Source organism: Desmodus rotundus, chromosome 3, assembly GCF_022682495.2.
Source record: "Desmodus rotundus isolate HL8 chromosome 3, HLdesRot8A.1, whole genome shotgun sequence".
In the NCBI taxonomy this organism is placed as follows: domain Eukaryota; kingdom Metazoa; phylum Chordata; class Mammalia; order Chiroptera; family Phyllostomidae; genus Desmodus; species Desmodus rotundus.
In genome coordinates, this window is record NC_071389.1 from 74913901 (window position 1) to 75143809 (window position 229909).

Consider the following 229909-nt stretch of genomic DNA (forward strand, 5'->3'; position numbering starts at 1 on the left):
ACTGTGATTCCAAAGGAGAATGACTGGTAGATGAAGGAGCTGTGGAGCAAACCATGTGAGCAAAGGTTGAAGAAGGACAAGAAGAAGCTACTGAGTAAAGAGAAATGATAACTGTCTTTAAACACTTGAAGGGTCTTCTTGCTGAAGAGAGTTTGGATCTAGTTTATGTGACTCTGGTCCATAGACCGAGTATAAAAAAGTGAATGCCACTAAGGGGTTTCTCACATCGTAGAACTAAAAATGTCATTGGCTGCCCTGTGGGACAGTGAGTTTCTTCCTGTATTGTTACATTCACAGAGATGTAACAATATTGTAAAAATTCTGCATACTGTTTTCTTCTTGGGGGGTTACAATGTACATCATGCATGTCAACGTGTTGAAGTCTCTAAGAAAACTTTGGTAAAGAAACCCCGCATGAAACCTAATACATTTCTAAAAGACAACTTATTTAACTTTTAAAATAAAATCTGTAAAAAATGCTATGGATTGAACCCTTGATCTCAAGGGTCAGCAAGGTTATTCTACAAAGGGCCCATAGTAAATAATGTCAGCTTTGTACATCATATGGTCTTTGACATAACTACGCACCTCTCCATTGTAGCAGAAAGCAGCATATTCAATATATACACAAATGAGTACGGCTGAGTTCTAGTAAAACCTCAGTTCTGGAAGGAAACAGGGCCAGGCTGATTGGCCCTGCACTGCAGTTTGCCAATCCCCAGACTAGATAGCTGTCCCTAACGGCTCCTAGAACTCTAAGAGTTCTTTGGCTGTGAGGTCTGAATTTGAAGATCTATTTCCCACAATTATATACAATATCCATGCTGCCCACATTTTTAGAAAGGCTACAAAAGCAAACAAACAAGAAAAAGGAGCAGCAGTGTAGTGAGCAGAAATAAGCCCATTTACAAATTTTTGCTCAAAGACCTAGAATTTGCACTCATCTCAACACAATATGGCCTTCCAGATAGATTGAGAGAATCCTGCACAGAACAGGCCTTTTTAAAACCACAGGTAGGAGAGCAAGTAGGTAATTAGTGAGGTCTGTATCCTCAGCCCTAGCTTGTTCCACTGTGGTCAATTACACAGCTGGTTACAAATGTGTATATGCACCTGCTCAAGGCTTCAAGATGCTGATCTCACATTAATTAAACAACTCTTTAAAAGTAGGTTAAAAACAAATTAGACTCTGCCAGCCTGTGCCTATCCCAGACTTCCCTCTGTGGCCCTTCACCTACAAGGGATCATCTACAGAGGGTAAGGAGCAGTGTGTCTTTGTAATTATGGAGGGGCTCATTATCCCCCATCAATTAATGCAGCTACCACTTAGTGAAAACAGTTGTTGGTACACAGTACAAATTAGTGACTAATTAATAAGGGTTGATTTAGCTAAGCTGTTACAATGTACAACAGACAACAGCCACCATCCACAAGAGATCATTGACTGATTGATTGATTGATTAGAAAGAGGACATCAACCATCTAAAGTAAAAGACGGGCATGATAATGACCCTCATCTTTCTAAATGGGTTAAGAGACAGCACCAGTAAGTACATCTTCCAAATGTAACATTTTCAAATGGCTTGAGTTGTCAGACTTCCAGCCAAGATGGAGGTTTAGATAGATACACTTTGCCTCCTCACACAACCAAAAGGAGGACAACAAATTAAAACAAACAAACAAAAACCCAGAACTTCCAGAAAATCGAACCATATAGAAATCTGATAACCAAGGATTTAAAGAAGAAACATTCACCCAGACTGGTAGGAGGGGCAGAGATGGGCAACCGAAGCAGAGAGGACTCGTGGCAAAGGTGGCGGGTAGTAGAGTCACACAGTTGTGAGGACAAACTGGGAGGAACAACAGGGGAGCGAGACAGACTATGCAACCCAGAGTACCAGCACAGGAAATAAAGCCTCAAAACCTCTGACTGAAAAACACCTGTGGAGGTTGCAGTGACAGGAGAAACTCCCAGCCTCACAGGAGAGTTTGTTGGAGACACCTATAGGGTCCTAGAATGTACACAAACTCACCCACACTGGAATCAGCAGGAGAAGGGCCCAATTTGCTTGTGGGTAGTGGAGGAAGTGACTAAAAGCCGGCCAAGAGCTAAGCAAGTGGCATCGTTCCCTCTCTGACCCCTCCCCCTCTTACAGTGTAACAATGCAGCGACTTGGGTCACCCCATCCTGGCAAACACCAAAGGCTCTGCCACTTATAACAGGTGCGCTGAGACAAAAAAATGAGGCCCAAATGAAAGAACAGGTCAAAGCTCCAAAAATAGAACTAAGTGATAAAGAGATAGCCAACCTCTCAGATGCAGAGTTCAAAACACTGGTAATCAGGATGCTCACAGAAATGGTTGAGTATGGTAGCCAAAAATAGAGGAAGAAGTGAAAGCTATGCAAAATGAAATAAAGGAACATGTACAGGGAACCAACAGTGATGGGAAGGAAACTGAGACTCAAATCAATGATTTGGAGCAGAAAGAAGAAACAAACATTCAACTAGAACAGAATGAAGAAACAAGAAGTCAAAAAAACGAGGAGAGGCTTAGGGACAACTTCAAAGGATCCAATATCCAAATCATAGGGGTGCCAGAAGGAGAAGAGGAAAAGCACGAAATTAAAAATTTATTGGAAAAAATAATGAGGGAGAACTTCCCTAATCTTGCAGAGGAAATAGACATGCAAGTCCAGGAAGCTCAGAGAGTCCCATAGAAGTTGGACCCAAGGAAGCACATACCAAGGCACATCATAATTACACAAGATTAAAGACAAGGAGAGAATCTTCAAAGCAGCAAGAGAAAAGGAGACAGTTACCTACAAAGGAGTTCCCATAAGACTTTCAGCTGATTTCTCAAAAGAAACCTTACAGGTAAGAAGGGGCTGGAAAGCAGTATGCAAAGTCGTGAAAGGCAAGGACCTACATCCAAGATTACTGTATCCAGCAAAGCTGTCATTTAGAATGGAAGGGCAGATAAAGTGCTTCTCAGATAAGGTCAAGTTAAAGGAGTCCGTCATCACCAAGCCCTTATTACATGAAATCTTAAAGGGACTTATCTAAGAAAAAGAAGATGATCAAAACTATGAAGAGTAAAATAACAACAAACTCACAACTATCAGCAACTGAACCTAAAAACAAAAACAAAAACAAACTAAGGAAACTAGAACAGGAACAGAATCACAGAAATAGACATCACATGGAGGGTTATCAGCAAGGAGAGGGAGTGGGAAGAATGAGGGAAAAGGTGCAGGGAATAAGAAGCATAAATGGTATGTACAAAATAGACAGGGGGAGGTTAAGAATAGTATGGGAAATGGAAAAGCCAAAGAACTTATATGTACGACCCATGGACATGAACTAAGGTGGGTCAATGCTGGTTGGAGGAGAGGTGAAGGCTGGAGGGGAATAAAGGGGAGCAAAAAATGGGACAACTGTATTCCATTTGACTGCCACGTTTTCTCCTCAGCATGGATTTCAGTGGCTATGTTTATGGGACAGACTAAAGCAGCCATGATCTGAGGAGGGAGGATTTACCTGTGTCCTCCCCCTCTGTATGAAATGGCTGAACGGGGGAAGAAAAATGGAAAGGAAAAAAATGGTACAACTGTAATAGCATAATCAATAAAATATATTTTTAAATGGCTTGAGTTGTCAATGATCTCTGGCATAGAAGCAATAAGAGGGAAGACACTAGAACCAGGGCAGATGATGGCAGGAGCTTGTCTCAGGAAGGTGGGAAAGGTGAGCCTGTGTATGTAAGATACACAATATGCTACAGAGCACAGGACATGAATACTTATCTATATTGATATTCCAAAAATAACAAAAATATAAATGTTATTTTTATTAGGAGCATGGAATAGTGGGTAAAAACAGGAGACTGGGATTGAGTATTTGATCTGTTAAGATCAAGAAAATTTTTCATGTTTCTATTGTAGCAGTTATTGCGGTATGTCATAATTACCTGTTATATACACATCACTTATACACACAAGCACAGCTTTTCAGCTGGTAGTCAATAAATAAATGTGATTAAAAACACTCAGCAAAGTGGGAGTAGAGGAAGCAAACCCCAACACAGTAAAGGCCATATAGGAGAAACCTACAGCCAACATCATACTCAACAGGCAAAAACTAAAAGCTTTCCCACTAAGATCAGGATCAAGAGAAGGATGTCTGCTTTCATCACTCCTATTCAATATGGCATTGGAAGTCCTAGGCACAGCAATCAGACAAGAAAAAGAAATAAAAGGCATCCAAATTGGAAATGAGGGAGTAAAACTATCACTGTTTGCAGAGGATATGACAGTGTACATAGAAAACCCTATAGTCTCCACCAAAACATCACTCAACCTAATTAGTGAATTTGATAAAACAACAGGATTCAAAGTCAATATTCAGAAATAGAAGGCATTTTTATACACTAACAATGAAATATCAGAATCAGAAATCAGGAAAAAAATCCCATTTGGTATAGCAACAAGAAAAATAAAGTACCTAGGAATAAACCTAACCAAGGAGGTAAAAGACCTGTATTCAGAAAACTACACAACAACATGGAAGAAAGAAATTAAGAAAGACACAAATAAATGGAAGCATATACCATGTTCATGGATTGAAAGAATTAACATCATCAAAATGTCCATATTACCCAAAGGAATTTATAGATTCAATGCAACCCCTATTAAAATACCAATGACATATTTTACAGATATAGAATAAACATTTCAAAAATGTATATGGAACTATAAATGATCTCAAATGGTCTCAGCAATTTTAAGAAAAAAGAACAAAGTAGAAAGGATCACAATAGCTAATATAAAACTATATTACAAAGCCACTATAATCAAAACAGTATGGTACTGGCATAAGAACAGATACATAGACCAATGGAATAGAATAGAGAGCCCAGAAATAAACCCAAGTTTCTATGCTCAATTAATAGTTGAGAAAGGGGGCAGAAGCATAAAATGGAGTAAAAATAGCCTCTTCAACAAATGGTGTTGGGATATCTGGACAGGTACATGCAAAAAAAATGAAACTCAATCACCAACTTACACCATATGCAAAAATAAATTCAAGGTGGATAAAAGATTTAAATATAAGTCACAACACCATAAAAGTCCTAGAGGAAAACATAGGCAAGAAAATCTCAGCTATTCCATGCAGCAATATTTTCACCAATATGTCCCCTAGAGTAAGGGACATAAAGGAAAGAATAAACCAATGGGATCTCATCAAAATAAAAAGTTTCTGCACAGCTAAAGAAAACAGCAGTAAAATGTAAAGGGAACCAACTGTACGGGAAAATATATTTGCCAATGATACCTCAGACAAGGGGTCAATCTCCAAATTATATAGAGAACTCACACGACTCCACTCCAGGAAGACAAACAACCCAATTAAAAAATGGGCAAAGGACCTGAATAGACACTTCTCCAAGGAGGACATTCAGAGGGCCCAGAGACATTTGAAAAGATGTTCAGCATCACTAGCCATTAGAAAGATGCACATTAAAACCACAATGAGATACCACTTCACACCAGCCTCAATGGCCATAATAAACAAATGAGCAAACAAGTGCTAGTGAAGCTGTGGAGAAAAGGGAACCCTAGTGCACTGTTGGTGGGAATGCGGAGTGGTGCAGCCACTGTGGAAAACAGCATGGAATTTCCTCAGAAAACTAAAAATGGGACTGCCTTTTGACCCGGTAATTCCACTGCTCAGATTAAACCCTAAGAATCCTGAAACACCAATCCAAAAGAACCTATGCACCCCAATGTTCATAGCAGCACAATTTACAATAGCCAAGTGCTAGAAGCAACCTAAATGTCCATCAGTAAATGAGTGGATACAAAAACTAAGGTACATTTACCCAATGGAATACTGTACAGCAGAAAGAAAGAAGGAGCTCCTACCCATCATGACATCATGGATGGAACTGGAGAGCATTATGCTAAGTGAAATAAGCCAGGTGGTGAAGGACAAATACCATATGATCTCACCTATAAGTGGAACCTAATCAACAAAACAAACAAGCAAACAAAATATAACCAAAGACATTGAAATAAAGAACAAACTAACAGTAACCAGAGGGGAGGGGTGAAAAAGATAATGGAGGAAAAGAGGGGAAGGGCTCTTTTGTATCAAGGAATATAAAACCAAAGGTGGTAGGCTGGAGGCTGGGAGGCAGGGATTGGGAGGTGTGAGGGCATGGTGAGGTAAAAATGGAGACAACTGTACTTGGACAACAACAAAAATACAGAAAAAAATTAATGTGATAACTTGAACATGAGACACTTTTCTATTTTTTTATTAAAGATTTTTTATTTATTTATAGGCATAGAGGAAGGGAGGGAGAGAGGAAGAGAAACATCAATGTGCGGTTGCCTCTAGCACGCCCCCTACTGGGGACCTGGTCTGCATCCCAGGCATGTGCCATGACTGGGAATCAAACCAATGACCCTTTGTTTTTCAGACAGGTGCTCAATCCACTGAGACATGCCAGCCAGGGCGCCATTTTTCTATTTTAATAATTGCATAAAATACCATGATTAATTTTTTAATGTTTAAAACTCTATAATCCAAGAAAGCAGATGGATTCTAGCAGTTGTTATTCATTCTCTCTTTACCAGGGTCACCCCCAGAAAATATAAAGAAAAATATATAGTCATCGAGCACGTACTATGTGCCAGCATTGCGCTAAACATAACAGCTGACTTTCTCTTGGATAGAGCTTATATAATAAAGTTAGTGTAAAAAAAATATTCCAGACTTACATGTATATAGTTGCAAAGAGCAACCAAACATCAAGTACAGTACTCTAAATGCTGAGATTTAAGTCTCTTTTCCTCTAGACTTTGACCCAGGCTTCCATGTGGATTTTTTGTCTCCATTAGCTATCATTTGTACCTCTTAATTCTTCTTCTTTCTTCATCATCACTACCTTAGTACAATGATTTTCAACCTTTTTCACTTCATTGCACACATAAACTAATTACTAAAATTCTGCAGCACACCACAAAATATATTTGTTTGCCAATCTGACGCACTGGGTGGCTATTGTTGTATTGGCTGTTACCCTTTTTTTTTTACAACCTAAGGAAAAAATGCCCCTCACTAAATAGTCAGGTATTGCATATTTTAAAATTTTTTACAGCATAACAGTCAAAAATCACTCTTAGTAACATATATATTTTTTATTATTGTTTGCCTATCAATTTGGTAATTTTTTTAATTTATAATGTCCAGTATCAACAAGGGTATGAGGACACAGGTACACTGATACACGGCCAGAGAAGATATATATTGGAGAACAATCTGAAAATACATTGAACCAGCCCCTCTAGTCCTAGGAATTTAGCCTTCAAAAGTACTCTCATACTATGCAAAGTTTATGAGTGAAAAGATGTAAAGAGCACAAATTTGCTTCAATACAAAGGTGGTTAATAAACCATAGTTTATTCACATAGTGGAAAACTGCAACTCTTGAACACAATGATGTACAATTAGATGTGCTCATATAAAAAGATATCCAAGATATATATATAGGGTGGAGCGAAAGTAGGTTTATAGTTGTGAGTATGCAAAACATATATTTAATAAAGCTACTTTAATAATCACAACCTGCGTGTCTTTTTCCATACAACTATAAATCTACTTTTGCTCCATCCTTATATAGCCAAATGAAAACAGCAAATTGCAAGAGTGTTAGTCCACTGTAATACAAATAAGGATACTAATTATAGCAACAACATGAAACAGGAATACATGCTCATTAAAAAAAAAAAAGAAGCTGTAGAAAAATACCTGAAATGATTGAGCATGACCATCTTCGGAGAGTGGTAGTATGAAGGACTTCCACTTTTTATGTTATTTATTAAATAGGTTAATATTTGTAAAGTCCTAAAACAGAGATTAAACATACTAAGTGCTATATAAGGTTTGTTGAATAAAACAAAAAACATAATGATATGAAAACATATAATATTTTATTATGCTTGTACTAGAAACAAAAGTGATCCCAATATGTAAAGGTTGCAGGTTCAATCCCCAATCAGAGCACATACAAAAATCAACCAATAAATGCATAAATAAGTAGAACAACAAATGGATGTCTCTCTCTCTCTCATTAATAAATACAAGATTTTAAAAACAAAAATGAAAAAATAAAAGTGTTGTTAGCTCTTATTTTGTTGTGGATGGAAGACTGGCTCTTTTGAATGACTATTTTGAATCTTGCTAGAAATCCTAATTATTGTTTTCAGCTTATCTCTTCACTGGGAACACCACCAAAGTATTAAGAAGGCTTTTCACTCCAAGGAATGTTGTGAAAGGCAATTAACTACATTGTCCTAGGATGTTTGCCACTCTTCTGCTTAGTAGTCATTTTGGAAATAGGACAAAAACACTCAGCTTATTCTCACTCAAATGTTCTTTCATGGAAGGTGTTCATGAACTTCTCTAGGCCAAAGACAAGGGTGGCTTGAGCCAGGTAGATGACTGTGGACCTGAGGAAAGGGGGTGGATTGGAGACCTCTTTAGGAGTTTAAAAAAGCAGGACTTGTGTAACTTTGCTGCTGAGAAGTAATGCTGGAGCCCTTGGGAAGCACAGGGAACCTGCCAAAATAGCAAGGACTGAACCTGGACAGCCACTTTGAAAAAATAATAGGAAAGGGCGGGGAGAGGGGAGGGGGGAGGGGGGAGGGGAAGAAAAGGGAAATGGAGACCAGGGGAGGAAGAAGAGGATCTAAAAACTCGTGACACTTTTCAGGAAAAACCTGCACTGCTAGACATGCCTTCTCCCTGTATATATATACCAAACAAGTGTTTTAAGATTTTAAAATATTATTTTAAAAAAACAGAAAAATCGATGGTATTCACTAACTCTATATACTTTCCAATGCTGGAAGATTCTGACTGAGCTACCTGGGTAACCCAGGAGTATCACAGCAGGATTCCTTGGGTCTGTTGCTGAGGGCAAGACAAGTTTGGGACTTCTGTTTGCACTCCTGCAGCCAAGAAATTCTTTCTCTTTTTCTTTTTTTTCCTCCAGAAAAACAGATAAAGTGAAGCCAAAGAGTCAAGGGCAGAGAGCAAAAAAATCTTAAATGGCAGTTTTATAGGACAAACTCCAGAAAGTTTTCCTATCATCTTCAAATTTAAGTTGCTCTTGTTAACAAAGTAAAAAAATTAGCCTAAGAGTCCACACAGACAAACATTCACTGAACTCAGGACAGCTGGGATGAAAAGGTGGCCCTCAGCTCGAGGTCGCCAAGGTCTATGAAGGCAGCTGATTCGATTGAGAAGTTTCAGTACCTGCAGTAGAATCATGAAAGTGCTTGACACGTGAGGAGAGTTAATAAGTTTTCATAATAGTCAAAGTGAACATTTGTAATATCTCTCTACTGTTTTGCAGGCTAAAATTATAGCAGCATGGTCTTTGGCAATGGCTCCCAAAATTTTTAAGTGTGAAAACCTTATGAACATCAAAACACAGTTTTGCAAATCCCCCTGAGTAGTCGTTATGCTCTGAGTGTCCATCTATTAAAAAAAAAATTTGGCACATGTTAAGAGAATGTATGCCAAATGCATAGATAGTGCTCAATAAATATTATGAATGAATGAAAACAGCATTCATATATGATATATTGAATTTACAGACAGAGCTTACAAGGATCAGCTCTCATTCTATACAGATTGGTCTATTCTCCTGAGAATGGGAACGCCTTTGCCCATTTGTCTGAGAACAAAACTGAAGCTATTAATCAAGAGTCAGCCTTGCCCAGACTCCGTTGGGGAGCTTTCTATATGGCATGTGTCCTATCAGGCTTCTCTACTTTCAAAAACTGTTGAACCTACTCTCTGCTAAGCTGTAAAGCATGTGAGTCTGCACTTAGCCTTCAGATATTACTGAAGGGATAGTTTGAAGTCATCCATACTTAATTTTATAAACCTAGTTAAGCGATCTTATATTTATAAAGGACTGTTGGGCAGTCTCCTTTTCCTCCAGAAATAAGATTTATGCTCAGATCACTGATCTCACTTCCATGTATAATGTTAAATAGTCAGACTCAGAGAAGCAGAGAGTAGAATGGTGTTTGCCAGGAGCTGGGGGGCAGGGGGAGATGGGGAGGTCTTGGTCAAGGGTACAAAGCTTTAGTCATAGCAAGATGATTAAGCTCCGGAGCATGGTGACTGTACTTGACAATACTGTATTGTACACTTGAAATTTGCTAAAAAGGTAGATTTTCAGTACCAGTACTCTTACCACACACACACACACACACACACACACACAGATGAATAAAAAGAAACTGATAACCATGGGAGGTGATGGATATGTTCATTGGCTTGGTTGTGGTGATCATATATCAAAATATCAAGCTGTACACCTTAAATATATACAATTCCTATTTGTTAATTATATCTCAATAAAGCTTTTTTTAATAAAAGACATGCATTGATCATGTTGTCAAATCACTACTTACCTAGTCTGAAGGCAATCATTTGGTTTCCTCCCCACAGAACTGTTTTCACCAAATTGCATTTACGTTTAAACCACTAGCTCACGTTACGGAACGTAAAAAGTGACACATTGACTTTGAGGACGTTGTTCTCTCTACAGGGGCCAACGGAACAGGTTAAATCGGTACCAGGACAAGTTTTGTTTTTAAGCAATTGCTTTTTTCTTTAAAGATATAGTAAAATTTCTGTGAGTAATGGTATTTTCCTACTGTGTTAGGAAAACTCAAAGCTGATTTTGTGAATCTGAGTTACCTCCAGTAATTTCAAAAAACAGATGGCATACATTTTGTGTATGCGCCTCTCTCTAGTTTTTACTGTAGTTTTTCTAATCTTTTTGTTTTTTTTAAATGACAGTATTCATTTAAAGCAGTTTGTATTGGTTTCAGGTGTACAGCATAGTGGTTAAACAATCATGTGCTTTACAAAGTGTTTCCCTGATATTTCCAGTACCCACCTGGCACCGTACATAGTTATTATAATACTATATTCCCTGTGCTGTACTTTACATCCCGTGACTATTCTGTAACTACCAACCCATACTACTCAATCCCTTCATAATTTTCACCCAATCCCCCAAAACCCCTCCCCTCTGGCAACCATCAGTCTGTTCTCTAATGTTTTTCATTAGCTCCAATTTCCAATGATGTTAGGTGCTAGAAGTGACAGAACTGGTGACTAAACCTGCAACTGAGAACAAGTCTCTAAGTAGAGCACGAGGTTCAGTGCTAATTTCAAGTTCAGAGTTTCGTTGGATATTGCAGCTAGTCACTTCCATGCCAGCTTCCTAAAAGGAACCAATTTGGCAGAAGCAGCCTTAACATCTTCATCTCAACATTCAACGACCCTCCCACTTCTGCACCATATATTAGGAAGACTGGAGATCACCTTTTGCGAGAGTACAATACTTGGTTTAAAAAAATAAAACAACTATCCCCTCCATAAGAAGGAAAAACTGTGGTCACCTATTCCAGGGCCAAGGGAAGGGCCTGTGATACCCAGAAAAAGCCCTGGAGAAGATGATTCTCAGCAGAGCGGGAGTGCCAGGAGGAAGAAGTGGAAGGTATCGGAGAACTGACACACACTTCTCTCCCAGGAGCCTCCCCAAGAACCAGAGTCCAGACAGCAGGGAGAAGGCTGAGGACTCTGGGGTCCACAGTGCATGGTAAAGGAGAGGGGCTTCAATAGAACGTAAAGTTTAAAAATGAACAGGAATGAGTCACGTAAATGTGATTGTTTTAAGAATCAAAGAGTTTCCTGATCCAGGTACTGAGTATAAGAATGGATCACTCTGTGAACTTTCATTTGGCTCTGAATATATGACCTGTGCACATACCTTTAAATTTTTAAAATATGTATCACCAATCTGATATATGAGGTACGGTGAATAGATAACTGTTATAATGTCTTATTATATTGTAAAGGTGAGGATGAAGAGAAATAAAACAGGAGTATGTCTACTTTTTAAATGTATGCTAAAATATTTTGGTGACCGGTGTGGCTCGGTTGGTTGGGTGTTGTCCCACAAGGCGAAGGTCACTGGTACGATTCCCAGTCAGGGCACATAAAAGAAGTAACCGATAATGCATAAATGAGTGGAACAACAAATCAGTGTTTCTCTCTCTCTCTCTCTTTCTCTCTCTCCCCCTTCTTCTCTCCTTATAAAATAAATAAATAAATTTTTAAATAAAAAAATAGGAAAAAATCAAAGAGCTGAAAATTTATGAAACTGGACTGAGGTGCTGTGTGGGACCTGCTAACCAGCAGGTAAAGGAAGTTGCATGTAGCAAATTTCAGAGCATTAAAACATTTCATTTTTAATCCCAACAAGTTGAGACTTGTCTCTAAACTAGATATATTTACTCTTATTTCTTAAGTTGTATGGAATCCATTATATTTTTAAGATAACTTTTAAAAACAAGGACTATTAATGGTAATTATTTTTCTTAATTAATCTTCTTAATATTACTGTGTACTAAATTGAGGGTGGAGCATGAAACACATGGTACAGATGTGAGGATCATGGACTGAGAACTTCATAGCAACATACTTCTGTGCCACCTTCTTTGTGGAATTTTTAATTTGTCAACCCCCAATTCCAAACATAGCTGAGATTGTGGCATGCTTCAGCTCCCCCGCCCCTGCAAAAAATCTTATAGAATTAATAGATGAGTTTAACAAGGTTGAAATGTCAATATACTAGCAACAAATAATTAGAAGAGGAAAAAATTTAAAGCATCATTTACAACAGCATCTAAAATATTAAATATTTAAAAGTAAATCTAACAAAGGATGTGCAAGACCTGTACACAGAAAACTACCAAACATTGCTAAGAGACATTAAAGACCTAAATAAAGGGAGACAGATATCATGTTCATAATTCACAGACATCAATATAGTTATGATGCCAATTCTCCCCAATTTGATTTATAGATTCGATGTGATCCCAATCACAATTCCAGGAAGCTTTTTTTAAGAAACTGACATACTGATTCTGAAATGAATATGAAAATCCAAACGACCTTGAAAAAGGAGACAAAGGGCTTATTTGCCAGACTTCAAAACATTTTATGGAGCTACCTTAATCAAAACAGTATGGAATTGATCTAAAAATAGACAAAACAATGAATGTATTAGAATAGTGCAAAAACCCAAATACCTATGATTTTTGACAAAGGTTCAAGGCAATTCAAAAGAGAAAGATAATCTTTTCAATAAATGATACTGGAACAACTGGATAGCTATATGTATAAAAATGAACCTCAATTCTTACTTCATACTATATACAAAAAGTATATCAAAATGCTAAGTCTAAATATAAGATCTAAAACTATAAAATGTATAAGGACACAGAAAAAAATCTTCATGATGTTAGTTTGGCAGATTTTTTTAATAAAACTTCACATACACACACACACAAAGAATCAATAAATTGAATTTCAAAGACACTATTTTAAAAAGCAGAAGTTAAGCAACAGATTGGGAGAAAATCTTTGCAAAGCATACGAGATCTGTCTGGAAAAAGTCCAGCCATTGTTAATATCATGAGAATAGTTTGTGTGACATTGATGTAACCTGGCAGCCAAGGAGAGTAGACTGGAATGCGCATGTGGAGTAGACTGGAATGCGCATGTGTGAACAATGACGACTTCACTGTACTAGACAGTGGGAGCAGTAGACCCCACTGAATGAGCATGTGTACTGTGTGGTCATGGCATTCAAAATGACTGAGCAAGAAGAGCAATAAATCTGCATCAAATGTTGTGTTAAGCTTGAACATTCCTCCGAGGAAACTATTTGGGTGATTCAGAAGGTCACAGCTACCAGCAACTGGTGATTGGCAGCTTCATCATGACAACACACTCGCTCATGCATCACACCTTGTGCAGAGTTTTTGAGTGAAACATAAAATCACCCAGGTGAGTCAGCCTGCCTACAGCCCAGATTTGGCACCCTGTGACTTCTGGCTCTTCCCTTTCAAAACTAAATTGCTTTTGAAAGGGAAGAGGTGTCAGAGCATTGATGAAATTCAGGAAAATACTATGGGACAGCTGATGGCAATTGGGAGAAGTGTGTGAGGTCCCAAGGTGCCTCCCTTGAAGGGGACTGAGGCATCATTCTCCTGTGTACAATGTTTCTTGTATCTCATATCTTCTTAAATAACTGTCTCTTTTTTCAGAGTACATGGCTGGATACCTTCTGGACAGACCTCATATATCCCCTAAAGAACTGGTACTTGGAATGTATAAAGAACACTTACAACGACATAAAACAGGTGTAATGAACACAGACTTTACCAGTGAAGATGTACAGAGAGCAAGTAAGCACATAAAGAGATGTCCAACAATGTTAGTCACTAGGACAATTAGTCCAAAAGAACACTACATAAGATACCAGTGCACACCATTGGAATGGCTAAAATTTAAAATACTGACAATACTAAGTGTTTTCAAGATGTGGAAGAACTGGAAATCTCATGCTACTGGTGGAAATGTAAAATGTTTCAACCTCTTTGGAAAACAGTTTCTAAAACAGTAAACATAGGCCTACTATATGACTCAGCCATTCCACTCCTAGATATTTATCCAAGAGAAATGAAATCACATATCCACACAAAGACATACATGAATGCTCATAGCAGCTCTACTTATAATAGCCGAAACCTGGAAACGAGTTAAATGTCCATCAATAGGTAAGTAGGTAAAAATTGTGGTATATTCTTACAGTGGAATACGACTCAGCAATATGAAGGAATGAACTACAGATACACATAACAACATGGAGGAATCTAGAAATAATTATTCTGAGTGAAAGAAGCCAGAAAAAAACAAGATTGCAATTATACAAAATGCTCAAAAATGCGAATTAATCTATACTGACAGAAGCAATGGTTGCCTGAGGGTAGCGGAGGAACATAAGGAAATTTTTGCAAGTGATAATTATACTCATGAACTTGATTTTGCTGATGGTTTTACAGATACATAGAAATATATATTATTTATATATCTTAATATATATATTTATGTCTTAATTTTTCAGTCCTGACTGTTATCTCTGGATGTTAGAATTCTGGATACTTTTATTTTCTTTTTTACATTTTTCTTATGCTCCATGTTTTCCATAATGATCATATAATCCTTTTATAACAAAAATATTATCTTTAAAATAAATGTTTAATGAAAAGACTAGTTTAAAAGATCTTATAAGCACTATAAACATTATAAGTATCAAATGCCTAACATATAGTTGGATACCAGGAGGAAATTTGTGCCTAAGTAATGATTTGGCTACATAGAACAATTTGAGAAGAAGTCATGCCAATCCAGAGAAAAGGGTATGAAGGAGAGTTCAGCAAATAATTAATTTTCTTTCATAATGCTCTCAGTTCAGCTTTGATATCATCTACCACAAACCTTTGCTTCTCCTCACACGGCATAATTACGAGGGAATAGAGGTTATTCTGCTGCACCAGAGTAAGTCAAAGCAGCCTCTTGTAATTTACCCGAAAAAACCCAGGGTGCAGCCCGGATTAGTCAAACAACTGCAGTCTTTGTTATTTGTGCACTGTTCTGATGGGCACTGGGGGGTGGCAAGGACAGTCTGACCTTGACAGCAGCAACAGGCAGGTTTTAAAAGCAAGTGGCAGTGCCCTGCTCCTCCCCTGCTCTGGAATGCATGAAAAATCTTCACGAACCTCTTGAAACAATATCACCCTTTGGAGACACTGCTGCTTTTCTAAAACTACGTTCACTCCCCAAGTATTGCCTGCAGACACAGCACAAACTTAATGACTCTAAATCAATTCACGTTTGAAGAAAGTTCTGGTTCCGTGAGATCTCACAAATTTCCCCAGAAACAGAGGGACACCTTATAGAGAGTTGCAGATCCTGAATCGTTGAAGGTGGGCGGGATCCACTAACAGCCCCTTGGATCCAGGGATTCCTCTTCTCATTTACATCTGCATATTCCTGGCTACCATCACTAACCAGATATATGTGGAAGAGGTGGGAGCAATACCCCTGACCTCAAGGTAACTAAAAGGCCAACTGGAATTGCGAAGACCTGGAATGTTTCTCTCTTTTGAAGAAACACCCATGTTAAAAGTTAGCCTTACCTCTCAACAAATCATTTCACCAAGCTGAGTTTGTCTGATCACTTCTAAAACGGAAAAAAAAAAAAATTGTATACCTCAAAGTGCTAGAAATTAGGAAATCAATATCCTTTCCTCCCTCACTTTCACTCCTCACAAATCTAGCCTAGCTCACAAAGTTTACTAGCCAAATGGTAAGCTTCTTTAATGGCTAATATTTAATCTCCTTTCAAAATGTAAAAAAATAAAAATAAAAATAAAAACAGAGCTCTAAAGTCAAGAATGTACTTCCTTCTTGTAGCTTCTCTTTGAAATGCAGACAGGCAGACCAGCAGTCAAGGTCACCTTCATAAATGATGTCAGGTACTGGTAAAGAAGCTGGGCCTGATGGCGAATCTGCTGAAGAGGAGGTTCTATTCAGTCCACATTCCTTATAGGGAAAGACCCCTTTTCCCTTCTTTTGGATTTGTAAGACAAGCAGAGAGTAGAGGCAGATTCTTGCTTTGGAGACATAATAACTCGACCCATTGTGCTGTACTTGGCTCAGTAGATTTATACTCACCAATCAGGAGGCTGAGCAAAATGTGGTCAGAGAGACAAGAACTACCAAGGTCTGAGGTGGAACTACAAATGACTGGGTTGGACACAAATCTTAAAGACCTCGGCTTACTACAAAGCTCAAAAAACTTTTTCAGCAAATGTTAGTAGAGAACATCAAGCTGGGGAGATGCTAAGGGAGGGAGAATTCTCAACTGTCCTCGGTTTCCGACAGGAAATGGGCTCAGGCTGGGGAAGACGGAGAGATCCTGCCAGGTCGCCAGAAGGCCTGTCACTGTGAAACCTAAATAACGGCTCTATGTAGTTGTAAAAACTAACATGGGTTAGCCATGTCAGCTGGCTCTACCGTAGTTATAAAAACTAACATGGGTTAGCCACATCCGCTGGCTCTACCGTCCAGTTCTAAGTGCTCTGATCTATAACCCCATGGGTGCCATCTTGCTTTATTGCCTAGAGATGCCATAACAATAGATGGGCAGTAACCTGTCGGCTATGACATGACCAGTCCATGTGATGGCCCAGGTATCTCTGAAGCCTAAGAAAAAGCTGAGCATAGTGGACTTAGCCCCTTTTATATTATCCCCATTTCACAGAAGATGAAATCAAGGCAGCAAGTGGTTATAAAATCACCCAACATCTCAGCTAGTATGTTGTAGAGGCAAAAATGGAATCCAGCTGATAGAATTCAAAAGTTTCTATTGACCATTGCACTATGCTGTATTGTAAAACTACCTGTAGATGTTTCTGAGGAAAAATACCCTATGTAGATCAAAACAAAGAGTGACCTTGGGTCTGGTTAAAAGAAAAAAGAAAATTCCCCTCCACTCATATTGTTACCTAAAGCTACAGACTTAGAATTAACAAGAGGCTGAGCCATCATCTTGTCCAGTCTCCAGTCCAGAGCATACACCCTTTCTATAACCATCCCCCAACAGACCATACATCTCCTAGTACTGCCACAAATACTACAACCAGTAAGAGACTGTATTTATGGAGCATATACCGTATGTGTGACTCTCCTTCATTTAAGGTGTCACATTTAGTACCTATCAGGTAAGAACTATGGAATTCCCTTTTTCAGACTTAAAAAAATTTAAGGCTGAAAGGGTCACACACCTTGGACTAGGAGAGTTAAGACTCTCACCTATTAGAAAGAGGTCTAAGGGGAGAAATTGGAATGGAAGCCTTTGCCAGGGAGGGGACAGGCATGCACTGTGCAGGGTACAGCTGTCACCTGAGCCCTGCGTTGTGGCACTTGTGCTCAGCAGGGTTGCTGCTGATGTTCTCTGGACCTTCAGTTCATTCTTTTCATGAGCTGCCTTTTTGCCTCCTTTCTTTATTTAATCTGATTGTTTTATCTTTTATTTATTTAACAGATATTTAATGAATGTCCACTGTGGGCCAGTAACTAATATAGGCACTAAGGGTAAAGCAGTAAGCAAAATAGAATTCTTTCACTCATGAAGCCTACATTCTGTTTGGGGCAAGAGGAAAAATACATGAGAAAGATAGAGGGGCAGGGATGTGAAGAGAAATGGAGAGAAAAAGGTCTCCATCTAAGTATTTCTATCCATCCATCCATTGATCAATTGACCGATCGATCCATGGATAGGTAAATAGGCACACAGGTAGAGAGAACCAGAAAAGGAGAGGGGGAGGGAAAAGTTTGGGGGATGAGTGTTATGATGAGAAAACAAAGCAGACTAAGAGGAGTTGAGAGTGATAGAGTATAAGGAGGGGTGTGGGATTCAATGTCACATGATAAGAAATGTCTTTGCTAACAGAGTCACCAGCAAGCAGAGACTTTAAGCGGATGTTTCGTGTACTTTTGGGTCCCTATATCAGGGAGAAGATGGGGTCAATATGTCTCATCTGAGCATCCTCAGAGAAGTCCCTACATATCCCCATTCATTCATTTTGGAGAATCTTGGTGGTTTCATTACCCTAGAATTGGCAGAAGACACAAAGATGAAGAACAAAAATTAGCTGTCTTGAGTCAGGTTTTCTGGGAACCTGACTCTGAGACTGAGATGCGTGTGCAGGAAGAAGTTCTATTGGGGAGTGCTCTGGGCAGCAACGTTGTCAGAGAGTGAGGGAAGCGGCACTGGGCAGAGGAACATGTCAACTGGTCCAACAGGGAGTTCTGGAGCTGGGCTGGCTCTACAGAGGCCAGGACAGGCTTTGAATTCCTTCCTGTATCACTCAGTTATTGCATGCAGCCTATCCCCAAGGACAGAGAGAGCCTGGCTAGGCTGCTCCTTTCAGCAAAGGGCAATTGAAGGCAAGGGACTCCAATAACAATAGTAGCCAACACTCCCAGCACCTGTGGAAATGAATGAATGAGTCCCTTGGCACCAGAAGGAGGTATGGGCAGTACACCACAGCATCTACCGCACTGACTTTGCCCAGTGCTTTCCCAGTAGGCATGTTACATGAGGGTTAAGAACATCTTGAGTTGGAGAGCCTGGGTAAAACTTGTCTCCACCATTTAACAGTCGTATAGCTGTGGGCAAGTTATCTAATTTGTCTGTGCTGGCATTCCCTTGTCTGTAAAATTAAGGTAATAATGGCATGTATTTTCTGGAGTTATTCTTAAGATTAGATGACTGGGTGAATGTAAAATGCTTACAAAAGCACCTTGGAGGGCATCAAACAAAAATACGGCACGTTTTCTCTTACTCTCAGAACACCCCCTGTACCCTATTACTACTTCCATTTTAACAAACAAGTTTAGATAACTCACTAAAGGGGCCTATGTATACTTGCCTACTCAGCACTTCTTTCCCTTCTCTGCTTTGCAATGCATGTGGTTTGCAATGGGGCTGGCCCCACCCCTCAAGTTCCACACTGGGACATGACTTGGGCCTGGCCAAGCAGAACAGTGCATCCCTGATCACAGGTCCTGGAATCAGCATCCAACCTAAACTATGAAATAAAGAAACTCTCACCTGGGTTTCTAAACTTTTATGAAGGCTTGCCCTTTTTCCCTGAAAATCTTATCTATAAGGATCATGTAAATATCCTAGGAATTCTCTTTTCTAAATTTCAGAGAGAGCTGGCCTAAGAAATGAAGCCAATCCAAAAGAAACAATGCCTACTGTCTGTGATTGAGTTCCTGGATCCTGCCACACCTGAAGCCAATATTCTGGGTTTTGTAAGAACAGGAATTACAAAATTCCTTTTTTGAGTTGGATTTGAGTTGGGATTTTTCAATGGCAACACTTAGCTAGGTCAGCACAGCTGAGAGCAAAAACCCAAGAGAAAAATCGGGAGTCCTCTCCCCATCCCTTTCCACTCTCCCTCAGGCTGTGTTTGGTTTATTTCCTAACCCTGAGGAAGAGCGTCCTTAGTGTCCCTTTCAAACTTCCTTCAGCCATATGATAATGTCTGTTTTGAAAGGAGTTAGCCTGAACAGATTTCTCTCCCTAGCCTACTTCTTTAAGTTCCCCAAACTCATCCACACATTACTTTGTAGTTCTTAAACTTGCATGCATCGCATCACAATCACCTGAAGGACTAATTAAAACACAGATCACTGATTCCTACATCCAGTGTTTCCAATTCAGATGGTCTGGGCAGGGCACGAGAACTTAATTTCTAACACGTTCCCAGGGCATTACTTGTGAGGCAGGATAGTAAGAAGCTAGGAAAATTCCTAGGCACGTGGAATGAGGAAACTGAGACAAGATAATTAAACAAGGCCATACAATTTGAACAACTTACAGACAGCTAGTGAATTGCAAGACTTTATCATCCCTAACCAAGGACACTTGAGAACAAATGGTTTATACCTCTCCTCCCTAACTGAAGAATAGCTTAAATCACCCTGGTCACAGACACAGAGAATAGAGACCCAATTAATGCCATTCATGCTAGCAAACCTAATGACCGATGAAGTCAGAGGAATAAATAACAAAAACCCAACTACAGCCGGACAAACCCAAAATAAGAGTAAAGCAGTGAAGCAGACTGGAGAATGATCCCAAACTCCCCTAGATGCTCATTTTGATGAATCGATATATTGAAGGACACACCTGGAAAACTAATGAATATTCTGTTAAGACACCCGCCCACACACACCCACCTCCCTTAGGATTCCCGCATGCAGAAGAGGGATAAAAATCCTCAAGACAAAGGACGCCAGCGCAGGCGTGCTCTAGAGCACACCCATGCCTGTTCTCAGGCATGAACTTTTCACTTACCTTCTCTTAAACTCTAAGGGTCCCCAGGAGACTTGCAGCCAGGAGAGCAGCAGGGAGCAGAAGGGAGCTGCAGCTCGTCTGGCCTCCCCCAATGCTGTCTCCAAGGCCCCCTTTTCTTCTGACTTCCCTCCCTAACAGCAGACCCCTGCCTTGGCTCACTTCTGTCCTATAAACTTCTAGGAAGCCAAAGCAGAGCACTGCGTAGACCACAGGTGGCAAACACAAGGCCTGAGGGCCAAATCCATCCCTCCACCTTGTTTTATCTGGCCCAGCAGCTTGTTTCTACCCAGTGGCAGTGCTGAACTCCTTTCCCCTAGTTTAGAAGTAGTTACATTTATACAGTCCTAAAATGACATTCGGCCCTTTGAAGGCAACCGCGAGGCTGATGTGCCCCCCCCCCCTGTGAAAATGAGTCTGACACCCCTGGCTAGGCTTTCCCCTGTTGCTTCTTCTACCCTAAGTCCTTCCTTTGTTGCACTGTCCCCAGCCTTAATAAATGCTCCCTCATGGTCACTTGGACTCGTGTTGTCAAATCTTTCCTGCATGAAGTCAAGAACCCACAAACTACAGGCTGGCCTGAGGCAAACCCATTCCAGGCCTGGTCAGCAACATTTGGATGCGGCTGGTCCTTGACCTAATATAAGAAACCACAGCATTACTTGACGGAGCTTCTTTATCCCACACTGAAGTAAAGAAATCAATGAACTCAAACCCATTTTTCATCTTTATAAAGATTATCTCCCACATGACCCCAATGTGTATTTGATGACTCACAGCTGCCTGCCTGTTTGACACACATTGAGACAGAAAGCCAGCTGGATGCTTGTTGTGAAAAGCTTGGTTGCCATGGGATCGTATGATGATGCAGACTCTGGCCAGCAGTGTCGGCGGTGTTATGGATGAGACAAGACAAATTCACAGAGACCACCGAAGTCCTGTGGAGGAAAAGGGACCGCACGGCCACTCTCTCAAGGGGAGAGCGCCACGACCCTTGCCTTGACAGGCTTTTATTGGCTTTCTAACAGCATACATCAAAGAAGGTTCTCACTCATTATGCTCAGGTTTGCTTTAGGTGATTACTTTTTACAGATAACAAAGAAAAGGGTATTACCGATTACTTCCTACAGATTAACAAGGAAAAAATGTTGCAAATGTAAGGGAACGATAAGAGTAATTGGTCTGGTACACTTCATTCCTTGGAAGAATTAGCACAGACTTCAGGAAATTACTTTAAAGATATGCAGTAAGCATTTGCTGCCTTAACTCAGGGTGAGGGAGTTTCAGCAAGAGCAAGTCTCAAAGCAGCCTAGGTACAAAGCAGGCCTGGTTTCCCACGGGAGAGCCAATCTGTGGGTTTGGCGTCCTGTGTGCCACCACACGCCTATGGGCTTTCCCATGGGGCTGAACTACATTTGCCATTCCACACGGATAGGTTCCCTATAGTAAGAGCTGTCACCCTGAGAAGCCCAGGCTAGGCTCTTCACTACTTTAGGGATCAAGCCAGCAATTCTATAGGGGTGTGGGGAGAGAGGTGAGATTTTGATTTTAAAGAAAATTATTGAATTGAAATTCCTTTCCCAAACATTTTCATGTTACTAAGTGAAAAACAACAACTTTGCAAGTGCTTTTCAAAAATCATTAAGCATACAAAATACTATGCTACTTTTAACATACATGATTGTCTGCCAACTTGAAAGCCAGCGGCTACAGATTCCCTTCCTTTGGGAACTGGGGACGTCGTGCAAACTCTTGTGAGTTGATTTTCTCAATTTCTCTCTTTACAGGCCAGTTGTTAACTTCAAGATAGCTCTCATAACCAATATTTGTTAGTACTCTATTCCTCCATCTTTGTCTTCTAGATCGTCCCCACTAAATCCAGAAAACCATTCCTCCTCTTCCTTCCTCTGTTTCAATTCTGCTCAGTAAAAACTAGTACAGGTCTATTCAATCAGAAGAAAGCTACACATTTTGATTGACTTGCATACAAGAATTAGTGCCACCAACATCTCAAATTCTTGGAGTCCTACAAGCTTGACAAAAGTCTTTTTCTTCTTCATGTTTGTCTAACACTGCCTCTACTCAAACATCTTAATGATAAGTAAAAATATATTTCTGTTGAATTTTTAATCATCTTTATAATTTTGAATACTTTAGCAGTATTCTTTTTACTCATTTAAATTACAAATTATATTATTTAATTACATCATGGGTTTAAGAGATTTTGGAAGGTTTATCTGAAAACCTATTTATGATTTATAATTTTATAAATAAAGGACATGCATTTTTGCCTTAATAAAGATCTACAAGCCAATCCATTTCTTGCTCAAGGACCAAATACATTTCTATGCTCCCTTAAACCTCTAACATGTATTTAACAACAGAGGCCCTTCATCTTAGTCAACTCAGATTACCAAGTTGAACTGTGTGGTTATTTACTTTGCAAAATGATTTTTTGCTTTTCAAAAGAATCAACCATAGTTTCATTTAACTAGTTACTTGTGAAAGCATATTTTGACTTACACACATTTTCATGCACACAGCTGTAGCTAAAAGTAAATGTAAAAATGAAATAGAAATGAAGCATCATCACTCTTATTTTAGGCCTGTAGATATTGCCTCATTAGATTGACTCCCATTTCCTAACAGAAAGTCTCAAAACATGAGCCTTGCCGTGCGGATGTTATATTGAGCATTAACAGACACTGCTACAATAAGTAGCCCGGGGAAACCGAGGGCTACAGATGTTTGGTGATGCCTTACACACAGGGTTACCAAGAGTAACAATTAAAATGTCTAAACAGCAAGCTATTTGTTTCCAACTATCTCCTCTGTGGCTCATCCTCAGAGGCAATAGTTCTGTCTCAGGACACTCTACACCAGTAGAAAACTATTTGAAAATCAGGATCCATACCTGCCCCATTTCTCAGCTTGGCTTCCTGATTCTTATCCTAATTCTGGATATTAAGATTGGGGCCTATAAATGGATTTTTAACATTTTCTCTGTTGTATGCCTTAAACGCTCTTATCTTTTCATATGTCCTAACTATCCTTTATAAACATAATCCAGCCTTACTTCTAGAAAATGACCAGGTTGGTATTTGTCTCTTAAAGGTGTGTGTCCCCCATGCTCAGGCAGCTTGTCTCTATGGAAATAAGCAAAGAATTTCACAACTCGCTCACCATCTGGGAAGACTGCTGGCCATGTACGTCATCCTCATCTGGATGCCACCGTGTCTGAAAATGTGCCTGAAATTGCACCCTCGGTGCTGGACTGAACTTGTGTTTGTCTGTGCAGGTGTTTGCTAGGTTAGTGGGGTGAAGATGACCAATGTGGTCGCTACCTTCAAGGGACTCAGTGTCTGTTCTTTATCTGTAGCCCTGGAGGGTTTTTTCAGATTTTATTTATTTATTTTTAGAGAGAGAGAGATAGAAAGGGAGAAAAGCATCCAAATCACACTGGCCACCTATCCGTTTACGGGACAACACCCCCCCACACACACCCACTGGGCCACACCAGTCAGGGCCTCAGTAGCCCTGTTACTGTGCAACTGTTCATGGTGCGGTGTATAGCGCAGCATGCTACGACTTCGTCCGTCAGCTCTTTCCTCCTAAACTGTCTTTGGGAGAAGGCACGTTTTAAAGAACCCAATTTTCACAAAGTTCTGGTGATAAATATAATGACCCACAGCCACCAGGTTGAGAGAAACACCACCCTGATCACATTAAAGACAATTTGCTAACCAAGAGCCTTCCCCCACCATTATTCCAAAGAAACGCTAGATGGCACCAGGAAACTGCCGCATGAGAGTTACTAACTGAAGAGGCACCCTCACTGTAGGCTCCTTTCTCATCAAGTCAGCATTTCACCTTTGGAGACTCAGATTTGCCCTCACAGTTATCATATTCTCAGAGAAAAGCAAAATAAACAAAGATAAACTGACATTCTAACAAAAGAAGCACCTACCATTATCATTCTCAACTGATTTAACGCAGAGAACCAGCAACGTGGCTTTGAGGCGACTTCTTGATTTTCTAAGCAACTCTAAGCTCTCATTTCCTCATATCACACCGGAGTCAGAATTTCACCAAGCTTCCCTGCCAGGAGTGTGTGAGAACCAAACGCTGTAATGGATTGCAAAACCATTTGTAAATTGTGATGGGTTATTAGTTAATTACCATTAGCACACATTTTCCCCTGAGATCGGAGCTTGTCCTCGGGCAACACAGACCGAGGAGGGAAAAGCAGTGCCTCTGAGGAAAGCAGGAGGTGCTCTGCCCAGGAATGCAGTGTTTCCACTGAGCTCAGCCAACACACTCTCAGTGGCACACAGTGAGGGAACAGAAGTGTTATTCAGTTTCTGGACACCAGGGATTTGCTCTCCCTGCTCTCTGGTTCAATTATCACCCCTGACTTAAATCCAGTCTCAGGCAGAAGTCCTGGCACACTCACTCCCAGTCCTCTCAGCAAATTCCAAGTGAAACTGAAGGCTAAGCAAAATGGTGAAATGAAGAGTCTCGAAAGACCCCCCTCTTTTTCCATATCCCAATTTTAACTTTTCCTCCCTAGATAATCCTATGCCCTCATTTTTATCCAGGCTGCCCCAGTCACATAGGAAAATGAATAGGAAAAATAATACATGGCTTAATGTGTTACTTGTTCCAAAAACACCTATATTTTAAATGAGAATGGTAACAAAAGGATAGCTATTAATCCAAACAAATAAATCTCTAATCGTTACAAATGTGAGGCACTGTGGGGGGAGAAACTTTTTTTTACCAACTCTTTGTACCAGAAAAGTCATCTCTCTTAGCTTTTAATAGAAGGCCCAGCCACTATTTTCCTCCTTTTTTCTTCTTGTCAATGCAATTGACCATGTTCTGAAATGTACCTACTATTCTCTTTCCTTTGCTCTATGCCCCTCAACAATCACACCTGTAAATTTAAAGGATCTTTCTATCTGACCCTAAACTCAATGTTGAGGTTATCTTCCCTCCACCCCCCCAACAAAACCCTTACACAGATACTCAACAGAAATCAAGCTAGCCACCATATAAGCACCAGAACTTAGCAATAATACTTTAAGTCTTTGTACTACTTTACAACAAACAAGTGTTTCCACCTACCTAACAGGTAAAAGGAGGAAAACGAGATACGGTAACTTGCCTGTGGTCACAAGGCTAACCGGCAGCAGAACTCAGACCTAAATGTAGAACCCTGACTCCTGGCAGCCTAGAAAGCTATGGAAGAGGAGCCTGAGGAACAGAATGAGACTGTGCCACACTTACACCTCCAGGCCCACAGGCTTCCTGTGCAACCAAAGGCAGATCTTATCTACAGCCAGCACTGGTAACATCGCTATTATTAGGGATAGAGAGCAAAGACAGAAGCATGGTCTCAGCACCTTGCCACAGTTATAACTCTCTGAGTCCCTTAAGCGTTTAAGACAAATTCTACCCTGAGCTGAACAAGACCCAGAGTACCATTCCCATATCCAGATTCCACCTGGGAGCTTGGGTACCTTGGGGAACTGTGAGCTAGGGCAGAAAAGAAGAGATGTATAAAGAAATTGGGGCAGTAAAACCATGTTCTCGATTCCAGATTTCTGAATCCTCCCTGAGGACGGCCAGTGTGGAAAGTGTTCTCTAGGCTATTGTAAAAGAGGGGAACCAACACAAACTTTCTGCATTTTTCCTAAAAGCCCCTAGTATGACCTCACAGTACACTCACCAACACCCTTTCCTCCCTGACTGTTCCTACCGGGGCTCCCTCTTTGGCTAACAGCAGAGCTGCACCGCCCCTCCTTTGTGAGAGCTGGCATCCTCCCCCACTGGGGAGAGCCCAAGTCCTGGGAACACACTCCCCCCCCGAAAATTAGGTGTGAAGCGTCCAAAACACCTTTCAGTCCTGAGTGTTTCCACAAGGAGAACAAGGCAGATGGGGATTGAGAAGAATCCAAGAGAACTCTTGAGAAGAGCCACCCATCTTCTGAGGGTGCATTCCTGTCAGGGGCCCCTCTTCATATCCACAGGAAATGCTTCCATCTGAGAGCTGGGAAAGTGGCCGTGACTCTACAGGCACACACTGCCCACGCTACCATCTGTGATCTATCTCCTACCGGGAGGTGAGGGCCACAGAAGGCATCCAAGGGCAGAAACAAGGAAGGCCGGAAGCTCAGTCAATTATCTTCAAAACACATCAGGAAACCTTGTCAGTGCAAGGGTGAGGCTGTGGGTGCTCCCACCCTGGGATTTATCAACAACTGTAGTTGAGCAGTTTCTCGGCAGGACCTAGCGGGCCTCGCTCACCTTTGCTTCCGAAGTCCCAATAGACATCGGATATACATATATGTGTATATGTGTGTACATATATTTATACAGCTGAACCTCGGACAAGAGGGGTTTGAACGGCCCGGGTCAACTTATACGGTGGTGTTTGTTCAATAAACACCGTCCACCCTTCCTGTCCCCAGGTTTTGCATCCTCAGATTCAATCAACATGGAATCAAAAACAGTATTTTCGCATTCCCACCTGCAGATTCCCAACTGTGGATTAAAAGTACTGTTTTCCATCCCAAGTTGTTTGTATCCATTGATACAAAGGGCCAACTGTAAAGGTGTCAAAAGTTGTATGTGGATTTTTGACCTTGAAGGGTCAGCACCCCTAACTCCTGAAGTTATTCAAGGCCCATGGTATATGTTTCTGTGCATATTATGTGCATATATACATGTATATGTGTATACATATATACGTGGATGTGTGTATACATATATACATGTATACACATACAGACCTTCATGAGTGTGGCTAAATGGGGCTACAAAGGAAAAATTTATATCCAACACCTATGTAAAACTTTCTACCTTTATCAAAAACCTTTGCATCTATTACTATATTGTTTCGTTCCTAAGATATGAGGTAGATTGGGCAGATACTATTATTAGCCCTGACAGATGAGAAATTAAACTTCCAGTACATTGTGCTGGTTTGAATCGAAACTACACTCCAGGTTTGATGACATATCCGTTATCACCCTGCACCTAACAGATATTTCTAATAACTGCGAATTGTATATAGTGTGCGGTTTGGGATATAAACTTTCAATGTTTTATAAATTTAAGAATTATTTTTGCTGACCATTCCCCCTCCCACATTGTCTTTTATCTCTATAATTTAAATCAAAGTAGAAATGAGCAAAAATTATTTTGATTCTACTTATCTTGAGATAGCTATTTGGTCTATTATTCTCAATCCCACCTGCATATTAGGAATCAACTAAGGATCTTTTTAAAATTATCAATGCCTGGGCTTCACCCTGACCAACAGAAGTGACTGTCTTGGAGTGGACAGGGCAAAGTAATTTTTTAAAGCTCTATGTAGAACTTTAATATGCAACCATGGGCTTGGTATGGAAATACACAACGTTATCCAACATACCGCCTGATGCCAAATAACTTTGCACACTTCGTGTGTGCACATACTCATTTCTTCAAGCCAAATGTCCCTAAGCTTACCAGCTATTCAGGCATCACCTTTTTTACTAATGTTCAAATAAAATGACTCAAGCCACCATCTAAAGTATGGTGAGAAATCCAACTACCTCCCAACATTTTTGAGGAGTCCAGAAAGCATGCTCTCCTGGTTCGTCTCACTCCAAATTCCAATTGGTGCTGGCTTCTCAGTCCTACCTACCATATTGCTTCTTGCAGATGCTCGCCTGTTTCTTCACTTCAACTTCTCACCTTTGGCCATTCCCCTCCCACCTCCTCTCAATACCCAAAACAATCCTATCACCACTACGTCAGGGAACAAACTTTTGCTAAAAGCTTAGGTTCAATGTAGGAAGACTGCAGCTCTGAAGAAAAACTTATCATTGGGTATTAAGCAACTTTGTTCTGGCAGTTTCTCAGTCCTCCATAGGAGATTCCTGTTGGCTGTTTTCATTTTTTTCCTTAGTTCTCAACAATTTTCTATGTTGCTGTATCCTACCAGATTTTTCTACCATCCTCTCTTCTCTCATTGGGCCGAGAGTCCTCACTACCTTTCTACCAACATACAACCCAAGAAAACTCACATTCCCTCAATTTTACTACACAAAGCAATTTAGCAGTTTACACTCCATCTTCTCCTCCAGATCATTCCAAGAGATATAACTTTTATTTATTTATTTTTTTACCAACATTGCTTATTCGTGATTTTCCTAAATAAAATATCATTCTTAGGATCTACTGGAAGCTTTGAAGATACTGGTGTTCTTTGACTTGGCACAGAATGAGTTCACAGACCATGATCCTTTTCTTTAGCACCTTACTTATATATATTTATTTATGTATTAATATATGTGGATATATACATTTGTATATGTGCATGTGTGTGTATATATATATTAATATATGTATATACACACACTCCTGGGGAAGCTGTGCAGTGCCAGACACTTAACTGGGTACTTTTATCACAACAAGCATTTGAGACAGAAGATGAAAGAATTCTTTGGGCAATACGCCTTCTGGACATCGCATTCATCCTCAAAGTGCAGAATCTTTCTAGTCGGTTTTTGGTAGAAGAAGGAAGGCAGCCTCCTACTCATGACCTACAGGGTGTTAATGGACAAACCTGTCAACTTTGGACTGTATGTATTAGTATTCGTCACGCTGTTTGGAAGAGTACACAACCAAATCAAAATGGTTTCCGGAATAGGGTATTTGCCATGAGGGATGATCTAAAATTTGGGAGCTACAAGAGAACTCAGGAAGTCATCTAATTCACCTTTCATTAATTTTCATTGATTTTTTCATCAATTAAATTTCATTGATTTGCATATATCTTTTTTAAATTAAATATTGGGGATGACATTGATTAGTAATGCTATATAGGTTTCAAGTGTAGATTTCTATAATACTTGGTCTGCATATTTCATTGTGTGCCCACTACCCAAAGTCAGATCATCGTCTGTCATCATATTCTGGCTCCCTTTACCCTTTATTACCCATCCCGCCAACCCTCTTCCCTCTGGTTACCACCCGGCTGTTGTCTGTGTCTATGAATTTCAGTTTTATATCCCACACCTGAGTGAAATCATATGGTTCTTAGCTTTTTCTGACTGACTTATTTCACTTAGCAAAGCAATTTACCTCTTCAAGAAACTGATAAAGGAACCCAGGTCCAACGGGTCAATATCACCTGTTGGATGATCTTGGCTTCCTAGTGGCCCAGCTAAGGCTACTTGGTCTCCTGGCTTCTTATCGAAAGACCTTTCGTAAACACACAACCTGTCATAAGATGTACCCTTAATTAACCTTTATTTTCCTTATTAGAAGAAACCGTAAGATGTGAAGTGGACTATATTTCAATAACAAGACCATGATGGAGAAGGAATATTTCCTGACAAAAGTACCATTTCCTCTCTGGCTACATTGCCCACTTCTCTCTTTCTTCCCAATACCACACCCATCCACCCAGCCCCACCATCACCCAGCAATGTCACTATGCCCAAAGACAGAGCATCTCTTCATTCTTCCTGGCCCATGAAAAATGCCTAGACAAAGGCAATGTCCCAATCTACCTCATAATGAATTAACAACAACATTCAGAGCTCTGAACAAAACATAGCCTTAATTTTGTTGACTTAAAAGATTTTATCCCAGTGTATTTTTAAAACTTTATTTATCACTTCTATATCTGCTACTTGCTCTGCTAAAGAGGTGAAATTCACGCCAACTTTGCCTTTTAACTATGAACTTTAAAAAGCCCCAGCATTTTGCTAAAATCAGGCACTCCTCAAAGGAAGTCTATCTCAACCACACACAAAAAAATACATAAGACTTTCCAAGATGGGTAGTAGTGAACAGAAAAGTGAATTGAGTGGAAGTCAGGAGGTCTACACATAAGGCCAGCTCTTCCACTGACTGATACAAGACACACCCCATTGGGCATGGCTTTCCTTACCTGAAATTGAGAACTTTGGACTTTGGACTAATAATCCCTAAAGTTCTTCCATCCACAAGTTTCTGTGATTCCATGTAATCACCTTCTGTGATATCCTGTGACTTATACTGGGTCATCTACAGGATAGACTTGCTCTAATGGGCAAACTTGGCAAAGCATCTTATGAAAGCAAAAGTTGCTAGGAAAGATTAATGTTGAAAAAAATAAGGTCACCCTACGTGGAATTTGCCCAAGAACATGCTTGACTTGGAAGAAAAACCTCAGAAGCCTAGTGGCCATGGCTCTTTATTGAGGTTGTAGAGTTTTTTTTTCCCACAGCCCAAATGTTTCCTTGCCCAGCACAATAGGGGCCTCTCCTGATACTTGCTCAGAGGGCACTCACCGCATCCAACACCCCACAATCTGTTCTCTTCGGAACTTTCTTTATAAATGCTTAACTACAGGTGACCCCTGCTTACCTTAAATTGAATGTACCACACATGGCTCTTCCTGGAACACAGTCAGAAAAATAAAGGAACAAACAACTCATGACTACTGATGTCTTTCTGAGCCAGGAAGAAGAGGCAGAGGAGAAGGCTCAAAAGGAAGATATCATTGAAAATACTGGGTGAAAACACCAAAGGAGGGGGAAAGTGCCAATAACTTTTGGCTGTCATTAAGCCAGGAATGGGTGGTCATTTGGGAAGGAACTGAGCAGTGGCCTCTCTACTACCCATATGTTAGATTAGTTATGGAAACCGATAGGCAATTTTATGATTTGTCCAACAGAGTGCACATTTCTCAAGGCCTGAATACTCAACACATAATTTGGTGCATGGCACCATGGCAGCTTCCAATTTAACATTCAGCGCTGTGATTTCAACTATGACAAAAATGTTAAAATCACTGTGGCCTTGAAAAAAGTTGAACACATCAAGTGATAAGAACAGAGTATTTAGGATAGATTGTCTCCATAGCAAAGCTCACTGGTGGCAAAGCAGATGAGAGCTCTCTTATGCTTTTCTCTTTCTCCCTTTCATCACAAAACTTAAGCATACCAAGTACTATGGACTGAATGTTTGTGTCTCCCCAAAATTTATATGTTGAGGTCCTGATCCTCAGTGTGATATTATTTGGAGAGGTAATTTGGTTTAGGTGAGTTGCTTAGGGTAAGGCTCCCACGATGGAGTTAATGTCTTTATAAGAGAGACAAGAGATCTCTCAAAGAAGAGGTCATATGAGATGACAGTAACCTACAAAGAGAAGAAGCCTCAGAACAAAGCTTTGCCAGCACCTTGATTGAACTTCCCAGCCTCTACAATGGTGAGGAATATAAATTTTTATTGTTTGAGCCACCCAGCCTACAGTATTTTGTTATGGCAGCCCAAGTTAACTAACACACCAAGACTCAGAACTCACAGTCCATCAGTTAAGTTTTTACTAAGGCCTTAGGTGATGATATAGTGCATGGGATGTCTTGTAACCTGAGTTTAATCAACATCGCAAAGCAAATCAACAATCCCAAGGGCCTTTGGTTACTGAGCAGAGTTTTCCAAATAAACAGACCTCTGAAGCCTCCTCATTTCTCTCTCCAATTTCGAACACGGAGATTTCTTCACAGACGGCAGGCCAGGCCTGAGCTCCTCTAACTGATCTGACCATTTCACTTTGTTCCCAATATCTGCAGCACAGTTTACCACTGAAATACATGTCCTAAAGGACTTTTCACGTTTTTGTTTTGTTTTGTTTTTTAATTTTGCTTCTCTTTGAAGATCAATTTTAAGCACCTTATGTGCAGAGACTCTATCTCATTTGTTTTCAGCCTCCACAAAGCCTGGCACAATACTTAGCATATAATAGGGAATTAATATGTATTTGATTTATTGGTCAAATATAAAGCAACCATTTTGTGGTTAGGCGAGCAACAACGTCCCAGTTGTGGTAAGGAAAGGTGGGCCATCTTTTATGAACAGGGTAAGGAGCTATAATCTCACTCAGTATCACACCCAATAACAATAATTGCTCCTATTTGTCTAGCACTGTATACCATGCCTTCAAAAAGATCATTCCTGTAGGTTTCTTCCCACAAATCTGGCCAGCATGATCCTCAGATGGAAGCCTCTCAGCGTGGGTAGAATCAAAAAGCCGACCTCGCTGAACACCACCCACCTCTCTTCAATCCTCTCAAACATATATGTTTGAGACCACAAATCTAGCAAAATTTCAATGGTTAAAGTGAAAAGGTGCTGTTTTAAGCATTAAAATAAAAAGAGAATCAACAGTATGGGAAAACATATTTGCCAATGATACCTCAGACAAGGGCCTGATCTCCAAAATATATAAAGAACTCACACGACTCCACTCCAGGAAGACAAACAACCCAATTAAAAAATGGGCAAAGGACTTGAACAAACACTTCTCCAAGGAAGACATACAGAGGGCCCAGAGACATATGAAAAGATGCTCAGCATCACTAGCCATCAGAGAGATGCAAATTAAAACCATAATGAGGTACCATCTCACACTGGTCAGAGTGGCCAACATAAACAAATCAACAAACAAATGTTGGAGAAGATGCGGAGAAAAGGGAACCCTAGTACACTGTTGGTGGGAATGCAGACTGGGGAGGACACTGTGGAAAACAGTATGGAATTTCCTCAGAAAACTAAAAATGGAACTGCCCTTTGAACCAGCAATTCCACTGCTGGGATTATACCCTAAGAACCCTGAAACACCAATCCAAAAGAACCTGTGCACCCCAATGTTCATAGTAGCAAAATTTACAATAGCCAAGTAGCAACCTAAGTGCCCATCAGCAAATGAGTGGACCAAAAAACTATAGTACATTTACACAAGGGAATTCTATGCAGCAGAGAGAAAGAAGGAGCTTATACCCTTTGCAACAGCATGGATGGAACTGGAGAGCATTATGCTAAGTGAAATAAGCCAGGTGGTGAGGGACAAATACCATATAATCTCACCTTTAACTGGAACATAGTCAACAGAAGAAAAAAGCAAACAAAATATAACCAGAGACATTGAAGTTAAGAACAATCTAACAATAGCCAGAAGGGAGTGGGGAGGGGGCAGTGGGGAGAGGGGTTTACAGGAACTACTATAAAGGACACATGGACAAAATCAAGGGGGAGGATAGAGGTGGGGGAGGGAGGTGGGTTTGGCTGGGGTGGGGTGGAGGGATGGGGAGAAAATGTAGACAACTGTAATTGAATAACAATAAAAAATTTTTTTTAAAGAGGTGCTGTTTTAAAAGTTCTACTTACAGGTGGAGTCATAAGGAAGAATCTCTAAACATGACCTAGACAAAGAAAATAATTTTTAAGTTTATTTATTTATTTTTTAGAGAGAGGGGAAGGGAAGGGAGAAAGAAAGGGAGAGAAGCATCGATGCTAGAGAGAAACACCAATTGGTTGTCCTCTGTACACTCCCTGACAGAGACTGAACCCGCAACCCAGGCATGTGGCCCAACTGGGAATTGAATCGGCGACCGTTTAGTTTGCAGGACAACACCCAATCAACTGAGCCACACCAGCCAGGGCAAAGAAAATAATTTTAAAAAGCAGACATAATCAAGTTTCTCCTATTTAAAACTCCCCTTGAGTGAGGACTGCCTTCTGGGGTTTGACCCTACACACAAGTTAGAGTGAAAGGCTCTTGGAGATAGGTAAATAGGTCTACCTATTTCTTTTATGAACACTAGAAACAGACAGCCTTTCTGAGAAAAGTAAGTCACAAAAGGGTAACATCTCATCCTTAGCCAGAGGGTTGTATGCAAAAAAAGAAAAGAGGTTCTCAAATTTCCATCCAGGGCTACAAACAAATCTTTCTGGTATTGTTACACCGATGAGTGTTTCCACCATGCAGGCCACCCCCAACGGGAGGCTCAAGAACAGCACTTTTTTTAATTGAACGAATGATACCTGTTACTTCAATAGAACAACAGAGCAATTCACTTAGTAAATATAAGAACTGCTTTATGAAACTTTTGAAATTTATATAGAAAACTGTACTAGTTCTCCTTGTCGTGTATGTTTCTTACTACAGCAGCAGACAGAGAAGTTGGAAAGTTCTGCCCTGGCCATAGCACCGGTGCTGGTGGAGCAGCACTTCCTCCTTTCCTCATATCAGCACAATGAAAGAAGAGCACTGTTCGTTTCCTGATAGAGCAGCAACCAGGCAGGGTGGTATAAGCCCTGGATTCTGGCTTTTGAGTCATGGCTGCATCATTTCTGAGTAGATGGGCCTGGGGCAAGTTACCTAACCTCTCAGAGTCTTGGTTTCTTCATCACTCTATACGGTTACTACCTACTTCGTCCAGAAATCCTGAGGACTAAGAACACAGTCATCACCAGAAGCAGTCACTGAATCAAAATGAGGTGAGTGTAAAATTTACTCACGTTTTCAGAAACACGTATCTCAAAGAATATCTGAAACACAAAGACTGTTATTTCTCTTGGCTGGCAGAGTACAGGCCTAAGAAAAATGCTTTGTTAGGTGAGCACATTCAGGGTCTCTGAAAAACATTGGCTTCATATTTTAAGCCATAAAAAGCAACTTCTGTATCTCCTTTACCTGACTCTGCATTCCTTGTCATCAGGGAGTTTCCACAGCATTTGGGATGGACTCTCAATAAATATTAATTAAGAAAAGAGAAGACCATGAAAAACCCTACCCTTCTTCTTTACCCATTTAATTCTGAAATGCCAGAGGCCTTTGTGTTTCATCTGTTCCTGTGGAAACCCACCCAGTGAGGACCAGCCCCTATTCCTGAGTCTCTGTCAGGGTTAAACTTTTCTACCTATGAAAGAGCAACTGTCCCAAATTCCAGTACCCTGAGGGAAGCGAGTTAATGATGGGTGGCACTCTGATGTGTCACCTTCCCTGGCAGAGTTTGTGCAGGGACATTTCCACTCTGAATATCCTAGTTCCTCGTCAGCTACAACACAAGTCTTGCTTTGTCTTTCTCTTTCTCCTTCTCCATGTCAGTTCTTTCCTGAAACCTTCCCCGTGTTTCAGGTAAGAATATTTCTGTTTGCTTTTGCACTACCCACCAGCTTGTTTATACCTTTCCTGATGCATGTACCAATTACTTGAAAAGATGCTCGTCCTCCCCATAGACCATAGACGGTGAGCACCTGAGAGCACGCACACATCAGCCCTTCGCTGACCTTCCTCTGCTACGAGATACCTGGCCCTTCACGAACATCCAACGTAGGTTGTTGAATTGTCTTGATCAGAACACTCCTTAACTCATTAGTTGTTCATTTGCGTCTAAAACCAAGTCCCAAGGACTTCTTTATTTGCTATAATATCAAGCAAGAACATTTTAGTAGACAAGAAAGACACAGAGGAGAAAGGAAGCTAGAGAGAAGACTGAAAAGCTTTCTCTGATCCAGTCGGAGCAGTACATCTGTCCACATGCACACCCACTTGCTTGCCTGGAGTTGCACCGCCTGTTCACGGATGACTGGGGGACTGGTTTTACCTGAAAAGCAGCTCACTTACCCTGGAGCTTTAAAAAGCTTCCTGGGTCTCTAATGAGAATGACACTGCATTGCCATTTAAAATCCTTTTTACCATAATCTCAAAACATTTTCTACCTAAAGAATTTATCTTTATTCAATCATAGGTTCAGTTGCCTTCTACCCATAATTCCTGCTTCCCAGGTCTTTGGAGGCAGGCTGAGCTGAGACCCTGGAGAAGGAGAGGCTGTTCTGCACAGATGCGATGGCTCACACAGCCGCCTCTGCATGGCCACCCTTCCTCTGGTCCCTGACAGGCTGCACCAGTGGCTGCTACTGTCACCAGCTTGACGCATGATTCCCCCGGAAGCACTGCTGAGAGCCCCTCTGCAACGGCTGGAACAATGTTTCCGATGGCTCCCACAGCCATCACAGTGACAAGGCTCCTGTCGATTCTTTTTCTCCAACGAAGTTTGGAGAATGCTCTCTCTGAGCCCTGACTGAGTCACAGATGGACACAGGGCTTCGGGCTGCCTGCCCCCTCAAGTCCTCACCACGAGGATGCCTCAGGCATTTGCATACAGTGAATCCTTCTGCCAGGCTCTTTACAAAAGCAAGAGAGAGGCATTGGTCCCTTTGGAGCTGACAGTGGCTTTAACCATTAGAACAGGTTCCATTAGCACGAGCAACCAGAGGAGATCAGACAGGAAGACCAGTTTCCCTGAGAGTGATTCCAGCTAGTGGTTTTTTGAACAGGATGTATAGCCAAGGGGTTCGTTGGATGCTTCTGAATTCTACCCAGTGCTCTGTACTTCTCAGCAACCAGAGGGACTAAGCTTATAAACTGGTTATAGACACTTACAGAGACTCCACCCTGACTGGAGCAACTAAAAACTGTGTGGGATTGTCACCCCTATTTGGGTTCTCCTCATTCAATATAACTGGAAAATTATACAGAACATCTCAGACTTCCACATGTCCTCAACATGTCCTCAAAAACAAGGCGTGGGGATACGCTTATTCGCCCATCCTAGTGTGTGGCCTGCTGTGCACCCGGCTGCTGAAATAGAATCCCAGAAGTCATTCTGGTTGCTTCACTTCCCCTATAACCCATAGTGGGTTGGTTCTACCTAAATGTCTCTCTACCTCTCCCCTTGCCTCCATCCTGCCACAGCTGATTGTATTAGGTTCAGATATCTCCTTGCTTCTCCCTGAGCCCCTTTCCACAAAGCTGTCACAGTGATCTTTCTAACATTCAGGTCTGATCTTATTGCTCCCTTCCTCAAAATTCTTCAGCAGTGCCTCACTCATCTCAGAGAGAAAAACTGACTCCAGGTGGCTTTCATATTTAGTCCTTCACTCCCTGTCCACCCGCCTGTATATGCTATCTTCTCCCTGGACTGCAGTGATCCTATACGGCTCTGGCTCAGCAAACCATCCAAGCTCCTCCTGCATGCCTCCAAAAGTGTTCCTTTCTCTAGAATGCATCTATGCCCTGGTTTGCTCCCAGTTTTCAAGACCACCAAATATTCAATTGACTCGGCTAATTTCATTCTGATTCATGTTACTCTATCCTTGCCTATGTTCTCTTTCTTGAATCAGGCAAGATCAGTAGAAGTCTGAGGAGTTTATTTTCCCCACTTCACCATCTCCAAGCAAGAAAACCTTAAGGGATGTCCCACAGGGTGGGATCTGATCGTGAAGATGACCGAGTAGCAGTAAAAACAAGAAGGCAGAGAGGAACTGGGTTTTCAGTAACTTGAGTGGTTGAGTCTAGCCTGTCTGGAGCCCACTCTGTATCTAGACTTTTCAATTTGATCAGCCAAAAAATGCCCTGTATTGTTTACATCTGTTTGAATCAGGTTTTCCATCTCTTGTTACAGAGAACCTTATCTGACACATCTGAAATTAATAGTATTCTCTCTGAAAGTAGCAGCTTTGATTAGAATAAATGATAAAATAGTTTTAAAAATCAAAAGTGTTCCATAAATGCAACAGTGAAAAGAATCAAGAAGCTTGAATTCTAAATGAAAATTTGCCTGCAACTTGTTGGGACACTAGTTTCTCATGCTTTATTTTTCTGTCTATGCATTAAGTCTATTTCTACCAACTCCTTTGTTAATTTATAACACAGTTGATAATAATAAAGATGTGCTCTATTTGGGCTGCTATAGCAAAATACCATAGACTGGGTGGCTTATAAACACATTTAGTTATGGAGACTAGACTTCTAAGGTCAGGGTGCCAGAACAGTCACGTCCTGGTGAGAGCCCTCTCCCAGGTTTCAAAGTGCCAACTTCTCTCTGTATCCTTACCTGGGAGGAGTGGAAATCAAGCTCTCCGGGGTCACTTTTATAAGGGCACTAATTTCAGTCATGAAGGCAGAGTTCTCAAAGACCCCGCTCCAATACCAACACCTTGGGCATTAGGTTTCCAACGTATGAAATTCAACACGTAAATTCAGACCACAACAAAAGAAGACTTCTGCTCTTCCTTCATAATGCATTCAACTAAAAAATGTATTGAGCACTCACCATGTGCTTGGCAGTGAGTGTCATCTACATAGAAAAACCCTGAGATATCTTCTAGGCTAGGGTTTGGCAACGATAGCTCACAGACCAAATCTGGCCCCTTTCCCATTTTTGTAAATAAAGTTTTATTGAAACACAGCTGCACATATTTGTTTACATACTGTCTATGGCTGTTCTCACAGTACCACAGCAGTGCTGAGTTGTTGCCACAGAGACCACATGGCCTGCAAAGCCTAAAATATTTACTATCTGGCACTTTACAGTAAAAGTGTGCCAACCTCTGCTCTAGGCTATTCACCACATCTGAAAGTTCTGGTTGCAATAAACCTCCCTTCCCAAAAAAGCTGTGGTAAAGTATACTTCACCAACTTTTGCGTAATGCAGTCCCAAATATCAAATTACATTCCTTGAAAATAAGAAAGAAAAAAATGTTTTTAAACATATACCAAATGTAATACATTTTGTGTTTCTAGGATTAACTGGCACCAAAAATGAGATGCAGGCCCTGTGAACCATCCTTAGCATCCTCCTCGGGAGATGGGTAAAATCCACATCAACTGACTCAATGAAAACCCAAGTGCGGGTAACATGACCCATTAGCAAAGAAAAAAGGTTTATTTTTTATCTCCTCCATTCTTTCCCCAGGTGTCATTTGCTTCTCAGAACAATGATCTGATTTTAAGAAACTATATACCACAACTCAAAGAGAAAAATAAACATAGGCTCATTTCTAAATATTAATGCAAAGCCGAAAACTAGAAATTGGGTCCCTGGTCTAATTTTCTTCTATGTTGATTTCTGATGACTCACATTTCCGTTATGCAACTCGAGGCTTTCTCCAAGCTCTTTTTAGGCACTAGAGGAACTAACACCATACTCGCTCACGTTATTGTACAGTGGAAGAGAAGTAGCACAGACTGTTAAATCTGACAGATACCTGTGTGAATTTGTTTTACCTTTTAAAAAGTACACAATATAGAACATATTCGTCATCTCTAAACCGTGATTTCTTCAACAGGATGCTGAATGCTAACTCCTATTTTCTGATCGTCAGAGACTATCGAATAAGGTCACATGTGAAAGCATCTCACACCATTGCAGGCACAGAGCATTCTTCCCTTCTCCCTTCACCCTTCACCCTTCCATACCTGAAAAGATGACAAGTACACCCTCGTCTGAACAAGAGAGTCACTACCTCCTACAATTTTTAGTCTTTCCTGCATTAAAGGGAAAACAAAAGTTGAGAGATACAAAGAGATTTAATTGTGTTCTGGAACTTTCTCCTCCCCATTACCTCAACTTCCCAACCCCAAGATTAAAGAGGGGACTAGGTTTCTATTTGTACATGAACAGAACCCTGCAGGCATCAATCAGTAGTAACCACTAATGGAAACTTGGCCACTAGCATCCTCTCCCAGGCTGTCTGACACATTTGGATCTAATTGGCAGTCTGCTTCAGAGCAGCCAAAAACTGCAGTGTCACACACATTACAGATCAAAGCGCAGGCGAACTTGCCTGTGGCCCTGGGACTTTGATTGTCAAAATCAAATGGGCCGATCTGTGGGTTTTGTTTAGAAACAGGTAAATGCTTCCCCGCTTATTTAGAAAAAACCTGTAGAAGACCCTGATTTAGCTAGTTTGGACCCAAAACATGAAGGACCAAGAAAGAGCATTCAGAGGAACTAGCAGCTTGGGTGGTCGGAAGAAGAGGCAAACTTATTTTTATCCTGCCTCCAAATGTGATGCAGATTAATTAATATTCTCTTCTGGGCTTTGATATAATGAGTAACATAGGCTTTTCAGTAGGAAACAGGCCCCAGCCCTAAGCTCAGAAATGTCAACTATACCTAAAAACATTCTTAAAACCCATTATTTGTGAGAGAAAACAAAATTTTTCCTTTTAATAAAAATCTACTGAAGGAATGCTTGTTTCTAATTCCAACACTACACACCAGACTTTAAATGACAAATGTTCCACTGAACACTGTTCATCTTTGTAGTGTCACAGGCCCCTGAAAATTATGGAGACCTCTTTCCAGAGAAACACACACAACAAAATTTGGCGTAAAATTTCAGTGTTGACAACTTTCCGGAGGACCTCCTAGGGAATCACTTGGGTTTTATATTTCCTAGGTTAAAGATTCCTGCATTAAATCTATTAAGTGGAAGGGCAAATCCTTTACTAAGTAATGGTTTACTTCTATAGGCCTGTCGTCGTTTATATCTAATGTATACCAATCACAGCTAGTTGCCCATCCTGCAAGGATCTCCAGCTCACCAGTCAAAGGTTACTTACATCTTCCACTCAAAGTCATCTAATATCTTCCAACTCCCTGAACCCTTTGGAATATCTGCTATAGAGAACTAAAGCCCCTAATTCATCTTTATATGAAATAGTAAGATAATGGAAAGCATTCAGATATGAGGCGTATTCATTCCCGTATTACGTGAAAGACTATTTCAAGGCACTAGGGGTACCAAATGAACAAGACAGCTATGGTACCTGCCTTTACAGAGCTTATACCCAGGTTCAACACTTGGTCTGTATTTACCATATTCAGTTATCTGAACTTTGTAAAACTTGGTTCTTTCATTTAAAATGATTATTATTTATACCTTCTAAGTAGTGGCAAATACTGTTTTAAATGGTAATACCGAACCACCTACTACATAGTGGACATTCAATATTATCAATTTTAATTTTTATCATCACTGCTATGGGAAAAAAAGATTATGTGGCAAGTATTAATTCTTTAGATTACGTATCACTGCTGAAAGTTCTTTCAATCCACTCCCTACTGTCAGTGGATTCATACATATTACCAGAGAATTCCATAAGCATTGGAGAGAATGCTAATGAGAAAGTTTAAACCAATTCTACAGTTCTGGACCCTCTCCTGCCAGCCTTGGTTGGGTTACTGTTTCTAGAATGTGCTTTCATTATTAGCATTGATCTTTCTTGAATCGCTCCTTGGTTATAATGGTTCTTTCAGCATAAATGCCACTGTGTCTTCTCTAAGACTGCCATGTTTCCTCTTCTAAGGCATCAATGCTTAGCACCTACAATTGTTAAAGAAAATCCCGTTAATCATAGGTCATTTCAAAGAGAGCTTATGTGACCAAAACCAGGAGCTCTTAACGCTGTGACCTAAGATTGAAGTTCTCCATAGGATGTAATAGACACTGAATAGTGCTATGTTTTCTTGTGGAGATATATAAAAAAGAAAAAAGAAAATAGAAAAAGAAAATCCCTTTAATCGAGTTGTCAACTGCAGATTCTCCACTTCCACCTCTTCACCATTGATATAAATAGAAGTATGGACATCGAAGATCAGAGCAGAAATAAATGAAATACAGACTAACAAGACAAGAGAAAAGATGATAAAAATTAAGTGCTATTTTTTTAGAAAACATAAACAAGTAGACTTACCAAGAAACAGAGAAAGAGAACACTAGTAAAATTAGAAATGAAAGAGGAAACATTATAACTGATAGCACACAAAGAATCATGAAAGACAATTACAATTACACACCAAAAAACTGGACAACCTAGAAGAAATGCATATAATTCTAGAAACATACATCTACTAGGACTGAGTCATGAAGAAGTACCAAATCTGAATAGATCGATAATAAGAAAGGAGATTGGGTCAGTAATCAAAAACCTTCCAATAAACAGGAGTCCAGATCAAATGGTTTCACTGGTGAATGCTACCAAACATTTAAGGAAGAATTAATATCAATCCTTCTCAAACTCTTCCAAAAAAATCAGAGAAGAGAGAAAACTTCCAAATTCATTTTATGTGGCCAGTATTCCCTAGATACCAACACCAAACAAGGACACTATAAGAAAAAAAAATTTACAGACCAATATGATTAATGCACATAGATGTAAAAATCCTTGACAATATATTAGCAAATTGAATACAACAATACATTAAAAAGATCATATACTATGATCGAATGAGATTTATTCCAAGGATGCAAGTGTAGTTCAACATCCATAAATTAATCAATGTGCTACACCACGTTAACAAAATGAAGGACAAAAATTGTATAATCGATCATCTTGGTAGACACAGAGAAAGCATTTGACAAAATCCAACATGCGTTCATGATAAAAAATCTCTCAACAAAGTGGGTTAGGAGAGAACGTACCTCAATATAATAAAGACCATATATGACATACCCATAGCTAGCATTATATTCAATGGTTAAAAACTGAAAGCTCTTCCTCTAAGATCAGAAATAAGACAACATAGTACTGGGAATACTATGGCAAGAAAAAGAGATTAAAAGCATCCAAATTGGAAAGAAAAGAGTAAAACTGCCTCTATTTGCAAATGACATATTATTTATTTTTTTAAAAACCCTACCAATTCCACCAAAACCCTGTGAGAACGAGTCAACATATTCTGTCAAGTTGCATGATGCTAAATCAACATACAGAAATTGGTTGTATTTCTATAGACCAACAATAAAATATCTAAAAAAGTAAATAAAACAATCCCATTAACAATATCATAAGAAACAGAATAAATACCTAAGAGTCAATTTAACCAAGGAGGTGAAAGATCTGTACACTGAAATCTATAAGACAAATTGAAAAAGAAAGATAAATGGAAAGATATTCCACGTCCACAGATTATAAAAATTAATGTTGTTAAAATGTCCATACCCAAAGCAACCTACAAATTCATGCAATCCCTATTAAAATTCTAATGGCATTTAAATAGAAATAAAGAAAAAAAATCTAAAATTTGTATGGGACCACAAAAGTCTCCAGATAGGAAAAGCAATCTTGAGAAAGAAAAGCAAAGCTGGAGGAACTACACTTTGTGATCATATTATATACAGCTATAATAATGAAAACGGTATATTGGCATAAAAACAGGCACATAGATCAATGGAACAGAGTAGCAAGCCCAGGAATAAACCCATGCACAATATATACTTTACAATTTTATGATTTTATTTGTCAATTATACCTCTATAAAGCTGAAATATAAATAAATACATACATATATAAAATTTGTACCCTTCAGAGAAAATAGTTGTTTTTGGAATATCTTCTAATTTTCTTTCCACAAAAAAATTCTCAGAAAATTCCAGAAAGTAAAAATTGACCCCCAATGCAAAAACAAACCTAGAAATTTGTCATATTTTTAAAAAACAAAACACACCTGAAAACTGAAACCTATCTAAACATGTTCACTGAGTTGAAGGTAAAAAAATCAACGGCGATTATTCTGTAGAAAAACTAACATTGACAACAATATTTATTAAAGTTCTTTGGATGCTATCGAAGTCGTATTGAAAGGAAAAGTCCATTTTAAATGCTCTTGCAATTAAACAAGAGAGAATAAAAATCAGTGAAGCATTCAACCCAAGTAAAAAAGGACAATTTTAAAGATAATAAGCAAATCAGAAGGAAACATTAATAAATATTTTTAAATTAATGAATTAGAAAACAAAATAAGATTAATAAATCCAAGAGATTCTTGTTTTAAAAGACTAAGGAAACAGACAAATATCTGGCCATTAAGAATCACCTGAAGACCATGGCCGGTGGATTGGTTGGTCGGACTATTGTTCTATACACCAAAATGTTGCAGGTCTCACCTCCAGTCGGGGTGACTGTTGGAGGCAACTGATCAATATTTCTCTTTTTCTCCCTCTCTCTTTCCCCCCTCTCTCTAAAATCAATAAACATAACCTCAGGTAAGATTTTTAAAAAAGAAACAACTGAGGAAAAAACAGATAAAAGCATCATTCTGAAAATCAGAGATTGTTTTTAATCATAAAAGACTTCTCTATATGACTCAATTATTCACCCTCTCAGTACAAAGGCGTTAATAGAAACAATAGAGAAATATTTGCATATGCCAATGTCTATGGAAGAACTTAGGAAAACTCTCCAATCTTTTCTCCAAGTTTCACTTTTCCTTCCTGAGTATCAACTGATTAGCATGCAAAAACTGTGGGGGTGCTGAGCTCTCCCACTATTTGTTAGAGGAACAGGCCTTCTTGGTTTCTCATCATTACATGTAGCTATTCCTTTTTTTCCTTCTGAAGTAATGGCTATTGGTTAACAGAAGGCCAAATTGCCCAGATTCAGTGTTCCTCCTCTCTCGTCCCTGCAGTCTGCGTTCAGCTGTACTAAGCAGGCCTCCTACAGCTACTGTGTCAGACTTAGAGAGAGCAAATGGTTTCCATGGGCACAGGGCAAAAGAAAATTCTAATGAGAATGGGCTAATCATCAATTATAACATAGAATCACTGAGTTAAGTAGTATCGCTACAAGCTTTACTTCTTCATATACAAAACTGAAGTATAATTTACTTACTCATATGCAAAACAAGTATGTAACATAGGATTACATCAGTTTATCCTATTAGCAAACAGTGGCAGCTAAGTAAGGGGAAAGACACACCTTGTTTCACTTTCAAAGGGAATTCCTTTCCAAAGTAAATGAAAACAACATGGTCAATTAACTTCCTCAAAGCACTTTCAGAACTCAGCTCCATTTCCGGTCTTTGTTAAGTTGGTTATGTACTTCAGTGCTCCGGGCTCTCCCCCCAGAAACAAGGTAGTTGGATTGAAAGCATTTTGTAAACACTGATGAATTCATTAATATAAGACACTCTCCTGTGCCCTCTACTTTAGTAAGAATTAACTAACATTATAAAACCAGGTAGAATTACATCTCCCACACAGTTTTTCTGCATTCTATCAGGCTCTTTCAACATGGCCTATGAGTAATTTTGTTTATTCTCTGCTTTGTTCCAGAAATGATTTAAAGGTAAGTACTATGACTAAGCCTCACAGTAACAAAACACTCTCTAACCTGTTCTGGGTAAACACTAATAGCAACTGTAGAGTAATATGTTTAAATAAGAAAATAATTGTATAATGGAATACTTGTTAGGAAGCACTTATTCTGTAGGTGACACAACTACCAAAAGGCTTGTGATTTACATACATGTAAATTAATATGTAAGTATTTAAGTATGTATTCTTTTTCATTTGTTCCCTGTCCTCCACCCCCAATACTGCCACCACCTTCCTCTGTAGATGATGCTCTGGACCAGGCCTTCATTAAAAATGCACTAGTCCCCTAACTGGTCATGCTACTTCCAGCTTTCTCCCTTCCAATGCAACCAACACACTGCTGTCAGATTAACCTCCCAAAATGTACCTTTGTACATATCTCCCCTCAAGCTCAGAACCCTTAAATGGCTCCCTACCAGCTCCTGAGCCTGGCAGACATGGGTCTCTCCTTCCTTGACCTTTTCTGATTCTTCTATGCCCTGCAAGTCCTTTGTATCAGCTTAACTAGGCTATTCATCAATCCCCAAGCCACCTTGATCTCATCATGCCCCCTCTGTAATGCCTTTGTTCCCTTCTTTGTAATTACAGTCATAACTGTGTTTCAATGTCCTGATTTGGTACCATCTCTGCAAATCCCTAACCAAAAAGTTCCAGCCTTGTCTCTCCCCCTCTACATTCCACTGCTGAGGCATTTATCAAACATGATGTGGTATCGTTATGGTGGAATGAGAACCCAGAGGGGAAATAAAGGCAGGGCCCTCACCATTACATCTAATGAAGAACTTAATACAGGAGGCTAAAAGCAAAGGAAGACGTGTCTCACCCATTGACCCAGTGGTTCTGAGCCTGGTTCTATAAAGCTGCCAGGCATTCTGAACAACAAGATAGTGCAGGAGAGGGGGAGCCCTTGAAAGTCTGTGTGTATCATCACCTCTAGTTAGGAAAAGGAAAACCTCGGGACTGTGTATTCATCCCAAGGCCTGAAAGGGGGGTGGGGAAGGGACTACAGTGCCCAGAGAAAAAGCCCAAAAAGCAGCTTTGGTTAATTGCCTGCGCCCGTCACATTTGCAAAATGAACAAATAGAGTCTGGCACAAGATAAGGATTCAAGCTAACAGACCCCCACCCATACCTACATTTGCACAGTTGTGTTTCCCTGGGGAAGCTGGCACCATCTTTACCCGTCAATCAATATGTAACTCCCTCACCCCCATCCCACCAATTATATAAGTCCTTAGAACAAAGGACTCTCCCTCTTGGCTCGTGGGCCTTTCTTGCCACACCGGGGTGGGGAGCCCTGGCCACTCAGCCTCTGGCCACCCCGGCTCTAGCTACCCTTGCTTTAACTCTCCCATTAGAACTTAGCACGAAGGACTTCTGGCCAAGATGGAGGCATAGGTAGAAACATTGTACCTCCTTGCACAGTCAAAAGAAGGACAACAAATTTAAAAACAAAAAACAACCAGAACTGACAGAACATCGAACTGTACGGAAGTCCAACAACCAAGGAGTTAAAGAAGAAAAACATTCAGCCATACCAGTAGAAGGGGCAGAGACAGGCAGCTGGGGCAGAGAGGACTCATGGCAAGGCAGCTGGCTGGAGGACCCTGCAAGGCAGTGGATTGTGGACCGGGCAGTCCCACATTTCGAGTGCAGATAAACCGGGAGGAACAACTAGGGAGCAAGACAAACCACGCTACCTAGAGTTCCAGTGAGGGAAATAAATACTCAAACCTCTGACTGAAAACACCTGTGGGGGTTGAGGCAGCAGTGGGAGAAACTCCCAGCCTCACAGGAAAGTCTGTTGGAGAGACCAACAGGGTTCTAGAATGTACACAAGCCCACCCACCCAGGAATCAGCACCAAAAGGGCCCAATTTGATTATGGGTAGAGGGGGAAGTGACTGAAAACTGGCAGAGAGCTGAGCAAGCAGCATTGTTCCCTCTTGGACCCCTCCCCCACATACAGTGCCCCAACGCAGCAACGGGGGTTGCCCCACCCTGGTGAACACCTAAGGCTCCACACTTTATTACATAACAGGTGCACCAAAACAAAAAAAAATATGGCCCAAATGAAAGAACAGATCAAAGCTCTAGAAAAAATACAACTAAGCAATGAAGAGATAGCCAACCTATCAGATGCAGAGTTCAAAACACTGGTAATCAGGATGCTCACAGAAATGGTTGAGTATGGTCGCAAATTAGATGAAAAAATGAAGGCTATGCTAAGTGAAATAAAGGAAAATGTACGGAGAACCAACAGTGAAGAGAAGGAAACCAGGACTCAACTCAACAGTGTGGGCCAGAAGGAAAAAAGAAACATTCGACCAGAACAGAATGAAGAAACAAGAATTCAAAAAAATGAGGAGAGGCTTAGGAATCTCCAGGACATCTTTAAACATTCCAACATCCAAATCATAGGGATGCCAGAAGGAGAAGAGGAAGAACAAAAAATTGAAAGCTTATTTGAACAAATAATCAAGGAGAACTTCTCCAATTTGGCAAAGGAAATAGGCTTCCAGGAAGTTCAGGAAGCTCAGAGAGTCCCAAAGAAGCTGGACCCAAGGAGGAACACACCAAGGCACATCATAATTATATTACCCAAATTTAAAGACAAGGAGAGAATCTTCAAAGCAGCAAGAGAAAAGGACACAGTTACCTACAAAGGGGTTCCCATTAGATTATCAGTTGATTTCTCAAAAGAGACCTTACAGGCAAGAAGGGGCTGGAAAGAAGTATTCCAAGTCATGAAAGGCAAGGGCCTACATCCAAGATTACTGTATCCAGCAAAGCTATCATTTAGAATGGAAGGGCAGATAAAGTGCTTCTCAGATAAGGTCAAGTGAAAGGAGTTCATCATCACCAAGTCCTTATTATTATATGAATTGTTAAAGGGATTTATCTAAGAAAAGATCAAAAATATGAACAGTAAAATGATAACAAACTCACAACTATCAACAACTGAACCTAAAACAAAAACAAACTAAGCAAACAACTAGAACAGGAAGAGAATCACAGAAATGGAGATCATATGGAGGCTTATCAGCGGGGGAGTGGGAGGGAAAGAAAAGGGGAAAAGGTACAGAGAATAAGTAGCATAAATGGTAGGTAGAAGATAGACAGGGGGAGGTTAAAAATAGTACAGGAAATGTACAAGCCAAAGAACTTATATATATGACCCATGGACATGAACTAAAGGGGGGAATGTGGGTGGGAGGGGGTGTGCAGGGCAGAGGGGAATAAAGGGGGAAAGTGGGAGAACTGTAATAGCATAATCAATAAAATATACTTTTATATTTTTTTAAAAAAAGAACTTAGCACTAATAAACATTGTTTGCATGCTATTAGGCTCGCTGGTCTGTAATTCTTTACTATGTCAGCAAGAAGAACCAGGGTTTCTCTGATAACATTATGGCTAGTCATCTTTCCAGACCTCAGTGTGTTTTCTTCTAAACCCCCTTAAGCCACTTTAGGCAGCTCATTGCCACACGTTTGTTTATATGAAGAGGGCACTGAACACGAGCTTCATATTGAGAATGGTAACCTAGTAGACTCGCTTTCTTCAGCATGTTCAGCTACAAGTGCATGCCTCTCAAAGAGGTGTAGGAGCACCCGGGGATGTACCATGGGTACTAGAGGAAACAAGATAAAGATGAAGCTTCTTTAAGATGTTAATTTTCCTGAGGGGAACCAAGATGGCGGTGTAGGTAGACACACTGCACCTCCTCGCACAACCAGAACTGGCAGTGAGTCGAACAGCAAGGGGGACTGACACCAAGGAAACAGAAAATAATCATTCATCCAGACTGGTAGGAGGGGCAGAGACGGGCACCGGGGTGGAGAGGACTCGCGTGGCTGTGGCGGGACTGAGACTGGTGGAGTGTGGGACAAATGGCGCAGGCAGTCCGAGCACTAGCAGACCCTGCGGTCCCACATTTGCACAGATAAACCCAGAGGGCCGGACTCAGAGTGGCGGAGAGTGGGGCAGGCAGAGTGGCGGGTAGCACCTTGCGGCACCACATTCGCCAACAGATAAACCGGACGAACGGCGGGCAGCGAAGCAGACCGCTGCGCAACCCAGGGCTCCAGCTCGGGGAAATAAAGCCTCAAACCTCTGATTGAAAACGCCCGTGGGGGTTGGGGCGGCAGCAGGAGAGACTCCCAGCCTCACAGGAGAGGTTGTTGGAGAGACCCACAGGGGCCTAGAGTGTGCACAGGCCCACTTACTCAGGAACCAGCACCAGAGTGGCCCAGTTTGATTGTGGGTATCGGAGTGGAAGATTGAAATCCGGAGGAGAGTGAGGCGGGCGCCATTGCTCCCACTCGGCCCCTCCCCCACGTACAGCGTCACAGCGCAGCGACCAGCATTACCCCGCCCCGGTGAACACCTAAGGCTCCGCCCCTTAAAGTAACAGACGCTCCAAGACAAACAAAAAAAAAAAAATGGCCCAAATGACAGAACACTTCAAAGCTCCTGAAAAAATACAACTAAGCGACGAAGAGATAGCCAACCTATCGGATGCACAGTTCAAAGCACTGGTTATCAATGTGCTCACAGACTTGGTTGAATCTATTCGAAAAACAGATGAAAAAATGAAGCCTATGCTAAGAGAAACAAAGGAAAATGTACAGGGAACCAATAGTGATGAGAAGGAAACTGGGACTCAAATCAATGGTATGGACCAGAAGGAAGAAACAAACATCCAACCAGAAAAGAATGAAGAAACAAGAACTTGGAAAAATGAGGAGAGGCTTAGGAACCTCCAGGACACCTTGAAACGTTCCAACATCCGAATTATAGGGGTGCCAGAAGGAGAAGAGGAAGAACAAAAAATTGAAAACTTATTTGAACAAATAATGGAGAACTTCCCCGATCTGGCAAAGGAAATAGACTTCCGGGAAGTCCAGGAAGCTCAGAGAGTCCCAAAGAAGCTGGACCCAAGGAGGAACACAACAAGGCACATCATAATTACATTACCCAAGATTAAACGCAAGGACCTACATCCAAGATTACTGTATCCAGCAAAGCTATCATTTAGAATGGAAGGGAAGATAAAGTGCTTCTCAGATAAGGTCAAGTTAAAGAAGCTCATCATCACCAAGCCCTTATTATATGAAATGTTAAAGGGAGTTACCTAAGAAAAAGAAGATCAAAAATAGGAACAGTAAAAATGACAGCAAACTCACAGTTATTAACGACCACACATAAAACAAAAACAAGAGAAAACTAGGCAAACAACTAGAACATGAGGGTTGTCAATAAGGGAGTGGGAGGGGGAGAGGGGGATAAAGGTACAGAGAATAAGTAGCATAGATGATAGGTGGAAAATAGACAGGGGGAGGGTAAAAATAGTGTAGGAAATGTAGAAGCCAAAGAACTTATAAGTATGACCCATGGACATGAACTATGGGGGGGGGAATGTGTGAGGGAGGGGGGTGGGCAGGATGGAGTGGAGTGGGGGGGAAATGGGACAACTGTAATAGCATAATCAATAAATATATTTAAAAAAAGATGTTAATTTTCCTTATGTAATTTGTTATTTTTTAAATGAAATCAATATAATATGGAGTAGCTTATAAGTTTTAGATAAATTTTAAAGACGAAATTAGAAAATAAAACAGGAGATATCAAATAAGTTTCTAGTCCTCAGCAGTTCACTACCAGCAATGCCCCCAAAGCCATCTTCTCTTCCTTCCAGCGGTGAATTTATGTTCCTACGCCAGTTGAGGGCGTTTATGTGGAAACATTTGTAGAAATACTGTGAATGGGTAATAGGGAAAGAGTACAATCATTTCCTTTTTTTTTCATCATTTCCATTTTAAGATGCAATCCATATACACCTTTGTTTTTATTAAAATGGGTCATAGAAATTAAGCCCGAAGATATTTTTCAAGTCTTTGTTTTACTTCCTTGGTTATGTTTTGTGATGTCAGACAGAAATATTAGAAATGAGTTTTAGTGTGACCACTCTAAATCAAATGCTTCTTTCCTCAAATGTTAAAAGCCCTAAGTAGAAACATTTTGTCACAAGTGGGAGCATTATCTGTGAGAACAGCTTATTGTGGGTTTCAAATAATACATGGTAACCCTATGTACCATTAACACATATACATAGTCGAATTACCTTAACTATTAACTTTATTTCAGAAAGAAAAAATCATCAACAACAAGTAACTGGATGTTAAAAACTCTCCTTAGACTGACATACTCAGAGTAACCCACAGTGTGACTGAAATATGGATACGGAGATTCTGATGTTTTTAATATAAGTACTGGAGAAAACATATCCCTGGAAATTCCCTAAGCAACTTTTGTTGTTAATCTTTTTCAGCCATCAAGAACTGTAAACAAACCATGGAGTTCAACTATTGTTCATTGTATTTGTTTATTTCAAATATATTTCACATGCTTCTGGAATTATCCATAATTGAGCAAATGGAAGCTTCTTCTGGCAGTTACCAATTGCTTGCCTAATAAGAATTTCCTTTGTGCTGACTATTCTTGTATATTGGAGTGCATTGTGGGAGCCGGTGATCTTTCCCAACTCACACAAAAGGTTAGATTTGAATTGGAACAAGAACACATTCACTTCCAATTTTCTAGATGAGAAAACTGAGACAAAGATAAATTGTCCAAAGCCACAAGGGACTATCACACAACCTTGACTTTTGGTGCAGGCCCCTCATAACAGGAAGAAACTGGTTCACTCCAATCCATTGCTTTATTAGTCTGCCTTGGGTAGAAACACCGTCCTGTACTTTAAACCAGCTCTTAAAAGAGCTGTCCTTCCGGAATCCAATATGAGATTCAATCCAAGCCTGAATCTTTTGAAAGCTCATTAAAAAAATGAGATCAGCACTTCATAAGGTATAGAATTGTCTAATCGCTATGTTGTACACTGGAAAGTAATATAATGTTATATGTCAACTATAATTGAAAATAAAAAATTTTAAATACTAGAAAAAGTTAAATGAAAAAATGAGATCAGGTTTTCTTCTAAGTCCACTTAGGGGAATTGGTCTCATGTAAAGACCAAGTGGCCCTCCCAAGGATGCCAGCCAGAGCAGGGTTGCTTCTAACACCTTGGCCATGCCAGGCTCAATTGAAACTTTAGATCAGAGCTTCCCTTGTAGGAAGCTCAATATTGCTCTTCCTTCTTCTCTAAGTTTGTGATGTCTTCTACATGATACTATCACATCTGCAAACTGTTTGGCTTCACAGGGCAAGGAAACAGAACAACAAAAAGTTAAATTTCCTGTTGAAAATGACAATCATAAACATGTTCCCATTAGCCATTTTAAAATAATAGAAGTTTAAAATAATAGAAGTCAGAGAGATGTGGCAGAAGAGGAAGTCAGAGATCTGAAGCATGAGAAGGACCCTATGTGGCTTGCAGATGAAGGGGGCCACATGGAAAGTGGGAGAAGGAACCGAATTCTTCCCACAACCAGTGAACTTGGACGAGAGCCCTGAGCCCCAAATGAGAATACACCTGGCCAGCAACTTGATCTTTAGTCCAGTGAGACCCTGAGAGAAAGACCAGCCAAGAAGAGAGCCGTGGGAGCAGGTAGTAAGAAGCTACCCTCCCTGGAAAGTCAGGAGGGGCTTCCGGAGGGGTTTGCTGGAAGAAACGGGAAAGGCTCGCAGGCCAAGGGAGATATAAGAACAGAGATAGAAGTGGGCCAAACTTCTGGTGTACAGAAGCTGAGGCTAATAAATGTGTTAAGCCACTTCAAAAGAAAATTAAAATAATGCTCATGCAACATGTAGGTTCGAATTCTAGCGTTGCCACTAACCCATTGTCTGACCTTGTGCCACTCACCTAGCCCTGGAATCTCATCTCCCATCTGCAAATTGGGGGAGGGGCACATGAACAGCTACTTTCTAGAGCAATTTTAAAAGCAAAATGAAGTAGGAACGTACTTTGCACACACCATATGGCATTATGTAAATGCAAGTTTTTGTAATAAACCTCTGCCTTCCCAAATATCATTGTGTTGATATGAATTCTGCATTTTTCTCTCCATATACCCTCCATTTTAACTGAGCATAAAATTAGCTAAATATTTATTTGTGAAATACTGCTGTGTGAAAAAGCAACATAAAGATATTTTTAAATCTAAAAAAGACTATATTTACTGAGGTCATTCCTCTCTCAACACACTTTTACAAGTTTGAAATCTGTGAGCCCCTCTTCTCCTTTGGGATCAGTGTCTGGCTGAAAACTTGTCACCCACACTTACGGCCATGGCACGCCCAGCACAATGCCCTACAGTGCTGCACGCTCCTCCTCCTCCACCTCCTAACAAACAACACTTAGCAGCACTTTGACATCCGTGATCTCATACGTTCCTTCTAAGCCAGAGCTAAGAGAGATGAAATGATGCTGTATGATAGATGGCTGGCCCTGGACCACAGCACAAGAGCAAAGTCAGGCCCGGAACTGAAGTCATCTTATTGCAAGCTGATGTCTGCCTACACCCTCCACCTCCCTGCCCCCTCACACACGCCTGGATTAGCAGAGAGCAGGGAGAACAGAGGACACTGCCTGCTTGTTCTGTGCCCAGGGTGACACCGGATTTGCCAACCCTCTCCCAACACGCTGTTCATGTACCCTTGTGGTACCTAAGTCCCAGGGCCAGGCTTGAATTTGGAGCACATCATGCAAGGTGGCATGTGTATTTCTGAACATAAGGCCAGGTTGATCAATAATCAGAAGTCCTATAACTCACCTCAAGAAAACCTCCATGTTTATCTTACGCGAATATGCTCAATAGCATTATGTTAACCAACCATCCACTCCTCCAAAAAGAAAATACACTCTTTGAATCATGCCTGATCATAAAGAAACTACAAAATAAAATAGCTAACATTAGACTTAATTTCCTTCTCATCAAAAGCCTACATTCTAGTTTTAACATACAAAACGGGGAATTGATAAAATTGAAAAATATAAAAGCAGAAAATGGAACTCAAAGTACAACATATATATATATATAAAATGAACATTCAGAATGAATTTCATATATACATATACATGAAATTATGTATTTCTTATACATATAAGAAATTCATTCTGTAAGTTCATTATTTAGAGCCTCATTCTTGCTGTTGAATATTGTCACTTGCTTGGTTTATTTAGTGATAGGACAGAAATAAACACCAGGGTCCAAGCCAGTAACATTAATAGGAAAGGACTTGGATCTGCATTAACCATTGCTTTGAGTTTGGACAATAAACATTAAAAGGAACCTGTGAGAATGTACTTTGTACTTGTGTGGAAGAAGCAAACATGTTGGCATTTGAAGTAAGTATGAGTCTAGTTCCAGTATTAGCAAGTCAGAGATGGTTAGTTAATGAATCACCTTCCATCTCCTGCCCTTCTCCTCTGGCTGAGCCCCAGAGAGTGACTGGGTTGGATCTCAGGAGTGGCCAGCTGCCCTGGGCACACGGTCAGACACACCAAAACAGAGTCCAAGTGATTATTCAAAATAATAAAGTATTCTCTTACACATACTTCCACTGGTGCAAATAACTGAGAGGGAAGTACATTCTCAGATATGGGAGTGAAGGCAGGCTCAGAATCACGGACGAATGAAAGAGCGTTCAAGTACTTTCAAGCAGTCTGGCATTTCTTTTCTGGCTGCCACTCCCAGTGTGACCCTTGGCAAGACATCAACACAAAAGCACTGCTTTCTCTGTGAAAAGGATCTGTTCAATTTATCTCACAGAACTGTTCTCAAAGTTCTTTAAAAAGCATATGTAAAAATGTATTTAAAACATTATAATTGCTATTAAAGTATTTGAAGACAATTTTTTTTCTCATAATGTAGAGTTGTATACTATCTTTAGGGCTTAAAAAATGTAGATTTATTATCTAACAAATGGAAATAATTCAATTACAGAAAACACTATTATAATTCCCAAAATTCACTAGATCCATAATTTACATTGTAATAAGTCTTGCTGGTCAGGCACTGACTAAAATCACTGCTGTATAACATAATTCATTCAATAATTCTTTGGGAATGCAAATTTAAGTTTAGCAAACAATAAGCACACTTTAAAAATGAAATGATGTTGACATTCTAGGAGATGATTAAGCAGATTATGAAACCATAATCTAAAATGTTTTAAAATGATGTTATTGATTTCCTCAAAACAGAAGGATTAGAAAATAAAATTTCAATTTGTAAGTCAGTTATAAACCTTTGTACTCAGTCAGGTATAGTAGCATATAATATTCAATCAAAAGGCATCAACACCAGTATACCAATGTGAGCTTTCAGTTTTGCAGAAACACAAGTTCTAGTTGTTAACCAACTTCTGGCACTCAACTTTAGAGGAGTCCAGCCTTGAATACTAATTAAATGGAAATGAGCTTAAGGTAACACTTCCTTTAAAAAAAAAAAAAACATAACAAGGAAACACATTCCTCTAATAAACTTTTGGAAGGTTAGAACTGACCTGAGAGCGCATGCAGTCCAACCCTTGTTTGACAGAACTAATGACTTTGATGCCTGGCACCATTTTTATTGGAATGATCAAAGGCCTAAGTTATTGGTTGTTTCTCCAGCCAATGGTCAGTGCTTGTGCACTGGCAGTGTGGGGTAGCACACACGCAACAAGAAAGCCTGCCACAAGTGCAGGCTTGACATTCGCTCCCATTTCTTCGAAGACACAAGGTCGCAAAAGTAATTTCCATAAGCGGTACTGCAGATTTGGGTACTTTGTGTTCATTTTGAGCCTAGCATTTAATAGTGAGTTTGTTGGCTCCTAGACGATAAAATTGAACGTGTCTAACAACATGCAGCACAACAACAGTTAAGACACTTAATTTCCTGCTCCACATTTATTGGGGCTAAGAGATGAAAACAGCTATTTTTTCTCTCAAATAATTGAAAAAATATAATATGACACCAATTGCTTAAATACATAACAAAACTTTCTGGGTCGTGAATCAACATACAATGCAATAGCCTATAGATACCGGTTGTGGCAGCTTTATAAAACATCACTCATCTAAGGCTCCTGAAACCGTCTCTGAAGCTACACATATGTAAATGACCTATACACATAAAGGCATCCATTCATGAACAGAAAGTCTTTCAGAAGCACTTTTAGGGAAGGCTAAAGTAATACATACAATTTAGATTCTGAATAAGTTTTAAAAGACACATTTGGGGTTCCAAGAAACAGTGCTTTACATTCAAATAAGCATTTAGATTTTTCAGACTTGGAAAGGTAAAATTCTTGTGATGCAGGCTACAAGAAAATTCACCCTGTGAATTGTTCATTTTTCAAAGACCTCCTTCAAAAGAGAGATTTCAAGTCCAGAGCAAACATCTATGGCATGAAGAAACGGGATGCCTAAGATTCTAAAATTTGTTTCCATGTGACTTTCCTCTCCTCACCTCCCAGCCAAGAACAAGAGAAAAATTCCTAGAAGGGGCAAGGGCTAGGTGTTACGCCATTACATCCAGCAGTGTTTCTGCATGGTAAGTTACTACATCCAGATCGCTATTTTGGTGAAGGACTTTTAAATTCCTATTTCAAATGGACTATACCATACCACTCCAAACACAAAAGGATTTTGCCAAAATATCCAAACACTACCATGTAGACCCAGGTTTCTTCCTAGTACAGAGTGAGAATCACTAGGAAAGAATAAACCTGGCAGAGGGAAGAGACAAGGTTAAACCCTTTCACTGGCCCGTTATCCAAAATGATAGTTTCAGTCCATTATCAAAGTTGTCAGCTTTCTCCTGTATAAACGAATTTTCTTGATGGGCTTACATCTCGATCCTTGATGCATCAGAGATACACTTGGGTTTCACCTCTCAATCTGTCCTGTTCATTCTGACAATCTTATACCCGCCCATTCATTTAGCTATTTAAGGAAGAAGTCACCATTTTCTGGGTACTTTCCAAAATTTAAAAATAAATCTTGTTATCTTAAGTCTGTTTGACAAAGAACCCCTACTAGTTATCCCCCACAAAGGAAAAGGAGCCAATTCTACTACAACAGCATCTCTGTGAGAAGGCAAGTCCCTTCCATTTATTTTTCCAGGGAAATAACATAGATGTTTTCTTCCACTTTTAGTCCAAATTCAGGAGCTCCACCTTTAATAACACAGCCTTTAGGTAACTTGAAACCAGTCGCTCTGAAGATTCTTTGTGGAACCACCGTTGAAGAGTTTGCTAATTGAGTAGCAGATTGCAACTACTGACATTCGTGATACAAAAATTCAGTTCCGTTGAGTTCCTGGGATCCCCTGAGCAGTTACAAATGCCTTTAACTCTGATGAGGCAGTGTGAGACAAGGCAAATATTCAAATATATATACCCTTATATTTATACTAACATGAAATACATTGATAAAGATTATTGATTTTTTTGTTTTGCGTTTCAAAGGAAAAAAAGACACAATATTGAGAAATTTCTAATAAATGATTAAAAATGTTTTTAGTTGGCTGCCATCAAAAGTTTTCCCAGAGTTCTCATCAATGGTCTATACAAACTGTAAATAAAAATATACATGACCAAAAGAATATATATAGTAATATATATGTATATATATATGTATATATGTGTGAATTAAAGTTCCTTAAATATACACATCCCCACTTAGGATACATTCCATTACATAGGCAAAGCATTATTCTTTAATAATAGGTCCAGGATAGCAGCAATTTAGTAATCTAGTTATCCAGTTACCTCAGAACATATCATAGCTCCTGACAGTTCCTTACGGGGCATCCCTGGCTTCAAGGAGAGCTCCCCGTTAACGCTTAGTCCAGCGCTCAGGAGGCACCAGGCTACACTGCTAATGGCAATTGTGTCATCCTGTCATTGGAGGAAAAGTCATTGTCTTTTCAAAACCCGTTTATTCAAAATCTGACCAATGGTATAGTGGGAAAACTAAGTCACAATGGGGTTATACAAATCCAAACTAGTGAATATATATAAAGCTTTTACATTTTATTTCTGATAGATTTTTGTTGTTTTTTCAGTGCCTTGTACATACAGAATTCAGACTGCCCTACCAGATACCAAACTCTGCTGAGAAGACAGCTGCTCTGCATTGTTTGAAAACACATAAATAATGTGATTATCAATCAGTGTTTTTACCAACTGAGATGACAGTACTACATATTGTTTTAAAAGAGTCATGGTGATGAGTCTTTACTTGGGTAAGTTAAGAACTTGTAACCAAAATTTACATATATAATATGCAAAAAAAATCTGTAGGTTCATTTATAATAAACAATATTAGTCACAGAAGGAAACAGACTGGCTTGTACATAAACATTTATTTTGTGTGTTGTACTATTGTGTGCAATAATACACACTCTGATTTTGCATTCGTATCTAGGCATGCCCAATGGGTAGAAATTCTAGGTGGGCAGAAAGCTATATGGGTTCTAGATGCACCTAAGGGCTTGGTGTGTATCTTTAGTCTGGTTCTACATCTGTTGGGTGTATGAACACAGAGCTAAGAAAGGTCCCTGTTATCTATGATGAAGGTTTTGAACCTCTGCCACTGCACCCAAGTCCTGCATGTAAAACAAGCATGTAGACAGCAGCTACTGGCTATAAGAGAAGGGTTTATCACCTTTAAAAAGTTACACTTGCTGACAGACAGACTAAACTAGACCATACTGTTTTATATGTTGAAACCCTTTCAGTGGGAAGGGACAACTTCCTCTGCACAGAAGTTTCTCCCGCTTGAAGCTGAGATCACACAAGGAGAAACCCATTGTGCTTCTGCCAAGTCGCTGTGGGAATGCTGGGAAAGCACACCCAGGAGCAGGCAGGGGCAGAGCCACCATATCGAGTCCTCAGATAAGCAGCCTGCTTTATCACTCTTATGAAAATTTTCCCCGCAACAGTCTTATCCATGGGTTTCCCCCCACGTTTCCCATGGTAGTCAAACAACACAGAACACACCCGAGCTTCTCAATGATCATGTATACTGCCAACCATGACAACACCTTTATTGTATTGAACGTTCACTCAGGCTCCTTGAATCTGGCTGGAAGTTGAGCAGTCCAGTGGGATCCTTCAGATGATAGAATGACGATGTGTTAGTTCCTTCCCAGGAACCCGAAGCTTCTGACATGCTCCACAGACACAATCTGGACTGCGCAACCCGATTGTCTTTACACAGGAACACACACACCAGTGCTTGGCCTTTGCTGACGCCACAGGCGGGCAGGCCAGTTCGAAGTCTGGACACAGAGGCACTTCCAAAATTTGGCAAGAAAAAGGAGGTGAGTTCACTAAGTGGGGCTTTATCACTGTGTTGTCTTGTATGTATAAGACATGTGTGGCACACGGACACAGAGAGAGACAGAGATCTCTAGGTTGTGGATGGGTCATGCTTTTTCTTCTTGCCCCGGCAGGACTTGCAGACACAACAGATTATACACGGGGAAGCCAGAAGCAGCAAGGGTGAAGTCACCAAGGCAATGATGCCCAACCCCACAAGAATCCCAACCACCTGGAAATTTAGAAAAAAAGAACTATTTTAGCAATTAAATCTCCCTATATGTATACTACACCAACTGCTATGGACTGAATGCTTGTGTGCCCTACCCAAACAAAAAATTTCATCTTGAAACCCCAATTCCCAATATGATGATGTGGAACCCTTAAGGGATGGCTGCCCTCCTAAGTTGAGACACCAGCAAGCCTGCTGCCTCTCTTTACCCTCTGCCAAGTGAGACACAATGAGAAGATGGCCATCTGTAAACCAGCAAGTCCAGTCCCAACCCCAGTCCTGCTGGCAGCCTGATCTTGAACTTCTAGTCTCCAGAATCGTGAGAAAGAAATTTCTGCTGTTTAAGCCACCCAGTCTATGATAATTTGGTACAGCAGCCTGAACTGACTAAGACACCATCTCAGGCACATAAAATAGTCACAGTTATGGGACCTTTTATCCAGCAATGGTCTGAACTGAATAAACCAGGGCAATACCAAAGACTAAATCAAAGGTGAGAAGAACAAACCAAGCCCTAACTCAGGCTCTGGCATGAGCTCAGTGTAATCAGGAAATGTTGGTGTTGGCTCTCTCTCTACCTGAGTTTCCTCAACAGTCTCATAGGGACGTTAATAATAATTACTAGGCTATTAATACTGACTCCTTCAAAAGGAACATGGCCTTTAATAAATATGGAACACTATTAAAAATAAACCAGGCCTCCCTTTGAACCTGTCACATAAACACAGAGGCATGTGCAGAGGGATCTAAGCCCCAGCAGGGGGTTATCGGGTTTTAGAGCTCTGCCTTTCATAGCAAAGACTCCGTAAAGGGCTTTAGGGAAGTCATTCCGCCATTTTTTTTTTTCCAGAAGGAAAGAGCATCTGCCCTCATTCTGCAAGTCACTCTTAATTATTTGGCTGCTCTGGTCCCTGCCCCTCCACTTATCCTCAAGAGTAGTTGCTCATCAATTAACTCCAGGCAATTGCTCCATTACTTTTTCCCAGCCCTGCCCCAGAACTCCCAGAACCTCCCAGGCTAGAATGGGTAAGCAGGAGTGGAGTGGAGAGGATGAACAGGTGAGCTTTTTAAGCCATTGTATATCTGGTTTATCTCATTCTCCTTTTAAGGTCAGGGTACCTGTGTTCGGTTCCATATCACTGAGGCTCTTGAATGGCCAAGCTTATTCCTACATGGTCCTTTGTCATAATGTCTGAGGAAAATGTCACTCTGGAAAAATAAAAAGAGAGAGAGAAAGGTTTTCATAAACATTTTGAATTGAGAAATGGATATTAACCACATCAAATCACCTTCCTGGAAGCAAAGGCTCTGTCTGGTGATATGAATAACAGCCTCTAGGAATTCCAAGCCCATGATCTTTAGACTATATCTCAGTAGTTTTATTATCACCAAGTAAAAACAGATCCTAATCAATGGAACTCTTGACGGAGTCTAAAAGAGATTAATGGCCTGAACAATTATCTTCAAGGTATGGTATGGAAGGAGAGGAGCGTGAGGGAGGCAGCTAGAAGGTGGCTGTAGTAAACAAGGTGATAAAATGCCAGAGGCTGAGACACACTCATGAAATGTTAAGACGGTAACTAACCAGGTGGGTAAATAAGGAGAAATCACAGATTAGGGGAAATTCCCTGGGTAGAAGGTAATTGCTTTGTTGAGAGAAACAACAACAGAGAGATGGATTTTGCTGGGAGGTGATGACCACAGTTTGGGCAAGTGAACTTGAGAAATACTTAAGACATCCAAGCAGTACTGATCAAAAGGCAGCTGGTTAAATATATGTGCATTTGGGGAGGAAAGGGCTTGGCAATGAGCGTGCATGGGGTAGAAGAAACCACAGAAGTAAATGAGATCCTAGGGAGAATGCGGACTGACAGGCAAACAAGCTCCTGAACGCAGATGTAGGAATGGGTCAAGGAAGAGTCTGGAAAAGAAACTGAGAAGCGGCCAGGAATAGAGAAGGGAAACCTGAAGAGATGGAATCAGAGGTGGTCAAGATTTATCAAAGGCAGCAGAGAATCTAGGTAAGATGAGAACTTAAGTGTCCCCTGGATTTTACCCAAAAGAAATCACTTTGAAGCCTTGGAAGATTACAGTCAGGGTGTGACTGAGTGGCAATCTGGACACACGGCAGTGACTGAAGGTAAGCAAGTGTCAACAGCTACAGCTGATTTTGTTTTACTGAGGCTTGGCTGCTGGCAGGAGGAGAGAAATGCAAGGGGAAGACGTAGGCTTGAGGAAAGGGTCCCTCATTGTTAAATGTGACATGGTTGAACGCATGGGTCAGTTAGAGACTAGAGAGCGGAGAGCAGAAGCTGAAGTCAGAGGAGAGAGACAAGACAGCCGAAGGGTGCGAGTTGCCGACGTCCCCCAGGCAGAGATTAAGAATGCCTCCTCCTCCCACAGTGGTAGCTTGTAAGATCGGAACTACCACAGCCATTTTTTACACATGATTCACATGTATTTGAGTGGAGGAATTTTTTTTCACATTCTCTTGATGTTAAAATTTAACCAGCATTAATAACATGGTAAAATAGAAGAGCGAGTGTGTTCAAAGATCAACAGACTGTAACTCTGGAAAACTATCTCCAAGCCAGCATAATTAAGGGCTTTGTGAGCTGATCTTTTTTTAACAATTAGATATTTTTAATTAAGTAACCCACTAGGTATCTTCCTCTCACTGCAGTTTTCTTTGACTTCAGCCTCTTTTCTCTTTGGTAGCTGCCAGAATGTGCTTTCAGAAAGGCTCAGCAGTTGCAGAAGACAGAAAACTCATGTGGGGTTTTCCTGCTGTAACTGACACATTCTTCTGATTAATAACGCTTGTATGATGCTTTTTGTTAGGTAGTTTCCTTTATGCTTCACAGATCCCCCTGAGACCGGGCTGCTATTATTCCTCTTTTAAGATGTAGTCATTGTGCCTGCTCACCTGGTGAGGAGGGGAAGAGCCAGCAGTTAAGTCAAGTGCTCCTCCACCCCACCAAGGTTCCCCAGGACCTTCTAAGATGTCATTGGGCTGATCTGACCAGCAAATGTGGCAAATGCTGGATGCAACCTTTCCCGAGGCCATAGGAAGGCTTCCTGCAGCTGAGATTTGTGTGGGGCGCTGTCTAGACAAACACCACTCAAAGTGTGGTCCTCACTCCAGCGCTTCGCTAGGAGTAGCTTAGAATGCAGGTTCCCAGGTCCCACTGCAGACCTCTGATATGGGGTATTGTATCTGTGCTTTAACATGCCTCGCACATGTTTCTGATATTCACTATGATTTTAGAACCACTACTTCAGAAAATTTACTTTAGAATGGCATTTCTCAGTGTCCTGGGAACCAGTGGTGTTTTTGAGTGCCTCTGGCAAGGTCAAGTGAGTTTGGGAAAAGCTGCGTCTTGAAGGTATAAAATGTATGTTAGTGTGTCAGTAGAACCTGTTTATTTGACCTAGTGAGGCCCAAACACCTTAGATTATGGAGATTTTGTTGGCTAGGGAACTTGCCAAAGTTTCCTGGGGATACTGTTCTAGGCCGAAGTGACCTTAGGACAACTCAAGCATATCCTTCACCCCTGTAAGAACTTGAGATGAGCAACTATCTGTGGCAGTGTTAGTTCTGAACTTTTAAAGTTCAAGTGTGCCATGTAGCTCTAATAAAGCTTCAAGGCGACACCAACAGGTACCATCAAGTAGGTGTCAACCGAGCTGAAACGCACACTATATGGAATAAGTGCTTTTAATTCTAGAATTAGAATAGGCATTCCTGTATCTTCTTAAATGAGATTGGTTTTAGGACAGCATTACAATCACCTTACATAGCACTTGATAAAGTGTTAAGGGAACATGTGGATATCACTTACATATTCACGGATTTCCAGTCACTTTGTGACTTTTTTACTTTCTAGTTTGGGACTTTTTCCCCTTTATATCTGAAGTGACTATAAAATGGACGTTTGTGGGAATTTGAAAAACTCTATCGGAACATTCTGGGGACGTGATAAAGCCCCATCCGCAAAAGCACCGGCGAAAGCGCACTAAGTGCCACACATCTCACTGCTGTCCGTGCTGCTCTTGAGTGAATCGACTCGGCTTGTCTCAGATTATGACTAATCTTTTTCCAAGTTCCTACACAGGTAACAAAGCGTTGCTTTCTAAAATCCATAGAGGGCAGTAAGCTAATTGTAGGAATCTGTTAAGTTGGACAATCAGAGATGAAGAATTAGGGTTCTGTCTTGTGTGTGTTCTCGTCTGCATCCAGCTCCCTGCTCTGGGTTCTGTACTCGAGTGCGTTTTCTTTACAAATGCTCTCTTACCACTCTGGAGTCTGCTGACTGTACCTCTGGAACGTACTTATGATATTCTGCACATTATGCAGAAAGGCAAATTCTATACGTTTGTGCTCTGCTAACTGTAGACATTTATTGCCCTATGAGTTACCTATCTTTGTAAACACCTGTGGTCCCTCATCTCTTACTAATTTTGGCAACAGGGAGGGAGACATTTATTTGTACTATTTTAGCCAATCTGTGAATGTAAAACCCACACTGTTGCCTTGTTGTAACCCAATCTCCTATTAAGTGGAAAAATTACCTGTTTTGAATTTCATCCTAGCAGTTGGAGTTCAGCTAAACCTCTTCTGCGTTTTCATTGAATTCTAACTGTAATATGGCCCCATGGCATCGGCCCGAGGAGTGGTGAGGTGCCAGCGTATGAAGGGCTCCTTAGTTTTTCCATTATTTCTAATCTAAGAGCCTTTTACTTACATGTGTACTGTATTTGTTTACAGACTGTAGGTAGATATTATTTAAAGCTGGGTTTAATAAACACTTAACCCCCTCCCCCTGCAAAAAAAAACAAAAACCAAGAATACCTCATCCTCTGAAACAGCAGGTCAGAGGTTCAAGGCGGAAACACACTCAAAACTCAAAATCACTCTGTTTGGTGTCTACCTCAGGCCTGGCTTTTGGACAGTCAACTTCTCCCAGACCCATGCTCCAAAACTTTCCTATAAACAAGGATCAACGCCGCCATCCTACATAGAACACTTGTCTACAGAAAAACATTACCAAAAAGCCAACGCCCTCGGCTAAAACCAAAACAATGAGGTCTCAGAAAATAATAACCAGAAAAAGATGCTGTGTATCCAGCCACCTAACGTGTGTACCATTTCATCTCAAGTCCCAGAACAGTACAAGTGACAGAACAGCGTGTTCTTTGCAACTCCGCACCACATGCCAGCCAAGGGATGGAGGGGTCTGGCACACATATTTACCCCTTACACTCCTGCTTCCTAAAGAGAACCTCGTGGGCTCAGCCTGCTTGTGGATTAAGCCCAATTAATATTCTGGTTAAACCTGGAAGAAAACGGAAAACGATTTCTTCCAATTGTAAAGCATGAGGGGTATACAATCTGTCAAATCTTCATCTAGAATGTTACTCGTTTAGAATTATGAGAGGTCTCAACTATCAAACATAATTGTAGTTCAAGGATTGTAATAGAATTTTTTAAAAGAATGAAAATATTTCTTTCAACCTGAGCTGCTAAGCTTCTAGCGTCTAAAATGTCAATTTTCTTCTCCCCAATTTACACCTTTTCTTGGAACACTGACATAAAACTGATTAAGATTCTTACTTACAGGTGTCAGCCTAGACAACTTACCAAATTTCAGTTAAAAACCAGGCCCATGGTGGCCAGCATGCACGCCATGGTAAATACACACTCACTCCCCAACTGTGTGTGATACCAAAGCACTACAAGAGTCGATTATTGAATTGAAGCAAACTGAGCAATTAAAACGGGAAGCTGAGAAAAGAGTGACCACCCGTGTCTGAGGGCTTACACTGATATGGACATATTTCATAGGTCCAAACTGCCAAAATAGGGAATATCTATAAACAATTTAGGCCACCTCAAACTTTACAACACTATAATTGAAAACAGAATGAATACTCAATAATCCTTCACACCACCTTTTAACTCTGAGGTTAGCATTATTAGTCGTAGCACAGGACTGAATATAAATACACCTGAATTTGAGAAGACATGCTTCAGGAACGGTTAGGAAAAAGGACAGTGAGACCAGACCTCTTTATCTAGAAGAGAACCCTGACAAAGCAGGAGCAAACCTCTGTCATGCCAATGAATGAGACTGTTATTTGAGAGACATCACTGCATTGACTTGAATGGCTTTTTTCTTTAAATTCAAAAAGAGGAAACAACCTAATTGTGGTAGGCAGGATAATCGCTCCCCTAAGGATGTCCATGGCTTTTCCCCAGAACTTGTGACGATGTTACAAGTGTGATTAAATTAAGACTTTGAGGTAGGGGAGATTCTCCTGTATTGCCCTGATGAGCCCAATCTAATCTCAGAGAAGCCTTCCCAGCTGTGGTCAGAGGGAATGGCTCTGGAGGCTACGCCTGTGAAAGAAGGGGCAGAGAGCTGTGCGGCTGCTGCCTCTGAAGACTGAGAAAGAGGCCACCAGCCAAGGAATGCAGGCAGCCTCAAGAAGCTGGAAAAGGCCAAGAAATGGATTCTCCCCTACAGCCTCCAGAAAAGAAAGAAAAAAAAAAAATGCAGCCTGTGGACACCTTGATTTTAATCCCATGAGATCCACATTAGACTTCTCATGTACAGAACTAAAGATAATAAGATTGTGTCATTTTAAGCCAAAAGTTTGTGGTCATTTGTTACAACAGCAACAAAAAACTAATATACTAACAGTCCTTTACATAATAGAATGAGACAATGTCCCCAAAGCAAGAAATGTCCCTAGAACAAACACTTACCTTGAAAGCTAAGGCGACACACCTAAGGTAATCAAAGAGAGGTTTTACGGATATCTAAAGCAACAGGCTCAGGAAGTCTCACTAAGAAAAATAAATTCTTTGGCAGGACAAAACTGCTCAATACTTTGAAAGGAAAGCCTGTAGGAGCCCGGCTGGTGCACAGGTACAGAACGGAGAGAGGCGACTGGAGACAGTGTCTCCACGTGGAACTTACGTCCAGGTTCTGCAGGCAGTACCAGCAAAACGTGTGCTTGCAGTTCTTGCACATCATCTGAGCGCAGCCCTCATTGCGTTCGATATATACCCGGCAAACGGGGCACTGCTTAATGGGGGCGTCCGCGTCCGTCCCAAAGAGGGCCCTAGAAACACAGTGGGTGAGAAATGACATGGGGAGGATGGAGAATGCTGCCTGATTTTTGTTTTAAAAGCTAGAACCACAAGGGTGTACGCTAGCCAGAGCTGTGGAAAGAGTGGGCTGAATATAATTATTAGTTAAATAATGCTCTTCTAGACTCCATTTTCTGGTCATCAGTGGACTTCCCAGGGCTCCTGATGGGTACGTTACAAACTCTTTGTTATCTGTGCTTAATTCACCCCCAGGGAAAAAGGTGGGGAAACAGGAGAGACAGACTTTATTAGTTACTCAGATAACTCAAAACAAAAAAGACGACCTTAATTTATTTATCTTTGGCTTTGAGTGAATTATATAATCGTATTTTCCACAGCTGACTGAATTCATTGTTTTGCCAAAGTAGTATTTCATTCCCTGGGCACACACTGTCTGAATAAAAAGTGCGAGAAGTTTGTTACACAGAAGAAAAACCAGCTCAGGATCTACTGGGGCACAGATAACCCATGTAATGATACGTCCAAATAAACAAATGCAGGCAGTTGGGGGGAGTCAATGATCAATACTTTAAAGTAAATGCCCCAAGTCATTGAAAAGACTCCAAACAGATGGATAGGCCAATACAGGGTCACAGGCTAGAGGGACAGACAATAAGGGGGGAGGTGGGGTGGGAGGGAAGGCTAGGTGAGCCACAGTACTGGTTGCACTTTAGCTGTTCATCAAACCACACCCGGCACAGGGACATCAACTTCACAGTGCTGGACAGACGGATAGAGTTGGGGACTTCCCAATAACCTTATATAGCAGTGGGTCAGTTACTACTTTATTTAGCTCCCCTCCTTTTTTCAAATAAAGAAACATCCCCTAGGGCCTCAGTGACTTGATGAGGTCACAGGGATGCCAGGTGACAATGTCAGAACTCAGTCCTTCTCCCTCTGGGATCTTTATACATTGTCCCGTGATGCCCAGGGACCTCCCCGCAGTGGCAGTGAGAATGTAGGAGGTACTGGTTAAAGGGCACAGGCCTGCCACATGCACTGGATCTGTTTTCCCTCGTGATGTGTTTGGTCTTGGATTCAAGTACAGTATCACAGCCAGGTAGCGTTCCTATTGCTGAGAACGGTTCTGCACACTCTGAGGGCACTGGGTGACTAAGCCAACCAGACTACAACACTGGTATTTCTGTTCTTGCTGATGCAGAACAGCCAGAGCCTCAAGCAAAGCAAGAGATCAAACAGAAAGATCTCTCACTCTGGGCCCTGCTGCTACCATAAAAACTCTCCCTACTGAAAGGCACGGATTTAACTGCTTCTCATCATAACAAAATCTCAACTTGGCACCATCTTTTCAAAGCATAAAGTATTGAGAGAGAAGCTCTTTTCCTCTAGGACCTACGAGTTTAGCACTGTACCACACTGAAGGGCTGTTGTTTCTACTGCTGCATTCTCTGTGATATGACTGGCACACCTCATGAGCTGGCAGCTTAGGGAGGAAACTAATTGCTGCACACTTGGCAAGCATAAAGAACGGGTATGTCAATAGCCGGTGGGCATGGTACCCAAGCAAATCGCTGTGGACAAGCTATGACTTCCAACTGAGAACAAGTGGACCGTGTGACTCTCTGACTAAAGAGAAATCAAAACTCATACAAACTCTAATTTCAGCAGTATCTGAAAGACTCTCCAGGGAAAATAACTTAAAATCCCCCTTGAGGTGCTTTTTGGCTTATTCTTTGTTAGCAAAGTACTGCAGGGAAATAATGAATCGCTAAATTCCATCACAAGATAATTCCTTCTCCAAGCAACATTATTTCATTTTTCTAAGAAAAATATGAATAATCCCAAACCCCACATTTTCCTTCTTACCCGTGTTCTGTTGGCAAGATGATGGGCTGACTGTCTTTGCAGGAGCCCTCGGGATGCCAAGCATCCTTGCAACATGAGCAGAACTTCAGGTGGCAGGAAGGGCACTCCACCAGCACAGGCTGTCCCGGGTCACCTGCTGCAACGGGGCACACTGTCTGACAGTCTGCGACAGGACACCATGTTCGGTGGGGGTCCAGGTGAACTTCTGAAGTGTAAAGAAAGAAAATGCGATGGTCTGTCTGTCTTTCATTCGAACTTGAGGCTTTCTCCTCTTCATTTAGTCTCTTGTGCAAGCTAATATTTATGGAAATTTAGTACAACCAAGGACGGTGATTTCTTCACAGTGAATCCAAACCTACAAGGTCACTCAGCCTTGCCACAGTTCTCAGAGGAGGTACTAACAGAATAGGCCATATTGTCCCTTTAAACAGATAAGCAGTGTTCTCATTAGCCAAATTTGCAACTCTTTTGGAATATTTCTTTCTTTTAAGCCCTCAAAATATGTGAAAATCTCAAGTCCTTCCTATAATTATGTTGGGTACTCTCTTGGAGGAAACTGGACATGAAGTATCTAGCGAAGTGAAAGAAAAAAAATTCAGAAAAGATTTCATCCTCCAGGGACTGAGACTAGGTAGTAAGGTTTCCTCTGTTATTTAGAGAGAAATTATTTAAAAAACAAGGAAGAATCAAGTAACTTAAGGGGCCAAACAGTGTCTGGTATGGCTTAGCCAGAGAGAGTAGCTGTTAATTTGGATCTTGTGCTGCCCTGCCAACATGGCACTTAGAGACAATTTGTACAACAGCCGCACACTGGAAAACAAAAGGTAGGAACTTTCACAGGCTGTAAAATGTCAGTTTTGCCCGATATCTCACTGGCTAGATCCATGGGGCATGAAGGAAAGAAGATAGGGCTGGGGGCGGGGGAACGGCTATCTCTCTACGCAAACTTTCCAGATCTGGCTCAGTTTTCCATTTTCTATATAATAACAGACCCCATGTTCTTTTCATGTATATGACCTTCAAGGAAACATATCATGTGAAAAATGATGTTATTTGAGGGGTAAAATAGCTCTTTTTTTCTCTGAAGCCATGTACAGGGTGCGGCAAAAGTAGGTTTATACGTGAAACACAGAGTTTATTCTTGTATTATTATTTGTTAATTATTATATTAGTTGCTATACAAACAACTGTAAACCTACTTTTGCCCCACCCTGTATTTTGCAAATGTTGAACTGATAAGGTTCTAGCTTGAAATCTCCTAAGGTCTATGATTCTTCAAAATTTCCACCCAGGAGACAAAGAAACCCAAAGGGTGGAGCAGAAAAGGAAATGAAAGCATTAAGTGTGAGCTTAGCTTTAAAGGCAATAATTTCTCAAATTCGGTAGCAAGGAACAAAGTCTGAAATTGTCCAGTCAACGCCGTCTCCATTAAGGCTTCACCTAGAAAATGCAACATTTGGATCTACAATTATAGGTTTTTATTCAAAAAAAGCATCCTTAAACGTATTTTCTTCTTTAATTCTGGGGGACAGGAACTGGAAAATGATGGGCCAAATATAATCAAAAGAGGGAAACTGACGATTCATAGATCCTCAGACCCTAAGAGAGATGGCCCATCGAAGATCCCTCAAACTCTGGGATGGGCTGGTTAGACCGTCCAGGGGACAGTGACACACGCGAGTTCCAAGGTCTTACCTTGCATCTGCAAACCAGTTACGTTTCCATCCAGATTGTTATGACTGTTTCAACTACTAAGCCCAAAGAAATGGAGGCTGGTGTACAACTTATGGCTAAGGACTCCCAGGTCAAATATCTACTTATTATCCATTCTAAATAGCAGGTCTTTCAAAGTCTGATGATAAAGGTAAATCTGTAGGTTAGAACCATGAGCAAGCAGCCAACCGACACATGGTTGTGATGTGAAAACTTCTCACTTTTGTCCAAATAATGCAAAAAAGAGAGAGAGATTTACATATGTAATAAAGCAGTCCAATTTTACCAGGAGCTAAACAAGCAGAGGGAGAGTCATGGGAGTTTATTTGGGAATAGCAGTCAATAGCCCAATCACAGATCATGATGCTAAAGCCTAAGTGTGATTAAGAAGACATTGAAGGGGAGGATCATGGTATAATTCTCCTTTTTTGAACATTACTCCGGCTATTGTAGGGAGAATAGGCGGTAACAGCACAAAGTAGCAGCAGAGAGGCCTGCTGGGGGCTACCGTAGGACCCAGCCCGAGGTGCTACACTGCAGTGTATGTTAAAAGTGGAGGTACTGAAAATTTGGAGCACATTTGGAAGGCGAAATTGTCACGATTTTCCAGTAGAGATGCACTTGGATAGAGTCATCCCAGTTGACAAACACTGACTAGAAATATGCCTGGAACATAGTATATGTCATTGAATAAATGAAAGGAGCTACATAATAAGAGAGTGAAAACTTGTATCTGTAGAAAAATTCCTTTGGTAATAAAAGATAATGGGAACATTAACGGTAAGGTTCCATATTGTTCTGTTTTTTATTCAGATATTTCCTGAGAATAGAAGCAACTACCCAGAGAGATTTTTTTTTTTTTTTATAGCATCCTGCAGTCTCCTGGAGAAGAGCTTTCCCCAATGGAACAAGAATCCAGATATACAAGTTGGGCAGGTCACATAGAAAAGGTGCTTCTCCTTCAGATTACCCTTTAGCTCCGACCCTAGAGGAGTTACAAGTCAACAGAAGCTAAAAGAGTTGTTTTATTTTTTTAATTATTATAATTCCAATGTGCCACTAATAGCACAATTTTGCTTTACATACCCCAGGTAATAGTGTTCCACAAAGGAGGCCTACAGGCCAGGTTAGTAGAAAAGGAAAAAATGCTGAAAGGACATCAGACATTGGCAGCCCCGGCAGCTAACAAGACTTCGCAGAACACAAGCCAAAAGGGAACAGACTGCGGGACCAGGTGGCGGCCAGATCACCAAGCACAAGCAAGAGCTGTCTTCTCCCCACTCGCACCTCCAAGCTGACAATCTGAGAGGAGACTGAGGGGAAGGGGAATCCCACTGGATTAATGGGGGATTTTCAAAACACTTACTACTATCATGGTGAATTCAATTCTACCTCCTGGAGGCTTTTGGCCTAGCAAACAAAATGCACACTTATCCAAAACATTTAAGGTCTAGTATCTTTCCCCTTCAAATTTATTTACAAAAGTTAGGGGTGGGGATGAACCAATGCATATTCAACTCATTTCTTCTGCATTGGCAATGATGAAAGCTTCATGCTGCTTTGAGGTGGGGAAAGGTTCAGATATCTAGAAAAAGGGAAACCAGGAGTCTGTGTAAATCAGCCCCCAACTAACAGAGCCCAAAACACTTTAAGATGAACACGATTTAAAAGTGATTAGTTGTAACATACTTGCATCAGAGATAGACAAATTCAGAGACTTGCACTGGAATGCACTTATGAAAATGAGAATTGATTACTGAAGTAAAGCCCAGTGACTATTTGATCGTAAGACTCTGCTTGTTCATGTAATATTTGCAAGGCAAAAAATGCTATTTAAACTATTTTTTACTCCTGTAATCTGACAATTATTGGGAAGTAGAAACATACTAAGAAAATAAAACTTCCATGAGACCTAAAGACCGTATTTGACACCAATGAGCGTTTGCAGTTTTCAAAAACTGAACTCCAGGACCCTTGGCTTTCCCACCTTGAACTATCAGCATCACTTATGTATTCTTATTCTGTAGTATATTCTCTCACTTCACATGAGCGGTTTCCTGTCATCCTCTACCCTTGTGAGGCTGTGCCCAAAACGATATCACGTGAATTTTTATTATTGTATTTTTATTATTGCACCCAAGCTAATTTAATTATCACCTGAAATAAATCAAACTGTTTTAACTTTTATAACCCATTGCAAGTTTTTAATTATGCAAAAGTTGATTTGCTTTCTGATATCTCAGAGAACTATGGTCTTCTGAAGGTAGTTAAAATGCAACTGAATGAAGCTGATCAGAATTCGCATCTGCTACAGGAAAGACACTCAAACAGAGATGGCCATCGGCAGAGGGACTGCTCTGAAGATAGCTGAGGAGAACCACAGAATTTCAAACTTGGAAACAACCTTTTAGCTTAGCTAGTCTAACACTGTTGTATTAGTACGCACAGAAGTTAGAAGTTTGCACAGTGGAGTTACATTGGGATCAAGCCTTTATTACCCCTAGAAAACCATTCTCTATGTCAAAATATAATCATGCTAATAACTGGAGTTTAATTTCCACTATCACCATGGGCACATTTTCTCCTCAAAGCAGCAACTTTGAAAGCTTCCTTTCAGCAAGTCATGATCTCCTTGGGGGTGGTCAGAGAAAGTGGGTTCGTGCCTATAGTAAAAGTATACTATAGGAAGAAAACGGATGTGATAAGCTGCTATAAAGGAATCAGTATTGATAATCAAATTTCTATATAACTCTAGAATCTAGGACAACAAGGTTGGAAACATGCTGACAAAGATTTGGACTAAGGTGAAAAGAAAACAGAATATTGTGCTATACACTCAGTCCAAGATATGAGCTCGATTCTGGAAGATGCTTTCTTAGTTTAGTTCAGAAAACGGGCAAAAGTAAGATTTAGTGGTAGTAATGATTAATAACAGTAACAACAGCAATAACAGCAGCAATAATTTACTGAATGCACACTGTAGCCGACACACAAATATTTACCCATCCTCCACAACGGCCCTATGATAGTCATCCGATTTTAACCGCTTTTAGGGCTGAGGAAATAGAAGTACACACAGGAAGCGGTGAGCACTTGACATTGTGCCTCTTATTTGAGTCCTGTTTAGAAATTTCATCCTACATGCTAATAAATGTCCTTTCCCACAGACATTAGTTTTTCACAGGAAAAGTGAAACATCTAGAGGGCACTGTTTTGGACTTAAAACTGACCACCAAGAAAGAACTGGATGGTAGGGGAAGCATGAAGCTGAGGAGAAAGTGTTATCATCCAAAAGCCTACTCATAGGCTTAGGAAGGAGACCTTACACTTAATCAGTCACTTACCACGAAACACCAGAAAAGCAGGCTCAAAAAAGAAAACACACGTGTGCGCACACACAACAAGAACAGGCTTATGATCGGCAACTATGAGTAGGAAGATGGCTACTGAGAGATGAGAGATGTTTTAAAAAAAAAAGAACAAAAAAACCCTGCACTACCGATAAGGTCATTAAGAACCACAATCTTACAAAAAAAAAAAAAAATCACCAGAAGACACCAAATACCTAGACAGAGAGATCTGGTGAGAGAAAACCTTACTGATCAGACACAAAAGATGGGGTGGGAGCATCTCACCAAAGACAAATGAAAGACTGAGATGAAACTCGAAGAGCCATACCATACATGTTGAGACTTAAAATGAAAGGAGACTTGTGAAAAATATTGAGAACAAAAGGGCGTTCAAAGAATGATGAAACCAGCATGTGGACCTGCGCTTAGCCCTTCCTCAGTGCATGACAGACACTCGCTACATAAAGAGGAGATGCTGAATACGTAAGCGGACATGCGGGATTAGCAGATGACAGGAGAAGAAATTCCTATTTTACTTTACTTCTTTATGAAGAAGACTGCTGTGCCACTTAAAACATCGGTATGTGTTTCTAACCACTATAGGATGATACAGCTAGCCAGAAACAGACACATTACCCTACCAAGGACTGAAGCAAATTGCAGCTAAAGTAAGTAAAACAGGGTCTCCCAAAAAGAAAAAGCAATTAAGGACTGGAGACGGATAATCTTAACCCAATTTTTTAAAAAATTATTTTGAAAAAGTAGATTCTGGAAACAAGAGTAAAAAAAATTCTGGCATTAGTCATCAGGCACGTGCTTTGAGAACCAGCAGGAAGGACAGCAGCAATCACACGTGACAGACGTAATACCCCCTTTTCTCGGTGAACATTGGGAGACTGACTCAGAAAGGGTAAGCCACACACACAGCAGTAGCCAATGCAGGTCACAGACGAATGCAAAGTGCATTCAGAGAATAACCCATCAGTTCCAAATGATGTTTCTCTGTTTTGTACAAACAGGGATGATTTGGGCCCATTCCTGCTCAATAGATTTTTGTCCTCCCAAAGACTCAGATGAAAACAAGAACAAAAAGGGCAAGCCAATCACATATGTAACATAAAGCAGAGGAGAATTTAAAAAAACACTGGATAACAAACTAAAAACTGAGAGGAGAACTTGGTAGTCAATAAGAATCAGACAAAACTAATAGTAATTTTTATAACTAAGATACAAGGCAGCTACTGACTGATTCTGCATTTCATCAGAGCAACGACAGTCTCTACAGGTCTATCTCAGAGCCCAGCCAATGAGTTTTACTTTCTGCTACTTAGTCGTTTAACCCATTCAATACAATACTGGTATTTACTGCATCCCAAGATCCTCTCCAAAACATTTTCGCATAAAATGTTTTCATGGCACAGATCTCAAAGTCACCTAGCTAGTGAGTCTTGAGTTGGAGGTGAATATGAAGTCTACTATGTAACAATGAGGTATACAACGTAAAGTACCCCAATCAAGTAAATTCTATTATATGGCACTGTATTAACGTAAGTTTACCCTCACTTGAAATATCTATTTTCTAATGTAATTATTTATAATGGATGATAATAAGGAGTTACATGATTATAAATTCCCTTCCAAAATCACCCAAGATCAAAATGTCTCTGGGTCTCAGACTCCTTTTTTATAAGATGAGAGAGATGAACCAAATGGTCACAGGACTTAACATACACACTTACAAATTTAACATACTTCCGTACTTAAAATAATTTAAACTTACAATTAAATTACAGAGTTTTACAGTTTGACAGCTCCTCTAAAACTGAACACAGAATTACCACATGGCCCAGAAATTCCACTCATAGCTATATACTCAAAGGAATTGAAAGAGAGGATCCAAGCACATGTTTGTACCCCAGTGTTCATTGCAGCATTACTCACAATAGCAAAACGCGTAAACAACCTAAGTGTCCATCAGCAATGAGTGGGTAAACAAACTGTGTATGTCCGTACAATGGACTGTCGTTCAGCCACAAAACAAAATGAAGTTCTCACATATGGTACCACACGGACGAACCTTCGAAACATTGTACAGAGTGAAATAAGCCAACCTAAAATGAGTGAAATAGTACATTTTACACTGCACATATTTTACCCCAATAAAAATGTATATAATTTAAAAATTTTTGATAGATGAGGAAACTTAGACAATGTGATCCTAGGCAAGTTTCAACCCCTCCACTTTTAGTTACTGTATCTATAAAAAAGGAATAATAAAATCAATTGTCAATTCATGGGAATCTATTGTAGGGCATCTGCACAGAGCCTGTGGAAAAAAATAAATTCCATGTATGAGTCAGACTATGTGATCACCTTACGATGCATAAAAGCAGAGATATGCAAGAGCACCTGTGAAGGACAGTCTGGCTCCAAAGCCTGCTCAATTGGACTGTAACATGTAACAGATATGATAATGCTGAATACATTATCATATCTAGTGAAGAAATAAGCCAATCACAAGTAGGGAGGAACACTACAAGAACATTAAAAAGTCCCAGTCACAAAGCAAACTGTAAGAGTCTTGGCCAGTGATTTTTCATGCGTGCCTTACCTGTGGCAAGGCTACTCCTACTGTAAAGATAGACGTGGCAGATAGAATGCGTATTACTACGTGAACGAAGCCAATCAGAGAAGGCTACATAGTGTATCTATAATGGTGTACACATATCATTATAAATTTTCTCAAACCCACAGAATGTACATCAAAAAACGAAAACAAAAAATGGATAATGGATGTGGTCAATTAGCTTCCAGCATTCTACTCCCACTAACAGAAAGACAATCATAACATCTATTTCAATATGAGGGTATTTCCTGTTATGATTATCTCATCTCAGAAAAAAGGGAATAGAAGATCACTGACTATATTTTATTGTAAAAGATGCTACTCTGAAGTTGTTAGTATTTTTATTACCAACAAGTGTTAATTTTTTGAACACTAAACATAGGAAGCACCCACAGAAAGTGCTTTACAAGCATTAATTCACCTAATCCTCGCCCAACCCCATGATGCAGGGACTATCATTATCCCCATTTTACAGATGAGGAAAATGAGGTGCAGAAATTAAGGAACTTGCCCAACATCATATGGCTAGTAAGTTGTCAAGCCTGCATTCCCACCCAGGCTCTTAGCCACTGCTCTTTTAATTAAACTGAAACTTTAATATTTATCCATGAGAACCACCTTCAGAAAGCTTTAATTCCTGGTACTATTAGAATTTTGTAATTACAAAAACGCATTTTCGCTAATAAGTATGTCCCTAAAATGTAAACAATGAGGAATAAGGCCTAAGAGAAGGAGCAGCAGAGTGGGTGTGGAGGGGGTTGGTGGACATGGGGGAAGAGAGGCGTGTATGGGGCAAAGGAATGCTATAAACAGGCTGAGCTTTGTTTACTAAGGAGGACTGGTGAGTTTATAGGTCTCACCATTTAAGAAGCAGCCTGAAAGTCTAACTCCTTTGACACTCTCCTTTCAAAAGGTCCAAAATCATGGAACTTGCTACCAACCACATCCGTCCACAGGTGAATACTTAAAATGTCCCCATTCCAACAGTCATTTGTTTTTATAGTGGGGACCATTGTCATGAAGTGGGAGAATGTTGGGGCAGGTGTTTGACCCCAGTATCTATCGTCTCTGGCTGTCACATCCAATAAATCCTCATCTACTGTTACAATGCTCAATCTAATCAGCCCAGGTAGATGGATTAGGGTAGGCCGATATAAACTACCCATCATTAATTTCTCTAGTTAGCTCAGAATCCACAGGACAAAATTCATCAGGCTATATTTTTCTCATGAAACCTAAAATTCACCTGACTTCAGTGCTTCTGATTCTGTGTTCAACAACATTCTACTTCCTAGCCTCCTGTTTGAAACTTCAAGGAATCTACTACAAGAATTTTTAGTAAATTCCACCTTAATCTATCAATATTATAAATGTAGTTAAATGATCCACCTGGGAGAGATGAGTCTGCCTTTGGCTTGCTGGAAAAAATAAGCCTATGAGACTGAGCCCGACCATGGTCCTTGGTAGTGAAAGCCATCCCGTGACTCCCCGGCAGGTACGTACTCCAACTTTTAGCCCCTTATGCTCTGCATGGTTCTCTTTCTTTTTTCAAGTAAGAATTATATGTCAGGGTGTTGCAAAAATTAAATGAAAATAGGTAATTGTGTTTACCAAACTTAGTGACACATAATAGATAAAATGTCCATCCCCCCACCTGCCCCTGCTCATCTATAGCCTTTATTAATCCAGATTAAAAAGTCAGCAATCAGAAAACTGCATGTTTGCGCCACATTAGTTCATTTTATATACTCAACGAGACTACACCAGTCCTAAGAGGCCGAGGGGAAATAATTTTTTTTCTCTAGTTCTCAGATACAAAGAAACAGGCCATTTAGTTCGAGAACACATTAGGGTGTGACAGGAGGAAAGGGCCCCTAAAAAAGACCTATGAAAAGCCAAAAGAAGTTAAAATACAATTCCTACAGACCAAAAGGCAGGATAACTAGAAAAGCTATATAAATTACCCCAAATCCAAAGTCAGAAAGAAAATTAGTTCAAAACATTGTAAATATCGTTCAAATGATATACTCAGCCATCACTATAGTTATAAAGGCAGTACCAATAGAATAAATGGTAAATATTATTTAACAAGCAGTAAAAATGTTTGGGCTGATTCATGTTTTAAGAGTGATCTCCATGAGTACAAAAATTCAAGGTAAAACCCATTCTGAGGATCACTTTTCTTTGTAATAGTATTGTTATTGTGAAACCATCCAACTTTTGCAGAACCTCTCTCACATGAGCCAAGTTAAAAATACAAAACAACCAATATAAGGAAAGTTCTATTTCCTGCTAGTCTGTATTTTTTTTCTGGGTGAGGCTGAGAACATTGAAATTGTATGTTGCAATTACAGTTTTCCCCTTTCTGAGCACCCTCGTGGCTTTGTTGACAGCCCACAGCTGCCTTAATCTCGCCTGCAGGTGGGTGGAAAGATGACACATGTAAAACCACACGCAGCATTGGGATAAAAAGGAGAGTGCATACATACCTCGCTCAAATTTTAACCGCTGATAAAGCTGAAACTGATCCACAGGTACCAAACAGGCAATCTGAAACCAGACACATTATGAAGATGAGATTTCAGACAACTGTAATTGAACAACAATAAAAAAATGTTAAAAAAAAAAAAGAAAAAGATGAGATTTCAGCCACTACAAGGCCTGAGCCACCAGCCTTTTACGATCTCTCCTTGTTCGGCTCACTTCATCTTCTCTACACAAGTCGTTTGCAAACCTCTTTGTCTGCACTGTTCCTGCAGTAACACACGCACAATACCCAGTTCATCCCCAGTGACCTGCCACAGCTAGGAGTCGTTGAAGGCACAGTGACATGACGCACTGATCACCTTCCATTCTTTGATCAGCGGCTACTAAGACCAGGCCATGAAATTTTTGAATTTCACAAATTATTTGTGGGCATATATGAAAGATGCTTTTTTTCTCTCTTGATTCATTTGAGAAATTTTAAAGAGATTACAGTTCTAGCTTTAGAACCCTTACATACTAAGGTCCGGTAGGTAGATAGTGCCTCCGATTTACGAAAACTTCATTTGTTACTTAGGGAACGACACCTTCTAAGCAAAGTAAAAATCATTATCTTCTGACAAAAATCACTTCAAGGGGCCCTTGGTTATCATGCATGATGAGAGAAAAGAAATGCTTCAGATATTTCTGGTGGCTAGACTCCCATTTCCACTTCGGATGGCGATGTGAACCCAAGGTTCACAAACACTAATTCATACCTAACTAAATGACATTTCAGATTGATCGTTTTTAAGCTGCACTTCAAAGTCAGATGCAGGCAAATCTAACTGCTCTTAAGCTGGCATTCTAAAAAATAATAATAATTCCATTGATTAAATGGACATTGTTTAAAAGATTTACAACTAGGAAAAATTAAAGAATTGGATATTAGGCTTCCAGACATTCAGCAAGTTGATACAGGACACACCTTGGGAATTCTGACTCATAAAACATTGCATTTTTTTTTGGTATAAAACACATCTAGGTGGAAGTTCTTGCAACTAAGGGAAAGAAGTGTGCTTTGAGAACTAGAGTAAAAAAATAACTAAGGCAGCTAAAATTGTACTTAACAAATATAATACATTTCAAAAGGCATTCAAAATCTAATCCTCCCCCTCACAAAAAAAAAAACATTTTATTTTGCAGGTGAATTTAGTTAAATATATGAAGAACCACAAAACAAGCAAGTTCTGTCTATTTCAAGTGAAGTATAATAAAACATAAATTTAATTTAATTATAATCTTTCTCTCTAGCTGGGAGGAAAATGCTGCATTTTTATCTGGCATCTTATATAACAATCACTATAAAAATTATGGTTAATTTTACGTTATGTGTCTTTTATCATAATTTTTAAAAAGTTGGTTAGATGTTTATTCTACTGAAAGTCAGTTTTGTTTTGTCTGTTATACTACCTGGACATCTTTCTTAGAAGACAAAGGCACCTCAGATGAAATGCCCTTAGAGACAGAAGGTGCAAGCGAGTGAAAGTACGGGAAGCATTAAGGAATCAGAGTTCAGTTCCTGACTTAGTCATTGATTCGTTTCAGGGGGAGGATAAACAATCTAATACTGCTTCAACTTTTGGGTCAAGGTGACTTGGGAGAAAATATCATCTGGGCCCAAGAGACCTTAGTTATGTTCTACAAATCAATTTTAACACCTCCACCCCACCCCCAAAAAAATCTATTTGAAGTTTTTTACTTTATGGGACAGTTCTGTACTCTTCTTACATCATCTAAAAATGTTTCTGGACAGATGAAGACTTTCTTCTAAAACCCCTAAAACTTCTGATGTTTTTCAATGATAAGCAATTTATGTAACAGCAAATACAGTTTACAAAAGACAAAGCAAGCCTTGGCTGGTCTGGCTCAGTGGTCTGAGCGCTGGCCTGCAAACCAAAAGGTCACCAGTTCGATTCAGGGCACACGCCTGGGTTGTGGGCCGGGTCCTGGGTGGGGCACACGAGAGAGGCAACCAGTCAATGTCTCTCTCACACGTATCCATGTTTCTCTCCCTCTTTCTCCTTCCCTTACCCTCTCTCTAAAAAACAAATTAAATCTTCTTTAAAAAAGACATAGCAAACAGGAGATAAATAGACATGAAATGCTAACATGAGCAATGACAGAGATCAATGCAGTAGAAAGTCAATAGTACAGGTGGATGTTCAATGTTAGATTTTCATCAGAGGACATATTACTGCCAACAGGAAGGTCAGAAGTCTCTAATATTTTCTGCCTTTCACTCTACTTTGAATCTCCTATTTATTATTTTTTACGTGAAAGGTTTGTATAGAATTAAGCCTTAATGAGGTAAATCAATTTTTCTATTGAAATCTGTGATCACAAAACGTTAGGTCTACCATTTTGCACCCTGTTTGATACTTCTGGGATAAAGATAAGCCCCTCAACGCACCGTTCTCTTCCCCACCCCCACCACTTAGACCTGCATCCACTCCAGAGACTTGCTGGCAGCGTATTTATGGGTGAAGCACTGGCTGGATGCCTGGGGACACAAATGAGCAAGGGGACACAGAAGTTGCCCTCCAAGAACTAAAATTCCTGGGGAGGTAATAAATAGGCATAAGTTTTAAAAAAAGATCTACTTTCCATCTTATCATTTGTTGGATTTCACAGATTACAGATAATTTTCTGAAATGTGTCTATCGAAAGCTGAGTTAGATTTTTTAAAAAGGTAAACCAAAGTATGAAATTCCCATTCCACTGACACTTGGGACTAAGTCACTGTTGCTCCGGGTCTTTCACAATTATACAACTGCTGAAACTGGAATAAATACTTTATGGTGATTACTGAAGGCTCAATCAGGCCACAGGTTAAAGGGCTATTCCTTAAGAAAAAAAATTGCAAGGAATCAGAAGGGCCTCTAAAATTCATTGTGAAAATGACAATCCTGGGGAATAAGAGATTATATATGAGGTGTCTTATGGTATATAATTATCCTCTTCCTGCCAACAGAGAAATTCCAAATCATTCAAAATCATACCAGAATGTTCCTTTTTAACTTTTTATTTTGAAATTTGAGACTCACAAAAAGCTGCAACAATTATACAGAGTTCTTAAAGGCCTTTCCCCCAACTTCTCCTAATGTTAACACCTTATACAACCACAGTTAATTATTAAAATAATGAGATTTTCATTAATACAAAATAATTAAGCAAACTTCAGGCCTTATTCAAATTTCACAAGTTGACCCACAAGGACATTCACAAAATGTCCTTCTTTTCACTCCAGATCCAGTTCAGGACATCACCCAGCGTTCAGTTTATTTGTCGCCTTAGCCTTCTCTAATCTGGGACAGTTCCTCATTCTGCGTTTGCCTTTCATGACCTGATATGGTTAATGAGTCCAGTCCAGTTATTTTGTACAATGCTGTCCAATTTGGGTCTGTCTGATGTTTTCTCATGATTAGGTTGAGATTGCGCATTTTTGGCAAGAACATCACAGAAGTGAAATTGGGCCATCAGGAGGTAAATGATGACAACCATTACTGGTTAACTTCTAACCTGGTTAAGGTAGTATCTGCCAGGTTGTTCCACTCTTTGTATTCTTGTAGCAAGATATTTGGAGATTCTGCAAATATCCTGTTTCTAATCATACCTTTGCCCACTAATGTTTGTATCTATTGAAAATTCTTGCCCACGATAATTATTACTGTGCCATTTGCTTAATGATGATATTCCATATCCATCTCTATTTGTTCATTAGAATTCCACTGTAAGGAAGGGCTATCTTTTCTTCCCCATTTACTTGTTACTCGTTTCTTTATTTAGGTTGATAGGGACTGCTGACATTAATTGTACTTACTGGGTTCCAATCCATTACTAACCAAATCCATCTTCAAGCAGGAGGAACAAAGATACGTAAGTATCCTCTCTACTACCAAGAGACCACTTCCCTCAGATTAACTACTGAAAAATCCTGAACTTAAAGTTGTATTTTGCTATTTCTCCTTTGAAATTTGTGATAATCTACCTGTTAAACAAAAATTTCTAACTCCTCCCATCCAAGCATGAAAGACCACATTTCCTCATCATTCCAGAAATTCTTTCCAAAAAGAAAAAAAGAGAATTCAAAGAGAAAATAAATTCAGTTTCATTTTAATAAAATAACATCAATAGTATCAGAACAATAACAACAAAAATTTACTAACTCCCTACAATTACATTTCTTCTGGTAAAAATGAACCTGGGAAAGAGGGATGGGGGATGGGTGGAGGTGGCCAAGGAGGGGAAAAATTGGGGACATCTGTAATAGTGTCAACAATGAAAATGAAATTAAAAAATAAACTTGGGGCCCTGGCCAGTGTACCTCAGTTGGTTGCAGAATCACTCCATGGACCAAAAAAAGGTCACAGGTTCAATTCCCGGTCAGGGCACAAGCCTGGGTTGTGGGTTCAATCCCTGGTTGGGGCACATGTGAGAAGGCAACCAGTTCATGTTTATCCCTCACACTAATGTTTCTCTCTCTCTCCCTCTCTTTCTTTTTCTCTCCCCAATGACCCCTCTCTATAAAAAGAAAAAAAAAGGCAATCAAAAAAATGTCCTTGGGTAAGGATAAAAATAAATGAACCTGGGGATACTTATTAAGCACCCAGTTAATACTCTGCTGAACATCTCCACTTTCCATTCAACTCTTCTTATAGTGGAGCATAACCAGGGAAGTTAGAATACGAGATCTGTCCAGAAAGTATCCAGCTATGTAATATGGAAAAGAGACATTTATTGAAGAAGATACAAGATGCAAGAAACATTGTCTATAGGACAATGAGACCTTGGTCCCCTTCAAAGTAGGCACCTTGGGACCTCACACAGTTCTAATCACCATCAGCTACCCCATCGTATTTTCCTGAATCTCATCAACGGTTTGAAATCTCTTCCATTTCAAAGATGATTTTAGTTTTCTGGGAAAATCCAGAAGTTGCAGAGCGCCAAACCTGGGTTGTAGGGGGGCTGAGTCACCTGGGTGATTTGATGTTTTGCCAAAAACCTTTACACATGACATGATGCACAAGCAGCTATGTTGTCATGATGAAGCTGCCAATCACCAGTTGCCCAGAGCTGCGGCCTTCTGAATCATCCGAATAGTTTCCACGGAGGAATGTTCAAGCTTCACACAAAATCTGATGCAGATCAGTCGCTCTATGAGCTGTCATCTTTAATGCAATGGCCACACAGTACATATGCTCACTCAACAGCATCTACCACCCCCACTGACTAGTACAGTGAAGTTGTCATTGTTCAAGCATGAGCATTCCAGGCCACTCTCCTTGGCTGACAAGTTACATCAGTATCACACAAGCCATTCTCATTATATTAATAGTGGCTGGATTTTTTCTGGACAAACCTTGTATACCTGTGTGTGCCGGGTGCTTTAACTTTTATACATAACAGTAAATAGTGAGAAGAAATGAAAAGTGAGGCACACCCTGTTTACCACTATTAACTATGACCATAATATTTGAGTAAGCCACTCCACCTACAATGAGACTGACTATCCCAGCCCTGGCTGGTGTGGCTCAGTTGCTTGGAGCATCGTCCCATAACCAGAAAGTTCCAGGTTCGATTCCTAGTCAGGGCACATATCTAGGTTGTGGGTTGATCTCCAGTCCAGGTGTATATGGGAGGCGACAATTGATGCTTCTCTTTCACATCAGTGTTTCTTTCTCTCTCTCGCTTTCTCTCTCTCTAAAAGCAATGAAAAATGTCCTCAGGTGAGGAGAAAAAGAAAACCTAGCTCTGCAAAACCCAAAGAAATGAAAGAGACAGACAGTGGAGCCTGCCTGCTACAGAAGCATTTATGTTGAAAGTGGTATATGTTCCCATAAGAAATACTGATAAACACAACATATATTTCCTTTTTGTTAGGAAAATGAAGTGGTTAAAACAGAAGCTAGGGACTGACCTCATGTAAGCACTGCCCCTCAGGTCTGGAAGGCCAAGACAGAAGGGAAGAGGGGGAAGCCCAGACTTTACTTAGGTCTGGCCCTTTAAATCATACCTCTGTCACAGTTGCTTTTAAAAATTAATGAAAAACCAGGCCAGGCATCAAATACAACAGATCACTATATCTGGAGATGGAATGGCCTCCAGTAGATGGTTACAGCATGTCAAGGTTTGGCAGATCTTGAGAGGTGCTATGACTTGCAAAAATGCTGGCAGTAGAAACAGTACTAGTTTTATGGGTAAGTGCCTTATCACAATACTACAGAAACAAAGATGTTTCCTCTCTCAGCGCAGAAAATAAGAACTGTGTTTCCCAACTGAAAAAGGAAAATGGCACATTTTCCCATTCGCCTAAGTATAATAAACCAGGCTCATCTCCTTACCTACACACTAGCATCAAATCCTGGCTGAATAAACGAGAGAAGGTCATTGTCTGAGAGCCAGATGGCAGGGCCACTGGAAAAGTGAAGGATGGGGAGACGTGGAATTCTGGAGCCAGGAATCTTTTCACAGATCCCTGCAGAGGGCTGCATTTGCTGTTCTTTTTCCACCCCTTCTACAGGGGCGTCGGTGCCGCTTCCCACACCTTCGCCTGCCTTTCCTCCCTCGGCTCATCCATGGGAAGGGGGACATGCCTGTGTGCGCACCCATGTGACACGTCCAACCCACTGCTGCTTAGTCTTCTCACAACTGCCTTTAGTTAAAGAAGCATCTTGGAAACATTATTCTCCACTTACACAGATTTTTAAAAATATTCTAGAACAAAATTCAGCTAAGAACTCAGAAACTATCTATTAACTCTGGTATAGGAGAGTCCTTTATTCTTTCCACTTCAAAGTTTCACTCTTCCCCAGCCAGCATATGTTGCAGCCAAAGGTTATCATTACAGACAGACTCAACCCCTTCCCATTCAGATCCTGAAACCACAGTGACAGGAATATGACCACTTGCCTGGACATCCTCCTCTTTCCTCTGCCCCAGCTTTGCACTGTGATAATGGGAAGAAAGAGTGGGACGATATGGCAAGTGGAGGCAGTGCTAATGGTGCCTTAGGGGGACCACCTGGACTTCTGTAATCCCAGCAGCCTTTACCAAAGCCACCCTCAATGAACATGCAGTATGAGTAAAAACTGGGTCTATTTTGCAAATGCAGCTTCAAATGCCCTAGTCCTGCACCTTCACTCCCTAGTATCCTCTTCTCCTAGTCTTCCACAGTGCCCCATCCTAAACCCCTTCCTACAGAATTCTGGAGCCCCATTCTTAGCAAGACCAGCTGCACCCATCCTTCCTCTGGTGCATGCTATGGCACTAGCAGTAAAAGGCAGACTGGTCACTTCTATGCCCCAGGGCTTGAAAGGTCAATTAGTGGGTGAGAGGCCGTCCCTTACTTTCCACTGTTTGGTTTCTCAGGCCATATCATAGTAGGTACTACTCAAATTTTTTGAGTCATGTGCTCAGAGCTCAAAGTTTACCTGACGCAGACCAATGGTTCAGGCTCTCCCAGCAAGTGATGATACACTCCTTTCCTAACACTGTAAGGGAGCTGCTTAAAGCAGTCACCGCCTTTTTAACAAGGCTACTAACTCCAAGCAAAGGCCTTGACTGAAGTAATGCTATCCGACAAACCATCTGTGTCCTGCCTTTCATAATTACATGTTGGGCAAGATTGCTGGATCAAGTACTGTGTTTTCAGACTATAAGACACACTCCCCCCCCAAATTTGGGGGAGAAATGAGGGTGCATCTTATAGTCCGAATGTAGCTTACCTGGCTAGTGGGGGGGGGGGCGGGGGCAGGCGGTGGCCGTGGAGCAGGGTGTTTTTTCCTATTTTCCTCCTCTACAATCTAGTTACATCTTATGGTCTGGTGCGTCTTATAGTCTTACAGTCCGAAAAACACGGATATCAGGAAAACCCCACAGAGCCACAGCGGAAGGTACCAGATGACACAGGGGAGGACAGCGTCACGTTTCCCTGGCTCCAGTGGAGCACCTCCAGAGGCACAAGTCCTCCAGAGGCATGGCCTCCCCGCAGCTTCCATGACATTGAAGGGGAAGCTGCCTTTTCTACTGTTTCCTACATGAGCAAACAGTATTGCAACTGGGCGTCAAATGCTTTGCTGAGGAAGCTACTCCTGATCAACGAGGCAGAGCCACAGCTGAGCCAATCTGGAAACATTAAGAAGGCAGACAGGACCTGAAGCCTGCAGAAGACAGAGCACAGTCAATGGCGTAAACTAGACCCATGCAAGGAAGCATTAACAGGAAAGAGTTTAAATTCCTTGTGTCCTGTGAAGATGAAGAAATGTTATACTTACAAGCATTTTATAAGACAATAAATGATAAAGAACCATATATTATAAAGAAATAGCAGCAGGACAAAGGGAACTTAATCCTTAACCAAAAATATTTTTAATAAGCAAAGTACAGTTATGTATTACCTGTATAATTCAACATTTTTTTAAAGGCAGGAAAGTAGTCATGGAGATAGAATTCAGTCAAGCATGACTGGATAAGCCCACTCTGATATATTCGGTAATATTTAGATCAAGAGCTCCACATTATAATAACAACTGTATAGGAGGAAAGCTTGACATAAAGCAATTAAGAAAGGAAGGTGGTATAGCCCAAGTTCATGTGTGTGTGTGTGGTATTTGTTTTGAAAGGAACAGTCCCATATAAACTACCGAAAAGAAGCCACTGATATCTCCATCATGATCTTCTATCCATTTCTCAATTCGAAATGAGAGATAATCACCACCACCACCATCACATATTTTTTTACTCTGAAAAAGATATTGTGGCAAGTTGGTCAAGAACACGATTATTGTACATTCCTGCCCATCTTCAGTCAGGCGCTCAGCAAGACCAGTAACACAGAAATAACACCCTGGAGTACTTCTTACTCATCTAATGGGAAACAGACTTTGGAGAATTTGATAAATACCATGTTTTTGTTCTGTTTTTTTCAAATATCCTTTTGTAATTTTTAAGAGTCACCATGGGTCTCTTTGGTTGTAACACAGCCTACAAGTAGACTTGTTTTTAGAGTAAAACTGCATAAATGGAATCAGAACTAGGAAAGCATGAATGGGAATGCATACAGTGGGGGAAGGGGGAGGACCACAAAGCAGAGGACAACTGCAGGGAACGTGAAAAGAAAATGTCTATACTAAGGAAAACAGACAAGTTAATAAACTCTGTTCTAGAGAACAGTGAGACCAATGATCAGCCCTCACATTCGCTATCCAGAGTATCAATGGCTAATGGTTACTGCTCCTTCCTGTAAAACAGTCTAAGACAACACTATGCAGCCGAACTTTCTGCTATGATGGAAATGGTCTATTCTGTACTGTCCAATCTGGGAGTCACAAGCCACGTGCAGCTACTGAGCTTTTGAAACGTGACTAGGGCAACCAAAGGAATGGATTTTTTATTGTATTTAATTTTAATTAATTTTGAAAATAGCCACACGAACCTAGTGGCTACTGGATCAGGCAGCACAGATGTGGAACATAGAGCTGTGATTAATTTCAAAGGCTTGTTTTTAAAGTCTTTCACCAAACTATACATTTATATTTAATAGACTTTGCATACATGAATTAAGTAAGATTTCATAGGAGACACAGCTCTTGCCCCAGACTCCGTGTTACGCTTTTCACTTTCCTAATCAATTTACTGTCTCTGCCAGAGCAGAAGCCACCATCAGGATGGAGAGCACCAGGCCTGCCTCAGTCACCTCTGTGCCCCAGCATGCACCAGGGCCCCACACCGTGTGTGTGCTCTGGATCAGCACTTGTTCCCTAATCGAGCATCGGAAGTCAAAAAGGAAGCACCTTTCTTGGCAGGATTTTGCAGAGAGACACGCTCCTGAATACCTGAATCTCCTTTTAAAAACCATCTCTGGGTTGCATGGATCAATAGCATTAGTAGTGACTAACCTGATCTTTCCCCACTTTAATCTCCTCCTGCCCATTACTCACACAACAGCAAGCAATAGTTCTCACTTTACAGATTGAATATTATATTTTTATTTAAAAATCAATTATTTCATGTTTCTCCTGAAATGAATCACTTCTAAATCATTATGTATTCCTTTGATTCTTCCCTGAAAAACCTGGAAGCTCACTTGTACCACTCAGCTGATATTCCGTAAGCTAAACACAGAATATCCAGAAGCACATCGATTATAAGTGGTCTATTAACGTCTTTTTGCCTGCTTTGCTTAAAGCAAAAAATTATATGTAAGAGTATATATATTTGTAAATTTAGCATGTATATACCCACACACATACATATATACACATATCTATACACACATGTGCACTACTCAGCCTCCAGCGATCAAGTCCTTTATCACACATTCTATCTACCCGGTTTCACTCTTAGAGCCACGTAACTATGATAGTGAGAAAGAACTGCATTAGATTTCTAGCTCTTACTACTTTTTAAAATAGGCCCCTTGGGGAAAAGTACTTAAACCCTCTGGGCCTCAGTCTTACACGTTTGTTGAAAGGACTAGACAGTATACTGGCTATGAAAGCACCAGAAGCGTGCCTGATGGGCAGCAGGTGTGCTGCGTTTGCTGAATAAGTAAGTTATTCCAGCCGTTTCGTGGGACCTCTTTGAGACGCCAACTCCCTACGAATGGACAAGACGTGGTTATCTTCTGACTGACAGTGAGCAGGCTCTGAAGATTAAAAGCAGATGGAAGGGCCAGCTACTGCTCATGCATTGAAGAAACAAAGGAGAGAGATATATCAGTCTTAAGAAGATGGTGGAAGAACTTACTAAAAAAAAGACATTTCTGGTGCCTGATAAAGATCAAATGAAAGGCCTTTCTCTGCTCTTTGGAAATAATTCAACTTAGGCTACCTTCGTAGACCCAAATACTAGTTTGTGGTCTGTCTATAGCTGTGGCTAATCTGTTGCCTGTTAATCTTTAAAGTGTGAAAGATCACAAGACCACTTACTATTCAGGCTCCAAACCTCACTTTCAGTAAATTTGATTTCCACACCTTTGCCTATCTATTCTAGAGCTTCTTTAGCTCTCAGATAGCATTTATAAATAGAACTGAGGTCAACAGCAGCTTTAACACTCTGTGTAAAGAATCCAAAGGCATGTAGCAGTGGAGTACTCCTTTAAAAAGTTAACCTCTCTTTTGTTTCTAGACTCCCTGTTCGGGAAGTACACAGTGAAGATCCTAAGCAATGATGTCGAGAGGAAAGGGGAAGATCACAGCACTCATCCATACCTCAGCTTCCTGCAGGGTCCCGTGGCTTCGGCACACCATGTCAGGACAAGTGATGGGAGACCCACATCCGTCTCGGATTGCCAGCTGCATGTACTGTTTCAGGCACTAGAAGTTAAGAAGAAAAAAGACAATTACCCACTGCGTTACAGTAGCACGAAGGTTACAAAACCACCACTGCCTCTTCTTCCTTACTTGGCAGTCCTGGGGCTCTTGTACTCAGCAAGCCTAAGTTATTACAAGTGGAAATAGTAAGAGCCATCACTTTGGGAAGAATGCAGAGACAGGCAATTCTGTATGACTGTATCCTAAGTCAAATTCCTGTATGCTCACATTTTATCCACCATAGGTTGGGGGGGAAAAGGACCATTCTTTTGCACTGATGGCAAAAGCCTTCTTTCTACTTAAAAAAAAAAAAAAAAAAAGAAAACTTATGTGAATTCCCACTTTAATTTTTATGTAGTGGTCCTCTCCCTCAAAGTTTGCCCAGAAGTAGAACTGTGACCCTAGTGCTGAGCCAGCCAGACAGAAAGAACATGGAAGTGAGGCACAGACTGATCCAGGAACACCCTTAACCCCAAATACACCTGGAAGACACAATGTCAAAAACAATTAGGGGGAACAAGACTTTTCCGAAACCATGGGCCTTGGTGAATGCTATGATGAGGAGGTTTGAGTAGAACCTGAGTAAAGAAGAAACCCAGAGAAGAGGAAGAATAACAAGGACGGCCCTGACCGCTGTGGCTCAGCTGGTTGGGTATCATTCCGCAAAGCGAAAGGATGCCAGTTTGATTCCCAGCGAGGGCACATGCCTGGGTTGCAGGTTTGGTCCCTAGTCAGGGTGCACAGAAAAGGCAACTGATCGATTTTCTTCTCTCACATCAAAGTTTCTCTCCATCTTTTTCTCCCTCCCTTCCCCTCTCTATAAAAAAAATAAATATATTTTTAATACCAAGGACAAACTTGATCTACTCATTGCCTACTGCACCTGAATCTTGGGCAGTGAGTAGAGATGTGAGTCAGACTTAGAAGGTAAAAGAGGAATTGATACCATTACGGAAATCTCTAATTCCTACCTCTTCCCTCCCAACCCACTGCACATGCCCACAGGAAATTGAAGGCCATAGTTTCAGAAGATGGAGCTCTTAAGAAATCTGTAAGTTGGCTTCTCAATTTCTCCTAATTTGCTCATAATCGGTCAGTTCTTTTCTATATGCATGATAGAAAAAAATCAAGCTTAATGTTTGAGGAAGACACCCCAAAAATATATACGCTACTCAATGAATTAATGACTCTTACAAAGTGATCATTATTTATAACAGGGTTTGGATCTTTCAAATTTACACATTTAGGTATCACCCTGCTACATTACAAATATTGCTACTGCATCAACCTTTTATAAAAGCTGAATCACCAAATAAATTTTATGGTGAGAATATTGATGATATAACTGGGAAATCTATTCCTTTTATCGACCATCTTTATTTATTTTCCCTATCTGAAAATAAAGCTGATATCAAAATTGTATTTCAGAAAAAAATAATCCTGTATTTATCCAACTGAAATTACTGTCACAATGTACCAATGAATCAATGACTAAGGAAAACCATTTAAACCAGATTTGCGTATGTTCAAGTACTGAACAATTCTGTTCTCCAAGGAGTCAATCTTTTTCTATGATGCTCGCAGAAAAGGAAACTAGAAAATAACCTAAATATCCAAAATAAAAGAACACATGAATAAATTATGCTAAATTTATGCAACGGAAAGCTGAAGAATCATGAAAAATATTTTCGAATGATGTTTAAAGACATGGGAATGTGCTCATGACTGGTATGAATTGGGGAACAAAAGATTTAGTATGAACTGGAGAATAAAAGAAGCTGGAGCAGGGGTCTTCTTAAGTCACTCTTCCCTTACAATTGACTACAATTTAGATACCATATTTTAACTTTACTTTCTTTTTCCAGAGAAGGGTGAAGAGTCACTCTTGCTAGGAGTTCCTGTGCCAGACATGGTCTCCAGTACCAGGAAGAGTGGTGAGTAGCAGAAAAGCAGCAGCAAGGAAATACAAGGAAGATTTTCAATGGGCCGCAAACCTTGGGAGAAACAGCAGAGGTGGCTCACAAAGGGAGAGCCGTGGCAAGGAACAAGCAAACAAATCACGTGAAGGCCTGTCCACCCCATCTGCTCCTAAGGACGTCTCAGCCTTCCACCTGCCACACAGATGCCAGTGTCACTGCCTTGACCTCTCCAGTGGCCCCCTGAACGTTAAGTAGAAAGACTGAAAATGTATGGCCTCTAGGCTCACAGGGAAAGTGTCTGAGGAAATGAACGTCAAATCCCGATATCTGGGCTCCAGCCCCAGCAGCACCACTGTGTTAGGTGACAATGGGAAAATTACTTAACCTGTGACTCAGACTTGCTTCCCCTGATCTTTAAAGTGGGAACAATAATACCTGTTATGGTTACTTCTCAGGGTTTAAAACACACACAAGCACAAGCCTAAAATTTTGTATATGGAAGCCTTTTAAAATTTTGCAAATTATAGAATATTTGGTCATATTTCTACTCTACTTCACCTGTCTTAGACTTTCTATGAAAAATGTAGAGGGGCAATGTTACCCTTTGACCTTCTCAAATTATCCTTTCTCCACTCCCTGCAAGGGACGAGTGAAGCCACTCACGGTAGAGAAGCTCCATAGACAGAACAGATAACTAACAGAACAACATCCCCCACACCTCTCGCCAAGCCTCTCCTTAGAACTGTTTGGGTCTATACATAAAGCTTAGAGTTAAATAGGAACTAAAAAGACTGTGTGAGTCTTTATAGGCAAAAAACAAAAATTCATTTCCACTGATGTTGCAAATTTGTAAAGTTGAATCTAAGCTTTCCCAAGGGGTTATAATGTATGTTCTATTTGCTAATGGCATGTTCTTAAGTACACTGCAACCACAATACATAAACCCAATGAAATTTTAAGCTTCCCACAAGTACTCTCCTGGCCACAGTAACGCATGACCCATGACTTTAGGACAGAAGTTAGAGCTGCAAGCACCAACAACAGGGTGTAATTATATACATCTTATATACCCTTTTGTCTTAAATTCTAGGAAACACTGGTTCAGGAAAGAGATTTGTAGTGCAAGTTGCTAAGCAATGCTCTAGCACAGGCATCGACACTCCACCCCCAGGGGCCCGCATTTCCATTCAAAGGCAAAGAGGGAAACAACTGGCTCTAGTTATTGCTTCTTATTAAATTTTCAAGTACCTTAGGTTTATTATATGTCTTCTCTTAGCTTGCACTAAAAATTTAATCTCTAACTCTCCCTCTCTTCTTCAAAACCTCTGGCTAAAGCACACACACACAAAAAAACCCCTGAAAACATTCACAAGATCCCCTGTGCATGTTATATGAACCAAACATAAACAAATGGCTAACAATTCTGGAAGAAACTGGTGTCTAGCTTGTAAATAAAGACAGAGGAACACAGAAAAAGAAAAACAATGATCATTTAGTCACACTGAAAAAGTTACATTCCAATAAACAACAGCATTAAACAAATGTCTAAATATGCAATTTTCATAACAGCTAGCAAACTCTAAGGGGAAAGTTTCAAATACAACATTTCAAATATCCTGATGACCAAAGAAATAAACAACTTTTCTTTTGGATAGTCAACATCTCAATTAGTTTGGTAGAACATAACGTCTTTTAGGCCATGAAGCATCATGTATAATAAGGATTGTTCCTCAAAACCATTTCGCGAGCCCTCGAGGATTCAAATGGGATCTAGCCAAGGATTTAACCATCAAACACCTGCTGAACCAGATGACTTGTATGGTCTCTTCTAGTCCTGCGATTCTATGAATTATGAACTATGGAACCTTCCCTGAAAGAGGTTTCTCCTAGACCCCTTTGAGGCACGTTAATTTTCCAGTGTACCAAAGGCCATTCTTCATAGGTGTTTTCATCTATTGGCTGGACAGGGCAAAAAGGGCTGCATCATTTAGACTAAGCTCCTAATAGATACACCCAAGAATAACGTACATGTGTATACATATTTATAATAAAGTTGCTTTCTCTGTCACTAGATTATACCTCTCTTAAAACTTTTCTCTAAAAGCATTACAATGAATAGCCAAGGGAACTGGACTCTAACAATGAAGACTGAAGTACAGGCTCTGAAGTTTTCCTTGGCATCTTGGGCAAGTCATTAATATCTCCAGCTACAGCACTCTCAATAATAAAATGAAACAACACCGCCTGCCAAGCCTATTCTCAGGGAAACAGAGAGTCCCTCATGAGGGTGAATACATGAAAATACAATGAAAAGTGAAAACAACTATGCAAATGTAAAGTGTAATTGGAGAATAGAATAGGTTTCTGAAGTATAGGCAGGCATGCATAAATGAAAGTCCTCTGACAGATATGACCCCCCAGAAATCAGTCTCACGATGGTGGGGGAGGGGGAAGGAGGGAGAGGTAAGGAGACTATGTATTGTTGGGAGGAAGGAGGTACTGTGGGCCATTAGCTCAAAGTTTAAATGGATCCTCAGGCTCTTGGATGCTTCTGGATGCAGACGCTGGGGTTTTGAGGTCCAAGAAAGACTGGCAGACCACCCGGATTGAAGATGAGCTGGTGAACTATTGACCTTGGGTTTCTCATTGCTAACACAGTCATAGATGGCAAGGAAGGTGACAAGGGGGAAAGTACCTTGAGTTTAAATGTTTGCTTTTTATTTTCCTGGCACAATGCTATCTATACACTAAAATGGATATTTAATAAAATGTAGAGTAACATTTCCCTGTCTCAGTACACAATTACATCATAATGTCTCAAGAGTGTTCTAAATAACATCTTATATTTAGGCCAATATTCTATTTATTCCAGTTCAGACTATGATCTCTATACATGATCCAAGAATAAAGCCTTCCTTGTTGGATGCCGTTGAGTTAAATTATTAATAAACTCATGATGGAACATCTCTCACAATTCAAAAGCCTTTTAACACACCAAAAGCATCCTGGTTTGTAAATATATAATGGTTTTTAAAAATTCAAATAAATTAATAATCTATAGCTAGGCAGTAAATTGTTTCCTGGTATAGTATGGTCCTGAACTTTTTATTATAAAGCCCCTTTCAGAAACCTTGGCTTTTCACAAAGATGTCATTACTAGTGACGGGCATCACCTTAATTTCCCTTTGTCAACCATGCAGGACATCAGAGGACTGATAGGAAAACCTGGCACCAGATGATGAGAAAGAAGCCCCCAATCAAACAAGCCATAGGCCAGTTAAAAAGAGACCTTAGTTTCACAGTCCTCATCCTTAAGTGTCTCTTATTCAGAAAGCCTCCCACATCCTGTCCCAGCCCAGCAAAATGCCCAGCCCGTCTGTTCTCAGAGCACTCTGGTGCCCAGCTAGCACAGAATTTTTCAAACCAGGCACGAACACCTATTCTTGGGAACCCAGGAGTCCCCCATGGCAAGGTTTTTATCCATTTTATTTAATATTTGATAAGTATACTTTGAACCATCTCAAGGAAAACCCCATTTCTACTCGATGCCAATGCTCACACTTGCATTTGGTGCGGTCTGGCTCTGCCAGAAAAGAATTCAGTCACTGTCACAGGTGGATGAAAAAGCTACGCAAGTATCTGGACCCAGTGAAAGCTGTACAAGTCAAGATTTTCAGTGATTCCAACTCAGAAAAGCGGCCAGATCATTAAATTAGCACTTTTTCATTGGAACACACCAAACTCTGAATCTAACTGTGAAAAGTGACTTAGTGGAAACTAAACCTCATCCATCACATTAATGTTAACTTAAAGGTTGTTGGTCTATGTTAGTCAACATGCAGATTATACATTTATTCTGAGGTTCTCGTTTAAGAGATGGAAGTCTAAATGTGCTTGTACCTTGTATTACATTTAAGTGAGGCTACAATAAAAGTAATTTTAAAACACTTCAGTGTTGGGGTTCCAACTGTTTTCCTATTCAAAAGGAAACTCGATAAACCCACCAAAGGGAGGAGAACCCTGTGACTCTCAGTGGCAGCGCAGCTGGGTGTATGACATTTTCCCCTGGAGACTGATCAGAATATCAGACTATCCAAAAAGAGTTTTATAAACAATATAACCATATACCCCTCCCCCAAATCTCCAGAAGACTTGGCTCTTCCTCCCTACTTTCCAACATTTCCATCAACAACTTAGGTAACACCAGATGTTAACAATTATGTCATACCTGTCAACAGTGGAGTGCTCATCGCCCTGCACTGCAGGTGACTGTGAACTAGGCTGTCTCCCCAATAGCTCGGGAGTTCCTTTAGGGTCTGGATCTTACCTTACTGATCTTTCTACCACACGATCCAGGACATGGTGGATCCAGACTTCTGTGGGCGCTGGAAGCCCGAACCTACCAGCTTCATGGAAAAGTCCTTCAGCTCCAGTCGCTGAAACACGTAAACCCACTCCACCTGCAGCCTTCCGCCCTCCCCTCCTTTGACACGTAGGAGCCAACGTTGCCTTCCAGGGCCAACTCCACTATTACCCAGTTCCCATTTCCTCCTCCCTTCCAGGATATTTACCCAATTGATTATCTATTTTCTTTCTTATGTCTTGAAATTTTCCCTATCTATTGAGTCCTTCTTCAGCAGCTAAACATGTCCAAAACTATTCTAATTAAAGAAAAATAATAAAAACAGCCAAGAAAAACAGCCCTTCCTTACACTTCTTCCTGGCTAGATACTGACTTTTCATTCCTCTCCTCTTCATCGTCAAATATTTAAAAGAGTTGTCTGCCCTCACTGTGTCACCAATGCTGTCAGGGTTCCACCCCTACAACTTAGCTGCAGTGGCTCTCCAAAAGTGCCAGTGACCTCCACATTGTTGCTGAATCCAACACGTATTTTCTTCCTTCCTGACCCCTCACCCACACGTAACCATTCCCACTTTCTTCAAATTTTCCCTTCTCTTGCCTTCAGAATTCCACACTTCTCTGATTTTCATTCTATTGTCCCCTCTGGCCATTCCTTCTCAACCTCTTTCATCTTCCTCTACCCAGTAAATGCTGAAATTGCAGGATGGAATCTAAACTCTTCTGTTTTTGCACTTTTTGGTCACCTCATTAGCTAGATATAATCACTTCCCTGCTCTACTCCGTAATGCAGAGAATATACTTCCCAGATTCCAGTGGGAGGCATAAATAGAACCAATTACCCAGTTGCTTAGCAAATCAATCAATCAATCAATCAATCATCCTTGATGATTCTTTTCCTCAAACTCCACAACCAAAACATGCCCAAATCTAATCACTTCTCACCACTCCCAATGCAATTCAAATCATCACCACCTACTTTAAAGACCTCTGCAATGGCTTCCTCCCTGATCTTAGCTTCTGTTCCACACAGTAGCCAGGGTGCTGTTTATATGCATCTTTTATTTATTGATTTTAGAGAGAGGGAAGGAAATAAGAGAGAAGAAGGAAAAGAGGGAGGGAAGGGGAGAGAGAGAGACAGAGAGAGACAGAGGGAGAGAGAGGGAACAAAATATTGGTTTGTTGTTCCACTTATCTGTGCATTCATTGATTGAGTCTTTCATGTGCCCTGACCAGGGATCAAACCCACAAGCTTGGCGTATTGGAAAACACTCTAACCAACTGAGCTACCCAGCCAGGGCAATATATACATCTTTTAAAAATATAAAGCATATCTTATTCCCCTGCTCAAAACTTCCAATGAATGTGCATCTTTAGATTGCCTCTCAAACTCCTTACCATGGCTCACGATGCCCTAAATTTCCTGACTACTAGCTACTGCTGTGAGTTCATTTCCACTACATTCTCCCTTACTCTGGGAACGTGAACCTTCTTTTTCTTCAACAGGTCAAACTGAGAGAGGCCTTCCCTGGCTAAACATACCAACCTTCCTTGCCCTCAGCCTCCTTTCCTGGTTTTATTTTTCTTCATAGCACTTACGACTACCTAATATTACTTGTGTATTGCCTGTTGCCCCACTAGAACTTCAGCAGAAGGACAGGGCCCTTGCCTTGTTCTTGATTGATCCCAGAAAACCATGTAAGTTCTACAAAATGTGTTATTGCATGACTTAATAAACGTCTAAGTCCTATCAATCCATTTCCTAAACACGGATTAGAACTGTTCATCTCCATCTCTTCTGCCATGATCCTACGCCACCTACCTTTACCTCTAACCTGGGCGTTTGCCTCAGCCCATTCACTAGTCTTCCTGTATCTGTTTGTGCCTGTTTCTAATTAATTCTCCACACTGCAGGCAAAACAAAATTTTTAACAATCTAAGCTTGAAGACTTCTTTCACGGCTTAAAACCCTTCCATGATTGTAAGCACTTATTCCTCTTTTTTTCTCTTTTGTAGCACTTACTATAATTAGGCTTCAAAAATAAGGTATATGTAATTATGTGCTCTCCAAAATCTCACTGTCTGATCATTCCCCCAGTCAACGCCACCAGAAATTTCAGCCTTTAGATTGCTTCAACCAGCACCTTGTCTTTAGAATGATCCCGTTATCATTCACATGTAATTATGGCAGGAGGATTTAAAACACAGGTTACACAGGCCAGTTCCCTGGCAGAGGGCAGTGTACTGAAAAAAAGGACCAAAGGCAGATGTTTTTATGGACAAGAAACACTGGAAATTATGGCACCCTATTGGGAAAGGCAACTGTGATATTGTGATTTATAATTAAAAATACATTATTTAGTCTTTGTCCCAATTTTTAGCAGGAAGCTTCTAAAACCCTTGGAATTTCCTTAGTGGTCAAAGATATAGAAGTGGCTTTTGTTATATTAACAAAGTGACTTTTGAAATGCCCCAGGCCATCAAAATGGGGGCTGGTTGCCAGGGGAACCCACCCTGTCATTACAGGGTTGGGATGTTCATTCTCATCTGGGGAATGCCTAGGAGGGGAGAGGGGTCGGAGGTTGAACTGACCATCAGTGGCCAATGATTTAATCAGTCTTGTCTGTGTAATAAAACCTCCATAGAAACCCAACGGGACAGGGCTCAGAGAACTTCTGGTTGGTGAACACACGGAGATACGAGGAGAGAGGGGCGCGCGGAGAGGGAAGGGAAGCTCCACACCCTTCGCCATGCTTGGCCTTCAGCATCTCTTGCATCTGGCTGTTCCTGAGTTATGCACTAGATTAACCAGGTAATCTAGTAGGTATGCTTCTCTGAGTTCTGTGTGCTGCTCTAGGAAATTAATGGAACCCAGGGGGTAAAGGGTGTGGGATCCCTTGACTTACAGCCAGTTGATCAGAAGCACAGGTTTCAACTGACATAGAAAGCAGGGAGGGAGCAGATCTTGGAGGACTGAACCTTTAACATGTGGGATCTAATGCTATTTCCAGATAGATACTGTCAAGATTGAGTTGAATTGTTGGATACCTTACTGTTGTCCAAGAATCGTTTGGTGCTATTGAGACAAAATAGTGAGAAGCTAGGAAAATTCTTTGGCAAATGGAATAGAGAAACTGAGACAGACAGCTGGACAAACTGACCGAACAATTTACAACCAGGCGCAGATGGTCACCAGGGTGGAAGAGGGCAGAAGGCCCGGCAAGGGCCCGTGTGCCTGGCAGGGGGCAGAACAAGGACCTCACCCCCAGGGTAACCTGTCCTCCCTGGAGATAACATCTAGGCCTCCGTTGTATTGGGTTGGCCAAACATCCATTTAGTGCTTTTCCATTAAATAAAAGATACTTTTTTATTTTCAACAATAACTTTATTGATTTAGATATTTTGAGTATGCCGGCTATTTCCCACTGTTGGCTTCTAGTGGGTAGAGGCCAGGGGTGCTGCTAAACATCTTCCAGTGCATAAGACAACCGCATGGCAAAGATTTATTTAGCCAAAATGTCAATAGTACAAACTTCAAAAACCACTTTTGACACGTTCCGTCAGTCACAGCACCTTCTCCATATACTGCACAAACCTTTTGTGTTTCAGTTGTATTTCTAACTTTCTCAAAGTAATTAATCATAGTACACCAAAAATATTGCGTATTTTCTTCCATCTTCAATATTAAATGGCCACACAAAAATTCACCAATTTTGATGTTTTTTTAAATGCACACTGATATGACAGCTGTCACAACACAATATAACAAACTGTTTCAAATGAAGTTAAAGATAACTAAGCACTACTAAAGCCATTTTAAGGAAAAAAACAAATGTTTTGGCCAACCCAATACTTCAGCTCCAGGACCAGAAAAGCTGCAAAACCAGGTGGGTGATGCCAGAACCAACTGCAATGACTAAAAACACCCTGCCTGATACTGGTGTGGTGCCGGGAGCAGAGGGGATGGGCCCTGAGGCAGCTCAGCAGCACTGCATTGCCCAACTAACCAACCTGTACATGAGGACAGATTCCCTACCCCTGGGCAGAAATGCAGCAGGAGGAAGTCATTGAGTGGAGCATGTGTGAGGCTAGCAAAATGTGTGGATAAGGGAAAAGCCCTCCTACCCTCATCCAGCTCCTGATTTTAAGGGAAACCATAGGACACAGAGGCGTGTGTACCTAAAGGTTAACGTGGCAGCAGGGGGAGGTGCAGACCTGCCAGTCTAACCTGGGAAAAGGATGGGATTGGCTGTGGGGCTGGACCCTTCTGGAGTGCACAGAAGCCTGGGCCAGGAGATTTAAATGGAGGGAAGGGAAAAACATGCCTTCTTCTTCTTCCCCTTGCTCGCCTGTTAAGAAACAGAGTGCTTGCAGATTAGCAGGCCCTAGTGGCCCAGCTGCAGGCCCCAGGCCCTTGGCACAGGAAGTGGCAGCAATGGTGGCATTGCAGCATGGGCTGTGCGCACAGATTACAGCATAATACACCAAAAATGTTGCATAGTTTTGTAAAGAACCCTGAAGTAGGAACAAGCTAAGCTGCCTGGATGACTGTGTAGTGGCCAGCTGCAGTTTCCCAAAGGATGGTATTTTTAAATGGGAGAAGGAACTCTGGGATCAGCCTTGGATTTATCTGGGAGAGGGTGGTGGGGCTTTTCCTCTGGTTGTTCTGGAAGGGGTGGGCTCTGAGGAAAAAGCCGGACATTCTTCCAAAATCATGTAGCTTTTGAAAAAATGAACTTTCCTTTTTTACCAAACCTCTGCCTCCACAGTTTGCCTATGGACAGCAGGCAGCAGAACTCTATTTCTGTCCAGTAACATGTCCTGTCACTGACCAATCAGCAGAGATCATGACCCTAAAAGAGCCTCCCTGTAAAAACTGATGAATATTCTACTGAAACTCTCCCCTGAGACCTCCCCTAAGATTCCCACCTGCAAGTAAGAGGTAACAGCCTCAAGACAAAGGACCCAGCATGAGTCCTCCCTCTGGGGAGCAGCCCACCCCATTCCCTTCTCCTTCTTTCCCCACAGGCATGTGTCTTCTAAACTCTAAGCCAATGGGCAGATGAAGCTCTACCAGGCTAAACCCTTCAACCTGTCCCCAAAGCTCCCTCCTCTCTGACTTCCAATGAGCTAAGGCTGCCCAAGCTGGGTTCTCCTATTGCTTCTTCTATGCTAAGCCCTTCCTTGTTTCATTGTTCCCAGCACTTAACATTTTACTAGAGAATTCACAGTATTAAAACTATACCTTCAAAGGACAGAAGGATGGATGGATGGACAGATATGTGATAAGGCAAGTAGAGTAAAAAATTAATGTTAGAATATAAGAAGAGACAGGAATATAGAGTCATTGTTAAAATCCTTTCACTTTTGTTGCATGTTTGAAAAAACTGTTGTACAATTTCTTAAAACTAAAAAGAAAAAATATATACCACTAAATCTCAGATTTTAATGTTCCTTAAAGCAAAAAAAATTATCTGTATTATATTGTATATAAAACCCTACTATCTGTATTAGTATATAAAATAGAATTTAAATATACTATAGTGTAATAAAATCTTATTAATTAAAAGTAATGGTAGCAATATTGATTAATGATTATCTAAGCTTTTGAAATTTTAAAGAATAGTTACACTATACATGAGAGAATGAAGCTAACTCATTGTTAACTACACTTTTTTCTACAGGATATAACCTATAAAGCCAGCATGAAAATAGCTCATCACACCAATGACAATTAGACAATAGTGATGCTGTTTGTTTCCTCAAGAAGATACTGCTTTTCTACATGGAGTTATGGTTAGAAATCAAGATTTATCAGTTTAAAAGAGACATCCTTTTTCAATTTTTTATTGTTATTCTATTACAGTTGTCCCAGTTTTTTCTCTTTGCCCTCCTCTACCCAGCCCACAGTCGATCCCCACACTGTTATCCATGTCCGTGGATCAAGAATAGACGTTAAGTCTTAAGCAAACTTCTTCTTTGGCTACATTTACAAAAGAGAATTTATTACATTTAAGAAATGTGAACTCTGAAAAAGCAGAAAATGTTAAACAATGATGAACAGTAACTACACTGAATATGAGCAATCTTATTTTATTCAAAATTAATTTGAAATGATTTAACTCAATTACTCCACAGCAAAATCAGAATATCTTTCTATTTATAATTTAGATGGAACACAATTGCAACTATTGCAACCTTAAAATTTCCCCCCAACACTTCATACTGAAAAAATTTTAATGTTTTTGAAATTTTCTGTAAAGCAAGTTTCTAGAAATCAAGGGTGGGGATTATATGTGGCCCTTACTTTTATTTTTTAACTTTAATTGCCATAATTTGAACAAGTCTTCCTTTTCTTTCTCTTAGCAAATCCACAGGCTTACACATCTGAGACTGCTCTTGACTCTCCTGTTAAAATCTAACCTAGTTACTGTCCTGGAGCTGCCACTTTCCAAATGTCATGACTTAGCACCATGTTCTAGCAAATTAGACTCTCAAGGCAAAGATCTTAAGTCAAAGGCACATGACTGGCTGTTTCAGAAGTTTGTGTCAGTGGTCAAAGAAGAGACGGGGGGAGGAGGGGGGATATGTCTTTCAAAGCACATAATAGTGAGTCATTCATGTGTGCTTCACCAATACAGTGCTCTGCAAATACCCTAGACCAGTGCATCAAACCTTTTAAAAGATGAACCAAAACACAGATCACAGGGCCCCATTCCCAGAGTTTCTAATTCAGTAGGTCTAGGGTGGGGCTCAAAAATATTAACAAGTTCACAGCTGCTGCTGCTGCCACTGGTTTGGGGACCACACCTGGAAAGTCACTGGCCTACAACTAAAATATCCATTATATGAGAGGCAGGGGGAAGGAGGAGATGACAGGGAGAAGAATATTTGTCAGGTTCTTTGACAGCTAGGGTATGTGTCTTAAAATTGTTTCATATAATCCTCAGAGCAACTCTGAGGCAGGTTTTATCCCCATTTCACACAAAGCAGTTGAGCAACTTATCCAAACTTCCCAGAACTGGTAAATATAGGAGTAACTATGTGTCTCAGTTAAACCAAGGTCTCATTGAGACACAGCCTTTGCTTGCTTTCTCACTACTTCACTATTTCCATGTTATCAGAACTAAACATGACAAAATACTGGAATCTTTACAGCTTGAAAATGTTACATTTTTCCTTCTGAAGGTTGTCAACACCATAAACTGTAAAGTTTTTCAAAGATCAGACACCATTCCATATTAAAACAATCTGTATTTACCCCACTACCTAGGGAAATTAGATATGACGGCTATAGACTGTTCTTTTCCAGTCGCAGTAAAGATCTGGGTGGTTTAGAGACACCCATTCAGTAGCTGCCCTCTGCACACAAGAACCCAGACTGAGGGCCCCTCGTGAACACCAGTAACGTCTACTAACATGATGCATGTGGGGGTAGGAGAACACCAGCCCTTGAATATACGCCTGAATGTACAGTGCACTGGGAGCTTCCAGTGTGGAAAGCAGATCTCTTAATCTCTCAGCCCCTGGTTTTTCCCGTAACTTGCCGGGAAGTCACAGAGCTGAAAGTTCACAGCACGCTGCTCAATCCCTTCAGTCTGCGGCACGGCCACCAGTGTATTCGGATTACACACTCTCGGGTCTTTGGAAAACACTTTGGAATTTTTAACCAGTTCCTCTTTACATCTTCTTTGAATTGTCCAAACTTGTATGTAACTAAAAACCAGTTGTTAGTTTGCATTACACAGGCCATTGTCAAGCTGGAGAAACTACAGGGAGGATCATAAAAACCCAGTGGGAGGCGCAGCCATTGTTCATGCTAACAACTAAACTGTAGGGAGCACGTACTCTGTATTAGGCAGTCCCTTATGTATTTTCACAGAGATCGTTCTTATTTCACCTGAACAACCCTATAATGCAGGCATTAAGAGGGTCCTAGGCAAGTAACTTAATTTTGCATTGGTTTCTTTATCTGTAAACTAGAGGGTAAGAGTAAAAGGGAAAAAAAGTAGTATTCTTGCATAATATATATTACATGGTAGGTTTTCAAATGCTTTTACTTGTCCTTTCTTGATTTTTTAAAAAAAATGAACAAACTAAGGATCAAAGAAATTCAACAAAAACTCTACATTCACATGGCTAATAATTCACAAACACTTTTCAGAAGAGTACAACCAAAAGGGCCTCCATATTGGGGATGGGAAATGATTCAAACCCATTGAGGCTTTTAGTTAACACAGAGCTATTTATTTCCATGGAAACTAGGCACTGACTGCGTCTAACCTGATTCCAAGAGGTGCTGTGCACAGTGGAATCCACAACATAACCAATCCTTGAGGAACTTACTTATTCCAAAAATGCGGTTTTAGAATGTTCTAGTTAGCTCACGCTATTTTTGGCTTCCATTTACCTAAATCTTTTAGAAGTTCCTTTTCCTACTTGTCATCGAATATAAACTTTGTGACAACACATCTCACACAGCCTTAAGACCACCATGAGGAGCACTACTTTTTCATTCATTCACTCTCCTAGGTGTAAGACACTTTTCTGGGTGGGGCCCGCTTTTCTAACTTACAGTACTGTGAACACCAACGTGTAAAATCAGTTCAAACTGTAGTGACACTGGACATAGCATATACTGCGTTGAAGAAAGAGTCATAAGATCAGTTTGTTTTGCTGCAATTTGCTTCCTCCTTAAAAGAGGAAGCATGTATTAAATGAGATATGTTCTATTCATATATCAGATTGGAGAAGATGAAAAATTTGCAAATACCGAGAGTGTGGAAGAAGGGGGCTTTCCCACACCATCAGACGGAAGGCTGAACGGCACAGCAGTGTGGGAAGGCAGTCTGGCAACACGTACTGATTTAAAACGCACGTGCCTTCTGATTAGGCAATTCTACTTGCAGAAATTTATCCTACAGAGATGTATTCTCACATTTATATAAGCACAAACATTTTCATTTATAATAGCAAAACCTAGAAACAACCTTAAAGTCCACTTTTTAGGAGGGACCTAGTTAAGTAAATGTTAATACAGCCTTACCACCGAACACTACACAACCCTTAAAAAAGTCAGGCAGGGGAGGTAGGTCTGTATGTGCTCACACAGGAACGTGTCCACAATACACTAAGTCTATAGCACTAGAGTTAAAAAATAGTATCTATACATAAAGATCTCACTTCTCTATAACATGTTGTGTGTGAATACATGTCCACCCACACGTTTATATGTTTATACACCGAGAAAAAGTCTGGAAGGGGGTTCAGGTGAACGGTTTATATCATCAATACTTCGGAGATTTTTGGTTTTTTACCATCATGTATTACATTTATCATTAAAAGTTAGTAAAACCGTCATATATTACATTTATAATGAAAAATTAGCCTTTAAAAAGAAGAGAGCAAAGAAAAAAGGGATAGGAGGGAGGAAAACAGGTAAGTGAGGTTTCCCTATATTTCTCTTTAAATTCTCTTCCCCTATTAGCGTACATGAAACTGGTCACCAAGAACTCTGCATTGGGCTAAAGTGTCCACCTAGGACTGAAGCCATTCTGGGTTTGCAGTTAAAGGGAAGAGAGGGTTGAGCCACTGAGCCTTTCTTTCTGACTCTCCTACTGGGGACCTTCATTTACCTACTGGCTTCCTTTTTTCTGCAGAGAGATTTAGTTCCTCTGTTTAGAGGAACTAAAATCCTATGCATCCCACCCTTAAATTACTGCAAACTTTGTAGAAGTAGCTGAAGTTAACTAGAGTAGGTAGCTATATGGTTCTGGTATGGCTATCCCTAATTGTTCCAAGTACTCTTGGAAATTGGCAATTAGGTGAATGATTTTCTTGGGATGGCTGAGTGGGCCTCAAAACATGAACGCACAAATCCAAAAAATTGTTACATTAAGTAAATGAGTAACTACTGTGTATCTACTTAATGATCTTTAAAATAGGGATATTCTTTAAAGACTGATTTGGGTCATTATATGAATAAAATGAGCTTAGAACAATACTCCCACTGAGTAAGTCGAATAAGTGCTTGCTGCTATTATTATGACAACAATGATGATTAGTGATGCTTTCCTGGGTTTTGCCCTCTACATGGGAAAAAAAATAAAGTGAATTTAGGTCAACAGCTAGAATGTGTGGCAATACAGATATTTGTATAAAATATATTTAATTTGATTTTAAATGCTAAACGCTTTCAGAGAGAGATGATAATTTTACACAAAGTTAGCCAATGCCACTAGGGTAAGAACAACGTTTGAGTTGTTCACCAATAAATCCTCCCCCCATTAGTATTCTGCCTGTCCAAGTAAGTATTTGCTCAATGATTGCTGGTTTGCCTTGACCAGGAAATGAGGCATCAGTAGGAATTGAGCAGGAAGAATAAAAAGGAAAGAAAAGAGGAGCTTTACAGAAAGGAAAGAAATGGAGGTGTGAGAAACCTCGTATGTCAGGTAGCAGAAGATGATCTGGATAGACATTGTGTGACCGACAGTTTGTAGAGGAACTTGAATGTCAGCACTAAGGAATATGATTCAAACAGCAATGCATGAGTCCTTAATAATAGTAGTGGCATTTTGACAGAAATATTTTAAGAAATCTGACATCAGCATCTAAATGGAAAGGAGGAGAAACTGGAGACATGAAAATAATTTAAATATGCCAGACCTCAAAATTGCAGTCTACCATAACAAGTACAGCTCACGTTGACGAGGGTGCTGTTCTCGGCACTCTCACCACCCCTGTTCCTTCATCCTACGCCAGCTTTGCCCACTTTCAAACCACTCTCCACCCTATACCAAAGCCATCCTCCTACCCACTCCCAAATAAAGCCTTACAGTGGCTCCATTTAACGTGGCATACAGACCCTCCATCTAGTCTCTGCTTGCCTCTCCAGCCTCATGCCCACGCACCACCATACTTCCGACATGTTCCAGGGATGTCCTTCAGTTCGGTTCCTCGGTAGGCCACCCTTCCTTGGTTCTTCACGTGTGGCTGCCCTTCCTCCCCGTTGCACTCTTACTATCCACAGCCACACCAATGCCACCATCAAGCAATCTCCCATTCATCATTTGGTCTTAGTCCCTCAGGAAATCTTCCCTGACCTCAGCAAGTCTAGTCTAGGTGTATTCCCATACGCTCCCCTAGCACCCAGTGCTTCCTCCATCAGAGGGTCTGCTTCCCACACGAGAGCCGGGCTGGCTGTGCATTATACACACAGTCAGCACAGTGGCTGGTTCACTGGACTAACAAATGGAAGAGCTGAATCAGGACCAACACAGAAATAGACTTAGAGGAAATTGAAATGAAAGTGCAACTTCAAAAGAATAAAGAGCTAAACCCTGGTTATTCAGTGGATGTAAGGGAAGGTTCTCTCATTGCATGCCAACTTTTGCCTGCTTTCCAGTTATGGTTTGCAAGTTTGGCCAGCTTCTCACATTCTGATAAATGATTTGAAGAACTCAATTGAAAGCAAGGTATGCTTCAAAAAAAAGTTTTCACAATACACAAACACAGATTACCAACATACCATCTTCTTATAACCTTCTTTGAGAAAAATATTTAAATTAAATCTTGTTCTTTATTATAGTACCACACCCCTTAGCCTCATAGCAAATGCTTTTCTAAGAGAATATGGAAAAGCTTGAAGTACTTGTTCAACCTCTGATCAAAGTCAAGAATGTCGTACAAATAAAGCTTGTTTCAAAAGAGCTGTGTCAACAGAGGGACAAAGAGTGGAGGAATAAAGTTCTACTTATTAATATTCCCACACTGGATGGAGCATTGTTGAAGAATTTTTAATAGTCATCTTCTCCTTGCCCTCTAACAGAAAGATGATCTTATTTTAAACCATACAGAGCTAATAGGTAGAAAAAATTAGATTTCAACCCATTTTATTCTAGAGAACAGAACTAGCACTAATAGGCAGGACTGACACAGAAATGTTTCAAATGAATGTAGAAGAAAAGATAGTTTAGAATTACATGTTCCAGTAATTGAATAGCCAGTGTCATGGTATGTCCCAATTCTTGAAGCTTTCAGGCAAACGCTAGATGGTTACGACCAACAGAGTAACACGTGCTAGCTGTACTGCAGGCACTAAGTGCTTTATCTAGACTACCTACTGCCGTCTTCTCGATGTGGGCATTATTATTATCCTTATATTACATAAATGAAAATGAAGACTTGGACTGTCCAAAGACATTAACAGCTACCACGTGCTGGTTCAATCCACTATCATCTCTGGCCTGCATGCACCCTTTTCCTCTCGGTTCATTCTCTATGCAACAGCCAGGGTGACTGTGATGATTAATTTTAGATGTCAACTTGAGCAGGGCACAGGGTGCCCAGATATTTGGTTTCACATTATATATAGTTGTGTCTGTAAGGGTGTTTCCAGATGAGATTAGTGTTTGAATCAATGGACGGAGTAAGGGAGACTTTACCTACCCCATGTGGATAGGCCTCATCCAACCAGTTGAGGATGTGAATAGAATAAAAAGGCAAGGAAGGGAGATTTCACTCTCTGCCTGAGTGCAGGAGCTGGAACACCGGTCTTCTCCTGCCTTCAGATGGGAACTCACCCCAGTGGTTCTCCTCATCCTCAGGCCTTAGGATGCGGACTGGAACTACACCACTGGTTCTCCTGAGTCTCCCACTTGCTGACAGCAGATCGTGAGACTTCACCTCTTCACCCAATTCCTTTACGTATGTATTCATATATCTCATATTGGAAATACACATCCTATTAGATCTCTTTCTCTGGAGAACCCTTACTAATATGGTGATCTGCTTAAAACAATGTTAGATCATGTCACTCTGTTGTTCAAAGTGCTCCAAAGGCTTCTGTTCTCACATCAAACTAAAGCCCGAATCCTCACCGTAGCCTGCAAGGCTACATACCAACGCCACTGCCTCTCTGACTTCATCTCCTACTGCTCCCCCAGGTCACCCCCCCCCACATACACACTCATTCACACTAGCCTCCTTGCTCTGAACACACTAAGCACACCCCCAGCTTATGACCAAGACACTGCTCGCCTCTGCCTAAAACTCTCTTCTCCAGATACCTATACAGCTATTCCCCATGTCTCCCAGGTGGCCACTAAACAAATACCTTATCAGTGAGACTTCCCTAACCACCTAACATAAAGTGGCAACCCCCTCTCCTACAGCACTCCCTATCTGCCCCCGTCTGGTTTTGTTTTTCCTCAAAGCACATATCGTCTGACTTTTGTATTTACTTGTTAATCTCTGTGCCTTGCACTAACATTTTAGCTATTTGAAAACCAGGACTTGATCCAGTTATTCACCACTACATCTTAACCATCAGAGCGACACATGGCATGATAAATATATGTTGAATAAATGCAGCCCAGGCAAGCAGATTCGAGACCCATTCTCTTAAATGCCAAACCACACTGGCATCCCGGAAAAGGCCTTCTTTCATTGGAAGGGTGGGGGGAATAGAAGAGCTAAGGTTCCTTCCAATTCTAGGACTGTGATGCTATGACAAGTCATTTGGCCTGAAGAGTACGGTTTTCTTTTGCTGCTCTTTTCCTCTCTTACCACATTCTACCATTTTCCTTGAATAAGTGGTGAGCATTAGGCATGGATGAGATCATAGGTCCAGGAAGCCAGCTTCTCCTTGAGTCATCTCTAATCCATTTCTCATGCTGTTATAATTTGCTCCAATTTCTCAGATGCTATCTGACCTGCAGCAGCTCAATCACCAATGGAAAAATATAGTGTCAAAATCTGTATTTTAAACAAGTGACTTGACTAATAAATACAAAGCCATCATAGCATTGTATTAAAACTCTTAACAAGTATGATCCAGGAGTATAATGAAGTCATTTACAAATAAACCAAGAGAAAGACAAATTCACTGAGTCAATGTTGATCACACAAGGAAAGCAAAACCTGGCAAGCCAGTATATTTTAGTACCAGAAGCCAGCAGAATAAGAGAGGCAGGATTTAATTCTGTCCATTTAACAGGACTAGAAGACATGGGAATGAAGAGAAAATTTTAAAGCCTTGGGACAGATTGGCAGGTCACATGACCAGGAGACAAAAACTTGTTCTGTGACATTGCTGGAGTGAAATGCCTCATTATTTCTTGCCGTTACAGAGAGTTATCAACAACAACAAAAAAAAACCACAATGATACTACACCAAACATATCAAGCCAACAAGGAATTATATTATTATATTCTTACTGGGGCTAAAAAACTCTTAAATAAATGGTAGATTGAGACACTGTTCCATCCAAATCTTTTACATCCAATCAGAAACATGCTTACCTATTCCCTTTCAAAGTTGTACTTGTGTTTTCTGTAAGTCCTACTTCAAGATCTTCATTTGGAACACCCAATCATTAGTCTCTCTTTAGACAAATCTAACAGAGAAATTCTATCCTAATCGCTAGACTGTTTGAGTATTTCAGAAGAGTAGTGAGTTTGAAATCACCTATATAACTTCCTTTTTATTAAAGGTAAATGAGGAAGCCAGACAAGATTTTTACAGAATTTTCTTTCTCTAAAATGTTTTTGAAAAATGGAACAGTTCAGTATCCTGATAGAACTTAGGAAAGAGAAGAAGAGCACAGCCATTTACTAGGGCCTTGGCGCTGAGCTAGTTGCTTTACTGGAAGTCTTACTGGATGCCTCATACAACACTTTGAGACAGGTATCATCATCCCTTACCTCCCTTCATCCTACAGGTGACAAAACAAAGGTTCGGAAAAGCCAAAGATTTTACCTAAAGTTGTACACCATTAAATGACCAAGCCTGAACTTGAACCTGGGTCTTCCTAGCATTGTATCTGCACTCTTAATCATCATGCTACACTGGGAGAGAAGAATGGACGTGGCAGTAGAAAACTGGCATTTCTTCCTCCTAATACAGATATCAGAATCCAGAAATAAACCACTGCAGATTCTTTGTTTCATTTGAAAGTTACCAACCACGTGGGTGCACAAGTGTGTACATCGGACACACAAATATACACACGCATGCACACACGCACACACGCAGAGCTTATCTTCCCAAACTGAAATGTCTCCCAGGCCATATGTGGGCTTTTCTTAAAGGTCACCCAACAGGCCCCAAGGAAAAGAAGGGCTTGGTCTGAAATGTTTTATATTTCCTCCCACTTTTTTAAACATTGGAAAATCCATTTGGCTCAGAGAAATGAATAGTAAAAGGAGTTCTAACTACTTGGAGCCAACAAAACGTAATGGAAAAAGGCAAGAATATGACTGGCCTTTATTTTCTTTTTGCTCAACACATCCTGTCTTTAATCTGAAAGGTAAATAGGCCATGCCCAACATACCGACTCTTTTCAGGTGAAATTATCTAGGTTATGAAAACAAGCAACAACTGTGTTTTCTTTATTCTTTAATTCACAGCTGACAGAAACAGCTTCCAAAATAAATCAAAGAGGCAAATATTGCTCACAAGGGAGCAAACCCACAAATTGACCCTCCTCTGATAACTGGCTTTTGTGAATTTTTCTTCTCTCACTTAATGATAATTGTGTAGTATTATCTGAAAAAAAAAGTGGGCTGCAAAAGCCAGAAGAGGAAAATTTGAGTTTGCATATTTGGATTATTTAAATAGGAGAGAGAGAGAGACTGCATATCATTAGTTAGTAGACCAACATTTCTGAGAAATTACAAAAACTGTCAATTACAAAAACAAGTAATTTTGCAACACCTCTTCCCATGACTCCCAAATATTAACTTCTCTGGCTCCATAACACACCTAATGACTTGTAACTTCGGTCATGCTAGTGAGAGCCACGCCCACTTTTGCCACGTCAATTCAGCTCGCCTTGTTTTACACCACACCCTCTTCTGGATATTAAAGCCGAGCAGTTTAACAAAAGCCACATCTTCGCAATTAGAACGCGGTAAGTTCCCTTTAAAAATAAACTCAATAAATTGATGGATTATTTAAAGTGATGTTCATCACATTCTTTTCTCTAGATGTCACTTAAATCAAGAATTAACTACATGGAATAATTTAAAGCAGCATTCTTCAGAGCTCTAGTTGTAGGGAAGTTAACAGGTATCCCACTAAAAAAACAAAGGTGGTATGATCAAATGTAAATGCTTTGGAAGAAATTAAACAGGGTCCCCTTGCTTTCTCCTTAACCACAATATTTCACACAGCCTCTACAATGCAAATATGCATTGGGTCCCTCTAAGAGAGGAAGAGAGAACATACCATTTTCCAAGTTAATTTGCATGCGGAACACTCTATTCAAGGAGTATCTCTGTTGTTTCTCAGAGCCGCAGGTCCACAGACCACACAGGTCAGGGGATGTGTATTTAAAGGCCAGGACTCCCTAAAGATAGGGAATGAGCTGGCTGACATTCAGTGTTCAAGTCAGACACTCCGCATCTGTCTGTTCTGCACTCCCAGAGCACACTGATCTTGGAAGCAAAAAGGCTTTAACCTCCCAACAAATGTTCAGGGATACATCTTAGGGAAAACAGGACTAGGATGGAATTTATGCAAAGCTTGATTAAATCTATGAAAATATTAAGTATAGCACCATACCTAGTAGGAAGACCATTACATCTGGACATTTGCCTAATGAAGGGGAGAGAGGGGCTATCTTGGCAAAACCATTTTAAATATTTGGTCTTTCCCAGCCAATAATTGAGAGACGTCATCCAATTACATTTAATGTTGAAAATTAGTAGTATATAACACAATTTAAAAGGTCACAAATTTCTTTTCAGCATTGAAAGTACATTAGATCTCTTTAATATGAGTATAAATTAATATCTGTGAAGAGTAGATACACTTTTCAATCGATTTTTCAAAGAAGAAATAAAGCTCCAATAATAAAAAGAGTAGCATTTCAGGTGAGTTGGTATCAATTGCAAATTTACAGACACTAATGTAATCAGACACATGCAGTTTACTATTTTGGCCGATCATAGGAAATGGGGTATCACGAAGCCAAGCAAGATTAGTGTTTATGGGTACAAAAAGTTCCAATGTTTATAGGCACAAAAAGTTCAAAAGTTGGAGGGTTACCAAAAATACCATGTCACTTGACTTTCTGCTTTTGAGCACTCCCCAGCAATAAGGAAGTATGAACCTAGAAGACAGAATGATCTAACTGTACCAACTCCTACCTCTAAACTGATGAAGGAGATATGAGAAGCAGTTGTGCTGTCTTTAACTGGGAACTGAATCTTCTGAAACAATATGTCAGTGTCAGCTCCTTGTGAATATGAAATACAACCCGAGCTTCTGTGCTCTTTACCCAACACTGACATACCAACTTGAATTCTGCGCTATTACATCTCAAAATGAAAACTGAATTCCATACCTTGCTTTTTGTCCAGTAACACTTGGACAAAAATTTCCATCCTGCTTTTAACCAAATGTTGCTTCTGACTCATTTGTTTCAAGGACTAGCAAGGGTCTGAAACATGTGTGGAAAAGCCAGAGAAATAATCACTCTTGAAGCACGGCATTCAGACACAAAGCAAGACCAAAGGAAACTAAAGCTGCCCTGAGATGACAAGGCCATTGCCTCACTTCCTATAAAGCAACGCACACTGACAAGATGAGCAGAACCAGCAGGAACCTCACGTAGCGAGAGGCCTTCACCCTGCTTGAACATCCCCTCGCCCCCTACTCCTTACCCCTTACTAGACTTTTTTCCTAAGCCCTTATCACCCAATACTATTACTTCCTACTCATTTTGTCTATTGTTTATTGTATAACTTGCTTTGGTAACAGCAAGGATCTCTACTGGGTTTTGCTTCTTTAGCTGATAAATCCTGGGCCTAGAACAGTTCCTGGCATACAGATGCTGCTCACTAGATTGTTGCTGAATGAATGAACAGACAATGCTATTCTTTGCCATCTTTGGATCCTAGAGTTCAAAACACATGAAAAGGATTTCAGTCCCTTTCCTTTTTACCTAAAAGTCATGCCGAGGCTTCTCCCTACCCAAATTCTCCATCAGAAAAATATTTTTAAGGAATATTGGTATGAATTAGCTTGAAAAGGTGCTACATTGATTAAATCAACAAGGAAATAAGGAATGAATTTTATTTTACCTTAATTTGTGTAAACCTTGGTAATAAACATGCCTCTTTATAAATGATTGTACTTCCTAAATGATTCCTTTCTCATTAGTCCCCTTGATTTAACCACCAATCACTATAACTAAACTGTTCAATTTCCTTCATAAAGTCAGGGTATTAAACCCTCATTTGTCCGGTGATTACTGTACTGTCTGTATAATAAATATGAACAGTCTGCCCATACAAGGCCTACCAAAGCAAAGATAAATGGTAAAAACTGAATCTAGGCACCAGACCCTCCCCTACATCATTCTGAGATGCCAGCACTCTTCCTGTCTGACTCTTCACCAACCTACCCTTAGTTTTAAAGTGCTGTTGATTCAAATACACTCGTATACAGGAGAGAGACGGGGACATAAATGAAGGAAGGATCACCTGTTTCTGGGCCTTTGAATACAGGCCCAGAGTAGCTGTATTTTACTACTTTTTCATTGTTTCATGAAAAATTTATAAAATTTGTTATTTTAAATTTCTCAGTCAAAAAAAAAAAAGAAAGAAAGAAACATGTTGAGGCCAAATGTGGTCCATGGGCATCAGTTTGCAATCTCTTGTTAAAGCCTCAGCTCAGAGTTCACTGCCACTGGAGGCCCCTCCCACTTCCCAGCCCCAAGTGGGCGGATGCTCCTGGGGGATGCCACGGTAGCCATCCCTGATTTCACCACACTGTACTGGTGCTCCTTCAATGTGTCCATCTTCCCTGTGGAAAGTACTGTATCCATTTTTATATTCCCAACACTTAGCACTGTGTCTGGCACATAGTAGGAGCTCAAAAACTGTTTGAATAAATGAAATATTGAGTAAGATCACCAGGGCTCACAGTTCTGTAGTTACTTCGAACTTGTCAGTCTGTTTCCTAGCTTTATACCTTAACCAACCAACCTTCAGGGAAACGTGCAATGAAGGTCTCTAGCATCGACACCAAGTGTCAGACTGAAAGAGATGAGCCCACACCTGAAGAGTTATAGAATTTCTCTATTAAGAGGAATAAGCAGCCTTCAGCAAATTGTGAAAATTGAAAAAAAGGAGATACAACAAAGCAAAATAGTTGTATACCATGTGCCTTATAGGAGATGAGCAAGTATATAAAAAAAACTCAGTAAATTACTATCTGATTTCTCCATCATTCAAAATACCCATGAACTTCTTACTAATGAGGTTAACTAAGGCATGTTAAAAATGTCTCTATTAGTTTCTTAGCTAGAACTTTAACAACAGAAAAATTGTGCTTATCCAACAAATAATTAAATTTCACACACAAATTACACTCTTCCTAAAAACCAGTACATACAGAATTTACCATTCAAGATACTATTCAGAAACAGACCCAAACGTGGAATTACTCTCCAAAGCAGGATCATATTGTAGCAAACTCGGCTTCTCAGTAATGGACCAGAAATGGATCCTTTCCTTCACAGTTCTTCCCTTTGTATTTTCTCATGATGAAAGCATCAAGGAAAACTTACAGCTGTGCAAAAGATGCACCGGCATTCCTGGAGTGTGGTCATCCTGTCCAGAGACTGTTCACACAGGCAGAGTTTGCAAGTGACAAGCGGGGCCAGAGCCAGGTCTCCAGGCGTCGGATTTTCGGCAGTCATGGTGAGATGATGCAGCCTACCAACTGAGCCCATCAGCCTGCTCAGCCTCTTTAGTCTCCTTAATCCCTGCAGAAAGGTGCAAAGCAGAAAATATTACAGTCATTGATACAACTAATGTTCAACCAACACAGCTGGATACCAACAGAGAAAATCCTCACCCTCTATGATCTCTAAGCATACAGTGAATACATTTCTGAAAACCATGGGCAAGGTGTTCCTAAAATTTAAGGTGACCTCACGGTTCTGACTCAAGTCATGTAAACTATGGGACTAGAGTAATCACTGTGAACAAACACTCCATTTAGGAGTCATGCCATTATGATTAACTCAATAGATTCAAAAAATAATTAAAAATAGGATGTCACCCAAAATGCTAAACAAAGAACATATGATTTAGCAATTCTACTTCTATGTATACCCCCCCAAAAAATACTGAAAAAGGGACTCAAACACATATTTGCACACCAATGTTCACAGCAGCATTTTCACACTAGCTAGAAGGTGTTAACAATCCAAATATTCATCAATGGATGAATAGATAAACCAGATATGCTATCAATATAAAATGGAATATTATTCAGCCATAAAAAGGACTGAAATTCTGACATATGCTACGACATGGATGAACCTTGAAGACATTATGCTAAGTGAAATAAGCCAGAGACAAAAGGGCAAATGGTATATGATTCCATTTCCATGAAGTGTCTAGAGCAGTCAAATCCATGGAGACAGAAATCAGGAAGGTGGTTGCCGTTGCTGGAGGACAGGGAAACGGAGTTGTTATCCAATGAGCGCAGAGTTTCTGTTTAGGATGTTGAAAAAGTTCTGGAAACGGATATTGTGATGGTTGTAAAATGTTGTAAATATAATTAATGCCACTAAATGATACACTTCAAATGTTTGAAATAACTCATACATATATCCTACTCCAATAAAAAAATTTCAAGAGGGTATTAGTATTAATTGTGTTCCTTCATGTACAATATTTCATTTATTCTTTGGCAACCATAAGAATTATCTTCTTCATTTCATAGAGGAGTTGAGGTCCTATGAAGTTAAGTAACCTGCCAAAGTTCTCAGAGTTTGTACATGGCAGAGCAAAACTCAAACCTCCATCTTGTGGGGCCAAGCCCAGTATCTGGTCCATTACACCAGAGCTGGCTAACAAGTGAATATTATGTGGTGGGATGGAGCAGGGAGAGAGAGAAGTAGGAAGGCAGAGGGGGAGGGGGGGGGGGAGAGAGAGAGAGAGAGAGAGAGAACTGCGAAGTCCATCACCACGGCTATGTAAGTTCACTGAAATTGTGCAATAATAAAATGTATCTCCACACATAGCATAACTATAGGACAGGATATTTCTACACTGAAAAATAAAAATTATAACTAAAGTCCTTCCACTAGATCGTTTTTATTCAGAATATTTTTAAAAGAGGTAAAAGACCTATAAAAATAAGCTTCCTGCATATTCACAGTTGATTTGTATATTATATCAAGAAAATTACGTTCTGATTAAATAAAAGCAAAATCCTAAAGTTCTTATTATTTTAAAAAGAGTATGGCAAATTCTAATAAATTTTGCCATAGAAATAATTGTAAATACCCTTTCACCCTACAAGAACCAGACCTTTTCTTCCCAATTTGGGGGCAAAAGAAATGACGTGTTCAGCATTTGCTACATGGTCCCACAGTTGCTTGAGTCTCAATATATAGGTTAAAAAAAGTATTAAAGCAATGGCGGGAAAACCAAATTAAATCAGTTGGAAAGAAAAAAAATCTATGGTATGGAACTACACCGACTTCCTTAATGTCCTACCAGAAAGAGTCAACAGTTACGAACTCTAGTAATGTGAAGTTATTCAAGGTTTCTCACCTACTCCATGAGTGGTAGCAGATTTGATTAAAAATAGGATGCTAACCAATGATTGGATTCCAATATGATACCTCTTGGGAAGGAGCCAATAAGGTTCAAGACACAGTGTTCTCATTTGATTACCTATGAATGAGTTATCATTCAAGAGCAAATTAAATTCAAATCAAACTGTGTATCAAATTCAGGATTTTTTTTAAGTTAAAAAAAATCTCTCTAGGGTAAATTAGGGGTAAAAATGAATTATTTTACCTCTCCCCTCTTCCCAGTTTATGCTTAGAAAACTATCACCCATTTGTTTCTCCAAGACTCCCCAAGCACACAGAGGCTCATCAATCTTCCCCAAGCGCTGTCTTCTCATCTCTGCTTTCCTTACACTGCTCACACAACATATTCTGAATTATCTTCCCCCCTAAAAAAGATAAATCCCGAGTCAAAAAACAAGAAGAAATGTAGCCTGTAAATGCTTCCTGAGTGGTGAAGATGGGAAATGACACAGGCCAGAACCACCCCACCCCACAAACGCCAATTACACTTTGAGCCCATCTGAGGAAAGCTGCCGTGAATAGGTAAGTCCTGCTGTTTCAACCTTATAAGAGATCTAGGTGTTCTTCAAGAAAGTCAATTATTTCTCAGTCTCAACTTGCATTATTTTGTAGGAGACATTAAACAGGCTAAATTTTTAATGTTCTCAAAAACCGTAGACCTAATTGAATACCTTTTAGAAAGCATATCTTAGAAATAGTCTTCTTTGGAAGGCAGACGTAGAAATTGTGTTATTCGAGGCCATCTGAAACGTAATCTTGTCCCTTAGCATATACTTAAGTTTTTACTCCTTAGTTTGTGAGTTATATGCCTACAGTATGAAATCAAAGTTTAAAAATTTAAATATATTCATCATCTCCAAAAGTTTCCTTCTGTTCTCTTTATCATTCTTTTGTGTGTGTTATTACAACACTGAATGTAAGATCTACCGTCTTAGAAAATTTTTAAGTAGACAATATAGCATTCTTTTTTTTAAGATTTTATTTATTTATTTTTAGAGACAAAGGAAAGGAGGGAGAAAGAGAAGGAGAGAAACATCGATGTGCAAGAGGAACACAGATTGGTTGTCTCTTGAACACCCCCAACCAGGGGCCCAGTCCACAACCCAGGCAGGAGCCCCAGCTGGGAATCAAACCAGCAACCCCTGGGCTTATAGTCCGGTGCTCCACCCACCGAGCACACCAGCCAGGGCTACAATACAGTATTCTTAACTACAGGCATTATGTTGTTCCACAGGTGTATACTTACCTCTAAACTCATCAAGTTGCATACATTAAATACATACAGCTTTTTGTCTGTCAATCATACCTCAATAAAATGGTTTTAAATATAATTTTTGAAAATATATTTATATATAAATATTTCATGACAAAACTTTTTATAAAGCAGAGATATGTTTTGTTTAAAAAAAAATTCCAAGCATTCCAATCAGGGCAGTTACTTATGACTCAGTGAGAGAGAGGAAAGAAGTCACATATTTCATCTCTTTGAGATAGGAACAATCCAACATAACACTTCAAAAAGGAGTGATTTATTTTTCTGTGTACAATAACCCCAATTCCCTAAAGCAATGGCGCTCAAATGTTTTTAAAGCAATGGAATTTTATGAAAACAGAATCTTGGGTAAACCACTGCTGTGTAAAAGATAAAAGCAGAGGAGTGCTGGCTGAAGCAACGCTGGGAGGCCCCGGCCAGGTGCTGCCGACCCTCCCCTCAGCGGCCTCCCAGGCACCATCACAGAAGCTGAAGGCTTCACCAGGCACAGTTTGAAGACCAGCACTTTGGTTTTCACTGTGTAAAATCAACAGTGAGTATTTTAAAAATGAATGACACATGGTGGGCATTTCATGAAAAAAGAGTATCAAACAAGAAATCCTTTCACCATTGATGCATTAGAAATTGAGCTCTTCACGCAATACTCAGGAGAATCCTGACGTTCGCTAATGAATTCCCCACACTTGAGATGTTTTAGAATGGCTGGCTCCCTGGGGTCCTAGTTTTCTTCATTTATGCCTTATTAAAACTCACCCGTCTCCATAACTGGAAACTACCAAGAGTAGAAACTCACCCCCTACCCAAACTACTAGTAAATGGCATTCAGAGGGGGTGCACACAGGAAGACTGGCAACTCACTCACAGCTCCTCCTGACCCTCTCACAAAACCACATGTTCAGAGGTACAGTGACGACTCACCACTGCCCTCCAGTTTGCAAGGAAAGTCTTCCTCCCAGAAAGCCCAGAACTCATTCTCACTCAACTTGTTTTGCCTCATATTTCACATTTTACCTACAATAAGAAAGTCACTTCGATGTTCTACTCTACTGCTTGATTTAAACCAGTAACAATTATAAATACTTTACCATTATTACAAATATGATACCTCTTACAGGGTGTGAGGAACCCAATGAGAAAACAATTTTTGGCAAAGAATGACAGGAAGGAAGGGAGGGAAGGGAAGGGAAGGGAAGGGAAGAGAAGGGAAGAAGGGAAGGGAAGGGAAGGGAAGGGAAGGGAAGGGAAGGGAAGGGAAGGGAAGGGAAGGGAAGAAGGGAAGGGAAGAAGGGAAGGGAAGGGAAGGGAAGGGAAGGGAAGGGAAGGGGAGACAGCTGCCTTCAGATTTAAACTTTCTAAAGTAGGTGGTAGGATTGGGGTGGGTTGGTGAGGGACTGACTTCACCCAAATTGTAAAAGTATCGCCCGTTTAACTATAACTAATCACATAATAGGACAGAATGGCTGGGGCGTGCAAAGAAGAAAAAACACTCTAAACATCTGATTTTGTGTTCGATTACCAGGAAAGGGAAATCAGCAGGTCCATCTATTCTGAGTGTCCCTTGCTCTAAAAGTGTTCATTAAACAGGAAGCAAGTACTATCTGATGGGAAAGAACAGGAAAGCCACTTTTCCCCTCGTGTGTTTTCACCGGAACCGTCAAAGAAAGGCATACTTCAGAAGCGGGTGTCGGAAGCACAGGATGTGTAAGTAATTTGCCTGAAAAAGCAATCTGCTCCCAAACCACAGAGCGTGGAAGAGCCAACATTCAACGTACTTTTAACTAATCTATTTACGCCCGTTTCACTACCTGAAATCATAGTGGTTATTCCATTCCCCAAAAGGACGATGTGGTTGCAAAGGATAATGTTTTATTAGGACACTTAGGAATTCTTACACCCTTCTGCAAAAACTTTAAAACTTAGTAAATTGATAAAACACAATTAAAGAGACTAAAATAGAAAGCTACCAAAATGAACCAACTGGATATGACTGATGTGACGGAATATTAATGTGTGCACAAGTCCAGTTGATCTGTAGGGAGGTCTTGGTTCCAGGCTACACGATGCAATTCTGAGAGAGTTACTCAAGAACAAGGGACACGACAGAAGAGGAAGTGCACAAGTACTTTCAAAACGTTTACATGCCCATGCAAGACACTAAGTCATCCCTGTGAGGCAACTGAAATAAAAGATTTGAATACATGACTACGAGGGGGAATGACCTTTTCAGGAAGGGCAGGTGGTGGGAAGGTACAGCCTTGCATAATGAGAGATTCTCAGGAAGCCAATATTGTAATAGAACAGGAAGAAACAGTGATCCAGAGACCTTGTTAGGACAGTTCTCCCAATACCAACAAGAATGACATGCCAGGCAACCAGCTTCCACTCAACACAATCTGAACATTAGCTGGTATTGATACTGGCACTCTGCCTAATACAATGATTTATTTAGCTGCTGGTTTATGTTCTTAACAGAAGCTACTAGTGACTCTAATACCGACTGAGTCTGGTAGAGTATGGACACTCTTTAGCCATTTGCTGAAGTTCTACCGTAAATTTAGTCTTAAATGGAAGGTAAACCAGCTGGCTGGTGGAGTAGCGAGGGCTGTGGGTAGTTTGGGTGTTAAGTGTGGCAAGGACTTACGGCAGACCTCCATACTGGCCAGTGTGGTGGTTCTACGCCTGGCTTACACCTTTGACTCACTCTCTGGTCATTCAAGGACTAGATGATCCAGTGCACATCCAATAATATCAGAAAAACAGTTCTAATATCTGCCCTGAACAAATGCCCTGAGAGAGCAAGAACAAATGGGGACACAGCCTCACTAGTAACCAGAGAAATGCAATTACTTAATTATATTTTATATCTATTTCATTATTTTTTAAAAGAACAATGCTCAAGGCCAATGAGTGAATACAGGGCATCACACATAGGACACTTGGTCATTATTTGAAAAAAATAAAATACTTTGGAAACTATTCTTTAGAATAAACCACCCCAATAACTGTTTAATTCTTGGATGGGATAGAAATAAACCTTCACCTTTGTGAGGCAGCAACGCTGTTCGAAAACACTGTGGATCACTGAGCTTAGGGTGTAAAAGGGAAATTCCATTCTCTTCCCCACTATTTCAAATCGTCATTTAAAGGAAATGAAGAAAAGAAAAAAAAATCAGTCTTTAATTCCTTAGTTTTAACATCTTTGTCTCATCCGTTTCCAGAATGGCAATAATATTCTATCTTTGTAACTTGAAGACCATTATCTTTTAAAATGGACCGATATGCTAATACATCCCTGTTAACTTGTCTGTGGGTGAAAAGGATAGGCACTCCATCGGGACGGTCATCTTAAATATTAGCAAGCCCTGTGTCCCAGACAGTCTCTTTGCTATTTGAAATTAGGGTCTGAATAAAATCTGTTAGAACCATTTTAGTAAGATCTGATTTTTTTCTAGTTATACTGAGATATAACTGATACAGAACATTGTGTAAGTTGAAGGTGTGGAACTTACTATACATATTTGATTTTGTGAAATGGTCACCACAATAAAGTTAGTTAACAGTTCATCACCACATACAGTTACAAATTTTTATGGTGAGAATAAGAAGATCCAATTTTTACATTTTTCCTTCAAAATATACAGGTGAAATATATGGAAAGAGACAAGAGATCATGGTCAACAAAGATCATGACGTTGTGGCAAACCAGTTCTCAACCCTGTAAGGTACAGAGAGCACCTGGGATATCAAGTTTTAACATTGGCAAAATGCTGATCCTGTTTCTAAAAAGCACATTTTTTTTCTTGCCTTCTTTTCATATTCTCATTACCACCACAGGGTAAGGCCCAAGAGGAGGAAATCCATTCTGACCTTTCCTAACAGTAAAAACACCTCAAAGAAGGCAGGAGTGAGAACAACAGGTCAATGACGTTTTGGGCTTGTAATTTTACATTCATCATGGCAGCTCCCTCCCTGACACCACGGGCTGGCCACCCCTTTTCTAATCAGCGGTTCCCTTGCCCCCCCCCCCCACAATTATTCATACAGCCCTGCGGAATGATCTTCTTTCCCCTGCCTGGCATAACAACCGAGCCAGAAGCAGGAAGGAATGCCACCCAGAGGCAGGTCAGACAATGATGTAATTAACTAATCAAGAGAAGTGTTATTTCAGAAAAGCTCACAGGAAGAGAAGGGCTGATTTCTTGGGTCATGACTTACCAGCAAACTGCAGTCACTAAAGTACAAATAGCTAAATCAATTTTTTCCTCCAAATGAATAAAAGCACGTGTCAATACTGCCCTCTCCTATGGAAGTTAAAAGTTGCATATAGCAATTCTAATTAGAAACAAATTTAAAACCAGTTTGGGAGAGGAATCTCCTCCATCACACACGAAGCAAAGTGCAGTGTTCATTTTTGTATGTTTTTGCCCAATCACTTTCTTAAGGAACCAGTAATGCAGAAAACAAAGTCAACACACAAAGAACTGGATTCCACAGATGTTAGGTGCTGGGGACGTAGAGGTGATTAAATCCAGCGCCTACTTATAAGGAGTAAGCTAGCTGAGGAGACTGTCAACAAGCAGTTCCATGTACTCATACACAGGACAATTTGTGGGTTTATGGCTTCAGCCACAAGTCCAGTGTGTATGATTACAAGAGAGGAAATAAGAGGTCCTGCACTATCCTTCCAAACAGACAAAGAACCAGTTGACTAAAGGTCTGGGACTCAAATTTATGACTGCAGAGGAATTAGAACCAAAGAGACACGGCTTTCCAGGTATGTTCTTTCGTAGATACTACCTGCCATACGGGCAGAAGTGTCTTGAGCTGTGAACAGATGATGTGCATTTCACTTAGGCTGTTGTGTTTTCAATTCAAGGAAGGGATCTCATCATAGATGAGAATTTCCTCATTCCATGTTGCAAAAACATCGATCACTTTTATTCTCTTTAATGTATTGTTTTCCATTTTTAAATAACTACTACAGTATGATGCATTGGGGTTACAAGTACTCATTGGCCAAGTCAATAAAAATGCTCAAGTTAATAAAAATAAAATATTAGTACAAGACCTCCCACATACGCCTAAAGTGAAAAAAACAAATTAAAATTGAAATAAATAAATGGGACTTAGATGTTATGACTCTTCAGGTGATAAGACATCTGAGAAACCATGGTTGGGAGGACAAACATCATTTTTCACGCTCAGGTAAAACAACACGAACAGTGAACTATCACTCTAGTTCAAAGTCACGTCCAAGCTAATGTGAATTCCATGAGGACAGAGGGCACATCTTATACAACTCTATATCCTCAGCACCTAGCGTTCATATACCTGGCAAACAGTAGGCACTCAATATTCTAGTAGATAAGTTTTCTGAATGTACATGGGAAAAAGAAAATATTAAAGGCCTGGTTCTCATCTGTATTTACTTTCAGCAATTCAAACCCCGGTAATTTACTGTAGCTAAGGAACTTCTATAAAATAAGGCAGGCATCCCCGAAAAAGTCAAAGCACTCGGGAGCAGGGACTGCAGATACCTACTGCACACAGCCCCAGGTGGAAAGCGTGACTTGTGGGGCAGCTTGGTCCCTTTGCCATATCCAAAATAATTAGTTGCACAAAGTAAGTTTAGTCCCAAAAACTGTTTGGACTTTGTTCCTCTACCAACATCTAGGTTCAACATGATTCCTGACCTCTGCCTCAAACTGGCAATTTCAAACACTTTCCCAAACCTCACTTAACAAGAAAGTAATGTCATCAGTCAAGGCCAGGGGCAACATACGAGCCAGAGTTAGTTTAAAAACACCACAGAGAAATGATTCTGATGTCCTTATAAATGTTTCTAAACATCTAAAATATTGAAAGTACTTTTCAAAAAGAAAAACTAAAGTAAACGTTCTCATATAAAAGGTATTCATATTATTGAAGAGAAAGATAGTTTCTAGAAAGATAAATAGATAAAATAAACTTTTTTCTTTTCTAAATAGAGCATAACTTCTCTCTCTGTTGTACAGTTTGGCTGAGAAAACTTGGTCCATAATCTGGGAGAACCAAAAACTATTATTGAAAAAAAAAGACATGTCTTAAACTGACCTAGTTTGGAAGCCTGATGCCTTTAAATTGCCAGTGAACTGAAACCATTCATGAGAATGGGGCTTTTGAACACAGAGAATGTTCTTGGGGCTCAGCACAAAGGTATTTGGCATTGATGACTGTAAATATTTGTAAAATTCTGGGTTTAGACAGTGTGTGACCACATTCAAACCTCACTTCCAGCACAGCAGTGTAGACGCAAGTTACCTAGGGTGATTGGTTTGGGGGTGGGGAGAGATTGGTTGGTTTGAGTTTTTTGTTTGTTTTAAATAAAAAGCCAAGCAATCCAGTTCTGCAGCTAAACATCTTTTTAACATTCTCTACACATGTTTACAGTTTCAATTAGTCAGAGGCTACTTTTGAAACAGGTTTTTATTTCCTTTCCTATTTTTCCCAGTTTATGCCCACTACAAAGGATAAAAATACCAGTCACAGGCATGCCAAGAGTAAGGCAGGAACTGGGAGAAAATGAGGCCTTGGGTTGCCTAATACAATTCTCTCCAAGTGGCTTTGTGGATTTGCTGTGGCTATTGTTCTATTCCTCCCTGCCTCTTCTCCTCAAATAGTTCCAGAAGCACTTAAAGGACTGCTGCCCATGCAAATGACTAGGGTTGGGAAGGGAGGACAGAGTAAAAAAAAAAAAAGGAGGAACCAGCATAGGAATCCGATGAAAAGGACCAGGGCTCAAGAGGCTCATCTCAGTGAAAGCTGCAGCTGATACTTTAATTAGCCAACAACTCAGTGAAGACTGGCTGGGTTCCTTCTGCCTCTTACCCACACCCTGAAAACTGAGTCATCTCAAAGTTCATTTTTTGCTTCTGCCTAGACACCCCCAAACTGCTGCTTCAGAAATGTTAGATACATTTTTTTTTTAAATTCATACCTGGCTATGTTCAAATACACATCCAGAAATCTCAAGGTATTCAACAGAAGAATACAGATAGTCCCATTAGGAGTCTCAGCTAATGTTTTGATAAGATATGTGTGTAGCAGAAGGAAGAAAGAACATGAGGGACTATAGTGGAACCATGAAGACACAGAACATTTTCCCAGAAAGGGGGATTTATTTGTGAGAAATCTGAATAAGAGAAGTATATGCATCGGGAGTAGACTTACAGCAGAATCACCGAAACTAACAAGAAATGCAAAAGGTACCCGGAAAGGGGCAAGCGAAAATACCTTTTCTCTGCTGAAATAGCAGAAATCAGTTTCATTTTAACTTAAATTTGATTAGAGCAGTATAAGATCATAGTTTCACTTTGTTTTATCTGCAATTGTCTGACAAAATAATCAGCATAACATATGGCCAAGATCCCAGGGGTAATACAACATCTTATTCATATCTACCTGTGTCAACATACTGCTATGCATTTCCAAGAAACAGCAGGTAAACATCTGAGGTTATGCCAACTTTTGGTCTCCCCTTGAGACATTGGGAGGTTTGATCTAACCTTGAATTTTCCAACACATTCTGTAGAGACTGTTTTAGCAGAAATTAGTTTCTTTTACCTTTATGAAGACATCTATTTTTAAAGGTTGACAGCTGTTTGAGGCATTCGGAATGATTTAAATTCTGTATGGTTGAAGCACTAGACACAGAACATACAGCTAAAAACCATGGTATCATAGCTTCCTGTCCGTTTTCCTTTTCTTAGTCCAAAACCATTCCCGTCTTGCAATGCCTGAAGCTTTTATTTATTTTTTTAAACTTTATTTTAATTGCCTGCAGTTTTTTAAAAGCTTACTAAACATACCTGGCTGGAGAGCTACGTTCCTCCGGCCGCTTGGCTTCTCAGCAGTCTCCTGCACGCACACCGGGGAGGAGGAGCTGTTTCATTCTCTGCCCGTCCTCCCTGCTCTGCAGCTGACAGCGCTGCACTCTGCAGGTCTGTAACAGGACTCGGGCTCCCAGACCTATTGGCCCGGAGGAGGAGGACCTACAACCAACCACCTCTTGCCTCGGGAGCTGCCGCGGTGCCCGGGAACCTCGCAGAGCGTGGGGCGCAGCTCGCCAGCAGCAGCGCCCGCAGCCGCCCGTTTATTTATACAGGAAGCGCAGGCGCGGCACTTCCTACTTCTCAGCTGAATCGCACTTCGACCGCAGGTGCTGGTCTTTTAACCCTGCTCGAACCCGCCGCCAGAGCCCCGGGGCAATCCAGTCTTCCCGCGCTGGCTCCTCGTGGCAGGACCTCTCTCTGGTCCTTCTGGGACAGCTGCTGCAGAAATGCAGAGCAGGGTGTCTAGTGGCAGCCCCGTGCGCCCTCCGTCCTGCCCAGGCAGGGGCATGCCGCCTCTTGACTTTCAGAACTTGCTGCTTCTCTGCACTGTGTCCTCCCAGGGGACCTCTGTCTCCCTCCTTCCCGGCTCTTTAAATTTTTTTTTCTTCTACTTCCAACAACCCAGACCTGCCTTCCCACCTTGCCAGAAAACTGTTTTTAGAAACACGTCCCATGCACATCTCATCAAAATACCTTCTATCTAGTTATTAGAGTATTATTGACTGTATTCCCTGTGCTGTACTTTACATCCGCATGACTATTCTGTAACAACCAATTTGTACTTAATCCCTTCACCTTTTTAACCCATCTCCCCAAACCCCTTCCCATCTGGCAACAGTGGAAAAGTTCTCTGCATTTATAGATTCAATTGTTAATAGATACGTATTTATTGCCATTTCATTGTTCTTTTGATTTCTCCTTCTCCTCCTTCTTCAAGAAAACCCTCTAACACTTCATGTAATACTGGTTTGGTGGTGATGAACTATGTACAGTGTCAGATAGGTATGAGATTTATCAATATAATCACTTAGAAAGTTATATAATGTCTAATCACAGCGGTGTACACCTGGAACTACTGTAATATAATATTGTATGTCAACTGTAATTGAAAAATAAAAAATGATTTAAATTAAAAAAAAACACCTTGTACCTGATTTGTCCTTGTGTGTCCAATGATAATATGAAAACTCAGGCAAATGAAATCAAGACCATCTTAGTTTACCTCATAAAATACAGGCACGCCTTTATGAAACAATGATTTTGCTTTAAATGCTTTGTCACCAAAGTATGTGGGGAACACTTAGTAACCTAACAGGTTGTACTCTCAATTAAAGAAAATGTAACAAAGTAATCCAGAAACTGTGGGAGACTATGATGGGCCTTCCTCTCTCCAAAACCTTAGACAGTTTGTATAATGTTTAAAAAGAATAAATACCTACTTGCTCCCCCAGATGTCAAAAATCACAGTCCCTAATCTGTTGCAACTTACAAATGTCTTCACTCGGATACAAGAATCTTTCTGTGCTCACTGTGCAACCTTACTCTACTTATGCAACGGCACACAGGAATGTGCTTCCCAAAAGGGAGAGACTAGCAAACCCTTAGTGAAAGGGATCTGAGCATGCCAGTGAAGGAAGAGCACATAGCAAAGTGCTTCTCAGCTCTCTCCACGTTGAAGAAAACCTTCAGATCAAAGCCAGGTGCTGAAGAATACAGTGTATCTGTGTGTGGTGGTAGGACAAGCAGGAGGACCAGTCCACTGGTGGGGGAGGAAGGAAAAGTAAGTGGACAAGGGAAACAAGACAGAGAATTCACCGTGGAAATGCAAAGTAATAGAATCAGAGGATATTTGAGTTTGAAAAGTTCTCCTAGCTGGGTTAGTCTAAATGCTTAATTTTTAAAATGAGGAAACTGACATCCAGGGAGATTTACCGGAAGTGTTTGGCTTCAACCAGATAGGGGACAGAGCTGGAATCAAATCTTAATCTGTCTCAGATGCAAAAAGTACCTGTCAATGAAAACCACCCCATGGATGTCTAACTTCAAATTTAGCAGTAGCTTAAGTTCTAACATAATCAACCTCAAGGTACTTTCTGGTGTAGTAACTGTTGTTGCTGGATAGGAATCAAGATGCATGAAACACCTTCTGGGAGTTGAATCTATTCATTAATGTTGATGCAAAAGTTTGGCACCTTAAACCAAAGTTTGACTGAGTCCACTTTTTAAATTACCATGCAATTGAGTAATAATCTCTTATCAGCGGGGCAAGGGGGAAGATACGGCTGCCAATAGGAATGAAAACATGGCTTAGGCAATTATCAGGCTGCCTATTGTTGTAACTGGCAGAGGGGAAGAAAAATATATTGTATAACTTTAAATATCAGCATTACTTTCAACCATGCAAGTTTATAAAAATTGCATTCAGATTTTAGTTGAACTGAATAAACACGTAGAACACTTCAGGATCACGTGGACAATTCTTTCCGGTCTGCCTAATGAGTCCACCATGTGCATTCATTCACTCCCGCAGGCATTTACTGATCTCCTCTCAGAAAAGCACTGGTACTTGGAAGACAAAGATAAGCTGGATGTGGTCCCCGTTCTCTGAGAGCTCGCAGTCTAGGGAAGGAGTCAGACAAGCAAACCCACTATCAGGGTATTCTGAGGAGTGACATGATAGACTTACACATGATGTGCCATGGGAGTAAAGGGCAACTTAATTTAATTTTAAGGGAAGGCGCTGATAAAAAGAATCCAGGAAGGCATCCCTGGAAAAGTGACTTAAAGCTGAGTCCTCAAGTGGCCAATTGGGGAAGGTGGAAAGAGGCAGCAGCCAATGCAAAGGCCTAGAGATGTGAGACTTCAGGCAATACTTTTTATAATTCAGACAGAGTGGATGCATTCAGAATAAAAGAATGAGAGCCTGAACTAACAGTAGTGACAACTGACATGAAATAGAAGGAAACAAATGGAGAGAGATGTCAAAAACAGAAGTATTAAGACCTGAAAGATTTGATTGTATGTGGGGGGATAAGGGAGAGAGGAGAGCCCAGGCTGTTGGTGCCACTAACTGAGTTTGGGAATAAAGGAGGAGCAGTCATTAGGAAAATGATGATGAATCCATTTTAATTCTGCGGAATCTGAGGTGCCTCCGGGACATACTGGAAAGACTTGTCTCGTAGGCCAGTAACACAGAGAAATCTGAGGTAGAGAGTGTTCTAGGAATTACCATCATTTAGGTTGTGGCCGGGGATGACATGACCAAGAGCTGAAATCATCCACAAAAGCCAGCATGCTGTTGAGAGAATCAGAGGCTCTGGACCCACACAAACCCTATCACCCATTCATTATTATGTAAGTTCAAACAAGTTTTTAACATACCCAAAACTCAGTTTTTGCATCTATAAAATAAGAGTGATGATATGCCTCTCATAGGTTGCCGTGAGGTTAAATGAGATGACACTATCTAATTCGAAGGGTGGCTGGGGTTGTGTGGTATAAAACCCGCTCAGCTGCACAGCATGGGCCCGTCCTGCTACACAACAGGAGCTCAGTCAATGTGCTTCATCTAAGAAGGCAGGAAGAGGGGGCAGGAAAAGAAAGGGATCATCAAAGACGACCAAAGGAACACCAGTATTTAAAGAGCAAATGAAAGAGAAGCCCTCAAATAAGTCTAAGAAGGAACTGCTTCTTTTAGACTGGAAAAATGCATGTAAAATTTGATAGACTGAGAAGTAAAACCCAGCCACTATAATCTACAAAAGTGTTTTTTATCTTTCTAAGCAATAATAGACATAACATTACAAATTATAGAGATTATAGTCCATGTTGACCTTCATCATAATAAAGAATTACTTCCTAATCAGAATTACAGACTTTCCTAAAAAAAAAGCAAACAATATCTGGACATGAATGGTAAGTAGTCCAAACTGTAGTACTGTATTAATTTGTAAGATATCTAAAGTTATATTTAAAAAATAAATAAATCTAAAGCAGAGTTAACATTTTCCCTGCATATGAGGCAAAACTATATAGAAATAAATTTACTAGATTACTAGATATTTATGTGTAAGACACTTATATAGTAATATATGCCATAGTATATAACAGAGAACATCAACAGATAATAGATATATACTGAAAAATGCACTGTAGTCCTACAAAAGAAGAGAATTAACAAGTGGGATTTCTTCTTTGGAAAAGTGTTCTCTTTAATATGAAGAAGATTCAAGATTCATTCTTCTGCTATTGAAATTAACCTTCTAATTTACCTTAATATGTAAGTTATGTAACTTGGATGTGACATCTTAGTTATATTCTGTGTTAAAACATAAAATTGTTTTAATGATTTGCTTGGTTTGCAGAGATCAGATGACAGAACAAAGTATTGGGAAACGGGCTTCCGCAATAGGTGCAGTTCTTTCTCCAGGGGACAGAACTAAGGCAAAGGTCGTGGGGTGCTGCCACTGTCTGCGTGGTGACTCCTCATTTCCAAACAGCGGCAGTTCCCTTTGCGGGTTTCTGTTGCATCTAATGGTGCTCAACTTATATATTCAAGTCAACCTTTACCGAGAATGTTGAGTAAGAGTAAGACACTGTACAAAATGAGACGAAGAACATTATAAAACAATGTGATATAAACTGTGCCAGAGATATACTCAGGTGGAAAGTCAAACTACATGGAGAGTCAAAATTTGACTCAGAAATGGTCATCCGGTTACCTCAGACTTGATAACAAAAGTTTTCAAAATGCTGGGGACATGTCCCTTGGTTCTATTTCATACATACCAGAGCATATCAACCTCTCACAGAGCAAGTCAAAACCAGCTGGGCCCCAACAAGAAAAGCCTGACCAGCAAACAGTCATGGGCTGCATAAAACTTTTCAGTCAACATGGAGCACACAGGTAGGTGATAGTGGTGTCATAGATTGTAATGGAGCTGAACTGAAAGCAACAAATGAACGAACAAGACAAAAAAAGACCCCAAAATCATAGACATAGACAACAGTAGGTGGTTACCAAGGAATAGAGGGGTGGGGGAGGGAGTAAAGTACGGGTGTCAAACTCATTTTCACAGGGGGCCACATCAGCCTCGAGGTTGCCTTCAAAGAGCCGAATGTAATTTTAGGACTGTATAATTGTAACTACTCCTTAACAGTTAAGGAGTTGAAATTACATTCAGCCCTTTACTAAGTAAAGGGTAAAGGAGGTCAAATATATGGTGACAAGGAGGACTAACTTTCAGTGGTACAGACACAACACAATATACAGACGATGTATTATAGTACTGTACACTTGAAACATATAATTTTATTAATTAATGTCACCCCAACAAATGTAATTTTAAAAACACACATCTGTTAAATGGTACATTAGGAAAAACTGAAACGTATGTAATTCGTATTTTAAATGACCTTTATTTTAACTCGTGACAAATAAGTATAAAGGAAAATGAAAATCATCTATTGCCTTGTAACATCACAGCCGTCACAACGTCACAGCGCATGCAGTTCCCACGTGTTTGCGGTGATGCTGGTATGAACAAGCCTGCTGCGCTGCCAGACATATAAAAGCACAGTGCGTGCAATCACATACAGAACATACTTCTTGAAAACGATAACACACAACTACATTGCTGTATTCACTATACTGCACTTTATTATGTTACAATGCACTCTTTCCACTTACAAAAAAAATGTTTGCTGCACAACCATGCCATGTTACGCTGGCAGCAGCCACAGACATTTCGTGTTTGCCCCGTCTCTTGATTGCAACATTTTCTCTTGTACTTGATTTAATCTCATGCTGTTTTTTATAGCAACATGCAATACAGGCTTGTAGCCTAAAACAATAGGTGTGTAGTAGTCTATACCATCTATGTTTCTATGGTAGATGTTGGCACAATGACAAAATCACCTGAAGAGGCATTTCTCAGAATGATGCCACCATTAAGGAGCGCGTGACTGTAACCTCAAACTACCACTGCCTTTACACCACATGAGAACCCACCAAGACCCAAGATGGAGAACTGAATGAGAGAGCGAGATTCCAAAGGGTTCAACTGTTCAAGATCCTTACATCCCACATGTAATACCACGAGCAAGCTGGGGTCATGAGGCCAACGAGAAAATGTGTTTCAGCACTCTTGTTCATCAACTAACTCTAGAAAAAAAATGACTCCATTAGCCCTGAAAAAAGATTCTCCACTAGAAAGTCAGATGAAATAGTCTTGAAAATCTTATGTTTGCAAAGTGTGCATCAATCCTTCTACTAATATTATTACCATGTCCTCCAAATTCCTGTACATCAGATAATCAATGAGAAAAAAAAATTCCCAATGTTCCCATAAATTGTTATCCAAGACAATGCACTAACTGGTGTACAGCAGGGGTCCCAAACCACCACCCCCCTCCCCAGCCAGGGTCACCAAGGGTACTCAAGGGAAACTCACCTGAACTCCACCTCCTATCCCACCCCACTCTCCACCTCTGCTCTGGGCAAAAGTGGTCCCTGGTGCTAGAAACGGTGGGGACTGCTGGTGTACAGGACATGAAGAGCTCAGTTTGTGCATCCATATCCTACATGATAGAAAGGGCTTGGCTTAAAAGTCAAACTATTTCTTGGTTTAAATCATGAGGAACTTCATTCTTCAAATGAAGATTCCACTCTACAGGGACCAAATTACTCATAGATGGGAATTTCATAGATGTTAATTTTCCAGTAGGACTTTATTTTAAAGGCACCTTAAAAACTTTTCTCTGTAACATAGATGCCTGATTCCCTTCTTTTCCTGCTTTCTCCCTCCTTTCACCTTTCTTGTCCCTCTTTCTGCGAAATAGTGAATCATAAAGTCCCCAGTGAAATCAGAAGCTGGATAGAACCAGCAAATACTATCATCTGCAACAGACCAAGGAAACCAAAATTACAAGGCATAGAACCCAGGGCTAAATGAATGCTGGATGGAGAAATGCAAGTCCCTAGAAAGGCAGGGATCCTATTCCATATTCCACAATAAAAAAAAGAAAAGAAAAGAAACCTACACTGGGAAAGTCTGTTTCTCTTTCATATCTACCACTTTTCATCTGAAATCCTCCATATTCTCCTAAGAATGTCTTAAGAGGGTTGGTTCAGTATAGCTCCCCGGAGCCCATGCCACAGTGTGGCCCTCACAAGGGGCACCACAGGGACTCTGCCAGGTATTAACAGTTGTAGCAAAAACCATAGACTCTGCTCAACAATGCTTGCATTGCCAAGAAAATGGAATCTCAGAGAGATCTTTCTTACAAATCAGTGCTCCTTAAGTGGACCTTTCTCATTCCTCTTGGCCCCTGGAGAGGAATCTAACTATATGAAGATCAATTGAGATTAAATATATGAAGATCAGTTTTGATAAGCTGTAATGACAGTCATGTGACATGTCTTTGCAAAGTAAAATATCTTTTTCCAAGGGAGTCACAGTAACTTTTAAACTCATGCTATGCCTGGCCCACCTAACTATATTTATCTCACGGAAGTCATTGTGTCACTTAGTTGCAAGTAATAAATGATGTCATAAGGCCAGCACTGAGGAAAATGTTTCTACCCAGAGTCACTTCTTTTCAGATACGTGGGTGTTCCTTCCTCTTCTAGTTCAGCTCTTCCTTCCTCACCTTTGGCACTCTTTTTGTACGTCTATCTCCCTCAGTGGTCTATGAGAAGAGCGTCATAATATTTTTTTTCACCTTCTGCTCACATCAGCCCCTCATTCACCTATATACCAAAGTTAATAGCCCGTGGTGTCTTCTAAGCGTTTTTCTCTGTGTTCACTGAATCATACTGAGGTATGCTAACACACACACACCCCACTGATCTTAGCTCTCTGAACTGTCTTCTCACATTCTTTGTCCATTGTGCTTTAGTGTAGTGTACATTTTTCCTATTTATAATAGCTCTTTATAAATATGAACATTTGGCTGCAATATTTTACAAACACTTTTCCACACATAGCTGATGTCTACTGATTTATGTTATGTTACTATTTCCATAAAATAGTTTTTGATTACATATGTTATGATATCCCTTCCTCTTCATATGTAGCTTCTGGGGCTTCCAGTTTTAAGAAGATTTCCAAAGCTTCAGATTGTACATGTGTGCTTTCCTCGATATTCTTGTGAGATGTTAATTGTTATGGTTTTTAAAAATTCTTACTTAATCTACCAATGAACTATATTTAAATGGCATATGATGAGTCCTGTTATATTTTAACCAGATAGGGAACTATGTATAACAGAAGAATTTATTAAGTAATCCAGGATTTTTCTACTGAATTGAACTGTAACGTGTATCAAATATTAAGTTGTCTGTCTTTTCTATGAGCTATTCTAAATGACCTATCTCTGAATCTACTCTGTTCCAATGATCTATCTGTCAATTGCTAGATGAACACTATGTCAGTTATAGTGAGTTTATAGTATTCTTATTTTTCATACTTTTCTTGGGTATAATAGGATATATCTTTATCAATATTAAATTTTATGATCATTTTCTGCTCATTTTTTGATCATTTTGAAAACTCATGTTGCTATGCTTTTTTGGAACTGCAAGAAATGTATATATTATGTATATTTTTATGGTTTTATTATTTAAGGGAAAAATTTCATTTCTTAATATTCACTGCTTTTCTTAAATAGACAAAAGCTTTCAATTATACATTTATCAGGCATCCGGCCATCTCCCCAAATATTTTATTAATTCTACCAGAGTGGCTCTAGATTGACTTTTTTATAAATTTAGTCTCAGGTTTGGGACTAACTATAAAATTTCAAAATTAAACCCTATATACTGTGTTTGATTTCTTAACCATTCAGTTCCTCTTTTGCATTTATAAGGATCAATTCTAATGCCTTTCCACATGCAAGCTTTGTTCTCCATGCAAGCTTTGACTGCAAAACTTCAAAAGATGAATACCATTAACTGAACACTTTGATATGCCTTTCAAACAAGATACAATCCAAAATTATAGAACCGCTTTGCAAAAAATAGTCAACTATCAATAGGCACTGATTTACAAAGCAGTTATTCAGAAACTCAACACAGGTTTCCAGTCAAGATGGCAGCATAGGTGAATACGGCTTGCCTCCTCACACGACCATAGCAAAAATTACCACTAAACTACAAAACAACTATCACCCAGAATCATCAAAAAACCAAGCCATATGGAAGTACAACAACCAAAGAATTAAAGAAGTCACATCCGTCCAGACAGGTAGGACGTGCGGAGACACAGAGATGCAGAAATGCAGAATGGATGGTCCCACATCCATGTCTGGTGGATAAAAATTGGATGTGACACCTCGGAGGGAGGGATCTCAGCCCCATCAGACCACCCAGCCCAGGATTCCAGTGCCAGGAAGAGAAGCCCCCCATAACTTCTGGCTGTAAAAAACAGAGAGGGTTGGGGCAGTGGAAGAAACTGCAGAATTCTCAGGCTTCTCCTCTTAAAGGACCTGAAACAGACTTAGGATTTATACAGACACACGCCCTCTGAGCTCCAACACCAGGGCAGCAGCTGGAAGAGCACCAGTGGCAAACAGGGAGAACTGAAGTGTCTGGCAACAGGGTGAGTGCTAGGAGACAGCTTCCTCCTGGACAAAACTCCAGAGGACAGTCAGCAGCCATTGTCCCCTCTCTAAGCCCTCCCCTACACAAAGCCACAGAGCAGAGACACCATATTGGACACTCCATCAACCTGGTTCACACAGGTTACCTTACCCTGGTGATAACCTAAGGCTCCGCCAAATCCAACTTACCAGTGCGCTTTCCTACTACCAAGACAGGGAGTCAAAGCAGCTCTACCTAACACATAGAAACAAACACAGGGAGGCTGCCAAAACAAGGAGACAAAGAAACATGGGCCAAATGAAAGAACAGAACAAAACTCCAGAAAAAGAAATAAACAAAATGGAGATAAGCAATCTCTCAGATGCAGAGGTCAAAACCCTGGTTATTAGAACATGCAAGGAATTCACTGAATACTTCAACAGCATAAGAAAGACCCAGGAAGAAATAAGGGTTACACTAAGTGAAATAAAGAAAAATTCACAGGGAATCAACAGCCGAGTGTATGAAGCCAAGAACCAAATCAATGATTTGGAACATAAGGAAGAAAAAACATTCAATCAGAACAGCAAGAAGAAAAAAAATCAAAAACATAAAGCTAGGCTAAGGAGCCTCTGGGACAACCTCAAACATACCAACATCCAAATCATAGGGGTACCGGGAGGAGAAGAGAAAAAGCAAAAAATGGAAAACTTATTTGAAAAAATATTGAAAGAAAACTTCTCTAATTTGGTAAAGGAAATAGACACGTAAAATCAGGAAGTAGAGAGAGTCCCAAACAAGATGGACCCAAAGAGGACTGCACCTAGACACATCAGAATTAAAATGCCAAAGGTTAAAGATGAAGAGAGAATCTTAAAAGCAGCAAGAGAAAAGCAGAGAGCTACCTGCAAAGGAGTTCCCATAAGACTGTCAGCTGATTCTCAGAAGAAACTTTGCAGGCAAGAAGTATTCAAAGTGATAAAAAACAAGGACCTACAACTTAGATTACTCTACCCAGCAAAGCTATCATTTAGAATGAAAGGGCAGATAAAGGGCTTCCCAGGTAAGGTAAAGCTAAAGGAATTCATCATCAATAAAGCCATTACTACATGAAATGTTAAAGGGACTTAGCTAAGAAAAAGAAGATCAAAACTATGAACAGTAAAATGGTAATAAACTGACAACTATCAACAACTGAAATTAAAAAAAAAAAATTAAGCAAACCACCAGAACAGGAACAGGAGATCATTTGGAGGGTTACCAACTGGGACGGGAAAAGGAGAAAATGGGGGAAAAGGTGAGGGAGTAAGAAGTACAAATTGGTAGGTACAGAACAGACAGGGGCATGTCACAAATAGTATAGGAAATAAAGTAGCCAAAGAACTTATGTGCATGACCCATGGACATAAACTAAGGAGGAAGGATTGCCAGAGGTATAGGAGGGTACTGGGAGGAGAGGAACAAGGAGGAAAAATTGGACCAACTGTACTAGCTTGATCAATAAAATATATTTTAAAAAACTCAAAACATTTCCAAAATCTGACTGATAATGGAGTGCAAAAGGAGAAAACACATACTGTATGTGGAAAACCTTTTTTATTTAACATCAGCTTCATCACAAAAATGTTGTAGTTTAGGTTCTTAGTGTATGTAGAAGAATTTAAAATTTGGCAGTTATTTCTATTTCTATTACAGTTTGTTTGAAAGAAATCAGTCATTTTTAATGGTTGCCTGGCACCGGATGTGAAAGTGGGGATTGACTGCACAGTGGCAGCAGATAACTTGGACGTGACAGAAGTGTTCTAAAACTGGATGGTAGTGATGGCTGTACGCAGGATAAATTTACTAAAAGTTGTGTAACTTAATATTTAAAATGTGTGAAATATCTGGCATATAAAATTTACCTCAATAAAGCAGTTTAAATTTTTTTGATGATAAACTTTAAAATAAATTTAAAAGAGAATTCACAATTTAAAGTAATTACATTTCAGTAGAAGGACTGTTATAAAAATTGTACTTTGGTTCTATGAATTATAGAAAAAAGTTAAACCATTCAGGAAAAAATTCAGTTGAATTTCTATTTAAATCATCTGGTAATGTTTTTATAAAATTGGCATACTCTGAAAATTTCTCTTCTGCTAATGGTGCCAACAGATTAACAGCGACCACCTCACTTTCCTTATATGTGTAAGAAAACTTAAAATTGAAAATGGGTGAAATAGACTTAAGTTGATATTTGATCTAAATGAAAAGTCATGCTTCAGAGAATGAAATGTAATGACTTCTGCAGCTGCATGTGTTAAATTGTGGCCTTTGTGCAAAGTATTCTTAAAATAATTATAAACTTTTCAAGAAGATATGAGTTACACATTCATCACCGTCTTTCTTAAACAGAAATTCTGTGCTTGATTTTTCATTAAACTGTGTACTTCTCTAGCTCATTTTCTGCCAAAGGAGATTATTCCAAAATAAATGTTAAAGTTAGTAAACAATAAAATAAAGAGCTATAGATTACATTATACAAAAATGAGAAAACCACTACACCAAGAGCAATCAGACTTCCCACACTAGCAACTGACCTTGCCAACGGTCAGCCTGGCGGCTTCATGCTTGTCGCAGGCCACAGTGGGGGCCATGACACAGCTAACCAAACCCAAGCAGAAACAGAACTAGCAGCAGCGAGTACTTCCACCACTCTCAAGACTGGGATGAGTTAGTTAGCCTTAGCCACCAATGGAGGACCTATTTCATTTTACCAGCAAGTGCTTTGCATGCTGTTCTTTAGAGAGAGTTGTACGTAAACTTGCATTTGGAGAGAATTGGGGAAAAAATACAAGGTCATACTTGCCATCTCTCACCTTAAAGAATGTGTTAATGGTGCATGCTTTACAGAGCATGCTATTAGAGCAGACCATAGTAAAATCTGATATTACAAGACGGAGGACTATTATCCTATCTTATTTTACTGAGTTTAAAAATACTTCCTTAAAAATCCCCCCCAAAAAAAAAAATTCCAGAACCAATGTCAAACAGGCACAGTTGGAGACTCCCACAGTAACTGATCTGTTTGCATTTTTTATGTGCGTGAATATTGATCATTTACATTCTGCTTATTAAACTGTTCCCTTCTTCCATATTTCCAAATTTGTTTCTAAGAGTTTTGGCTCTCATCTCCATGTATAATTCTTGTAATTCTTTCCAACTCTTCTATTTTTGTGATTATGTCTGTTTTCTCATTCCTAGTCTTGTATATTTTAACTTTTTTCAGTTTAGTGTTATTTAGTCTTTCTACTTGTTTTTCTATTCCATTAATTCCAACTTTTAATTTTATCATTTGCTTTTTTTTTTTTTGAGGGGTCAGGTGTTTGATGGTCTTTTCTTCATAAATAAAAAAATGATCACTTATAAATTTTTCTCTGAGTAAAGGTTTGGGTATATGCTATACCCTAAAGATTTGGGTATAAAGTAAACTTTTTTATTGCTTTTTGAAGAACCTATCATTTCTCTTTGATTTGCTCTTTGATCAAAGGTTTTTCTGGGAGAGTATTTCTCTTAATTTCCAAGTAGTTGTTTTTTGTTCATATGTTTAATATTGATTTCTAATTTAATTGGATTATGATTAGGGAGTGTGATCTAAACAAGGTCTACTTTTTAATTTTTTAAATTTATTTTTATTGTATTTTTTCCATTATCATTTATCCCTCCTATACTCTCTTCCACCTCCACCCACCTTAATTTTTTTTAATTCTCACCCAAGGAGAATTATCTTTGTTATAGTTTTCTTTTGTTTTTGGCCAACGAGGATAACAATTCTATTATTTCTAGTAACTGGGGTTTGGAAAATTGCACTTCTCCGAAGAAATGTTCCCTGAAAGAAGTCTTGGTGATGTGACCAGGTAACCTGCTGTGCTCACCTAAAGGCTAAGTCAGTAATAATTGTTCACACGTCAGTGGTCCCGCTGCAAAATGCATTCTGACTTGTGAATCTGGAACCGTGATACCTCTAAGTACAAAACAAGGCAATTAATTATTTTTAACATCCAGATGATTGTATCACTGTGGAATCTAATTAAACAATCCAAAGGCATGCAATACTCCTAAATGCTCCCCAGCAAACACCCAGCTTAAGTTTTCACTTTCCAATCTGACATCTCAATTCCTCTCTGGCATTAGTAGGCATCAGGCAAACCTACTACCACCTACCAACCAGGAGAAAAGCACTTGCTTTGCATGTGAAGAGTACCTCAGCATGATAACTGAATCTGTGAGTTGAAAGGGGCTAGAACTATTTTAAATGCAAGTAACTGCTAAAATATTTGGTCCCACCAAGGCTTTGAAGACTCTGTACTCAAATCAGACCAGCCTTGTGCCCTAAGATTCAGACAATGAGAATATTTAAGAGAGGAAATCTTTTGAAAAATAACATAGGAAATTCCAAACTCTTATAAAATAATTAGCAGATATGTAATTAAGATACATGTGGAGCCCTAGCGGGTGTGGATCAGTTGGCTGGAGCATAGTCCCATACACCAAGAGGTTGGGGGACTGATTTCCGGTCAGGGCACATACATATGTTGTAGGTTCCCCCTGGTCGGGATGCGTATGGGAGGCAACCAATCAATGTTTCTCTCACATCAATGTTTCTCTCTCTTCCTCTCTCTCCTTTCCTCTCTAAAATCAATAAACATATTTTTTTAAAGATACATGTGGAGGCAGAGTGTTGTTATCTTAAGGTTTTCACTGAAAGTTCAGAGAGATAGTGCAGAAGCTTCCTTGGTTCTGGGGAGTTTGAGGAAGAAACAGATTATATTCTTGAGCACCTACTGTGTGCCAGGCATAGTACTTAGTACTAAGCATTTTGCATACATTCTTCTTTTAATCTTCACAAACAGACATTATAGAAAAGAATTCAAGTTTATCTAATTATAAACTTTTTATTAGTATCACATTTTTAAATGGTTAGCAACTAACATACCAGGAAAGGCTCATTAAAACATAGATTCAGCTATAAAGTTGTCTCAAAATAAATTAAGACTAAGATTTTTACCTCTAAGTCAGGAACAAACCATTAAAACTTCTAAGATTTTAGTTTGTGATTTCAGCAAACTTTATGTTTTAAACACAGACCAATATGCCCATCCATTTACTTTGACGGAACTGTTACATAAAAAATTAATGAAATAATAACTCACCTAATCAAATGACCTGACCTCGTAAGATCTAATTCTACCTGGCATTATACAATTGATCAGGGCATCACAGAGGTCATTCTGGCTAATAACCTAAGTGATTTTTTTAACTGGCACAAAATTCAAAGTAACATATAACTTCCCGACTTTTTTTAGATTCATCTTCTCCCCTTTTTACTTTACATCCAAGTTACCAGTCTACTAAACCATTTCAGGCACCCAAATTTCTCATTCACAAATTCGTCTGGTCCTCCATATGCCCAGGCCATTCTTCCCCAGCCTTTTCACCTAACAAATAGTTGCTCATTCTCCAAACTGTCACTCAAGTATATCTTTTCTGGGCATTTCAATGCCTGGAATACAAAGATAACTAAAACATAAGACTCCAAGCGGTACAGAAAAAGACAAGCATATAAATAGAGCAGTGCTGACCCCTATCCAGGATGGCAGCTTCGTGGGCCCAGCCCTGCAGGATGGGGAGAGTATGACCAGTAGAGGTGTGCGAAGCCATCAGGACAGAGGCTGAGCAGAAGCAAATTCATGAGCAAAGGATAACAGGTAAGTTTTATTGACGGCAGAAAAAAATTTTATACCCAAGGCATTCTATTATTTCAGAAACAAAGAATTTTAAAAGTACTCATTTACAAACTTGTTCAAGTTACAATAAAAGCAAAAGATAATCACAGGAAGTCAACCCTAACTTACTGCTAATTGTCAGTAATATCCAGGGCTTTCTTAAACCCACTGAGGCTCATTACTGATATATCAATACTTTCAGATTTTATCTTTAGATTTAGATATTTTATAAGTGCTCTGACAAGCCTTAGTGAATAAAGATAAATAGCTCAGTCATGTGAGACCTGATAAGTGGGGTAAGGAGGAAAGACTCCTTTATCTCCCCAGGTAATGGTGAGAACAAATCAAGACAAATGACAAAAACTTTGGTGCAAGGCCTCTAGGCCATTCTGTGGGGATTAGGGGGCCCTTTCAAGCACCTGCCTTCCTTTCCTATGACCTGATACACACACACACAGGCTAAAGCTCTCCTCCTCAGCAGTTACATGGAAAATCGCAAATCCAGATCGTATCCTCTTTGACCAGCAGAGACGAAACTGTTCAGAGTGACCAACGTTATTATTTACATGTCGTTACTTAAATTCTGAGAAAATAATTCCAATCATTTCAGCCAGTAATCTTTATACATAACCCCACAGGACACTGCACACCACAGATGTTGCAGTACCTACCTACAGCTACAAAAACTGGAGATGAGAAAGCAGATACCATCATCCTCAAAAAAATGCTGCCACCTAGGGTGGCTGGCTGCCCAGCTCTGCTGACTCTTTTAGTTCAACAGTCAAGACTGTTCAAGCTGCATCTTTGACAGCATACCAGGTTACACCTCTTACCAGAAGGCACAATGACTTCACAGTCAATGTCCCCAGGGAGCAAGATGGAGACATTGTGGGCCACAGTATGCCCTGAATTACTCCATGCTTCATTTTATCCCTCGTTCAAATATCAAACGGAAGATGAAATGAGAATGGTGTGAGTATTACCACCACTATTCTGTAAGAACCGAATAAAAGGTATTGAACCCAACACTGTAGGTTTACAATAAATAAATCTGTAAGTGAATTACTCTTTACTCATTATAAGTTGTTTTGCTACAGAGAAAGGATAATTCTAACCTCTAAAAACTAATCAAAACCTGTATTACTATAGCAATGCTACCTCTTCTGGGTGCTTTCACAAACATCATCTCATTGAATACTCATAGCAACTTTTCTTTTTTTAAATTTTTTTATTGTTGTTCAAGTATAGTTATCTCTATTTTCCCCACTCCCCCACCCCAGCCATCCCCACCTCCTACCCTCGATCCTACCCGCTTTGGCTTTGTCCATGTGTCCTTTATACATGTTCCTTGACAACCCATAACAACTTTTCAGTAGAAGTTTTATCATTCTGTTTTTACAGATGAAAAACCTGAGCACTAAAACATGAAACCTCTTTCTTGAGGTCAAACAGGCAGTTACTCCCACAGCTTGGACTAGAAACTAATAACCAAGTCAAGTGACTTCCTGCTAGAGCACCCATGCCTCCCAAAATAAAGTTATAGGTGAAATCAACCTCTCCTTGTTACCATATCAGAACTTTTTTTAGAAGGAGGGCAAAAATAGAAGGTTGATGCAAAACTTTGAATTCTATTTTTAAACATCTACTTGGAGCAAAAGGCCAGCTGTTATGGCAAAACATATTAGACACAATTCTTGTCTTAGCAAAAGCCCAATCTTGACCAAGAAGAAAAATATAAAATATACAATGGGAAGAGAGCCCAACCAGGCTGAGTACATTAGTTCTCAGCACTGGCCTTCTCCAAGAAGGAAGGAGCAAGTTTCCTGGAAGAGTAAACAGTCAAAAAGAATGACTCAAGGACTATTTTAGCACAAGATCCTCTTTCAACCTTTTTGTCCATCTGTTTGCTGAGAATGCAAAGAGTTCTGGGTCCAAGTCAGAGAAGGCGACAAAGTCATCCACTGAAGCCATGTATGCAGGGGCTGCGATTACATTACTCAGCCACACAATTAGAGGCCAGTAAACACCTTCCTATTTACCTGGCCCCTGGCCGGACTGCCGTGCAGTCACGGTACCTCACCCCTGGGAGGTGAGTTCAGGGATTCAGCTAAACACACGGGAATTGCTGTAAAATTCTTTATTCATTTACAGCAAGCTGGTCTAGAGGAAAGAAGAAGTCAAAGAATTGCACGCAAGAGAAAAGCAGTTAATATTTTAAACGAAGGCATTGACTAACTAATGACAATAGACATTTATCAAATGTTGCGGCCAGTCATTCCACCCTCCCAACTCCTCCTCCCCAGACTCCCCTATCTTTCCTATGGGATTCACTAAGGACATCCAAACTCTCTGCTCTCTACTCTCCCCGGCCCTTCTTTTGGTGGCGTCTAGTACCCCTGCATCTTTCAATCCCTGGAGCCCACACCCATCCTTCACCAGCACACCATTCTCCCTACCTCCTTCAGAGTGAAAGAAAATGGAGCTTCCAGAGAGGATCAAACTTTAGAGAAGTTCAGTGGGATTAGTATTCAGGAAGCTAACGAATTAGGGCTTTAGACACAAAGGAGTCCAGACCCCAATGACAAGGGCAAGAAAATTTCAAGATTATAATTGCCATTTCGGCTATGCTGCAGACCAAATGATCATTTGCAGTTTGTCTAGAAACCTAAACTAGCAAGTATAATATTGTTTCCAAAGTAAAACAAGTTCCGACTTCTAAACAACTTACCTGCAAACAAACTTTTGGATCACTTAATGTCATAAGTTTGGGCCACCTACAAAAAAATGCAACAACATTTGTCCTGAAGTTTCCTTTTCTTCACAGCCACAGAGGAAAACAGAAAGTGTACACATACGTCACTTGGTGCTGAGATATGACCTTCTTCCTTAGGAGCCATGAAATCACACTGGCCAAGCCTATCCTAGTCTTGTTTTCTCTTCAAAGAGCTGTAATCATGGATCAAACCTGGAAGGGAATCCTTAGACGTCTCCACGTAACAATTAGAATACCCAGAATGGGCAGTAGTCAAACCAGATGAGTAAGAAAAGACCAGAGTCAGACATCCTACCAGGAAAGGAGGGTGCTCCAAATCCCATGGCAGCCATGTTTAGACAATGTAATTCTGCCTCCTTAGCTAAAGCTGATTGGACTCAGAATGGATGTTCGTCTGAAACAGCCAGTCAGATTTTCTACCAGGAATCTGGAACTGGGATTTAGGGGCAGCTAATATCTGTGCTTGGCTGAAGCTGTGCAGCAGCCATATTCCATCATCCGTGTGAGCAGCAGGAAGAAGCCAGAGAGAGAACAACAGAGCCAATGTGCAAGAGAAAGAGCAAGGTAACAGTCGGAGAAAGAATGGTTTCATAGTTCTGAGTTATAGTTCCTTCCAGAAGCTACATACATTCCTATCTTTGAGCTCCTAAAGACACTTCTCCTTACAACAAATTTTTGTTAAATGTAGTGCAAATTGATGTCTGTTATTTGAAATCAGAAACACCTTGAATGAACCATATAAGTGCAAAGTAAATCAGCACCACACTACAAACAGAGCACAGACTTTTGAATCTGCCAATGCTGGGCTCCAATCTTGGCTCCACTGGATAAGAAGCTGTCTCGTGCAGAACTAAGTGTCCTAGTCTCTCTGAGCCTTGGTCCCCTAACTTCTAAAATGCAGATAACAACTGCCATGCATAATTGTTCTGAAAATCAGAAAACTAGAGAAAGCGCCTCTGGTACACAGTCGTCACACACGCAACGACAAGTTCTAGTAGAGCTGCCGGAGCCGTCATCATGGTGGCTGTAGTGGTATCACCATGGACATCGAGATAGGAGTGCTCCATACAAAAACCAGAACTTATGAATACGGATATTTGTCTTAAATTCTGTACTTTACAAAATAATTCAACCCCAGTTTCTTTACTGCAATACTCTAGTATATGCAAGGCATGGCTTGATTTTAAAATATTTTCTAATGTAGCATCCTCCACATCTTACGTTAAAGTCCTGGAGAAACCCCAGTAGCAACTCTAACCAGAGGATCACTTCCTTCTCCGCCAGTTTACACATTAGGACAATGGTTCTAATCCTTGTTGAAATCACGGACCCTTTTGGGAATATGATAAAAGTATGAGCTCTCACATCATAGGATTCACATATATACATAAACACAAAATTTTGTGCGTTTTCCTGGGTGCGTGATGCAGCTGAATCTCATTCATGAATCCCCAAGAATTGGATAGTCCAATAAACTTCTTTATTTGGCAGTTCTTCAAATAAGTCTACGTGTCAGAATGTACCCCTGGGTATGATCCACAGACAAGAGACAACCTGCATTAAGCTTCCAGCCCCAGGCTAATATCCTTACCGATGCAGTACAGTAGGGATGCGCTTGTCCAGGAGGGAGGCCTGCCTGTCTCCCATACTAAAATATAAATGAGGACAGAATGTGTGTCTTTTATTTCTAGGATTATGTTACATACAGTAAATATTCAATTTATGATCAATAAATAAGCATGTAATATTTTAGAATTCAAATTGTGATTTATGCTTGTCTTTCACTCAGGAAATAGACAATTCAAGAGAGTATACAGGCAATAAAAGGATTTCAAGCCATTTCAGAACACCCCCAAATACAATTTCCATAACCACCTTATCAGGGCTGAAGGAAGTCTCTGCTCAGTCAGTTCCAAAGAATTAAAATTTGGGGCAGTGGATCTCTATACAATGCACAACTTTGGTCGTCTTGGATTCTCTTCTACTGGAACACATCCCTAAAATATATTCCACCATACACTCAAACATGTGAGCACATATGTATACATTAAAAATAAGCATCAGGTTTTCATGAAATTGTCTTATACCATAATTACCCAAATTTTTTCATTTGTTGCTTCATTATATATGTCAAGGGTAGTGATAAGAAGGATTAGAGTACAGAAACACTTTGAGGCACATACAAGGAATGCCCTCAGTAAGATTTTGAAAGAATAGTTAACAAAGAAACGAAGTTGAAACAAGTTAAAGATAGATATAGGGCTAACTCGAGTCTTACCTCTATATGATTACTGCCATAATTCACTCCTAGGAAATCTGAATGTCACTTTCTTACTCAAACACAGCCTTTTGTTTATTCGTTGAAGAAATATTAGATAAATCTTTATTACGTGCCAGGCACAGTGCTAGACCCCAGGGATACAAAAGTAAACAAGAAAACCAGGGTGCCTGACATCACAAAGATTATCTTTCCTCTCCAGCAGGGAAGACAGTTTTTTTACGTGACAATAATTGTGTGCTAAGAGATGCACAGGTGCTATGAAAACACTTAGCTGGAGCCCAGACTTAGTCTAACCCAGAGCAATGATTTACAAGTGTGGTCCCCACACCAGCAGCATCAGTGTTACCCTGTGGGTTCAACGAGCCCTGCAGGCGATTCTGACTCACACCCCATCCCAGTGCTGTAAACTGGGTCACCGACGCTTTCAAATGTCCCTGGCCGACTCTACTGGGGAATCAAGGACAGGTAAGTACTGGTCCACAAGGTGAAGACAGACCCGGGGAAGAGACATTTAAGCTGAGATTTGAATGAATAGGAGTCAGGAAATAAATAGGAAAAAAGAGTTTCAAAGCAGAGCAAATTGGATGTTTAAAGGACAGAGGGAGAAACACATAGTGCATTTGAGGGATTTACAGAATTTCAAGGGCTGGATTACACAGTGTGAGGGCCAGTGCTTTGAGATTAGAGGGAAGAAATCTGACAAGAGGATAAGAAGGAATCTGTAAGCTTAGGAGCTAAACTAAAAGACCTTGAGAAGCCTTTTTAAACAACTTGACATTACCAGGCTTTTGTTTAAATATCACTCTCGCTGCAGTGTTGAAGTAGGGTGACCAGAAACAAAACTTAATCAGGTGCTTCTAGGTGAGAATCTGTCTCACTAGTCCAGGTGAGAAATGATGCTGGTGGGAGCAATGGGTGGGAGAAAAGTAAACAGATTGACAAAGTCAGAATTGATAAGACTAGGGGATTATTAGGATTTTGGAGATGTGAGAGGTCAAGAACTCAGTGCTCACTCCCACGTTGCTGACAAGTGCAATGAGGTGGACAACACAAGTTCAGATATAAGCATATTTAATTCAAGGTAGGCTATAGTAGTGAAAACATCTAGTAGGCTCTTTAACGACAATGAAAGGCTCCAATGTCAAGGAGCCTTTCCCCTAAATTTTTTTCCAGTTTTATGGTTTTAGGACTTTTGTTCAAGTATTTAATTCATTTTCACTTCATGATCCAAGATGCCTGCTGAACCTCGAGCCATCATATTCAAGATTATGAGAAAGGAGGAAATGAGAAAGGAGGAAAAGAATGTGTGCCTCCCCTTTTCAATAGCCATTCTGAATTTCCCAAACAATTTACTTACATTTTATTGGTTGAACCTTAATCATGGGGACACACTTGGATGCAGTGGAGGCTGGGAAGTATAGCTTTAACTGGGGTAAAGTTCTTGCTACAGGGAAAGCGGAAAATGGAATTAGGGTAGGCGACTAGTAGTCTCTGCCACAGATGAAGAAATCAGCAACAGAGCTCAGGCTCTCTCCATTCCATCGTGCTCTCTTCCTTAAGTCAACCTCATTGTTGCATGGTGTCCCAAATTGTTACTGGCCTTAGAGGACAAGTATGACAGGAAACGTGAAATTCTAAAGCTTGACACCATTTTCTTCTGCCATGCTTGAATAAGCTGAAGACACCAAGCCACATGTGAGAGCAAAATCTGTTGTCTATAAAGTCACAATGGACTCAGCTTCAAATACTGGGCTTAGAATCGAGGGATATTCATTCCACACACAATATCCTTACCCCTCCTGGGCAAGGTGTGCATAAAGCCAGGTCTTTTTTAACATAACCCTAAGCTAAGAACAGAGACAGAGATTCTTCTACATCACACTGAGTAGCAGGTATACACAGAGGAAGTGACCATTGCGATATAAATCATCCAACTCCCTTACATATTTGACCCTCAGGCCATTCTTAGAGACTGACCGAGATCAGGCAGCCGAAGAAAGATGCTTTTCAATAATGGAAAGAGCCCTCTTGCACAGAAAGTGGATGACTACAAACTTCTTGTTTTAGTGTTCCACTACCTCCCCTATGAACTTTGCCCTGAAACTTCTCCCACTCCTCCCATATTCATTCAGGTACCCAGTGATCTCATGCTGCACCCCCTCCAACTGCTGGTATCTCAGAACATCCTAGAGGAGGCACACTATTGCCTCACAGCAATGGCCATAGGGTTAGCAAGGCCAATTAAAGAACCTGACCGGTTATTGCCCCTTCCAGGTAACACCTGGTGAAATGTCTGTCTATGACTCCCTGAAGGAGTGTTATGGGCTGAACAGTGTCTTCCCAAAATTCACATGTTGAAGTCCTAAGCCCCAGAATGTGAATATCTTTAAAGACAGAGTCTTTAAAGAAGTGATTTAAGTTAAATGAGGTCATTAGGATGGGTCCTAATCCAATAACATCTCTAAGAAGAGATTAGAACACAAACAAATCCAGAAGGGAGAGCAAGTGAGAACACAGGGAGAAGACAGCCCTCAGCACACCAAGGAGAGAGACCCCAAAAGAACTCAACCCTGCTGACACCTTGATATCAGTCTCCAGCCCCCAGGCCTGTAAGAAAATAAACTTATGTTGTGTAAGCCCCCCAGTCTTGTGGTAGTTTGTCATAGCAACTCTAGCAGACTCATACCGGGAGTAACTAAGTCTTTCAAATGGCACCAATTTTAGAATTGGTAGGAAGCTCCACTGAAATCACACCAGTTAAGCAGTTACCACCTTTGCATCCAGGTAGTACTAGACCCCAATTAAGAGCAAAAGTTGTATATTTCTAATGGACATTTTTTAAAAATCTGTAATTTGAGTGACAAAAGCAAGTAATGTTGGATTATAAACAAAGCATAAAATAGGCATTCATGAGTTCATACTGATATAAATAAATGATGGAGAATGGACTGATCTCCCAGACAGAGTTCCAAATAGCTTATGTAGATACTCCAGCCTCAAGCATAACCCCCCGATTCTTAATTGTGTACAATACATAGCGACTTCCTTCTAAAGAGTACTTTAGGGCAAGGGGGAGAACAGGGTATCTTTACAGTGAAGAAACCTGACAAACACTCCTCAGCCACGTAATCAAGGCTAACATCAACAGTGTCAAATCATGCTCCCTTGACACGATATCGGCTTTACTTCCGTGGTTGTCCTCCTGCAAACCTACCATCCCAGCCTAATCATGAGAAAAACAGTAGACCAATTCCAGTTGAAGGTCAGTCTCAAAATACCTGACCTGTATTTCTCAAAACTGTCAGGTCATCAAAAACAAGAGAAGCCTGAGCAACTTAGCCAAGAGGAGCCTAAGGAGGGATAACAACTGAAAATAATGTGGTATTGTAGATGGGATCCTAGGAAAGAAAAAGGACATTAGGTAAAAACTAAGGAAGTCTGGACAAAGTATGGGCTTTTGTTAATTTAAAAATGATTATAATAATCTATATAATTTGCATTAAACAAATCTTACATCTATACAAATGTACCCTAAATAATTTCAATGAACAAGGTTCCTTCTCTTCACCATTGCAGAGACTCTCAAAAGCTGCTAAAGTCCTAGCTGGTGCCCAGCAGCTAGAGAGGAGAGGCGTTCACTGTAGTGCATGTGCTGGAATGGAAATGGGCCCCAGACAGTTATCTGAGGCAACTTGTAGCAGACATCAGTGCTGAAATTAAAAGACAGTACACAACAAAAAGGGAGACCGCCTGGAGAAGGCCAACTGGCCACCCATTCAGTGACATTCTCTTGGTGAGTTCACTCCTGGTTGGGGTCAGCTCTCAGCTTTACAGTTTCAGGAACATTTTAATCAGTATCTTGAAGTTAATCAAAATCATGGATGCTGACTCATACTAAGCATCACTAAGTATGATACAGAAAAACAGAATGTCACATTGTTAGGCAAACCCAATACACTGGGCTAGGTGGGATGAGGCCTGAGAATCTGCATTTCTAACAAGCTCTCAGGTGATGCCAATCCTGCTGGTCCATGGACCACACTTTACAGAGCAAGAGTCTAGACAAGCTACCTGAGCTGAATATGAGTGAAATCATAGGGGAGGTTGACCACCTGTTGAATTCCACCAGGCTGTGATTGTCTGAAGCATCCATCGCACACCGATAGCACTCAGTGGTGTCATTAGCCTTGGCAGTTCACCACTTCCCCTGGATGGGCTCCCATGGGTACTGCCAACGTGCAGCTCCAGAGGCCCTTTTTCTGACGCTTCCATGCTTATCTTCCATGCCTATCTTCTCCCACCCCCAGTGGGAGTACAGACTGTTTATATATGCCCAAAAAATGCCTTCAATTAGTTTATAAGCTGGTTTTGCAGCCCAAGAAGCCATTCCCTCCAAGAGGACCTGATAAATCTCTGCACTAACCTAGTACGTACAAACATCCTAGATTAGCTCTCTAAAAACATTGTTGTTTTCCCTTAGCCTTCACGGAAACGAGGAAACACTGCACTTATACTGTATCCACAGTAGAGAGGATTCTCATTCCTCAACTATTTGTGGAGCCCCAGCGGAGCCCCAAACACGTTAGGCTCTGGGGATACAATGGTGAGCAAAAGCAGACGAGACGCCAGCCCTGATGCAAACTGGCCATTTGAGAAAAGCAGCATGCTTTCTGTCTTTAGAATGGCTGCGTACACATTTTACTCTCATAAACTTTTACTTTCTCCATTTGGCCACTTGCACCTTTTTCAGACCCTTGGTTTAAAAGCCTTGAGAATACAGGCACCCTAGGCTGACCATCAGCCTGCTCAATCAGTCAACTTGGTTCCCATGTGGCTATGCAAAAACCCAAAATAACTCCCAGAAAATTCTTCCAGGTCAAATCAAACCATATTAAAAATTACACCACCATCTAGAAACCCTATACCTATCAAAGGACAGTAAGTAATGAATTTACATACAGTACATGAATAAGCATGTTTCTAACAAATTGGTTTAGCAGGAAAGGAAAAAATGATTTTGTTTCATTCATTCAGCCCCTTTCACACATGCCTACTAAGGGAAAACACTACTCAGTGAAGTTAGACTTTAGTTCTTAAAGTCTAGCATGCAGAAGAATCACCTGGAAAGTGTGTTTAGAATGCAGATTCCAGGGTCTCACTCCCCAACCCATACCCCACCCCCTACTACCAGAGTGGGATTCAGCAGGCTGGGGCTGGGGTTTATTAATCCGCATTTTAACACAGACCCCAACTGATTCTTAGAAATACTAACTTAATTCTGATTCTATTTTAGTGGATTACGTTTCTGTGAGAAGCATTAAGAAAGCAGAGCCCTGACTGGTGTGGCTCAGTGGGTTGCACAGCATCCCAGAAACTGAAAGGTCTCCAGTTCGATTCCTTGTCACAGCATGTGCCTGGGTTGCAGGCCAGGTCCCCGGTTGTGGGAATGCAAGAGACAACCAATCAATGTTTCTCCCTCACATCAATGTTTTCCTCCCTCTCTTTCTCCTTCCCTTCCCCTCTCTAAAAATAAATAAATAAAATCTATTTTAAAAAAAAGTAAAAAGAGTCCTCACGCCTGTACACAAAGACCTAAAAACAATCAAATCAGAGCATCCAATGCATGAGACCCAGGCATCAGTATTTTCTCAAGTTTCCCGGGTGATGGAGCGTTTAGTGTTGCCAGGTGGTACTATTTGTCTGGGTTGCTAGCCGTCAGATTCTAAGCCCCTCCCTGATTCTGATTCAGTAGGTCTGCCCAGGGCAAGGCCTTAGAGTTTGCATCTCTAACAATTGCCCAGGTGATTCTTACAATGGAGTTTGAGAAATGTGTCTGTCTTACTTAGCTGAGTCAGAAACTCCTATCCCCAGCAAAGCTGCTCCAATGGACATTTTGGAGCCCCCATTCCAGGCATTCAGCTCCAATCTGACCTGGGTTTCCTCAAAGACAGAGAGTGGGAACTCGCCTTACTTTTTAGGCTGTATGGCAAAGCAAGCCCACTGCTGTATTCCGCAACAACCTCTGTAGCCCCACTTCTATTACTAATATAAGAGTATGTTTCTCCCACTTTCTTAGCACTATGTACCAAGCACATGGTCCCACTGGTACATTATATACTAACCTAATCTTCACAACAATGTTATGAATAGAAACTCGTAATGCTAACTCTATTAATAAGGAAACTGAGGCACAGAGATTAAGCAAATTACCTGTTACCCAAATTCACCTAGGTGATGAATTTGAACCCTAACAGTGGGACCAATATCTACTCTCTTACCCATAACACTATAATGGTCCTCACCAAACAAGCAGTGAAGAACCTGCCTACACATTGCTTGCTGCCAGGAAAATACCAGAAAGGATCAAGGAAGCTAATGTTTATATGGTATTCCTACCATCTGTACCAAGTGCTAAGCTAAGGGCTTTATCTATATGATTTCATCTAATCCAAGAGTCAAATATAATCCAAATTGTGGTGGACACACAACACTGCCTTATTCAGTGATGGAAAGAGTTACCAGTTGTAGAGTGTTGTGGGAAAATAATAAAATAAAATAAATCAGCCAAAGAAATTTTCCAAGTGGATCTGGCAGGCTGGATACTGAAGAGCCTGTTGTGGGGTTGCGTGCTAGGGAGACAGGAGGCTGAGTGGAGACTGACCGGGCCTGACTGTGGAAGCATTCTTGAAGGAGGGGGTGCCATCGGAATCTTCGATTCAGAAAAAGGCCCAGGATTCCTGAGGTCTCAGGAAGGAACAGGAGTTTCACTCAGACATGCTGCTTCTCGGGGCAAATCTTAACACATCAGGTCAAATGGCAGAGGTCTACCCACTCTGTGGCATACATGATATGACACTACCTTTAAAGACAAGTCAACTCTTCCACTTCTGCAGAGAAACAGAGGAGCCATTCCGTTTGTCCTGCCTTAGGCTTCTCCCTGAGTAGAGGGAGTGGGGGGTTGGGCAGTAGGTTGCAAATCCAATGCTTTACACTCCAAGGACCTTAAGCATTTGGCAAGTGGCCAAGAGAGCCTGCCTGTGTATTTAGAGAAAACAATGGTGAGTGGCTGCTAAGTGCCACCTTTTCCCTACCTCTAACTGTTTTGACATACTGAGCACATTGCCACTCCCAAGCTCCTAAGAAGAGCCAGAAGGAAATGTGCCCTGCCTACGGGATTCCAGAAGCCCATTGCTATTTGCTAGGTCATGGGGCACATTAAGCCTTAACAACACGGAAACTCCACAGTGACCAGCTGAGTAAAGGGTCTAAAGGAAACCAGGAGCTTGGATACACAGACAAATTTCAGAGAGCTTGAAAGGGAAGTCTAGGTTTGCTGGCAAAGAACCTGCCTCAACAGCACAGGCATTCAGGATTAACAGCTCTGATCCTAGAATATGAGCTACTCAGTCTTTCCATGTGAGCTACGGGCTGCTCTATGCCCAAAGGCATCAACTGGAATGGAAAGGCAGGCAAAATTATGCAAGTGAGTCACAATCTTAATGAAGCAGGGGAGGGAAAGCGAGGATTGCTGTGGGAGATCCCAAACAAGACCAAGAACAAGTGAGTTAGGTATGTGAAAGGGGCAGGGTTACAGGAGTGAGGAGAGTAGATTAGGAGGCAAAGTGTAATAAAGTCTAAAGGAAGGGCCAAGGAGCAAAAGGAAATGCATGCAATGACTTTCATGGAAGGCAATAAATAATAAGAATAACAGGTAAATATTTAAAATCATTCTATACTTCCCTTTTTTAATTGAGCCCCTACAATGATTTATCAACAAATTTGACAAAACAAGAATTGGGGGGAAAAAAAAAGCCTAACTAAAGTTGAATGAAGAGTTTATTATTTCCAAAACCTTCAACTATGTGTTTTATTCCCCCAGGGCCTGTGGGGCTGAGTAGACCATATATATCAGCAAACCAGAATTAATGGTTCAAGGTTTTTTACTTCCTCCATCGAAGAAATAATAGCTGAGAGCATTTATAATTTAACATTGTTTCAAGGCAGACTGCGCTCACATTTCCCACTTCTAATGCATTCCATTTAAAATCCATACCTATTATTTTCCCTTTGTACATTAAAAAGCCATAATCTCCTTTATGTGCTAGACCGATAATGACTTTCCTGATGGCAAACAACGCAATACCTGCTTGCAACCCACTGAACCTCGAAAGCAAGCAGTACCACTAAATGTTTAGCACGTCCTCAGGCATACCAAATAAAAAACAAGTCTATTGTTTCTAAGAATTATTTGATGTACGTCCACGATCAACAAACCTCGAAAAAATACTTTGAAAACATCTATTATTGGATTAAGGAAATCAACCTTTCCCCAAATTGGACAAATCCCTATGAGAGCAAATAGCACTTGGTACTTTACAGATTTCTTTGTCTGAGTCTCTCACTTAGCTGTAACCCTCCCAGGGTGGGGACTCTGTCTAGTTTTTCACCCACTGTGCCTAATAGGCTGCCTAGAACATAACAAAAGCTTAATAAACATTGGTTAGAAGAATGAAGGTTGCCTAAGGTTAAAAACAAACCTGTGTGTTGATGAAATATTCTTGGCTAAAACCATTAAACATAAAAGAATTGTATTTGATTAGGCTCTCAAGCAAACACCACAAGCATTTCTATATGACATTCACCTGGCACTTGTACAGCTTATTTGATTGAAAGGAATACACATAAGAGAGCTTCTTAATGACATTCATGTAGAAAACCACAGAGCATGGCATTACAATTCTGACTGAGCATCACTGTGCTTTCATGTACTAACTGTGGTTCCCTCGGAAATCTCTTGGCCTTTCAAGGTTCATTTTCCTCATCTGTATAATGGGATCACCATAAAAGCTTCCTATGAGAACTAAATATGATGATAATATCTAATATTTATTAAGTAATTATTATTTGCTAGAAATTATATTATTTATATGTACATAATATTTTATACTTATGTATTACATAAAAATATAATTTCATTCAATCCTCACAACCCTATGATTATTCTCTCCATTCTTCAGATGAAGAAATGAAGGTATGCAGACATTTAGCTACTTGGCTAAAGGTTGTACAGGTAGCAAGTACCAAAACCAAGACTGAAATGCAGGTAGTCTGCCTCCAAAGCTGGGGCCCCCAGTCTCTATGCTATATTTGCATCTGTGGGCCTAGACTGCCTCCAGGAATAGAAAAAACTGATAATATTCTTGCCTTCCAGGAAAACTAGGTGTCTGGGGTACAGAAGGGACAGTTTTAACTTAATATACCCTTATATATCTCTTGAACTTTATAAATGTATTCCCTACTCAGAAAAAAATATATACTTGAAAAAAAGTTTCTTGAAAACAAAATTGCTATGAGTTGACAAAATCAGCAACAATATTACCCTTTATATAAAGAGTTGGGAAGGGTATCATTTCCACTATTTAGCACTAAAAGCATCATGAAATTTTATCATCACACAAAGGCCCACACATCAGGTGCCTGTTTAATACATGCTGTAATTTCTAATGCAATCATTGCATTAATTCTTCCCTCCACTTATAAAGGTTTCATTGACTGTGCCAGGAGTGTGTCCACCTCAGGGCCTTGTTCTTGCTGTTTCCCCTGCCAGGGGCCTCCCTCCCTCTTTCATCTAGAGGCTCCCACCTCACCTGACTCCTTCAGGTCTCTGCTTAAATGTCATCTTCTCACACTCTTTAAAAACCTGCCATCCTTTCATTCTCCATAGCACATTTCCCCATCTGATGACACGCTAGGTTGTTACTTATTTACTTGCTGTGTGATCTGTCTACTCGTGTTAGCTACATGCGGGCCAGAATGTTCGTCTCTTCAGTTCCCTGATGTTTCCCCAGCCCCTAGAAGAGTGCACCTTCATTTAATTGTTGAGTGAATGATCTGACCGTGGAGTCAGATCTGACCGAGGATTTTAGGAGTGAAATCCTCCTAAACTGACATTTTGAAATTCTTAATTTAGTATGTTTCGTATTTATTTCACAGGGCCTTGTTTAGGAAATGACCTATATAGTATTGACCTATATAGTATTTTAAGGAAGAAAGAAAATCCATTTGTCAAAGTGTCACAGTACGTAAAAGTCAGCCTTTACAAATTCATTCTTTGGGGCTCCCCTACTGAAAAATGTTTTAAATGGCAAAAAGCAGGGTGTCATTTGACCTGAGCTGGTGAAGTAGAAAGACCATGGAAGTTGAATTCAGACGATAGGTTTTCATGTCAACACCCTCAGCAAGTTATTTAACCTTCCTACACCTCAGTTTCCTAATCTATAAAAAGTTGATAATTACAACAAGCTTAACTTTATAAACATGTTGTGAGACTTACATTGGTTTAAGTATGAGTGGTAAACTGTTAAAATGTAATTATATGCTAACTAAGCGTAAACCCTTGAAAGGAATAACATAAATGTTTCTGTCAAAATTACTACCAAAATAGCTAGTAAAAATCCAGGGAAATTTAAAGAACAGAAGAGAGTCAAATTTGGTAGAAAGTGTAAACTTAAAAGGTCACTTAAGAAATTAATGCCAATTTACTTGAGCTTTTCATGTTTAAGCTCTGTGAAGCAAATTTGTAGCAAACCTAGAGAAAATAATGTGGTTTGGCTGCCAGTGGGCACAGTTTAAGAACTTCCAGAGAGGGGGAAAGTTTTTAACACAGCACATTCTGCGCTTATCAGAGCGAAGCACAAGGCTGAGAAGCCACCCAGGAAAACTCAGCTGAAACGAGCATTTATTTAACTTCAGTAGTGGTTGGTAAGGGGGGGAAAAGTGAGTGCAAAATCAAAATTCTCTTGCTGCCTTTTCTTCCCATTTATAAAAGTTTAAGTGACAATCTTCTAAAGGCCAGTCAACCTTCATTTATAGGGTCTGGAGTGACCAACAGGTGCTCAACAGTTGTTCAAGCCTTAGGATTTGCATTACAAATCAGAGCATGTGAGGACAGAGCCGGTCTGAGGCTTGGTCCAACTCCCTCATTTTATAAAGAAACTGACACAGAGGCAAATTAAATGGTTTTCCCAGCTCTCGGATTCATTCATTAAAAATAGACACCAGAGCCTAAGTGTTTCATTTAATGTGGAAATTACTTTCTTAAGGAAAAAATAACTTTCCTCCTTAGCCCAAAGAAATTAAATATATTGGATTAATAAATAGCCCAGACCAGTGTCCCAGGGTCTTTTTATCAAAGGCCACTAAAGCTTCTTAATATTTCAATTGGGGTTTTTGAAATAAGGGAAAGTAATGGCTTTTTTCTTCCTCTCCAATTGAAAACCCTGCGACTTACCATTTTAACATATATCCAAGCTATAATTTTGTGCCTGTCTTAGGGTAGTCACTAGACCCATATATGTAACTGGAAGGGACTCATCCAAAATATTTTCTTACCATTATTATGATCATACATAAAATCACCCCCATATTCAAGAGGCAAACTTTGGCCTTCTTTCAGAGAGATGCTCTGGCCTACAAATGAGCTCATCATCTTTAACCTTCAAATTACTCAGTGATCAGCATCGCAACTGCTGTAGGAGACGCCAATAAATTCAAAGGGAGATGATTTAAGAATAATAAAACAACTACATGAAGCAAATAATAAAACTGCCATCCACATTAATAATTTCCAAATGTCTGGGTACCATTTTCAATTAAAAAAAGTCTTCTTACTAACTCTAAGGAAAACCAGTGCTTTGTATCAGATATCCAGGCAGAAACCGACACATAATGAGGCTTCAGAGAAGCCGAAAACGGCCCTAAACATCACAATTACACCTGTCAATTCATGGAGCCCACTGTGTGCTAATAAGCATTAGTGCTATCTGTTATTCCACCGAATCCAAATAACCCGCCGACTGGAATTATCATCCCCATTTTTGAGATGAGAAAACAAACCTTCATAGAAGTTAGTCATTTGCCCAAGATCGCCCAGCTAAGAGACTGAAGAGCCAGGATTTATATTTGAATGCTGAGAGTCTAATGCTGAAGCCAGAATTCCTTCTCCAAAAATACCACATGTGACTTTTCCCCTACTAACCTGAAATTCAAACCATTGTTTGCTCTCTTTAAATGTCTTCAGGAAGTGTCTTTGCTTTATCTGAGACTGTGACATACTCTTTGGCTATTGCATTCACTCTGATGAGCATATCTGATTAACAATTACTGTCATCTAACAAAAAGTAGAGTCTGTGAGAAGAGGCCAAAGGACAGGAAGGTTTCGCCTGTGCCAAACAAAGCAGAGAAAATTAAAGGATGGTGGGGGGGGGAGGGGGAGAGGAGGTGGGGGTGCTGGCTGGCCTCTGACAGTGTGATGGTGATAGCCACATGGCAAGCCACCCCATCATTGCTATCTTTTTCATTTTCTGAACTAGTAAAATGAATTACAAAGAACTTCAGCCCAAACCATTCTATTAAAAGAGCTCTCCTGAAAATACATTTGGGAAACCTCACAAATGAATATATCTAGGCCTGTGGATATGAAAAGATTAAAAGACCTTGCCACTACTACTAAAGAACAGTAGGACATTCAGAAATTCCTGGTTGATGTGTGCTAGGCAGTTAGACAGACATGAGCAGAGCAAGGACTACAAGCCAGGTGCAGACGCTGACCAGGGTGGAAAGCCCCAGGTACCTAGCAAAGGGAAAAACTGGGAAAGTAAGGACTTCACATCCAGGGTAACCTTTCCTCCCCTAGCATATCACTGGTCATGAAGTTTGGACCCCCTGACCTTTCATATCGCTGGTCATGAGGTTCGGACCCCTCCCTGACCATTCCTCCCCTGGCACGTCACTAGTCATATGGCAGGCCCCCTTGGAGAAGGAACAAGGGGCCTAAGAATGGCCTCATTCAAACCCCATGCAGGGCCAGCACAACCACTCTCTTAAGCATTAACCCCTAGGGATAACATCTAGGCCTCAGTTGTCTTTCAGCTCCAGGCCCAGAAAAGCAGGAAAGCCAGACCAGAAATGCCATGGCCAACATCAGGACCAGCTGCACTGACTAATGACCCACTGCCCTGGTGCTGATCAGTCAGTGGAGACCATGACCCTGAAAGGACACACCTGGAAAGCTGATGAATATTCTCTTGAAATCCTTCCCTGGAGCCTCCTGTAAAATCGCTGCCCTTAAAAGCCCTTAGGACAGAGGATCCAGAAAGCTCTCCCTCTACGGGGCATGCAGGCACCTTTCCTGTCCCCCCAACTTTCCCCCAAGCATGTTACCTTTACCTTTCTCCTAAGCTTCTAGGGCCTTTCTTTTGCCTCTGTAACGTGTTTCCTGACCCCATTTCTTGTATGACTCACTTCTACTTCTCTGACTTTGTAAATAAACTTCCTCTTATTGCCCTGGCTAATGTGGCTCAGTGGATTGAGCACCGGCCTGTGAACCAAAGAGTCACTGGTTCAATTCCCAGTCAGGGCACATGCCTGGGTTGCAGGCCAGGTCCCCAGTAGAGGGTGCACAAGAGGCAAACACATACTGATGTTTCTCTCCCTCTCTTTCTCCCTCCCTTCCCCTCTCTCTAAAAAATAAATTTAAAATAAACTTTCTCTTAGAGTTTGAGTCTTGGCTCTGAATTCTTTCTTAGCCAGAACTCAAGTACCAACATTTCTGTACTGAGATCCAGTCTGACTCCACCAGTCCAACAATTGGTGCCATTATCACCACCAACAGATTGTTAACATTAAGTCTGAGGAGATCAATTCATTTAATTAATATATTCAAGCACATATTATGTGTCTTTTCCCAAATATGATTTCCATGTACCATGTTCCCAGGCTACATTGAGAACTCAGAAATGTCTTCATCTTTAGCCTGAATGGTTTGTGGACTGTCTTTGGCAGCGAACTTTTTGCTTTTTTGGTTCTAGCTGGTTCTAGCCTGTGACTTCAGAGTTACAGGAAACAGTCTTTGAGACAAGGGAGGATCATGAGGCTGAAATAAGGTTGTTTCAGGGCTGAAATGAGCTCTCTTAATCAGAGCAAGAAGCAGCATGGGCGGGAAAAGCATCTACTATTTTTTTTTCAGAACACAGAATATCCCTTTAGGGGTGCTTCCTGCTTCTCTCTTAAGAAAAAAGGGAGAGCCCTGGCTGGTGTGGCTAAGTGGATTGAGTGCCAGCCTGCGACCCAAAGTGTCGCTGGTTTGATTCCCAGTCAGGGCACATGCCTAGGTTGTGAGCCAGGTTCCCAGTAGGGGGTGTGTGAAAGGCAACCACACACTGATGTTTCTCTCCCTCTGTTTCTCCTTTCCTTCCCTTCTCTGGAAACAAATAAATAAAATCTTTTTAAAAAGAGAGAGAAAAGGCAAGTCAGTTGTAAGCATGATGAAAAGAAAACAGATTACTTGTATGTCCTAACGAAAATATTTTAAGTATCCCTGTTTTCCAAAGACTCTAATTACATACAAGTTTTTCAGGAACAGGTTGTCACATGAAAGCTATATATGCTTATTTGACTAAGGGTGGAATATAAGGAAAGTTATTGGAGATGATAAAGTTTACATGGAAAATTATTACAGGAGCAATGACATACTTAGCAAATTTGACCTGGAGTAAATCATTCTCTCTATGACAAAACTATTTTTAGTTATAATTGTAAAAGGAAACAAATAATATAACAAGGGTCAGAAAAGAAGCATAAGCAGAGACACTTTTATTTTACTTAATGTATGTAATCATGCCAACAAAAAAAGATAAAGAATAAAAAAGAAAAGAAAGATTACCATTCAAAAAAGGGAGAAAATTAATGGACCAATACTCTAATTATGTTAATGTATTTTTGAAATAAAGAGAAAAAACATGTCTATATATTGGCCTATCTTTATTATGACTAATGAATATTAACTTATCTATAGATAATTAATAATATTACAGTAACTGAATAAGTTTTACCTAACCATAGAAACAAACACAGGGAGGCTGCCAAAATGAGAAGACAAAGAAACATGACCAAAATGAAAGAACAGACAAAACTCCAGAAAAAGAGCTAAACAAAATGGAGATAAGCAATCTATCAGATGCACACTTCGGAACACTGGTTATAAGGATATTCAAGGAACTTAGTGAGGACCTCAACAGCATAAAAAAGATCCAGTCAGAAACGAAGGATATACTAATTAAAATAAAGAACAATTTATAGGGAAACAACAGTAGAGTGGATGAAGCTGATAATCAAATCAATTATTTGAAACATAAGGAAGCAAAAAACAACCAATCAGAACAACAAGAAGAAAAAAGAATTTTAAAAAAAGGAGACAGTTACCTACAGGAGAGTTCCCATAAGACTGTCAGCTGATTTCTCAAAAGAAACCTTGCAGGCAAGAAGAGGCTGGAAAGAAGTATTCCAAGTCATGAAAGGCAAGAACCTACATCCAAGATTACTGTCCAGCAAAGCTATCATTTAAAATGGAAGGGCAGATAAAGTGCTTCCCAGATAAGGTCAAGTTAAAGGAGTTCATCATCACCAAGCCCTTATTATATGAAATGTTAACGGGACTTAGCTAAGAAAAAGAAGATCAAAGTATGAACAGTAAAAGGACAACAAACTCACAACTATCAACAACTGAACCTAAAAATCAAAAACAAAAACAAACTAAGCAAACAACTAGAACAGGAACAGAATCACAGAACTGGAGATCACAGATAACTCTCCACAGATATGGAGAGTTATCAGCAGGGATGGGGAAGAGGGACAATGGGTGAAAAGGTACAGGGATTAAGGAGCATAATTGGTAGATACAAAAAAGACAAGGGAGGTTAAGAATAGTATAGGGAATGGAGAAGCTGAAGAACTTATATGTATGACCCATGGACATGAGCCAAGCGGGGAGGGGATACTGGTGGGAGGGGGTGCAGGGTGGAGGGGGATAAAGGGGAGAAAAAAATGGTACAACTGTAATAGCATAATCAATAAAATATACTTAAAGAAAAAAATTTTAATAAATAAATAAATAAAAATAAAACTCAACACTGCCCTGTTTAAGCAGTTCTCCAAATTAACTTCCATATGGAAATAATGTTTACTAAAGAATAAGTAATACAAATATGTTAATTTATAGCTCACAAAGAAATTATTAAAACTCAATAGTGCCTGGCCACGTTGCTCAGTTGGTTGGAGCATACACCCAAAAGGTAGCAGGTTCGATTCCTGGTCAGGGCACATAACTAGGTTGTAAGTTTGATCCCCAGTGAGGGCACTTACGGGAGGCAACCAAGCAATGTCTCTCTCTCACATTGATCTCTCTCTCTCTCTCTCTCTCTTCTCTCTTCTCTCTCAAATCAATTTTCTACACAAAATATATCCTCTGGTAAGGATCAAAACAAGAACAAACTCAACAATAACCAAGCAGGATTTAGAACTTAGGCCAACAGAAGACTTTTTTCAGGGAAGAGTATTTTATCATTGACGATTGTTTAGACTTCTCATCACATGGTGATATTTAAAAGCAGGCCAACATTTATTGGTTTTGTTTTATAACTGTACACAGACAAGGTACCCCTCATTGGGTTCACCCATGGCAGGCCACTCTTACTGCCCCGCCCATGATGGGTCATGGCCAGGGAAAAACGAGTTTTAAGTCAACTCTTGAATAAAATAAGAAATATAGACTCACTAAATGGAGAGTAAAGAATTAAAACAGGTAAAAGAACATATATTTAAACTATACCACCTCCTCAAAAATACCAAAGTATCGGATTAAACTGCAATTTGTGTAACAGATGTGGCAATTACATAAAAATTCTGTACATAAAAATGGCTCAAACACAGATATTTTTATATTTAAAAATGTAACTGTCTGTGTTATTTTTGACTGCCACCATTTGTGGAATAACTTATTCCCGTTTTCTTAAAAAGGATACTGAAGGATACAAAAGTAAACTTGTGCCTCAGTAGAGGCTACAAATAGATAGATACCCCTATTGACAGGTTAAAATCTCAAACAGTATCACCAGGAAAACCTTGACATCTGAGCCAGTCCCGAAGCTTGTATCTCAGCCCTTATTCCCTATTGTCGCACTGGCAATCTTTCCTTAATTCCAGTAGGCTGCACCCCATGGCTGTTCACATCTCAAAGAACAGCCAATACACTTGCAAAGCCTCGAGAAACCTGACATCGGTTGGCAGCCGAATCACACCACATTGTCTGTCTGCAAGGAAAACTGCAGTCCTGAGTGGCATCGAATGTGATAGGCGTGCGGCCTGGTGCTGAGCCAAGAGCGGGGCCCAGAACCAGAAACGAGGATGTGCAATGAGGCAGCTCACGGACTTAGCTAGCAGTCTTATGAGCCCCAAATATTTTGCATGGCCCTGTTCTCTGTACAGGTACTTGATTTAATTAAATTCAATCTGTTTTTTTTTTAGGGACCAAAATACATTGTCAATTGTATGACTACTTTTCAAATAGCACAGGCTAGACAGGTTCCAAGCACCTTGCTTCAATGCTTTCGAAGCTTTTGCAACAGTTACCCAAATGACTGTAGTCACATATCTTACCCAAACATAGCATTTCCCAAGAAGTCTAAGGTGATTTGGGTCAAGTTCATAAGGTTTTTGATTCATAGCCTGCTAACATAGCTTTTGCGTTTTATGAACACATAAGGTCATGGTGCTACCATTTTACTGAAACAAAAACCACGTTAACAACCTACTTGCATTTATTTTCGAGTTTTCATATCATTGCAGCCAAAGAAATGAAAACGTCTCCCAACCTGCCTGCTTCCAATAATACATACAGTGAACTTTGATGTGTATGTCAGACATGCCTACTTTAGGCTTCTGGTTAAATCTGCAGGAGAATAAACTCTGAGCTTCCAAAAATTCTCTCTGTAAATTCAACAGATAGTTGAATTCAGAAGTACAACAGATTTCTCTTCTTGTACTAAGCTATTGTTCCCTATTGCTCTGAACTACTCAACACCTGTAATATTGCAACTCAGTGGATGCTGAAGGGTCTAAGAAGTACACAGAGATATGAACGTGTACCAACTCCAAGCTTGATGCCACCACAGTGTGTTACCCAACCCACATTCCCCAACCCCACAACACAGCCCTCTGCTTCCACTGGCTCACTTCTCCAGAGACCTAGTGACCTCGACTCAATTTTTCTTCCCTCTACACACACATTGGTTATATCCTCACTGTCTAATGTGACAGTCACTAGCCACATGTGGCCAGTGAGCACTTGAGATGTGGCTAGCCTAAACTGAGGTGTTCTGTAAGTATAAAATTACATACCATATTTTGAAGACTTAGTATGAGAAAATAACGCAAAAAACCTCTCAATCTATTTCAATCCAAGTAATATCTTTGCCAGGTCCTATGCCAGATAGTGGGGGTTCAGGGACTAGGAGGGGGAAGTAAGTATGACTAAAACAATTACTGATTCAAAATGCTCTCAGTCCAAAAGGGGAGCCTGCAAAACCCTGAGATAAAGGTAACAACAGAAGCGAGGCTCTGGTACAAAGGAAACACAGAGGAAAGAGCCCTCTGGAAGACTAGGAAAGATGAAAAGAGCTGGGTTTAAAGGACAAACAGGAGTTCACCAGGCAAGAGGCAGGAAAACTGCCTCCAGTTATATCCGCAGTTGTGAATGTCATGTCCACTTACCATATCTATGAGTACCTTTAATACTGAAGACAATACCCATCATTCTTATTTCAACGAGACAAGCCACAAAGAAATTTGTATGTCTATTTTTCTGGGTACACACATGACAAAATATTTGTGAATAAATGTGTTTATGAATAAATAACCCACTAACAGGACTTTTTGTGCTAGATATTACAATAGGTAGGTTAGTTCCACAATATCCCCTAAACATTATGTATATTGTTATCTTTACAGATGAAAACTCCTCAGTTAGATCAAGGTCACCTGGCTAGCCAATGGCGGAGTCAGACGTTGAACCAGGTGTATCTAATGCCAGTGGTTCTGGTCTTTTTTCCCAGTGGTTCTAGTCTTAATCACCACTTGAAACGTCCTCTTTTATAAATCACACACATATCTAAACCAATCCCTTGTTTCCCTGTTTAGCAAGAATCTCCAGGTTGACATAGTTATGGGCTCCTTTTGCTCTGCCTCACAACCGGAGCTAACACTTTCCCTCTCGCAACTGCTTCAGCCAGAGCCCTGCCTTTCAGTGCTGACCAAATCATAAGTGAGATGTTGGCCTCATATGGGGAAGTGAAAGAAAGCTGGTTTGCAGGATGCGAAGCTTTTTTTAGGTTGGGGAGTACCTGCTTCCAAAGCCTCCCATTTTCTGAGCAGCAGAAGAAAGAGAAATTCTGCAGCTGAAATGACTCAAGAAGAAACTTGAGACCATTTCATATCTCTGTGTGCTTCATTCCACTTAAAGTTTTTCTGATAAATACTCTATGAAAACACAACAGAACGAACTGGACCCAGTGGACTAAACCCAAAGCTTAGAGGGTGTCCAAATATTATCATTTTTTAAATGCTTGTATTTTAAAAATAAATGACAAGAAATGGGGGGAGGAGAAAAAGTACATATCAAAACAAAGACCCACTGAAATGCTAAGGTCAAAAATGGAGAATCCCCCCTTGCCAACTCTTCCTCTTACTATGGCTGTAAGACTGTGTCAGCTGAGTAAGACGCACCCTTGGTTTCCCAGCCCTAATTCTCTCCCACTACATCTGACCCTTGAACAATATGAGTTTGAACTACGTGGGTCCACTTATAAATGGATTTTTTTAATAAATGTTTTTCTTATGACTTTCTTAATAAAATTTTCTTTCTACTAGCTTTCTTTGTATATAATTATAGTATAATAATACACATAACATATAAAACATGGACTAATCAATTGTGTTATACTTAAAGCTTAACACTAGGCCATTAGGAGTTATGGTTTTAGGGGGGTCAGACGTTGGATGTGAATGTTTGACTCCGTGGGAGGTCAGTGTCCCTCACTCCCATGTTGCTCAAGGATCAGCTGTGCTTGTAAAAGAAAACAGTGCACGGTGGTCTGCTGAATTCCCCACATCATCCGAAACAGCTCCTAAACAACTCAATCTCGGATCTTTGAATGTGGCACAATTTTCTGGCTTTTTAAGGAAATTAAATCAAATTGTGGTTGGAAAAAGAACTAGCTAAGCATTCTTTTAAAAGTTCAGAACACTCTAAATGATGGGTTTGGACACACAAGAAAAAGAAAGTTTTGTTTTGTTTTAATCCAATTTTAAACTGAATTAGTTGAGGCTGCTGAAAAGATGAACCATATAATTACAGCAATCTATACAGACAATACATCATAGTAAGGAACACAGTCAGACTCAAGGACGGAGACCTAAAACCTTTTCACTTGCTTTCTCCCTGATTTCATCTTCCTCTTCAGCAACAGAAAAAGAAAACATAAATGTTATATTGCATAGTTAATGTGTAAAGCCTCTTGATGTTAAATAAATTTGAAGTGATATTTCTTACAAAATAGGAATTTTACTTCTTGTAAAATAAGTGTATCCTTTTATGGAGGAGGAGGAATTACTCCTTAAAAAGTTACTAAATGTATTTATTTACATTCAGCATAGGTTTCAAACATATAAACAGTCAGGCACCATTTAACAGGGATATATCCCTAGAAATGCATTGGTAGGTGATTTCACTGTTGTGTGAACATCACAGAGTATATTTACACAAACCTACACAGTGCAGCTTACTGCGCGCCCACGCTGTTGTCCTAGGCTACAAGACCCTACAGTATGTTACCTACAAAACAACATGATATTAAATCAAGCACAAGAGAAAATGATGCTCGCAAGAGACTCAGTAAACATTGCTGCTGACACAACACAATGTACTCTTTTACAGCAAACTTTTTTTACAAGTACAAAGAATGCACTATAAAATAATGATAAAAAGCACAGTATAGTAAACACATAAGCCAGTAACACAGTCATTTATTATCATTATCAAGTAGATGTAGATGACATCACTAGCCAATAAGAATTTATAGCTTCTTTATAATCTTATGAAACCACGGTAGTATATGCAGCCCATCACTGACTAGATCAGTAACACCTGTAACACAGGTAACAGTGAGGGATGAATACTGCCTTCGGACTCATACCTATTGGCATGTCCTGATTATTAAAATAACGTTTAAGCAATGATACCTGGTTATTATCCATTTTTAAAAGCATGCTGAATCAAATCCCCAATTAATTCCCATTTAATTCCCATTTAATTTTTAGAACTGAAGAGAATCTCAAAATGTACTGAATATCAGGGAAGAGATACAAAAATCAAATTTACACAAGTCAAGAGCCTTTTTATGATGCCACACCAGCCCATCACAGGGCCCAACAGAACGAGTTCTAGGAAAGAGAAAGGCATGCTGCCGTAGTGTGAACATTAACTTAGAATGTCTCTCCAGTGTCCAACCCAATACGGATAACAGGAGCATCAAAATACGGTGAGAACGTGTATTTTAAGAATTGATTTGTGTAAATGTTTTCATTGGAACCAAAACACAACTAAATAACTTGTTTAACAGATGTCAGAGAGAGGGAAAGTAAGCCAGATCTAGTGACACATATGAATCACTCAAGGAAGGTGATTAAAGCAAAAAGATTAGGGAATTAGGCATTGTCTTCCTCTGAATATGCAGGGGATGGTGCATTACTGATCTTTTACACCAGGGGTGGCAAACTCATTTTCACAGGGGGTGGGGGGGCCACATCAGCCTCACGGTTGCCTTCAAAGGGCCAAATGTAGTTTCAACTCCGTAACTGTTAAGGAGTAGTTACATTTATCCAGTCCTAAAATTATTTCGGCCCTTTGAAGGCAACCTCAGGCTGATGTGGCCCCCAGTGAAAATGAGTTTGACACCCCTGCTTTATACATAGTACTTATTACCCATTTTTGTTTGTGCATATATGATACACTGCTTGAAACCACTGAACCCCCTCAATGGAAAGGTGTAAGTTACACAAAGCTTTTAAAAACTGTCTTTTCTACATTAATTGACTTAAAGGTTGTTAATCCGGTCATCTCATGCTAATTAGAAGCTCTGATGGGCAGCTTTAGATTTCTTCATTAAAACCCTAAATAAACTGATTTAAGTTTTAGGCATCTTTCAATAATAAAGAGGTTCTTGGTGAAAAGTTCAGACACTGTTCTACTTGGTCCTCAGTGAAAATATTTGGAAATAACGGCCTGTAGCGGTTGTTGCCATTTTTATTAAATTCAAAAAATTTCTGGCAAATAAATTTTCAATCTTAAAAAAATATTAAATTGGTACAGGAAACATTGAAGTACAACATGAAGAAGCCCCTTTAAAGATGTGACAATAAATTTTAACTTACTCCTTCTACAAATTATGTGCAAAACCAGGGCCTTTATTATAGCAGCAGCAGTGCTGCTATTCAAATAATAAGCAAAATTGTTCCCACTGGCTTTAAAGGAGAAAGAGCTTAAACAAGGAATTTTCAAGTGCATATAAAATGTGGTAAGGAACGAGAAAATGGGACGTGGAAACACTGAAAGTAGTGAAGGTAATTCACTTACCAGGAAATGATATAAAAATAATCAACTCTTTCAATGAAAACATAATCCAGAATTAGGTCAGCAACACTGAAAACATAATACAGAATTAGGTCAACAGCACAGACCTAGAAACCTCCTTCCTGTCTGCGGACTCCGGCACACTTCAGTCGGTCAATCCTGGCTACCTTTTCTCCAGCCTATCCAATGTTAGGCTAAGAAAGAACAACACTGAGATGAAAGGAGGCCCCTCCTCCTGTGAGAGTGTCCAAGTATGTAAACCTGGGTGGAGGTCTTTAAGAGCCACGGCTATAAGATCCTAGAGCTGGAAGTGAACGCGTGAGTACAGCTGAAAAGAACATAAACTCTCCTCAAAGAACTTCTGTGTTGCACTACTTGACCCAGCGTCAGCATTGGAAACTTCTTCATGGCTCCATCTCCAGAAAATCTGCAAAGGAGGGGGGAAAGGAGGCTGCAAAAGACAGCTCTCCCCATTCCCTTTCAAGATTCCAGGTGGCCTGGGGTCCATAGACGTTTTAAATGACAGCTGCTGGGTGGGCCACAAAGGTCCCTGTTAAGACTGGCAAGAGCCAGAATGGCTCCTCTGCCCTTCTCTGGATTCCAGGTTCCTCTTGACTCCCTCCGTCTCCCCAGGTACTTGGAGCTTAGGAGATACCCGCATCAGATGCCGTACATATGCTCCAAAGCTTCGGCCTTACCCTACTCTGCACTCCAACTCTGTAATTCCTATTTGCTTAGTTCAGCTGGAGTGCTGAGAACGGAGAACGATCTGATGACAGGAAGTCACAGTCAATTGTGAATACTTCACAGGCCTTCTTCCCACCTCAACTCTGCACTCTCTCTCACTGTTAAGTCAAACTCCTAGTCCCTGTATTTTAGGTAATATAGACAAGGAACCTGGGGACAGGTTTGGGGTGAGAAATTTGTTTTGCTGTTGCCCCATCAATTGCAGCCCCCGCTAGCTTTGGCAATGGCAAGGAAGCCACCAGGCGACGACTCGGAATTGTTGATGGGCAGGAGGACTGCACCCCTGCTCTGCTCACTCCCACTGCCACCCACGGGGGGAGCCCAGACCACCTCACGCCGTTGCCTCTCCAGGCTTCTAATTTTAACAAAGAAATGGATTCTAACACGTGCTATGACATGGATGAACCTTGAGCACATTGTGTTCAACGAAAGAAGCCAGTTATGAAAGGACAAATACTGTATGATTCCACTTACATGAATTACCTAGAATAAGCAAATTCACTGAGACGGAAACTAGAATAGAGGTTACCAGGGGCAGGGGGGTGGGGGAAATGGGGAGTTTCTATTTGAAATGATAAAAAAGTTCTATAAAACAGGACACCTCGGAGATACTGCAGCTTGGGTTCCAGACCACCGCAATAATGCAATTCATAATCTTTTTGCTGATGGAGGGTCTTGCCTTCAATTTGTAAAAAATGCAACATCTGTGATGCAAAATAAACAGAAATGCAACAAAACGAGGTATACCCGTATAGGCCTTGTCAATGTATACCGATGTACAAATACACTGAAAACCCATCAGTTTTATGTTATGCATATTTAACCACAATTTAAAAACTTCCAACAACGACCACAAAAAAAGGCCCTGGCCGGGGTGGCTCAGTTGGTTGGGTATCATCCTGCAAAGCGTAAGGTTGCCAGTTCAATTCCCAGCCAGGGCACATGCCTGGGTTGCAAGTTTGGTCCCCAGTCAGGACACATGCAGGAAGCAACTGATCGATGTTTCTCTTCCTCTTTCTCCCTCCCTTCCCCTCTCTCTAAAAATAAATAAATAAAATCTTTTTAAAAAAAAAAGACAGAAAAGAATTAGCCAAGGGAGACACCTCATACATCCCTCACTGAAACCAGCTTTAGCCCCAGCACCTCAGTGTCTATCTTGCCTGGTTAGGGTTCCACCCAAGGAGCTCTGGCTCCCAGAGCAGACAGACAGAGGGGCTCCGCTGTTCCTGGTATTTAGTTTACAGAGCAGAGCTGTGGAGGGTGTTTAAGCATTATCTCCTTCTACCTTGCATTTTACCTATTCTCTCAGGAAGTGGACCCCATTCTTGTTCCCCTTGCTCTTCTATGCTATCCCAGAGGCAAAATCCCCAGGGTTGATTAGTGGTGGCCTTGAATCCATATTCACTATTTTCAAGTAAGCCTTGACCGTGACCCAGTTAAATCCATTCCCCACCTTGAGTAGACTCCACCAGTTTCTTGGGAGCTGGGTGGATGCATCAAATTATTGAGCTAACTTCTGGGGGTGGGGGAAGAAATACTGCATTTTCCCTCTTTCCTGCTTTATCATGTGCTTAGTATCTTTGTAACATAATAGTTACTCATTCATTAGATATTATTCACTAACTATTAAGCATGCAACTGTGTTGTACAGCATAATGGTTAAGAGCGCATGACTGAAGACAAATTTCTATGCACTGGTGCATGACCCTGGGTAGTCTCCTCAACTCCTCGTGCCTCAGTTTCCTCATCCATCAAGTGGAGATAATACTCATGGCTATCTCACAGAATTGGATGAACATTAATGTGCTACACATAAAAGGTTTAGGAAAAATACCTAACATACACGTTATCTGAGTCAGTCTACCACCCTCAATCTTCATTGCTCGCGGCTGATGGGTGACATTTTTTTATTCTCAATGTTTGACACTCTTGTCCCATAGAAGTCAAGCAATGGGGTGCCAAGAGGATGACTTTATTTTTTATTTTATAATTCTACAAGTGTTTTTTTCCCAGTTTTTTAGTTCATGCTCATCCAACTGAAGTTCTCTGCCTCATTAGAATTCTCAAGAAAGATACTCTTTTTAAAAACTGTATAATCCAAAACTGTAAGCAGAAGAGAAGAGAGATAAGGGGCAGCATTTGAAACCCTGGTCCAGCTATTCCTGTCTCCACCCCCTAGACTTCCCGATTATATGAACCCACAAATTCCCTTTTTTGCATAGGCTAGTTGGAGTGGAGTTTCAGTCACTTGCAACTAAGGGGGTCTTGACTGATAAATCTTGAAAACTATGTCATTAAAAACAATAGTGGAAATATTGATATCCATGTGCTCTCTCTCTTCCCTCCATGTTGTTTCTGACATACTTTTAATGAAAAATAATAAAGTTAATTTTTAGCTAAACGACTGAGGAAATCATTGTACTCCTTAAATAAGTGAAGGTTATCTAAGGAACAGCAACAAAACCAGAATTCACTATCCTGAATTCAAGCCAGCCTGTCCATCAAAGACCTCCTAAAGCCTTAAAAGAACCGAGAGGTCCATGTCTGACAGGCACTCCTGCCACTCCCCAGCATGACCCTCCTCTCGACCACGCTGCACAGGATGGGGGTCCACACTCCCTCCGTTCACACATAGGAATGCTGTCCACCAGGGGAACCCTTGTCTCCCCTTGAAAGATATTGGTCATTGCAGCCAAAGTGAGGTCTTCTGCCGGCCACTAGCCTGAACTCCTGAGGCTCCCATGGCTCTCCTCTTAGCATTTATGATTTTATCGTGGTCTTTGTCTATGTCTGTTTTGCCTGCTAGTCCTTCAAATGCTCAAGGGAAGAAACTTCCGCATTCATTTCACCAATTGTAGCACCTGGCACAAACTAGGCACTCAGTACCGGATTGATGAATAATAGATGGGTTGAATCTCCCTGACACTGGCCTCCTGACGCTTCCACTTGTGGTCCTCTTGCAGACTTGACTAGTTGTGCACCCGTCTGCCCAAGTTCCCTGGACTGAGACCCATCAGACCCCTGCCTTACTTTCCTTTTTCGTTGAGACTCTGTGTCCTTTTCTCCTCTGCTCTGCTTGCTGCTCCCAACTCAGTTTAGATATTATGAGTCATGAAGAAATTATCAAATATGCAAGTTCCCTTTGGGATCTGCTTAATTTTGATTTCACCATCACAGATGGGGAACTATGAAGTGTAGAGAAACTTTCAAGATGTAAAACAAGTTATCATCCAAGAGTTACTAACTGTAATGAATTTACACTTGAAGTATACACATAGAGATACACCTGCAGACGCAAGACATGAAAATACATGCACACAGGCACATACTCACACAGACATATGTTCACCTAAAGACGTGTAAATGGTTACTAAAAATCTGACAAATTTAGAAACACACCAAGAATCACTTTTTTGTGTATATATAGACAGGAGTTGTACAATTCCACCCACCAAATTATTTTCCTTCCAACAGAGGTGAATGTTGCTGACATTTTATTTTTCCATGTAAAGCATACATTATTCAACAATATATTTGTTTTATAAGGAAAACTCAGTTGAAAATGTCAGAGCATTCTTCAGGAGTTAAACAGCTGTGCAGCAACACTATTAAATCAAACAGCAGATCACTAACGAGTCTGGCCCCAATTATATGAGAACAAATGGGGCTCGTAGCTATCTGAGAAATGTTTACCTCATTTGTTTTCCTAACATCAAAAACAGACCAATTAGACTGGATTTAAAATCTCAAGTGATTTTTGGCCTCTCACTTTTATTCTAGTGTAAATACTCGCCAGAAAGTGAATGAAATATAAACATCTGACCATCATTTTTGCTTCAAAGCAAGTCTGCGGTTGGGCAGCAGTACCTATATGAGTAGTTTCTGGCAGTGGACAAAAGCTACTTATTTCTGATGCAGAACAAGCCACTATAAAGAACTTGACAGGAATCACCTACCTCCCCACTCTCTCCTGATCCAGGTGATATACAGTGTCCCAGACTTCACAGTGTGAGTTGGAGGTAATTTCTAGACATGACACCTATATGTAAATATAAATGGAAGACTAATCAAAGTTAAGTATAAGACTCAAGATTAGAGAATTTCAGACTTAAAAAAAGACTTAGCAGTCATTTAGTTCAACCCCATTATTTTATTAAAAAACATACCCAGAATGATTGTAAAACTTGCCCGAAGTCACAGAGGTGGGGACAAAACCACAGGCCCTAGATCAGATGCCAGGTCAAACATTTCCTTCCACTGTTCACGTTTCCCTAAAGACTGGAGCACTTGCCTAAATAACCCACTCTTACTTGTCAACACTTACGATAAGAACAGTGGGTGCCATGTGTATGTAAAATAATGTCATCAGGTTCCTCTCGAAAGAAGAACAATGCTGTAGTTTCAATTGGCTCTAGAGCACTTCCTCCCCGCCATTTCCCCCAAGAAGAAACAAAATCTCAGTTAGTGAGGGCAAACTGCAACCCAATTTTTAACCTTAAGGCACTCCTGAAGACTTTTTTAAAAATTTTGAAGTAAAACAAAAATAGAATCATCATAACCTTTAGCATGGGGTAAGGGTGGAAACACTCCAAAATATTTGTATTGAATTTTTTCACATTCTTAGAATATCAAAATCACCTAATATGTATTTACCTAAATAAATAAACCATTTACTATTTTATGATTACTTTAAACATTTATAAACTATTCACTTTTGAAACTTGTTAACATCAATTTTGTACTGAATGCGTTATCTTGTGTAAATTAAAGCAAAATTCTTACAGTCTAAAGCGCCCTCTAGTGTTCCTATGTAAAAACTTCTTTTCAGATAAAGTACCATTTTTCTAATAATGGCTAGGGTCCCTTTCTGCCCCACACAGTCCAGGTTTGGGCCTATTGTCCTGCCATCCTATTTGGTTTAATATTTGCCTTGATATTTTCACTTTAATTAATAATTACTATTAAGAGTCTCATTAAAAGATGCTGGGACTGGTTGAGTAGCCCTCCACTTTGTATTTCCAAGCTCCCCCAACAGTCTCATCCAACACTACAAGTAGCACATGAGCAGTGCTATGGGCTGAATGTTTGTGTCCCCGTCAAAACTTATGTGTTAAAGCCTTAATTCCCAGTGAGGTGGTATCTGGAGGTGGGACTTTGGGGAGGCAACTAGGCTTAGATGAGGTCATGAAGATGGAGTGCTCACAACAGGATTAGTGGCCTCGTAAGAGGAATGAACCGGAGCCGCTGATCCCAAAAACGCAGACACACACATGCACATCAAGGAAAGGCCATATGGGAATATAACAAGACAGCCATCTGCGAACCAGGAAGTATGCTCTCACGAGACACAGAATCTGCCAGCACCTTGATCTTGAACTTCCAGACTCCAGAACTGTGAGAAATGTCTGTTATTTAAGCCTCCCAGTCTATATTTGGTTACGACACTCTGAGCTAAGACAAGAAGCAAACAGAGATATCTCTCTAACAAACGATAACCAGCAATGACCCATTTCTACTTTCCCCAGTCCTCTCCAAAAACAATGGAACCACCACTTCCTTTTCAGGACAGCAGGGCATTTGCTGACAGAAGAAAATGCACCCCAATCGGACCTGCCAGGGACAGCGAACCCCTCCAGCCTCTGGTGGTGGTGAGACAACATGCTGTTGCCCTATGCCCTGGGACTTACCAGCTCAGCGTGCCATGCCCACACTCAGGCCTGCAGGATGAATGGGACCGCAAAGGCACAGCTGGTGGGAGAGGTGGGAAATTATGGGTTACGGTATTCAAAATATTTTCATGGAAAAGAGGCCAAGATTATTGCCTTAAAAGCATATACAGACCAATCTAGACACTCTTAACATAATAACTTGGTCACTTTTTGCATGATGTACTAGTGTACCTATAATGACTATGTTATTATTTGGTGATGCTTTATTTTTTGCAATAAGCTCAATAACAATGAGCTCAAAAATGGGAGTTTATATTTATTAAAATATTAAGTGCTGTCCTGGCTATAGTGGCTCAGTGGATTGACAGCCTGAGAACCAAGGGGTTGCTATCATGTGTATGGTAGTGAACACAGAAGGATTTTTATAAACAGTTCACTGTTGCTAATTTTATGACAGTGTTATCAAAGCTTCACCTAGAAACATCAATTCCAAAAATTGATTTTTTTAACTAATTCATGAAACCCAAGCAATGTTTCCAGAAATTTAGTCTGTTTAAGATGATATATCTGACATTATTGTGAATCTTCCTGGAAATTTAATTTAAAAGGATTTGTGATAGCACTGTATAATTTTGGTGGGACACTGTATCTACAGGGAAAAACACAATATTTTACTAATTTAAGACATCTAATTTAATGTATTTATTTATTTATTAATCCTCACCTGAGGATATGTTTTTATGATTTTAGAGAGACAGAGAGAGAGAATCATCGATGGGAGAGAAAGACATCAGTTGGTTGCCTCCTGCACATGCCCCAACCCGGGATCAAATTCACAACCTAGGTATGTGCCTTGACCCAGAATTGAACCTGAAACCCTCTGGTGTATGTGACAATGCTCCAACCAATTGAGCCACCCACCCAGGGCTAAGATGTCTACCATTAAAATTAAGATGAAGCAGAAATGTAATTGGAATTGGTTAAAGTGTAAATGTAAGTCATAATTTCACTCAAAGAAGTTATATTATATAACAATTGAAAGAGAAGCTGATTGGCACCCCAAATTTAAAAATTTTCAATATGCCAAATATTAAGCTACACAATTTTTGTACAGAAGCTGATGTTGAGTTTTAAAACAATAAAAATTAAAAATTAAACACACACACACACTTCAGTATGGCCACACTAGACTGCTCTCTTCGCTGCCCATCATTAATTGGAACTACTTAGTAAATCAATGTGTCCTATCAGTGGTACTGAACTTTTTGTAAATGAGTCCTCTAGATTTGGGATGCCTTTGTTCAATAGCAGTTAGAAAATTTGATCAAAAATTCAAGGAGCACCAGAAATCTTCAGCTTTTGAAGCTTTTGGAGAATTACAATTATTGAAAAACGAAACTTGCAAAAAGAGAGACCTGAAACACCCCAACTATAACAAAGACTGACAACTATAACATTATAAATTAAGTAATGAACACTCAAGTCTCGCCCAAGATTTAATACTGAAATTCCATAAGTGCTGTTTGGAATATATCCACTTGTGGAGAGAAACATTAGAGCACTTTTGATTTTGTAGCATCCCAGTTGGGGAAACATCAAAAGAATCACATCTGGAGATAATTTATCTGATGAATTTTGTCCTCTAGAAATGTTTGTCAAGGAAAGATACTCTGAATGGAGGCAAAAGAAAAAAAAAAAAAACCCCAGTATCAAGAAGAATATTTTAGCTGATTACTTACACATTTTAATACAAAAAGTATTATAATGGAAAATATTCCCTATTTAGCAGAATTCCCTCAGTTTTCACTCAGTTCTTGTAGAGAAATTACATTTCTCAAGTAAAAATATTATGGTTTACAGAAAAGAGTTAATTTAGGGTGTCAATTTTGACTTTATTAACAGAGTACAACTTCTAAAACAATTGTAGACATCATGAAAAATTAAAAATAATGTCCACATTAGAAAAAAGGCATTCTGCATAAAAATTCCAGTGATGTAGTAGTAGAGCTAGATATGACTAAAAAGCTGATTATGTAAATACTTAACAAAAATAATTATACTTATTTTTTAATATTCAAACAAGATAAAAGTTTCATTTTTTATTTTGCTTTAATGTACATGAATTTTTAAAAAACTATTATTTCAAAAATGTTTAAATACAAATATCCTATAGAACTATCCATATAATAAACCTAATTTTTCACCAAATACATAAAATTTTCAATTATATAATATGTATCATTTCAGTACCTTCTTTTGTTTTTGAAACTGTAAGTGGTTTGGACAAACAGCTACCATTTACCAAGAGTTCACTATCAGGCACTGTGCTCAAACTGCTCTATCAATTTAATCTTGACAAATACCCTGAAAGGTAGGAATTCTTATCTTCATTTTATCTGGTGACAGTACGGGCAGAGTGGGGATCTGCATCCAGTCACCAGGTTCTGCTGCCTGTCTCCCCGCATTACAGGACACACTGCTGACCCACCGCAGACAGAATGTGCTTCTAGCTAACGACCACAAATTTGGCTGCATCATGTCATCTGACCCTATCACCCACTTGGCCACGGATAGCTGGCACATGTAGGGGGCCAGACTACAGCTGCAAACCCAAGCAAATACCTGCCCTCAAAAGAACCTAGGAGTGGACCTCTTTGCGTTGATTTTCCTTGGGACTCTCTCTGTGCTTCCTGAACTTTTATGTCTATTTCCTTCACCAGGTATGGGAGAAGCCTACACCAAGGCACATCATAATTAAAATGCCAAAGGTTAAGGACAAAGAGAGAATCTTAAAAGCAGCAAGAAAAGCAGCTGGTTACCTATATGGGAGTCCCCACAACACTGTCAACTGACTTCTCAATAGAAAGTTTACAGGCCGGAAGGAATTGGCAAGAAATATTCAAAGTAAAGACAAGCAAGGACATACAACCAACATTACTCCACCCAGCAAAGCTATCATTTAGAATCAAAGGGCAGATAAAGTGCTTCCCAGAGAAGAAAAAGCTAAAGGAGTTCATCTCATCAAACCAGTATTACATAAAATGTTACAGGAAGGAGAAGAAGAAAATAAAAAATACGAACAATAAAATAGCAATAAATACATACCTATCAGCAACTGAATCTAAAAAACAAAATAAATAAACAAGAACAGAAACAGACTCATAGATCCAGAGAATATTGTGATGGTTGCCAGATGGGAGGGGGCTGGGGGGATGAGTGAAAGGTGAAAGGAGTAAGGAGTACAAATTGTAGTTACAGAACAGTCATGGGGATGTGAAGTACAGCACTGGGAAGATAGTCAATAATATTCTAATAACTATATATGGTGTCAGACGGGTATGAGATTTATCGGGATGACCACTTAGTAAGTTATACAATGTCTAACCACTGGAATGTACACCAGAAACTAATATAATATTGTATGTCAACTATCATTGAAAAATAAAAAATGATTTAAAAAATAAAGAACCTAGGAGAGTCACACTTAACCCATGTCTTTCGAGTCAGGGTTAACGTTGGCCTGTGCAATCTAGTTCTGCAAGATCTTTTATTTTTCATTCGGTGGATCCTATACACCAGGGTGATCCATAATAGAGAGTTCTCACATTAATGTGAATTAAATGGTACAGTAATGTGCCACAATGACTTGGAGTCAACAACAGATTGAATACACAATGGTGGTCCCATATGACTACATTGAGCTAAAAAAATTCCTGTCACCTAGTGACATTATAACTGTGTAACATCATAGCATTACCTGTTTACAAATAAATTTATAACAAAAAAAGGAAACAAACCAAGCAAACCACCATAGACACATGTCTGAAAGGAGTGACACCTTCTCAAGAAGAGCCACAGGCAGGTCTTTCAGGAGGCGTTCCAGAAGAAGGCATTGTCGTCACAGGAGGTGACAGCTCCCTGTGTGAAGACCTTCCAGTGGGACAGGACACGGAGGCAGAAGACAGTGACACTGGCCATCCTCACCCTGTTAGCCCCAGGCTAATACGTGTGTTTGTGCCTTGGCTATTTAACAATAAAAATTTTTTAATGTAATTTAAAAAACAAATGAAAGCTTATAGAATAAAGATATAAAGAAAATATTTTTGTGCCGCTGTAAAATGTGTTTGTGTTTTATGCTATTATCACAAGTCAAAATTTTTTTAAGGAAAAAACTTCAAAAGTAAAAAAGTTATAGTAAGCTAAAGTTCCTTTATTATTGAAGAAAAATATTCCTTACACAAATCTAGTGTAACCCACGTGTACAGTGTGCATAAAGTCTGCGGCAGGGCGCAGTAGTGTCCGAGGCCCTCACGCTCGCTCGCTGCTATCCCACTGACTCGCCCAGAGCAACTTCCAGGCCTGCTGACATCATGCGTGGGAGATGCCCTATGCAGGTGTGCCGTTTTGACTTTGCATACCATATTTTTAGTGTACTTTTCTATGTTAGATACACAAATACTTTTCACTGTTACAACTGCCTACAGAACGCAGTACAGTAGCATGCACAGATTTGTGGCCTGGGCACAGTAGGCTGTATCACACAGCCTGCGTGTGTAGTGGGCTATACCATCTAGGTTTGTGTAAGAGCATTCTATCACGTTCAAGTGATAATGAAATCGCCTAACAATGCACTTTTTTAGAATGTATCCCCGTTGTTAAGTGGCACGTGACTGTATTTGACCTCCGACCTCACCTTCACCAAAACTACAAGTTCTTTATAAGGCCCTGGCTATCGTACAATATAGATGACGGTATGAAAAGCAATAATAAAAGTGTAATTACAAGTTTAGCCACCAAACTTAGCACTTGGTCTTCTTTTGCTGTCTTTTTCTTTAATCCTCACCCAAGGACATACTCATTGATTTTAGAGACAGGGGAAGGGAGAAAGATAGAGAGGGAGAGAAACATCGATCAGCTGCCTCTCGCATGCACCCCAACTGGGGAATGAACTGACAACCTAGGCACGTGCCCTGATTAGGGATCAAACCTGCAACCCTTTGGTTTATGAGACAATGATCCAACCCACTGAGCCACACCAGTCAGGGCATATTCTACTGTCTTCAAATGTCACTATTGAGACTGAAAACTCTTAAAATATGATCATGTTTAACCTAGATACTTATTTTTCTGATGCTTTTATTATACTCTAATTGTTTCAATTATGTTTTCAATGTAGAAAACTTTCCCTTTAAAAAAATAACAAGGACATCATTTAGTAGACAATTAACAATATGTTCTACCACAGAATGAAAATCTACAGGCATGCCTCCAAGATATTGCAGATTCAGTTCCAGACCACCTCGATAAAGCAAGTATGACAACAAAGCAAGCTGCAATCTTTTTGCCGGTACCGGGTCTTACCTTCAACTTGTAAAAAACCCAACATCATAAGCACAACAAAATGAGGTATGTATGCCTGTATAAAGTACAGTAGTTCTCCTTTAGCTGAAGTTTTGCTTTCCTTGGTTTCAGTTATCCAAAGTCAACCGCAGTCCAAAAAATACTAAATTTCCCCAACCATGGACACTGTTCACTCCTGACAGTTAGTCATCAACACCACTGTGCTCAATGATCCAGGATTACTAAACGCAATGACCCTCCTGCTGAGGTATCATCAGGTCAGGAGCAGGCTGACACTACCTCACAATGCCTGTGTCAGTCACCTCACTCCATCTCATCACACAGGCATTTTATCATCTCTCATCACAAGAAGGATAAGCACAGTACTGTAAGATATTTTGAGAGACAGAGACTTCACTCACATAACTTATTACAATATAATTGTTTTATTTTTTAAAAGATTTTATTTATTTTTTGGGAGAGTGAAAGGGAAGGAGAAAGGGGGAGAGAAACATCAGTGTGTGAGAGATACGTTGATTGGTTGCCTCTCACAAACCCCCGCCCAACTGGGGACCTGGCCTGCAGCCCAGGTATATGCCCTGACCAGGAATCAAACCAACAACTTTTCACCTTACAGGACAATGCCCAACCCACTGAGCCACATCAGTCAGGGCTGTTTTATTTTATTATTAGTTGTTTTTAATCTCTTCCTGTGCCCAACTTATAAACTTTATCATAGGTATGTATGTATAAGAAAAACATAGCATATAGAGAGTTTGGTACTATTTGTGGTTTCAGGCATCTGTTGGGAGTCTTAGAACAAATCCCCTGTGAATAAGGAGAGGATTGCTGTTCCTATTAAGGGGATTAAACTAATAAAAACCAATGATGTTTTTTAACTACCAACAATAATAGATTAAAATGTTGCTTGAAGGCAAGAGGTTTGTTTTAAATTAGGTACTCCCCAAAGGGATATGGTTTGATGTTAGACAAAGATTTGATTGCAAACAGTTTACTAGGAAGGTTCAGGCATTGCTGGTATAGGAGCAGCAGGCAGGGGAAGACAGCTAATAAAGGCTGGGTTGGCATGGCATGACCAGAACTTAACGCCACAGGCCACACAATCACCCCACCCACAGAGGGATGGAGCTGGAGTAATTACACCCTAAGTTCCACCAGCCACTGACTGAGTACTGGGGGTTGCTATTCATTCCACAGAATTTCCATATAATCAAAGTTGGGAGTGTGAAGCCAATGGGCAGGGCACTGACAGTATAAATATATTAATATGTTCTTACATAAAGTAATTATTCAAATAACATGCTGCCTGCCCCCTTCCCATATCAAAACAAATAGTCCAAATCTAGCAGTGAAGGTTTAAGTAATAATAGCCAAGTAAAAACAGTTCTAAGTTTAGACATCCCTTCCCAAATAAAAAATTCCTAGAACATCAAATATTATTATTATATGAAAATAACAGAAATAAAGATGTAATTTAAACTTCTATTAGGCTTTGGGTTGCAGAATATTTTGAGAAAAATCTATGAAATTGACCCTACTAAAATATAACATGGATTTCTCAGCCTCATCAGATCCTAACACAGTGCCAACAAATGATTTATTGATTGAGCTGGAGCTGAATATAAACAACTAAAAACACAATTCAGCTGTACATGTCAATGCTTCAAAGAAGGGAAGAACTTGCCCATGGCCCCCTAATCGATCCAATTTTCTTAAGAGAAAAATTGTAGTTTTGATAGGGGAACGAGAGAGTTATAGATTTTAGCCTTAGTTGATAGCCTTAAGTTATTAATGTATATGGAAAGCTGTTATTCTAGGAACTGGAATGCATGACCATGTGACTCCAGGAGGTCAACAAGCAATTAATTCAACCTTTGTGCCCCAAGTGCCTGCAAGCCACGGAGATGGTATCTGAACCATACTGTTGATCAACAGATAAAGTACTAGGAAAATCCAATTAACCTTTATTCCAAACTTCTTACCTACTCTTCTATCCAATTAACCTTTTTCCAAAACCCTTACCCACCCTTTCTTGTCATTATAAAAAGGTCAGCTTGAAATGAAATGTTAAGATGGTTTTTGAGGGTACCTAAACCACCATCTTCTCAGATCACCAGCCATTTGAATAGAGCGCCCATAAAGATTCAATCCCTGTCTGTATTTATAGGTTCTGGTAGTGACTGGCAGCTTGAATACAGACTTTTCCAGTTTCAGTTTCTATTTGGTTCTCTGTCTGTTGCTTGATGATTTAAATATCGGTTGGAGAACAGCACTGTATGTATATATATATAGTGCAATAGCCCTGCTGCCATGTCTCACTTCTGAAATCTAACACCCTGCCCCTCTTTTCTCTTTGTCCAAAAATGTCTTAATATACTCAGGGCTGCCTCACTGTATTTGGAATTTTCATGCTTTTACAAATTCCCCATGTGCATATATTAAAACTTGATTTTCCCTTATTAATCTGTCTCTGTTAATTAGATTATTAGCTCAGCAAAAAGAATTTAGAAGGGGGGGCTAGTATTAATATATTTTTTAGCCACCATAGTGTGGTGAGCCAGCCAGGAGAATTCACTGGCTGGGACACTGCTGGCTCCCAGGACTGCTGCAGCTAGGAGGTCATGGACATGTGACCACAGCTGGCAGAGATGGTAAGGATTTTACACTGTCAGCCTTTCAGACCTCTTGTCTGCAGGGTTTGGTGGAAGTTGGAAGTGGTGAGTCCTTCTCTCTCTTCTAAATTTAGATTGGCAGGACATAATGTTTGTGAAATTAGCTTCTCATGTGACTGGTGAAAACTTGTTTGGAGTCCTCTTGTATTGTTCCCAGTCTGTCCAGAAATGGACTATTATCTCCACCAGTTGAACGATGCATATCGTTTGTTTTGAAAGCATACTGGCTTTGCTTGAGTCTCCAAAGCACTGGCCATCTGAGGGTACCCAAGTTCAGGCAGATGAGCATTCTGAGAGCCGCTTAAAGGAATGTAGCTTTCTCTAGACAGTGGATGGCAAGCCTATAATCTGTTGAAGAATGTTTCACCCAGTTTTCATCTTTGTATATTACTCACCAATTTTATATCTATCCCCCCCTCCAAAAAAAATGACAAGCATTCCATGGTCACATCCTGGGTGGATATTAAAGGGTATTGGAAATAGCATATGCAGCTGTTAGCTTCTACAAATACACAATCAAAGGCATCTAAATGCCCAGTCGGCAATGCTGGCAGTGAAAGACAAGAATAACAGTTACTTTTTTTTACCAACGATAAACACCAGATTATGCCTGAAAAAAGCAGGATCGGACTAACTCCTAGGTGGAGAAGAATAGCACCAATGTCAATGGGAGGAAGAGGTTTCTGGGGAAGATGAGCAGATTCAACTAATTGATGGTCTTTTAAAAGGAAAATACCCTGGCTTTGTTAAATTTGGGGGGGGGGGGCAGGGATATTGACCTCAGATGCTTTTTAAAATTAAGAACAAGATTTTGTGGATACAGAAGTGGTGCATATATACAATAGAATATGACTCAGCCATAAAAGATAATTAAATCATGCCGTCTGCAACAACATGGATGGACCTAGAGGGTACTGTCAGACAGGAAAAAATGACAGATTATTTTACTTATCTGTGAAATCTAAAAAACAAAATAAATGAACTCATAGATACAGAGATCATTTTGACAGTTGTCAGAGGGGAGGGCATTTGGGCAGCGGGGTACAAAAGCTAAAGGAATTAAGTACAAATTGGTAGTTACAGGATAGTTAAGTGGATATAAAGTACAGCATAGGGAACATAGTCAATAATATATTTTTAAAATATTTTATTATTTATTTTCAGAGAGAGGGAAAAAGAGGGAGAATGAGAGGGAGTGAAACATCAACGGGCAAGAGACACATCTAACGGTTGCCTCTTGTACATTCCCAATCAAGGACCTGGCCCACAACCCAGGCATGTGCCCTTACTGGGAATCGAACTAGTGACCTTTTGCTTTGTGGGACAATGCCCAACTCAAAAAGCCACGCTACTCAGGGCACAATAATATTTTTTAACCCAATAAAATCTTGAAAATAAAACATAAAATTAAGAAAAAGATTTTTAAGTACATACAACAAAATGTTAGCTCTGGTTTTCTCTGGATGATGGAATTTCAGTGATTTTTCATTTCCTTCCTACATACTTATGTATTACTTAATTTTTTGATATGGATAAGTACTTTAATAATCAAAGAAAACTATATAAACTATTTGAATTTGAAAAATTGAGGAAAAGAGAAAAATACAGAAAGAAAAGAGGGAAAAGAATAAAAAGAATATAAACTCATTCCTTCATTTAATCATTTGACAGGTCTTTAGTCAGACACCATGCTAAGGCACAATTATAGCTTGTGGTAGCTGTTATGGAAACAAATAAAGGGCCTAAACAAGGGACAGACAGTACTGTACATAGAGTGGTCAGAGAAAGCCTGTCTGAAGAAATACTTAAACAAAGCTCCCAAAGAATCGAAGCCAACCCTATGGAAAGGGTGAGGAAACACCATGTGCTAAGGCCCTGATGCAGGGTACCTTGGTGACTTCAAGCTGACTCCTGGGGCTGGAATTCAGAAAGAGGCAGGATGGGATGTAGGTGGGAAGAAGGGAGGGAAGGGGGTGATTAGAGAGATAAGCATGTGCCAATTCCAAAGCCCAAATAAGGAACTTGTATTTTAATCTCAATACAATGGAAGCCCTTGAAGAACTTTAAGCCGGGAAGAGGTCATATGATTTACATTTCAAGATGATCATTCTCACTGCCCAGTAGATTAAGTGATTAAGTAGATTAAGATGAGCTGGGTTTTGTTTTAGTAATAGTAGTACTTCTGCCACTTTCACCTCTGCATTTGCCAACCCCCCATCCCTGCAGCCTTAGACCCTAACCATCTGGCAACACTGCCCCACGAAAGTCATTAGAGGTTTTTAGCTGTTCACTCTGCTCCCAGACATCCCTGCAACCTTCACCCCAAACCCATTAACCCCTCCAAACCAATGTCCCACTCTCCAGAGGTCCTGCCACATGGACCCCACCTGCTCTTGTACAGCTCTATCTGCAGCCCTCTGAGGAATTAAGCCCAATCCCCATAACTACCATCTCCTTTATTCCTCCACTTATGTCCTACTTCACACTCATGACACATTGTGTGTTCCTGGTCCTAGGTGTCACCATGTTTCCTTGCAAATTATTTTATTTCATAGAATTGTCAAATGCCTGCAGTTCAAAAGGACTTTAGAGACAAAGGGTTCAACCTGCAGGTTTTCATGACAAACAAAACACATCTGGCATGATTAAAATGTCTAAAAGATTAGAATTCCTGACTTCCCATTTAGAGTTCTTTGCATGATTTTATTTTTTTAATTTATTTTATTGTTGTTCTATTACAGTTGTTCCAATTTTTCCCCAGTTGCTCTCCACTGCCCCGCCCACCCAACTTCCATTCCCACAGTAAATCCCTACCCTGTTGTCTATGTCCGTGGCTCATTTATTTTCTTTTTAATATTTTATTTAGTAATTTTTAGAGAGAGGAGAATGAGGGGAGAAAGGGAGAGAAGCATCGATCAGTTGCCTCTTGCACACCTCCAACTGGGGCCCTGGCCTGCAACCCAGGCATGTGCCCTGAAGGGGAATCAAACCAGCAATCTTTCAATTCACAGGTCAGCGCTCACTCCACTGAGTCACACAAGCCATATCTCCATGGGTCATTTATACATGTTCCTTTACTAAACTCTTCCCCTTCTTTCCCCCTTTCTCCCCCTTCCCCCTCCCCTCTGGTCACTGTCAGTCTGTTCCTTGCTTCCATGCCTCTGGTTCTATTTTGCTCATTTTTTGTTTTGTTTTGTTCAATAGCTTCCTCTTATAGGTGAGATCATATGGTATCTGTCTTTTGCCCCCTGGTTTATTTCACTTAGCATAATAGTCTCCAGTTCTATACATGTTGTCATAAAAGGTAGGAGTTCCTTCTTTCTTTCTGCTGCATAGTAGTATTCCATTGTGTAAATGTACCACAGGTTTTTGATCCGCTCTTTTACTGATGCCCACTTAGGCTATCTCTAGCACTTGGCTATTGTAAATTGTGCTGCTATGAACACTGGGGTGTGTAGGTTCTTTTGAATTGGTGTTTTAGGATTCTTAAGAGTATAATCCCAGCAGCAGAACTGCTTCATCAAAAGACAGTTCCATTTGTAGTTTTTTGATGAAATTCCATACTGTTTTCCACAGTGGCTGCACCAGTCTGCATTCCCACCAACAGTGCGCTAGGGTTCCCTTTTCTCTGCATCCTCTCCAACATTTGTTTGTGGATTTGTTTATGTTGGCCACTCTGACTGGTGTGAGAGGGTACCTCATTGTGGTTTTAATTTGCATCTCTCTGATGGCTAGTGATGCTGAGCATCTTTTCATATGCCTCTGGGCCCTCTGTAGGTCTTCCTTGGAGAAGTGTCTGTTCAAGTCTTTTGCCCATTTTTTAATTGAGTTGTTTGTCTTCCTGGAGTGCAGTCGTGTGAATTCTTTATATATTTTGGAGATCAAACCCTTGTCACTGTCAAATGTTTTCCCATAGAGTTGGTTTCCTTTTCATTTTGATGTTTCCTTTAGCTGTGCAAAAGCTTTTTAGTTTGATGTAGTCCTATTTGTTTATTCTTTCTTTTATTTCCCTTGCCCTAGGAGATATATTAGTGAAAATATTGCTACGTGGGATATCTGAAATTTTACTATGTTTTCCTCTAGGACTTTTATGATGTAATGGCTTGTATTTGTCTTTTATCCATCTTGAGTTTATTCTGGTGTAATGTATAAGTTTGTGGTCTAGTTTCATTTTTTTGCATGTACCTACCTGTCCAGATCTCCCAACACCATGTATTGAAGAGGATATTTTTACTCCATTTCATGCTCCTGCCCCCTTTGTCAAATATTAATTGACCACAGAGACATGGTTTTATTTCTGGGCTCTGTATTCTGTTCCATTGATCTATGTGTCTATTCTTATGCCAGTACCAGACTGTTTTGATGACAGTGGCCTTGTAATATAGTTTATTAACAGGTATTGTGATCCCTCCTACTTTGTTATCCTTTCTCAAGACTGCTGAGGCTATTCCTTGCATGATTTTAAAGCAAGTTTTTTAAAGACCACTTACAAAGTGCTTCATGTTTTACTGGCTGCTTCTATAACCATCTCATAGAATGAATCATTGCAGCCCTCAAGTAACAGATATAAATGGAGCTGAGAAAAACAGAGAGCTGAGACAGTGGCCAAGCCAGGCTTGGACACAGTCCTTCAGGTTCCAAGTACAGCAGGCATAAACTATAAAAATGTCCCTATAGTTAGATGTAGCTAGTCCAGGGGCATCAACATGAGAGGTTTCCTATTTCTGCTCATTATTATTGGTCAATTATGCCTTTGTATGATGCCTGTGTATTAGTTTTATGTTCCTGCTGAAGATCAGATTCTTTATTGAGGTTAAGGAGGGACTCATTCCAATACTGGGGTTTTATTGGAATGCAGGTGAGGGCTTCTGGGCAAAAGAGAAATTTCAAAGGCAAAGAAAAAAGAAGGAAGGAAGGGAGAGAGGAAGGAAGGACGAACAAAAGAAATGCAAACTTTTCCAAGTTTATGATTTGACCTAGGGTTGCATGTGGATGCACACCCAATGCCATGTGGCAAATGCCACTGTCAGAAGGTACAATCTAAAACTGGTTTTCTTATTTTAAGTAAAAGTTAACACAGCACAATGCCAATATAGTATAAGAATGGTTTCCTGGAGTTCATTTTTAAAATGTTTGTATTTGTTACATTTTTGGGGGGAAGGGGGAGGCAGCAAAAGTTATACTCAAAAACTGAGTGTGTCTTTGCCATCAATTTATGTAGCAGAGGTTCATGGTGGAAATTATAATAACTTCACAAGCCAATAGCATACAAGATAGTATCTCTTACTAAGCCAAATAAAGAAATAACACATTCCAGAGACTTCTGGCCAAGATGGAGGCATAGGTAGATACACTTTGCTTCCTCACACAACCAAAAGAAAGACAACAACAAATTTAAAAACAACAAATAACCAGAACTACCACAAAATCGAACTGTATGGAAGTCTGAAAACCAAGGAGTAAAAGAAGAAACATTCATCCAGACTGGTAGGAGGGACAGAGAGAATGTGTGGCAAGGCAGTGGCTGGAGGACTGGGTGGGTGACATGGCAGCTGGTGGACCAGGCGGTCCCACATTTGCATGCAGATAAACTGGGAGGAACAACTGGGGAGCGAAACAGACTGCACAACCCAGGGTTCCAGCACAGGGAAATAAAGCCTCAAAACCTCTGGCTGTAAAATCCTGTGGGAATTGAGGTGTAACATTTGCTGCCTCACCCCCTCCCCCGCCAGCCTCATAGGAGAGTTCATTGGAGAGGCCCACAGGGTCCTAGAACGTACATAAGCCCACACACCTGAGAATCAGAACCAGAAGGACCCAATTTGCTTGTGGGAAGCAGGAGAGTGACTGAAAGCCAGCCCAGAGCCAAGCAAGTCGCAATGCTCCCTTTTGGACCCCTCCCCCACACAGAGTGCCACGACACAGAGACCTGGGTTGTCCCTCCCTGGCAAATACCTAAGGCTCTGCCCCTTACTACGTAACAGATGCGCTGAGACAAAAAAATAAAGAAGGCAGCTATGGTTACCACTATACCACCAACACTGCATGAGACAAAAAAATATGGCCCAAATGAAAGAACAGATCAAAGCTCCAAAAACAGAACTAAGTGATGAAGAGGTAGCCAACCTATCAGATGCACAGTTCAAAACACTGGTAATCAGGATGCTCACAGAAATGGTTGAGTATGGTCATAAAATAGAGGAAGAAGTGAAGGCTGTGCAAAGTAAAATAAAGGAAAATATACAGGGAACCAACAGTGAAGGGAAGGAAACTGGGAATCATATCAATGATTTGAACCAGAAGGAATAAATAAACATTCAACCAGAACAGAATGAAGAAACAAGAATTCAAAAAAATAAGGAGAAGCTTAGGAAACTCCAAGATAACTTTGAATATTCCAACATCCAAATCATAGGGGTGCTAGAAGGAGAAGAGCAAGAAATAGAAAACTTATTTAAAAAAATAATGAAGGAGAACTTCCCCAAACTGGCCAAGGAAGTAGACTTCCAGGAAGTCCAGGAAACTCAGAGAGTCCCAAAGAAGTTGGACCCAAGAAAGCACACAGCAATGCACATCATAATTAAGTTACCCAAAATTAAAGATAAGGAGAGAATCTTAAAAGCGGCAAGAGAAAAGGACACAGTTACATCAAAGGAGTTCCCTTAAGACTGTCAGCTGATTTCTCAAAAGAAACCTTGCAGGTAAGAAGGGTCTGGAAAGAAGTATTCAAATTCATGAAGGCAAGGGCCTACAGCCAAGATCACTCTATCCAGCAAATCTACCATTTAGGATGAAAAGGCAGATAAAGTGCTTCCCAAATAAGGTCAAGTTAAAGGAATTCATCATCACCAACCCTGTATTATATGAAATGATAAAGGGGCTTATCTAAGAAAAAGAAGATCATAATGATGAACAGTAAAATGACAACAAATTCACAACTATCAACAACTGAACCTAAAACAAAAAACAAACTAAGCAAACAAGTAGGACAGGAACAGAATCACAGAAATGGAGATTACATGGAGGGGTATCACCAGGGAGGAGGAAGAAATGGGGAAAGGGAACAGCGAACAAGAAGCATAGATGGTAGGTACAAAATAGACAGGGGGAAGTTAGGAATATTATAGGCAATGGAGAAGCTGAAGAACTTATATGTGTGACCCATGAACATGAACTAGGGAGGGGGATGCTAGCGGGAGGAAGGGTGTAGGGCGATGGGAATAAAGGGGAGAAAACAATGGGACAACTGTAATAGCACAATCAATGAAAGTGATTTAAAAAAAGGAAAAAAGGAAATAATATACTCCAAATAAATGACATATTAATCACACTATTGTTTCAGGCAAGAGGAGATGAGAGAAATAAAGTCCAAATTTAATACCGTTTACACAAGCAGGTACTCAGGAGAAATCGATCATTAACCAAGAGCTGATTTCCAACTGCCATGGCAGAAGTAAAAGTCCCTTGTTGCTAGAGCATGTTGCTAGGGAACACAGACTCTAATGTTGGTAGGAGATCTGACCTCTTTCACAGGGCCACTGTGTGGTTTGTCACCACTGTCTACAAGGACTGTCTTGCCAGCAGAGGAGCAGATGCTCCAAGGGTATCCAGAGAGTTTTTAGATTAGCAGAGTCACCTCACCCAAACCAAAACTCTCAAATATTCCTCAAACTCTCAATATTTGTAATCTAAATACCCCCCTGGCATAGCTGTTTCGCCACATGTTCTCTATCAATAGGCTGCTGAGTGCTTATCAACAACAGCAGAGGTAGAATGATAACATCCTTACTTCATACTTACATCAAAACAATTTTTTTCTTTTTCCTAAATAAGTGAATTAAAACAATTTAAGTCATAAACAAGTGGGTTTGAAATAATATTAAACAAATACACAGAACTATATACCAATTGGATTATTTGTACTATTTTTTTCAGCACATATGAGGTTTAGAGTTTCAAATCCAATATGAGAGAAATTCTAAGTGACAAAAAGTATGTCCTTGGTTGCTTTACTGGATATGCAAGAGATTACTGCTTCAGAGTAAATATATTTTGGAATGCATTGCATCCTCATGCTACAATGAGTTCTATTCTTGTTCTGAAAGTGGAAAGGGGTGAGAGGCCCCACATAACTGACCCTTAGCAACAGCAGCTGATGCAAGCTGGGTACCCAATACTACCCAGGGAGAAATGGCATACTCTTGCCCTCAGAGCTCAAAAGAGACAGGTTAACAGAACATTTATGCAAGAATTAGTGCCTCCTTGCTCTTTAATTTGCTTTTAATTTGATGTGCTCAAGCTTTTTTTTTTGCCAAATGTCAAACCCATTCTTGTCAACATCCCCTTAGGGTATGTAAGTACAGTTACTTAAGTGTGTTGTGAAATCTCTCAAGTGTGAATGAAAAAAAACTGCACTTACCTCAAAGGTCAAGTATCTAAGAGTATAGCTCTTGCCTTTTGTGAACAGTTGATGAGCTAAGAGGAATCTTATGGGGCTTTTACATGAAAACACAGAGTAATGTAATTATTAGGATTTTCCTAATATACTATCCATTGGACTTGGAGAAATGGCTATGATAACAAATCAAGCAAACAACACTACTTGCTTTTATTTTGTTTCATTTTGTCAAAGACACAACTATATTTAAGCACAAAGACCTAGAAGCAGCCCTGGCTGGGTGGACTCAGTTGTTTGGAGCATCATCTTGTGCACCAAAAGGATGCGTGTTCAATCCCTGGCCAGGACACATACCTGCTTGAGGGTTCGATCCCTGGTTGGGCAGCGTGTGGGAGGTGACCAATTGATGGATCCATATTTCTCTCTTCCTTCCCCTCTCTCTAAAATCAATGGATATATCCTCAGGTGAGGTTTAAAAAAACTCAAAGACCTAGAAGCAGAAACAAGGACAGGAGCAACACACATAATTTAGAAGTCAGGAAATTCTTCACGGCGTGTAGAGGGAAAAGCAGTCTCATGGGTACAGTTTCTCAACCTCTGCTCGCCACAAAAATGAGCCTGGAACTTCCTTACCAAGAGATGAAGAGCCTGCACAGCCGGAGCAGGACTTAACACCTTGTGTGGGAAGATTCTTCCCTGTTTCGTCACTGTTTCAGGCTCCTGTGTACTCCTTTGTTCAGCTGAAGTGTGTCAATAGCCCTCAGGCACACCTCAGATTTCTGCATTTAGGACACCGTGAGGAAGGGATTGGGGTCCTTCTGCTGTGTAACAAGAGGAGTGCATGTAAAGGCCAAATGCATCCACTGGCCATAGGGACAGACATCCACTGTTGGAGCTGAACTTGCTCTGTCTCTTTCCTTTTTTTAAACTTTCTAATTGAATTTATTGGGGCAACATTGGTTAGTAAACTTGTATTAATGGTTAAGAAAGGATATCTAAAATAGAAACTGTTCCACTGAAAGGAATCATGTAAAATGCACATCTCTCTCAAACCATAAAATCTGAACACATTTCAGGACATCCTCTGTGTGACTGCATTCCATTCAGTTCACACTCCTCACCAATTAAGCCACCCAAGTTGTGACATGTGGAATCTGGCTTAGCTCATTTGAGTGCTGTGAGCCTGGTGGCATAGAGGACTCAATAAAATTCCTCATTCTGCATACCTCTCATACCTATCCAGAGACCCCAAGACTGTGGTTCACAAATATACAGAAAGCTTACAGTGCGTTACCTCAGCCGGGGGGGCTTACGCATTCTTCAGAGTTAACTGACATCCGGAGGCACCCTGTCACCTTTTCTAACACTGCACTCCACCATGAGTAGCCTGTTTAAGTTCAGATACGATGACTGGTTGAAGATGACAATATTGCGCTGCTAAGATCACCCTCCTCCAGCTTTTTAAAGCACTGAGTGGTGCTTTTGTACACAGGCCTTGAAGCTCTGAAAAATTCTTGGAACTGAGTAATGTTTGTATTTGTGTTACTTGCATTTCCTTGGGTCAATGCACAAAAATTGTATTTAAATTTAAGATTCAGATGAAAGCAGAAAATAAAAATAATGTTTTAAGAATGCAAAATAAGGAACAGTACTCAAAATGTCACATGTCTGCTTTCTTAAAAATCAAGTTTTATGTAAAAAGCATTTTACTTGCCACTGAATTAACACAAGGTGCTGCCAGCCCCAGTGCCATTAGCTTACATTTTCAGGCAGTTTCTGATTCTTGGATGTAGAGTTTACAACCAACAAGAATGGCAACCATTATGGGCAACATTCTCCATCATTAATATAGTTCTAAGATACAAGAATACATGCTACAATACTAACTATATTAAACTGCAATACAAAAATAGTAAGTGTGAAAGAACAATTCTGAACATTGTCTGCATAAAAGCAAACAGTTGAACTGGCTTTCTTAAATCACTTCCTTTACTGATCCATTAGGATAGCAATGATAGTAATATACCTTCAATGGGCACTTCCCAGGTAGGAACTATGGCTGTGTGGACAGCTTACTTTTGGCTATGAGAAAGCAGAAGTCAAAAGCCAGAGCAAGAAGCCAGTGACACCGCATCCACCATTAAATGGGCACACGGCAATTGATCCTACAGGCTTTGTAACTTGAGCCTCCCATCCCAATTGACTGCAGACAAACCTTTCTGAGGACCTGATAGCTGAAGCTTTAAGTGCAACCACCCTTGCTTGCACTTCCACCAAAGGGAGAGGGCAATGCTGAGCCTGCCAATACTTTCCCAAGGTCTTTTTTTCTTCCTTTTTATTGAATTTATTAGGATGACAATGTTTAACAAAATTATACAGATTTCAGGTGCACAATTCCACAGCCCATCATCAGTAGTACACTGTATTGTGTGCTCGCCACCCCAAGTCAAGTCTCCTTCCATCACTATTTATCCGCCCCACCCCACGCGGTGAGTTTTTTCTCTTTTTTGCTCAATCCCTCCATCCTTAGAACTCAGGAAGAATATGGCAAATGTAGATAAAGCGGATAAATCTCACGAAAAAGTGTTAAAATCATGGCATCCTCATCTCTATAAGAAATTGGAGAGATTAAAAAAGCAAGTTAAATAGAACAACACAGTTGCCCTACACCCTTGGGAAACTTTTTCAGAGTGGCACAGTAAAAAAAAAAAAAAAAAAAAACAACCCTTAAGTACAAGGAAAATACACTTAAATATCAGAAAACCTGGAAAATATTTTTAAATCATGGATAGCACTTACACATGAAATGGCACTCTGAAAATACAATATATCGTGTTTGGGGACAGTTCAAGTTTTAGATGACTTACGCATCATTTATTCCTTGACCTGTTATATCAAGATACACTTCAATCCGGTTCTTATATTTTAAAATTGTGTTTAAGATTCCCAGCCCAAAATAGCTAGCGGCATGTTGCTCTGATTTCCTGGAATTACAGATCGACAGGACTAGAAAGATATTCGAGATGATTTGTTTCAACACCTATTTATAGATGCGTGTCCTGAGACTCAGACAGCACGAAGGTCACGCAGAGGCAACATGCAAACGGCAACCCTGATTCTTTGATTCCCAGTTTAATTTACAGAATCTCGGTTGTGATTTAAAATGAGAATAGTTCCAAAAATATTGAGATTGGTTGCAGCAGTCATTCCATGCATAGTTTGCTACCGTGGGTGGTAAAAAATAACCAAAATAGAGGATCAAGATAATGATACAAAAACATTTCCCCTAAAGATACTCTCAGTCTCTCAATAAGCAAAAAATTTCATATCATTCTTTTTGCCCTAAATTGTCAAATGTGTTACCTAAATTCCTCTTTTGCCTTTAATGCTACAGCCTAAATTAGAAACCTTTTCTTGCTTAGAAGAAAATGCCTTGTTAGTAGGTTCTTAAACTGAGGTTATAGATAAGCCCCAAACCTCAGTGGCTTAAAACAAAAAGGGTTTTCTTTCTCATGCTATGGCTATTCCAGTTCAGCAGGGGGCGCTGCATATCATTATGGTTCAGGGACACAGGCCAATGGAGTGGCCTTCCACAGATCCCCAGAGGGTCTAGGATCATGGATTAAACACTCCCCCTCAGAAATGACACACAATTCTGCTCAAAAAATACTGGTTAAAAATGGTCATGTGGTGCCATCCAACTACATGAGGGTTGGGAAATACAATACAGAAGGCAGAAAGCCAGAAATATATGGAGAACAGCATTACTACTACACACCCTATACTTCTGAACCACGAAAACAAGATATTGACCTTCTTTAATTGAATGTACAAGTTTAACTACTTCATTTTTTATCATAAGCAGTAAAAAGCCAAAAAGAATATCACTAAAAATCAAAAATATTCACCAGTAGCTTTTCTTCAACCCCTAAGTAACCAATGACAAGCCACATCAGATTTCTCACTTGTGGATAACAGGTGAGAAAGGATGACTAGTTCCAAGGTCCCATCTAGCCTTATAAAACCAACAATCCTAACTTACTGAGTTTCTGAGTATGTACAGGAGGTCTTCTCACTGGTTGCATTAGCAATGATAAAATGCGGGCATATTCTCTTGAAAATGCAACATTCAAATATGGAAGTCGTACTCTCAAAAAACATAAAAATGGTGATTACTTGGTTGTTGTTGTTTTTTGTGCTTTTGGTTTGTTTTATTTTTTCCAAATAGTCACAGAAGTAGAAAAACTTATTTTGTTCAAGGAATTAATGGCAGGTAGCATATGGCCTGTTCCAAAGAATCCCAAGCCAATATCTAGTACACAGGTGGCAAACACAAGGCCCAAACGCCAAATCCCACCTTCCACCTTATTTTATCCAACCCAGCACCTTGTTTCCACCCAGCGGCAGTGCCGAGCTCCTTGCCCCTAGTTAAGGAGTAGTTACATTTATACAGTCCTAAAGTTACATTCGGCCCTTTGAAGGCAACCTTGAGGCTGATGTGGCCCCTGATGAAAATGAATTTGACACCCCTGGTATAGTACTTCTTCTAACCAAAGAAAAAGTCTTCTGTTCATTCTGGTCCTGACTATACTTTCCTATGCTTAGATGTACAACCTTTTTGTTTATTTCTCTCTGCTTATATTTGTCCCTTCTCTTATAGGGTTGAGAATTCTACAAGGTAATAATGTAGCATTATACTTTTCCTTAGAGGGATCAGCCCATGACATTTTACCTGAACTAAGGCCATTTGGTTTAACCAGTTGGGGAGATATGGACACTCTTATTTACTCCTGATCATTAAGAGGAATCTTAATTTAAAAATTTTGTTCAACATAATATGGAAAAAGAACAGTATAAGCTTCTCTCCGAGGAAGGAAAATGTGAAACTAAAAATACGACTCCCTTTGAAAAATGAATTGGTTTTTATAGGGAACCCATCTGCCTGGCAATGGCAATGTAGCTCAGCCCCATGGGAAAGCCCATAGGCATGTGGTGGCACGCAGGACGCCAAACCCACGGATTGGTTCACCCAGGGGAAACCGTTAGGCCTGCATTGTACCCAGGCTGCTTTGTGACTTGCTCTTGCTCAAACTCCCTCAACCTGAATTAAGGCAGCAAATGCTTACTGCATATCTTTAAAGTAACTTCCTGCAGTCTGTGCTAATTCTCCCAAGGATTGAAGTGTAACCAGGCCAATACTCTTATCGTTCCCTTGCATTTGCAACATTTTTTCCTTGTTAATCTGTAGGAAGTAATCAGTAATACCCTTTCCTTTGTTATCTGTAAAAAGTAATCACCTAAAGCAAACCTGAGCATAATGAGTGAGAACCTTCTTTGATGTATGCTGTTAGAAAGCCAATAAAAGCCTGTCAAGGCAAGGGTGGGGCGCTCTCCTCTTGAGAGGGTGGACATGCTGTCCCTTTTCCTGCACAGGACTTGGTAGTCCATTTGAATCTGTCTTGTCTCATCCACAACACCGTGGACACTGCAGGCCAGTGTCCACATAAGGTTTTAATAAAAAGTAGAGATCATAAAGCAAGTCAATTGAACAGCAAATACTTTATTTGGATTCTGTGTTATGAAATATCTTGATCTATGCTGTTAGGGAAGATAAATTTGGGGGCAGGGGGCTAATGAATGAAAAGAGAGTCCTGCTTAGCTACTGGTCTACTATGGTGGATGGTCTCAACTAAGGTTAAAATTAAGTGTGCTCTTTTCTCTTCCACAAATGATAGATTCCTTCTTGGGTTTCTTTTCCAATTGTCCAATGTAAGGAAAAGATACTCTTGCTTCCTGTTGTCTCCAGGAGTCTGATTTACCCATCTGAAAAAGTAAGCTTTTACATTTGTATAAACCTCAATTATGAAATCATGTTTCAAAGTTATTAAACATGACCAGAGTGGGAGATAATGCCAAGTTATAAATCACTTCAGAAATATATAAATGTAAAATAAACTTAGTGGGTTTCATTTTTTAATTTTATTTATTTACTTTTAGAGAGAGGGGAAGGAAGGGAGAAAGAGAGGGAGAGAAACATGAATGCACAAGAGACACATGGATCTGCTGCCTCTCGCTCCCACCCAACTGGGAGCCTGGCCCACAACCCAGCATGCGCCCCGACTGGGGCTCAGACCTGCAATCTCTCAGTTTGTAGGCCAGCAATCCAACCTAGAGCTAAGTCTCGGTCCCACAGACTCTGTACAAACTTCAGGATGGCTTCAGCACTGAACCAAGCAGCTCTGTCTGCTCTCCCTGCTGCAGCTGTTTGCAACTAACTTGAATTATTATCATTAAAGAGCTCCTCACAATTTCTGAACCCCAAACACAGTGCAGAGCATTGTTCATTCATCTACATTATATTTAAAAAAAATGGATTTGTATGGAAAATAAAGAGCTATCTAAAGCCCCAAGTCATTAAATCAGAAACTAAACTGCAAGTTGATGGTGGTGAAATATGAGCTCAGAAAGAACTGGAGAAACAGAATCATTAAGGTTTAAATTTTCTAACTACCCAAGTTAACCAAGGCAATCTTAAATTGGAGGCATTTTTCTTCCTTTCAAGAAAACGCTTTCATCTATACAATTTTAAGGAGTTAGGCTAGAGAAATGATCCTTAACCAGAAAACCACACCAGGTCACCTAGGAAACTCTTCCAAACACACATACCCACCCACACCCCGAACCTACTAAATCAGAAGGCATTATGTATATTTTTCAAATGTTCCACAAAAGGATTCTGTTACATACCTTTAATTTGTAAATTCTAATCTCCGAAGGCCCTTCTGGTTCTAAGTGCTACGTTAATAAATGGAGCCAATGAGAAAAGAGTCTACAAGCAATAATGATTTATTGATTACACAGTGGCGTCGTAGTGAAAGAAGAACTGCATGTGGTCTCCATCAGTAGTGCAGCTGTCGAGAGGGCTTTGTATTAGCTTTGCATTTTACAGATAGTCTTGTGCAGAGAAGGGAGATGAATATGCACTGGCTCGAGTTCAAATTCTTGCTTCTTCACTAGTAGCTGGGTAACTAAACCTGCTACTAGTTACTAAACTCCAATCTTTTGAGCCTCCATTCTGTTATGCATAAAATGAGACTAAAAGTCCCTGTGTCACCTGCTCACAGTGCCTTGTGCTAAACTTGACATAAAATAGGTGCTGGGTAAATGTTGCTTTCAACCTTACCCTACTGACCCCTCATTTCTCTAAAGATAAGCCTTTTCCTGTGTTTTAAAAGGCTGTTCTCATTTTAGAACCAATAAAACATTTTGATTTAAAAAGAGAACTGTGAAGTCTTAATTATTCATGCCAATGATGCAAGGGTATGCCACAGACAGATGGAACAGTATACTCAGTAACCAGTTTATTTAGTACTGCTTCCTAAACCTCATACCTCACTTCAGTCATTTCTTGTCTCCAGGATAAATCCCCCACTTTTCTAAATGCAGTAGGTCCTGGCATAACACCATTCAACACTATTTCATTGTAATGTCAATGAATTGCCATAGGAACTTAACTCTTGTTTATACCAATCACCTATGGTAAAATTGGTTTCTTTTTTTTTTTTAATTTTTTAAAAGATTTTATTTTATTTATTTTTAAAGAAAGGAGAAGGGAGAAAGGGAGAGAAACATCAATGTGTGGTTGCTTCTTGCACGCCCCCAAATGGGGACCTGGCCTGCAACCAAGCAGGCATGTACCCTCACTAGGAACCAGTGACCCTTTGGTTCATAGGCTGGCACTCAATCCACTGAGCCACACTAGCCAGGGTGAAATTGGTTTAAGTTGCAGAATTTATGGAGAATGTTAGGTGAGGACTGACCTGTATAAGGCCCTGGGCAAGTCACTGCATCTTGTGAGCCTTCGTTGTGTAAAGTAGGAGGGCTACTATCTTCACCACTTCACCACCTACTTCATGGGTGGTTGTGAGATCCAAATGAGAATGTCTATCAACTTTATCTAATGCATGTTTAATGTTATGCAAATATAAAGTGGGGTGATTATACAGAAACCCTTGGCCTTTCACCAGGCTTCTCGGGTGTGACAAATTTGACTTCCTTGAACTCTCCTTTTCTTTTTTCACTCCCATATTATGAGATGGTAAAAACAAAGGAAACCAACCAAATGTGAAGAACGTATATTTACCTGATGAATAAGTTGATTTGTAACCACAATATCATTTACGAGTCCAGCCTCAATAACAGATATCCCATTTGTCTGTCATCTGTGCATTTCACTTTAGTAAATCATATACTCAGGCTTTTTCCCCACAACCTCCAGTTACAATTAAATATGTGTATTTAGGACTTTATATTTTAAATGTTTTCCAATAATTGGAAAACAAGAAAAATAAATAGCAAAGGTGACATTTTCTAAAATGAGCACATTTTAACATAGGGGGCAAAGCATCCTAGAATAACTACAGATAACAGAGAACACTGTGGCCCCAAAACTCCTACTATATTTTAAGATTTGCCCATTTAGGCTTGTTGGTTTGGGCATACCTCCTTAGATGCTGAATCACCTGACATGTCATGTCATGCATGTATTTTTTAATTAAAAGAAACAATATATTTTCACAATAATCTTGCAAAATCCTTTAAAACTGAAGGTGCATGAAACTACATCAGACAGGTAACACGGGGCCAACAGAGGGGCGGTGCCACAGTCTCCAATGAAGCCTCTACAAAACCTCTTCAGGAACTTATCATTTCTGTTGTATTTGAGTTGACTTTCACCACATGCTAACAGTGAAGGTCATTCAGCTCATTTAATGTTTCTGCCTAAAGCTGAGCTCCCCAGTCTAGCAACAGAGCTAAGGTTCCACAATCCCTTCTTTCAACCAATGATTTTACAGATTCTGGTTCTGGCATGCACAAAGTAATAAAATCACACATTTAATTTAATTTACTGCTGTTAGCAATTTCTATTTTTACTTATGCTTCACAAAGTTTTACTTATGTGCATGTTGAGTAGTTTTGATAAATGCATATTTTATATTTTGGAAGTATAATATATTATGACTAAGCTCATATGAAAATGTTAAAACCTGAATTATGTTTTCCAGTAAGTTTGTCACTTTATAGTCACTAAGTAATTGAGTTAAATAATAGTAATTAAACAGATCAACCAAATTAAAATTATAATGCTTCATTTGCTCATGGTTATTCAACAAGCCAGGAATAATATCTAGGAATAAAGTATAAAACCTAGAACTAAATTTAACAATAAGTACCCAGTACCTATTTTTTCATTGTTCAATTTCAGTAGAACAGTGATTTTCAAGTTTTTCATCTCATGGCACACAAACTAATTACTAAAATTCTGTGGCACACCAAAATATATATATATATTTTTTGCCAATCTGACAAAAAAGTAAGAGTAATTTTGATTCATTCACACCAGACAGCTATTGTTGTGTTGATGACTGTCCCTTTTTTATTTGACAATCTAAGGAAAAAGAGGTCAGAGTCCCTGACTAAACAGTCAGGTGTTGCATGTTTTAAAAATTCTGCAGCACAACAGTTGAAAATCATTGTAGTAGGACAATAAAAAAGATCTCAAATAAATGATGAGTATGATTCATAGAAAGATTCTCTATCATGAGTACATAAATTCTCTCCAAATTAATCTATATATTCACTGTAATTCCAATTTAAAAAATAAAATTTGGGGGTGGAAAAGTTACGAAATGAATTTATGGACTTCTAGTTGGTCAATAAAGATGCTCAGTTGACTTGGGAAGCCCACTCCATTCCCATCCCTTGCTACCCCATCCTATACCCTGCTCTGCTAACAAATAAGCTCTACATAAAATATAAGAAATTATTTTTAAATGCATCTGGGATAAAAGCAAGAAAGGGAAATCTCCCAGAAACACAAAAGAAACTCTAAACCCACAATGGTGATTAGGAATTGAAGACCTACGTAGTAGGAACATAAGAATAGGATATTCACCTTTGAGGGTGGGTGGAGTTTATCTACCATGCGGAGCTGGAAATAAGCACCTTACGTAAAGTCAGGAGAGGGGGTGGACAAGAAAACGCCACCGTCTCAGAAGGGATGTAGCAAAAAAGCATGCCACTGGTTCTGGGCTAGAGATGCAAAAGGAGACACCTGTGAGAAATTAGAGACTTCAGTCTGTTCAAGGCACAGGAAGGAGTTCAAATGTACTCTAACTACACAGGATTGGAAACCAGATCCCAAACTGTGGAAACATGCAGACCTCAACAAATGAAATCGAAAACTGCCTCACAGGAACTCCACCACTGCCTAGGATACATGAAACTCAAATGATAAGGCCCATGAGCAAGCAAATCGCCATGAGAAGGGTGAAATTAGTGAGTAAATCAAAAAGGACAATTTACTCCACCAAGAGCACAGTAAACAGAGCATTCTCAGAATTTTAATGTTTTAAAATATTTGACAAGATAAAAGATGGAATAGAACATATATGTCAAGGCTCAGACATTATAAAAAACAATTTGTTTCCAGAAAGAACCAATTTGCTTCATGATATTGCCTGAGTATAGTGTTAAGCATATGCATAAAATAGCTTTAGATGGGGAATTCCTTTGAGCCAAGTAAAACGAAGGGCAACCATGTTATATGTTAAGGAAAACCTGCACACATATGTACATATGGGTATGTTCATCCCTTTTGTTTTAAATTTGTTTTCTAAACCTTTGCTTATACAACTTGTACATATTTGTATGTAGCAGTGGTGGGAGATGTGTTTATTTTCAATTAGTCTAGTTGCAGGCTCCTCAAAGGTATGTCAAGTTCTCTGTCATAGTAATATTTTTAAGAATAGAATTAAAATATTGTTAATGAAAAAACAGAACAATTTAATATACTGTATTGTTGTTTAAATTTTTTCTTCTCATTTTCCGCTGGCGAAGAGTCTAGTTCACGTGTCACTGGTGTCGGGCTTGGCTGCTGACTGCCAGTTATGAGCAGAGGCTTTAGGAAGCATTCCAAGTCTCAGGCAGGCCTCCTGCATACCACCCAAACCTCAGGTCTCAGACAGGGGCTGCTCTCTTCCTGTTGAATGAACTTGACCCACCGCCTGGAGCAAAGGCACTGCACCCAACCTGCAGCCACTGATGTGCAATGTGAGGAAAAGACACCCAAGCCATTGAGGTTTTAAGTTGTTGGTTACACTGTATTATCAGAGCAAAAGCTGATCAATGAACCAGCTGAAGAAAAAATTAGTGAAACTATGGATAATTCTGAAGGAAGCCCAGGTAATGGAAAATATATGCAGTTAAGAGACGTGAGGATAGAATAAGAATTTCCATCATATGCTTTAATAACTCTGAGAGTACAGAATAGAAAAAATGGGGGATGTATTAGTTTTCTGTAGTCATGAAATAATACAAATTTAGCAGCTCTTTAGGGTCCTAGTCACATGGCTCTCTCACAACATGGCAGCTTGCTTCTTCGATACCTGCAGGTGAATCGCTCTCCAGTCTTATGAAATGTAATGTCATCATGGGAATAACTCCATCATCTTCACAGGCTCTAGCCAACTCAAGGGGAAGGAATTTACAGGGGTGTACACCAGGGGGCAGAATCTTAGGGACATCCTACCATTTAGCCTCCCATAGAGGAAAAGCACAATTAGGAGATATGCCCCAGGTCACACCACTTCTGTCACTCTGGCTCTCCCCGCTACTCTCACGGAAGTCCCCATGGTATTTTTAGCAGGTCACGAGAGGAACACAGCCTGGCCCTCAGCATCCTAAGGGCACAACAGGGTTTCCTCTAGAGCCACGACGACTGACTGGAGACCTCATGCCGGGTCATCACCTTTACTCCTTCTTTCAGGTCAATCTAATATCCTACCTCTGGATCCAAAATTCCACTTCTATGGAATAAACTGCACTTGCTCTCTGTCAATGTACATCCTTTATGGGTGTCTCACATGTATTTTTCAAGTTGTCTTTTCAACTTCCAGGAACACTTTAATAGAGATATTATTTAGATAGTCCCCTTGTCACTACTTTACTATTAAAAGACTTTGATTGAATGAACATTGCAAATTCAGGGAAGATAATATGGAAGCTAATAATTTAAAGCCCTTTTAAAGTTCCCCAAAGCTGAAAAGAGAGATCATTAGCATTCTGTTTATTCTAGAGTTTATGGGCTTAGAGGCATCATCTCTACTGTTTACAGGAACACACATAGTTTTTTTTAATTGATCAATGACAATACAAATGGTGAACAATTAATCTTAACTGTTTTTGCTTCTGTGATTCTCTGGAAACAGAAGGAGGAAAATGTCTTATGTGCTTATTACACAAAGGCAATATCTCAGCTCATTTCCCCAGCTGTGGAACAGATTGCAAACCTTGTTTTAAAATTACCTAATGTATATTTTCATTGATTAAATTCTGCTAGCATCATTTTAAGATAGGAAAATACTTATTATGACATTTCTGTGAATAGAGTAAGTTTAATTCCTGTAACAACCATCTCTGCCCTTCCTTCTGCCCTCTTATCAATTATATGTGAAAACTATATATGTACAATTATATCACTGAAAACTACAGATGGTTTTACACATATGGCCCATATAATGGACAAGCAGGACTTATGGGCTCTAATCAGAAATTTATTTTATATGTTTCCTCCATTGCCTCTTTATGTTTATTGTATGGGGCTGGTCCTTCCCTTATCCTTGGATAAAATTCCGAGCATTTGTCATGACTTTCCCAGTCACTCTTAAATAATAAAAACACTTGCAAGTCGCTCTAAGTCTAAAACTCAATCACGGTTCTGTAATTAATGTGTTCAATCTCATATAGCCCTCAAACTCTTTCAACTTCATGGAAAGTTAAACTTCTCCCCTCCTGCAGCTATGGCCTGCTGAGCACTGGCCACCGGTACTGAGGAGGGAGAACAGGGAAAGCTTCTCTGCAGCCAAACTGCTAATGTAGGTTACCCCACTTTTTGATACAAAAGCGGGGATGAGGTAGGAGGAAGAAAAGGCAGCAGCAATATTCTTGCATGGCTAATACATATATAATGACCTAGTGCTGGTGATCTATGAACTTCATGGGCATTTAAATCTTACTTTTTCTCTTGAGCCAAGGGTGGGGTGGCAATGAGGAGAACAGGGGGTGGAGAGGTGGAGAGCCTCCACTCCACCCCCATCGCTGGGGCTCTTTCTCCTACAGATCCCTTTTCGCAGATGGCTATTTAAGGCTCTTCCCTCAGTTTACCCTGCTGGGGCCCAGGTGGCCCTTCACACATGACTTGAGATGACCTCTGGCTAGCTCACTCTCCAGTGTGGTCTACGTTTGGTCCTTGGGGAACAAACCTGCATTCTGTGCTATCCAATGTGGAACAATATAGCTATATCTTTTTTGATCCACCAGTAGAGGACCTAGTCAGCCAGTCTCTTGTCCTTCAGATTTCTCAAGCATGAATCTCTGATCCACTGTGCCTCGGAATCTGTAGGGCATACACATCAGACACTCCAAATGGTCTGCATGGCACCCCTTCCTCCAGACTTGAGATAAGGGACAAGTACTTCACACCCCTCTCTCACCGTGGCCAGGAGGGGGCACTCAACCCACCACCTACTCTGTCTAAACACTGTCTTCTAATCATTATTTTCTTGGTCTCTGCAGCCTGTTTTATCAGCTGGGGGTGGCAGATGAGCTAACTGCAAACAATGCTAAACTGGTTCTCCTGTACTTCTTTTCCAGTCTGCATTGTGCAATTACACCTGACTTTGGAACGTGGCCTCTATTATCTCCAGGCGCGGCTAAAACTGAAAACTAAGACAGTTCCATTTTAACATCCTGTTACATGTGTGCTCATATTTCATCAATTGGTTAATTTTTATTTTTTCTAGTAGAAAATATACAGATTCGGTTGGTTCACAAACTCCTCCAAGGGTTTGAACTCCCAAGGGTTAAATAACTGCAGAAACTGAGGTTTAAACACCAACCAAGAGGAATGAAATGATAATGGCTCAGGTGGGGAGTTCACGTGCAGTGGGGGCCTAGTTAGAGGCATACGGGAGCAAGGGTCAAAGACAGAGTCCGAGCTCCCAACCCATAACACCTACTGTGCACTGAACAGAGTCCATGAGTGTTTATTCTCCCAGCCCTGCCCCTCCTCTGTGACAGCGCCACTCCATGTAGCAGAGTCACCCTGGGACTTATCTCAGCTTCCTCCCCCTCTCTCACCTGCCAGATCCAATCAGTCACCAAGTCCTGGAACTAATGCTATTTATAAAATGTCCTTCCTCTCTAGCCCCTCCTCCTATTCCCTCTGCCATTGTTTTCACTTAAGTCCTCATTAACTCTCACCTATGTATTTAAGATAGGAGAGGAAAACATACTTACACGCTAAGGGAAAAGAGTCCATAGAGAAGGAGATTGAAAATATTTGAGAGAGAAGACCTCTGGTGAAGCCAGAACCTTAAAGGAGGAGAGATAGAAACTTAAACCCAGGAAGAAAGATAAATCTTGGACAGGAAAACAAAAGCTTCACTATCTGACACTGACTTTCTCATAAAGCTAAATTTATTCAGTTTTTTAATGCTAATACTTTCTTCCTTTTCTGAAACAAGTTAAAATTAGATGGTAATATTTTTATTTTATGTTTTTAGAGATTTTATTTATTTATTTTTAGAGAGGGGAGGGGGAAGGAAAGGGAGAGAAACATCAATGTGTGGTTGCCTCTCACAAGCCCCACACAAGGGACCTGGCCAGCAATCTAGGCATGTGCCCCAACAGGGAATCGAACCTGCAATCCTTTGGTTTGCAGGCCAGTGCTCAACCCACTGAGCCACACTATCTAGGGCAGATAGTAGTATTTTTGATGTCCTTATTTGAAAAAAAATTAAACTTGGCAAATTTTCAGTCCCTAATTTTTTTTTTTTGAAATGTTGCTATTTCTTCAAGTCCAAATCCAATTCTGCAATCTTGAATATCTATCTAGCTACTGACTTATCTCTCTCCTCTCCTATCTTTTCCCTTTTTCCTGAGGGAAGAACTGTTTTATTGGCCATTTACACTTTCCAATCTTCCTTACTCTCATTAATCATTCCACTGCAACCTTCCTTCTAGCTGTATACTTCTTTTGAAACTGCCTGTGGCTGCCGTCACACCAATGCAATTGCCAAACACAGTGATAGTCTTTGTCCTCGTGATGCAAATCAGCATTCCTTTCATCTTAAAGTTCTAAATTCACTTTGATTGCCTATGTCACTCTCTCGTGATCTTTGTCTGCACTCTGGCCACTCCTTCTCAGTCTCCTTTTATGGGCTTTTCCTGTGTCCTCAGGGTTCCATTGTTGAAGGCCTGGCTCCACACTCTCCAGGGGCCATCTCTTCCATACCTTCTACCATCAGTGTTCTGCCAATTACTACATAATTATGTCATGAAATCCATGTCACTCTATGAGGTCAATATTACCTTTTCCAGGTGAAGGAAGGGAGGCTAAGAAAACTAAAGTAATTTTCAAAGTTTCCATTATTGATAGTAAGGAATTCATTTAACCCCCAACTTGCTGAATGAAAGGCCACAGCCCTCTGACTCTAAAGCAAAAGTGTTAGGGACAAAATAAGGTAATGTATAAAAGTATGTGAAAGCTGAGATAAAGGTTTCTATTTTAATTAATTTCTGACATTGCATAATAAAGGACATTTTGTAAAGAGCCAAAGTTCCCTTCTTCAGTACCATCGGCCCCTTGCACTCTTCCTTCTCTCTGAAGTAGTTAAGTAAACCACAGCACATTTCAACTTTCTCTGTCTCCTTTCACTGACCGTGGACTCAGCCAAGGGTCCACACACAGGTACATCCGAACTCCTGGTTTTGTACTAATAGGGATTACTTCTCCAAGGTAGAGCAGACAAACAGAGAACACTGTGTACATGAAGACTGTATTTCAAAAGGAGATGCTTCTAATGAATTACCATAGATGGTAATTATTTCTACTAAAATAAAGTTGCTGCACACTAGCAACTTTTATATATTTTCTATTCAGTGGATTCAACAAAAAGTAAAAGAACTTCATCACTATGAAGATAAAGTAGGTAATCATAAAGCAGGAAGGATCTGAGATTAGGAAAGGCAACCTGGATATTAAAATATACCATTTCCAAATAAAAAGTTGCAGTGGGGGTAGTAACATATTAGAAATGACTAGAAATCTGATCAAAGTAGATGTAAAGCTTGAGAAATTCTGCTAATGTTAAGAGAAAAAGCAAAAAGACTAAATTTATTAAATAAAAGATGGTATGGGAGATGAATACACAAATGTATGCATAATTGCAAAACAAAAATATCAATGAAAAGTAATCAGAAAAAATAATTGAATATTGAGGTACAAAAAGATTTGTCTTCAGATCAAAACTACTCAAAATAGCCAGGAAAAATTAATAAAACAGATTATCACCATGATATAGTCTGGATTAAAAAAAATTAGAGAAAAGAAAACAATGTTTTAAGATTAAAGGTTAGAGAGAGAAAAACAGATTGCCTACAAAACTAACTTCGTTTCTGCAACCCTAATGCTAGAATTCAGTCAAGCATTATCTACACTATTGAGTCAAAGACTGTGACCCACGCATTTTATATAAAGCAAGAAAAGCAGAAAAGCATTCTCATCTCTACTGGCTTCCTGAAAACAATTTCTTAAAAACATTCTGAGAGCTGGCGGCACTCTACTCACTGCCACACGTTCCAGCCCGCAGAGCATCTGCAGCCCTGGGGCCAAGACCTCACCAAAACGCTGTCTCAAACGGAATGCATCATGGAAACAGTGATGTTCACCTTTCACAGATTTGCTGGGGATAAGAGTTACGTAACAAAGGAAGACCTGACAGTACCCATGGAAAAAGAGTTCCCTGGATTATCGGAAAATCAAAAAGACCCTCTGGCCGTACACAAAATAAAGAAGGACCTGGACCAATGTCGAGAGGGCAGAGCGGGCTCCCTGAGCTTCTTTTCGCTCATTGCTGGGCTCACCATCGTGTGCAATGGCTGTTTTGCAGTACACTGAAGCACAGGGAAAGGCGTAGGCTGCTGACCAGCTACTTCCTCCTGGACCAAGAGTTCGTTCTCCCAATGAGTCATTAAGGAATCTCTGCCCCGCAGCCCCGCTCCTGCATAAGAATTTCATGAGCAGATTGGGACCCTTAGAAAATGTACAAATAAAACCCCAAACCCCTTCCAAGAAGAGGAAGAAAAGCCAACTAAAGCCAAAAGAGCTTCTGATTTTTATATTGCTTGCATCCTCCTGCAATCGATAAACAAATTTCTTTAAACAACATTCTCAGCTACACATGACCTCCTAAAAAAATTACTGGAATATATACTTAAAAGTATTGTGATATGAATTTAAGGATAGAGGAACTGTAATATAATATACTGTAATAATATTAAGTTGTTTTGCTGGTATAAACAAAACAACTTAAACAGAGCTAAGTCTAAATAAACTTGATCAAATGGGCATAAACCTTAAACACAATGTCAAAAGTAATTCTTTAAATAGAATGTAAATTATTCCATCATTTATTATTAATAATAAATTCGATTTTAATAATCCTAGATTAAACCAACAAAAAACTAGAAAATGGAGGAGCTAGAGAAAGAGAGCTAGTAAAAGTGTTAAATTTCTCATCTTACAGTAAGAAAGGTAATAAATACCATTTCTTCCTGGCATTCATTAGGGAAATCAAGCACATCTATACAGACACACACACAACCCTTAAGGCAGCAATAGCTGGATTTTTAAGATATAATCCACACCTCTCAATCTATCAGAAGAAACATGAGCAAATAAAATATAGTCCAGATAGCTAAGAAAAATGTTCAATAGCATGGGCAATTCTTATGACATTGTTAAGGGCGTTTTTTGTTTTTGTTTTTGTTTTTTTTTATTTTTACTTATTTATTTTAGAGAGGGGAAAGGAGGGAGAAAGAGAGGGAGAGAAACATCAATGTGTGGTTGCCTCTCATGTGCCCCCTACCAGGAACCTGGCCCGCAACCCAGGCGTGTGCCCTGACTGGGAATGGAACTGGTGACCCTTGGACTCTCAGGCCAGCACTCAATCCACTGAGCCACACCAGCCAGGGCAGTTTTTTGAAAAGATAAAGAATGCATAGAAAAAAGTCTTCATTCTGTAACAACAACATTCATACACGTAAATGCCCACATGCATAGTTAAAAACTGGAAAAGTTATGCTAAAATGTCAGATGTTGTTGGACAGTAATATTAGAGGTGATTCTGATACTTTTCTTTATACGCCTCTGTATTTTCCAAAACCAAAATATAAAATTATTCAGTTGTCACACATGCTCTTTAATCTTTTTCATAGACCTACTTATAAACTTAAATATATTTATATACAAATTTAAGTAAATAGTCTTACCTCTTTCTGCTCACATGGTTCCTCAGAAAACATTTAAATAATGATAAAGTCCTGAAGATTACCAATGGAGAGTATGATTCTTTTAATAATTTTTAAAATGTCTTGTTGATTTTAGAGAGAGGGGAAGGGAAAGAGGGAGGGAGACAGACTGAGAGAGAGAGAGAGAGGAAAACATTGATGTGAGAGAGAAACGTCATATGGTTGCCTCCCATACATGCCCCAGCCAGGGATGGAACCTGCAACCCTGGTGCTATGTGCCTTGACTGTGACTGGAACTCCCAGTGTTCTAACCAACTGAGCCACACCAGCCAGGGCAAATGGAGAATATGATTTTTTTTAAACCTGGACTAATTAAATATTATGGGAAAAATATTATGATCATTGGAAATTTTTTTCTTTTAAAAAAACTTTTTTCAGTAACAGTTTACATTCAATAGTGTTTCCTATTAGTTTCAGGTTTACCGCATGGTGATTAGATAATCACATACTTTACCAAGTATTCCCCCTGATATTTCCAGTACCCAACTGTCATTACAATATTATTGACTGTATTTCCTATGCTACACTTTACATCCCCAAGACTATTTTGTAACTTCTCAATCCCTTCACCTTTTTCACCCAGTCCCCAAACCCTCCCTTCCGCCCTTCCGCCCCCCCGCCCCCCAGCAACCATCAGCCTTTTCTCTGTATCTGTAAGTCTGTTTCTGCTTTGTTCATTTATAAAGCAGAATTTCAAGGGGCACTACTACCCTCTCCAGGAGGGGACAGGTGTGAAGAAGGGTGTGGCAAACACTCTCTGAGTTGCTCACAACAACATTCCCAAACTGCAGACTGGGAAGGTGGACTTTGCCAATGTGTGTGAGGCCAATTGTCCAATTGTTGTACATACTAGACCTTGCAGTGGAGCCTTTCAAAGAGTTTACAAAGATTTTCTATGAATCAACTAGTTCAGAGAATAACCTCTGCCTTTGGGCTAGGGAAGAAAGTGCAACAGAAGAATGGCCGTGAAAAAAGAAGAAAGCCCTCTGCAGGTACAAGGCCTGTCTCTTGGAGTAGAAGCTTCAAGATTAGACTTTAAGGAGACAATTCTTCACTTTTTGATGTAAGGCTCAATGTTAATCCAAAGCCAACAGAAGCTGATTAAAATATATGAATTCATGACTTCCAGCCAAGATGGAGGCGTAGGTAGACACACTGTGCCTCCTCGCACAACCAAAAGGACAACAACAAATTAAAAAAAAAAACACCCAGAACCAACAGAAAATCGAACCGTATGGAAGTCCAACAACCAAGGAGTTAAAGAAAAAACACTCATCCAGACCAGTAGGAGGGGCGGAGATGGACAGTTGGGGCAGAGAGCACTTGCGGCAACACAGATGGCGGGCAAGGCAGTGAGTGGCTAGCGGACCCTGTGAGGTGGCAGATTGTGGACTGGGTGGTCTCACATTCCTGTGCAGATAAACCAGGAGGAACAACCAGGGAGCAAGACAGACCACACAACCCAGGGTTCCAGCAAGGGGAAATAAAGTCTCAAACCTCTGATCAAAAACACCAGCAGGGGTTGAGGCAACAGCGGGAGAAACTCCCAGCCTCACAGGAAAGTTCATTGGAGAGACCCATAGGGTCCTAGAATGTACGCAAACCCACACACCTGGGAATCAGCACCAGAAGGGCCCAATTTGATTGTGGGTAGCGAGGGAAGTGACTGAAAGCTGGCAGAGAGCTGAGCAAGCGCCATTGTTCCCTCTTGGACCCCTTCCCGACATACAGCTCCTCAACGCAGTGAGGGGGGTGGGAGGGGGTTGCCCTGCCCTGGTGAACACCTAAGGCTCCGCCCCTTACTATAGAACAGGTGAATCGGGACAAAAAAAAATGGCCCAAATGAAAGACTAGATCAAAGCTCCAGAAAAAACACAACTAAGCAACGAAGAGATAGCCAACCTATCAGATGCACAGTTCAAAACACTGGTAATCAGGAAGCTCACAGAATTGGTTGAATATGGTCACAAATTAGATGAAAAAAATGAAGACTGTGCTAAGTGAAATAAAGGAAAATGTACAGGGAACCAACAGTGATGCGAAGGAAACCAGGACTCAAATCAATGGTGTGGACCAGAAGGAAGAAAGAAACATCCAACCAGAAAAGAATGAAGAAACAAGAATTCCAAAAAATGAGGAGATGCTTAGGAACCTCCAGGACAGCTTTAAACATTCCAACATCCAAATCATAGGGGTACCAGAAGAAGAAGAGGAAGAACAAAAAATTGAAAACTTATTTGAACAAATAATGAAGGAGAACGTCCCTAATCTGGCAAAGGAAATAGACTTCCAGGAAGTCCAGGAAGCTCAGAGAGTCCCAAAGAAGCTGGACCCAAGGAGGAATACACCAAGGCACATCATAATTACATTACCCAAGATGAAACAGAAGGAGAGAATCTTAGAAGCAGCAAGAGAAATGGACACAGTTACCTACAAAGGAGTTCCCATTAGACTCTCAGTTGATTTCTCAAAAGACACCTTACAGGCAAGAAGGGGCTGGAAAAAAGTATTTGAAGTCATGAAAGGCAAGGACCACATCCAAGATTACTGTATCCAGCAAAGCTATCATTTAGAATGGGAGGGCAGATCAAGTGCTTCTCAGATAAGGTGAAGTGAAAGGAGTTCACCATTACCAAGTCCTTATTATATGAAATGTTAAAAGGGTTTATCTAAGAAAAAGAAGATACAAAATATGAACAGTAAAATGACAACATACTCACAGTTATTAACAACTGAACCTAAAACAAAAACAAAAACAAACTAAGCAAACAACTAGAACAGGAACAGAATCACAGAAATGGAGATCACACGGAGAGTTATCAGCAGGGGAGTGGGAGGCAGAGAAAGGGGGAAAGGGACAGAGAATAAGAAGCATAAATGGTAGGTAGAAAATAGACAGGGGGAGGGTAAGAATAGTGTAGGAAATGTAGAAGCCAAAGAACTTATAAATATGACCCATGGACATGAACTAAAGGGGGGGATACTGGTGAGAGGGGGGTGCAGGGTGGAGGGGGATAAAGGGGAGAAAAAAATGGGACAACTGTAATAGCATAATCGATAAAATGTATTTTTAATGTATAAATTCATGACACTAAACATAAAACTTTTACTGCCACATAGTTATATTTGTGACAGATTCAGTAATATTCTTTATAGGGCAATGACTCTCTACCCTATCAGAATAATACCCATTTTTAATGAATATTTTAATAAATATATGAATAATGAGTATATTCATATTTAATGAATATACTCATTATATTCAAAATACAATGAATATCTTGAATACCCTTTACTATCTTGAAATGAAATTAATAGAAAATATAGTCTAATTACATACATACTTTCTAAACCAAACAAATATAACATCCTAATTATAATATAAAGGAAACATAAAAGAAACTAAATTTAATAAAGTAATACACATTTTAACTTGTACTTGCTCTGTCAGGATGACACTACAATACAGTTTCTAAAAAGTTTTGAATGAATCGGTACCATACATTGGAGACCCCCTTGTAGACAGCAATGGATAGTGTGTCAAATTAGTCATAATAGAGATGTCTTGTGGATCACCAAAATGTCATGGCCTTATAAAGAAAAGATATTTTTAAAGACATCCTTGTTGTTATGGATTAATTCCATATTTTAAAAGTAGTAAATATATTTAATCATTAAATCAATGTCAAAATGTTGAGCTCCATACACTGAATGCACTTAAACTGAAATATAAACACTTATGAAAACTTTATCAAGTCCCTTCAGAATTAGGAAATTTGTCAGATACCCCAAAATAAGCCTACTGTCATCTATAGATTCAATCAGCAGCTTGTACTAGTTAGGGAAGCAGTGTGGGGTGTTGAAAGTGATATGAGGCCTTGGTCAAGATGCTTAACTTCCCTGAATCACAGATCTATGTGAAGGGGTTAATAATGGCTACCTGTTGGGGCTGTGAGGAGTTTATGGTTTCTTTTTTTTTTTAATCCTCACCAGAGGACATGCCCACTGATTTCAGAGAGAGGGGAAGGGAGGGAGAGAGAAAGAGAAACATTGATGTGAGAGAAAAACATACATCAGGTGCCTCTTGTATGTGCCCCTAACGAGGACTGAACCCACAACCTAGGCATGTGCCCAGACCAGGAATCGAACTCACAACCTTTTGGTTTACAGCACAACACTCCAACCAACTGAGCCACGCTGGCCCGGGCTCTATATGCTTTCTTAAGATTAGGTGCAATTTTTTTGGTGCCTACATATCAGAATAAATTCTTTTACAACTGGTGACTAAAGAAAACTGTCTCAACACTAAGATCATGAGCAAAGAGATCTTTTAACACAGAGGATCTTGAAAGATAGCGACATCAAGTGGGACTTCGGAAATCAAACCTTAACTCAGTTGGGTATTGAGGACTAGAAACTCCAGTGATTGTTTGCATTACTTCAGACTAAAATCCCTGGGAAGGGGTCTAAAGGCCAACCATTCCTGAAGGATTTGCTGATTTAGTAGGTTATGCTTTTCACAAGCCTCACCACCTTACTCTTCTCTGTTTATACTCATCTTTCTTAGTGCACTCCTTTTCTTCTGCCAGCTAGTTGAAGAAGTCCCCTCCACCCCCACCTACTGTAATGAAAAACCCAGAATGCTAGTTTAGAATAGTTCACCACCTTTATGAATGGCCCATACTGCCTTTAACACCACACTTCAAGTTTCACTGGAAATCTAGCTGAGATTTGCAACATATTTTGCTGCCATTTCTACATTATTGAACTTGTACATAAATCCATTTAAAATGAGCAATCCGCATTACTCCAAGAACAGGGAAGAGAATACAACTCCATTTAAAATAAGCAAAATCCACATTACTACAAGAACTGGAAAGAATATAAAATTTAACGGGTATTGTCAAAGAATGGATTGTGACTATGAGTGCTTCAATATTTATGTGTAGAAAAAATGATTAGAATCTAGATGACTTCTGAAGTGCCTTCCAATTTTAACACTCTATGACTATTATTTCTACATAGTTGAATCATTGGGAAATTAACATAGCAATTAAATAAGGCAATCTGTGATCTAGGCCACACTATGACTATTCTCTTCATAACTAAAGGTTGTTTCTTAGAATGCTGAGCTAAAAATGTAACTACACTCTGCACCCAACGCAAACATGTTCTAATTGAGGGGAAGGAAAAAATTCAATCCAGAGTGCCAGCAATTCCTCTGTGAGCTGGCGTGGCAGGGAGAGTGTGGGGTCAGTGAAGCATCAAGTTACAGACCAAATTAAAGGTCTGGAGAAGAGTGGCAGGGTCTAATCATCCACTGTCTGAAGCTGCCAGAATTGGATATACCACCCTTACCCACTCACAAAGGACTGCTCTACATATCCTAAGCCCACAGACTAAGGGCTTCAAACGTGTCTTATTAAAAAGACCTCCAGTTCCAAATAGATCTTTATGGAATTATTTCCTTGAAGTTTTTAGTTCTGTCATATTAAAATTTCCATTAAAATGTAATCAAAACCTAATGCTTACAGTGTTCTGCCACAAAGAAAAATATTGTGGGTTTTTGTTCCTATTAAAAACATGTGTTACATATATACATAATTATGTAAGTCTCAGGCCCAGGATACACACATACACACAAAAACCTTAGGAAAAAAATAATAATAGTTTTGCCTAAGCCAACAAAATTCATAATATAATTTGTATTCTGTCCGTAACTCCCCTCATTAAGCCAATGCTTTGAAAAGGTCAGCAAGCAATGAATATTTCTGCATATTTTGTGGCACATGTTACAAACATTAGATCTATACAGATGAATTAAGGTCACTTTTAAAATTCAAACCGTATTTTCTGGACTTGGTTAGCTGAATTGTGTGCATCCGCACTACTTTTCCTAAGGGAAAGTTAATTTTATAAAGAAGAAAAAGTTTGCCAGGAAAACAACCACATTGGCTCAATACCTAGACAGTGACTCTTAAAGTTCAAAATGCTTAACAGAAAGTCTCCTGCTTGTATTTAAAATCCCTGAAAGCAGGTACCAAATATCATCCCCATTTCATAACAAGCATCTCATTTTATGTATGGTTTAATATTATACCAACTTTATGGTATTTTTAAAAGTTAGTTCTTCACTTCAATTTTCCAAAAGACAAATAAAAATCTTTATTTTCCCTGGCAGTTACACTCTGAGAGTGTGCTTAGAATGGTTCAGGTACATACACAGATACACATAAAAAGCAAATGTACAAATGTACATCTAGGACAAAGTGCAAGATGGAGAAACATTTAGTTATTTGTGTAAATTCAAATACAATATAATTTACAGACACTCAACCAATTCATGGTAGAAGAACTTGATTTAAAAAATTAGGAAAGTAAGTGAACAGGATCCAAATTAATCTACATGCTCATTCCTCCTTCTGTTCCTAGAGATAATAGTCCATGTGGGTCTCTAGCCTTAAAGTAACCAACATGCAAAAATGCCAGTGGTCATTGACAGAAAGTCAATGAACGCAAGCATACGAAAGATTTTCCGATTCCCACCAGCATAGGCCTCATTCTTTCTAATAGCCAAAGTGCTTGTGAAGGAATTCTTACATTTTTAAAATTGATGTTTAAAAGCTAACTCTTTAATGATGGCTCTTAGAAGTGGTATTTCTCTCCACTCTATATCTGAGTTTCAAAAGAACTTTAACACCCCCTTCCCAAAATTCTCATCTCTGAACTAATGGCACCCCACCAAATTACCAACGGAAAAGGAACCAGCTTTCACTCCGTTTTTTTTCCCTGTATTCACACTACTATTTCCAGGTGAGACTTACAAGCAGTTGGGCGGCCCCCTCCTATGCGGATTCTACAGATGCTTTCAAGTGATTATAAAGAGAAAGTGCATCTCAGTCACGTAGAGTGCTTTCAAATACACAGAAACCTGAAAACACACACACACACACACACACACACACACACACACACATTTCTGAACCAGGATCTCAGAGCTGGACTAGGAGCTATTGCTCTAAGCTAAAGTTCTAGCACCACAGTCACCCAGAAAACCTTAGAAACATCACAGTATTTGATTTTCAGTAAATTAATTCCCAAAGACCCTCAACTTACTGTTTGGTGTAGATACAAAAGATAAGACGCTATACCTACCTTGAGCAAAGGTGAATCTCCCCCCAAAGTTAGGATGATAACAGAAGGCAGGGACAGGTATGTTTTGGAACGAGAGGAGCGGTGATATTTCAACCTGGAAATCATTGCAGACTGGGGAAGGGAGGGGGGGCGGAAGCGGGTGCCAGTGTTTACGCCCCACACCTGGTGAGGGTGGAAGACCTTCCGCCTCCTCTCCCAGAGCCCGGGGTGCGGGGTTCCGGGAGCTGCCCAGGGGGAAGGGAAGTGAGAGCAGGAAGGAGATGGGGGTCCTAAGCGCTGCTAAGTAAAAGCGGGGATGGCGAGGATCGCGAGTTCCTGCGGGCAACCGCCCAGGACTCCTGGGCGCGGAGGAGACCCGAGGCGCGAGAGCGGCCCAACCCCACCTGGTACGCGGCCCGGCCGCGCTCGGGAGAAGGCTGGACCCCGCGCCCCTCCTTACCTTGAGCGCGAGGTCGGTGTGAGGAGCTGGGGACCCGGGAGCGCAGGGCTCCGGCGAGGGCGTGCGCCGCTCCGGGTCTGCTGTCAGCACCGCCTGGCAGCCGCTCCCGCTCTGCCTCTGCGAGGCATTCGGGTCTCTCGCAGCCAGCCCCAGAGCGCGTCTCGGCCCCCTCCTCCAGCCCTGCCCCAGCAGCCGGACTCCTCACCCCTCCCGCGGCCTTTCGCCGCGCTCCCTTCTCCCCCTGCTGTTGATTCCGGAGAGCGGTGGCCCCTCTCCGAGCCTGCCCTCCGCCTGCGCGTACACGCACACACCTCCCCCAGAGAGGCGCTTTCTTAGCAAGCAGGCAGCGACTCAGGTCCTTGAAATTCTGGGGCTGGGCAATCTCAGAAAATCCTTTTAAAAATCTTGATACGCCCAATGAAGTTCAAGATAGGCACCACTTCCATTCACCCGTCAGCATTTGTCTTAACCACAGCATCACTTAACACTGGACGTTCATGTAGATTGTGCTCTGAGAATCTCCTGCCAGTCACTTTAATTTTTCAAAATAACTCTGTTTTATTGTTTTTAAAACGAAGACGTCCCCAGTGTTTACACTTAGGTTGCCAGGACGTTAGACTGGCCTCAGGGAGGAAATATGTTCAGCTGTACAAGACAGAACAAGTCTCTTTTGCCAGCATTGTCGATACCTGCCACCTGTCAGAGCTCCCAGTCAGGGCCAGGACAGTTCATTACACCGGGCTTTGGTTACTGAGCATGCTCTGAGCCTCTGTTCTCACTTAGGAGATACGCAGCTCCGAAGCCACATTTCTGGAAAGGAACAGGTGGATGTACCCAGAGCGTTCTAATGGCGAGCAAACTGACAGTGGGCAAAGTGTACTGAGTAATTTAAACATAACGATGCAAGAGGATCCGTGAAAAAATTGCTGGATCACTAACATGCAGGAGCTGGAGTGGCATAATCCCTACTGGGAATGTGAAAGGTGATTAATTAAATGGCATTCCATTCATTCATTCACCTATCCATATACTATATATTTATGGAGTAGGTTAGAGGCATAAAGGATGTTAGGAATTAACATGGGAAGCAACCGATTTACGACAGAGCCCTGATCATGCAAATATCTATTAAAGATTGATCAGACAACCCCTAATCTAAAGGTTGGGGGAGAGGGTTCGGAATACTTACTAGAATTGTCAGGTTTCTCTGTTGGGCAGGAAGTGGGTATTAGAAGATAAATTCATCAAACAAGTTATTGCAAAGACCAGCTTGGATGACATAGGAAGAGGAGTGAAGGGAGGTTAGCACAAAGACTCTGGCCTTCTTGTTCATTCTGCCAATATTTATTGAATGCTTGTTAGTTTGAGACACAGCTAGGTGCTACAGACTCAAGAGTTCATCAGAAAGTCAACATCCTCAACCTCACCTAGCTGAGTAGGGGGATCGACAAGCAAACAGGCTGCTAAAACTAGATGCTGGGACGGAGAACAGCACACACGGAAGGCAGCGTACACGAACCCCAGAGGAAGTGACAGCTCCTTACACTGAAACCTGAAAAATGAGTTTCATTTGGCCAGAAACAGGAGAAAGAATTTTCCAGTAGGGGGTATAGCATAGAGACAAACCCAAAAGTAAGAAGGAACATGTCAATTCAAAGAATTTGAAGAAGCTCATTATGGCTGGAGGATTTTTTCTTGGGGATGGCAGTGGGAGTGGCTGGAAGAATACAGAGACAAGGCTACAGAGATAAGCAGACACCAGATCATGGAGAAATTTCTAGTCCATGTTTTCAAAATTGCACTTTATTCCACAGACAATGGGGAAACATTGAAATGTTATAGGCAAGGTAATGGAAAGATCAGGTTTTTGCTTGAGAAGGATTACCGGCTCCAGTAGTAGTCCCTCTCAAAGGAGGATGGGGTTAGGGATGAGAGGGAAGCAGGGAAAAGAGCCTTAGAAGCTGCACAATATCAGTGAACCCCAGAGTATAGATCTTACTACCTCTGTGAAATCAAAGTTGAATCCTATGACAAGTCCCTAGAAAGATAAACTTTTCCTGAAGGAAGGTGTGGCTGGAGGAGAGTCAGTGGTGGTGAACAACTTGGAAATAATAGAAGCAAATAGAAATTAGAGATAGAAAATGGTTTGTTTGGGCTTTTTTAATGAAATATTTTATTTACACAGTAACTCTATGTCATACAGTTCAAGGATAAAGAGATTGTTGATTTGTAACTGAGTAGTGGACTAAGTTAATAGAGAAGTTGACACATAGGAATTACTCTGATATACATATCCCAAACTTCCTACTATGTAACAGCATGATCCTACCACAGCTTCCCTCTCCTTTCGAGGGTTATTTTATTCTTACTGTCTTTCACTTCTCCCATCTAGTTTTTTTATGACCTTCTTATGTCTGGATCCATCTGTTCATGCTACTTCTCCTAGGCCGTTTTCTAGATTCAGTAAGCTCTAGACATCTATGGCTGCCACTGGGAGCTGAATTGCTTTGTTGTAACTATGGGGGCTGTGTTCAGAAGATCTCGTGGAAATAGTGAGTGCCTGAGCAAGGGTACACTGAGGTACTACGGCTCCCTGCTGGACCCTCCCACCTGAATCTGAGACAAATGCGCAAAAGTGAAAGCAAGGGGGAAGGGCTGGACAAGCTTAGGAAAGCAGAGCCAAAGCAAGACAGCCAAACATTTTACCCCTAGATTGTGCTCTTCATTATTCTTTTGTTGCTGTTTTAAGATCATTTGCTGACTCTCTCTCTCTCAGTTCAGTTCTATTCACCTCGATTTTTTCTTCTTATTTATTTCTATTTCTCTTCTCCTCTTATTTTAAACCTCTCATCACTTTTTTCCTACTTTCCTTTCTTCCTTCCATCCTTTATTCATTGATTCATTCCATAAATATTTTTGTATCAGTATCTACTTTATATCTATATAGTACTGTTATGTCACTAGGATAAGTGCTGTATATACAAAGACAGCCAAGGCAAGGTCCTTGCCCTTGAATTCATAGTGGATGTATGAACTCTATCGTTGCAAGTGATAGAAATGCAATCAAGATAACTTGTGGGGGGGATTATTTAGTAGGTAACAGGGCTGCCACCTGGAAGCCCAAGGGATGGATACAGACAGTCTTCCTCAATAATCTGGAACTGGAAATTAAATTCAATCCTGAATCTCTGTTCTTCCCTTACTCTAATTCACTTTCATCTTCAATCTATCTCAATCTGAAGTTCACAGGGAGGAGACTAACTGGCCTTACTTGATTCAGATGCCTAGTCAAGAAGGACAGGGTGTCCGGGTCATGACATAAAAACAAGAGCTCTCCGTGTACTTATATGGATGGTGGCTCACACAGGATTCAAGATGGGGATGGAAGGTATTTCAGGAAGTTGGAAAGAAGGCAGCTCTTCAGGAAGAGTATTCTAGGCAGACAACTTACATGTTTACTATAAAAGTAGACATGTGAATGAGTAATTATATTATAATTTTGTAAGTACTGTAATAAAGATATGAACAAAGTACTAAAGGAACACAGTACAAAGAAAAGGAGTCTCAACTTCAGAGTCATAAGGAATGATTCGTGGAGAAGGCAATGGGTTGAGTTCTTAAAAAATTAATCTATGTTTGCCAGACAAACATACTAGCTAGTCTATGCATTTGCAAGATTATTCCATTTGATGGCCTAGTTTTTCAGTAATGACAAGGCTTCAGGGAGAGACCAGTGAGAAGGCTATTACAACAGTTAAGGAGAGAGATGATATGGCCTGAAAGACAGGAGATATGTATGAGAGACAGAAGTTTAGAATTGAGAGGACTTGATGTGGGGTTGTGACACCAAAGATGACTTCAAATATTCAAGCTTGAGCAACAAGGTGGACAAAGTCATTAAATAAATCAGTAAAAAGAGGAAAGATTTGCTAAAGAGCATGAGCTTAGTTTTTGATATGTTGAATTTCAAGATATTGGTGGGATACTGAGTGAAGAAATCTAATAGGCCGTTGACAAGAGTATAATACTCAAGGAGGAAGTAAATTGTTAAATATTGATTTAGGTTTTTTTAATCTAGAGGTCATTGACCCCATGGGTGTGGATGAGATCACCCAGGGAAATCACGTGTAAGGAAAGAACCAAAGACATAGGTGGATCTCTGAAAAACACCACATTTGCAAGGCCAACAGACACAGACGAGATAGCCAATAGGGGAGGCAGAGCAAGAGAAAGGAATGTCATTCAAGTTAAGAGAAAAACTTTTTGAGAGAAAGGGATGGTAAATCTTGCCAAATGCTGCAAAGAAACTAAGTAATATTGTAGGAATATTCAAAAGAAGCCTTTAAATTTCATAGGAGATCATTGCTGGCCTTTATGAGACCAGTTTTAGTGGAATGCTATGAAAAGAGAGCGCAATGCATTCTATCAGTGTTTACCAATCTCAGCACTAACAATGTTTGGAACCAGACAATTCTTTGTTGTGGGGGCTGTTCTGTGCATTACAGAATGTTTATCAGCATCCTCCACCCACTAGATTCCAGGAGCACTTTCCCCAAGTTGTAACAAATGAAAATTTCCCCAGGTAGTATCAAATGTCCCTGGGGCGGGGGTGCAAAATGTACCCCCCCACCACCACTTGACAACCACTGCATTAAACCGAGATGTCGATGGGATATACACAAACGTATTTTTCCAAAACACAATACACACACACACACACACACACACACATATTATTAGGATGTAGCATCACCTTTTAAAATCTTTTTCTTTTCCTAATTTGCAAACATCTGTTTCTCCTAAATTTAATTTTTAAAACCCAAGCTGCCTATGGGACAATATCCACCCAAACATTCCCTAGTTTACTTAAAGAATAAGTTATAAGAATAAATATTTTATTTCTAAAAATCTAGATTCCAAATAAGATTTATAAAAATATTTTAGAGTTAGACATATCTTTTTTTTTCCCTACAGTGGCAGAAAGAATATTATTAGTCATGATCCAGGGTGTGGGATTGGGCATGTGAGAGGGTAGGAAAACAAAGGGCACACACAAAGAAATCTTTGGGAGGTGATGGGTATGTTTCTTATCTAGGTTGTGGTCATGGTTCCATGCTGTATACATGTGTCAGACTTATCAGAGAGTATGTTTTCATTGCATGCTTTTTATTTCATGCTAATCATACCTCAGTAAATTGTAGAACAAAACAAAAAACAGAAAAAAATAGGTTGACTGCATGAATAGCGAGGAAGAGAAGGTGATGAAGCTGGACAAGTAAGCTAGGGTTCAAGTTGTCGTACAACTTGTTGCAGGTTTAAATTCCATCCTATGTTAATGGGGATTAATTGAGACTGCTGAACATGGGCATGATCCAGACACTCTATTTTCTAAGATAACATCCCATGTGGATCATCTTGTGAATATGTTGAGGACTTCTAGCCAAATAGTAGTGGAAAACCCTTTTACTGCCTCAGATGTTCTGATTCAGCCAACAGCGATGGCATTAAACATAATCTAAGCACTGAAAGCTAGTCCATAAGCAGAAAAGCCCCCTTCAACAGAGATTATCTTATTGCATTTTACAAAGAACAAAAGAGCCCTGGCTGGTGTGGCTCAGTGGATTGAGTGTCAGTCAGCAAACAAAAAGGTTGCCTGTTAGATCCCCGGTAAGGGCACCTGCCTGGGTTGCAGGCCAGGTCCCCAGTTGGGGGCATGCAAGAGGCAACTGACTGATGTTTCTTTCTTACATTGATGCTTCTCTCCCTCTCTTTCCCTCTCTCTAAAATAAAAAGAAAATTAAAAAAGAAACAATACCAGAGCTCTCTGCTTCTCAAATTGGTAACATTTATCCTTTGTTATTCAACTTTTATAAGTCTTACCACCATTTCCCTCACTTTCTCCTATTGCTCAACTTAAATAGTCCTCCTTGTCCATTGTCAGATATAATATCCAGTTTACCAACCAACTGGATAGTTCTGCATTCACATATTTTCAAACCTAATCTCAAATTACTAAATTGTTTACTTGGGGTAATTCTTTCTACCAGAGTATGATATCTTGTTTTTACAAGAACCAAATGTGTCACTATATTTATATTTATGACCAGGTTTAAATAAGAATCTGCCCTGAGCTTATTCAAGCCATATTCATTTACTGAGTTGATATTACTGGAAGGTCTCTAAATAGCAGCCAGACAACAGACTCAAGCCACTGTCTAAGAACCAAAAGGGGATGCATTTCAATTACACAAATATGTTTAAGGTATTTACTGTGTTAGGCACTGTGCCGAGTACTGGGAGAGAATAAATAGCATGCACTTGGTCTCTATTCATGAAGCTTATGAAGCTTGTAGTCTGGGAAAGATAGATATGTCTATGTAAGGGCTAGATACGTGTATAAGAAAGGCAGATATAGGTGTACAGTGCATATAAAAACTCAAGGCAAAATGAGAAAAACATTCAGAATCAGGGTTTAGTACAGGGTGGGGCAAAAGTAGATTTACAATTGTGAGTCTGTGAAACACAGTTTATTGTTTATTATTTATTATTATATTATTTTCCACACGAACAACTATAAACCTACCTTTGCCCCACCCTGTATTTCAAAAATAAAACTAACGTATTTTCAGGCACATTCCTGGTTCACCCCAATTGTACCTTATCTGGTTGCAATTATTAGCCCCTTCTGTGCAGAGACAGAAATGCTCACCAACTACTCCATATATGCCTCATATTGCTTGGAGTCTTCACAGTTAGAGAACTGATGTGACCACTGGAGAATGAGCAGAATCACAGAAGAGCGGGAAAGAGTTCTTCTGCAGTCTTGCCCTACCACCATGAACACCAAGGACTCGTGTTGAGATAGTGGATCTATCAGATCAAAGTAGCCTAGAGATATAAACCACGTGAATGGGAGCCCTGGGGAGTTGCCCCAGCCAACAGAAAGCTTTACAGAGTGAGAAGTAAACGCTGGCTGTTTAAAAAACAACAACAACAACAAAAATGTTGAATTGCTGTTAAAAATCTTTTGCTGAAATAACCTGCCCTATCCTAATATACCATCTTAATAAACAAAAAAATGTTCTGAGTCATAGAGTTTAGTAAGAGTTGGTTTGCATTCATTTGGCAAATACTACTGACCACTTACAATGTGTCTGGCACTGCTTCAGGAGCTGAGAATATTATGATGCGTAGGAGAGTCCCATGCAGCTATAAGGAACGTACTGTTTTACTGAAGAAGACAATGAAATTTTCAGGTAGTGATAAATGTAACAAAGAAATAATTGTCTTACCTCATGATAATGCCCCATTTTCACTAAGTCTCACCTCTCTCATGTCCTTATTTTCCTCCCTACTCAACTCAGATTCTTTGTACCATCATGTTCATTGCCCTGCCCATATCCTCACCTCACTTACCCTTCTCTCCTGTCTTCCCATTTGCCTGGCAAAATCCTAATCTGATTAAACCCAAATCTTTGCCATCTTCACACCTACTCCTGGGTAGCTGAATTTGGCTGGAGAAAAACAATAATCCTGACTGATCTCACTTTGATTTCATGGCCACTATTCTCACTTTGTCCTCCTCATAGCTTCCTGGCAACCATCTGGTATTCCCTAATCTATCCATCTCCCATTCTCCTAAGGAACTAGCTCACATTTCCTTTCTTCTGAAACTTCCAACACTCCTCTCCCAAACTCACTCATTGTCAGAGATTTTGCTCCTGATTTCACTGAGAAACTTAGTGGAATAAGGACTTCTAAAACTCCCAGTACATCTGCCAGCCCCCACCCAGCTTTGGTACCCATATCCTCCATGTTTCCTCTTGTTACTGTGTAGAAACTAAGAACAACTCCTCCACTTCATTCTGTCCTGTCTCATCTCCTGCGGTAAACATGGAAATGTGCAACCCAGATCCCCCATCAAGGAAGGACCTGCTGCCCAGCTGCAGAGCCTACAGTCAGCAGCGTCCATCTGTCAGCTCTGTCAGGGTCTGCCACAGCTGCGGAGTTACCTCACCTGAGGTCATGCCCTTCCTACAGTAGCTTGCATGCAGTGACTGAGCAAGGCTGGAGTATAAAAGCCCAGCCAGGCAGGACACTCTGAAGAGCAGTACTCACTCCAAAGCTCCGCAAGGGGCAGGCCGAGGATTTGCCAGGTCTGATCCACACTTGGGCTTCTTCCTCTGTCCAATCCCGCTTCTTGCCCCCTTCCTTTCACAGGTACTGCTCCCTAATAAATATCTGGCATGCCAAATTCTGCTTGGGCATCTGCTTACAGAGAACCCAACTTGACACACCTACCACCACCATCATCGTAGGTTGCTTGTCTCCAGCTATTTCTCCTCACCATTTTTCATCAATTTTCCCTTCTCAACTGATTCATTCCATCATCCTGTAAACATTCAGTACCATCTTCCTTCCTCAAAGCCAAACTCCCTTTGAGCTATCTGCTCTTTTTTTTCGGCTCCCCTGAACACCAAAATTCCTGAAGAGTGTCTGAATCCATTCCCTGCCTACCTTTCTCTCCTTCATCTTCACCACCCACAGAAATAGCTGTTGTCAATCTCTAAGTCATCATTGTTATATCAATAGTCAATTCTCAGTTCTCATCTCACCTAAACTTGTAGCAGCTTCTGACCCTGTTAATCACCCTCTCCCTCTTAGACTCTTGTTATTCATTTGGCTTCTGAGACCCAACTTTCACTTGATTCTCTTCCCACTTCACTGGCTACAGTTGCTCCTTCTCCTCTCTTTTGCTGGTTCTTCTTCCTCTCCTGGACCTCTAAGCATTGAAGAGCTCCAAGGTATAATCTTGACCCTTTCCTCATCTATACCAGTGTTCACTCTTGTAGCGATCTCATCCGGTCTCAGAATTTTAGATACCATCTACATGTTGGCAGCTGCTAAATGTATACCTTTGAGCTAGAGCTTCTTCTTCTGAATGCCAGACTTTCACATCCAGCTGACTATTCTGGATCTCCATTTAAAGGCTAACAAGAATCTCAAACTTTAGACATCTGAAACAAAACAGCTGATCCCCTTCTTCATCACCCATCCCTGCCCCCTGCCCACCCCACCAAAGCCCTGTATCCCCTCCCCAACTCCTGAGGTCTTCCTCATCTCAGCAAATAGCTACTTGGTTCTTCTGGTTATTGAACCAAAAATCCAAAGTCATTATTAACTTCTCTCTCATGCCCCACATTCCATGCTTCATAGAATTCTTTCGGATATGTCCAGTCTTCACTGCTCTCATTTACTTAATATGTCTTTTCAAATATCATCCATTAACGAGATCTTCCTTGATTATCAAATATATAAAATAAAATCCCATCCACCCTACTGGTACTTACTATTTTCTTTACCCTGCTTTACTTTACAATATATCCACTTGTTTATTGGTTCATTGTCTCCACTAGAATGTAAGCTAGAAAATGGCAGGGACTTAGTCCTGCCTTCTAGCTTCCTAGTGATGAGCAGAGAGTAGGTGCTCAATGTTTTGAATGAATGAATGAAAAACAATGGGAAAGGAACAGTGATAGTACTGAGGGAGGAGGAGCACCTGAGCATAGAGCTAAATGATGTGAAGGTGGAAATCATCTGAAGATTCTGAGTGAAAAGCAGTCCTAGCAGAAAAAAAGTAGTGAAAAATTGAAAGGTAGGAATGAGCTTGGCTTTATGGGGGAACATGAAGGCTTGTGTGGCTGAAACAGCTAACTGTGTCGGAGAGGAGATCAAGATTGTCAGCAGCTGAATTACGTAGGACCTTATAAACCACTGTATTTTGAATTGTATTCCAAGTATGAGGGAAGCCATTGCAGAGTTTTAAGCACAGAGTACCCAATCTGATTAAACCACACACCACCTTGGCTGCTGTGTGACTAGAGAGGGCTGAAGTGACAGTGTGGGCACCGCTTGACCAGTGACTTGGCTGTGTGAAAATCCAAACATAAGGACAGGATTTGAATGGCATCAGTGAAGCAGGAAATGGTATAAAATTTGAGGGTAGAAATGACAAGATTTGCTTATGTTTTCAGCAGGTGCACAAAAAAGAAGAGAGAGGATTCAAAGAAAATGTCCAATTTTTGCCCTCCAACCAAGTCCGTTCAGGCAAATTATTTTTTTTTTACTCGGATGGATCATACTTCTGTTAAGTTGGGCAGCTAGTGAGTGGTTCGGGAGTTTGGAAAAATGAAGGGAGTCACATATAGAAAGGGACAATATGGGGGAGCGGAGCAGATACTGCTTCGGTGTTTCAAATGTTGAGTTTGAAATGTATCTGCGGAGCTGGTCTAGAACTCTGGGAGCACTCCGACCTGGGCAATACCTTATTTCTTCTACTATAATACACACACACACACACACACACACACACACACGATTTCCTCCTACATTTACAGGTCTGAAACTCT

General features: G+C 40.2%; 1 protein-coding gene and 2 non-coding genes across 10 annotated transcripts; 2 read left to right on the plus strand and 1 right to left on the minus strand.

Moving 5' to 3' along the window:
• The first annotated feature begins 3439 nt into the window (after positions 1 to 3439).
• LOC112309425 (small nucleolar RNA SNORA29) lies at positions 3440 to 3581 on the plus strand. Its single transcript, XR_002975236.2, has one exon. It is a non-coding gene; the product is annotated as a small nucleolar RNA SNORA29 (small nucleolar RNA).
• Positions 3582 to 41909: 38328 nt separating this feature from the next.
• Positions 41910 to 42036, plus strand: LOC112309422 (small nucleolar RNA SNORA25). Its single transcript, XR_002975234.1, has one exon. It is a non-coding gene; the product is annotated as a small nucleolar RNA SNORA25 (small nucleolar RNA).
• A 13296-nt stretch (positions 42037 to 55332) lies between these two features.
• RNF144B (ring finger protein 144B) lies at positions 55333 to 219717 on the minus strand. Of its 8 annotated transcripts, XM_045199476.3 has the most exons (11): positions 219501 to 219717; positions 177062 to 177122; positions 175331 to 175413; positions 118768 to 118927; positions 116517 to 116714; positions 90559 to 90663; positions 79312 to 79372; positions 69134 to 69338; positions 67134 to 67278; positions 61270 to 61359; positions 55333 to 60150 (listed from the first exon to the last, which is right to left on the minus strand). In XM_045199476.3, the coding sequence occupies exons 5-11, from the start codon at positions 116679 to 116681 to the stop codon at positions 60010 to 60012; spliced, it is 912 nt and encodes a 303-aa protein (XP_045055411.1). In that variant the 5' UTR covers positions 116682 to 116714; positions 118768 to 118927; positions 175331 to 175413; positions 177062 to 177122; positions 219501 to 219717; the 3' UTR covers positions 55333 to 60009. The 8 variants fall into 8 exon arrangements, with proteins under 8 accessions (XP_045055411.1, XP_071077068.1, XP_045055414.1 ...); XM_071220967.1 differs by lacking the exon at positions 177062 to 177122; XM_045199479.3 differs by lacking the exon at positions 118768 to 118927.
• Between the last annotated feature and the right edge of the window lie 10192 nt (positions 219718 to 229909).

Bases quoted from the DNA above. Each gene is read 5' to 3' on its own strand.
- RNF144B (XM_053920432.2), bottom strand. From the start codon at position 116,681: ATGGGCTCAGTTGGTAGGCTGCATCATCTCACCATGACTGCCGAAAAT. The intron at 67,279-69,133 runs GTAAGAAGGAAA...CTGTGTTTCTAG, and splicing joins ATCTTGCCAACAGAACACGG to GGCCCTCTTTGGGACGGACG. The intron at 61,360-67,133 runs GTAAGTTCCACG...TTATTTTTCCAG, and splicing joins ACTGCCTGCAGAACCTGGAC to AGTGACATTTTCCTCAGACA.